Source organism: Notamacropus eugenii, chromosome 5 (genome assembly GCF_028372415.1).
Source record: "Notamacropus eugenii isolate mMacEug1 chromosome 5, mMacEug1.pri_v2, whole genome shotgun sequence".
Lineage (NCBI taxonomy): Eukaryota > Metazoa > Chordata > Mammalia > Diprotodontia > Macropodidae > Notamacropus > Notamacropus eugenii.
Window position 1 is genome coordinate 104,056,992 of NC_092876.1, and position 281,758 is coordinate 104,338,749.

The window sequence follows — 281,758 nt, forward strand, 5'->3', positions numbered from 1 at the left end:
TTGGATAAATTAGACTGTAACTAATCTGATAAATTTGTCTATGATAATGCAACAGTGGGTTCTGATCGGTGAATTAGTTATTCTTCCAAAAACATTTGGGGTTTATTGGGAGCTTGAAAAGGCCAATGAGGGAAATAATTGAAAGAAGGGAGGTGTCTCCCTGGTTTCCCCCTTAAACTATACTATGTAAGCATCTGCCTGTTCCACATAAGGATAGGACTTGTCCTGACAGCCTCCCTTGGAGTTCAGAGCTTAATGCCTAGGTCTTTGGAGATTAAGGTTAGTATTGTAGTTATCAACAGCCATCAATTCTCATGAGACCAGTCTTGCATAACCAGTTATAAACTGGATCGATAACCTTCCGAGAGACACTGGGCTGCTTTGTTGCTTTTGTGTTTCCATTTCATTTTCTGAATGCTAAAAAATATTTCCAGGTGTAATAGTTCTAACCTGAATTCTTATTCTTTTGTCCATGATGCTATTAAATGTACCATAGGGGCACTTGCCACCCTTTTTCTTGGGGTATTACTCATAGGACCTTAATAATATTGAATCTGTCAGCCCCTTCCCAACTTCTGTAGCTTGTAAGAGGACACATTTTCTAATGGTCTTACTTCTCCTTGACCTAAAAAATGGTCTTAGATATTAGGTAGATATTGTCTGGTTTACATCTTGGTTAGTAAAGCCCCATGTGACAATTAGAGACCCTCTGGATATTGGCATTTATAAAATCTGGGTTTCAGGGAGGAGGGAGGTGGAGGCTTGAGAAGAACTCAAGATATTCCTATTCTCAGGGTTTAATTAACTAAGCAAGGGTCAAGGGTTAGGGCAGCTACAACAAGAAGCCAAATCACATCAGGATTGTCCAAGGGTACTCAGTTAGCACTGACAAAGGGCTGTGTCAAAACCTTTGTGAGGTGGAGACATGAAAAAAAAGACTTGAGGTAACGATGTGCAAATATCAACAAGGTCACCAGAGAGGCTAATCCCAGAAGGCTGGACGTTTGGATGGAATTAGAGGAACTCAACAAAGCAGACTTTCTAACATATCTGTGGACAACAGAAAGAATCCAGCGGCAGACTCCATTATGTACAAAGAAGGCCCGTTGAAGACAAGCGAATGTATACTGGAATTTGTAATTTGCAAATATTATCTCTTTTGAGATAATTTTAATATTTAAGCACCTACTCTGTGCCAGGCACCTCTTTACTGGGCAGAGAGCAGGTTAAGGTTTAAGAGCAGAGGACAGAAACCATGTAGTTCTAGAGGCAGCTGTTTGGCACGAGTAGTTAAAGCACTGGTCCTGGGGATCAGGAAAAACTGAGTTCCAATCTAGCTTCACTTACTAGCTGTGTGATCCCGGGCAAGTCATTTAACTTTGGTCTGACTTAGTTTCATGAAATGTAGGTAATAATAGCACCTACCGCCCAGGGTTGTTGTGAGAATCAAATGAGCTAATACTTATAAAACACAGCACAGTGTCTGGCATATAATGGCCATTTAATAAATTAATGTTTCTTTCTTTCTTCCTTCCTTCCTTCCATTGTTTTTTTCCTTCCTTCCTTCTTTCCTTTCTCTATGCCATAGAATAAAGCATCTTTATGTACCAATCCTGGCTAAAAACAAAATGGTTCATTGAACCAATAGAAAGACAAGTATGGGAGGAACCTTAGAGGCCATCTCCTCTAAAACGTGCCTGAGGGATCCTGACTGGGTATTTCCATCAGTGTTTCAGTTCACAGTCTGTCTATGCCTTCCCATCCTGGGTGATTGGTCTGTGCCTCCCCATATGTCACAGGGAATTCACCCAATGTGTTGAAACCTTTTTCTACTTTCTCTTGATGTGGAGAAGATGACTAGCCTACTGTGTTTTTCAATCCTACATTTCTTAGATGATATCCTTCATTCCCAGTCTTCATCATGGTCCCTTATTGCTAAGCATTGCCACCTGCCCACAGCCACCATTTACCTCTCCATTGTCCTCTCAGTGATTCTCAGTTTTAATTCTTCAGAGACTAGTTTCCTATGACTCACAGTCTTACAACAACACAGGTAGATTATTGGTCTTTCATCTACCCACCTCATTTTTATAGCTAAGGAAACTGAGTCCAGAGAAGTAAAGTAATTTGCCCCAGGTCATCCAGGTAGTTAGTGGCAGAACTGGGATTTGAAACTGGATTCTCTGACTCCATATTCAACACACTTACTAAATACACCTCCACGTCTCCCATTTCAGAAGGACTGTGGAAGGCTTATATGGCAAAGGGAAACAAACCACCAAAACTTGGGAAGCCTGGATTCATGTACTGACTCTTATCAGCTCAGACAGAACATTTCAAGGGAGTTAGTAGGAGGAGACAAGGCTTGGGGTATTATTTTATAAGCTTCCAAGTCCATTTCTAGATGACTGCACTCCAAAGGCTGGTTTTAAAATAGTAGGCGGCTGCTAGAAACCTTCCTACTTTAGGTATCTGATGATGTGAATGCCTGACTCAGCATGGGCAAATGAAAGGTTTCCTTGGCTTGTAAGCATATAGTTGTGTCCTCATGCCAAGATTTTTCTTTTGAGTTCCTTTTCTCCATGGAGTCTAAAGGGGTCAAATGCAATGAGCATGGAGAGAAGGATCCACCAGCGCTGAGAGAAGGTGGGAAGTTACCTCAATGGATCCTTTCTTATAGGATCAGAAGCATATTAGGAACCATGTCAGTTTCCTAATCTGTAAAATGGGGATGATAAAAGCACCTACTTCCTCAGGTTGCTATGAAGATCCGTTGAGGTAGTAATTGTAAAGTGCTTCACACATTGGTTAGCACAGAGTAAGTGTGATATGTTGTTGTTCATTTGTTTCAGTCCTGTTCCATTCTTCCTGATCCCATTTAGGACTTTCTTGGCAAAGATACTGGAGTGGTTTGCCATTTCCTTCTTCAGCTCATTTTACCGATGAGGAAATTGAGGCAAACAGTTAAGTGACTTGTCCAAGGTCATACAGTTAGTGTCTGAGGCCAGATTTGAATTATCTTAATATCTGCTCTGTCCACCGAGCCTTCTACCTGCCTCCATACAAAGTGATACATAAATTTTAGCTATTAGTATGTCACCAGTACAAAGTCTTCTGTTGAACATATAAAAGAAAACTTTCTACCCTAACTGCCTACATGGCAAGGGTTATTGGTCAGCATCATCCTCTAATGAGGTTTGTAACTCAATCTGCTCTGAGACCATGGGACTTTCTCCTTGAAATTGTCTCTGCATCAAAGGGCCTGATGAAACCTAGGTACTGCTCATAGACCTGGCCCTGGCCTAACTGCTGCTAGTTATTAGGTTTTGTTATTGGTAAGTCCCTCAACAACTGACACTTTTATCCCCATCTATGATTCTTGGGTTAAGAAAAAATTGATGTCCCAAATTTTAAATGCTTTTATCACTTAATAAACTGTTTTCTAAGGGCCTCGAAGGCCACCAACTACAATTTGATAAGACTTTAGTCAAAAAGATGTAGGAATCTGAAACGGTCTTACTCTCTTTGGAAGAGATTAGGGGAAAGGCAAAGTGGTTGTGTACCAGTGTCCTGAAGATACATTAAGAAAACCTAAAGAAACCAATGTTAAACGAACACTATCTTATGAATTACAAAGTAATTTATACTTCTAGGGTGTCTCCACACACTGTCGCATTGGATGCTCCCAATAACTGTGTGAGGCAGACAGGTAAGGTCCCACCCCATTGCTTTCTAATGACTGATTGTGAAAAACCCCCTTCAAAACTCCCGTTCCACAGGAAGAAATGTTGCATCTGGCTGATCCAGTTGACCCAGGCTTCATCAAAACATTTGTGTGGACTATCACAGTAACAGAGTTTTGTTCAAATTCAGTAACCACACTGGCATTTCAAGAGGCAGCAGTGTTTGCAAGGTTAGGACAACAGACCCCTGAGGAATTGTGGTGCTGAGCTTTATGATACACGGCAGCAGCAGAAAAGGGGCTTTGAGTGTATTCTCATTTCTAAATTTCATTCTCTTTTCATCTATAGCAAGGTCCTGGCCTTGACTCCTGGACTGTTTGGGCTTTTCTATTTTTTTTCCTCCCAGAATGAAACAGATGATTTTCTCATTTTTACAAAATTTTGTTTCCTCTAGTTCCCTTGGACTATTTGTCTGGTCTAGAAGTTCTTAATCCTCTTTTTTTTTCCTTCCTGGCCCCTTCCACAGTCTGATGAAACTTACAAGCCTCATCTCAGAATATTTGTAAATGCAGAAAACAAAATGCCAGGATTACAAAGGAACCCCACTTGAAAAAATAGTTTTGTTTTTGAGTCATTTTTTAGTCATGTCTTACTTTTCATAAGCTCATTTTGGATTTTCTTAGCAAAGACATTGGAGTGGTTTGCCATTTCCTTCTCCACTCATTTTACAGATCAGAAAACTGAGGCAAACAGGGTTAAGTGACTTGTCCAGGGTCACTCAGCTAGGAAGTATCTGTGGTCAGATTTGAAATTAAGGGAAATGAGTTTTCCTGACTTGAGGCCCAACACTGTATCCACTGCACTACCTAGTTACACTTGAAAAACAAAGTATTAAAATAAAAAAATCACAGATTACAAGTTAAGAACCCCTGGTCTAAGGAATGCTTCCTTACCCTGATTTTCTAACATTCCAGAAGTTTCTAGGTATCTCAAGGAGTATTATAGAATTTTCTCCACCAAAAGAATTTTAATTCACTTAATTCTTTAAAGTTAAGTTTTTGAAACTTAACTTTATTAACTTAATTCACCTAAGTTTTAAAACCAACTTGTACATGGCTTTTTGCTTATGTGTAAATATCGTTGTATGAACAAAAAGGAGAGGGCATTAAAATCGAGGTGGGGGAAGGGCAGAGAGGGGCAATATTTGCCAAAGGTTGGACATCACTGCAAATGAATGCTCCCACGGATTTACCATAGAACTTGACTGGTGACCTTGCCTACCTGGGTCTTTCATGAGATGCTTGTCTCAGTCCTGGCTCTCGCCCATCCTAGCAGCGTTCTTTGGCAACTTTAAATGTACGAAGTCCTGAATAGTCATTCCCTAGTCAGCACCCACCCCTATCCCTTAGAGGCAGATAAACACGAGATTGTGCCAAATGTAAGTTTATTATGATATACAAGAAGACTCAAAGCTTGAAGACTGTGGTAGAATGGTTTGGGGAGTCAAGGAGACCTGGGCTTATATCTTCCTCTAACTCGTTAGCTGTGGGATCACGGGCAACTAATTTAACCTCTCTGAACCTCTCTTTCTTCCTCTGTAAAATGGGGATAATACCTGTAGGACTTAGCTCTTTGGGTTGTTTTAGGAATCCAGTGAGATAACCTCTATAAAACATTGTACAAGCCTTAAAAGGTGATGTGAACATTAGCCATAACAACTGATCGTGTCCTTACTTCAGTTTTCACCTTTCTTGAGAATTTAAAGGTTATTTGGAGAAGCAGCATACTGTAGTTGAAAAAGTTCTGGGCTGGGAAATCGTAAATCAATCATCAAACATTTATTAAGCACCTCAGAGGTCATTCAGTTCAACCTCCTCATTTTACAATGGAGTAAACTAAGGTCCAGGAAAGTTAAATGACTAGATTATATTACCCAGGTAGTAAGTGGTACAGCCTGGATCGGAATACATGTCTTTTGACCCCAAATTCAGCTCTTTTTCCAAAGCACCACACTTCCTCCCTATTTATTTATTGTCTAACAGGAGGTAAATGAACATACCCCTAATGTTGGTTTGGAAGTCAAATCAAGTCAACAAGCATTATTAAGTACTTTTTGAGAGGAATTAGGGAGGAAAAAGGAAGTATTTATCAATTTTCTATTACGTGCCAGGCACTGTGCAAAGTATTTTCTAGATGTCATCTCTTGTGATCTTCACAACAATTCTATAAAGTAGTTGCTACCATTATACCCATTTTACAGTTGAGGAAATGGAGGCAGACAAGTTAAGTGACTTGCCCAGAGTCATACAGCTAGTCGTGTCAGAGGCCAGATTTGAACTGTCTTCCTGTGTCCAAGTCCAGTGCTCTATCTACCATCCACCTAGCTACCAGGTATTCTTATACTCTGAGACTGAAAATGCAATTATAAAGAAAAACTGCCTAATAAGGGAAGCTAACACATAAAAGGAAGCTGAAAAGCTAGGGAGAGTAGTGTGAGGTACCAGGACATGGTAGAGAAAAATGAAGGGCAAGGACACAGCCTAGAGAAGAAGGAGGATAGACCTGGTCTAGGCATGTTCTTCACAACAGAGGCTCTAGGAGGAACTAGCTAATCAGAGCAGAGGAAGTCTAAAGAATCAACAACGCAGCCTGGAGAGAAATGGAGAAGGACCAGGAAGATATGGTGGGTGACATGTCATGGAAGGGTCCTGCTCCCTGCATGCAAAGACATTCTGTAGCTGGTTCCAGTCTGTAAACCAGTGTGGTGAAGAGACAGATTATCGAGAGGTGGTAGAGATGGAACTGAGTACATTCAAAAGGCACTAACTGGTCAATGGGAGTCTTCTTTTTCCTCTTTCCTACCTAGATACTGTTTGGGGGCAGAGAGACAATACTGTGATCCTCTGGGTGAGCTCAGGAGTCCCAACGATCTGTTTCTGGAGAACTTACAAATGTGGGCTTATGCGCTCTCTCTTTCTCTCTCTCTCTCTCTCTCTCTCTCTCTCTCTCTCTCTCTCTCTCTCTGTATGTGTGTGTTCTGCTTCTAGGAGAAGGAATATTGGAGACAATTTAGAGCTTGTGAGCTTTGAAACGTCAGAATGGTGAGCCTCCGTGGACGGCTGTGCACGGATTTATGCATGAAGATGCATGGGAGAGGTGGCAGCCAAGTTCTCAAAGAACACTTAAACTTCACCCCTCTCAGAAGTTGCAGAGCTGGATTCATCCATCCAAAAGCTACTCTACAGCTGATAGTGAATTCAGTTGGATGAATGCAGTGGAAGCTATTTTCAGGGACTGGGGTGATAGGAGATTCCACCCTCCATTCATGGTTTGGGGGAAGTGAATCTTCACAATAAATTTCCCTTTGTAAAAGATCATTGATGTTATTTGGTTAAATAAAAGCACTAATTACTGATGATTAACCAAGATGAGCATGTGCTAGAGTAGGACTTGAGCTAATGGCATTAGAAAAGAATCACCACAAGTCCCCATAGCCCTCAAATCCTGAAGGAGACATGTACCTGACCTTGTCCTTGGAAGAAGGAGTCTAGAATAGGGCCTCAAGATCACATGTTGTCCTCTAGGTCTCCAGTGCAGCCCTTTGACTGAATCTAAACTTCACAGAACAATTCACTGAGCAAGGCAAAGGGCCACACTTGAGGACCTAGAGGGCCATATGTGCCCTCAAGACTGCAGGTTCCTTTGGTCTAGAACCTTGCTACAATTGATGATTGTGAATATGTTTAAACCCGAGGATCTGAAAGTTTTGAGAAAAAAATTCAAGAGGAAAAATAAGCTTTATATCTTATATGTCTGAAGTCTAAATGTGCCTTATATACCTTGTTTGAATGTATATGCCTTGCATGTATTTTATATCTGTTATTATATTAATAAAATTAACTATTAATGTTTATTTTTGTATATGTATATTTGGTGTATGTATTTGCACATTAGAGCTTTTACCCTTCCGCTTTCTAAATGCATGTTTAATGATTTGATTAAAGAACTAGGGAGCCTCAATATATTGGCTTGATTCACCTACTGGTTATGCGAGTAGGCGTTAAGGGAAATGCTTGGGATGACTATGCTCTAAAACTTATTTTGAAACTTTGAAGGAGCCATGATCTCATTGGTCGAGATACTGCCTCCAGATTGAAAGCCTTCCTCCCAGGTGCCCAGCCCTCACCCACCTACTCCTCCTATATAGTTCTTGGATTTGTTTTTTCATTTTTATTATTCTTTGAAAAGTATCTCAGAAATCCCATGGTACCTCAGCAGTTCCTCATCTCTAGTTTCTCATTCTTTCTGGTTACATGATTAGTTTACATTGCAGTCATTATGTACTCTTTTCAATGTCAGCTCTCCCACTTCATGCACACCAATTTGCACTGAGCAGCCTGCCTACACTCACTATAGGATCATAGATTGACAGTCGGAAGGAACCTAAGAGACTTCCATTCCAGCCCCCTCATTTCACAGATAAGGAAACTGAAGCTACCAGCCCATGGTCGCACAGCTGGTGTGCCTGCAGCAGGATTCATTCTGAGTTTTCTAATTCCAGGTCCAGGGCTCTATCCCTTGGGCCATTGCATCCTTCCATTGTGTTTGGGGTTATTTATGATGATAATTCTCTTGCGAGTGCTCCAGTTTTTGCACCCACATGTGAATGCTGAAAGAATATTATTACTAGAGATTTTTGGTGCTGTGACCTAGAACCTTTTTGCAATGGGATCAGTGAAAGTTCACTATTCATTTTCCCAAATAGGGTTCAGTCTGTTTGTTTGACCCTTCCCCAATTCTATATGCAGCTCATTATCTAGCTGTAGCACCCATTTTTCATAAGAAATTATTAAATTGCAGATCTAGATTTAAGGCTGACACATATATTAGCAATGAGAGACCATGGGCCTCTAGGTGGCTCAGTGCATAGAGTGCTGGACCTAGAATCAGGAAGACCAGAGTTCAAATCCAGCCTCAGACACTTACTAGATGTGTGACCTCAAGCTGTCACTTATACATGTTTGCCTCAGTTTCTTCATCTGCAAAATGAATTGAAGAAAGAAATGGCAAACCGCTCTAGTACTTTGCCAAGAAAACCCCAAATGAGGTCACAAAAAGTTGGGCACAACTGAAATGATTGAACAAAAAAACAGTCGTGCAGTGAGTGAAAGAGTATTTTAATAATAGCATCAGTTTACTTTTCCTGGAGAGTTTAAAAAGGCTTTGCATTAGGCCTTCCCAGACTTAGGCTGTGAAAAGATTCCCTGGCTCTATATTCCTATTCAAAGTTTGAATAGGAGTTTGGGTTACTCTCTTACTCAAACATACTTGGATCTCCATTGGGCAGATCCAGGAAAATCAAACCCATCCGTTGTGTGCTCGCTCAATGTCCTTGACCCACACTCCTTCATTCATCCTCTTTTCCCACAGAGGAGGTGATCCATCCTTCTTCCCAGGTCCCATTTTTCTTCTTGTTCCCTTGATTCCATCACCTCCACCACCTTTTGGAGGACCTTTCATCCTCTTCTCCAGTTTCACTCTCCTTTTTCACCTGTGCCCTCCCCTCTCTCTACACATATATTCAAGTCTTAACCCTTTGAGCTCCTAGTCAATTTCTCTCCATCCTTTCACTTCCAAATTTCGAGGAAAAAATAGTCTACTCTCCCATTTCCTGGTTTACTTGCTTGCTCACATTGCAACCTGGGCTATTTCCAGTGCTTTTGATGAATATCAGGCCACTAGATCCAAATGGCTCCAGAGAGGAAAGTGAGGTTGGTGAACTTGCACAGCCTTCCCTCATTCAAATCAAAGTCAACTGCAAGTCATGCCATCATCTCGATGTCATGGTCCTCTTCAAGAATGCAGGACAAACACAACCTGTGAGTGAGTAGCAGCTCCTCTCCTCTCCTCTCCAGGGGAAGGTACACTCCATGGCCAAATACTGCCTTTTTTTCTTTGGGTTTGCTGACTACATTTCTTGCTCAAAGATCAAGCCTTAAACCCAATTCACTCTGGAACTCACAGATTGGACAAGTCCCCACCCACCTAGCACAGACTGAATGTAGTTGCTAAATAGTAATTGCTTCTCTTTTACCTAGGAACCCTGACGGTGTTTCCCTACCAGTTTGATTTTTTTCTTATTAAAGGGGCCATTCCTTGAATAACTACTTAGAAGCCTATTCATTGAAAGGGTCTATCTCACTCAAAGTAACAATGTGATAAGACCTTAGCCTGAAAGGGCCAACGTCTCATATTGCATCCTGGGCCGTCTCCAGTCATCCTGATGAATATCAGGCCACTGGACCCAGATGGCTCAGGAGAAGAAAATGAGGTTGATGACCTTGCACAGCCCTCCCTCACTCAAATCAAAGTCAACTGCAAGTCATGTCATCATCTTGATGTCATGGTCCTCTTCGAGAATGAAGGACAAACACAACAACCTCTACTTACTCAACTCCTCGATGTGATTATAGAATCTAACACCTAGAATGGGTCTTACAGGCTTTCTAGTCTAGTCTGAACCTAAACAGGGTTTCCCCTCTGAAACAAATGGTAATCCTTCCTCCCTTTGAAGAAAGGCAGTATGGTAGAGAGCTGACTTGGAGTCCAGAACTGAGTTCAAATCCTGCCCCCAAAACTTACTAACTCTGAGTCTCAGTTTCTCCATCCGTAAAATGAAGGAATTGAACTAGATGTCATCTAAGGTCCCTTCCAGCTCTATGATCCTATGCTATTCATTGAAATAGAATGCACTACTTCCTTAAAGCAGTCTGTTCCTAATTAAGACAGAGATATGTTAGGAAGGTTTTCAATGCACGGAACTGAAAGAGGCCTCTCTGCAGCCATCAATTGTTGTCTACAGTCCTGTCTCCTGAGGCCAAACAGAGCAAGTCTAAACCATCTTCCACAAGACAGTCCCTTTGATAAGGTAAGATAGATGTACTATCACTCACTTCAAGTCTTCTAATTTCCAAGATAAAAATTTCTAGTTCATTCTATTGACTCTCTCTCTCTCTCTCTCTCTCTCTCTCTCTCTCTCTCTCTCTCTCTCTCAAGTCCAGATCTCCCTATCGTTCTCATTCTGTAAGTGTATGCTTACTTATTGGCCTGATTCCATTAATGATCAGCATAAAAGCTTTGACCATTTTTATCCTTGGTTAGCTAGTTTGCTCCTCCTCAGGCAACATGGTGGCCCCTTGCTCCCAGGAACTCACCATTTTAGTGGTTCAGACCCAATCTGTTTAGTCCACTACAATCTCCGAATGCCCAAACTCAAGAGACTGACCAACTTCAGCCTCTCTAGCAACTGGGATTCTAGAAGAATGCCACTACATTACATTGATTTTCATATCAAATAGTCTTCTGTCCTCTTATCATTCTTGATGCCCTCCTCTGCAAGTACCCCAAATGATTAATGCCCTTCTCAAAATGTGGTCCCCAATACTGAACACCAAACTCTAGATAAAGGATGACCAGGGCATTGAATAAGGGGATAATCACCTCTCTTTCTCTCTCTCTTTCTCTCTCTCTCTCTCTTTGACTCTTTTAATACATCCCGAGACTTCATTAGCATTTTGACTCGCATGTCACCCTGATGATTCACTGTGCTTGGAATCTACCAAAACCTTGATGTCTTTTCTGCATGAACTATTATCTCTCCTTACTTCCTTCATCTTGTAATTTTAAGGTTGATCCTTTAACCCAAATGTGTCATTTAGCTGTTTCAGTCATACCTGACTTTTTGTGACCTCTTTTGGGGTTTTCTTGGCAAAGTACTGGAGTAGTTTGCCATTTCCTTCTCCAGATCACTTTACAGATGAGGAAACTGAGGCTAACAGGATTAAGTGACTTGCCCAGGGTCACACAACTAGTAAGTGTCTGAGGCTGGATCTGAATTCAGGTCTTCTTGATTCCAGGTCCAGTGTTCTGTCTCCTACATAACCTAGATGCCCCCAACCAAAGCGTAGGACTGAACATTAATTCCTAATAAATTTCATGTTATCTGATTTGGTCCAGTGTTCCAGCCTAAAATCTTTTCGTGTCTTTACCCTGTAATACAATATACTAGGAACATTGACTTCATGTTATCTGCACTTATGATAAGCATACAGTCCAAGAATTCATCATTGATTTTTTTAAAGCAAATTAAATATCACAGGGACAAGAACAGATCCCAGGGACACTCCAGAGAAGACTTCCTTCCAAGATGACAATGACCCTATTAATAGTTATTCTTTGGGCCTAACAATATGATGATATGCATTCAGCTTGTATCTCATGCCCACAAGAATATCATGATGAATTTTGTCAAATTGCTGAAATCTAAAGTAGGAATATTGTCTAAATCTACCAGTCTACTTTAGGTACTCTGCCAGGAGGCTGCTAAGTGGTCTAGTGGGTAGACTGCTGGTCCTTGAGTCAGGAAGACCTAAGTTCAAATCCTGCCTTTAACACTTATTAGCTGTGTGTCCCTAGACAAACCATTTAATTTCTGTCTACTTTACTTTCCTCAATGGTAGAATGGGAATCAAAATACCACCCACCTCCTAGCATTTTTCTGAGGCTCAAATGAGACAGCATTTGTAAAGCACTTAACACAGCACCTTGTAAATAGTGGGAGCTTAATAAATGCTTGTTCCCTTTTCTCCCTATCAAAAAAAGAAATAGGCTCAGTCTACTCTAGCATAAACAGTTTTTGAAGAATCCATTCTGGCTCTTAGTGGCTTTAACCTTTTAGCTTGACTCTTAGTGGTAAATCTTTTCTAAGGTTTACAAATGATTCTTTCATTTACACATTCCAGAATTTTGCAAGAAATCTGTCAAGCTTTCAGGCTTGTGGTTTATAGATTCTATCATCTTCCTTTTTTTTTTTTTTTAACAGTTAGGATATCTGTTTTTTTTTTCTCTTTTCCTGTAGTACTTCTTTTACTCTCTAAGATTTTTAAAGAATCATTGACAATGACTTTTTAAAAAACATATGTGCAAGGTACTATATTAAACTTTTGGGATAGAAATACAAAATTGAAATCATCTGGCCTCAAAGCACTTCCTTTCTTCTGGGTGGGGAGGGAGGTGGAAAGAACACATACACAAGCAGGCCAATAAAAATTACATACAAAAGGCAAGATGGTGAAAGAATGCTTTTTTGTGAAACTTAAAAACATATGCTTCAATCTGTATTCAGACAATATCAGTTCTTTCTCTGCATTTTTCGTCATAAATCCCTCAGAGCTGTCTTGGGTCATTATATTGCTGAAAATAGCTAAGATGATCATCCTACAATATTGCTATTACTTTGTACACAGTACATTTCACTTTGCATCAGCTCATGTAAGTCTTTCAAGGTTTTTCTGAGAGTATCCTGCTTATCATTTCTTATAGCACAATAGTATTCCACTACAAATCACATGCTACAATTTGTTCAGCCATTCCACAACTGATGGGCATCCCCTCAACTTCCAATTCTTTGCCACCAGAAAAAGAGCTGCTCTAAATATTTTTGTACATATGGGTCATTTTCCTATTTTTATCTTTTTGGATACAGACCCAACTGAGGTATTACTAGGTCAAAGGGTATGTATGCATGGTTTTGTAGCACTTCGGGCATAGCTCCAAATTGCTCTATGGAATGACTGAATCAATGGTGAAAGGTTTTAAAAGCTAAGCAGAGGAATTTGTATTTGATTCTAGAGGCAATAGGTAGCTATTGGAGTTTATTGAGTAGGCTCCTGAGAGTAGGAATTGTTTTATTCTTTCTTTTTGTATCTGAAGTACCCAGCACGGTGCCTGGCTCGTAGTCGAAATGTCATAAATACTTATTGATTGATTGATTGTGAGTGAGTGGCATGGTTAGACCTGCCCTTTAAGAAAATTAGTCTACCAACTCTGTGAAAAATGGATTGGAGCCGGGGAGTGACTTGAGGCAGGAAAACCAGTTAGGTGGCTATTGCAATAGACCAAGTAAGAGGTGATAAGGATCAAGCTGGATTTGAGGCTGTGTGGATGGAGACAAGAAAAGGGAACGGAGAGATGCAGTGAAAGTAGAAACAAGATTGGTAAATTGACTGGATACATGAACTGAGTGATTGTATGGAGGGGAAGATGACACAAGGTAGTGAACCTCGGTTACTGGAAGAATATTGGCACCCTCAAAAGACATAGGGATATTCAGGAGGATAGGTTTGGGTGTTCAAATGAGCACTGCTTTGGGTATGTTGAGTTTGAGATGACCATGGGTCATCTAGCCTGAAATGTCTGATCTTATAGTCAAATGCTCTGATTTCTCTGCGCCATGTTGCACCATTCACTCCCAGCTCTTTCCTAACACTCTTTTCCCTTCACTTTGGTGTTGCAGTTGCTTTCAGTGGTGTCTGACTCTTCATGATCCTATCTGGGGTTTTCTTGGTAGAGATATTAGATTGGTTTGCCATTGCTTATTTTTACAGATGAGGAAACTGAGGGTTAAGTGACTTGCCCAGGGTCGCACAGCTAGTAAGGGTTTGAGACCATATTTGAACTCAGTCTTTCTGACTCCAAGTCCCCTCAGTGATCTATTCAATGCACTATTTAGTTTACCTCCTTAATAAGATACTAAGCTCCATGGAGGCAGAGGATATTTTTATTAATGCTTTTATCCTACTCATGATCCAGTACAATACCTTCAGCATAATAGAGTCTTGATAAATATTTGCTAAAAGAATGAACAAGAGGATGAATGAATATGTAACCATGTCATCATAGTTGCCTAACCCTAAACAAAGCATGTCTTCTGCACATACTATATTTTATGCCTTTCAAATGCCATTTACAAGGTTGTTTCTATTTTTGCAAGTCAGAGAGAGGAGATGGTATCTCTTAATCTTTATATTGACAGAAATAGAATTCCAGGGGTACAGAAAAAAGCATCACTCTATGACTATAGAACTAGACTCTGATGATTGCTTCCCTAGGTGTGGATGGCGTGTTCAGGGAAGACTAACACCTCTAGTGTGAGGTCTTACGGAGCCTTTTTCAGGGCTGCTCATCTACCTTTGATGTCCACCTGTCACTTCTCCCACTCATGGCTCTAAGAAGCTGTAACATGCAAAGTGGCCACACTCCAGGAAACCACCCGGGGCAGATGAGTTAAATCAGGCTGAGAGTGACTGATAGGTCTCAAACCCATTGGTGAATTGGTGTCTCCCTCAAACATGTGAAGACTCTCCCCTCCCTGAGCAGAATAATGAACAGATGAGAACAATTCGTTCCAATAGACCATGAAGGCAGCTGAAGCAGGAGCCACTGAGTGCTGAGAGCTTGGTCAGACATCAAAGAAGTCAAGGTGATCCACTGCATCCTGGGTCATGGCAGTCATCCTGTCTTTTGTGTTGCCATTGGACTTCAATGACTCTGGAAGAGAGATCGAGGCTGACAACTTTGACACATCAATCCAATTCATGAGAAAGTCAAGATATTACCCCATGATGTCACTGGTCCTCTTTGAAACGACAACAATGTGACAATAGCATCACTCCCCATAGTGTCTGTTGGAATATCCTGTCAAGAATGGATAACATCCTTGTTTAGATACCCCCCCAAAAATTCCCCAACAGAGAGTGATTTGGTCATCCACAGTCAAGCAGATCAAGCCAAGGCTAAGAGCCATATTCTCCAGGAAACATTTGTAGACTAGTTACACTCTTCCGCTTGACTGTTCGTTGTGTGTAGACAATTCAGCAGACCTGGAATGTTCACTGGTGCTGGTAATATCACTGAAAAGGCAGGGTCATAAAGTAGCTGGCCCCAAACTCTAGGCAGGTTGGGGTTCAAGTCCCAACTTTGGCAAACTAGCTTGGTGATCCCGGGCAATTCACTTAACCTCTCATGCTCCCAGTGGCTCTCTGAGACTATAAGTTATAGATAAATTATACAACCACATTAGAGGATCAGAGATTTAGAGTTATCATGTTGTCCAACCTCATTAGAGGGGTTAAGTGACCTGCTCATGGTTATACAGGTTCTAAGTAGTCAAGCAGGGATTGGAACCTAGGTCTGCTCTGATCACCATACCATGCTAACTCTTAATGGAGAGTTTGAAATCACAAGTCTGGATGCACACTCCCTAAAAAAATCCCATTTTGTATTTATTTTAGGATTTAAAACTTAAAGAGATTTTAGTGAGCATCTCATCTAATCCTCTAACTCTACCTAAAGGGAAACTGAGACCCAGGAAAGGGAAGGGACTTGTCTAAAAAGTAACTAATATAAAACTACTGGGATTTGAACCCAAATAGTAAATGTAAAATAATAAAAGATGCTTAGTAAATGTTTATTGAATTAAACTGAACTGGAATGAAAATTCATTGTTTTTCTTCCTCTGTTGAGATGGACAAAAACATCTGTAATGCTCATCCTTGAACATTCTAATCATAGGCTGTCTATGAGAAGGCATCTTGGATGGGTTGGTCTGTATTTTTCATTTTAAAAAGAACTATATTTTCCACATCAGCAGTGCTCGTTGCATGATAAATAAAAATGAATGTTTGGGAGATGAATTTGAAAAGAATTTTGTTGCCAATATCCTGGGTAAGTTCAAGTTGTTCTTTTTTTTTTTTTTTTTCAAAAGATTCATAGGCTTTTGGGAAAGAAAGGAGTTGACTGCTTGAAAAAAAAATCAATCAAAAAACTTCGATTTTTTTTGACAGTTAACTCAGAACCAGATGTAAATGTTTTTCCTTGAAGCTAGCCCTGAATTGTGGCTTCTTATGCTACAGAAGTTTTCATACCTTCTCATATATTTTAAAGGTGTTCTTGTATTAGAAATCCTGAACTGGATTCAGGAGATATGGGTTCTAGCCTTAGCTTTGACGTTAACCGGTTGTGTGGTTTCTCTGGACCTCAGTTGCCTTACCTATAAAATGAGAATGAAAATATCTATCCTGCCTCCACAACAGGGTGGTTGTGACTTAAATGCAAGTGAGTAAAGTAGATTTTATTAAGCACTTACTATGTGCTGGGCACAAGGCTAAGTGTTGTTTACAGGTTCCAAAGTGAGATGACTCCTGTAGTCTCCAAGCTGATATTCTAAGAGGATGAGACAACACATAGAGGGGAGTGGATGGTTAGTGGACCAATTGGGCAGTGGATTAACACAGCCTTTCCAGAAGCAAGAGTAATATTGTTTTGATTCTACTTCCCAGAGCGAAAGGTGGAAGAAGAGGAAGGAGCAGAGAAGGGACAAGGGCATAGTGTTAAGGATGAAGAAGCAACCTCAGATCTAGAACTGGTCCAGCATACCACATGTATACATGCCCACAATCATCAATATGCTTGCTCCAGCCATAGGAGCATAGGACAAACCTATCTCCATATTCTTCACTTGTATAGTTCTTGTCCATGCTTGACCATAAATTGTTGTTATAGGTACCTCCCAACAAGTTTCTTTAAGGTCTTTCAACATTTCATGAATAGCAATGACTTTTCCAAACTGTATATTTTCTCCTAAGCTCCCATCACATGATTGACCAACTTCCTTTTCTGGGCATACACATGCTCAATCATTTTTATATATTTTATATGTTATTTTTATAATTTATGTAATATATATTTCTATGTAATTCTATATCATAAATGATATTTACATGATATATTTATATACTATATTATCTAATACAATATAAAATATTTACATATTTTATTTTTATTTTATCTATTATTTTTATATTTTATATAATATATGATGTATATAATTCTGTATGATACATAATATTTACATAACATAATGTTTTATATATCATATAACATAATTTATTTAATATATACTGTTTGTATATTTAATTTTTATATATTATTTTTATATTTTATATAATATTTATTATATATAACATATCTTATATATTTGTAAATATATATTTACATTATATATTGTATATAATATACAGTATTTCTATATATTTTATATGTACTTTTGCTCATCTCTGGCTATATCGTGCATACTACTTACAGTGTCTTTTCATGGCTCTTTGGGTCGCCTGCAGTTTTGATTATCATATACGATGCCAGTTGTCCTTTGTTTTTGCAGTGGACCAATGATGTCATGGTTGACTTTCTTATGAATTCGATTTAAGGGAGGCAGAGTTGCACAAAGTTGCCAGTCTCAATTTCTCCTCCAGAGTCATCGAAGCCCAGCGGCAAGGCAAAAGTCATGATGACTGGCGATGTCCTGGGTCGCAGTGGACGACTTTGGCAGCTTCGATGTCTGACCAAGCTCTAAGTGCTCTACTGTTCCTGTTTCAGCTGCCTTCGTGGCAGTTGGAACAAATTGTTGTCATCTGCCCGTTATTCTGCTGGGGGGGAAGTCTTCACACACTAGCATGGACATTGGTTACATACCTACCAAGTGACAAGCGCTGTGCTAAGTTCTAGCATTACAAATAAGAAAAAGAAAGGTAGTCTTGCCCTCACAGACCTTACAATTCAATAGGGAAATATAATACACCCAGAAAAAGCTGAAAGGGGGAAAAGCACAGGATGGAGAAAATTATAATGAAGCCAGGTAGAACAGCTGGGGACCATGGAAGATAGGGCTGACATTTTGAACCGTTTACAGAGGGAGGCTGTGGGGGAGGATGTTTTTGCTCTGCCTTAGGGTCCTCCAGTCAGAGAGGCTGAGGCAGCTGAGGATGGCGATGAGGAACGAAGAATTCAGCTGCAGCAACCTCCAACCTAGCAGCAAATTTAGACTTTACTCAAAGAGCTCTTTCTAACAAATCTATTTGTCCTAAAGAAGAACAGGCTATTTCTGTAGCTACTGAGCTCTTCCTCACCTGAAGTCTTTCAGCAAAGGTTCAGTGCCCACTTGTCGAGGTACGCATAGAGGGGATTTTCACCTTTATTCCATCTTAGTCCAATGCAGAGACGACCAAGGGTATCTTTGCTGGGCTCTAACCTAACATTTGCCTAATGACTATATATTACTCCCCCTCACGCATTCTGCCCTCTAGACCACCTAACCTACCTTGTATTTCCAACATTTGATATTGTATCTCCTGCTTCTGTGCCTTTGCAGGCAGCCCCTCATACCTAGTATGCCTTTCCTCCTTTTTCCACTCCTAGTTCCCTTCATCCACATGTTTTCTGCCTTCATAATCCATAACCCTGAAGTTTCTCTCTCTTACATAGCTTCCTCTCCTTCCAGGTCTCACTGTGTTTCACTTCCCTTACCACAATATTCAGTCACTACATCCATTTCCCATGCCATTACCCATGGTTTGGCCTCACTTTGTTTCCCTTTCAAACATCTCAGTCCCTTAGTTATCTAACTCCTGGATCTTTACAGTATCCTCAAGTCTTTGAGTTCCCTGTGCTTCAGTCCATTTATCCAGAAAAGCTTACCTTCTCTGCTCCTGTTCCCATTCTCCTGAATGGCACTAGAGAGTAAGTCCATAATAAATCTGTTATCCATCCTCAACTGGGCCCTTGCTGCTGCATACCAGTACAACTATTATTTCAACCAAGTCTCTTATAATAGTTCTCACAGCAACTATACCAAATCTCCTTTTTCCTTCTCAAGCCACCTAGATCACCACCTCCTTTGACCCTCTCAGCAGAGAACCTCACCTCATACTGCAATGAAAAACTGAGACCACTATTGGAAGGATCCTCTCCTCATCTCTACTTCAAATTGCCTCAGCATCATCTCCCATCCTTTCCTCCTTTGCTTTAGTCCTGGAGGATAAGTGGATCCTTCTTTCCAAGGCTACTATAAGGTAAGAAAAAGGAACATGGCACCAGATTGAAAAGGATCTTGTGTGGCAAAGGATTTAGAGCTTTGCTTGGTCAACAATAGGGAATCATTGATGATTTTTGAGCACAGGAGGAGTATGACTAAATCTATGCATAAGAAAGAAAAGTCTGACATTGATATGAAAAATGGATTGGAAGAGTAAGGGTTGAGGTGGGAAGACCTGTTTGGAGCTTAATACTTTGGTCCCAGTAGGTGGTCACCAGGACCTAGGGAGGAAGCAATGAATATGAGAGATGTGGTAGAACTGGTTGTTGTGCTTTGTTCTCAAAGAGGACCAAAATGACATCGCTGTGCTGAAATCAAGTTTCAATGTGTCCAATTGTGATTGATTGGGCCACAATACAAGCTCAGAATGCTCTACCACAGGTCAGGCACAAATAGTCTGTGTGAACATTTGGGATGGATTCTCTAAATTTTTGCATCCTGCATTTCCTTTGAGTTGCTTCAATTCTGCCTTGCTCATACAGCATAGCACCTTCTCTGATGTAGGCATGTCATGCTGAGCAGTCCTGTGCCAGTGTCTCCCAAGTCACATAATTAATTCTAAAGTTCTTAAGTGAGACCGTGAGAGTGTCCTTGTATCACTCCTTCTGACCACTATGTGATCGCTTGCCCTGTGTTAGTTCTCCATAAAACAGTCTTTTTGTCAAGTGTATGTTTTGCGTTCAAACAACATGGCCAGCCCATAGGAGTTTTTCTCTCTGAAGTTTTTTGCTCTGTGAATGCTTGGCATTTTAGTTCTCATAAGGACTTCAGTGTCTGGTACCTTATCCTGCCAGGTGATCTTCAAAATCTTCCTAAGACAATTCAAATGGAAGTGATTCAGTTTCCTGGCATGGTACTGGTAGACTGTCCAGGTTTCACAGGCATACAACAATGAGGTCAGCACAATGGCTTTGTAGACCTTCAGTTTGATAGTCAGTCTAATACCTCTTCTCTCCCATACTTTCCTTTGGAGCCTCCCAAACACTGAGTTAGCTCTGGCAGTGTGTGAATCAACCTCATTATCAATGTGTACATCCCTGGAAAGTATACTACCAAGGTAAGTGAACTTATCCACAACATTCAAAATTTCTCCATTTGCTGTAACCGATGGTTCCACATATGGATGGTTTGGTAGTGGCTGATGGAGCACCTGTGTTTTCTTGGTGTTAATCATTAGGCCAAAATTAGCACAGGCAGCAGAGAATTGATCCATACTTTGTTGTATCTCAGCTTCAGAGGCTGCATTGAGTGCACAATCATCTGCAAACAAAAAATCATGCACCAAGGCTCCCTCCACTTTGGTCTTGGCTTGTAGCCTTTTCAAATTGAATAATTTCCCATCAGTACAGTAGTTGACCTTGATGCCATGTTCATCCTCATTGAAAGCATTTGACAACATGGCTGAAGACATCATGCTAAGGGTAGAACTAGAATTAACTGAACACAGGAATGGTTCGGATAGGAAAGGTCAGTCATTCAACAGGTATTTATTAAGTGTTAACCACATGTTGGAAATATAAAAACAAGCAAAAAGACAGCCCCTGGCCTCGAGGAACTTGCTTCCAAAGGGAAGAGGGGAAGACAACACATGACAACAAGCTGAAAAGGGGGTGTGACCATAATGGAGCAGTCAGTCCAGCAAGCTGATGAGAAATGAAGAGATGGCTGACCCAGGCGCTCTCCTTCAATGGAGGTTCTGAGAGGAGCAATCCAACTAGAGAGGGGAGAGTATTTCCCAGGTGTGAATTCAGGGCCAAAGGGAGATTTCAGGAGGAGGAATTTGGGGGGACATGATGGAGTCCAGAGGGCAAATGGGTGAGTTAAAAGGAGTGTCCTGCTTTTGAAATTGGGAAACCTGGGTGAATGATGGTGTCACCAATATCTCCTATGGTAGCAGTGTACATGGAGTTAGGAGGCCTGTGAGACCTTGGGCAAGTCTCCGTATTCTCTCATCTGTAAAATGAGGAGAGTAATACACTACATGCCTCCCAGAGCGATTGTGAGAAAAGTGTTTGGCAAATACCAAGGGCTATGAAAAAGTGAGTTGTTATCAAATATGGCGATAATTATAAAAGGCTTAGCCTTTTGCCTGGCACATAGTAGGAGCTGTATTAGTGTTAGCTGTCATTACTGTTATTATCATTGCTGCCATAATCTGTCCCATCCTCATTTTTGGTATTAAGCTGGTCTCTCCAGCGCCCTGTCCTAGGTGGTTTATCACTACTTGAGGCTCAGTTTCACCTGTAACACCATGCCTTGGTACAGGCCCTGAAATGTTTGTTACAGCAGGCAGATGTAATTGATAACACCAAAGAAGGAGGCTTGGGAATCTTTGTATAGGATACAGACAAGAAAAAGTGAGATCAACCCTGGGGAGATTACTTTTTAGATTGTGGAAGCATTCTCAACTATGGACTGTGGTTGGTTATTGGACACACGAACACTGACCACCCTTTCATATCTTATTTTCTAATTAATTTAGGAACATGCTGTTAATCTTTCCCTTCACCCTCCACCTCAAGGAAGCTTAGTTCTATTATTGGCCATTGTCCATAAGATCATAGGCCTAGAGCTAGAAGGGGTCTCAGAGGCCACTGGTTCCAACCCTCCCATTTTACAGATAAGGAAACTGAGGTCCACAAAGGTAGCATGACTTGTCCAAGGTCATACAGCTAGTAAGCATCACAGGTGGAATTTTAACGCAGTTCCTCTGACCCCAAAGACCTTGTCCTTCCTACCATAAAACAGTGCCTAGAATGAAAGGCATCGCCCAGACTTACAGGAAGGTCTGCCTGTCAGAATAGGGGCAGTTTTGTGGGTCTCGTCTTCACAGATGAGGAGAGGCAGAAAGGTTAAAAGGAGTTCCTTCATAAACCTATGTCAATGCCAAGTATAAGATGCAGGCCTCTGAGTCCTCACAACTTATTCCATCCTTCGGAATTTATCACCTTTTTAATATAAAACACATTGCCCAAGCTGGAAGTCATGTAATGGGTAATGGGCCATTTTCTCCTTACTAAGATTCAGTTTACCCTCAAGAAGTGCTTCCTTCTATAAAAGACTCTGACATCTGAATACAGCTAGGGCAGATTCTTGTGGGTTGCTACCATTTTAAGGGTGAATGAGAAGTTTGCTTCTTGCTGGAGAGCTGGTGTTCCCAGATGCTAGGGGCATGGGAATGTAGGGGTAAGGCTACTTTGAAGACTGGAGGTTAAATGCATGATTTTTGGGCACAGCAAGGTCCTTGCCCAAGGACAACTCCACTGGGAAGTAATAAATGAATCTTTAAAAGAATAACTAGCTTTTATAAAGTGCTTTAAGACTTGCAAAGCACTTTGCATAGGTGATGTCATTTAGTTTTCAGAAGCTAGGTAGGTGCTATCAGTACAGATGAGAAAACTGAGACTGTGACTTGTCCAGGATCAAACTACTAATATGTGTCTGATGCAAGGTTCAAACTCAAGTCTTCTCCTCTTCAATACTCTGTTTACATGGAAGTTTTGAAAGAATTCTCCTGTCTAAAAAAAAAAATCATCCTATCCTATGGTTTGGGAGCAAACAATCTGATTGCCGGTGGTTTTGTTAGGTACCGAAAGTGGCGAAAGAAGATGAATAGAAAGGAATGGTTGTCTTTGGTTGACGCTCTCATTTCTTTTTTTTTAACTGCTGAAATCACTCACATTTTGTTTGTTCCAATTCTGTTGCCTTAAGATTCGATGAATAGCAGGGACGGAAGGGAGGGAGGGACACGCTGGCTAAGTGTTCTCCTGGCTGCTTGCCATTTGCCTGAACTTGAGGAGATTAAAAACCCTCACCCACAGCTTAACCCTGTCTCACTACCACAGTGAACAAGAGGACACTACTTCTACAGCCTCTGAGACATTTGCCTTGTTAATTAATTGAATTTCATAAGCCAGACAATGGCTCCAAAGCTCTTCTGTATAGATAGGAGGAGATTCGATTTTGTTTTTGTTCTTTTTTGGTTTTGCCATTTTGAAAGAAGGATGTTATGTCACAACATGCATTAAAATCACTGCTATTCAATGTTCTGTAAACCAGCTCTCCCCATTGGCCAACACGCCCAAGTGTCCAGAGTACAATGATGATTGAGAGGCAGAGAGTAGTTATTTGAACTGCCTCCAGAATCCTCAACCAAAAGGTCAGATGGCTTAGTCTCAATATGTTATATGATAATGTTAGGTACATTTTCTTGCATTTCTATTACTATCTACAGTTATCCCTTCCATATTGAGGGGGTTATTTCCCCAACTCCCTCCCCCTTCAAATCTGGAAAATCCATGTAAAATGTTTTGGCCCTCCCTTGGTACCAGAGGAGAAATATGAATTTCTCTTTTTCTTTTATAGGGTGTTTACAGTACCTTATTGTTAAATTTGGGTTGATGTTGTACAATAATACATTTTATTATGTATTATATGTATATATAATATATACACATGTGTGTATGTATATACACATATATAAATTATATATGTTTATGTGTGTATGTGCACATATATGTATATGTGTATATATACTCATACATACATGTATGTGTATATATATGTGTGTGTATATATATATATGCATTTCTGAGTTTCTAACTTTTTCCATGTCATTTGCTGGCCTTTGCATGTCATCTGCAGCTTCTGCAAAACTCCCCCCAAATTCCCATATAATTTCTTATGCCAATCCATGATATATCAAAACCACTATGGGGAAAGTAGTGATGTAGAAGGGATAACTGTATTAGCCAGTATGTTTGCTTCACCAGAACAACCACTTCCCCTTCTGAGTCAGATAGCAGAGAATTTGTTGTAGCTATGACCAAGGAAATGATGCCCTCAGAAACTCTGAGTGAAGCCTCATAAGATGAGCTGAGATCTTGAGTCCTGGTTATTTCAACCAATAGTATAATAGAGGAGAATTGCCAGGTAACTCCATTGAACATTGGGTCATCAGCTTTTCATGCCTTAAAGCTGTCTGAGTGTTGTGCTGTCCTTGGAAGGCAGAGGACCTAATTTCTAGAACTGTAAAGCTGAAAATTCTTCAACACTGGACTTTTTTTACTTAGAAATAACTTTGACCCTGAACTTTCCTCAAGCATTGCATGTCTTGTTCCTGCCTCTTGGAAAATTTCTTAGCTTAGCATTCAAGGCTTCTCCCCAATCTGTCCCCAACTTCTGTTTATTTCCCACTACTCCCTTCTCACTGACTCTCCACACCAGCCAAGCTGAATGCTTTGCATCTTGAATCCCACCCTCCACCCATCTCTGTTCTTTTGCTCATGTTCTTCCAGGAGCTACCTTCCCTTGGTCCCTCCAATATCGGTCCTTCCCATCCTTCAAGGCTTCAGCTAGAGTCCAGACTCCTTTGTGAAGTCTATTGAGATGTATGTGTATGAAGGGACCTTTCTTTCCTCTTTTCTTCCTTCATGGATTTATGAGAATGTTATTGACTGAATTTAGTATTCTCGTTCAAAGGTTTCTATTTTGTTTGTCCCATTCTTTCTGTATTCTTCTCAAATCTATATTCACCTAAACTACTGGAGTCAATGTGTGATATATTGGATGATAGTTTTATCCCATTCCAACTGAGCAGTGAACTTATAAAATCATTTAACCTCATTTTTCACCCTGTCAAAGACAGGCTGAAACAGACAGAAACAGAGAAAACCAGAGACAGAAGGAGAGACAGAAAAAGAGAGAGAGAGAGAGGTAGAGACAGAGACAGTGGGACTGAGTTGAGAGATAGAGAGGGATGCAGAGCTATGCTTCATCACAAGGGAAGTATTGACTTTTACTCAATGAGGAAAACTCTTGAAGATTTTTTTCCACCTTAACGTATTGCTAGGCAGAAAAAAATTTTGCCACGAGCAAATGGAAGTGGGCAGGTGGGTGAGATGGAAGGTTGGCCCCTCTCAGAGCATGGCAGAGATCAGCAAATAGAAGACATGACTTGGTGAGGTCTCAGCCAGAAGAATGCTCATGTTTCCTATTGCAATTTATATGGTGATAGTTTATGGAGAAACCTAATGAGAGAGTGGACAGAGAACCGACCTTGGTGGTAGGGTGATCTCTGATACATATGGGCTGTGTTGCTCTGGGAAAGCCGCCCTCTTGGTGTCTGCCAGATTTGTAGCTGAAGAGAGGTGCTGACCTGCTTTCATAGAGGGAGTTTCCTCAGCAAAGGGAGTTTCTTCACCCTGTTCCAGTAAAATCTCAGCTATCTATCCTCTGCTCTAGGTTTTTACATGTTCTTGTTCAAGGATTTCTTTTTCATTTTCCTTATTTTTTTCTGTAGCCTGAATTCTGGAGCCTGAGGTTCTATGGAGTCTCAGCTCTAGATTCACATAAACTACTGGAGTCAATGGATGATTTATGGATGATCTTGTATTCCATCCAAGCTCAGCTGGGAACTTGGAAAGTCATCTAAACTGATTTTGCAGCAGGCTAGCAGACCAAGGAAAGAACATGCATTTTTAAAGTAAAACATTTAATCAGGACTAAAGCAAGATAGAAAAACACCCATTCCCAGATGAGTGTTACACTCATTCTTATTTCCCACCAGAGTAATCTGGGAAAACAGTATCTCTGAGACACATGGTTCTGAAATGAGAAAATTCTCTGTGTGTCTTGACTTCTCTGTTTTTGTCTATGTTTCTGTCTTTCTGTTGTTCTGTGCCTCCCCCTTCTCCCCATATCCCCGTCTCCCCCTGTCTCCCCGTCTCCCCTGTCTCCCCCTGTCTGCCCTGCCTCCCCTGTCTGCCCTGTCTCCCCCTGTCTCCCCCTCCTTTCTTTTTCTTTGTCTCTACACCTTTCTCCCTCTTTCTCTCCCTCCATCCCCTCCCTCCCTTCCTTGTTCCCTCCCTCCATCTCTCTCTCCCTCTCTTTCCCTCTCTCCTCTCTCCCTCTCTTTTTCTCTCTCCTTCCTTCCTTCCAGAATTAGGTAAGCATGGCCTTCAGTGAAAGTAGCCTTGCTTGACGACTGCATATACTGGCATCACACAGCTTCAAATAAAAATAGTGAGAATAGATAGCATTTATATAGGGCCTACTATGAGTCAGATGCTATGCTAAGGACTTTACAAATATTGTTTCGCTGATCTCAAAACAACCCAGTAAGGTAAATAGTATCATCCCCTTTTACAGTTGAGAAAACTGAGGCAAACAGAGTTAGTTAAGTGATTTGTCCAAAAGTCTTATATGTGGCAGTATTTGAACTCGGGTCTTCCTAATATCAGACCCAGTGATCTTGCTCTATGGAGTCTTAGGAACATGCTAGGGCCATTAGTCTCCCTAAGTACTGCCATGACCCAGAAGCCAAGGTCATCCCCTCTGCATAGATGGGCTTCTACTTCTTCTTCTCATCCTCCTACTATGATGACATTCCTTGTGTCCCCAATGGAATGCCCTACAGAAACTCAAAGTCTCAACTTACCTACAAGCATATCCCTGTCATGGAACTGAGGGCCTCGTGGGAAATGTAGCCCTTAATGGGATAAGCTTACATATGCTACCTAGCACAGCTTGCTCTCATCTAAGCCCTGTTACATTTCAATAAAATGTTCTTCTTCATATACTTTTTGAATAATCTACTAACAATCAGTTAGTATATATGGAGGAATATTACATAGAGTATTCTCAGGTTTCCTTGGTAAAAGTTGCTGAGAAAATACGCTAAAAGGAATTTGGGTCATTCATGCCATGAATCTATGACACAAAGGCATGGCATCATGACTCATAGAACACTGCTTGTGAAATCCTTGGGAGCAGTGACTGTGTTTTTGCCTAATTTTGTACCCTGGTGCTTATCATGGTACCTGGTACATGGAAATGCTTTATCAATGCTGGTTGACTGACCAACAGGTTGCTACAAGAGAGCAGTGATACTAACACACGGTAACAGTGATCCTTGTGTTTCATAGGTATCCCCTTGAAGGCAGGTAGTGTAGATGGAAAATGGTACCCACAGGAGAGAAAAGCATAGGCAATGCATTTGTCCCACAGTCACAAGGGTTGGAGCCAGCCCTCAGAAAGAGAGTGAAGCAGACAAACTTTCTCCTTGGTACTATTCCCTCCTCCTCCCTCCTTCCTTCTTTCCCTTTGGGTCCCTCTTGATCTTTACTTTTTGGGGTTGACAGTTGACTAGTCTGGATCAGGTGAATTCTAAATTCCTCTCTAGCTCTGCATCCTGGGATTCCCTAATAAATGTATCTGCAGCTAAGTGTTAATGTCATAAGACAAAGAGACATTCTTCCAGTGGGCCCCATTTTGAACAGGCCTTTCTGTAGTCCAGGACACAATCTTTATGGGTTTCCAAAGCCTTTACTGCAGTTGCAGGAGGAAAAGGAAGGTGGGGGAGGGAAGAGAGGAAGGAGGGGAGAGTGGGCTATATTTCTCCCAAGGCCTCCATTTTCCCCAGTCTAATCTGGAAAGACAGTGGAACATGCTTTGGTGTCCAAGATGCCAATTTAGACTTTGGTTCTACTACATACTTTCTGGCATCCAAGATCTCAAAGATCAGTGAGTCTAAGCCTTTCCTGAACAGAAAGCCCCTCTACAATATCCTTGATAAGTGTGTCACAGGCCCCTAAGCCACTCACCCATACAGCCCTTGAGCCACTGAGGCAACATTTAATAAGTAAATCAATAGAAGGGAATGGATATGACCCTGGAATCCACTGGCAAGAGATTACTTGACTGGAAAATGAAGAGTGTTTTCAGACTATTGAGACACATACTTGACAAACATTCCAAATTTAATATACATTTGTACTTCTGAATCAGTGCCTAAGCTTTTTGCATCAGCAGATACCTTTGGAAGATTCATTCTTTTTTTCTCCTTCCCTCCCTACCTTGCTCATCAATTGTTTGATTCCTTCTACAAATATCTATTAAATTCCTACTATCTAGAAGATCCTATGATAAACTTGACAGAGTTACAAAGACTAAAAAAAGACATACCCCAGCATAGTCTGGTATATTCCTCCCCAAGGAACCTGAGCTGGTTGAGGAAATAAAACATGCTCTTAGATAAATGGCAGAAAGTTCCAGAGCCAGCCCTGGTACTGTGGGAACCTGGATGATTGGTGGGTACCATGGGCACTACAGATCCCTGCTAAGTTACAGGAATTTAAAGTGAAAGAGTATAGGAGTGAGGGTAGGCAAACAGAGGCTGAAATAAGGGAGCAAATAGACTCCAGGGAGAATTAAGAAAGGAATGAGAGACAGATGTTCTCCTTTTAAAAAACCCCTCACTTACATTTGCATTCTTGGGATCCCATTAGGTGCAGGGCTGAGTTTTTGCAGAGACTTTATTGAACCTCTAGGGGAAAAGGGCTTATTGGTGAAGGTTAAAACTACTGCCTTGATAAAGGGGCTTGGACGGCAATCTCTTCTCTGTTCCTTACTGTCTCCAGCAAATTAAACTACATTTAATACCACTGTAGCCTGAATGCTTGCAGAGACTGGGGAGAGTGGTGGTGGTGGTGGTGGTGGTGAGGGAAGAAGGGGTAGGAGTAGTCAAGATTGTTATTAGACAGAGAAAGAGGTACCCAAGACTGAACTTGGTCTTTCTTAAGGTTGGTTATGCTATCTCGGGAAAAATCATTCACGTTTTCAGGCCTCAGTTTCCTCATTTACAAAATGAGAAGGTTGGAATCTCTGAATCTGTGGTCAGTGCAACATCCTACAAACATCAAGGGCCTTTCTTTGATATTTATTCAGGGACAGCATGTAATTCTTTGAGGTCAAGGGGGTATCTATTTTCAGTGAGTGGTGTCAACAATCTTTGAGAATTCAAAGCGTGTGAACAAGGAACAAAAGCTGTGTTTTGTCCATATGACTTTTAATTGTTCTTAATAGACTTTCCAATTAACTTCCATCTGAAAAATAATTTAAATTCCCTTTATCACAAGATGATAATTAATACCCAGGCTACAGAAAATCAGTTGTAGTCCAAAGCGCTGCTACAATAAACAGATCTTTGCTATCCCAAGAGTGCATTAAATGTTTTGAGGGGTGGGGTGAAAAAATAGCTTATGTAACACTTTCAATATATTCAGCATCCCTCCTTCAACATTGTCCTGGCTTGACACAGTTTTACATCCCTTCTTAATTAGCTTATAGACAGAGATTTTCTTTGAGTCATGTTCCCTTGTAATAAAAGTCACTGTTGACATATTTAGAGGACAATTCAACATAAACTCCACCTCTAAGTCTCTTACTCATATTCAGCGTCTATCAGTATTTCAAACTCTTTGGGAAAAAAGGCTTTGTGTAAATTAAAAATGTAATGGCTTCAACTTATAATAATAATAATAGCTGCAATCATCCGTACTTTTTGATCTCAAAGTACAGGCACAGATAGATAAATAAAGCATCTATTAGGCGGTTACCATGTGTCAGGCATTGTGCTAACTGCTGGGGATACAAATGTAAGCCAAAAAGAGAGATATGCCCTCCCTTTAAGAGGCTTATTGTCTAAGAGGGAGAGATGACAACTAAGGGGAGAATTGTAGAGGAGAAAAATGGAAGATAGTTCAGGGAGTCATGAGCAGGCTTTGGTTTCAAGTGGGCATGGCTGGTGTGCGTGCTTCCCCAAGTAGTGGTGGCAGGGAGGAAATTCACCCATTGGAAGAGGACACCTTAAGGGTAGAGGTATGGCCAGCATGAGAAGGGTGCTGCAATAGGAGTAGAGAAGTTATCCAAGGAGCCATGGGCTGGTCTGGGTGTGAGTGTTACCCAGCATTATTTCATTTGGCTCATATAACAACCATGGGAAATGTCTATTCTTAAGTCTTGTAATATCCTTTATATAGATGAGGAAACTGAAACTCGGAGATTGGCTTAGCCAATAGTCTTACAGTTAATAAGTACAAGAACTAAGACTTGAACCAAGCTCTTCTTGGTCCATCCTGGAGGTTATTTTCATTATACCACAAGATGGATTTTTATTATTAGTGAGGCCGATCCTAGGTCTCTACTTTTGGGTGATCAAAACTCTGCTGTGGTCCACTCTTCCCATCAGGCCTAACCTCCCTAGAAGTATCCAATACTCTCAGATATCTTACTCTCAGATATCTCCCTCCCTTCAATCCCTCTCAAAACTCAAGTCCCTGAGTGTCATCAGCTGACAGTACTAGGAGATCTGATTGAATTGAGGTGTATGAATGAGACACCCATCCTTTCAGTGAATCAATCCATCAAAAATTATTTATTAGGTACTTCTATCTCAGGCATGAGAGATGCAAAGAAAACATGGAATAGTGCCTTTTGTCAAGGAGTTAACATTATTTTAGGAGAGGAAACCTGTTGATAGATATGTTATACATACATATATATAATAAACATTGAGTAAATTGTGTTAGGGAGGCACCAGCATCTTAGGGGTTCAAGGAAAACTGCTACTGTGTTTTGCCTGTAGAAAGTAAAGGAAACTTGGGATTCTATGATGTAGAAGTGAGGAGGGCATGAATTCTAGGTACAGAAGACAGCCTGGGGAAAAACGTGAAGAGAAGAGGCATGTCAGAGGCGAGGATTGGTAGGAAGGCTAGTTTGGCTGGTCTGCAGAGGGCATGAAGAGAAGGGAATACGAATCTGGAAAGATCCATTGGACCCAGGTCATGAAGCGTTTCAATGCCAAAGGTAGAAATTAATTTTTGATCCTAGAGACAATAGGGAACCATGGATTTATTTGCACTAATTAACCTCAAATTGATTTCTAATTCTAAGATGTTTCAGACCATTCAATGATGAATTTTAGGTGTTTTAAGGCAGAAAATAACCTTCCTGGTGCTATTTAAATCTCCACCCAGCAAAATGGACTCCTGTTTGGTAGTTACTGCTTCATGGAGTAGAGGACAAGAAGAGTTGTTTGTTGTTTTTTTTTTTTAGTTTAACCTATAATGTGTGGTAAATATTTAACAGTGATAACATTTGTGGTTAATCTAGACCAGTCTATAGCGGTCTATATATTTATTTCAATGATTTAATGAATTGCTGTAATACAGATAATCTTTCTAATGGTATATGTCATGAGATCGCTAGGTGGTACAGTACTGGGCCTGGAGTCAGGAAGTTCAGGACCAGCCTTAGACACTTACTAGCTGTGTGATCCTGGACCAGTTATTTAATCTCTGCCTGCCTCAGTTTTCTCAACTATAAAATGAGGATTTTGTCAACATTCAACTGAGATAATATTTGTAAAATACTTAGTGCAGTGGCTGGCATGGCTCTTAACAAAGACTTATTTCCTGCCCCTCCTTGCCCATCCATCCTTCTCATTCTATATGATTCTTAATTAGCACATACAATTTAGGGCATCCTATAGGTCTTTTAACATTGGGGATAGTGTAGCTCTTGAGCTATCTCTAAGTTCTCCCTCCCTTTTGCTACAAGACCATCCTATTTCATTTTCCAATAATATGCTTCTTTAATGAGATCCCTTTACACAAATCCTTGTACATCATTCATCACCAGTAATATACTGTAGTCTACTTACTTTTTCTTTTATTTTTAAAAATTCACTTTTTTATTATGAACAAAATCAGTAATAAGCACAAACATATCAATATACAAAGAAGAATCAAAAAATTGGGTTACATGTGAAATACTGAAATACTATAAGATACAATTTTTTTAAAAATGGATATTAAATTTAATAATGTAGTAAGAATATTGCCCTGTTTTTGTCACCCTCAGAATGTCTTTTTGTTTTCTTCTGTCACTGCTTATGTATGTTCCTCATATGCCTCTTTGTCTTTTTCTCAGTCTCTCCTGATTTTGATTCTTTAGAGGTTATGGCATTCTGTGATCTCAATTCACAGCCATACCATGCTGGTTTATACATAAGGAATAATTTTTTTTATTGCTTGGCATTTGTATTGGCAGAGACCTAGCATGGTCTAACAGCTAAAGTGCTTTCGCATCTTTATTCTGTGTGGACTTCTTGTGTGGCCTTGGATTAGTTGTAGAAGGTCAGAGTTGATGGAGCTATCAAAGGCAAACCAGTTCAATCCATACCTGAGCAGGTGTACCTACCAACAAGTAACTGCCAGGCCTCTGTTTGAAGGCCACCATCAACAGGAAACTTACTAAGTCCAGGGGAAGCTCATTCCATTTTTGGACATCTCTAATGATTAGAAGGTGTTTCTTCAAATGAAGCCAAAATCTACATCTTTGCTTGCTGAGGATTACACAGATGAAAAGTGGCAGACTAGGGAATCTTGTCTTTATTTTGTGGAACAAGATAAATCCCTCTTTGACAACATAACCTTCAAATACATAAAGAGAGAAATCAAATCCTCTGTCAATTTTCTCTTCTCCAAGTTAAACACCCCGGAGTCCTTCAACTATTCCTTACGTGATGTAATTTTGAGTTCCTTTAACTAGCCTAGTTACCCTTTCTGGAATATTCTCAAACTCATAAATGGCCTCATTTTAAAATGAGGTTCTCAGAATAGGATACAACATTTCAGATTAGGTCTGACCAGAGCAGAATACTATGGCACTATCACCTCTCTAGCCAGTCTGTCAATAAACATTTATTAAGTACCTGCTGTGTGCCTTACACTGTACTAGGAGCCGGGCATACAAAGAAAAATATGATAGTCCCAGACTTTGAGCAGTTTATAGTCTAAAGAGAGACACAACATGCAAATAGCTATGTATAAACAAGCTATATGCAGGATAAACTGGACATAATCAACAGAGAGAAGGCACCAAAATTAAAGGTGATTGGAATTGGAAAAGGCATCTTGTACAAAGTGGGATGTTAGCTGGGACTTGTAGGGAGCCAGGGAAACCAAGAGACAGAGATGAGGAGGGAAAGAGTTCCAGAGTACTGGTTCTATTGATGTAGGCTGATTACTTTTTGTAAGTCATGTCATTCTGTGAACTTGGGTTGAGCTTGATACCTGCTAAAACAAACAAGAACCAGATCTTTTTCATATGAGCTTTATTTAGTCCTATATCCACCATTCCATCCTTAAGCAGCTGGTTTTTTAAAATTGCTTTTATTTCATTTTCATTGATAGTGCATTCATCCTCTTCATTTTTGATTCTGGTAATTTGGCTTTCTTCTTTCTACTTTAGCCTGTCAAGATTTTTTTTTATGCTGACTGTCATCTCTTCTACTATTGGCTATATAGGGTTTTTTTGTGTTAAGCCTTTTTAATTTAATGTAATCAAAAATTAGAAGGGATAAGAATTTAAGCAATGAGGAAAATAAGTCACTCTCTATAGATGATATGATGGTATACTTAGAGAATCAACTAAAAGAGTATTTGAAATAACTGACAACTTTAGCAAAGGTGAAGGATGTAAATCATCAGCATTTCTATATATTACCAACAAAGTCCAATAGGAAGAGATAGAAAGAAAAGTTCCATTTACAATCACTACAGACAATATAAAGGACGTGGGAGTCTACCTGTCAAGACAAACCCAGAACTACATGAACACAACTACAAAATACTTTTCATAAAATAAAGGCAGATCTAAGCAAAGGAAGGAGTATTAATTGCTTTTGAGTAGGTTGAGTCAATATAATAAAAATAACAATTCTACTTAAATTAACTTACTTATTGAATGCCATACCAATAAAATTATCAAAGAATTATTTTATAGAGCTAGAAAAAATAATAAAATTCATTTGGAAAAACACACCATCAAGAATATCAAAGGAATCGATGAAAGAAAAATGTGAAAAAGGTGGCTTTACTGTACCAGATTGCATACTATATTACAAAGCAGTAATCATCAAAGCAATCTGATAACAGCTAAGAAATAGAGTGGTGGATCAGTGAAATAGGTTAGGTACACAATACGTGGTAGGGAATGACTATAATAATCTAGGTTTGATAAACTCAAAGATCCAAGCTGTGGGGGCAAGAACTCACTATCTGACAAAAAAAAATGGAAAACTGGAAAGCAATTTGGCAGAAATTAGGTATAAAGTCTCACATCATATAGCAAGATAGGGTCAAAATGGGTATGTGATTTAGACATGAAAGGTGATATCATAAGCAAATTAGGAAGGATGGAAAATTTTACCTGTCAGATCTATGAATAAGGGAAGAATTTATTACCAAACAAGAAGTAGAAAAGGTCACAGGAAGTAAAGCAGATAATTTTTGTTTTTTTAAAAAATCAAATTAACCAGTGGTTTATTTGTTTCACTGATTTTTCATAAAACCAGCTCCTAGTTTCATTTATTAGTTTGATGAATTTTTTTTAACTTTCATTTTTATTTATCGCTACTTTGATTTTCAGGTTTTCTATTTTAGTGTTTAATTGGAGATTTAAATTTTGTTCTTTTTCTAGTTTTTTTTAATCCCATTCTTTATTCATTGATCTGTTCTTTCTTTTTTATTGACATAATCATTTAGAGATATAAATTTGCCCTTAAATACTGCTTTGGTCATATTTCACAAATTTTAACATGTCTCATTTTTGTCATTATCTTTACTGAAATTATTGATTATTTCTATGTTGTATGTAGCTTTCCTAATTATCTCTTTTAATTAGATCTATTTTTGCTTTTGCCTTATCTGAGATCATCATTTCTACCCTTTCCTTTTTTACCTTACCTCAAGCATCATAAATTCTGCTCCAACCCCTTATTTTGACTTTGTATGTGTTTCTCAGTTTCTTCATAATGAATTTAGGTTTCTAATCCAATCTGCAAGTTATACCCTCAGTTTATGTCGATTTTTTCTAACTGCCCTAATAATGATAATGTTGAGCCCATGATATGTTCTGAGTTACTCATTCTGATGGCCTAGTTCTGTTCTTAGCCCAGGGCTGAGCCCAAGATCCAAGGTTCTGTTCTCTGGGTAGGCTAAGTATGTGATCCACGTAGGAAACCTCCCACTACTCTCCAACTCTCCAAACTCCTACTTTTTTTGTCCATTTGCTCCATTTTTGTCCTGGGGCTGAACCCATGATCTACTCTAGGAAATCCTGACTTGGTGCTGGGGGAGGCGGGGAGGGTAAGAAATCTGTGATGTTATCCACTCGGTGAGATCTCAGTTGCTGGCTTGAACTAAAAGTTAAGTCCACCCCTGCTCTGCAGTTTCTGACCTGAACACTTACCTATGGGTTGAATTTGTGATCTCAGGCTACAGAGATGTCTAGCTATGGTTTCTCCTAAGATTTTATGACTACTTGGGCTTCTTAGATCTTTAGGTAGTTGTGAGAGAAGTTAAGTTGTACTGCTCCCTCCTACTCTGACATCTTAACTGGCCTTTCTATATTTTTTTTAAATCAAGGACAATTCAGCAGTTACATTTGTTAAGTATGTAGCTTGTTCACTTGAGCACAGTGAAGACAGCCGAGCGTTCTCTTACCATCTTGTCAATTTCCATTCTCTTTCCTTGTCTGAGGACAGGCAGACACAGAGATCTAAGAACTGGGAGGACATGAAAGATTATCTAGTCTACCTCCCCTAATTTTACAGATGATGAGACCTGAATTATCTTTGGAGAGAAAATAAACAAAAGCAGAGTTAAATAGTTCCACCTCAAATACCATACTGCTGTAACATAGGATGAAGGCAATGGTTTTATGTTTATATAAAAGATTCATATAAACTAATTCAAAGTGAAACGAGCAGAACCAGGAGATCACTGTACATGATAACAGCTGTATTGTAACAATGCACAATTGTAAAAGACTTAATAACTCTGATCAATACAATAATCCATGACAATTCCAAAGGACTCATGATGAGAAATGCTGTCCATCTCCAGAGAGAGGACTAATGAATTCTGAGTGAAGACTGAGGCATATTTTTTTCACTTTCTCTATTTTTCTTACTTTTTTTTGCAACATAGCTAATATGAAATGTTTTGCATGACTTCATGTATATAATGAGTATCGTATTACTTACCTTCTCAATGGGTGGGGGAAGGGCTGGAAGAAGGAAGAGAATTTGGAATTTGAAAAAAAAAAAGTTCCTTTTTGATTCCATCCTCCTTTTCCATGCCTTTAGCCTGCCGTTGATCTTTCCCTTCTCTCCAAAAACAGATTTTTTTAAAAAGCTACCTTTTTGCAAAATGAAATTCCTCTGTGCTTTCTCTTCCAATTCCACTTCTAGTAATGAAAGGTCTGGCTAGTTCCCTGAGACTCATATGACACTGAGGATGACTGAATGCTTGAAAAACATTTTTAGGAGCATCACAAGTCACAGTGCAAATGTGGAAAGTGACTGCTAATTTTACAAACAGTATGAAAGATGTTTCATAGGAATCTAGAGTTTTTAGCTGGAAAAGATCGTAGATATCTTGTCCAAAACTCTCATTTTAGAGATGAGGAAACTGAGACCTAGCAAAGGTAACTGACTTGCCCAAGATTACGTATGTCATGGTGGGCTGGTCAAGAAGAGTCCAGGCATTATGAGCATGTACCACATGCGCTACCTGATACAAATCTACATGTAGACCTTGAAGTATGTGCAGCTATTCTATGACTGTTTCCTGCCTATTTAGTGTGTTCTAAGAGGTGTCTTTTGATTGGTTACTGAATTGGAACTTTGCATGTAAAAGCCACTAACCAGCCAAGTTGAGCACTCTCTTTCTCTTGGCTGTGTTTGAGTGAGAATGATGAAATTCTATAAGCCTCTGGGTACGGGAAGCCCTCCCTCGCCTGATCAGCACGTTGCTTGAAAATCATAGGACCACTGTCATCTGTGCCTGTCACATCTGTCCTTGCGTGCTCTGAGGTCAATAAGTACTAGAGATGGAATGACTTTGTGAGACTAGAAAGGATGGAGGACTAGACTTCCAGGAAGGGGATTCCATGCCAGAGCTTACCATTAGCCAACCCTGATAAGAAACCATCTGCTTGACCCAGGGTAGCAAGAGATCTATGTCAACCAAGACAGCCATTTTGACCAGTGGCTAGGCCAAGTTTGGAAGTGAACTTGGTGGAGTACATGCTTTGCAGTAACTACTTTACGTTTGAGCCCACTGTTTGTAGAGACTGAGGTGGGATAAGGAAAGAATGTGCACCCAATTAACAGTGTAGGTGATGGGGTTGGAATCAGGAATGTTTAGTACTGTTTAGATGCTCTTTCCTGGCTATAAAGAAAGGTACAGACTCTGCTGAAATTTAGACCTGTGCTGTCTTTTCCAGCAGCTCCTTAAGGTAGTTTAAAGAACAAATAAAAAACATTTGACAGTTAGCAGATAGAGCTCAGGAAGACCTGAGTTCAAATTTTACTTCAGTCACTTACTAGCTTATGTGACCAACTGGCAAGTCACTGAACTTTTGTCTCAGTTTTCATATCTGTAAAATGGGGATAATAATCACACTTACCTTCCAGGGTTGTTATGAGGATAAAATGAGATGATATTTTAAAGTGTTTTGCAAACCTTAAAGCACTATATAAGTGCTAGCTTTTATTATGAATAATAATAATATTAAAAAACATAACAAAGTTTGGAATAAGCTAGGTGGTAAAGAGAACTAGGGTATTTGCGGTCAGAGATTTTGGAACATGATGAGTCCAATTTGCCCCATGATCCTGGAAGGCTGGGCTTAAGTGACGTCATGAATGAGGTAAGTGTTTGAAGGAATTTAGGAGTTTAAAAATCACTTTGGTAGCACATTGAGGTTTGCAAAATGCTTTCCTAGTGACATCTCTGTTTACTTAACAGTAAAAGGTGGCTCAGTGTATAGAGTGCTGGTCTTAGAATCAGAAAAACTCATATTCCTGAGTTCAAATCTGGCCTCAGACACTTACTAGACACTTACTGGGTGAGTCACATAATGCTGTTTGCCTCAGTTTCCTCATGTGTAAAATGGGCTGGAGGAGGAAATGCAAACTACTCCAGTGTCTTTGCCAAGAAAACCCCAAATGGGATCACAAAGAGTCAGACATGACTGAAAGGTTAAACAACAGGAAGATGAGGTAAGGGGGTTTGGGGAATCGGTTGGTGAAGACCATTAACACCTAATTGAGGCTTTTCCCCTGATGTAATCAGAAGAATTAAAAGAGATGGTCAGCTACCTAAAGCACTTGGAGTTGGAAACAAAAATGCATGAAATTGTCTGTTTAAGGTGATCTCCAGAACCAATTCCCCTTCAATGGGGAGGTTATCCTCTGTTGCCTACTTAGCTGATAGCACTGGTATCCTTCTGGGCTGTTAAGATTAAAGAAATGGAATTTAATTAAAAACACCCAAGTTTATCTTGTATCTTGCCGAGGATGAATGAAACACTGTCTAGTGTTCTGTGAAGAAGGGGCTCTTAGGTGATGTTACTGTTACCTCTGAACACTTCCTTTGACCCTACTCTTGTTTATAATTTTCTACTTAAATCACTGCAGAGAGCTGGCTGTCTCCTCAGGAGGCACCAGTTTCAGATACTGAGCGCCAATGTCCTGGCAGACTGAGAGTGCGTTGGAAGGAACTGGGGTCTGTGGCTCAAATAAGGTTAATTGTGTGCGTACACATACACACACATAGACTTAGAATTTAAGTTGCCCCTCCCCCATACTCCTCACATTCACACACTTTTAGAATGAAAGTTGCTGTCCTCTTTCTATCTGTGTGTCTCTGTCTCTCTCTATCTCTTACCTCCATCTCTGTGTGTGATGTCTCCCTCTGTCTCTCCTCTCTCCTCTCTCTCTCTCTCTCTCTCTCTCTCTCACATACACACACACACACACACACACACACACACACACACACACAGAAAGTCTTGTTGACTTGGAGGGATATTCCATTGTAACAAGTGGGAATTTTATTGGTAAGCTTACTGCAGACACATAGCTATACAGTTACCATTCTTTCTACTGAAGAGATGAATGTCATTCAAATGCTCCAGGCTTGAATCTGGGTGTCTGCTTATTGAATTCCATGAAAGAAAACCTGGGTCCAAGATCTGACTCTCCTATTTCCTGTATGACCATGGACAAGTCCCTTGACCTTTCTTGGTATCCCCCACTGGACTGAATGACCTCTTCAGTCCTCTCCAGCTTTAAATCCCATTATCCTGTGTTGGTTTCTGAGTATGTTAAGGGAAATGCCTTTCGTCCTTGTGTGGTTTGGAAGTAGACCACAGGGCACCCTCTAAAGCAACATCTCCTGGGATTGGGATTGGGATTCATACCTTTAGTGTACAATGGCCACAAGAAGGAAAGAGATCCAAGCAAGGATGTCAACCAAGGACCTCACCCAGATAGTCTTTAGGACATCACAAGAGGCTGCTTCCCGACACCTGGTTCATTAAGCTCTCGCTGGTTCCATGGGTGGGAGGGACTCCTGGGTCTGCTACCTCTCCATGCATCAGGATAGCTAAGGAAACTGGTGATACAGAGAAGGGTGGGATCTCACTCACATATACCTGACTAGTTTCCCACCTCTGAGGCTACAGGCAGAGAGACTCCAAGAGAGGTAGCAATAATTAAGATTTCATGACAATTTCTAGCCTAGAAATTTCCAGGCATGGAAGATTTTGGATAAGAGGATCTGTAAGAAATGGGCAGATCAAGAGGGAAGGGCAGAAGAGGCAGAAAAGGATGTGACTAGGGCAGTCACAAGATGACTTACAGAGAAAGACGAGACTTAAAAGACCATCAGAGGAAAGAGGGCTTAGATACATTCTGCTTGGCCCCAGAGAACAAATTAGGGGCAACAGGTGGAAGGTGAAAAGAATCAGATTTAGGAGTAATGTAAGGGAAAACTTACCAGTCCAGCTTCCTGTCCAAAAGTGATCTAGAAGGTATTTGATGGTCTGTCAATGGAAATCTAACAGCAGAGGCTTAATGACCATTTGTCAGGGCTGTTATAAAGGTGATTTCCATTTAGGTATGAGGTTGGACCAGCCGGCTTCTGAGACTCTGCTTTTGCCACCATCAGTCTACTTGGACCAACCCTTTCTCGGTGGACTCTGCGGCTGCTCTGTAAGGGCTGGCACTAAGAGAAACTTCCACGGCCTCTGCTTCAAGTGCTGCCACCATCATGGAACCACTGACTTGGGATCCGTGTCTCCAGTCACCACCTCCCTTCTTGCCCCCCAGATTTTCCCTGGGATCTAGTGAGTTCAAAGGCTTCTTGTTATCCCAGAGACATCTATATGATTCTTGTCCATATTTCATTATAAATCCTCCATAGAGGATATACCCCTCACACTTAGAGTTTGGTGATGGTGATGGTGGAGGATGGAGGGTATACCAATCCATCCCTCCTGTGGTTTGTCTATTATCTCTTATTCTTGTTGGGATCCACCTTCTTTTCTAGGCAGACATGTTCTTGATGATGGCTTGTGCTCTATCACTAGGAACATGCTATAGTCTGCTTATGCCTCTCTTGTGTCTTTCCATTTCTCTTTCAGTTATTCTTAACTTTTTTTTTCCTGAGGTCATAGTATTTCTTGGTTTGCATTTGGATAACATTTTTGGAAAATTTGGAGGGAGAATTACAGAGACAAGCAGTTTAGGATTATTGAAAACATCGGCAATATCCCAAATACAGTTCATGCTGTTTTCTCCAACTAATCCATTCTGGGCTTACATCATTATTTATCCACAATGTTTGCCCAAGAGTTCCATACCAATGGCCTCATTTTGACAGATTGCCCATCTTGGATAGAGTCTTTTCTCATGTAGTTTCCCCTGTGTGCATGGTTCAATCAAGATTCAACTATATTACTCGTTGAATGAGCCTTTTAGTCTTTATGGACCAGGCTAGGGACTGAAGTACTGTTCATGTTACTTCCTTTGTAAAATATATTTCTGCATTCCAAAGTAGATGACATCCAAATAACTTTGTGGAACAGGCTTGTTTGTAAGTGGGGAGCTCACAGCACACCACTCCGGACTAGCCAGCTGTTGCTGTGACATACAAACTAGCCACTGTTTGTGACTGTCCCCCCTCCCCCCACCCTTGGTCTGCTCAAAACTCTCAGAAAAATAAAACCCCTAGCTCCTCATGACTGTGTAGGGCAGTCTGACCAGTTGGCTCTGGTTTGTTTTTCTCTGAAATTCAAAACCACATATATTCCTCTCTCTGTGCAGCACATCAGAACCTCTCAGAACCATTTTGTCTGCTTTCCCCATTGTGGTCCAACCTATTCTACCCCACTGGAGAGCAGGTCCATGTGTGTTCACATGATGACCTCAGCTTCCAAATCCTAGGCTAGGTAGCCTAGAACAGACATTGATTTTTAGATAGTAACAATTCTTTCCAATTTCAGGAACTAAAAAGCCTGGGGAAGACAGGGAGGAGAAGGGTTTTGAGTGAACCGGAGACTCTCATGGGGGAGCGGGGATGGGAGAGTAGAAGTAGGGGTGGGTAAGTGAGCCACAGAAGGGTTCACCCAACATGCTGGAGAACTTCTTTGATGTTTCTGAGTAGTGGGAGGATTTATAATGCCCTCTGTGTATAATATGCAGTATTACATATAGTAAGGGGATAAATAATATTCACAATAGTGAGAAGATATTACATATCCTCTCTATGTAATATAATTATATAATGATAACTAAAATTTATATAGCACCTACTATGTGTCAGTCACTATGCTAAGCACTTTACAAATATTATCTCATTTCCTCCTCACGACAACACTGTGGTATAGGTGCTTCATCATTATTATTCCCACTTTACAGCTGAGAAAACTGAGGATGGCAGGGGTTGTGACTTGCCTAGGATCACACAGCTTGAAAATGTCTAATGTGGGATTTGAACTTAGGTCTTCTTTATTCCACTAGTTGCCCCCTAGCTGCCTTTGAGTGGAGCACTCTGCTGTCCACTTGTTGCTCATTCTTGTCATCTGACTGACCCAGCTTTTCTGCATTTCCTTGAGGATGTCTTTTACTCCTATTTATCTGAGGTGCTCATTGATTACATCATACCCACAATACATCTCTTCATTAACTTTCAAGTGATATATATTTTAGTTCTTCCCTGTCTTGTATTTCATGTTTTGCTGCCATGTTAGCAAAGTCAATAGAGTGTGAGTGTAAAAAACCTGGGTCTCTGTTTTCATGGGAAGCTCGGGCTTAGAAAGTGAGCTCTGCAGTTTCCTGAAGACAGTCTAGCTCATTGTCCTCCAACCATTTAACTCAGAGCCCAACATGTTATCTACATGTATTGTCTAACTCTGCAGTGTGTCTATCCATATTCATGGTACAATCCTGGAAATAAACATTCATCATCCACTTGAGCTTTCCTGTGTGGATAGGCAGGTCAAAACTCTGAGGGATTATAGATTTCTTTAGTGCTATGTCATTTGCAAACAGGAGTATCTGGAGGACCTCACCATTCAAAAGGAATCCTATCTTTCATTTGATATTTGCGCTGGATCTTCTCCATCACTGTAGTAAAAAAAAAAAAAAATTATTGAGCATATGTCTTCCCATCTCATTCCTTGCTTAATATTGAGTATTGGAGGATTTTTGAATGAGGTTATTTATGTTGCTGTCTCTTTTAAGGAATCTTGAACTATTTTGATGTGTGGATAGGAGAAGCTTTATTGTAAAAGAGCTTGTAAAATGGCATTTTCTTGTAACAATTACAATATTATTCATTATCAAGAAGCAATGAAAAAACATTTTAAAAGAAACAATGAGCACACAGTAGATTTTATATTCTTTATATTTTCTGCTACTAGTCCATTGTTGAATATCACTGCAAAAATCTATTTATACCCTGTTAATAATCTTGTAGAGGATGCCCTCAATTCATGTACAGCTGACTCTCATCAAAATTTTGTCGTGGTAGGAAAGCAGTCATATGAGTTGTTAGTTATTGATCTTTTGGTTGCCCTTTTTTCAGTATTAGCAATCAATCTACCATCAGTATCTCCACCTCCTTTTCTCTTATTTTTTTTTTTTTGACTGCAGTCTGGCTACTGACCTCATCATTCAACTGAATCGGCCCTCTCCAGAGTTCCCAATAATCTCTGAAATGACAAATTGAATGGTCCTTTCTCAATCCACATCCTTCTTAACCTCTCTGCAGCCTTCTATACTGTTGATCACTCTCTTCTGACTCTTCTTGACATTCTTTTCTCTCTAGGTTTTCATGACACTCTTCCCTCCTGTTCTTCCCCTTCTGGTCTGGTCACTCCTCAGTCTCCTTTGCTGGATCTTCTTCTAGATTGCGTTCATTAATCATAAATATTCCCCCAAGTTCTGTCCTAGGTCCTCTCCTCATCTAGTACTATTTCACTTGATGATGTCACCAGCTCCCATGGATTCAATGATTGTGTCTATGCAGATTTCAATTTATCCAACCCTAATCACTCTCCTAACCTCTAGATGCTTATCTCCAACTGCCTGATGGACATCTCAAACTGAATGTCCTGTAGACATCTTAAACACAACATGTTCAAAACTGAATTTATCTCCCCTGTCAACCCCTCCCTTCCAAACTTCCTCATTAAAAATTAGGACACTACCATTCTCCCTAGTCACTCAGGTTTGCAATCTAGATGTCATCCTTGACTCCTCACTCTCTCTCACTCCCCATATCCAGTGTTCCCAAGTACTCTAGATTCTATCTTTTCATCATCTCTCATATATGTCTGCTTCTCTCCTTTGAAACTATCACCAGTCCAGTGCTGGCTCTTATTACATCTTGCCTGGATTACTATAATAGCTTTCTTGTTGTCTCTGCCCAAAGTCTTTTCCCACACAGTCTAGCCATTACTCAGCCACCAAAGTGATCTTCCTAAAGTTCAGGTCTGACCATGTCACTCCTCACCCCCACGCCTTTCAATAAACTCCACTGGCTCTCCCTGTATTACTTCTATAGGATAAAATCTAAAATCCTATTTGGCTTTTGAAGCTCTTCAGAACCTGGCTCCTTTCTGGTTTTCTTAGACTTTATTACCCTTCAAGTATTCTGTGGTCCACTGACACTGTGCTCATAAAGTTCCATATACAAAAAATTCCATCTCGTAATTCCATGCACTTTCATTGGCTGTCTATCCCCAATGACGGAAATGACCTCCCATCTTATTCTCACTCCTGGGTTCCCTGGTTTCCTTTGAGTCTAAAATTCTACCTTCTGCAAGAAGTCTTTGCAATCCAAATTAATGCTGGTGTCTTCGTTGTGAGGTTACCCTGGATTTACACTGTTCATATCCTGTATGCACAAAGTTATTTGTATGTTGGCTCCCCCATCTTAATGAGAACATGTTAAAGTGATGGGTTGCTTTTGCCTTCTTCATATCCTAGTGTTTAGCACAGTGACTGGTATTAAGGGCTTAATAAAAGCTTATTGAATGACTGACAAAGTTTGAGATTTTTTTCCCCATACCTTTGATGTTTTTCCCTCCTTTACTGGGATCATAAAAGATCCAAAGTAACTAAAAAAAATAATTATAATCCAAATTTTTTTATTTTTCATTTTTAATGCAGTTCATATAACACAATTCCAACTTTCGGTCAGGTGATATTTCTTTTAAGGCATTTACAATATAGACCACAAGTGGATTTTTTTTAACATTAACCAACTGAGACACAAATAATAACTATGTATGCTAACTTCATAAGCCCTTGATCTAATTGTCTCCACACTATCACTAAGAATTAAAGGACCCTTACTAATTGTTGTTGCTCTAAATTCCTACGCCTAATAGCTTAATTTTAGACTTGACCTCAGATATTCCCCTACCAACAATCTATAATTTAATTGATCTGGTATTAACCTTACAAACCTTTTGACTCTAGGAAATTGCCACTAAGAGTAGGGACATTGCAGGAAAACAATCTCCCCAACTTCATGTCAATTCCAGGCAGGAGTAGATTATCAACTTGCATTCAGTGAGGCTTAGAGTCTGCCAGGTGTCAGTGGAGAAATTGAGTCAGGAGAATCCTACCTCAGCCCAGGCTGAACAGCTACTCTCCCACTCTTCCCATGAGATCATCTTTTTCAGTCCACACCAGCATCTCAAAGGCTTAGTGGCATCATGGATTGGAAGCTCAGACTGCCTTTGTTGCTATCCATACCTGGAGTTAGACTCAGAAGAACAGTTACTTAATAATCCCATAGCATCTTAAAATAGCAAGTTCCAACAACCGGGTTTCAGATATGACTATAATTTCACATTGGCTAACGAACATCTTTTGAGGCAAGTCTTAAGTGGCTTACATGCCTGTTCTATTTCCTGCTTAAATAACAATCATAAAATCAAATTTACCATTAAAATCTTAACTTTTCCATCAATGCCAAATTTTACCTGAAGTTACCTGCCTCTAGGAGACTTAGACTTAAGATTCATTTCCCCAAACTAAAGATGTCTCTGATTTAGTCTCAGTAATTAATTCAGTCAATTGTTTTAATACTAATTGCTTTTACATCACTTTGTAACATGTCCAATTTTTCTTCCCATCTCTCCTCTCTCCCAGCCCCTAATAACTTGCATTCTGATTACCCCTTTCCTCAATGAGCACTCTCTTCTATCACACTCCACTCTTCCCTTATCCCCATCTTCTCTCTTTTCTTGTAGGGTAAGATAAATTTCTATACCCTTTTACCTGTGTTTCTTATTTCCCAGTTATATCCAATAATAATTCTCAACATTCGTTTCTAATGCTTTGAATTCCACCTTCTTTCCCTCCCTCCCTCCCTCCCCATCCCCACTGAGAAGGCAAGCAATTCAATACAGGCTACATATGTGTCATTTTGCAAAAGACTTCCATAATAATCATGTTGTGTAATACTAACTATATTGTTCCCTATCCTACTCTATCCCCTTTTATTTTTTTATTCCCTCATTTGTCCTTGTCCCTTCCCAAAAGTGTTTATTTCTAATTACTCCCTTCTCCCATTTGCCCTCCCTTCTATCATTCCCCTCACCCCACTTGTCACCTCCTCTCCTACTTTCCTGTAGTATAAGATAGATTTTCATACCAAATTTACTGAGCATGTTATTCCCTCCTTAAACCAAATGTGGAGAAAGTAGCTTCACTTTTCCCCTCTCCCCTTCTCCCTTTTCTCCTCCATTGAACAAGATTTTTCTTTATCTCTTTTATGAGTTATAGCCTGCCCCATTCTATTTCTCCCTTTCTTCTCCCAGTATTTTCTTGCCTCACCCCTTAATTTTTATTTTATGTCTTTTTTTGTGGATATCATCTCTTCTGATTCAATACAGCCTGTACTCTCTGTCTATGTGTGTGTCTGTGTGTGTGTATGTACAATCTCTCCACCTACCCAAATACTGAGAAAAGTCTCAAGAGTTTTAAATATTTTCTTTCCATGTAGGAATGTAAACAGTTCAGCTTTAGAAAGTCTTTTATGATTTCTCTTTCCTGTTTACCTTTTCAAGCTTCTCTTGATTCTTGTGTTTGAAAGTCAAATTATCTATACAGTCCTGGTCTTTTCAACATGAATGCTTGAAAGTCCTCTATGTCATTGAATGACCATTTATTCCCTTGAATTAATTCCCTTGAAGTATTATATTCAGTTTTGCTGGGTAGGTGATTCTTGGTTTTAATCCCAGTTCCTTTGACTTCTGGAATGTCCTATTCCAAGCCCTTCGATCCCTTAATGTTGAGGTTGCCAGATCCTGTGTTATCCTGATTGTATTTCCACAATACTCGAATTGTTTTTTTCTAACTGCTTGCAGTATTTTCTCCTTGCCCTGAGAACTCTGAAATTTGGCCACAATATTCTTAGGAGTTTCTCTTTTCAAGTCTCTTTCAGGAGGTGATTGATGGATTCTTTCAATATTTATTTTGCCCTTTGGTTCTAGAATATCAAGACAGTGTTCCTCAATAATTTCATGGAAGATAATGTCTAGGCTCTTTTTTTGATCATGGCTTTCAGGTAGTCCCATAATTTTTAAATTGTCTCTCCTGGATCTATTTTCCAGAGCAGTTGTTTTTCCAATGAGATGTTTCACATTATCTTCTATTTTTTCAAACTTTTGGTTTTGTTTTCTAACTGCTTGGTTTGTCTCATAGTCATTCATTTCCCTGAACTCAATTCTCTCTTTCAGAGAACTATTTTGTTCAGTGAGCTTTTGAACCTTCTCCTCCACTTGGCTAATTCTGTTTTTAATGCCTCCTTCTCCTCATTGGCTTTTTGGATGTCTTTTTCCAATTGAGTTAACCTCTTTTTAAAGGTGTTATTTTCCTCAGCATTTTTTTGGTTCTCCTTTAGTAAGCTGCTAACTTGCTTTTCAAGCTCTTCTATTGCCTGAGCTCAGTTTAAGTTCACTTTGGAGGCCTTGGAGGCAGAGTTCTTAACGTCCTGTGACAGTAAGCCTTGTTCTTCCTCATCTGAAAGGATGAGAGGAGACCAAGAATTTCACCAAGAAAGTAACCCTCTATGGTCTTATTTTTCTTCCCTTTTTTTGGGCATTTTCCCAGTTAGTTACTTGACTTCTGAATCCTTTGTCAAGAGATTAGACTCAGCTGCTCAGTTCCCCTGGGTTTTAAGTGGGGGCGGGGCCATCACTCAGGGCTGGGGTTTAGATCAGCCACTCCCTACCTCCAGAGGCTTTAAACTGAGCTGCCTGAACAGTGGATCCAGGTTGCTTCCCAGCCTCCACAGCTGCTTACAATCTGCTGCCAGCCTTTGCCATGGCCTGGGGTTATTGCTGGAGAGACCCCTTTCCCTCTAGACCAGCTGGGAAAGCCCTCCCCCACTGACCTTTGGAACTTTCTTTGTCACTTGTAGGTTGAGGTGTCTGAGACCTTCCCTGCTAGAAACTCTGCATGGAGGTCTGTTCAGGTCCTGTTCCTCCTAGTGCCACAAGGCCAGGGCTGTGCTCTGCTCCACTCAGCATCCCGTGAAATAGACCTTTCCTGCTGGCCTTCCAGGTTACCTTTGGCTGGAAACCTCTTTTGGTCTGTTGTTCTGTGGCTTCTGCTGCTCTAGATTTTGTTGAGAGTCATTTTTACAGGTATTTTGTGGGCTGTGGGGGAAACACTAGAGTATATGCATCTTTCTAATCCACCATCTTGGCTCTGTCCCCCCAAATTTTTAAAATGAAGAATGAGGAAATTATATCACAACAACATCACCCTTACAATTGTGTCACCTCCATCATGGATCTCCTCTACTTGGTCTAATCTGGCTTCTTTTTCTTTGTTTTTGTTATTTGTATCATTTATGGCTCCTTTATTGGCACATTTTAGGGTTGGAGTGCAATGGTTCCACTATACCTGACAGAGAAATAATTTGTTCATAATGATTTCTACAAATCTTTCCCATTTTCCTTATTTCAAGTTTTCCTTTCATTTTTATCCCTGAATGCACTTGGGATGACTTTGCTTACTTAGCTATCTTTCCAAGCTTCTTTTTTTAAAGTGGTCTCCCCCTTCACTTCTTTATGAGATGCTGTTGCTCACAATCACCAATCATCTTTCTTTGTAACATTTTACAAACAAGTTTATATTCTAAACTGGTGCTGTCTTGAGCAGCCATCTCTCTTTGTGTAGCCAAGTAAATTAAGTGTTTGCTGACTAAGGCTGTTTCTTTCCCTTTTGCAGCAATTAGTTTACACTGGCTAATCCTATGGATAAAATGACTGTAGTTGATGTCAATGTCATTTCTGCTATTTCCCATTTTTGATGTTCAATTACTTATTTAAGTAGTTCAGGGTGATGTTGTGATATAATTTTCTCATTCTTCATTTTAAAAATTTGGATTATAATTATTACTATTTTTTTTAGTTAGTTTGGATCATTTATGATCTCAGTGGACACAGAGAGCTGATTTCAGGATAACTCCTACATCACAAACAAGTCTCTTCCAATTCGTTAAAATATAATCTATTTCATTCCTTATGGTGTTATTTGGTGTTCACTGTGTCTGACACTTACTAATTCTTTTCTTGAGGAAGGAGCTTATTATATAGACATATAAGGCTTCTATGTTCTTTACAAGTCTTCTGCTCTTTCATTCTTTTTTCCTGAACCATGCTTCCCTATAGATTTCTCTCCATTTTTTACCTCTTCTTACTTTTTCATCAATGTCTTCAAGTATTTGAATGTGTTGATTAAATTCAGAGTCTCATTAAGTTCTTCAAAGAATTTCTCTACCAATTCATCTTCTGCAACAATTGATGATGATGTTTAAGCAACAATTATTTTCATGGTGGTCTTTTTGAAAATACTTATATTGTATTTTATGTAAAGATGTCATTAATGATAAAATATATGGGTGAGAGGTAATTTACATTACATATATGTATATATATACACACACATACACATACATATATATTCTCACACATATGTACCCCATCACAGCAAGAAAAAAAATAGCTATAGAAAAAATTTCGAGTACAAAAGATGTACTGTCACTTTATAATTTGACTATGATAACTGTCTTGACTCAAACTTTAATTTATTTTTAGCGCTTCAAGGTCCCAATCCAATGTTTAAATTCCACAATAACATCACTGTACAATTTAAACCAGCTTTGTTAAATTGACCTTGTCTGATGCTTTCTCGTTTTTCAAAGCACATAAGCCCTGTTCGGTCTTGCCTTGTCTTCTGCAACTTCTCCCTCTGGCTCTCCTCTGCCTTTTAACAGCAGAGGTATATGTGGTTACCAAGTCTATACCAGTTGTTTTTAATTAACTCTGGAGGTTTTCTCTGGGTGGATGACTCAGCAATCCAACGTTTTAAGCCAGCCATACTATTTTATACCACCAACAATTTACGTTAATGTAGTCTCTGGGTTACGTGGGAGAATTTTTCTTTTGCTGTTTGCTGAGCAGAGATTCTTAGTAGAAGATGGAGATGGTTCTTGATGAATCTTCTGATAAACTATGTGTTTAACAAGCCAGGTGGCAAATGATGAGACAGTATAATCCATCCCTCTAAGACTGTGATATTGGGGTGTGGGGTAACCCTTGGGAAAGGTAGATAGGGAACAGAGCCATTAATGAGCTGCCACTATGTCAGACCCCTCATGAGTGCTGACTGAAGGGAGAAGCAACAAGCATCTATTAAGCATCTACTATGGGCTAGACGTACTAACCACGTGACAAACACTATCTCATTTGTTCCTCGCAACAACCTTGTAAGGTAGGTATGATTATTATCCCCATTTTACAATTGAGGAAACTGAGGCAGACAGAAGTTAAGTAATTTGCCCTGGGGCATAGTTAGTACATTTCTGAGGCCACATTTGAATTCAGCTCTCCCTGTGCCCTGTTTATGTGTATGTGTATACACACACACGTACATATACGTACCTACACACATATAATATATATACATACCCATACCCATCTACATATATATATTCCCTCTAACTACCCTAATACTGACAAAGGTCTCATGAGTTACAAATAGCTTCTGTTCATGAAGGAATGTAAATAGTTCAACTTCAACGAATTCGTTAAGGCTTTTCTTTCCTGCTTACCTTTTCATGTTTCTCTTGATTCTTGTATTTGAAAGTCAAATTTTCTATTCACCTCTGGTCTTTTCAACAAGGATGCTTGGAAGTCCTCTATTTCACTGAAACTCCATTTTTTTCCCTTGAAGTATTATACTCAGTTTTGCTGAGTAGGTGAATCTTGGTTTTAATCCTATCTCCTTTGACCTATGGAATATCATATTCCAAGCCCTTTGATCCCTTAGTGTAGAAGCTGCTGAATCCTGTGTTATCCTGATTGTATTTCCACAATACTTGAATTGTTTCTTTCTGGCTGCTTGTAATATTTTCTCCTTGACCCGGGAACTCTGGAATTTGGCTACAATATTCCTAGGTGTTCTTTTGGTATCTCTTTCAGGATGTGATCAGTGGATTATTTCCATTTCTATTTCACCTTCTGGTTCTAGAATATCAGGGCAGTTTTCCCTGATAATTTCTTAGAAGATGGTGTCTAGGCTCTTTTTTTGATCATGGTTTTCAGGTAGACCAATAATTTTTAAATGATCTCTTCTGGATCTATTTTCCAGGTCAGTTGTTTTGCCAAGGAAATATTTCACATTGTCTTCAATTTTTTCATTCTTTTGGTTTTGTTTTGTAATTTCTTGATTTCTCATAAAGTCATTAGCTTCCATCTGTTCCATTCTAATTTTTAAAGAACTATTTTGTTCAGTGAGCTTTCAAACCTTCTTTTCCATTTGACCTGTTTTGCTTTTTAAAGAATTCTTCTCCTCATTAACTTTTTGGGCCTCTTTTGCCATTTGGGTTAGTCCATTTTGAAAGGTGTTATTTTCTTCAGCATTTTTTTGAGTCTCCTTTAGCAAACTATTGATTCACTTTTCATGGTTTTCTTGCATCACTCTTATTTCTCTTCCCAATTTTTCCTCCACCTCTCTTATTTGATTTTCAAAATCATTTTTGAGCTCTTCCCTGGCATGCGGCCATTGCATATTTTTTTGGAGGTTTTGGATGTAGAAGCCTTGACTTTGATGTCTTCCTCTGATGGTATGCATTGTTCTTCCTCAACTGAAAGGATGGAAGAAAATATCTGTTCACCAAGAAAGTAACCTTCTATGGTCTTATTTTTTTCTCTTTTTTGGGCATTTTCCCAGTCAGTTACTTGACTTTTGAGTCCTTTACCAAGTGGAGAGTATACTCTAGGGATCTGTAAGTTCTCAGTTCCTCCAAGGTGGCACAATCAAGGCAGAGGAGTTTACTCCTCTCCTGGCTGGTGCTCTGGTCTGGGAGCAACCACAAGTACTCTTCTGCCCAGGATCTGTGAGTAGGATTCTCTCTTCAGAGCCTCCACCATATCTACCACGCCAGTGCTCCTCCTCGCCCCAGGACCACCACTCAGGACTGAGACCCACATCAGCTCCTCAATTCCCTCAGGCTCTTTAGCCCAAGGGCCCCCAAAGTGGATGCTGCTGCCATCCTGGGGCTGGGGTCAGACTGGGCTCCCTTCTCACTCACGTGAAAGAGTTTTCTTACTGACCTTTAAAGCTGTCTTTGGGTTTGTGTGTTGAGAAATCTGGGAGCCACATCTGCCATTCGTCATTCTGCACCCTGAAGCATGTTCCAGTCCTGTCCACCCCTTGCTGCATGGCCAAGGCTGGACTGTGCTCCACTCTGAGCCCGATGCAATAGACCTTTTCTGTCAACCTTCCACACTGTCTTGGGCTGGGAAATCTCTTTCATTCTGTCATTTTGTGGCTTCTGCTGCTCTAGAATTTGTTTAGAATAATTTTTTACAAGTATTTTATGGGCTATGGGGGTAGTGCTAGAGCAGGTTTGTCCTTCTACTGTTATCTTGGCTCCACCCCCATACAAATGCTTTTTACAGTTAAAAAACCCTAGGCCAAACCTAGAGGAACCTATTATGGTTGGGGTCGGGGGGAAGTGTTTGGTGGATTTAGGATAATATCATAAAAATATCTGCAGTCATAGCCATCAATCAACCCTCACTCATAACATTCCTTGAAATACTCTGCCTACCTCATGAGTAAGCAATCCAGTACTCTACCCATACTTCAAACAGCAGTACCACAAAACCTTCATTTCATTAAATAAAGTCATTTAACATGACATAAGGACAATAATTTTCTTAGGATGTTTATCCCGGTGTGTTGTTTATCCTGGGACTGATTTAAACAACGTAGTCTTGGTCAGGAGGCCAGGAAAGACACTTTTATAAAAGCACAATGCAGGAAGAGGTTGAAACCAAGACTAAAGTCAAGGACAAAAGTAGATAGGAGTTCTGATGGGACCTTTTTTCATTTCAGAGACTCAACCTCTTCTCCCAGAAGCAGCTATTAATTTGGAGGCCAAAGGGTTGCAGGACATTCATTTCTCTGCAATATGTCCTGGCTGGGCTAAAACCCCAAGTACACCACAGACTTTTGATCTTTACATTTCTTCTGTTTAATTTAGAAATACGTAAGTAGTCATCATACTGAATCTCCCCAGGAATGACCTAAAACAAGCAATTAACAGCAATTAGAAAGTTTTTTTAAAAATTTCAAGTCATCTTCTGGGACTAGAAAGTCAGACTTTTTTTTCTTTTAAATGTTTTTACTGATATTTTGTTTTTTATATCACCATGGGATCCCATGTATCCCTCCCTTCTCTCTGCTACAGAGCCACTTCATGAGGCAAATAGTATTTTTTGGAGAGAAAAAAAGCACAGCTGATCAGTACGTTGAAAAAGTCCCAAAACAAAGCAATGTGTAACACCTGTGGATTTCCCACTTCCACAAAGTGGTGGGTTGGGGGTATCTTCTTAGACCTCTTCATTAGTCCTGCTTGGTGATTATTACCGTCACATTTACTTCTGACTTTTTAGTGTCATTTTCCTTTGCATTTACCTTGCTGGAGTTACTGTGTATCTTGATTTCTTGGCTCTGCCAAGAAAATTCATAACTTTTCACACTTCTCTGTATGCATCACTCACACCCATTTTGTAAGCACAGTAATATTCCATTACATTCATGCACCACAATTTGTCTAGCCATTGTCCAATTGATGGGCATTGACTTTGTGTCTGATTCTTAGATATTACAATAAGTGCTACTTTTACTACTTTGGAATATTTTTCTTGTCAACAGTTTCCTTGGGATGTAAGCTCAGTAATGTACAGACAGACCCTTACTTTCAGTGATAATCTATTATCTCACAGACAATCTGACCTCAGACTAAAACAAAGAACAAAGAGCTTGGTTGTGGGTTTGTCTGCTAAAGAGGTAGCAAGACTACCCCGAAGGGCTCTTTCCTCTCAATTAAGGGATCCACAATGTCAATGTACCACAAAGTTCCCATGAACCTTTACTTGAAAGGCACAGACTATACATACACTCACAAATCTTCACACAGCAATACTCAACCAATGGAGGGAACCAGCAAAAATTTTTCATTTTGCAGATAAAAAAACCCCCCAAAACGGAGAACTCGGGAAAGTCAAGGAGAGTCACTGGGAAATATGGCATTTGATTTTTAGTTTTGACAGTAAATTTTATTCTTCAGTCCTATTTGGTAATTGGTATTTATGTTCTTATATTGAATTACTAGTATAAATAACAAAAGCATGAAAGAGAGGCTATATAATATAGTAGAAGAGGCAGCAGGGCCATGGAGGATAGAATGTCAGGCTTGGATTTAGGAAGACCTGGGGGTGTGACCCTGGGCAAGAAAGATACTTAAATGTTTCTAAGCCACACTTCTCTCACCGCTTTTCTGTTCTAGGTGAAGGGATTGGAGCCTCCTCTCAGGAGGGAGCATATGAAGTTCCCAGTTTCTGGTTTGATAGCAGGTGAAACATTGGTGCTCAGGGGAGCAAGCCGGACTGGAAAGTGACTTTCAGGTCCCAACCCTGGATAGCTGAGACTGAGTAGTCAAGTCACATCAGGTCATGAACTAGGTGGGGCCAATGTTACAGAGGAACTGTCTTAAGAGTAAGCCTACTCTCTCCAGTGACCAAGGCGGAATAAGGGATAGTGTCCCTGAAGTGGTGGGGGAAAATGTTTGCATTTTGTTCTTGGTACAGCTTCAAAATAAATCTTAGTAAAAGATAATTGACGTTGTTAAATGGAATTGGGATGCTCTTTGCAGGCACCTAACAGTAAGGAGACTCTGGGGTGGATGGGTGGGAGGAACAGGACTCAAGCTGAGAACAGAGAAGATATCAGAACCCCCTGAGGATACCTGAGTGGCAAGTGTAACCTTCTGCCTCTGTAAGAGTGAGCCAAAGCATGCTCACTACATAAAGTCCTAATCAGACAATGTATATAAGTCTCTTTGCAAATCTTCAAGCATTATATCAGTGTGCACTATTACAAATGAATGAAAAGCATTTATGACGCACTCACTGTGTGCCAGGCACATAGTACAAGCACAATAATGGGGGTTCTTGCTGTTATGGAGTTTTCAATGATCAGGGAGGACAATACATGTAGGGAACAGCAGCCAGAGATGGGGGCTGTGGACTGTACGTCACAGAGATAATGAGGGGAGCAATAGGGCGTTGACTGAAGTATCCCTCCCAGGAGTGTAGTGTTGCCTTCTGTACCTACAGCTAGAAGTTGGAAAGGGTGGGAAGGTCACATGGGTGTTAAGTAACAGGGACAAGATTTGACACCAGGTCCTTGGACTCCAGGTCTGGTCTGTGGCACTGTCTCAGTGCATTCATGACCATCCCCATAAAATATATAAATTTTCAGATGGTAGAGGGAGGGGAGAAGCATTCTATGCCTGTATCATATCAGAACTTTTATATGCTTGCTTAGAAGATTCTCAGACAGAAGTTCATAAGAATGAACCCTAGAGAACTAGCTCGTGGCCCTTTGTTTCAGAGGAGGAAACTGATATCCAGGCCTAAGTTTCCAGTCAGTATTCAAACACGGTTTTTGATGTCAGCTCTCTTTGCTATGGTCTACCAGTTAAGAACTGGTAAAGAAAGAACATGTCTGCCATAATCTCATTCCTCAGGACTGTTATATGGAGGAAGAACACTTCATCTTAGCTTCTGGAACCTCCTCCTTACAGGGTTCTGCTGACCTGGTTCAGTCTCACCTCAGTTGTACATCTCAGCCATGGCAGTCTCTATGAAGGTACCCATTTCCAATGAGTTACCAGTAACAATCCCACGCTCGTATATTAGGACTTCAACCACAATCCAAGTATAGGGCTATTAAAGGAAGGTTTCACAAAGGTTTATTTTAGAACCATGGAGGCAGCTTTTTAATGAATCCATTAATTACATCACTGAATGAACAAACATACATTTCAGTTACATGGAAGAGGTCAGAGAAAAAGGGAGTGGAAGGAAAAAAACCAGGCCATTCCACAGCATTTTATCATGGTAGATATGCATTATTTAACTTGAGAAACTTTAATCTTTATTATTCTATTACGTTGTGGAATCCCTTTGTAATAGGAACAGAGATTTCCTGAAGATAATGTTGAGAGGGCTGTCTTGAAGCAGCTGGCAAGATCTGGTTGCTGAGGACTTAGCAGTATTTTGTTCTCATATCCAGAGCAAAGGGTAGAAGGGTTTAAAAATAGACTAGCATTCAAGAGATTCACTCCAACTTTCATGTTTATCACATTTCTACCCTGTAATTCACAGAGAACTTTCTCATTTTAAAAGAGGAGCCCAAACAAACGTATAAAATAAGGCTAATGCAACCAATTAAAGATCTGCCCCATAGAGGCTGATGGGGTAATACAAAAGGGCAGGAGCTACGTTCTTGATTACAGCAAGTTGTACAGTATGTAATAGATTTGAACTCACAATATAACATTTTTCTTTTGCAAAATGACAACACATTGAAAAATATATCCTTAAACATGTAATCACAGTAACATAAAACACACCTCAAGATGTAACTGTTAAAAGAAACAAGTGTTTTGGTCCATCCATTATGTTGGTATAGTCTACTGCTGCATTTAATAACAAAAGATATAAATGCAAATAGAAATAAACCATTTCCCCCTTCATATAAGCAACAGTCCTCCCTCTCCATTAATAAGGAAAAAGGTCCAAAGTGTCAAGGCCTAATCTGAGTCCCATACGCCTCCGTTTCTAATCTGCACCAAGTTAACATGTAATTTCAATGTCTTTTTCCTAAGTGAGTTTGATTCCCCTATGATTGCTGACCCAATCCTACAAACATTTGTTGTCTCCAACGTACAAAGCACTGGGCTTAGTGCTGGGGACAAAGAAACATAACTCAGTTGATGAAACGTAAGAGAGTCCCTGAACTCAAGAAGCTTATCTGATTGGAGGGATTGGGGGTGAGGGGACAAGAGACACAGTAAGACACATAAAGGTATGATATGAGGTGGAAGGTGAGAAGGGAGATTCACAAGAGGGAATATTTGAGACATCTCTTTAGGAAACTGTACAGTGATTAGCCACCATCCCCTTTATCTCCCTTTTCCCTAACAAAATATCCATGTAGCTATAGATAAAAAATATAGACTGTGCTTTCTTGGAATTTGACAGAGGAAACTAAGGGAGAGTGGTCTTCTCTTGTTTATCTGATCTAATCAAGCCTTGCAGATAATCACTCACCTAATACTGGTATTGTCTGGCTTGTGATAAGCCCAAAGACTAACATGGAATTCTCCTAATTTTTGTAAGTTGCAATGGTAGAAACAGTGACATTAACAACAATTGTATGGTCTGCTAAGTTTTGAGTTCTTACCTGCAAGGCTGGCTGAGATGAGGTTTAAGAATGATGATGATTTTACACTATATTGTCATAAAATACTTTAGGCATTGGAAATAGAAGGCAAAACTAGCCTATAGCACAAATGGAATGGGGGCTGTATTGACAATAAAGGCAAAAAATGGGATTTTGGAAGCCCTGCAGGGCCAGATATCCCAATGGCCACACCAAGTTCTTTTACCTCCATCTCTTTAGGGAAAAAAGGAATCCTAATTCTCCTTGACATGTGTGGTGACAGTCAGGGTTTAGCTAATTCCCTCTCTGAAAATGTTCTAAGGATGGAGTACTTCAGCTGCCAGTTTCTGTACCAAACGGTGGACACAGCATGTAGTTAGAAGTTAGCTCAAGGCCAAGTGAAGTTTCACAGAATTGGATTGTACAGAGCAATGTCCTCCTGTTGTCTCTCCAGCAAGCTTGCTGTCACAAACACCTGGCGCATCTTGGGGCTGCTCTCAGGATGAAGGAGGGGAGTGGTGACCAGGCTGTAACAGCCAGTTTGAACTCAATAGGTAAAAGCCACAAAGACAAAGACAGGTAGAAGGTAGTGTTCTATAGCCATCCCACTGCACCAACCACTGGACTAGGTACCCTGAGAACACCCAATGCTTATCAAATGACAAATGATGAAACTAGGGGCCATTTCAAGCTAACCATTTCAGGCATTTACAAAGGAAAAGAAGCCTTGAGATGAGAAGAGAGGCTTTCACTGGAATGACAGGAGTGATCAGCTAAACCTCTTTCAAAGCACAGAGTACTGGGAAAGATGTTTCTCATTATGTTATCAACCCCCTAAAGATCAGTGTTCTAATAGTAAAAATGTATAGTGTTCCAGGAATACACAAAAGTCTTAGAGTAGTTTTAACCTTTAAAAGCTGGAAAAATGTACTGAAGACTTCTGGGATATCCTGTATTTTTTGGCACTTCATACCACATAAGACTGTAATGAATGAAATGGGCAGATAAGTTTTAAGAGTTAATTTTATTCTTGTTTCTCCTGTTCAGGTTGCTGAATCCTTGCTTACTTTCATACTTTAAAAGAACACGTGTGCGCGCACACACACACACAACCACACACACACACACGAGTACAGCTTAAACTATCTTAAAGGAGACAAAAATGAAAAATTTCTTAGGTTTGAATGAAAAAATGTAAACTGTTGGAAGAAAGACTTTTAATTTCCAGTATTTCAAGATGTAAACCTTGGTGACAAGATCATTTACGTACAGTTAAGAGGCAGCTGTGACAGTGGATACAAAAGCTGGCCTCAGAGTCAGGGAAACTGGGATTTGGGTGCTACTCCAGACTCCTGGCAGCTGTAGGACCTTGGGTAAATCACTTTACTTTTCAAATGCTCTAAACAAGTTTCCAAGTCTATAAGTTGTGCAGTGAAGTTGCCAAGCTGCATTGTAAAGCTACTGTCTTCATTCAGAAGTTCCCAGCAGAATCACAGGTTCAGTCCTCCCTACCCCTTAAGATTCTGTAATATGATCACAAACTGGGGAATCTCATTGCTCAACACTGATATCTAATTACTTTACTTTGCGATTGCTCTTCTCTTAGACGAAATTAGCACTAGCAAAAAAAAATATCTTAAAAAATGAGACTTCCAAAGAACGAGGGTGTTAGTTGAGTAGGGAAGATGTCTGCCAAGAAGAGCCCACCAAAAAGGTTCCTTCATGGTCTGCCCTCAGAAAAACACACTTGTGGGCACCTGAATTCCTGCCCTCAAGCCTGACTCTGTGGCGCTGAGATCTGAAAAGGGCATATGCAGACCTGCCACCAAGGCCATTATTACATATTCACCAACCTCCTGGTTCCCCAAAGTTGGTGACAGAAAGTCACCAAAGATCAAATATACTTTATAGTAAAGAACTCAGGACCTGGAGGCATAATACTTTTTTACCTACCAGTGGCCTGGTTGGAGGCCTCCAAATCACTTTGAAGACCAGGCCTGTATTATTACGCCAGGTGATATTCACAGTTCCTCCAGAGATGTCCTATTGTATTCTCATCCACCCCCACCCTCCACAAGCCCCCTACCTCAGCCAAAGAATGTGGTCATCACTATTGATCTGTCTGACATGACTGAGGTGTAGCTGGCCTTGAGGGTGGGGCTTCTTAGCAGATGACTTCATAAGGTCCTTTCCAGTTCTGATATTCAAAGACTCATTTATTAATATTAAGGCAAATGAGAATGACAATTTAAAAGTCAATCAGAAAGACTAGTTGCTGAGGCAGAGAAACAAAACAAAGTTTTAAGTTTTGCTTTATCTGAAACTAATTTTTTTTTTTTTTTGCTATTATGGTAGAGTTGCTTCCTCTTGTGATGCTAATTCCTAAGAAGTAAATGAAAAGGACGATTACTTATTGGGTCAAATGGGGGGGGAGGGAGGAGTGGAAATCAAAAAAATTCATGTTGTAATAGTGACCCCTTCTTGGGTATGAGTTGGACTAGATGGCCACTCTAAAAATTCTGTGAAATCATCACAATTTCCTGTTTTCAAAAAATATCCTATTAGGTTCCTAAGAAAGGAAACAAAGGTACATATGTCAAGTACAAAGGCAAGCCAAATGGACAGTAATTGAAAAGGAAGCTTAAGAGAGATGGTCAAAGTCTCCACAGAGAAATGTAAGCAGCTTCCAATTCTGACTGACAGAAACTTTCAGAAAATGTCTGGTGGAGAAACATCCCATAAGCAGAGAATTTTCTCTCAGCTAGATGGGGGAAAGGGGTATAGAACAGGGGTAGGGAACCTGCGGCTTTGAGGTTACACTCTTGGGACATACAAAGGGCTACACTTAAGGACCTAGAGGGCCACATGTAGCCTCAAAGCTGCAGGTTCCCCACCCCTGGTACAGAAATACATGTTAAAAATTAATGCATTCATAGAGTTTCCAAGATAATCACTTCATGTGGCTAAACTATGTTCACTGAATTCAAATGACCTTAAGGACACCCAGACAAGGGAAGGAAAAAGCAAATCAGTGAAAGCTTACAAACATTATGGTATTTTTTTTAACGCAAAACTCATACCACTGATGAAACTTGAGATTACCTTGACTGGCTTTAAACTATGAGCAAATCTTTGGACTTGGTTAGGAAGATGGTGTTGTAAAGACTTTTGAATATAGACATCTGTGCGGAGAAATCACATTTAAATCAAACGCCAGTAGGCTAAGAGAATCGTGTGATCTTACAGAAGTGCAAGTATTTGTCCAATGAAATTTTGGCTCATTTGGAGAATGTGTGCATAGGCCTGATGGGCACTTGATCCATCAATTCCTTAATACTAGATTTCCCTTTTCTTGTACTGGCTAGAATACGAAGAAGGCAGGAAAATGGAACAGAAGGCCATTCATTTCTGTGGATTACCTCCACCTTTCAGTACTTAGAAAGTAGTAATAGGGCAATGAGATCCAGGCATATACTAGACCATAGGCATTCGAGTATCTTAAAAAATCAGAATATCATCTGGTTCTTTTTAAAAGCTGTCAAGTGAGACCGACAGACATGCAGAAGACATTCAAAATGGTGATTATAGCAGCTATCAACAGCAAGGAGAGGATCTGGGGGAGGCAAAAAAAAAAAAGTGTTAAGTGATTATATTCCTTAGGGTATATTTTGTCCTATGTACACTTTGAGGGGTCAAGGGGTGAGTTACAGTAACATGGGGATATTTCTCGCCCCATGCTTTGTTAAAATTTCTGGTTTACAAGCATAAATGTTCAATTTAATAAGGCAATGCACAGTGTTATTTTCCCCAAGGCCTCTTGGGCAGTCATAACCACCACCAATTTATTGAAGAGGTCACAGAACCAGGAAGCAGAGTTCATCATGAGGGTCTGGCGCTAACCATCAGCCATGCCAGAAAACCAAGAAGAGGAAAATAAATGATAAAAATAAGTCTATACTGTAGTACCATAAGACTGTCTGCTTTCCAGAAAGGAGGAAATTAAAAGGGACACTTTCCATACCCCTCCCACCCTCTATCTATCCTTTGAAAAAAGTTTCCAAACTCAGATCTGTATGAGGTACAGAGGAAATAAGGTATTTCAGTGTAATGGGAATGAGCTTCTCCATAAAAGAGAATAAAAAAGTAAATTTTTTAGATAAGAAATGGGATATTAGGGGGAAAGGGACTGGTTCTCCTTTTCACATCTAGAAGAGCTAGCAATTTCCCCTAGCTGGGTTTCATTTTATTTCTTTTAGGATTCAAAATGAAAGAAGTTAAAAAAAAAACCCACAATAATAGGCAGGCCATTTTGGTTCACTTTAAAATGCATTATTTTACATTTTCGTTTAAAAAGTTAGAGTTTTTGCCCAAAAGGAAAATAGCACGAAAATGCAGAATTCCACGATACCAAGTGTCTCAAGGGATAGAACATTTAAGCATGCAGGACATCTGGATCAGTTCCATGATCTTTTTTTCCTTAATGCATAGTTTGCGTAGGGAAGAAAAAAGATGAGATCCAATTAAAATTTTATACAAATGAACACATTTAAGGTCAGAAGTAACACATAACTAAGAGACAACTGGTTTTATAACATGTGGCTTGGTGAAACCTAAGAGAGGCTGGTCACTAAAATTTAATTTAAAATAGCTTGTGTGGTTACAGCTGAGTTCAGATTAACACAGATGCTAATGCTAATGGGAGATGGATGCTCCCAGCTGTAATCATCCACTTCTTGGACATCTTTTAGATGGCTGTGGGGTAGCTTAACCACTATTTTTAGGAGAAGCAGGGGGAAGGCAGGAAAAACTCCATTTTCCTTCTGTGGTCCAGGAAACTAAAGAAGTTGATTTGTTAGATAAAGACTGGATAGAGTCAGGCACAGTTGCTTAGCTCCTTCAAGAAGTCAGTCAGTCTTCACAGATGTCTCCGCTGAATTGGAGATGAACTCAGAAACATTAACAATAAATAGCTTCAGTACATTCTTTCTGGAGAGCAGATTTGTGATGAACAGGAGGTCAAAACGATGCTGAGCATGTGGTAGAATATATCCTGAGGTGGGGAACAGGGGGAATCACAAAGACCATCCCCGCCCCCTCAAAAGACACCTCCCTCATTTCATACAAACAAAGCAGCAAGAACAAGGAAGTGCTGAAATATTAAAAACTAAACAACTGTCCTACACAGAATTTTTTTCAGACAAACTCAAAACACTGCAGCACGGTCAGATTGTACAAACCATTTGCTTAAAAAAATATCTTTTTCTATTGTGTGAATAAGTTGAAATAAGAGTTTCCTTGCTAGAATTCGCCCCACACTGGGAGATGACTTAAAATGAACTCAGATTCTTGAGTCTAGCCCTTCCTGCCCACCACACTCAGCTTTACTTTTATCTTCCTCAATGATTCGGGTCAGAATGACTGTTGCTTCCGGAAATACTGTTTTTTGGGTTCTGGAAAACATCATCAAGATACCACTGGCGTCATATCCCACAGCTGTTAAAAAAGAAGAAAAAGAGATCTCAAGAAATCTACAAATTTATTGAGTTACTTATATTTAATGTCAACGTTAATATATCATTTTAAGTTACGTTATGGGATATATTTATGTAACAGTAATAATAGCTAACATTTCTATAGCACTTACTACACTCCAGGCACTGTACAAAGCCTTCTGCAACACTGTATTTTATATTAATGTATCAATAAGTTATATTCATACCTGAATAACAAAAGTTTCTAAGAATTTAATCCTGTACCTCTCCCCCTCACCACAAAAAAAAAAAAAAAGCAGCATGATGAATTGGAAAAAAACCAGGGCACTTGCAATAAAAGGATATGGGTTTAAAACCAGACTATATGGTACTGGCTGTGTATGTCTTTACGCAAGTCATTTCATTTTCCTCAGTTTAGTTCCTGCATCTGTAAAAGGAGAGATAATCTTTATGTTCTTATGTAGTTCTAAATTCAAAGCTTCCTCTGAGCCTTTTTCTTCAGGAACTAAGTCAAACTATAAAAATATAATTCTTAATCAACTAAGGATAAGGAAAAAGATTTGTTTTCTTTCACAACTGGTTTGGCCCAGGGACAGAGTTTGACCAAAAGTAGAAGCTTAGGTCTCATTTCAAGGATTCTCCACTGCTGTCATCCATGGCCACTGGTGGTCATTTTTTGATTCTCAGGAAAAACAGTGGGGGGATGATAGTTCTTTAGTTTTTTAGAATTGGGAACTCCTCTATTATTAGGGACTGGGAAATCCCTCAGACAATACAATACTTAGAGAGGTTCTAGAGTGCTGTCATGATAACCAATGATTCTAACAACTTACATTTACAGAGCATCCCACAATCCCCTTTGGAGGCAGGCAGCACAATGTACTATTGTTCCCATCTTAGAGATGAGGAATGTTGTTTGTTGTCGTTTGGTCATATTTCAATTGTGTCTGACTCTTTGTGACCCCATTTGGGGTTTTCTTGACAAAGATACGGGAGTGGTTTGTCATTTCCTCCTCCAGCTCACTTGACAGATGAGGAAATTTGAGGCAAACAGGGTGAAGTGACTTGCCCAGGGTCACAGAGCGAGTAAGTGTTTGAGGCTGGATTTGAGCTGAGGAAGATGAGTCTTCCTGACTCCAGGCTGAGCACCGCCACCCAGCTGCCCCTAGATATGAGGAAACTGAGACTCAAATGTTAATGGCTTACCCACTGTCATAGAGCTAATACAAAGTGGGAAGTGGGGTTTGAATTCAGGTCTCCCTGGACTTCAAGTTCAAATCACTTTGCTATACTACTACTCTCTCTCTGGGTGGAGTGGGACACTGTCACCATTTTTTAATTAGAAAAAACCCTAGCTTTTTGACTGAATGATTGCTTTCACTGTAAAGAGGGACCTTATTTGTTACCCTTTCCTTCAAGAGATGGTGAATTCCCACTTTTCTCTAGAGAATCAAATTCACCCATTTTCTAGTTGCATAACTAAACAGAACTCTCTGTCAATCATTTCTAGCTTAGTGATTTAGTATCTTCTTTTAAAAACCATATTCAATGTTTTTCCCTCATTTGCTTCATGTCTCAATTTTAGAATTAACTAAAATATATTCTACGCTGGTGATTAGAAGGGGCAGAAGAAGGGAGGGGGAGAAACAGTATCAGTTTTAGCCATTTCACTCACTATACTCAATGATTAGAAGAGAGGAAAACCTGACCCACTAAGTGCTAACTTCTCCCATTTTGCCACATGAATACAAGATCTTTCTGTAGGAGAGATTCTGTCTATGATCTTCATCACAAACACATCAGCTCACACGGTTACCTCCCATTAAAACATTAGAGTGCTTATTTTGGTCTACGTCTGGGATTTCATCCACCTAGGGTGCCTCTGGTGAGGAATTTTTCTTCCAACGATGCAAATTAATACCTACTCTGGCCACTTACTCTTTGACAGTTACCAAAGGCAATGTGATGACTTACCTAATGGACCAAGTGCTTGTGTGATAGGGTGGGAATTAAACCCAGGTCTTCCTGACAGGTCCAGCTTTCTACCCATGATGCTACACACACACTCACTAAGGCACTTATTTTTTAAATATCTGATGAATGTACCGAGACACTGGACCTGTGATTTCACTGGCCAAGAAACAACTTGGTTAGAAGATTCCTTTCTACCAAAACAAGTTGACACCTTTTCTGAAACTTACTCTCAGAGAGTGCTTAGAGCAGTGGTGTCAAAGTCAAATAAATACTGGCCACATATTGACAGAGAAAGCCACAGATTAATACATTATCTATGTTGTACTGTATTTTTATTTATTTTGAGAAGTATTTTCCAATTATATTTTAAATCTGGTTTGGCCCACTCGGGAATTGTGGGGAATCCAAGTTTGACACTTCCTTCCTAGAACATTGAGAGGTTAAGTGATCTTAAGTAACGCAACCACTATGTATCAGAAATAGGACCCAGGTCTTCCTGGCTTCACGGCCAGCTCTCTGTCCACTGAGGATGAAGCATCCATCTTTTATGAAGCCACATACTATTATTTACCTTGTTACATGTTTATTCTATCTCCTCAATCAAAATGTAAACTCTTGGAGGGCAAAGACTGCCTTAAAATCCCTAAAGCTCCCCACCACCACGTATGCCAAGTGTGTGTGAATAATGTTGATCTCCTGCATGCTGTCTCACAAATCACAATTACTATATCAAAATGAGAGAGGGAAAATTTTAACATAAAAAATAAATTAACCTAAGATGATCTCTTACCTTAATAACTTTGTCTGTTCCACAAGTCAATAACCATCCTCTGGTCGCATCAAAATGTACGTGAACAATATTATGTTTACTGTCATGGAAGGTAGCTGTGGGTGCGCGTCTGGAAGGAAAAAATATATATATTTAGTTGGCAAAAAAATGTGCGTATGCATATATTTATATATAACATATGCATATTACACACGCACACATATATATTGTAAGCATAGATAGGAATAAACTTGGATCTCATTGTTAGTTATCCACAGTAGTCCTATTTTCAGAAGGTCACTGCTAGAGATATCACAAGATCTGACTTGACTTTAGGTACATAGCCTGGCATATAGTAAGTACTTAATACCTGCTTTACTTGACAGCCTATCCTTGCTACCTGACCAACCTATTTTTATTAAGTAATCATTGGTAATATATTTTTCACATGCCTCTCCACTGCCCTCTGGGTCACCCACCAATCAGATTTCTTTAGAGATTGCAGTGTTTAGTAATTTGAAGCCATATAGCAGCACGGGTAGAATATTAGTGCTAAAAAGATGGATTTTGTTTGTGTAAGGAAGTAGGTAGGTATCATTTCAAATGTCCTACAATTTCCCCATTAGCCCATTCTCTTCCTCCTATTTGAGGTTGAGCTCAGTGCATTCCATCTGCATGGGCTAACCGAGGTGGACTAACTCTGGGCTTTCCACCTAAATACCCTAATTACTATCTTCTCTGACTGGAAGACAGGGACATAAACTCTGGGAGGACGCTTAGCCCAGATGTGTCTCATTTCTCCCCTGACTGCTCTGTGGACCTTGCTTGATTTATTTTGCCATGCTCCTGGGGATAAGTCTCATTCTGTCTATCTCTCCCCTCCTCAACATTTTCCCCATTAGACTATAAGCTTCCTGAAGTCAAGGACTGTCTCCCTCCCCCGCTCCCATTTTTGTATCCCTAGTACTTATCACAGGAAACTTGTTTCCTGGTTTGCCCAGTTCAAAGGTGTTCCAAGGGCCACCCTGAACATACAAGACGGAAGGCTATCCTCCTGTCTCCTCAAAGGTCACTATTTCTTCAAAAGGCAGACTCGTGCATTTTCTCCACACATACCATTCAGTCACTTAATAAACTTTCATTATGCAACTACCATATGCCAGGCCCTGTGTTAAGTTCTGGGGATAAAAGCAAAAGGCCAGCCTCAACCAAGCATCACAAAATGTAAATATAACTTGAATATCGATCCCTTACTTCTTACCATTATAGGAAAAAAAAAGGAGAAAAAAAAAAAAGAGACTTGCAAGATGTTTAGGGCATGATAGAGACTTTGGGAAAGATGTCTTCACCTAAGCTTTAAATTTCTGTAATTGAGCAGAAGTTTCTGTTGAAAGATTTTTTCTGAAAAGCAATAACTTGTAGAAACCCAAACTAAAGAAGACAACCTTCTGTTCGTATTCAGTTTACAGACCTATTGTATCAAGCGATTTCTGACTCTCCAAGATGCTGGGGTAACAGGGGGGAGGGAGGGCCTAGGGAGTGATGGTTTCAGGTTGTTTCTTTTAAAAAAGTGCATAAGAAAAAACAAAGCACTCCATGGGATTCAAGAAAATGCAGAATGATTTCCAGAGTGATGAGTACACTTTTAATTTTTTTAATTAGGTGACTTTGAATATAGGATAGCTCAAATGTTAAGGCTGGTCCCTCAAAGTCACTAGACTATAGTAACCCAGTGTGTATAGTTTGGCTATTGGGAAGAATTATAGGGGCAGCCAGTCTGAAAACTTAGGCAAATAGGTATGTCTATTGAGGGAGAGAGTAAGCAGCAGCCTCTTGGGAAATTCATCTTACAGCTCCAGTGAAGATCACATGTTGGTCAAGGAAAAGATTGACATCCCCTTTTCTTCTGAGTGTAAGACATGGCCTGGCAGGCCTCTCAGCATGCTTTCCATCATGGCAAACTGTCCATAAGGATTCACTCATGGACTATATTTAAGTCACAGAAATGCAAATATCCCATAGTTTCCACTACTTGGACTGAGAATGGCAAAGGGATGGAGCTCTTTAGGCACCTACCACAAACTGCTTGGTTGTAGAGCAGGAGGAGAGAACATCTCTAGAATGTACTTTATCAGAGCCTGTGGTATATCTTCTAAGCTGGCTACTATTAAGACAGATAGATGCTACTTTGGGTTTTCAATTAACTGCAGCTACCACATTTGACCTTTTTTATTTGAGTTATACAACATGCTAGTGAGACTTACTCTTCATCCGTGATGGACTCATGACAGCTGTCACAGACTCTCACTTCAAATTCAAAGCCCATCAGTGGGATGGAGGAACGCTTGGAGCTGCATTTGCCACAGACGGCCTTGCCACACTTCCTACAATGGTGCTGAAAAAAGGAACAAGAGACAGAGATATTCAACATGGCCACCACCACACCTTGAGCTAGGGCCCTACCCACCACTTGCCAGAATCACATACAGACAGCAAGACTCCAAAGTGAAATGACTCATCCCTGAAATGGCCCACGATGGTGATAGAAACATGGGAAGGGAATCTAGATGGATTCCACCTGCTGTCAGCTGTTTACTCAGAAATGTAAATATCAGTTCTTATGGATGAGGACCATTTGGTTGTCTCAACGCTTCGTCATTACAACATTCTGGAAATTAGAGAAGGAGAAGGAGCTGGCTTAATGCTGCATCTCCCAAGGGTGTTCTATGGATAGGGATGATGAGGATTGGCTTGATGAAGACTACTTCCATTTTATGAGTACTCTAATGTTTGTCTCCTCTGGAAAAAAAACAAGGCAACAATGGAGAAGATGGCGCTATGGGCAAACTTGAGGACTGAAATGAAGAGGAGAACATGAAAAAGGGAAAAGAGCAGTTTTTGCAAGACTTTGACACTTAGTGTGGCATAAAAGTTATTGCTTTCTACATGCCTGAATTTAGAGATTGTTTCAGCAGACATCTCTGGAGCTCATTAAAAAAGTTAAGTCTTGGCAATATGCAAGGTATTAAGGAGAATAAGTGACTTTTGCCCTCCAGGATCTTACTATACAAATGGAAGACTAAGCCATGTACACTGGATAGGTACTATTCAAAGCAGAAAGAAACTGCCAAAGACAGGACCAGCTGTAGTGCTATGTGTGAAGAGGGAGGGGGACTAAGTGAGTAAGTGACTGCATTTTCCTAAAGCTGATCAAGTAAGAATGAACTATAATAGGCAAAGTATAATTGAGAGGAATTAATTTTAGTCACAAGGTGACTCTTCTTCCCCCCACATTTTCCAAAATAACCCAATAAGATAAAGTTATTTTGTGTGTGTGCGTGTGTGTGTGTGCATGTGCGTAAATTACCCAACAAACTAACCTGTCTCAAGCCAATTTTTTTACTGTCCCACATTTGCTTGAAATTCCAGAAGAAAGGCTGGTCACACTTTTGACAGGAATCGCTGTCCAACCATTCAGGAGTCTTGTCAACAAAAACACAAACAGAAAAGGCCATGACAATCAGCATTCAAAAGGATGCAACTGATAATTCAATGATTCAAGAGTCAATACTATGTGAGTATAAACAAGATAAGACTCAAACAGTTCCTGTCTTCAAGCTTAAGTTCTTTTGGGAGGAGGTGGGATTGGGGAAACAAAACAGGAAAAAGTAAGTATGACAACCATAGGGCCTGGACCTGGGGTTTCAAGGGTGTCAGGCACTCCTAAATGAGGAAAACACCTTCTAACAATGCAGTCTTCTTTGAAAAACTTAAAACTGTAGAGAACTGTCTGGGGCAGAGACATTACCAAGGGCTCAGGTCCAGAAGATTAAAATGCAACTGGGAAATGTTTGACGGTATAAATAAAAAAACAAAATAGATGTTAATTTGTGGTTTTCTAAGCCAACAAGTGTCTGGGATCCATTTCTATTTGAGTGTGACCCCTCCCCTGCCCCGGCCTAAAGCATTAAGAGACAAAGAGCCTTGCCCAATGTTATGCAGCCAGAATGGGTCAGACATGGAAGATTTGAACCGAGGTCCAATTGGCTTCACAGACTGACTCTCTATCCACTATGCCGTGCTGTGTCTGGCTACGTAAAGACAGCATGTACATCGAGGAAACCTAAATCAGACGTGCTTATAATGCTGCTGATTAAAACCTGTGACTACTTTTTTGCTTAATTTATTAGTCTATTCCCAACAATATTTAATAACATCAAAAAAACCCCATTAACCTCACTGGCCTTCTTATATTGTTCTGAACCATTCATTTAATCAGATACACATCATCCTGTTTCCTATTAAAAGATGTTGATATCGTCATCAAGGTGTAAAAGAATCCCTGAGCAGACAACCCACCAATTCTCTCCCACAACAGCTCCAGGGCATTTTAGCTATTAGCAGGTAAGAGCTGTCACTGTTTGAGGTTCTGGCTCTTTGAGGATCAGAGGATTTAGCTGTGGAAGAAGTCTTCAGAGATAAGCGAGTTCAGCCCTTCAGTCTTTCCACTTTACCCCAGACTGGAGAAGTGATACATGAGCATTTGTTCAAAATGATCCCCCCTTTGGGTAGCCAAGCTAGCTGACTTCTTGCTTTACGGTTTTTCTTTGTTACAAGGGAGAGTTCTGTGTGGGAAGGGAATCTACCTGGAAATAATTGGGCTATAAAAAAACAAGAGGTACCAACAAAACTTGAAAAAATGATCTCATCTCTAATTGCTTCAAACTTGGTTAATATGGCTGGGTTTTGTTCTCAGCAATCTATGATGTTATGCTTAAATCTTTATGATGTTTCCATAAAGCCTGCCTTTTTTAAATTGTAGTCACTCCACTTTAATTGCACATAGGAGTTGTTAGGGAAACTGGCTATTATTCACTTTCTGGAAATGTCTAGCCCAACAGCGCTCATCATTTAGCAGAGGGACTGAAATCCATATTTAAAAGAGTTGTAGGGAACTTAAAATATTGGTATATTAAGGCCATGGCCAGGTCCAGCTGTCTGTCTGGAAACAAAGAAAAGGGCCAAGATCTGATTTGATTTCTTGTCCACATGTCTACATTTATAAGGTTTTTAGTTTAAAAGAACATTTCTGCCCCACAAAAGGTTGGTTTCTCTATGCTGTGATTTAAAAAATAATTTTTTATTTTTAAGAAAAATGAAGATTCAAATCCAGAAATGTCCATTTAAAAAAAAAAATCCTCATTTGGTATATACAGAGAAATCATGTGATATTTACTATTGGGGATTAGATCAAGTTGATTCTTGCCTTTAGGTCTTTGCTCATGAAAAGATTTGATTGTAGATTTTTGGATCCTTACCAATCTTTCAAATGCTATTTAAAGTCCTACGTCCACCATTAAGACTCCCCTGGTATTTCTAACATCTTCTATGTCAGAGGTTCTTAATCTGGGGTCTTGTGGACAGATTTCAAAAATGTCTGTGAACAGTTAGGTAGCATAGTGGTTTTTTGCTTCCAGTAATTAATTTATTAGCAGATTCCCCCCCTTAATAAGATGAGAAATTTAGATGTATTCTCAAATGATGTACACAGAATACCTAGAAACCAGCAAAGTATGACTGAAAATATTCTAGGTACAGGGCTGTGATTTCCAAACAACGACAGTACCTAACATCTTTTAGAAATGATTAATTTACCAAATTTTTAGGGAAGTGAATTTGGTAGCTGCAAAGATTAGCCTCTGCTGTGGTATTTCCTGGATGCCCAAGGACTACCTTTCTTAGGGGATAGAAGGAGAAATCAGAGATTTAAAAAAAAGATACAGTCAGAGAAGTTTCTAGCTCTATTATATTGATGTGGAGTTATAGGTTTTTCAGAAAGGGACTGTGAAAAGAGCTTTAAAAGAAGAGGATCTTTCTTGGATTTTCATACTAGATCTGACATCGCCTCCTTCCATTACTGCCTCTAGTTTACCCAACTCAGAGTTAGTTGCTCAGAATATCGCAACTGGGCTATGCTTTCTAAAACACTGGTGGCCAAGATGACCTTTTAGAAGCAAATGCTTCACTGAACTGCTCCATCTAGATCACTGGGCATTAAAGAAAATTCCCTCCATAGTGCTTCCTGGATGGTGAGCACTGGACCTAGAGTCATGAAGACTTGAGTTCAAATCCTGCTTTGAACACTCACTAACTGTGTGATCCCAGGCAATTGAACCTGTTTCTCTGTTTCCTCATCTATAAAAAGAAGACAATAATAGCATCCACCTCTTAGGGGTGTTGTGAAGACCAAATGAGGTACTGCTGTAAAGCATTTTGTAAGACATAAAGTGTTATGTAATGCTAGTTGTTATGACTGAAAAAATGACATCTTTATTGTCTCTACCTTCTAAATGAAATTTAGCATCTCTTTCAATTAGGAATTAAAAAAAGAACTTCTTCCACTTTTGCCAGAGTTCTCAAAGGGTTCATGATATAAAAAGGGTCCCCTGCTCTATGAACTGAATTAGCTATTGGAAACCTAATACTTTATACCAAGGCTGGGGCTATTATGTTATCAAAGGCAACCTATAATTCTGGGACACAAATGGAAAAATATCAGTTTTTAAAAATATTAAAGCAGGTGTTGCAAAGTAGCAAACAGAGGTATTTACACAGCCAAGTTTGACCATTTCTAAATGAAGGTAGGTCACATTGTGAAAGATGACCAAGCAGGTAATTAAAGCTGTTAATAGTGCAAATCTTCTCCTGGATAGAGGAACACACTATAAATACCCTTACTGAGGACCATAGGCTCACAGAGCTAAAACTGGAAGGCAACTTAGAGGTTACTGAGTCCACCCCCACTCCCTTATTTTACAGATGAAGAAATTGAAGCCCAGAAAGCTTAAACAGATTGCCAAAGTCCAACAAGAAGTAAATGGAAGAGCCAGGATTCGAATCTGTGATTCCTTGTCTATACTGCAAATCTATGCCTCACTTCTTTGTTAATAGTATCAAGATGTTTTGCTTTTTTTTGGAGAGGGGGACATATATTTAATGATATTTTACTGTATTTTTACTCATTCCTCATTCCAAAGAACCATCTTTTTAAACAACAAATATTTTTTTAAAAAGAAAAAATTTAGCATAACCCATCAAATACATCTAAAAAACCTTTGTTTTATGCAGTGTTCCACACCTCTGGCCCTCAATCTCTGCACAAGAGTGGGGGAATGAGATGTTTTCAGATATTCCTTCTTTGGGGTGAAGCTTGTCCTTTAATTCACAACGTTCAGTCTCCTCTAACATTTTCACGATCACTGTGTGGCTCCACTTTGCATCAGTCCATGCAAATCTCACTACTCTTCTCTGCGGCCATCACATGTGCTGCTTCTTACAGCACAACGATACCTCGTTACATCACCGCTTCACAGCTTGTTTAGCTTTTCCCCAGATCTTTGTTCCCACTTCTTTGTTACCCCTGAAAAATGCTGCCGTGACTATTTTGGGGGTCTGTGGAGCCTTCCTTTTGTCAGCGATCTCTCTGAAGGCTACATGCCTATCTGTGAAACCTCTGGATTAAACATTACGGACACTATTGTCACTTTGCACATTTCCAAAATGCTTTCTAGAACAGTTATACCAATTCATAACTCTGCAACAAAACATTAGCGTGCCTTCTTGTCTTTCTACAACTATTCCAAAATGAACTATTCTCATCTTCTGTCACACTCAGAGGTATTTTTCAAGAATAAAAATTTTACAATTTCCTCACTACTTAACAGTAATGCTGACTTTAATTAGCTGCTAATAGAACTCCTGTGGATTAATGGATTGAACAAATAAAGCTTTAATCTTCTTAAGCATTTAAGTAATGACACTTAAAAAGTATTACACTGCCAATAATAACAACTATTCTTACAAACCAAATGGAACAGGGAGGCATGTAGTCATGGGGGCCTCCCTCTGTTGTCTTTCTAAGTGTAGCTCTCAAGACAAGATTATATATGTAATGGCTAATTCTTAAAATGATCCTAGAGAAATGGGAAAATGGTAATTAACAAGTTTGTATCATAGTAAATTTGGTGGAAAGATAACTGTAAAACCAAAAGGTATTTCCCTTCAAAAAACTGTCATGTGAGAAGAATACTGTTGCTTTCTATTTAAAAATAACCTATCCAGATCCCCCAAATATGCCTATTTGGGAATGAGTTTAGCAGATAACCACTCAAGTGGAAGTATGAGAAGCAGTGAATTTGAAAACCATCTTAGTGATTTTCCCTGTTCAAACGAGTCAAGTATCTTAACTTTCCCAAATAATATTTCTAAAACACTTACCAACCATTTCTCTAAATATCATCATAATTTTCCTCTACAACAGAAAGTACTTGAGCATTCTATTTTGGTAGCACGCCTTAACCCTGCACAAAAGAACTAATCCCCTTAAAAATAAACATTGAGTTTTCCCTATGAACATTTTTATTGCTTGTGGGAGAACAAGCCCTAAGTGATGAGATCTCTTAGTCAGGAAAATCAGAGTTCTTTTGAAATCTCTTTGCTCCATGGCAGCACCAATCAATTCTATGCCCTGGCTCCTCTGTCCCTAAAGGGTAACGAATGATGGGATTTCCCCCTACTTGCTGACTTAATTCTGACATCCATCAGAACATTGTACTTCATGGGTTTAATCATGAAAAACTGCAGGGCTGCCTCAGTATAACTGTGGCTTGTGCGGCTCAACCTCTCTGCTGTTGAAGGGTTCACCACTGGAGGTCTACCTCTTGCCTCTGGACATCCATGTTCCAGACCACAATGCCACCATCTCCTCCACAAGAGATGAGCTGTCGAGTGTGTGGAGCGTAGGAGAGGGCCTGAACCTTGTCACTGTAAAAGAAATAGAGTATAGAGTATTAGTAACAGACAAGGATGGATGGCAAACTGAGAGGTTGACACAGAAACTTTCATTCATTCAATATACATCAAGCACCTACTCTTAAGCAGCATTTAAGCATGCGCACACGCACGCGCACACACACACAGTTATATAACATGTCATGCCATACTTGAGGGAGGGGCAAAAGTAAACAGTATATGGCATTTGCCTTTAGCTTCACAAGTTTCCTTTAAGACTCATATCAAATCCCACCTTCTACAAGAGGCCTTTCCTGGCCCCATCCCCACCCCCTGCTGATTCCTTCCCTCTGAGTTTACGTTCAATTCACATTTTTGTTTCCCCCAAAATGTGAGTTCCTTGAAATCAGGAACTATGTTTTTTTGCCTTTGTTTGTATCCCCAGTGTTTACTAACACAATGCCTGACACAGAGTAGGTGCTGACTAAATGTTTGTTGATTGACAATCTTATTGAATATGAATATGTGTAATAAAAATTTGAATAGGATAAACATGTAAAAGAAATATAAAAATTCTATGGGATCATATAAGGGGGGGAGGGGGAATCACTTCTAGCTATGGAAATCAAGATGCTAGCATTGAGTTGAGCCTGGTAGGATGGCTAGGAATTCAAAAAAGCAGAAAAAAAGGAGGCACGCAGCAAATGAACCTAGCCCTTATCAGGGTGGGTTATTGACGGAGTTTCTGGTCATTGCCCTAACCACAGGATAAGGAGGTTCCCAGCTGTCTTACCTATCTTACCTGGCTCCAATATGATTGATAGGGCCTCTGATGCCCCTATACATGTATGTAAAAGCAAAAATGACACCAGGCCATGCAGGTCTGTTTATAAGCTTCCTGTGATTTGGCTACAAGGACCATAATTCATTTGTTAAAAGCATCCTCATATATACAGGAGGTAAAATAAAACCAAACTACACCATGGAAGGAATTGCTTTGACCTTCCTAACCAGCAGCAAAATGCAGCAAACCATATGTCAAATTTACAATTCATCTGACTGCACAATGAACCAGTGGCTACTTAATAATCAAAGGTGAAGTTTAAGGGTCAAGCCCTCCAGCAGCTGCCTGAATACCCAAAATTGTAATAAAGCTGCATTAGGACTTCTTCACTCAGGAGTAAAACAACCTGCAGAGTAAAACAGGCTTCCCCTCAGTCAACTTCCCAGTTCTACAGATGAAAAGATTACAAGGAATTAAAATATTCCTTCCTCTTCCCCTCCTATATCAAGTGATGTCACAGAAGGCTCCCATTCTAGAAAGCATTAATACAGTGGGCTTTTATTCAGTTGTTTTTCAGTTGTGTCTGATTCTTCATGACCCCATTTGGGGCTTTTGTGGCAGAGATACTGAAGTGGTTTACCATTTCCTTCTCCAGCTCATTTTACAGATGAGAAACTGAGGCAAACTAGGTGAAGTGACTTGCCCAGGGTCACATAGCTAGCAAGTGTCTGAGGTCACATTTGAACTCAGGAAGATGAGTGTTCCTGACTCCAGGATGGCAGTGGGCACTGTATTCACTGTATCACCTAGGTACTCCCAACACAATGGCCATTATCTCACAAATGGAGGCCCCCCCCCCCAGGGGAGCAAAAGCTTTTACTTTTTAGGCAGTTCAGGAGCACAAAGAAGCCCATTTCATACGACTATTAGGATCCATCAGTTCCTAGCACTACACCAAGTATGAACTTTAAACTTCCTTTACCATCAGACCCATAGATGAAGGACACAAGAGTTTGAAACTTCTTTACAAAAACAGATCTAAGAAAAGAATGTCAAGGATCTGGGAGAGTGATAGCTTCTTCTTAATCCCCAGACATTATGAGAGGCAACCCATTAAGAATCCAGTGAATAATGAATCGAATTCCTGATTCAGAGCAGGTTCTAAAGCCTTTAGGGGCCCAACCGCTCTATAAACGACTCAATCTTAGTGAGTTCTCTAGACTTCTTAGGCCTGCTTAGATGGACAGGGGAATCCAAGAACTGACCTACTTAACCTGGGGATCCTCAAGAGTAGTTTTTAACCTTTTTTGTGTGTTCTGGACTCCTCTGCCCATCTGATAAAGCCTATAGACCTCGTTTTTGGAGTTGTTTTTAAATTTGTGAAATAAAATACAAAGGACTGAAAGAAAACAAATTATATTAAAAGTTATTTTTTTTAACGTTATTGAACTACAGGTTAAGAATCCCTGCCATCGATCAAGGAAAGACTAAACTTGAACCCCAGGACCCCAAACATATCCCATAGTCCTGGTGTGTGGGACTGAATCATTCTATGTTTAGTGGATATCAGTAGTGAACGTCAGTGACAGGCCATGTCTCTCAAACCTTGATTATATACCACTGGTAAAAGAAGGCAGACAGACAGGTAGATGGAACTAACACTTACTAAACACCCACTATGTGCCAGGCCCTGTGCTAAGCGCTTTTACAAATACTGTCTTCTTTGATCCTTACAGCAACCCTGGGAAGTAGGTGTTCTTATCCTCATTTTACAGTTGACAAAACAGGCAGACAGAGGTTAAGGCCTAACTAGGGTCACAGAGTTGGTAAATGTCCGAGGCTAGATTTAAAATCAGATCTTGCCGACTCCAGGCCCAGCTCTCTGTGAGCTGAAACACCTAACTACTTCAGATAGAAAGACAGAGAAGCACACAGAGAAATGCCCTCAATTTGGCCTAGGTAGAGATAATGGAAATGTTACAGTTAGAACTCTTGAATCCAGATCCAGACTTGGTTCAGTATTATGCCACTGACAGCTCTCAAGTTTATCCTCTATGATAACTTACATCCCCACAATCTAAGTGCTTTAATAATTGGAGGATTCATAATGAAAGAGAAATTTATAATCCTATGCCTTGTGGTCACTAGTGCTTTTCTTTACTCTTCTGCCACTACTACTGAGACTGGATGAGATGACTATTCTCACATCATCTCCGAATGTTGCTTCTTTGTACAAAGGACAGAATGACCAATTCTCCTGAATTTATTAACGTCGTCCTTGTTTAAGGCTTTTTCATTAACAGTGCCAAAAGAAAGAAAAAACTGGCTGGTTATAGATATAAGCTAATCCACAATTATTTGTTTTTGTTTTAAATCAAGGTACCATTTAATGTAATTAAAGAAACTAATATATTAGGAATAGCTACAAAGCATCAGAGGTTGTTAACCTGAAAGTGACTAAGAAATTATAACTATTTTGTAAGAATGGAAATTGATACATACATTAGAGTTGCTGAATCTGGCACATTTTGGTAAATGTCCAGTGAAGTACTTCTGTAACACCTATCAGATGCTCTGACAAATAACTAATCCATTAGACAAAAACAGCCAGAAGCAGGGGGACCCTTTCTTTGTTTCTCCTCCAGCAGTGTGTGATCAGTATGGGCCCCCATTGGTAGCAAAGGAACGAAAGCATACTATGATCACAAATGATATAAAGCAGTATATTTTTGCATATATTTTACTCAAACTTAAAAGCATTTTAACATGAGTCAAATTATGTCTTCACCAGTGCCTAAATCAACGTTAGACGGCGATGAGATTTCTGTATAGCCACTAAGACGGCTAAATCAAATGTTCATTTCTGAAAATTATCCTTGAATTAAAACAAGAAAAGTAAAAACGTTTGTCATTCATGGTCTTAGGAAAAGCTACTGGATAGTTTGACAAGTTGACCATGTGTAAACTTTAATAATTCTTAAATCAAAGTGAAAAATCAAAATTAAGCATGTGGTCTTAACACTAGCCATCATCATTCCTTCAAAATGAGTACACAATAGCCAATTTAATAGCCTAATCAGAAAGCATTAAATCCAGGACCATCCATACTGTGATATTATCCCTCATAACTTATCAAAGAATTTTCTAATTCAACTTTTGACGGTCAGCAAGTTCTACAAATAGTAAGGCAAATTGTTTTATAAGGAGGTAATATGTTATACCAGAAGGAGCAGTGGCTCTGGAGTCTGCCTAGCGTGATTACAACTTGCATGATGCTGGAGGAGTCCCTTAACTTCCTCACCTGTGAAATGTGGTGCTTGACTAGATGGTCTTTGAGGTCCCTTCTACAATTCCATGATAAGACTTATGGAGTCTTGTGTAGTACTGGAGTACTTTGTGCAGTACACACAAAGGCTCAGAAGAGCTGGGTTCTAGGTCTGACTCTTAGGAACCATGCACACTTGACTGCTTACCAACTCTTTGGACCTCCAGATTCTCCTTTGAAAAATGGGCAATAAAAATTTTCCTCCCAGGGATATGAAGATCAAATGAAATGATGTATAATTTGGAAGTATTTGGGAAAAAAAAATGACACTCTACAAATGAACAGTTTCATTATGCATCAACAAAGCAGCCATTTCTCTTTCAAGAGTAGTAAAAGTACCTATATTCACTCCTAATGACATCTGTTCTTTGGCCCTGCTTCCCAGAAGCTTTTTTGACTCTTGCTAAACCTATTTTATTTCTTCCAACAGCCTCTTCAGCCCAATAAATAGGCTATGCTTCAACCCAACCTACCTCCTGCAAAAAGTCTTTCCCAATCCCCATTCATGCTAATGCCTTCCCTCTAGGACAACCTCCAGTTCAGCCTGGCTATCTGCAAAAAGATGTTCCATTTGCACCTAGCTGTTAGCATGCTGGCTTTTCCATCACACTTCTTGAGGGCAGGGGCTGTGCTGCCTTTCTTTTATCCCTCTGACTGGAGCATAGTGAGCACTTGGAGACTTGACCTACATGCTTGGACTTGGACTTGGAAGCAAGAAGCACATTTCTTGAGCTCCAGCTATGCTCCTTTAACTTAGAGGGTTTCACAGGTTAAAGCCTAATCAGTGACTGGGCAAGGCCCTTTAGTAGCTTCCAACTGAAAGACTCATCTCACATTTCTTCTGTAAAAGAATGAGGCAGCAGGGACAGCAGGGGCAGTGGGGGCAACAGGGACAGTGGGGACAGCAGGGGCAGCGGGGACAGCAGGGCAGTGGGGGTAGAGGGAGCAGCGGGGACTGCAGGGACAGCGGGGACAGCAGGGGCAACAGCAGCAGCAAGGGCAGCAGTGGCAGCAGGGGTAGCAGGCTGAATTACTTGTGTCCTTGGAGCTCGATGGCCGTTCCTTTTCTTCCACCAATGTCCCACATGATGACAGAGTGATCAGAACTGCCAGAGAACAGCACTCGATGGACTGGGTCCCAGCATAAAGCTGTCACCCCACCTACAAGAGGAAAGACATAGTTACATACACACATGTAGTGAGAAAATGAGGCTTCACAGAACATAGCTGATAGGAGTTGTAAAAGAGACCTTCGAGGCTCTGTATGTACCTGGTAGGACTGACTTTAGAGTAATGAGGGACTCTGGAAACCAGACCCATTATTTTACTATCCTACCAAGGAAGGTAGTAAGGCTCCATATACATTGCAAATAGCAGCAGCTTTTATAATGCTAGACAAATACAAGATACTGAGAAGCCTAGGAACATACTGGGACACCTAGGTGGTGTAACGAATAGAGTGCTGGGCCTGAAGTCAGAAAGATCCAAATTCAAATCCAGTCTCAGATACTTACCAGCTGTGAGGCCCTGGGCAAGTCACTTAATCTCTATTTGCCTCAATTTCCTCATGTAAAATAAAGATAATAATAGCACCTACCTCTCAGGCTTGTTCTGAAGATCAAAAGTGATAATAATGGTAAAGTGTTTAGAACAGTAACTGGCACAACGCAGGCACTATATTTGTTGTTTAGTCATTTTTTAGCCATGTCCATGACTTCATGACCCCTCTGCGGGTTTTCTTGGCAAAGATACTGGAGCGGTTTGCTATTTTCTTCTCCAGCTCATTTTACAGATGAGGAACTGAAGCAAACAGGGTTAAGTGACCTGCCCAGGCCACACAGCTAGTGAGTGTCTGAGGCCACATGTGAAGTCAGGAAGGTGAGTCTTCCTGACTTCAGGCCTGGCACTCTATTCACTGTGCCACCTAGGCGCTATAGAAGTGTTAGTTATTACACAAAAGAGCATTCCTGACAGCTGTTGTAATGCACTATCCAAAAGACTTCTTATCTTACTTCATGAGCTGCTAAATCCTAGGGAAACTACTAGAGAGAACACAAAGTGCTTTGTGATCATCTCAGAAGAATTTTTTTAAAGATGGGAACAAAAGTTATATATGTGTGCGCATATATATATATATATATACACACATATATTTTACACACACACACACACACACACACACACACACACACACACACACACACACACACACACTCTCTCTCTCTCTCTCTCTCTCTCTCTCTCTCTCTCTCTCTCTCTCTCTCTCTCTCTCTGCTTCTTCCTTGTCTGTAATTGATGATTTCTACTTTCATGGTCTTTTAATGATGAGCAGATTTAAAAAAAAAAATTTCTCTTCTACAATGCTTTCTTAGGAGAACTTTTTAAAGTGAGGAACAAAATCTAGCTATCTATATATAGACACATATATTCCAAGTGATTTGACTATAAATGAATAGCTTTTGAACATATCATCATTCTCTGCTTTTCATTGTTTCTGCATCCTTTCCTCTAGTTCACCCAGCTCATTCATTAGGCCTGTTCTTCTGCCTCTATCCCTTCCTTCCTCACCTCCTTCAGAACACCCTCTTTCCTTCACATGATCTAATACATTATCACCAGTATATTCTCCAAGTCTCCTGCTCTCTGAAACTATCTTCTGAACATAAATTTCTCTTCAATTTCAAATTTTATTTAAAATCTTTCCTAAAAGACCACATTGGAAAATCATCAGGTATTTCATCTCCCCCCACCTCAGATGTGCCTGACACACATTTTGTCAATAACATTTTTGTCATACTTTATCATAAAAACCAATAAACCGCAATATCTGCTCATCCTCTCCAATCTCAAATATAAAATTTTATTTCTATAAGTGGGAATCCTTTCTTCCTACTCTCAACAAATACATGATCAGTTTGCTTTATTATAAAGCATTCACATTTCTTTTTTGGTAATATAATTTTCATGATCATTTTCATTTCATGACTATAACTGAAAAAAACAGCCCATCATTCCTCCCAATAACTAGACTATTGATTTAAAATCTTTTTAGAATTATGACATCCCCTCACTTAATTTTTTTTATATCTCTCACCTCTGACTCTTCCCCTTCCCCATATTCTCTAAGATATATATATTTATTAATTCTTGAAAATTTTGCAATACTCCTTAATATCACACAAGTATAGCAAAACCAGGGATGGAAATAACTAGAATAGTCTATAATCAGAAGAACAAAAACTCTCACTTGAATAGCATTTAAACTACTTTAAGTACTTTTAAAGTACTTTATTTAAAGTACTTTTTTTCTCAATAAGAACGGATGCCTATATTCACACATTGCCAAGCACTCTACCTCTATTCCTACTCACATACTGCTGAATAATCCTGGAGAAAGTCTCACAATGTGATGACTGAATTCACTACACATATGTTATTGAAACTCAGATAGGCCCTCACTGCTGCACAGAAATCTCTTTATTCTTCTTTTCTATCACACCTTCTGAAGTTACACTACTCACACAGACACACACACACACACAGGTGTTCTGAACCTGTTTTGGGTCATGGAATCCTCTGGTGAAGCCTACAAAGAACTCCTCATAATATTTTTAAATGCATAAAATAAAATGCATAGGATTACAAAGGGAATCAATAATACTGAAATACAAAATATGGGCAGGAGGGTGGGAAGAAGTTCACAGAGCCCAAAACATAGAAGTATATGAAATTATGTGAATTATCCTGATATAGAATTATATGAAAAGAGAATCTTTACTTTCTGTGCTGGTGATTTCAATGACTCCCATGGATTCCGTTATCATCTCTATACTAATGATTCTCAAATCTACTCCTCCAGCCCTCTGCTAATTTCCTGTCTTGAATCTTCAACTGTCTATTAGATATCTCAACCTGGATGTCTAGTAGACATTTTAAACTCAACATGTCCAAAATAGAACTCATTATCTTCCCCCTCCCTTAGCCCTCTCCCCTTCCACAATTCTCTCTGAGGGTCCCACCAAACTCCCAGTCCTCAAGGCTCACAATGCACCACCTGGCTGTCTCAGTGTGTTCCTAGGCTCCTCAGTGTTTTGCATTTGTCTAATGTTAAAAAAGATATTGCTATTTGCAACGTACATGCACTATCTCTTGTCTCTCCATATCTAAACTATTGCCAAGGCCTGTCAATTTCACCTCTGCATCATCTTTCTTCTTCTCTGACATTTCCATCAACCTGGACAGGCCCTCATCACCTCCTGCCTGGGAGGAGTACTGCAATAGCCTGCTGGCCACTCTACTTGCCTCCAGATTCTCCTCGCTCCAATCCATCTTCCATTCAACCACCAAAATTATTTTTCTAAAGCACAGGTTCAACCATGTCATCCTCCTCCTCCTTACTCAATAAACTCCAGTGACTCCCTATACTTCTAGGACTAAATTAAAAATCCTGTTTGGTCATAATGTAGCCTCCTCAATCTTTCCAAGTTCTCTTTTACCTTACTCCATGTTCTCTTTGATCCACTGACATTGGCCTCCTTCCTGTCCCTTGAACAAGACAATCCATCTCTCCATTCTGGGCGTTTTCATAGGCTGGAATGCTCTCTCTCCTCATCTCTGCCTCTGGGCTTCCATAGTATCCTTCAAGTCCCAGTTAAAATTCAACCTTCTACAAGAAGCCTTTCCTAATCCCTCTTAATTCTAGTATCTTCCTTCGGTTAATTATTTCCTATTTATCCTGCATACGGCTTGTTTGGATATTGTTCGCACATTGTCTCCCTTATTAAATTGTGAATTCCTTGAGGCCAAGGACTACCTTTTAATATTCAGCCCTTAGCACAGTATATGGCATATAGCAGGTATTTAATAAATTCTTATTGACTAATGATAACATCTAATATTTATATGGCACTTCCAGGTTTGTAAAGCAGTTTACAAACATTATCTCATTTTGTCTTCACAATAACCCTGGAAGGCAGATGCTATTATTATTCTCATTTCACAGATGAGGAAACTGGGGCAGTTGTGTCCAAGGCCACATAACTAGTAAGTATCTGATGCTGGTTTTGAACTTGGATCTTCTTGACTCCAGGTCCAATGCTCTACCTACTATATCACCTAGCTATTGTCATGAATGGACTAGATAACTCTTAAGGTTCTTCTGACTTTAAATCTATGAGTTTGTGATTTGTCCATTTTTATAGAGCCAATGAATATCTGAGAGAGGATCTGAATTCAGGTCTTCTGTCTCCAAGACTGACACTCTACTATACCTCACTTTGGGATATCAAGATTGTACTTGTACTAAAAAGCTACTGTGTTCTACTTGGGAAAGTCAATATATTTTAGAAGAGAATAAACTAAAAGTGTAGCAAATAAGCGGAAAACTGAAGGAGGCCTCATGCCTCACAACCTCTGTCTTACTTCCAGTAAAGCATCTGATCCCGCAGGGCCTATTTTCCACTCAATGTTAAGAGTGTGAATGCACTATAAAGCTTGAGGACATTCCTGGATGCTCCTGGAGAAAATCTGGTCTTCTAACAAAAGGTGCACTTTGTATAAACTAAGTCACTGGAAACAGCTGGCCTGTTTTCACAAAACTAAAAATACCCATTTAACTTTGCTTCATTGAAAAGCCTCCCTGGAATGGAAATATTTATTTGGTAGAATATGTCTTTTCTAGCCTCATGAGTTTTTGTTTTGTATAGGAATATTTCAACAGATCTTATAACAAGTCACACCTAACACTTCAAGTTTACTTTTAGTGCATATTAAATTAGGTTGCTTTAACAGTATTGTAGAGAGGCTTTTTTTCTCCTAGAAGTCCAATTTGTTTATTCTAAACATGGTAATCTTAGAAGTTAAAAAAAGATGTTAATTAGGGAGGTTTGTCAAGGTCTGACTTTTTTTCCTCACTGACTTTTCTCCTCTCTGACCTCTAACTTTTAGGTTTTCCTCTAACTTTCAGGTCAAAGCAATGGCTCTGGTAGAAGATTCTTTGGTTCATCCAAACATCTCCAAGAAATCTACATAGCCCTAAAAAATGTTCCTATACCTGAAAAAAAATGGGACCAGTAGAGGGAGCATAAGAACACAAAACCAGTTAATTCCATGTCTCTGAGGAGTTGAAATGCTATACTTTGGGTATAAAGATTCAAGGGATACTTAGGCTACTTCCCCACTAATTCAAGTTTTGTTTTTTAATAAAATGACCTAGCCAAGAATCATGGCACCAATAAAGTACCCCTAAGCTACGCCCAGGACTAATGCAGTGATTCAGATGGCTACTTCATTAACTATATCTTTTCAAAGTTGGTTTGCTTCAGTGCCAAACACTTTTTGAGTTTAAACCTGAACCAATGGGGTACTGGTCATCTTCATGGATGTGGCTCATTCTTTGATGGGACTGGAAGACGGCCTTGTAGATCCCCAATCAAATGTGATCTTCTGTTCTACTAATAGGAACATTAACCCAGAGTGGTTGGGGAACCCAGAATTGACTCAATTTTGCATCTTGCACCACAGATATGAGCATCAGTTTGGGATTTCCAAGGGAGGTGTGGGCCAAAGTAGGCCCTGTTGGCTTCCCATGGTCCGGATTCAAAGCCATGAGCTTCACTGGAACCAAAATAGTATTGGAAATGAAAAATTATAATAGGAACAACAACGATAATGTGAACCTAAGCCTTGCTATAGGTTGGTTAGTGACCTCCCTTTGATTGGTTATGCTTCCTTCCCTGCCTACCTCATTGAGATGTTAGAAAAAATAGATGAGAGTGCTGTTAACTCTGAGGGGAAAAAAAATTTATATAAATCCAATTACAGTAGTACAGGCCTACAATCTTTACAGAATAATGGTAGCAGCCTACTTTGCTCCTGTTGTCAGCAGCACAGAACCAGAAGTACTAGTTACAGGCCAGATATTGTAACAGACTGGTTAAATAATCAAAGCAGTAGGCTGAAATATGACCCTGACCAACCAGAAGAGAAGGCTATTGTCTTAACTATCCTTTTCTTTGTTCTTAAAAAAACTTTACACTCAACTCGGATCTAAAAACATTTTAATAGGACTATAACAAACATCTAAAAAAAGAAAATAAACCTCTACTATCTATTTTCAAACACTCCAAGTGAGAGAAATTCAACTTTTCCCTGCTGTGTTGGCTTTATGTCAGTTATGAGGAAAGGTTACAGAAACTGGGATCACTCCACCAGAAGAGAAAACTAAAGAGAGCTTATTAATGTCTTTTTTTTGCAGTGTGGTTGGGGGTGGGGAATGGAAGAGCTATTATTAGGCAAAGGAGAATCTCCTCACAGTCATGGCTCTCTGTGACTGGAATGGATTTCATCATCAAAGAACAGAAAAATGTTAAGGCTAGAGGGTGCCTTTAGATCACCTAATCTAACTCTTACTTTCTAGATGAGAAAACCAAGGTTAAGGAAACACAACCACCACCACCACCACCACAACCCTTCCAGTCCCAAAGCAGGTCTCTTTTTACTATACTATGGTGCGTTAGAAAAAATCATTGAAATCTTCTGTTTTTACTATACACTGTTATTGTAAAAGGAATTTGCAGAATATCATCACTCATTCTCACTTGTTTAGACTATTCCTAATATCATCAAAACCATGTGTAAAGAATCATAATATGGTTCTCCCAAAAGACATAGATGGCCCTGGTGACTTCATTAAGGTGTCTATCCCTCTTACTTGTTTTTCCTGCATTTATCTTCTATTCATATGCCTAAGGTGATATTACCTAATCAACAGGAGCATTCCCCTGATTTCACATGGAAAGGCAACATGGAACAGTAGGAAGAGGCCCTCTCTGGAGTCAGGGGATCTCGGGTTCAAATCCTGCTTCTGATGCTTGATGACCTGTTTTTGATAATTGTGACCTTGGGTAAATCTTTTAATCTTACTGGACATATGTTTTTCTCATCTGGAAAAGGAGGAGCTAGAGGGAGGAAGAAGGGGGACAAAATTTGAAATTTATGGAAGGGATTGCCAAAACAAATAAATTAATTTTTAAAAAAGAGAGAAAAAAAGGAGGAGCTAGGATCAGATGATTTTTGGAGTTCCTAGCAGTTGTAGATCCTATCATCTCTTTCTTCCCCTCAGTCTCATTCAAAGTCCAAATCCAGATCTGCTTTCTCTAGAAACCTATCCCTGCCCTGCAGCCATTAATGATTGGGTAGACCAACCAATCTAACAAAGTTAGAGGTCAACAAAGTTAGACATACAGGTTCATTTCCAAAATGCAGTTGAAAAAGCTCTGGCCAAACGAGTCTTAAGTACCACAATAACACCTAACGTTCACATATTCTGTGGTATGCACATAACAATTATGAAATCATCATAAAAACTAGGAATAACCATTTCTCTAACACCTCAATCATGGGCTGAGCACAGATATATTATGATACCTAGACTACATAATGCTGTACATACTGGGACATATTGGGCTGAACATATACCCCAATATGTGCGTATAGAGCCTGGTCACACTTTCAAGCCCAAAGACTCTTAATATAAAAGCTAAACTAAGAACTTAACTTTTTAAAAGTAGTTTAGTTGAAGATAATGAAATCGTGTTTCATTTACATATAGACACACGTCAACCAAACTGGATGTCCATTAGGGTAAGGGACAGTGTAAACAACTATACACTCCTAACCTCTCCCCACAGGTCTGGGTCACTGCCACAGTCTCAAACAACCTCTTACTAATGTCTGTCAAAATAAGCCTTCTTTAGTATTGTATGAAAAAAAAAAACACCCAAATAACTATCATTTTTCCAAACAGATTGACGCCTCTTATGTTGTGACTGCTATAGAAAATCGCTGACATTTTTCCTATTGAAGCTGTCTGAAATCAGCATGTATAAGCGCCCAGTACATCCATACAATCAGAGACTAAAGTCTCTCTATTTCTATATACGTATCCTCTCTGATTTCCTCAGAGACTTGTGCTCTATAATCTCAATAGTTCAAAGTGATAGTTTATCCTGTGCCCTGCCACCATGCTTTAATGCCTACCTGTATGGCCTTTGATTGTTGTGACAAGGCTGCAGTGTTCTTGCTCCAGTTTAAGGATTGTAACTTGTCCTGAGTAGTCGCCCACAAACACGTGTCGGGTATCAACATCAAATCTGGTATGGAGCATTAAGGGATGTTCATCAAGAATAGATAAATGGAAAGAAAGGGCTACAAACAAATTCTTTTAATTCTTAAAAATCATGAGAAAGAGAGCAATGAAGTGGTTACACACTTCTAACAGGTTATTAACAGGAAGTATGACAATACTTAAATTGGTAAAGACTACCTTTTAGTTTATCTTGATTAACTGTAACAAGAATATAAATGAAAGAATAGATTCAATATGATTCCTAGTAACATTTCTGATAAGAAGGCTGATAATAAAATCCACTTAAAAAGATGACTTACACCATTTCTTTGGAAGAAGGCTCAATTAACACAACCTCATATAGTTAGATTGATTGGGATCAGCTATAATCTGGATATGCAGAAATCCACATAATCCCAGTAGATGCCCTTAGGACCTTTTCCCTATATAGCAATGGGCTGGGGAGGTCAGATACAATGAAGGAGACATTCTACATCCTGTCGAGTGAGCTGATGTACTGGAAATTTGTCCAATATCTGTCTAATTACAGGCCGAGACCTTTTTGTAATCATGTTAGACAGCCAGACAAATACTTGGACTATAACTTGACCACAGTAAGGTGGAGACATTCCCTTTGCAAGCAGAATGGTTTGAATAACCTGGAAATCTGGCTAAGTAAGCTGACAATTGTGCTTTAATATGATTTTCAAAGGTAAAGAGAAGCAGGAAAAAAAAAAGGACAGTATTTAGAACAAACAGAGAGGCAGAATAGAGAGCTTGGTGTTGGGGTTTGCATTTAATTCTTTATCTGAAACCATCTTGTTTATCCCTATTAGAATGTAAACTCCTTTAAGCAGGGACTGGAGGGGGTACAGCAAAGGCAAAGACTCATCTGGGCTCTCCCAAATTCCTCCAAACAACTTAAAAATGCCTCAAAACAAATTCCAGAGCATCAGAACTGAGTGAGACAATTTTCTATCCCAAGACAACCTAGAAGGTCGGCAGGAAAGGTCTGCCACGAAGGGGGTGGGGTGGGTGGAGAGTGGAGCACAGTCTGCCCAGAGAGGTTCCAGGCCCTTGTATCAGGCAAGCCAGCAGCAGGCCTAGAGGGCACCCAAATGCTACTCGAGCTCTCAGTCCAGAGATCGTAAGGGGATGGGACAACTGGTCAGAAGGAGATTAGAGAGATCCTTTTGCTGGCACTGGGTGCAGGCCTCTACTTCACTGCCCATACATGGATCTGGGTTTCAGTCCTAGGTCAAAGTCCCAGAGCTAGGAGGTGCACGAGGAACACTACAGCATGTGGCCTCTGGGGAGTATGGATCCTGATCACAGGTGTGGTACTTCAAAGATCAGAATACAGACCAGGAAAGTAGTAAACAGACCTCTCCTTAGACCCCCAGATCCAGCTCTGAAAACAGCTGCATGAAAAGCCTGAGGCCTGGCACAGTGCCCTGGGAGCACAGTCCAACTTTAACATAAAGTTAAAAGCCAAGAAATAGGCTGGAAAATAAACAACAACAACGAAAGAACCTGACTGTAGAAAGTTACTATGGTGACAATCTTTGCGGCTTTGGATGGGAATGGGTTTTGACTCTGTTGTCTTTTCCTGAATTTATGATTTAGCCCTTTTTATGCATCTTGAGTCTTTGAATTTGAAAGAATCACCTACCCATGAAAACTGAGTATAATTCTTCAGGGGAAAAATGGACATTCAATAAAATAGAGGACTTCTGAGCTTTTCTGATGAAAAGATCAGAACTGCATAGAAAATATGACTTTCAAATACAAGACTCGATGCATAAAAAGGTAAACAGGAAAGACAAATCATAAAGCAATCAAAAAGGTTAAACTGTCTACATTTGATACTTGTAAGTCTTAGGGCAATTAGAACAAGCAGACATAGAGGGCACAAGTGTGCATTGAGTATGATGGGATGATAACTAAAAACAAAAATAAAAGAGTTAAGAAAGAGGGATGCACTGGGGGAAGGGAGGAGAAAGCAGTAGAATAAAGTAAATTATCTCACATAACAGAGGTATGAATGAGCTTTTATAGTGGAAGAGAAAATGGGAGAGTGCTAGAACCTTACTCTCAGCAGAACTGGCTCAGAGAGAGAATAAGATACACATTCGACTGGGTATAGAAATCTATATTGCCATATAGGGAAGTAGGAAGGGAAGGGAATACAAGAAAGGGAGGCTGATAGAAGGGAGAATGGACCAGGGGAGGCAGTAGTCAGAAGTAAAACACTTTTGAGGATGGACAAGGTGAAAGGAGAGAGTGTAGGAAAAACAGGAAGAACTGTGAAAAAAATTTTACAGCAAGTTTCTCTGATAAAGACATAATTTCTCAGATAAATGAGTCAAATGTGTATGAATATGAATTATTCCTCAACTGACTGTCAAAGGATATGAACAGGCAGTTTTCAGATGAAATTATCAAAACTATCTGTAGTCATGAAAAAATGCTCTGAATGACTGTTTAGAGAAATGTATATTAAAACAATATGAGGTCCCATCTTACAACTATCAGATTGGTTAATATGACAGAAAAGGAAAATGACAAATGTTGGAGGGGATATGGGAAAATTGAGACACTAATGCACATTTGGTGGAGTTGTGAACTGATCAACCATTCTAGACAGCAATTTGGAACTATGCCCAAAGGACTATAAAACTGTGCATACCCTTTGATCCAGCAATACCAGTACTAGGTCTATATCCTAAAGAGATAAAAAAAGGAAAAAGGAAAAGGACATAGCTGTACAAAAATATTTATAGCAGCTCTTGGCAAAGAATTAGAAATTCAGGGGATGTCCATCAATTGGGGAATGGCTGAACAAGCTGGGGTATGTGATTGTGATGAAACACTACTGTGCTATAAGAAATGATGAGCAGAAGGACTGCAGAAAAAACCTGGACTTCATGAACCAACCAATACAAAGCAAAGGGAGCAGGATCAGGAGAACACTGCGTACACTGACAGCAACATGATGATCAACATCAATATATGATGTACTCTCAGCAATACAATGAGCCAAGACAATTCTGAAGGACTTATAATGAAAAAAACGCTATCCACATCCAGGGAAAGAACTGACAGAGTTCGGATACAGTCTGAATACTTTTTTAAAACTTTATTTTCTTGGGCTTTTTTGGGGTGGAGGGGAGGTTCTTTCACAATATGACTAATATGGAAATATGAATCACATCATTGCATATGTATTATCCATAACAAATGGACTAACTTTTCAAGGAGGGGAGAAGGGAGGGAGGGACAGAGAATGTGGAACTCAAAACTTAAAAAAAAGTTTAAAAAAACAGGCTAGGGACTCTTTTCTTCCTGCCTTTGTTTCATACTGCCAAAGACAGCTAGGTGGCAAAGTGGATAAAGACTCATCTTCCTGAGTTCAAAATTAACCTCAGGCACTTAGAAACTGTGATGCTAGACAAGTCACATCACCCTGTTTGCCTCAATTTCCTCATCTGTAAAATGAGTTAGAGAAGGAAATGGCAAATCTCTCCAGTATCTTTGCCAAGAAAATCCCAAATAGGGTCATAAAGAGTTGAATACACCTGAAACAGTGAATTCAAAACACAGTGCCTGGCACATAGTTGGCACAGTAAATGCCTATTAAATGGAATACCTACCTGTGGTATGTCCTTGGGTAAGTCCTTCATCCTGTTGTGTCAAACTATATAATGACGAAGAACAACTTACAAACAACATCCTTAGCCAGAGATCCAAGTGTTGTGTTCAGCTCTAGATTATTCAAGACTCTACTATCCATCAATAAGCATCTGTTAAGCCCCTCCTATATGTGCCAGGCACTGTGTTTCTCTTATAAGAGGTGGAGAAAAAAGTGAAAAGAAAGTGAGATAGAAATCAGCTGATTCTTTTTAAACTTTCACAAGACTGCTGGCAAAAAGAAAAGTAAAAAAAAAACATGGACTAAAATGAAGTTTGGAGATAATCTATGGATTTCACCTATCTATACAAGTCAACTTCTCCCAGAAAATAAATCTCTTAACCATGCAATTCAGAAAATTTAGTGACTTATTCTCTCTTTCTCCCAACCAAATATAATTAAACAAATAAATGAATGAATGCATGCAAGAATGGATGAATGAATAAATAAATCAAAAGACAAAACAACATTAAGCAAAAGAGAATTGGGAAGATGGAGATTGGTTGATTGTGTTTTCTTCATGGGCCCTGCATTGAAATCTCTTTCCAAACACTATCTGGACTGCCTATTTGCAATGTGTCCAAGGCATCTAGTCATTATCTAGAAAAAAACATTCTGGAATAAGGAAAGTCAGCTGGTTACTGGCGGAGATTTCTCTGGCTAAAGCACAAACTGTCAAGTCGCCAGTGTTTTAGTGTTGGCTAAATATATGTTTAGTTGCTGGGCTGCCACTGGGCCTCCAAATTCTGAGCCAGCAAGGGGGAGTTAGCTGAGGTCAGGCACTCTTTTCAGGACTGTTTGCGTAGTTCATGGTCATTTCCGTTAGCATAGTCACCACTACATTGGCTGGATTTAGCTCAGCCACCAATTAACTAACAAGGAAGCTGAAACCCAAGGGTCCTTTGCACATGCAAAGAGGAGGGACATGATTACAAATTATGTTGAATCAGTGTTGAAGTTGTGGCTGTGGTTGTGACAAAAGATGGAATTAAGAGGGTGCTTGTCCCCTCTGAAGAAAGGTGCTAGTGACAAAACTAAACACTGACAATTAGATAAAGGTAACTGCTACCCTTTCTTCATATCTTCTGCACAGATGTCAATCTTCTCTCTAGGCTTGACACACACCACTGAACTTAAATGAACATATATATTAATTAGGCACTTCCTACGTACCAGACATTGGGGAGACAGAAATCCTCAAGCAGCTTCCATTTCATTTGAGAGACACAACACGTAAACAGATAAGTAACTACAAGGTAATCTGAGGAAGGACATAGAACAGCTGGGTTAGAGGGAGTGGGGAGAGGCCAGGCAAGGCTTCACAAGTCTAGAAAGGTCAGTGGTGACCAGATGACAAGATCTTATCTCTTATCCTAAAAGGAAGAGGAATTTTTTCAAGATTTTTGAGTTGGGAAGGAACAAAGTTCTTTGTTTTGAGAATATCAGTTGCAGAGGGGAGAGACAAAGAACACATATAATATCTCATAAATGATAGGAAAACAGGAGGTAGAATCATATTCTTTTGAATAGAGGTGACTAAGAATTTACACAGAGCCTAAGGCTATGTGCCAGGTATTGTACTAAGTGCTTTACAAATATCTCATTTTTATCCTTATAGCATACTATGGTTATTACCATTTTACAGATGAGGAAACTGAGGCAAACAGGTGCCCAGAGTCACACAGCTAGTGTGAGGCTGAATTTGAACTTGAGTCTTCCTGACTTGTTTCTACACTCTCGCCACTGCTAGACCTAGCTGTCTTAATTCTTCTTTGTATAGGTTTCCTCCCCTTACTGCCTGTGAACTCCACAAAGGCAGCAATGAAGTTTTATTTAAATTTCAAATTCCACCCAGTGCCTAGCAGAGCCTTCTGCCTATGTTAGTCACCTAATAGGTTCTTATTAAACTGAACTGAAAAGTGAGCCCAGCTGCTACTTCCTCAGAGGCAGGTGTCAAGGGCCGTTGCTTGAAGAAATCTTGGGCTCAAGTCCAAGCCCCTGAACTGACTGACTTCTGTCAGAGGCCATGTTTGGTGGTGCCCTTTAACAGGAGGTCTGCCTCCCTGCAAACAGGCTAGTTATCTTCCTTGCTTCTGGCCTCCCTTGCCCTTAAATGGGAGAAAATGGGAATGCTATTAGTTATAAAGCACACAAAATGCAGTGCACAGAAAGTAGCTGTTCAACATGGCAGGCTGACCTAAGACACGTCTGGAGGATTCAGGCTCTCCTGCCTCATTTTGGCTCAGTCTTTTGTTCCCTTCTCCCTTTGCAGTGGGATACTTTTTCATTTAGGCTTTACAAGTTATTAACAAAGCTCTCTCTGAACCACTGAATGAGGGCCACTAGTTAGGAAGTTTGTTTCCCTCAGCTCCATAGCCTTGAAAGTGTATTTAGTTATTGTTGGGCTGGGGGACAAAAGGTACCAGCCTACAAAATCTTTTTTATCAGCTCAATGTCACAGTAATAATATATCAGATAGCACTGAATACTGACAGCCTGAATAAGTACAATTATCAGAGCTTAAGTGCAGAGTACATTTTAAAATTTTATGAAGATAATTATTAAGCTGCCATCCGATTTCATGCTAATTTGACACAATTTTTTTCAGCCCCCCCCTCCCCCTTTTGGTAAGTCTCTCCAAAAGCATGGCTGTGATGAGGAGTAGAAAATGAGAGTCAAATCGACAGCTTCTAAAGCGACTTGGCTCATGTCAACAAGAGGGAAGGGCTCCGGCTCCTGACACCCATCTGCAGGGACTGCCAAGCAGATGATCTGACTGCTTGGGCGCATGGAACATATGACTTCATACATTTTTCAAGGCTCAGTCCCGTATATGGATAGCAGAATCTGAAATCTGGAGGTATCCACCACTGCTTTTCTTTCTGATTTTGCAAATTATCTTTTTTCCTGCTCACCTCTATGATACTATACCTACATAGAATTCTGCAGTATAGTTACTGTGTGTGTGTGTTAACTCTCAGCTCCATGACAACAGAGACCATCTCCAGCTTGAACTTTGGGTCGCCTCCACTGCCCAGCGTGGTGCTCTGTACACATTAACTACTTGTTAAAACTGAACTGAATTTAGTAAGTGCCTTCTATGTTACAAAGCTCTGTGCTAGGCAACGGGGGAGACACAAAGTCTAGGTATGACATTATCCTAGCTTTACTGGATTCAAGTCGGAAAATCCAACAAATATACAGATAATGACAATACACAATTAACATATAACAAGTCTATCAGAAAGGCAAACAAAGAAATAAAGTGCTGAATGAGGTCTGAAGGGACAATGAACATGGCTGAGGCAAAAGGAAGAATCATAGAAAGATGGATGGAAGAATTGTCCCTAGAGCTGGACTTTAAAGAATAGGTGGGAATTCAAAGGGTGGAGGCAAGGAGACAAACCACTCAGAATTTTTATGATCAGAATAGAAGTTTCATGATAATCAACACTTAGGCACCTACTATGTGCCAGGTACCAAGCTGGGAGATGGATAAAGATGAGTTTCTTTCAAGGTAAACAGTATTTCACCCTAGGCACAGGAAATAACATGAACAAAGAAAAACCCAATGATGGAAAAGTATGAGGCATGTCCAGGGGAAATATACTCCATGACAATGGGAGGACAGAGTATTCATGAGATAAGAACAGGCAGGGAGATAGTAAGAAGATTGTGGAGGACCTTCAAAGCTAGGCTAAGAAGCCTGAGTTTTATTGGACAGGGAATCTCTGAAGGTTTTTGAGCAGAATGAAATGCCCAGACCTATGCAAAAGTCTGAGAGTACTCTAAAGGATGGATTGAAAGGGTGTAGAGAGGGGGAACTAGGGCAAAGGTTTCTTGTTTGGTCAAATAAACTGAAATGCAGACCTACTGAGAAGGGGTGGGGGAAGTCTTGCTTTTAAAAGTAGGACCTCAAAGTCCCTTCTAAACCCAAGATTCTGTGATCAACTTATCACTGTCTTTACCTGATCATGCAAAGTTTATATTTGCTACAGAAAGGCAGGCCAGGTCAACAATCAGTCAACTCATATTTATCAAATATCTACTCTTCCACGCATTGTACTAAGTGCTGCACATCCAGCAACCCATAAAGCTTTCTGGGGAATCAGTAGATTAGATCTAATGAAGGTCGGGGACCATTACAACACTCTTAGGCAACTCAAGAGGGCATGGTGTGGTCTAGTCCCACACTTGGAGACGAAACTTGGACACCATCATATGTTTGACTGGTAAGTCAATCTGAACTGTCTTACCAAATGCAATGTTGTTCAGAAGCCTTGGTTTGTGGTGCCACTATAAGAGAAAAAAAATCCAAGGCCGCATTCTGGAGTTCTTTGCATTTCCCTTTTCCATACACCTGGAGTAGATTTCTTGCCTTTGCTTTCAGTCAGCGAGACTTTGGACTTGACAGAGTATAGAATAGGGACGGCTCAGTCTCCATTTCATCTTTCATTTGCTATATATCTCAGGCTGTGGCACAGCACAAACTATTATTTTTCTTTAGTCCCTATTCACTCCCATATCCATGATGAGTTGAGTGCTAGGAAAGTCTAGAATACTTCCCATTCCCACAGGGCAACTCAGCAAGAAAATCTTTTCAATCCTAGATATCTTAAACTCATTCAAAGAAGGAAAAAACATAAGGCAAAAGCTGGAGATGTAATCAAGGATACTGCAGGCCAGAGGGTCCAGAGGTGATGCGGTAACCTCCCAGGCGCTGCCCACTCTCTGAGCAGTGCCACGTGAAGTGTTTGTCCTGCCCCGTGCTCAGTACCCACTCCATCTCCAGAACAAACAGGACCATCGTTACCCTGCTCTGGTGAGCTGAAAAATAAAAGACAACAGACCTATTTGTCATCCTAAGAAGAAGACCAGGAAAAACAGTTAAGCATTTCAATAGGAATCTACCATTCCCTCTGCCCCCATCCAACAGAAGGAGTCAAACATCACCTGAAGTGTTCTATCCTGTCAGTAAGAGAACTTCAGATCTTAGCTGAATGACCACCAGAGAGCCCAACAAAATGTCTGGACAAACACTGACACATGGCTGACTTCTTTATTAGTATAATAATGATAATAATATTAATGACAGTGACACACCAGGTTTCTTCTCAGCTTAACACAGTGCCTGGCATATAGTTGGTGCTTAATAAATGTTTAATGACTAATGGTAACTAAAAAGCTTTAGCTGATGTATTGATAGCAAAGCTCTGGAAGTTGAGCTTTTTGTCAGACCTCACAAGCACCTTTGGAAGAAGAAAAGACTTCTTGTTCCCCAGTATCACACAAGGAAGAAGCAAGTACCCTGAATGCCAAGGCACACATCACAGTGGCCTTGGGAGTAGCTGTCTTAGAATAGCCTGGTTCTTCTGTACATCAAGCCTCTACTAAAGACACTGCCCCATCATCCAGATGATGCAGACTGGCAACTCCCCTGCCACAAATAGTCTTAAGAGAATGCTCTGGGACACTGAAAGGGTCAATGACTTGCTCAAAGTCATACAGCCAGGATATATCAGGAGGTAGTTGAACTCAGATCTTGACCCAGGTCTTCCCCACCCACGACATCAAGCAACTTTTCATAAAAGCTTATCTGAACTGTACATTTAACACTACCTACATAATCTTAATGCTATTGGGATATTAAAAACATACTATATGAAACCATCATGACCAGCTCCAACTAAGATCTAATAGGATGACCAGAGCTTTCACGTTTTTGTTGTAGTATAATCAAATGCCTCTGACTGAATCTTGTCTTTATCAATCAAGTGTCTTTACAAGGTGTAAAGTACAGAAACAAGAGTTTCTTTAACTAGAAACAGTATATGTATTTGTATTGTTAATTATTTTAATGTGAGTAAAGATCTCCCCACCCATTAATGACCCTGCCATTAAGGGGAGTTTGATTAGGTAAGATTTGTGGGAAGAACCAAGTGTTCTGTTAATGAAGCACTGGTTCTCAAGGGTTGTGATGCCCTCTGGCTCTAAAAAAAGTATAAATACTCTGAGATTGAAGTTTTACTTTGGGGCTTAGTTTTTGTAAGAAGATTTGAGTGCCAGACAAGAACTCTGGAGCCCCCCTGGCTTTGAAAACCCAGATGTCAGTGCTTCCCTCTCTGGTAACTATGGTTAGACAGTTGGGGTCCAACTGTCTGTTGAATTCAGGCAGAGGAAGTCACGTCTGTTGATCTAGAATTTTTCTGTATTTTCTTTGAAGTTCAGGGAGCTGACCCCCCTGAACAAGGTAAATGATATACGTGCTTGGTTAAAGGATTGATACATGTGTTTGATTAAAGTGATTATTAACTCCTCAAAAGTTGCCTTTCCTTTTATGAATGCAGATCTAAGAACCTGTGCTAGCATGCACCCCTGTGTATGTTGGGGTGCTTAGTGATACAACCTCCATAGCTAAAATTGTCCAATCTGTTTCATCTATCTGTGGAGGTTTAAAAAGAAAAAAGAGAAAAGTTCTGCCAGTAAAAAATATTAAAGGGGTGTATATGTGTAAGTGTGTGTGTTTATGTGCACATACACGTATGCACACATGCTCAAGCAAGTGACAGTCTGCTCAAAAAAAGATAAACTATTGAGAGTTTTTCAGAGGAGAATGACCAGTCAACACCTAAGCATCTACTATGTAGATGCTTACATCTGGTAAGCTGGATACAGATGAGTTTCTTTTTTTCTGCCCCATTTGGCCAATACTACTTTTTTATTTGTATTTTTTTCCAATCACATGTAAAGATAGTTTTCAACATTCATTTTTGCAAAATTTTGAGTTCCAAATATGTCTCCCCCCCACAAGAAAGTAAGCAATCTTATATAGGTTATACATGTATAATCATGCTAAACATATTTCCACATTAGTCATGTTTTGAAAGATGAATCAGAACAAAAGGGGGAAACCATGAGAAAGAAAAAACAACAAAAAAAGTAAAATTAGTATGCTCTGATCTACATTCAGCCTCCACAGTTCTTTCTCTGGATGTGGATACCATTTTCCATCAAGAGTATTTTGGAATTGCCTTGAAACAATATATGGCTGAGAAGAGCTAAGTCTATCATAGTTGATCATTGCACAGTGTTGCTGTTTCTGTGTACAATGTTCAAGATGAGCTTTCTTCAAGGTAAACTGTTCATCATTTGATCAGAGGAGACTGGAACATACTACCACTTAAGAAAATGATCATTCCAGTCCTACAGTTATGAAAAGAGGGTAGGAGCAGCAGAACCCGGGTGGCATACCACTGCTAATGATGTTGTCTTTATATGACTGACAGACAAGACAGACATAAGAGCAGCAGCTCTTCCCACAGTGATGTCATGTCTATCTGGATAGACAGATACATATGTACGTATACATCCCCCCCCCCCCCAGACTTATATATCTATATCCTGAATGTCTCTGACCAGTTATAACAACTAGGGTAGGATGCCATCCCTGGACCATAAACAGAAATGAATTGGCATAAATGGAAGTTGAACCTGTAAATTCAGGCTCATTAGCACCCTATTCTAACTCAGCATTCTTGTTCAAATTAGGGTAAGTCCTTGCTCAGGGGCTATCCAATGCTATAGTCATTAGTGAAGGAAGGTAGAGGGGTGGTAAAGTGTGATCAATTGCCAACTTTCCTCTTGTCTTACTTTTTGATCCCCAAGTCATGACAAAAAAGGTGCTACATGAAGAAAAGAAATGCCAAAGAGGATAAGACAGCCATCAGTTGCTATACTTCTCTCAGAGTGGATAACGAAAGAAGCTAGCATCCCTTGAAGGAGAAACAGTAGCAAGATATTAGGGGCAGCAGTCCCCTAAATGGACATGCTATATAAAATAGAATGATCCTATTACAACATTTCTTTGTTCTACTGCTGGTAGAAATTCAGCTAGATAGAATACTATTGGGGGTGGAGCCAAGAAGGCAGAATAGAAGCATGGACCTGCTCTAGCTCTCCCCTTAAAGAATTTAAAATACCTGTAAAAAATGACTCTAAACAAATAGAGCAGCAGAAGCCAAAAAATGACAGATTGAAACAGATTTCCAGCCTAAGAGAGCCTGGAAGGCTGACACAGGAAAGGTCTATCGCACTGGACTCAGAGCAGAACACAGCTCAGCATGGGACACCTGGCACAGATAGGACTGGAGCAGGCTTCAGGGTGCTGAATCACAGACAGCTGCTGCAGTGTGCAAATTTCTCAAACCACAAATGCCAAAGACAGCTTCAAAGATCAGTACTAAAGCTCTTTCACCTGGGTGAGCAGGGACCTTGGTCAGGCCCCAGCCATGGTCCCAGGGCGACCAGCAGTCACTTCTGGAGCTCTCAGCCTCCAGACCCTGGGGGAATCAAGCACTGATCTGGGTCTCAGTCCTGAGTGGCAGTCTTGGGATGAGGAGGAGTGCTGGTGTGGTGGAGCTGGTGTTTGTATGGAGGGAATCCTACTCACAGTTCCAGGGCAGAAAAAAAAGTGCTTTTCGTTGCTCATATACCAGAGTGCAGGTCAGGAGAGGAGTATACACCTCTCCTTTGACTATGACACTAGGGAGGAACTGAAAACCTACAGGTCTCCAGAAATATCTCAGAGAACAGCTGCACAAAATCTCTGAAACCTCAGGCAGTATGCCCTCTACTTGACAAAGGACTCAAAAGACAAGTAACTGGGGGAAAAATAAGACTATAGAAGGTTACTTTCTGATGAAAAGGTATTTTCTTTCATCCTTTTGGATGAGGAAGAACAAAGCGTACAATCAGAGGAAGACAACAAGGTCAAGGTTCCTACATCGAAAGTCTCCAAAAAAAATGCAGTAGTCTCAGGCCATGGAAGAGCTCAAAAAGGATTTTGAAAATCAAGTAAGAGTGATGGAGGAAAAACTGGGAAGAGAAATGAGAGCAATGCATGAAAATCATGAAAAACAAGTCAACAGCTTGCTAAAGGAGACCCCAAAAAATGCTGAAGAAAATAACACCATTAAAAATAGATTAACCCAAATGGCAAAAGGGGTCCAAAAAGTTGATGAAGAGAATGCTTCAAAAAGCAGAATTGCCCAAATGGAAAAGGAGGTCCAAAAGTTCACTGAAGAAAATAGTTCTTTAAAAATTAGAATGGAGCAGATGGAAGTTAATGACTTTATGAGAAGTCAAGAAATTATAAAACAAAACGAAAAGAAAAAAAATAGAAGACAATGTGAAATATCTCATTGGAAAAAATAACTGACCTGGAAAATAGATCTAGAAGAGATAATTTAAAAATTATTGAAAACCATGATCAAAAAAAAGAGCCTAGACATCATCTTCCAAGAAATTATCAAGGAAAACTGCCCTGATATTCTAGAACCAGAAGGTAAATTAGAAATGGAAAGAATTTATCAATCACCTCCTGAAAGAGACTCCAAAAGGAAAACTCCTAGGAATATTGTAGTCAAATTCCAGAGTTCCCAGGTGAAGGAAAAAAATATTACAAGCAGCCAAAAAGAAACAATTCAAGTATTGTGAGAATACAATCGGGATAACGCAGAATTTAGCAGCTTCTACACTAAGGGATCTGAGGGCTTGAAATATAATATTCCCGTGGTCAAAGGACATAGGATTAAAACTAAGAATCACCTACCCAGCAAAACTGAGTATAATACTTCAGAGAAAAAAATGGAATTTCAATGAAATAGAGGACTTCCAAGCATTCTTGTTGAAAACATCAGAACTGAATAGAAAATTTGACTTTCAAATACAAGAATCAAGAGAAACATGAAAAGGTAAACAGGAAAGAGAAGCCTTAAGGAACTCATTAAAGTGGAACTGTTTACATTACTACATGGAAAGATGTTATTTGTAACCCATGAGACCTTTTTTCAGTATTCGGATAGTTAGAGGGAATACATATATGTAGATGTGTATGGGTATATATGTATGTGTATATTTTATATATGTGTGCGTGTAGGCATGTATATGTACATGGGTGTATATGCGAATGTATATATATACATGCATGTATATATACATATACATACACACAGACAGAGGGTACAGGATGAGCTGAATATGAAGGCAAAAAACCTAAAAAAAAAAAATTTACAGTTGAATGGAATGTGCTAGGAATAAGAGAAAGGGAGAGGTAGAATACGCAAATTAAGTCACATAAAAGAGGGAAGAAAGAGCTTTTACAATGGAGGGGAAATGAAAGGAATAAGTGAACCTTACTCTCATGGAATTTGGCTTAAGGAGGGAATAACACACAGTCAATTGGATATGGAAATCTATTTTACCCTGAAGGAAGGCAAGGGGGAAGGGGATAGGAGAGGGAAGATAACAGAAGGGACAGCAAACTGGGGAAAGAGATAATCAGAAGCAAACAGTATTGTGGGAGGACAGGTCAAGGGAAAGAATGGAATAAATGGAGGGCAGGGCCGGACAGAGGGAAATGTGGTTAGTCTTTCACAACATGACTGTTATGGAAGTGTTTTGCATGGCTACACATGTATGACCTATATTGAATTGCTTGCTTTCTCAATGAGGGTGGGGGGCAAGGGAAGAAGGGAGAGAATATGGAACTCAAAGCTTTAATAATGAATTTTAAAAACTGTTTTAGCATGCAACTGGGAAATAAGATGTACAGGCAATGGAATATAGAAATCTGTTTTACTCTACAGGAAAACAGAAGGGAAGGTAGAAGAAAGGAGGACAAACTGGAGGAAGAGGTGCATGAGGTGCATGCTGTCTTGGGGTAGGGGGTAGGGAGAGATGGAGAGAAAATTTTGAATTCAAATTCTTGTGAAAGTGAATGTTAAGAACTGAAAAATAAATTATATATGTATATATATATATATATATATATACATACACATACGTATTTTAAAAAGGATACTATTCTGACCAGAATAAAATTACATCAACTTCCCTGAACAATCACATGCTGTCGTTTGTGGTCAGATTGCAGGCTTTCTGATGTTATCAGATATTTTGGTTGGTTGGTTGGTTGTTGTTCTTCATTCTCGAAGAGGACGAAAATGACATCACCATGATAAAGTGAAATTTCAATGTGTCCAACTTTGGCTTATCAGATCAATAAGAGCTGGAGCTTAGAATGCTCTACCACAGATTGGGCACAGATAGTCAGTGTGAATACTTGGGGTGGTTACTCCAAATTTGTGCATCCTACATTTCCTTTGTGCTGTCTCAATTCTGCTTTGTTCATAGAGAACAGCACCTTTTCTGATGCTGGGCGGTCCTCTGCCAGTGAGCCCCCGCCCCCGATATTTTAATAAGATTATAGATCAAAAGCTGGGTGGGGCCTCAAAGGTGATCTAATTCAACACTTTCATAACCAGAGGTTATATGACTTGCTAAGGTCATATAGGAAGTAAATGCCAGATCTGAGATTCTAACTCAGGGCCCCAAGTTTAGGGCTCCAAAATTATGGCTTTTTCTACTGTACTACACTGCCTTAATAGACGACTACAAGGTAAAAGTCTTGATATTATTTTTATCATCACTAAATTTTCCATGCTGAAAATATCCTGTGTGTTCTTTCACATTGTAACCTAAAACCCCACTATGATGGGAGTATTTAGTTAATTGTATTATATGGAGCCTTTCCAAAAGGACTCCAAATGGGATCCTGCCAGTACTAAAGGACAGGGAAATGTGGAGAGTTGTAGTTAGCTTTCCTGCCTTTCCTGAAGATTACGGTAAAGTTTAAAATTCTCTGATATTTCCCTAATAATCCATATTTTGAGCAAAGGCCAGGTCAATATCTAACCATCTTTTTTCTCTGCCATCTCGGAAACCTCATCACATACTGGAGTTTTATCAAATTTTAGGACTCTTCTGGAGGTAGTGACTGTTCCCAAAAAGTAGCAGCTTCTATATTCATCTTCTTGGCATATTTGCTGGACCTTAAGTATGAAAGTTTGAGGTGGACTGAGTTCGGTGAAATAGTTCTGCTATTTAAAATGTCCAAAAGAAAGTGAGAGGAAAAATCTTTCCATCTATTTTCTCCAAAAAAAAAAAAAGAATCTAATTCAAAAAAGAAACCGCAACCTTACCTACAGTTAAGTACGTCAGCCCTTTAGATGTCACTGATGAAGCTGCCCACTAAAAGCACCAAGCAGTGTTTTCTCTGGAAATCTAGCTACAAGGACAGAGCAGCCCCACTTCCTACCTTGGTAGTTTTTCACAGGGGTCATCTTGTTGTAATCTTCTGATAAAATAAATTCCTGCAAAACAACAACAAAATTAAATAAGTTTATCTTAAGGAGCAAAGACAGTTTAAAGTAAGCAAACCATATTTGAGTTGCACTGCCAAGAATTAACACTCCACATTAACATCTTAGAGCTTTAAAATTTTGCTTGCCAAAGTAATGGTACCTCTTTTGAGCAAGGATTAATTGCAATAATTAAGTATTTAAATTACATAAAATACAAATATATTATTAAGTAATATTCATATTATATGACTGATTATATATTATGTAGTTGTGTTATATATTAGTTGTGTTATGAGTAATATTTAAAATTACACTAAATCTGTCAAATATTTTATCTTATATTAAAATGTTATTAATACCTTTCCAGACTTCCCTACTATAATTAAGGGTATCATCATCATCCCAGTGCTCCAGGCACTCAAAACTAGGTATCCTCAACTTCTTACTAACTCCTAACCCCCAACTTTATTGCACTATGTTATAGAAATGGTTGTTTTATTACATAAATCAAAAACAAAAACGATTGAGAAAGGTTTCCTATAGAAGGTGGGATTTTAGCTGGGACTTGAAGGAAGTCAGAGAAGCCAAGAGATGGAGATGAGAAGGGAAAACAGACAGACAAAATGCCCAGAGCTGAGAGAGGAAGTGCCTTGTTCGTGGAAGAGCCAGGAGTGATGTCACTAGACTGAAGCCTATGTGATGGGGAATAAGGTGTAAGAAAACTGGAAAGGTAGGAGGGGACTGGGGTAGGGAGGGTTTTGAATGCCAAACAGAACATTCTGCATCTGATCCTGGAGGCCACAGGAAACCTTTATTGAGTGGGGATGGGGTGGGGGTGACATGTCTCTCCCTGTCCTTTAGGGAAATCATTTTAGGGGATGAACAGAGCACAGATTGAAGTGGGGAGAGACCTGAGACAGGCAGACCAAGCAGAGGTCACTGCAATCCTCCAAGCACATGGTAGTAAGGGCCTGTACTGAAGTGGTGCCACACCTGGGTTTCAATCTGCACTGCTGGAGGAAATGTATAATAATACCTGGTATTTACACACAGTACTTTAATATAAATATCATCTTACTTTATCCTCACAACAACCCTGGCAGGTAGATGATATGATGACTTCAGGGGACAGCCAGTAAAATGCCACTTATTGTTTGTTTCCAATCTTTTGACATCTTCTTCCTGAGATGGTTTCTAAAATAATCCCTCATGGTTTTTAAAAAATGACAGCTGCTTCCAGAAAGAATCTCTTCGAAGTGTATTCAGTTTGGTCCAACCATTCTTTCTGACATTTTTTTAAGGGGCCACTGCTGCCTGTGCTATATATGGATAGCAAAGAGGGTCTGATGTGTTTTTTAAGAGTCCAAATGTAAACAGCTCCATGGTTAGTGATGATGGAAAGAATCACAACAGAAATGCTTGACAAATCTGTTTGCTTTCTCAACTTTGGGGGAGTTCTTGCCAGTTAGACAGGTATGAAGCCAGTGGGATGACATGAACTGATTTGATCTGATGACAAAAGTTTCTGCTTAGTTGTCTTTGCCTCCAATGCTTTTCTTTTGTTTTATACAGGGAGAATGCTCACGATCTTCCATTGTCCACTAAACATGCTTACTTTCTAAACTTGTGTTGTTCTTGACTGCCACGTTTTGCTGACCGTCAAGGAAATCAAGCTTTTGCTAGCTAAGGAAGTTTTTGGACTTCTTTGGTTCCTGCACTCTAGGGAATGGTTTACAACAATGAAAATTCTACAGGAAATAATGGCAAACATTTTCCATTCCCCCCCTCCCCCATGTTTTTGGTTTTTTTTTGCATCAGTAACTCATTTGAATATCAGGTTTCATTGTCTGGATTCCATTGTCTTCTCATTGTTCTTTCTTCCCATTTGTGGTTGATTGTGCCTACTGTTCTAGACTGATGTTCTGCCTACAAATAGATGAGTGTCCTAACAGAATTCCCACAGAAGTAACCAATCAATTTCTGTCTGTTAATAGAAAGTGATCTCACGCTTGTAATATTATTTAGTATTCTGAATGTCCAGCAGTTCTGATTATTTTTTAAAACTGTTATATGTACGTACGTATAAGACTTTTGAGTAGTCTATAAAGTCTTTGTTCTCTTTCATTTCTTATACTCTAACCACAGGCAGCTAGGTGGTACAGTAGATGGAGTTCTAGACTTGGAGTCAGAAGATTCATCTTTCTGAGTTCAAATCTGGCCTGTGCCACTTACTAGCTGGGTGACCCTGGGCAAGTTATCTAACCCTGTTTTTCTCTGTTTTCTCATCTGCAAAATGAGCTAGAGAAGGAGATTGCAAACCACTCCAGTACCTCTGCCCAAAAAACTCCAAACAGAGTCATGAAGAGTAGGACACCTGAAAAATAACTGACAACAAAAACCTTATTTCCATATACTCTGTTCTCTTCCATCTCTTATTCTCTGCCATCTTTATACTGACGTCACTGCATATCAAAGTCTACGTTGGCTAGGTTCGAAAAATCTTATCAAGTTCTGCATGAATTTTTTTCTAGGTCTTCATCCTCAGCATGAAATGTTGGTGAACAGCTGTAATTACTTCAGAGAGGTCTTTTAAGTGCTTGTGCACACCACGCAAAGATGACATTTCTTATTATCTGTGGAAGCAGGAATGACAAAAGTCACCCCACTGAGTCTTCTTGTTTGTCGCTGATATCTATGAGTCATCCTTCCATTCATTTGAAACTTCCTTATGTACTTCTGTTTTCATTTGTCTTGAGCTTATCAATATTGATATGGTTCAATTCTTTCTACGGGTCAAAGATATTATACTCTGAGTACAGACAGTTAATGTTATAGATGATCTAAAAAAAATTATGTGACTCAGCACCCTCTGCCTCCCTTTGCACCATTCCACTATGAAGTAGAAGGAGATTACTTAGGACTAGGGAACACTTTAAAAGTTTTTCTCTGATTGATGAGGTACCATGACTAAAGAATTCCTCATTGGCTGGTTGTCCTGCTGGTGATAGTAAAGACATCTTTAGCTGGCCATTCCACATACTAAATGGGAAGGCATATATAGTACTCTGATATTTGTAGCCTGACAACTCTGATTTTTTTTAGTTAGCTAAGTGAAGGGATACTTGGAGTACAAATTCTAAAAGACCTGATCCCTAATACCAAACTGCAAAAGAAATTCCCAGTGAAATTTCTAACCAATTTGACTCATAGGCCCCAGCGCAGAGAAGCACTTATTAAAAAATACCAATTAATTAGTTGAGAGCAATAACAGACGGCAATTAACCTTTCTGGATAAAGAAATAACACTTTGTACAGAGATGAAGGACATTTTTCTCGGAGAATGTTGGGCAAAATGTGGGCATGACACAAATCAGCAATTCCTGGAGCCTCATTATTTATACAGTTTAAATCTCTTCCTGGATAAATTTGACTAGATGCATAAAAGCTGATCATGGTTATCACCTCAGGAAAGAATTATGATTCCATAAATCCATGCTAGCATCCTAGCTCCAACTAGCATTCAAAAGGAGCTACCCCACAGGAAAAATATTGACACAAATCCAACCATTTGGATAGTAATTCTCTCAAATGCTGTTCTGAATAATCAAACAAATGATGAGAACTCCTGGAGTGAGGACACACTAGTGGCAAGATGCTCAGGCTAATCGTTACAGAACTGTCAAATTTTATAGATCTAAACATATTATTTATTGACTCTAAAAAAAAAAACTTTACCTGTTTTCCATTCCCCCAAAGCAACCCAACAAATACCACACATAGATTGTAAAAGAAATAACATCACCATCAATATCAATGGTTATTACGACTTCCAGCATGTGCAAGTGGTTGTCTACAGACTTATTAATACAGCCACATCTGTCCCAGAAGGAAAGAAATGAAAGGGGTAAAGATGAAATGAGGCATCTGGGTTCACATGCTGCTGCCATTTGTTTGGTATTACAATTGGAAGGTAAGAACTTCCAATTCTTGAAGGCAGAACTTCTCAAACTTTCTGCAGCAGCAAAACACATTTTACTTTGTTTTTCAGCAAAGTCTTTTCAAATGAGTTTGTTTACTCTATTAATGACATCAAAATTAACAAGGTAATTTTAAAAAGTCTCTGACATTGACTGTTGAGGTCAATTTTATTCCCAATCTAACAGTATTACCAAAAATTTTGTGAGAAATATGGTGTTGCTTGTTACTGAGATTGAGAATGATAGGTCCTATATTTTGCACAGCTCATAATTGCTTCACAAAGAATTTTTATTTTCCTCTTTACTTACATAAGCCAGTAGAGGAGGGCATTGTTTCACCTGATAATTTTTTTCTTTTAAAATTTGAGAATCATCTCCAGAAATTCACTGTTTCATTCCAAGGGGGCTTCATAATTTTGCCAGAGCTGAGGAAATACAGCATTTTTAATATGGTGACGGCTTACTAGAAGGAAATACACTCATTTTATTTGTATTTCTTACATATTAGGCATGTGAACTAGACTCCTACATGTTTCTTTCAGTGTCTTAATTTTAATGTTTTTTCATTCCTTTTCTCTTTAAAATTACCAGATTTTATCCAATTATCCATTCTGGATGTTAGTATAAAAAAATCATAACGATAACAACAACACCACCCACACCCACGCACACACTGTATACAACCCTACCAGCACAATATAGATAGTCATTATTTTGACTATCAACCGACTAACATTATCTTTAAATTACTGGATGCATTCAGTGATGTATTTTTAGAAGAATAAGAAACCCACTTTGAGCCTGACCTGTCAATCTCCAGTGCTACCCCACACCAGCTGAACAAAGACCCTGTGTACCACGAACAAAGACAACAGAGTAGATGGAGTTGCACACTGTATTTACCCAACCTTATAATTTTTTTCTTATTGGAAACCCCTAGACTTCATCATGAAATCTCAGGGTTTTATGGAATACAGTTTGGGAAAAAACTGCATGAAGTCTAAAGCTGAAGTTCATGCACCTTCCAAACATCCAATCAGGAGTGTCAAGTAGCCTAGATCCTCACTCTCCATCCCTGTCTCATCCTTTCTGTTCTTATTGTTACTACTCTACTTTGCCCTTGTTAACTATATTAATCAATCAATAAGTATTTATTAAATGCCTATCATGTGCCAGGCAATAAGAATACAAAGAGAAAAGTGTTTTCTTGGAATTTACATTCTATCAGGGAGAAAAGATTTGTGTAAATAAGCATTATCTATCCATCTGTCTGTCTACCTACCCAATTTCCACAGAAATTCTGCCAAGCAGTACTTTTTTTCTCTGTCCTTCCATCTCCTCCCCTCCTTCCACCCCTGCACCCTGGCCCTTTCCACCTCATGATGTCGTTCCATATCCCTTTTAATCAATGAAAGAAGCAGCATATTTTAAATTACATTTCTAAACAGTAAAAAACAGGATGTATTCCAAAACAAATGTGAGAAATCCGTACACAGTGACTAGTTGCTAGTACTTATTTTTTAAGCAGATAAAGTGTTAAAAAAAACTTTTGAGAAAAACAACCTGAACAATGAAACTGCTTGCTGGAAAGAAGAAATTATACTCAGTTGCTGCAATGATTCAAATTCATTGTCATGGCTGCCAACCACTGATCCTGCTTGTGGAAGGAGATGGTGGGAGATGCTTGTAAGGCCCGTGTCTAAATGTAGTAGATTTCTTAGACTCTCAGAGCCGAAAGGGGCCTTGGAGACTAACCCTTACCTATAGAAGTGAAATGAGTGAACAAAGCCATACTTCTACTTAATGGCAGAAAATCTAGGTTTCCTCACTCCTGATTTACAAAATCTTTCTACTATATAACCAATATGAGTCAAAGAAGATTAGCCAATGGATGCCTGATTCCCAGGAGAGCCTCACACTTTATCTGGATAAGGAATAAGAAAAGCTGATGTTGCAGGGACTGGAGAAAAGCAAGCACGTTGATGCCAGTGATGGCAATGGAGTTGTAAATGGAAAGGAATTTAGAGTTATGCACAAAAAGTTACTAATAGCACATGCCCTTTGACCCAGCTATACCACTACTAGGCTTACATACGAGAGATTAATGAAAGAGAAGAAAGTCCTATTAAGTACAAAAATATTTACAGCTGTTCCCAAGCAAAAAACCTGGAAGCTAAGGGGGAATGGCTGACCAAACCGTAGAAAAGTGAATGTAATGGAATACTATCGTGCTACAAGAAAGGAGGAAAAAGATGATTTCTAAAAGATGTGGAAAGACTGATACAGAGTAAAAGGAGCAAAACCAGAAGAACAATTTCTAATATCAACCAATATTCTAAAAATGAACATTTCTGAAAGACTTAAGAACTTCAATGAACTAAATGACCAACTAGAATTCCAGGGGACTGATAAAGAAAAAAACTACCCATACCTAATGACAGAGAGATGATGGGCTAACAGGAAGCATAAGAAATGTATTTTTAGACTTTTTTAGACCAATGTAGGAATTTGTTTTGATTGACTTTGCTTATATGATACAGGAGTTCTGTGTTCCTATGTTTCTTCCACTCCCACTGAAAGGAAAAGGATGGGAGGGAGAAAAAACACCAGAAAGAAATGACAAACCACTCTCGTATCTTTGCTGAGAAAATCGCAAATGAGGTCATAGAGAGCCAGACACGACTGAATCAGGAAAATGCTATAGACACAGGGTGCTTAGGTTCCAGGAAGAATTTCACAAAATGTTTCAAAATACAAGAGTTCATAAGAAATGATGAAAGGCACAGATTCAGAGAAACCTGGTTAGACTTGTAGGAACTAATATCAGGAGGACAATTTAAATACTGTCCACAACACTGTAAGCAAAAACTACCTTGAAAGACTTAAGAACTCTGAATGCGGCCGTGACTAATCCCAACTTCAGACAACTGAGGGTGAAGTAGCGTTTCCAATTCTTGGTGGAGAGATAATAGTGCAGAAGTAGCTATACATTTCCAGACATGATCATTACAATATAAATTTGTTTTGTTTCACTATACGTTCACTAGAAGGGGGCGTGTGTGTGTGTGTGTGTGTGTGTGTGTAGAGTTGGGGGTGGGTGCGGTAACAGTGATACAAAAAAAAAAAAAAAAAATGCATAGGAGACCAGAAGCAGGTTTCACAGAGGGACAAAGATAAGTGAGGCAACAATGGTAAAATCACATTAAATTTAATGTACATTGTAAGGAACAAACTACATGGAACAGATTCGTGGTTTCAAGCATAATCCTCATTTTCTGGTATTGTCTGTATGATAATTTTCTACTTCATGATACATTTTTTTTTTTTCAAAAAATATCAAGGATTTCACTGTAGAACTTTGTCTTTCTTGTCACGCATTTTCGCCACATAATTAGCCCATCCCTCCTTTTTAAATAAGGCCAGGTATATTACACACATACTTAATTATTGTCTTTTATACCCCTCCTCAAATACAAATCATTACAGGTATTACACCCTTGCTTCCTTCGCCCACCATGTGTTCCTCCATTTTCTTTTGTCATCCATCCATCCATCCATCCACCTGTGTCTCTCTCTCACACACACACACACACACACACACACACACACACACACACACACACACACACACACACACACACACCTGTAAAGAAGATGTGATTTCACTGGTTTGGGGCTCTCTCCACTGACAGAGCTCAGCAACCACCTATAACTTCACAGATAAGCCTTAGAAAGTTGTCTCAGCTTCAGAGAGCTTAAGTGACCTGTCCACAGTCACCCAGCTAAAAAGTGTCAGAGATGGGGTTTGAACCTCGGTCTTCCTGACTCTGTCACTTCTGTCACCCGTCTGAGAATCTTCTTTGTTATTTTTACATATAACCAATATATGTCCATATAAATGTACTGCTTTGCAATAAACAGGAAGAGCAATAAGCATAGCTGTAATTGATACAGTGCTTGATGAGCTATCAGGTGCTTTACACATTTTACCCTGACACGTATGGAATATTAGTGTTTTTCACCTGTTTTACCAATGAAGAAACTGAGGCTCAGGGTAGTAAATCAGCCTGGCCAAGGAGAGATGGTTACTAGGTAGCAAAGACTCTAGACCCCAAAGATTGCACTTCTTCCAATCTTCCACTGCCAAAAGACCTAATTAAATTTGGGATTAATAGGAATATAGCGTTCATAACAAAGAAGTGCTTGTTCACTGCCCTCTGCACTGGCCAGATCATACTTGTACTATTGTGTCCAGTTCTGGGCCCCGTGTTTTAGGAAAGATAAAGCGAAATGTATTTAGAAGAAGGTGACCAGGAAGGTGAATAGCTGGGAAACCAAGTCATATGAAAAGCAGTAGAAATAATTAAGTGTTAAACCTAAGGGGGAAATGTGATCCCAGTCTTCAAATATTTGAAGATTTTCTGTGTGAAAGAAGTAGACATACTTTGACCTCAAAGGATAGAACTAGGACTGAAATATGGAAATCATGAGGATACAGATCTTGACTCAATATCAATAGGGAGCCTGCAGGATCAAATTAATAACTTCTCAACCACTGGAATTTTAAAAAAATGAAATTAATGTGTTGTCTGAGTGATTTTGTCAACACTGGATGGCTATTTCTTGAAGATTTTGTTCAAGTTTCATGGAATGAATGGACCACGTAACCTGCACAGTCTCTTCCAACTCGGTCAATCTCTGCCATTCACTGAACAAATCCTCTTTTTTTCCTTCTGTTTTCCTCTTTTTGCATGGTTACTCAGTTGAACGCTTGCTTCCCTCTGGAATGTCCTCTTCTCCATATCCCTGTCTACTGGAATACTTGACATTCAAGGTACAATTGAAGCTCCAATTTCTTCATGAAGACAGCCTTGATTCCCCATCCAAAAGTGAGTCTCCTACCTCTGAAGCCCTACTGCCCTTTGTTTACCTTATAGCTAGCTACTTGCTGAGTACCTCCACCTGAAATACTATGCTATCATTTTGGGGCAGCTAGGTGGTGCAGTGGATAGAGCACCAGTGCAGGAGTCGGGAGGACCTGAATTCAAATCTCACTTCAGACACTTGACACTCACTAGCCGTGTGACCTTGGGCAAGTCACTTAACCCCTACTGCCTCATCCTGGGTCATCTCCAGTCATCCTGATGAATATCTGATCACTGGATTCAGATGACTCTGGAGGAGAAGTGAGGCTGGTGACCTGCACAGCCCTCCCTCACTCAGAACAAAGTCAAGTGCAAGTCATGTCATCATTTCTCTGATGGCATGGTCTTCTTCAGCAGCAAAGGACGAATGCATACACATGCTATCATTTCCAATTCAACTCATCTCAGAGTGAATTCTTCATCTCAGCTGAAACCATGGCGTCACCATCTCCTAGGAACTTAAACGAGAAACTGCAATCAACTTTGAATCTCCTCTCACATTCACTCTATTCCCCACTCCCCCCCATCTAATCAGTAGCCATGTCCTGTCTATCCTACTTTTTAATAATCTCTCATGCATACCCTTTTTTCCACTCCACATACCTAGGTCTGATCTTTTTTCTACTTCTCCTCTAGACTACGGCAACACCCTCTTAACTGCTCTCCTTTCCCACAGATTCTGTTACAGGATTGCCAAAGTCATCTTTCTAAAATGTCTGATCATGTTCTCTGCCCCTCCCTTCCTTTTCCAAAAACTCTTCTGTGGTTCCCTGTTTATCAATCAAATACCGTTGCTTAGCCTGGCTCTCAAGGGTCCCCATCATCTGGTTCCGCCCTCTCTTTACAGACTTAGATGGCACCACTTTCCTTCATGTCTCTACGTTCTAGTCAATCTCTGACTACTTGTTGAAATCAAAATGACTCATCTGATTCCAGATTTAGTACTCATTCTACTCACTACACAATACAGTCCAAAAAAGCTAATGACATTTAGTGTTAAGTGAAATGTGCACAAAAAAGTTATTTCCCAATCTTGTCTATTCATTTGCACATGCTATCCGCCCCCCAGCCCTTTCTGCCAAAGGACTCCCTCCAAATCTCCTCTGGCTGAAAACTGATTCTTTTCAAAGTCCATATCAGGGGCTATACTTCCTCAATCAAGCTTTCCTTGATTCTGCCTGGCTACAAGTGATCCTCTCCTGATCAAATCTCTCCCATTGCTGCCCCTGCACCTGGCACAGTCTAAGTTCTACCACAGCTGTACGTGTGAACTAATCTTTAACTCCTTAATAGGGTATAAGCTTCTTGAAGGCAGGAGCTTTTTTTTCTATTTTTATCCCTAGCACCTAGCATAGTACCAAGATTGTAGTAGGCACTGAACAAATGTTTATTGAAATGATGAACATGTCAGAGGTGACTAAAATGTAAACAAGTAGGAGACAGCATCCTTAAAAGAGTCCTTGGTGTGACTGGTGGGATTTTAATTCAAGGCTGCTGAAGGGTCTGGTGGCAATACTGTGGGATTTCTATTCTCCAAACGATAAATGGTCAAAGGATTTGAACAGGCAGTTTTCAGATGAATAAATTAAAACTATCTATAGTCATATGAAAAAATGCTCTAAAAATGCTCTAGTGATTAGAAGAATGTAACTTAAAACAACTCTGAGGTATCACCTCATACCTATCAGATTGATTAACATGACAAAACAAGAAAATGATAAATGTTGGAGAAATGTGGGAAAATTGGAACACTAATGCATTGCTGGTGGAGTTGTGAACTGATCCAACCACTGTGGAGAGCAATTTGGAACTATGCCCAAAGAACTATAAAACTGTGCATACTCTATGACTGAGCAATACTGCTATTAGTTCCGTATCCCAAAAACATCATATAAAAGGGAAAATGACCCACAAGTACAAAAACATTTATAGCAGCTCTTTCTGTGGTGGCCAAGAATTGAAAACTGGAAATTCCCATCATTGAGGGAATGGCTGAACAAGTTATGGTATATGAATGTAATGGAATAACATTGTTCCATAAGTAATGGTAAGCAGGCAGATTTCAGAAGAACCTGGAAAATATCTGCATGAACTGATGCTGAGTGAAGTGAGCAGAACCAGGAGAACACTGCACATAGTAACAGCAACACTGTGCAATGACCAACTATAACAGATTTAGCTCTTCTCAGCAATGCAATGATCTAAGGTAATTCCAAAAGACTCATGAGGCAAAATGCTACCCACATCCAGAGAAAGAACTATGGAGTCTGAATGCAGATTGAAGCAGACTGTTTTCTTTTTTTCTCTTTCTCATGGCTTTTTCCTTTTGTTGTGATTCTTCTTCCACAACATGACTAATGTGGAAATATATTTATAAATAAGAATGAAGGAAAGGATGTGAATGTATGCTGTTAAAGGATCAATAGAAGGAACTGAGGATTTAGGTAAGATATATTTGTTGTTTTCAAGTATCTGAATGGCTGACATTTGGAAGAGGGATTAGACTTTCTTTACTTGAACACAGAAGGCTAAACTAGGAACAAAGGATGGAAATTTCAAACGCATAAATTTTGATTGTTGCAAAAAAAAAAAAAAAATACTGTGAGACTTCTCTGACTTTTCCATCATGCCCCAGGAAGCTCATTACTGGAATAACCTCATCATCCCACAAAATCCCATCAGCCTAGGTATTCTACTTCATCACTAACCTCTGCCTCTCTGATTGGATAGCAGGACCATGAACTCCAAACCTCCATTTAAGGAGTCTCTGCCCAGACATCTCATTTCTCACCTGGCTTCACTACTTTGGGACTTCTATCATTTTTCCAGGGGCAGCTAGGTGGTACAGTAGATAGAATGCCAAACCTAGAATCATGAAGATTCATCTTCCTGAGTTCAAATCTGGCTTCAGACACTTAATAGCCACGTGACTCTGGGCAAATCATTTCCTCATCTGTAAAATGAGCTGGAGAAGAAAATGACAAACCATCCCAGTATCTTTTGTTAAGAAAACCTCAAATGGGGTCACAGAGTCAGACGCAACTGAACAACGACAAACTGACTTTTCCAATGGTTACCTTCTCCCATTCTTGGGAGTTCCTTTTGTGTGTTGCTTTCTCCCATTATACTGTAAGCTCCCTAAAGTCAGGGATTGTCTTTTTGTTTTTGTATCTGGATCTCTGAAGCTTGCTTAGCACAGTGCTTGGCACAAAAAAGGCACAATAATTGTTCACTGATTGATTTGACTGAAATATACTCTTCCCTGTTTGGTAAAGTTCTGAATCTGTGACTCTGTCCTGATGACCTGCTTTTTATTCCGAAACAGGCAACAATTAGGATCTAAGAAACTGTCCGTAAGAATTTGGAAACATGCAGAAGAAAGTGATTAAAATGTCCATTCTCTTTGAATTGCTAGGCATGTGCCTCAGGGAAGACAGTGATAAAAAGCAATGCACCCATACACAAAAGAATATTTATAGCCAACAAGGAACTAGAATAGATGTTCATGCACTAGTGAATGGCTAAACAAGTTGTGGTAATATAAATGTAATGGAATATTACTGTGCTATAAGGAATGATGACTAAATATAATGAATATTGACAATAATGGGAGGACATAAACTGATGAAGACATGAACTGAAGTAAACAGAATCAGGAAAACAACAGACATGACCACAATAATCACACCTAGATGTTGTCAGATTATAATGACCAAGCTTCACCTCAAAGAAGAGATGAAAAGCTACCTCCCTTCTTTGTAGAGAAGAGGGGACTAGGAGTATGGAACACTGAATATAATAGCAAACTTCTTTTGATGTAAGTTAGTTTTAGTGAATTGGTTTTTCTTCCTCCTCTTCTGTTATAAAGGAAGGTTACACATTAAGAAGAAACTGCCTATAATGGAAAAGCTAGGTTGCATTTTTCATTATCAGGGTACTGGATATTTTCTCAATTGTGTGATTTATTTTAAGGAACTTAAACATAACCTCTGAAGTCTCATCCATAAGAAATGAAAATGTACTAAGGAAAAGCTTATAAAGTTTAATCATAACTGCTAAAATCTACACAGAGAACTATTTCCCGTATTTGTCTTAATATCAATTTACTAGGTAACATTCATTCAAAGAATCATAAGATTCAGAATATCTTTCCTGATCTCCTCTTTCAACAGACAGGACCAACAGGCCTAGAAATCTTACAGTTAAGATAATGGCAGAGCCAGGAAACCAGGTGCTCAGAGTCCAAATCCCATCCAGGTGCACCTTGTTTTATTGTGCTTCACAGATATTACAGTTTTAGTCTGAGGCAACTCTGTAGTGAGCAAGTCTATCAGTGTCATTTTTCCCACAACATGTACCCTCATCATGTCTCTGTCACATTTTGGTAATTCTCGTGATATTTCAAATTTTTTCATTATGATTATATCTGTTACAGTGACCTGTGATCTTTGGTATTACTATTGTGATTGCTTTGGGGTACCATGGACCACGCCCATATGAGACAATGAACTTAACTGATGAATGTTCTGTGTTCTGACTGCTCTACTGACTGACCATTCCTGTCTCTCTCCCTTTCCTTGGGCCTCCCATTTCCCTGAGACACAATAATACTGAAGAGTAATTAACAGAGTCCAGTTTGGCCAAACTCTGTTATGGGCACTTAGGATACAGGTATTAATTTTAGTCCAACTAATACCTGTATCCTTTCAAAGATGGAATTTACACATTAGCTCTCTTTCTATCCATGTTTTTCTTTCTTCCACTAAAGTCTTATGTCCACATTTCCTCATGGGGTGAAGGTAAGCCTTGTTTATTAAAGGATATACCTTTAGAATATAAGCTGATGCTGAAAAGGCTTCTAATACATACCTAGGGATAGACTGTATATCTGCTCCCTGAGGACCAGCCAAGCTCTGTTTGGAGAGATCCACCCGCCAGCAGAAAAGACTGGCCACCAGGACACTGATGCTTCTGATTACAGCAGTTCTTGAACACTACCAACAAAGGTGTAGAACGGTGGTGATTGGAGAGTCTCCCCCACACTGATGAAATCATGAGTTGGCTGGATTAGAGTCCATATATGAAATTACCCCCAATGCCTAGTTTCTGCTCCCATGGCCCCACTGAAGTTTTGTGCTTTAAGAGATGTTGAAATATAAAATCTAAAAGGGACCTAAAAAGTCATGTGGTCTAATGCAAAAACTGAAGGAGGGATGCCCTTCACAATGTTGCTAAGATGTCACTCTTCAGGCTTTGAATGACCTCCTACTCACCAAAGACTATTATGGAGAACTTACATAGGTCAGGCGATCACATGATGGTCAGAAGAAATGATATAAGGACACTCTCAAGAACTTTGGATTGGACTGCGCAACATGGGAGACACTGGCACAGGACTGCTCAGCATGGCATGCCCACATCAGAAAGGGTGCTGTGCTCTTCAAGCAAAGCAGAATTGAGACAGCACAAAGTACACGTAGGATGCACAAATTTGGAGTATCCACCCCAAATATTCACATGGACTATCTGTGCCCAACCTGTGGTAGAACATTCCAAGCTCATATTGGTCTGATCAGCCAGTCGGACACACTGAAATTTCACTTTATAATGGTGATGTCATTTTGGTCCTCTTTGAAGACGAAGGATAACAATCAACTCACCAAAGACAGGGGCTCTTTTTCAGCTCTCATTCTCCCTGATCGCTTTGCAACTTCAGATAAAAATGCCCATCTCCAATTCCTTCCATTTGTTTCACTTGGTTTCCATGACATTATACTATTCTGATCTTCTTCCTACTCCTCTATCACCACCATTAATTTTTCAGCAGGTTCTTTTTCCTATTGCCTATAAAGGTAGCCTCTTTTCAAAGGATCAGTTCTTGGTCCTCTGGCTCTTCACTCGCTACACAGTCTCTTCTAGAGACATCATCTACTAGTATGACTTCACTATTATTGCACATTTGGGCACTCATACACACACACACACATACCACCACTACCACCACCACCACCAGCAGCAGCTGGAAATTTCCACTTGCGGTTGTCTTGCTGTTACTTTAAACTCAACACATCTAAGACCAAATCCATAATTTTCTGCCCTCAAAATAGCTGGGTTTTTTTTATTATTAATGGTAAACACTGTTATCCTAATCATTCAGGCTCAAAATTTATTTTTTATTATTTCTTTATTACTGCCTATCCCACCAAGTTTGGAAGATTCTTTCATTCTAGTATTTCTTGCATGTATATCTAATCTATATCTAGTTCGATCTTCCTCTTTCCATTACAAATTCTGGCCCTCATCAAGCTATAACCAGGTAACAACAGCTTCAGATTATTGTCTTTCTTTTTGTCCCTCTCTTTCCAGTTCATTTACTCATTAGCTGTCAATTAATCACTGTAAAGCACTGGGTTAATGTCACTCCCCTTATTTAAATTTTTAGTAGCATCTCATAGCTCCCAGGATAAAAGGATAAAAAGTCCAAAAGTCCATTAGGAGGGAAGGAAACAAGCATTTATTAATGCCAATATTTATTATATTACTATGTGACAAATACTATGCTAAGCCCTGAGGATACAAATGCAATTTAAAAAGTCTGTTCTCAAGGAGCTTCCATTTTAATGGAGGAAGATAACACAAAAGGGCAGAGCTGAGAGACAGAGAGGGTATGGGGGTAGATGAAAGTGCTTGGGTGGGAGGAGGAGGATTCTGAAGTCTGGAAAATCAGCCAAGGACTTGAGAAGGAAAGAAGGCAAGCTAGCCTGTTCCTCCTTCACAAAATGGAGGTTCCAGAGGAGGACATGGGACTAATAAAGTATGAAGAATCCTCAGCTGGTACAATGGAGATAAATATCTACTAACTGACCTAGCTCACCAGATTATTATATCCAAAGAAGGTGCTATGCAAATCAAAAAATCTTGGATAAATATGGGCTGTCATCATTATTACCACCACTCATTAGACATTTAATCATGTACTGTTGTGTGACACCTCATGAATCTGATATTAATGTTTACTTCTCTCTAACTTTTCACGTGTTCCTGCTTTGTCTCCCCAATTAGTATATAAAACTTACAGATGGTGAAAACCAATTTCTGACAGTTATTACCATGAAAATGGTTTAGGGGTTACGATATAACTTGAAGCCTAACGGGGAGACAAGGTAAGAACATGTGAAAAGTTAAACAATTGCATAGGCTAAATAAATAGCTAACACAGAGAAGAAGCAACCTTCTTTTAATGCCCCCAAGAAACCTGAGATAGTGCCCTGCACTGAGTGGGGACTCAATAATATGTTAATCATTAGGCTGCCTCAGAGACATACTATAAACAGGAATTACTTTGACATGAAAATGAACTGTTGGAATCATTAGCTTTCAGTAGTAAAAGATTCTGAAAAGATTGCTGAATGTGAAATCAGCTAAAGATGAGATAAGCTGCCTGAAAAACTTGCTTCCCTTAGAAAAGTTACCCAATTCTGGAAAAGACTTTTGAGGAAGGACAAAGATCTGTTAGCAAATTCTGGCAGATCCAAACATATTCTTATGACAAATAACTTTCTAGCAATTACAAGCAAGAATATTAACACAAATGAATTAAATCCACATATACAGGAATCCTTATTTAAAATGGTTCAACTCTTCTTATCAAACCCTTCACTAGGGATGATAAAAAATAGTTTTGGCTTTTCATTTGTCTTTTTTCCTACTTTGAAGATCTGGCAGATATCCTCATCACCAGTGAAAAGGCCAAGAATGCAAAAATATTACAAAAACAGACAATCCTGGAAGTTTATAATAAGGCCCAGAATAATTTCAAGCTTAGCCTTACCAGAGTCTGAAAACTATCTAAAAAAGTGCTGCAGATATGAGATTAGAGACACTAACTCCTGAAGTTCTCTTGATCTATTCAAACACACACAGCTGTTCAAAGAGTAAAAAAAATAGTGAATTGAAACTGACGTCATGGAATCCTTTCCTTTGTTTAGAGGGAAGAATTGTTTTAATTTCTTTGTTTTAAATGAAATAAGGAGCACGGTTGTTTACTTCTACTACCTAGTTACCATATTTATGGAACAGAGTACAAATTCCCTTTAAAATTCCCTCCTGTTATACATCTCCCTAATAGCGCCCATCTCTTAGAAAGTTAAACTCCCAGAGAGCAGATGTTTCTATGCTTTCTAGAACCTGACACTGTAAGTGCCTATTAATTACTGAACGGCAACAAATTATGAAACTTAAGACAATGGGCCAGACCCCTAGTGTTTCTTTATTCATGTTATAATTACATAGTTGAGAAAAGGTGTGGTGATGTAAATTCTTCAGTAACACAAAGAAGATATTTTTAGGTGAAATTTTACTAAAGAAGCCAGTGTCCCAGACCTTCTTCAGAAGGGCCAGGAAGGAGACTTGGCACCAGACTCCTGTTTCCACTGCACTACAGAAAATGCCAACAAGCTACAAGGAAGGATGCAATCTATGTCTTGAGTCTTTTTACATACAACTCTACTTCATGTATTTTTGGGTCTAGCCTAGGGATGGGGAACCTGCAGTCTCGAGGCCACATGAGGCTTTCTAGGTCCTTGGGTGTGGCCTTTTGACTAAGCCCTAGTTTTAGAAAACAAATCCTTTTATTAAGGAGATATGTTCTGTGAAGTTTGGATTCAGTCAAAGGGCTTCACTTGAGGACATAGAGGGCCACATGTGGCCTTGAGGCTGCAGGTTCCCCACCTCTGGTCTAGACAAGCCAGCCTTTCTGGCTGTTCATGATACCAAGCCTTCCATCTCCCCTCTCTCATCAAGTATTTGTTATGTACACTTATATAGGTGCAAGTTTTCTCCCATGATAGAAAGTAAGCAGGTTGAGGGTTCGAATAGCTTTGTTTTTGTCTTTGTATCTCTGAGTACTTAGCAATGAACCTGGTACACAGTAGGAGCTTAATAAATACTTAATTGATTGATTAATCAGGATGATGGCTTTCAATTGGTGACTGATCTACCTGTCTTCAAGAATGACTAATGTATCAAAATCAATTGATTGAGGACTTGTTACAAATACAGCAACACATTAAGTGCCACTTTTTTAAAAAAGGAGTCTAGTATGTTTTCTTCCATTTTCACCTAATGTCTAAGAATCTCTCTCCACTAACAATTCTGCTGACTTTCCTTGTTTCCAAAGTTCATTTCATCAGCAATCTACGTCCTTCTATGTTGGCTTGAATCCATTGAAAGAATCCATCTATATATTTATATACACACACACAGCCCTTTCTTTGACAGTAATCACTATGAAAGTGTTTTAAAGACTACACAGTCTCATGTTGAACTTACTCCTTTTTTTATGCTTCCTTTTTACTAAGCATTTTTGTTCAAGAATCCAATTACTGTCCCTGTCTTTGGGGTGAAAAAATTGTGCTGCAGAGACTTGAAACAGACAAAGATTTGTGTCATCAATAGTTGAGCTTTGAAAATGTCTTAGTTACATAAGCTTCTTGAAGACAGACTGATGATCTTTACAACACCCAAAGAACCCATCCTACATAACTTCAAATATCTGTTGATTGCTGAGATATATCCTAGTGCATCAACAAAATCTAGAGAGTATTCCCTAAAGTGTCTTGCAATTGCATATTGTTCTGAGTATTGAATCAAATATTTGTATTACATATCCATATTTATGGCATATCTTTAACATAACTAGTCTGGAGTTCGCTACTTGGGACATTTTCACAGATGCATAAGATAAGCAACTTTTAAAAGAGTTTCCAAAAAACCTATAAACAATAAGCCAAGTATTCCTCCTGGATTGAGCTGACAGACCAAGTTTCTGTCATTTCTATGCAAACAGTTCTCTATTCACATGCCTTAGGGAGCTGAGAGGCAAAGAGGAGCAGAAAGAAGGAGGGAAAGGGGGAGAACCCAGAGTATCAAAGTCAAGATCAGACATGCAGATCTAAGGGAGAAATTTGCCTTACATGCAATTGCTGGTGGGGAGAAGCTTATGACACCATGATTAACGATCTGATCAAAGCTGCTAGGCTCACAGCTTGCTCTAACTAATACACAGATTCATGCAGTTCACTCATTTGCCTAATAATGCCCCTAATCCTAACTAGCATGTACATGGTGAGTAAGTCAAATTGAAACCTCGCCAGCATTTAAAGAAAGACTGATTACAACTCAGCCTACACACATAATACCCTTCTGAACTACAATTTGCTACACTGCAATTTCTACTTTCGTAAGCAGGAAAATTAATCTGTTAATTTGAAGGAAAAAAACCCTAATAAATAATTCCCAACACAATAAATATATATATAATATATACTTCACAGGAAGGGGAGTAGTGCAACTAGAAATCTTATTTATATGTACTTACTGAGATTGTACCATTGTCTAGACCTATCGACAGTCTTCTTGTTTCCGGGTTAAAAGACATGCATGAACATGGAGCTGAAAAAAATGAACATGGTGATGATGTTAACAAATCTATGAGTTTTATGGATTCTGGGGTACCTAACTAGCTAACCCTACAAGACGATTTTCTTTATAAAAAGGAAAAGAAAAAATTCGACATCTTTCTGAAGTACAACTCATTCAGTCCCCAGTCACAACAAAACAGAATCAACATCGGATATTCCTAGTTCCATTCTTTTACCCTTTTGGTGAACCTTTAAAGCCAATGTTTCTCAACCTGGGGAAGTTCCAAGGGATCTGGGAAACAAGAACATGGCTCTTTCTCTCTGCTTTCTCTCAGCAGTGTAAATAAACCCTGTCCTCTTCCTCTTCTTGTTAAATTCTGCTCGATAGGATTATGACCATCTTTTCAGCCCTCATTATATGCCCTTCTACCAGGAGCCCAGTTTACACAAATATAATCTATCCTGTCTGAAATGGAAAAAACAAAACAAAAAAGAGACAGAGAGATGTTCCTGTACTGCCATACCCTTAACAGTAAAGAAATCCAGACTTTTATATCTTTCCTATTCCACCTAACTGTTTTTTTCTGGAAATAAGAATGATTTGGAGCTGATGGGCTGAAAGCAGAATTCAGGGTAGTTTGCTGAATAAGTTTCAGATGAACATTGGAACAAAGGTTCCAATAACAGCAGCCAAGGCCCGAGGCCTTGCATGACTTAGACACCATTTAGTACAAACCATTCTGAAAACAGGGTCTATACCAGCGTCCATCATAGATGTGCCAGCTGGGTAAATCTGAATCTAATTATTCTTGCTGATAAAATGTGGGCAACGTAGCTACTGTTTGCTATGTAACTAAACTATCCCTACAACAAAACATGCATGTATGTATGCATGTATATATGCATGTATGTATCTACCTACCTACTTATATCTGCCTCTTAGGTTGCTGCAATTCTAATATCCCAAATATCTTCTAAGAACAATATAATTTAAAGAAAGCTCCATTATGTTCTCAGCACTCCAGGAGATAAGGTGGCAGCAGCAGCAGCAGCAATATCAAATAATACTTTTATTCCATTTCACCAAAGATTTACATAAGCTCTCAGAGTAAAATTTTGAGGAAGTCTAGACTGAAATCTGAATCTGATCTTTAGCCTTATTGCATTTTCAACAAATTACCTCAAGCAGATTTCTTTTTTTTTTTTTTTTGGAGGCATCTGGAGTTAAATGACTTGGCCAGGGTCATACAGCTAGTCAGAGTCTGAGGCTGGATTTGAACTCAGGTCCCTGAGCCACCTAGCTGCCCCAAAGGTTTTCATTTTAATCTACAAAGTGCTTCCAGTTCTTCTGAAAGTGTGACTTCATAAATACATAGTACTACAACAACATATTCTTTTCAAAGGCATGGTCAGTCAAGAAACAAGATCTTTTGATCATTTAATGTCTTTCTAGTTTTTTATCATCTAGTTACCAAATATATTGAAGCCTACAGAAACTAAATACAAAGAAAAAACAGCAATTACTTATATAAAATGTTAACTAGCAAATGCCACCAGAATAGTCAAGGCATCTTCTTATGAAGCAGTAAATTTTAACTGGATGACCAGAGGCAATATGCTGAAAAGTTGGAGCAACATTTCAGTGATGTCCACTGAGTGTCTCCCGTCCCCAGGTACAAGTCTCTACAACAACACTGAAGAAGGGGTCTCCTGGGTCCACAGTTCTGCACCCTAAAATAGCTCTGGGAGAGCCCTGAATCACGTTAGAGGTGGGGGAGTCCAGAGAAAAGCATCTGTGTCCTACAAATTATGTTGAAACAATTTCAACACATTATATTTATTGATATAATTTCAACATAAGTTCCGATTGCACATTTGGAATTCTACCACACATATGCAAACTCCAAGCCCCATTAATACTCTGGAAGAGAGGTGGCTCCTGTAAGTTGCTCCTGACAGCTGTAAGACCAGTGAATGGAATTCTCTCCCATGCTGAACAGTACCTACATGTTCTCTGGTCCAGCCCTACAAGGTTCCAATCTCTGAACATCACTACTTGGAGAGGAGATGAAGCATTTCCTGGCTAAGGTGGTTTCAAGTTGCTTCAGCCTGCCCATGACAGTAATTTTGTACTAGTTAAACTTTTCTAAGAAATGGTAAGAGCCAATGTGAAGAAAGAGGTCTGAAGACAGAAATGTTGCTGGCCCTCAGGGAGGTGTCCAAAGAACAATGATGGTCACTGAGTGTCTCCTGTCCTCAGGTCCAAGTCTCTAAAACCCTGAGCAAGGGGTCTCCTAGTCCATAGTTCTAAAATAGCTCTGGGAGATCCTGGAATCACCTTAGAGGTGGGAGTCCAAACAAAAGAAGTCTCAGAGCTTTTTAGCATCTGCCCCATGGCACTCAAGGGAAATCATTCCAAGGTGAACCCTTGGATTTGAAGGCTGGCTCATCCTGGAAGTAGAATCATTGTAAACTACAGTTTCACACCTAGAGAGGACTTAGGTTGCTTTAGGACCCAGGGCCTTTGACATGGGCATTTTGGCTACAGAGAACCTACTCTAGTGCCGGTCAGGCCCAGGAAAGTTTAACTTTCTTCATTTATCTTAAGAGAAAACTGCTAAGAGGACAACATTTATTTTTGTTACTGGTTTATGCCCTCTTCTCCTACTACTGAGGCGGCAAGGTGGCTTGAGTGAGGAAGATCTGAGTTCAAATCTAGCATCAGACACTTACTAGTAGTGTGGCCTTGAGCAAGTCATTGAACCTCTGTCTCCTTCACCATAAAATGGTGATAATGATAGCACCTACCTCCTGGGGCTGTTGGGAGGATCAAATGAGATGGTATTTGTAAAAGCACTTAACACAGTGCCCAGCACATAGAAAACATTACTGTTCTCTTCTTTTTGCCAGGTGACCTTATACTGTCCTCTGGTTGACTAGGGTCCTCAAATGTGAAACCCTAACCACATCTGACCTTGTTATGCAACTAACACCACCCCCATCACACTTCTGTAGAAGTGCTTGAAAAATTGAAGATTCACTTCTACCCATCTCTAACCCAGCAGATAAATCTGAGAGAGCTGCCTAAAGATTAAAGAAATTAAATAACTTACAACTTTTCACACAAAGAATCAGAAGCCTTACTTGAACTCATCCCTTGCCAACTCCAAGTGCAGTATTCTATCTAAGTCCATATTACTCTGCCTTCTTAAGGACAGACATAGGAAGTAGACCTATGATTTCACTGGCCTAGGGAAACTCCTGTTCTCAATACAGCCTAGCATGTCCCTCTGCAGCTGCCTAGAGAACTGAGAGGTCAAATGATTTGCCCAGGATCACACAGCCAGTATTCACTGGAGGCAGGATCTGAACCCAAGTATTCCTTAATTTGAGGTCACTTCTCTTTACTCCATCAAAATTGCACTATTACACATTTTGATGTCTCAGCAACTCAAAAACCAGCTCCCTAATTTTCTAAAGTAGTAGCTAGCTAAAAATGTCATAGGAGAAAGCAAATGACTTGAAGGGCTACTCTTCCTAGGCACTATGTTTACATATGAATGGAAACCTCTAAAGGTAGAATGTTACAATTCATAGGATTGACCCAAATGATAGGAATGTCAGATGCTTTGGGCAAGCCAGTGGGGAAAATATTATAGGCAGACAGGCAGAGAATCAGATTTAGAGCTAGAGGGATTCTTAGAGATCATCCTGTCGAACCCTCTTATTTTACAGGTGAAGAAACAGGTTCAGAGCATGATTCATTCAAATATCAAACAAGTAATAAATGGCAGAATGAAGGCCCCGACTCCCTCTGCCCTCAACACTAGGTTACTTTGGATGATCTCTGCTGTCCTTAACGATTGTTTTAGCACCATCAGAACCACACCAAGTAGGTTACAATCTGATAATGGCAACATGTCAGAGGCTCACGATCAGGTTTATTTGTTCCCCTCCCAGTTACCCAGGCTCAGAAACTTGACCCCACCCCCCACATCTAATCTCTAGCCAGATCCTCTCCTGTGTCCCTTCTCTTCATCACTCCACATCTAGACAAGTACAACAGCCTGCTGGTGTTGGTCTCTCTGCCTCATATCTTTACCTGCTTAAGTCCATCTCCACTCAGTCACCAAAGTGATCTTCCTAAAAGCATAGGGCTGATTCTATCACCCCTCTATCCAATAAAGTCCAGTGGCTCCCTATTACACCTCTAGGATGAAATCCTCTATTGGACTTTTAAAGCCCTGCATGATCTGGTTCCTTCTACCTTTCCAGTTTTCTTATACCTTACTCTCCCCTCCACCTACTCTTTCAGGGATGTTGGCTTCCTTGCTGTTCCACGAACAAGACACTACATTTTCTCTGGCTATCCCCCATGCATGGAATATATTCCCTCTTCATCTCTTGCTTCTTGGCTCCCTTCAAATCCCATCTGAAATCCTTCTTTAAGAACCTTTAATGCCAGTGCCTTCCCTTTGTTAATTTTTTCCAATTTATCTTGTACATACATCTTATTCGTACATAGTAGTTTGCATGTTGTCTCACCCATTGGACTCTGAGCTCCCTGAGAGCAGGGACTGTCTTTAGTCTTTCTTTGTACCCCTGGCACTTAGCACAGTGCCTGGTAAACTATAGGTGCTTAATAAAACCCTAGTGGAATGACTGAATGAGTAGAAGGTGAATAATGAGTGAATAGTAGGCTGTTTGTTTTCACTACCTAGAACACTTGCAGTCACTGAAGAAAAAAGAAATGAAGCATATGAGACACAGCTACAAGTATTTGTTGCTAAAGTTATTTACTCTCTAGAAATTTATAGATTTCTACGACTGACAACACTACTTCTGCTACTGATACCTGGAAGTGAGTAACAAAAATTATCTCTGGAAAATAATCACGAGTGTGGGCAGCCACATGAGACCTGCACCAGGAAGCCAAAATCCAGACACATCAAACATCAAGGGGGCAAAAGTATTCTGGGAAGGAAGATGAGATGAAGTGGTATGGATGATGAGGATAAGATAGTAAGGTGGATCCTTTAGCTAGAAAGTCTCACTAGAGAGTTAGTTAGGAAATCTCACTGGAACTAGAAAGTTTGAAAGGTGGCATTTCACCAATGATTAAGAACTCTGTTGAAGAGGCTGGTGGAGGTGAGAGTTTGTAATATAATAAATAATTATCTACACTGAGAGTCTAAAATGCAAATGAGGAAAGTAATACTCTGCCATCATAAAAGTGGCTTCCCATAGAGTATGGACACAGTACCTGGCTGGAAAATATGAAATTGGAATGTGACTGCCCTCAGCTGGATTTCTCCTGGCTTCCAAAATAGCACATTCTAACTATCCCTCTTGGATGAAAAGAATGTCATGGGAAAATCTAGAGAACTATCCCCCTTATCTTAAACTGTTAACTGCACTGGGATAACGTGTTCACCCATATAGTTTACATAGTACTGAGCCACTGCAGTGTGATGTTTTGCTTTCATGCCTTACCTTAAAACCTGGGATTTACACTTTTCTCTACTTTACCTGGGCTCTTTGGCCAACATATTTTAAAACTTTCCAGACTCTTGAGGAAATAGGGGTTAACAGAACAGGAATTTATTTTCTGTGCGAGCTGAATACAGATTTGCTATCTTGCTGCCTTTCTCTCTCAGAGTGATGAGAGTAGCAAGAATTGAATTTGGCAGAGGTTCAGGGGAGTGAGATAATGAAAAGTATAAAAGATGGAATAGGAATTTGAACAAAGATGTGGGGAATGGGGAACAGCACAGGCTCCCAGAGCAGTGGTACTCTGGGTACCAATGGACTGTCAAAGTTTCATTTCTGAAAATTTAACACAATGCATAAAATTAAGTGATCCCACAACTCCAGTGGAGTCTTTGCAACTGAGTGCTGGTACTGAGCCCTAAAGTTTAATGAAGGTTGAAATAAGGAGAACTCACTGCAATGTAATTACCCTAATGAACATGTAATTTAGAAGGGAAAAATCTGAGGGGCTGTAAGACAGGGACAATGATGAATTGAAAGGCAGAACAGATCCAACAGAAAGTCAATAATTAAACAGATCAGAGGGGGACTAGCTGCTTGTACTTGGGTTATATATTAAAGGCACTTTTCAAAGAACTGTTTTTTCCACAGGTGCTCCTCTCACCTAGTAAAACTTCCCACACTCAACTAAAAATACCTGCCAACATGTTTGCAAAACACCTTGATTTGGCCCGAGAGTTGAGGGGGGAAAAAATCCTAATTTATATTACTTACATAGAAACTTCTTTCATTTTAGGCCTAATTTATTTTGTCTTTTGCTGACCCATTGAACTGCACACATAAACAGAAGTTTGATATGCTGTGGAACAGTTGGTTTCAATCACATTCAGTGGCTTTACAACACTAAAAGCCATATTTGGCAGGAAGAACTGATCTTCCTTGTGAAATGTTTAGGTTGGAATTTAAAAACTTAAATAAACATTGGTATTTCAGAGGCCAAAAATACCTTAGGTTTAAAAGGTTCATCCTGGTGAAGTTAAGTGGTAGGGTGCTGTGATCCCAGGTCCCTGATTGTATCCTGTAAAGGGTAATAACCTCCCTGGAGCAAGCACTTAACTCCCAGACATTTATTTCACTCACAATGGCTTGTCACAGGAGCACAGGCTGGAAGCACAGAGCCTGCTATTTACCTTATTAAACATGCCTACATTTAGCATTTCAATTGCCAGGAAGTAATATAAAATCTTTCATCTACATTCAATATATCATGCAGTTTTCTGAAATTCAGGATCTTCTTTTGTTTTATTCAGACTCTCTGACAACAGGGAGTCATAAATTATTTTAAATGTAAATCACAATAGACAAACTCCTAACTAAGGAGTTTTAAAGCATGCTCAGCTGATAAAAAAAAAAAATAGAATATATAAGTGAAAAGAGTATTAAAAAGCAAATTCATCTGATTTGGCAGTGATTTCACACTTATTTGGGGAAAGACACTTATTCAGGGATTGTCCCTGCTTTCTCTTACTTCCTTGTGTTTGTCCTTCCCCTCATTTGCAACTCAGAGTTATGATCAGTTATGATACTGCTAAATGCAAAAACTGCCCATCAAAAATAATAGAAGGAAGACTAGACCCTTCTTATATAAGGCTAGCACAATAAATGGCACCTATATTAAGTAAAGGAGAAACTCTATAGAGTAATAAAATGTTACACTGTTAATAAGCAAAGATCCACTTAAGATTCAAATCAAAGTTTAACAAAATGAATAATTCTGAATGACATGCAGGTCTCCATTCTCCAGTCTGGGGAGCGACTCCCCAGTTACATAAAGATGCTATTAAAAACAATGCCAAAAAAAACCCCAAAACCTTGTAAATTTCTTCTCTCATTAGAGTGGGAGCACTCCCCTTAAGAAGCCTGTACTTTTTGTGAGGCAGTTTCATCACACTGTGGGAGACACAAAGTGGTCATGATAAAGCAATATACATTTACACAGACAGCTTTCAACCCTACAGTATGATTTATTTTTAGGATTTGTTGGCTATTATCAAAAATCTACGAGTAACTATGCTTCTAGGTCATTGAGTGCATATGACAAGAGACACATAAACAATATGGCAAGAATTTCAAAGTTGTTTTAAACCCTTCGGGAGATGGACAGACAGACAGACAGATGAGAACAAACATTCAAAGACTTGGTCAACTGTCTCACATTTGCATCACCGTTGGCCAATACAAACATAAGAAAGCCTTCTTTCAGGCTTATGGGTGCCATTTTGGAAGACATGGTAACAGCCTTTGACCAAGAGAGTGATAGCCACCAGAAACCAGAGGTACTGGCCAAGAGGTTTGAGTGACAACAAGACTGGCAACACCCATATATACAAGCTAGACTTCTTGCCTTTGAAGTGGGTTGTTAATGAGAAGTTCAAAGACCTTACATGGGGTAAAGTTGCAAGTTTTGGTTGACAACAATCAACTGACATTTTCTGACCAGTGCCTAGGTTAGACACTGCTTGACAGAGATAGGTAAATAGCACTAAACAAGTAAAAATTCAGCATCCATGACTATCCAGGCAGACTAATGTAGAAGCAGATGCTCTGTTCTGAAGTCTTCATTAACACCAAAATCATGGTGAGACGTAAAGGAGTAAAAAAAAAGCTCTAACAACCCAAGAGTTAGATTATAAGCAAACAGCATAACAGCTGAAAGTCTGGGATTTCCATCAGACAGTTTATCACTAGTATGCATGAATTTCACTTCACTGAACCAACCTTCTTTGCCTCAGTTTTTTGCAGATGACCAGCAAAGAGATAAGGTGGCTGAGAGAAGCAAAAATCATAGCGGTGCTGGCCAAGGACCCAAGTGCCAGTCCCCTGAAAATACCTTATATTGTTGAGACAAGGGCAGAAGTTGGAGTTGTGCCACATAGTAATGTACCAGATTGTCCCTGATGCCACACAGAGTACCAAGAAATAGTGTTACCCAAGGCATGTTGTTCTATGGATGGATGACTGACCATCTGGTTCAGACAAGAACCTTAGAGTTAGTAAGAAACAGCTCTTAGTATTATTATTATTATTGATAATAATTATTAATAGTAACAGCTAGCATTTACACAGCACCAACTATGTGCTAGGCACTGTGCTAAGCATTTTACACATGTTATCTCATTTATCCTCACAATATCCTTGAGAGGTAAGTGTTGCTATTATCATGCTGTCATAGGAATCCACATCCTCAGTTGTAGTAGTTGGCTTCATGGTGAAAAGCCCATTGTGAAAGGGTAATTGCCCCAAGCCCTGAATGAAACAAATGCAACCAATTATATTTCTGTGCCCATGTCAGTGATGATATGGTTAAGAAATTAAGTGCTTTATACTGTTTAAGTAATATGTTAAGGGTATTGATCCCTAAAGTATGATGAAGTTGTATTCCTAAAATATTTTCACATAATTCAGACCAGGTAAAATGGCCCTTTTACATATTAGGAGCCAAGGTAGAGAAGTTAAGTTACTTGTCCATCAAGTCAGCAGCCAAAGTGAAAAATCGACAATTTCAGTGGATTTCTTGATAAATGGTATTATATCAGTGATGTCCCCCACACCTCCTCCTCACCACTACCTTTCCCTTCTTCCCTGAAAATCAATTAGGAAAGGGAGAATAAACCAGTGTATGTGTAAGTGTGTTTAAAATACAACCAGATCCCCCCATTTGTGCCTGCTTTTGACAATTTCTTCTTCTTGCCTTGTCAGGTCTACTGCTTTATAGGCATATACATTAAGCACATAGGATACAAGGCAAATTCTACGATCAAGGTCCACATGAAAGGCAGAGAACTAGACAGATCCTATGGTTCTCTAACCATTCCAATCGCATTCATTTACATGAAGCTTTCTTAAGCCTTTTACTGACCGCCATACACAGAGCTTGAAGAAGAAAAGAAAGGCTGAAATTCTAAGCCTGAGTCTGATCCTGGGTGGCAGGTGTTTGAGGTTAGTGCGGGCTTTTCCTCACTGCCAAAGTATTAGGCAAGGCTTTCTGGGTCCTCCCTGCCAGATGGAATAACACATTTCTCCACAGGTGTTTGGGATGGATCACCTTGTTTGCCTAAACTGCAAACACAATATCAGTCACCCATGTAAGCTATTCTTTCCATGTGTTTTGGCTCAGTGACCTGATGCAAACATGATTGTGGAATTAGCAACCCAAATGAAAGCTGGCTATGTACCTCTGGGAAGGTCCCAGTTCAGTTCTCAGCTTTATATGCTCCCCTGATTGAGAATGAATCAAAGAGGATACTAAATCATCTCTAATTTTGTTCTATTAGGTTGTGGAGATGGGCAGAACATTAGGGAAGAGGTAACTAAGTGGGGCAGTGGGCTCAGGGACACAGTACTAGGAAAACTTGAGTTCAAATTCACCTTAAGACATCTGCTACATCTGACACTGGGCAAATCACAACCTCTGTTGCCTCAGTTTCCTCAAATGTAAAATAGGGATAATAATACCACAACCTTTGTTATGAGGATCAAATGAGGAAATATTTATAATGGTTTGGTATAGAGTCAGTGATTAATAAATGCTTGTGTCCTTTCAGTCAGTTAATAAACAGTAAGTCAATAAGTATTTATTAAGTACTTACTATGTGCTAAGTTTTGGATACAAAAAGAAGCAAAACACAATCTTCATCCTCAAAGAGTTTACAATCACTGATATAAGGACCCCCCCAGTGACACAACTCCCTCTACCAATGCTGATCTGCAACTATTCTACAATATATGGTCTTTGTTTATAAGAAGTTAAGTGACTTGTCCAGTGGTCAGAGCACAGGTCTGCCTCACTCTGAGGCCAATTCTCCCTTCATTTTACCACTCTGCCTTTATAGACAGTCAGGATAACACTACACTTGCCTTAAAATCAGAGCTGGGAAAAGATATCACAATTAGGAAGATAAGAAATTTAGTATTTTTTCCTGACACCAGGATTCTTTAACACTGACATCACTGTCAGCTTAAGGAAGATGGCGGGAAGTTGACTAATCCTCTTCCTTTTCCAAAAGCATTAAGACCCAAGAGATGACAACCCAGAGATGTAGAATGAGGACTTCAAGGAAAGTCTGCCTTCTGACCACCATTTGTCTGTTCTCTCCCTCTCCCATCCCTCCCTCTCTTTTTCTTCCCCCCCTCTCTTTCCTTCTCCCTATCACCTTAGTTCACTCTGATTTATGAATCTCTTCCTGTGCTTCCGTATCCTCAAACCCTAGAAACTCATGCATCACTGCCTTTTCCTTCTCTGCCTCTCATTCCTCTTCCCAACTCTCTTTCAATTTTTCAAATCCTATACAGCAACCTCCTCTCCTACCCGGGTCATGACAAACACAAAATCAAAAAGAAAAAATTTTTAAGGACAAAAAATATACAAAAATAAGCTAGTTTGTAAATATGTATGGAAAATATCTTTCTTGATTTTTTTTTTGTATTTAAGAAGACTACCTCACTACAAACTTACTCTTTACATATGTGTATGTATATGTCCATATCTATTAACTTTTTATACTATTCAGATCCTATGATGACAGGGAGGAAGCACTCAAAAAGGTTAATAAATATTATTCAGTGATTATACTTAAAATGTTTTATGTTGACGGGTTACAGAATACATTATAGCACAGTCATAATAACCAACTTCTCCTCATTTCTGACAGACAAAACATGGTTTCTGGATGACTAGCTGGCAGGAAACATAGTGTATTTCCTTTCTGTGATAGTAAGATGTCTCCCACTCTCTCAAGTTAAGCCATGTTTATATCCCTGCCTAGAACGGTCCAATTTCTGACTGAACTGAAGTACACAGATACTGGGTTCTCAAAGTCAAGTACCGGACAATCAAGGAGTTAAAATGATCACCTTAGATGTTGGGGAGGGGGTGTGTGTGTGTGTGTGTGTGTGTGTGTGTGTGTGTGTGTGTGTGTGTGTGTGTGTGTGTGTGTGTGTGTGTGTGTGTGTGTCACAGAAAGACAGAGACTGAAAATATTTAAAGCTTGCCCACATCAATGAGGTCTTGATCACGTGGTTTTTTTAAACTTCTTGGTTCATGGTTTTTTCCTTTACACCATGCTATCTTCCCAAATAAGTGCCCAACACATGTACATAAACACACACACAACACACACACACGTATGCATGTGTATGTAAAGAACGCAGCTACAATGTGGTAATGTGGTGGAAAGCTGACTAGGAATCAGAAAGACCTAGTTCTAAGCTGTGACCCAATGCTACCATTTCTCATCTGTATGAACTTGGGCCTTTTAACATCTCTAAGACACAGTTCCCTCATCTGGAAAAGGAAATCCCAGCCCCTATTTCAGAGAGATGTTATAAGGCTCAGAGCTACTCTTTGCAAACACTTAAGAGCTACATATATAATAAATAATGAATGTACCTACAGTGTAAGAAATCATTCACTCACATTGGTTACTGAGTTGTATAAAATCACTTTCTCCTTTCCCATGTACTTTACAATTAACATCCCATTTGGTCCTTACAACAACCCTGGGAGGTGGATACTGTTATTATCCCCATTTTATGGATGAGGAAACTGAGGCAAACAGAAGTCAAGTCACTTGCCCAGGGGTCACACAATTAATAAATGCCCTAGGCCACATTTGAACTCAGGTCTTCCTGACTCTGGATCCACTGTGTCAACCTAGGTGCTCTTCTGTGAGGTATATGGAAGATGGACCAATTTTCCATAGCAAGAAAACATTTCCTAGGTAAACTTCTATTTTAGGAGAATGAAACAGGCTCTAAAACTGTCACTTTTCAGTCCTGACAAAATCTTTTATGGAAACAAATGCTAAATGTTACGTGTCTTGGCTTCGGTTGACTGGTGTAACAATAATCTAAGGAAGATCTTCTGTCATAAATGTAATGGAGGGACAAGTTTCCGAATAGTGGAGGGAAGCAATTTATATAAAGTTAAACAAGAAGATGAGGGGGGAGGCCTGCTGTAATCAGAGATTCTACATTTCACAGTCATTCTTCCATTTACTTCATTCAGAGCTCTGAATGGGTAGTCAAACCCAAAACGATGATTTGGGTATTTTACATGCTGAGCATTTCAGAGTCTCAAACTATCCAATATTGTACTGGGATATGATAACTACTCCCATTATCCACTCTTCCCCGTCCAAAAGGAAAGCAGGAAAATATACTTACAAGGCATCGCGTGGTAGATGCTTGGCCAGTACTGTCCATTGTCTCTCTTCATCCATACTCGGACTGTTCTAGAAAAGAAGGACACTGGTGTTAAATCAGGATGAATTTTAGAACTGCTGAGAGCTTCCTGGTTCACCATCCTAAAGCCAAACCTCTTGTCTAATTTGAAGCAAACGGTACTGAGAAGTTTATGTGAATGCTGCATGTTATCATTCTTTAAGGCCTAAACCTTAAAAAAAATGACCATATCTAAATGGAAGATTCTGCCTCTGTGGCCGCTGTCCTGAATGCAGCTTTATCTTCTGAGGATGGCAATGGGTATAATGGGATCCGTATGGTAAACAGTGATTCTCTACCATCCTCCTGAAACACGACAGAACATATGAAAGCCATCTGTGTACAATACAAGTAGTCAGGAGTAGGTGGGGGTGGGAGATTGGGCAGAGAAGTTCATTAATTACTAGGAAGGAAGGACTAACAGCACCCCACCAAAGGGCCAGCTTTCTGGGGTGCTAGAGATCAGAGAAAGGAAGCGTCTGCTCAGCTCTGTGGCCTAGAGGCATCAGTTTCTAAGACCACTGGATCATACAAGATGACAAACAAACAGGAAGCTAGGAGAGAGACTTCAGAGGTCGACTAATCCAATCCCTACATTTTATAGACAGGAAACAGAAGCCTCTGGAAATTATGTGACCTGCTCAAGATCTCACAGGTGGGTATTGGAGGCAGGTTCTGAACCCAGTTCCTCTGAGTACTGTTTATTATATCTAACATTTATGTAGCATTTTAAGGTTTATAAAATGCTTAACATGCTATATTACTAATGTTTTTGAAAAATATATTGGAAGAATTATTGAGATGACTATCATTACTACTACTAAGCACAGTACCTTCCCTTAGTTTGTAAATGTTCAAAACTCAGTCAGGACCTTTACTTCTTTTGGTAATCTAAAAGCTGAAATCACTGACTTGGGAGATCACACGTTCTGCTTTGTGCAAATTCTCTTACTAAAAGGCCTCCTCATCTTTTGTTAAGAATAGGTCTCTTCCAGTTCCAACGCTAACCAATTCAATAAGATTTTTTTAAATTGTAATTTTTGGTAAAATGATAAAGCATACCTTTACTATAATTTTATATATAAGTCTCTAAAATGTCTAGATCAAATGTTTACTAAGATAAATTAGCTATAACATTCCTTTTTTAATACTGTAAGTCCAACATTTTAATAGCAATGAGTAAACTTTAAAATTTAAGATAAAATTGTTATTTAATCTGTCTTCATTTTACCAGAGTGTCAAGAAGTTTATAAAGAGGTTTTATTGTAAATGAAATGATCTTGAAAAGGAAGTTGTGGTGAAGTCTTGAGTAATTAGAAAATCGATACCCAAATGCAAGAGAAGAAACAGTGAAATACACCTTTCTCCACTAGTTGGGGAGGGAGGGAGAAGAGAGGAAGAAAAGTATATAGGGGAAGCCTTAAGACAGCAGAGCTACAAGTATTATCAGAGCTAGTCACTATATCCATTGTTTTTCCCATTGTTTTTCTTTGTCACAAGAGAGCAAGCAGTTGGGGGTGGGGGTTGGGGTGAAGAAGGGCATAGAGAATGTATAGAAATAGCAGCGATGTATAAAGAAAAAACATCAATATTACTTTTTTTTAAGAGAAACAGGCAAGTGGTGGTGATTTCATATCTACAATTAAACATTTTACCTTGGTTAACAAAATTTTTCAAAGAAATCCAAGAGACATCCTTGGTAAGTGTAAATGCTACTTAATCAGAATTAAGGGTGAGTTTTTCCCAGAAGAAATCTGTATTTGAAAAGCCTCCCCACCCCCACATCTCCAAGCACTTCCATATTAAATTAATTCCTTCATCACTGAGCACTTTATAAAGAAACAGTGTCCCTGTGACCGATGACCAGATTTTAGCCAGTAGAGGTCACTGCATTAAACACAAAACTAGGGAAGTCGAGAATCACAAACAACTTTTAAAAACTAGAGATCTCAGGGGCTGACTCACCCCTCCCTAAGGGAGTCTCTTTTCCCCACAGCCCAGCAGATCAATAGCCACAGTCCCAGGGCTGCCAGAAGAACTTTAGGGTAGTCACATGCACTGCCTGGGGAGGTAGTCCGTTTTCCTTCAGGATCCTTCTATCAGACATTCCCACTCCTTGTCCCCTATCCCCTCCCTCTTTCCTGTCATCCTGTGCAGTGGCATATAATACACTCAAATCAATGTTTGAGCAAACAGATGAAAATGAAATTCTCCACTCTCCTTAGTTTTCCTCTTCCAATCCTTAGGGAAGGCCTCAAACTGCTGCCTTGGCTTATTAAATATTACCACTATTTTTCATAATGGTAATTTCCAGAAAACTACATCCTCCTAATCTCTAGTGGATTCAACTGAACATAGTAAGAAAAAAAAAGTGGTGCAAAACTCAAGTCTTTTATTGTCTTAAAATATTTTTAAAAACTAATGATATGAGGAGGGGAGTCTTTCCTTACAGCATACACAGTGTAATTAACTGTCCTCTTCTGCAACCACCAGCGACTGTTAGGCAAGGGAATTAATTCTATATTCACATCTTGATGCAGTACTTTGCAAGAAAAACCAAAAAAGAAAATGAAAACAAACTTAAAAAACAAGACTGGAAAAGTGTCCTGAGTCTGTTTGTTTTAGTAGAACTGCCACTGGACTGGGAATTAGCATGTCTAAGCACTTCTGCCACTAACTAGTTATGTGACCTTAGGCAAATCAATTAAACTCCCTGAACCTCAGTTTCCTCAACTGTAAAATAAGCAACGTGGGCAAAATTAATTCTAAGGCTCCTTTCTAGATCTGCTGACTGATTTATATTCATTTGATATTTAATATTCATATGAAATACATATGCAAACTTGTATTTTCCAACCTGTGATGTCATATAGAGATTGAGACTGGAATTGCACTGGCAGTTCCAAGTGATGCCTTTAGCATGGGGCAATGACATAAGGAAGGACATCATTCCCTTGCTCCATACACTTGAATGGTTCCCCTGTGCCTAAAGAATAAAACACAAACTCAATCTGGCAGTAAAGGCTTTCCACATTCTGGATCCTATCCACCTTTCATGAATTTTGTGTTCCAATCAAATTGCAAATAGCTATTCCCCAACCTACATTCTTCAACTGGTTCTCTGGGCCATTCCCTTGGCCTGGAATGAAATCTCTCTCCTCATTTCCAACTCTGAGAATCCTTATTTTCTATCAAAGCTCATCTCAGATACCACCTCCCTCATGGAGTCTTCCTTTCATCCCCCAATTCTTAGTGATCCCTCTTAGCCTTCCTGATCTTCCATACAGCATACTTATTTGTGTACAACAATGATGCGTTTGCCTAGTACAACATAAACTCCATGAGAGCAGAGATGGTTTCGTTTATTTGCGTATCTTAAGACACCTAGCATAATATAGCAAATATAAATAAGAGATGTTTGGTACCTGTTCATTTGAATAATGAGCCTGGTCAGATATGGCCAAGCATTATTGCCAGCACACAAATCCTTCTCTCCTAGCCTTTGCCAAAACAACGAAATTCTTTCTCCAAAAATCTGGCATTTTCTTAGAATATTATCTGCCTCTCTCTTTTGCCCCAGCACATTTTCCCCTGTACATACTGCACATGCTCAACCTCCATTATAAGATTTTAACATTCTTGAAGGCAAGCAATGGTTATTTCTCTTTGTATTCAGAACAAAGAACAGGTGCCCAACAAATGATCTCTTAGCTTAATTTATTCTTGACTGGCTGGAAAGTTATTTGATAGAGTTAGCCCAGCTTGACGCCTGGGGCTTGGCTTCCCTGGTCCACCCTATTGCCATGGTCCCAATTCAGGGTCATAAATGGCAAATGAAATACCTCTACAGACGCCTCTACCTCCAAATAAACAAAACTGCAGCCAACATCCCCTGTAGCCTGGCATAACCTCAAGTAATCATTAGGACCAAGACCTCTCCCAGGACATCCATCTGTACATAAGTGGCCTGAGAGACAAGTCAGTGAAACTAAGAAATACTCTGTACCCCTGCACTATGTACCAAAAAGCTATCTATATAGGTCATTTTTCTGAGAGAAGGGAAGACTGGGGGTGGAGGCAAACAGGATACCACAAGTTGCTAAGCTACTGAATAAAGAAAGACAGGGGCGTCTACCCATGTTGAAATTCAGGCTTTAAAAAATCTGTCCTAGAATGATGCAACTTTCATTAGTTACCATAGCAATGAGGCTTATTTCTTTGGGGACAATTGTTATTTTTGTTACCAATGAAATTACTTTGGGGGAACTCCCACCCCAATGTTTTAGAGACCCCGAATTCCTCAAAAAGTATTTTCCCAGTAGATCACACACTGCAAAAATAACGAGTTCAAGTGACCCTCCTGGAGGAGGACGATCCATAGTGATCCGCCCAACTAATGCACAAACTTAACTAGTAACATGCCAGTAAATGTTTCATGGCGTGTGTGTGTGTGTGTGTTTAATGGTGGATTTTTTTTCTAAAAAAAATAGGAAATTTGTCCCTTCTATAAGAAATGTTATAGAAACTCAGGGCAAAAATGTAAAATATTCTCTCTGATAATGAAAAATGGAAACCAAGGTTTGTGCCCATTTACACTCATGAAACGAATATGTGAAACTCTTTGTACTGCAAATCTCTCTATGCTGAATGGATTCTCATAGATGAAGCAGAGATTGCTGTGGCTAAGCTGGGCCAGTGGGTAACGAAATGAGGCTTCTGGCTTGAGGCTCTCAAATCAAGCACTTACTGTATAACTTCTAGGCTACTTTATCAAGAATCTTAGTTCCAAACATTCATTTGGATCCACCACCCCCAGATCTACCTATATGAACAGAAGCCACTGCTCATCTTGTCTGTGCTGTTGCCATCTCTGTCCAAACAGGCCACTGATCAAACTCACAAAGCTTTTGGTCTCCTGGGAGTCTAATCCAAATACCAAATCAAAGCCATGGAAGCAAATATGAAGACAGTAATTTTCTTACTTAACAGTGACTGGGATTGCTTTGGAATAGATGCAGCAGTGGAATAAATACATCTTACATAAACATCCTTGAGATAATAAACAGTCAATACAAAATTGGAGTCATAGAGCTGTATTAGACCAATATCTACAAAATTTGAGAGTATAAAGTCTCCCTAAAACCATCTCTAGCTCCCTTGGAACCACTGTGCCAGAGCCTTGAGTAGAAAAAGAGGATCAAAACTGGTCAACATCTCATGCGTTTGCCTTTTGTGGATGACGTAGTATTTCTAGATGCTGTCCTACAGTTCCCAGAAAAGTCACTGCACTTTACAGAGATAAACTAAGGCTGACTGGTCTAGAAACTGGAGTGTGTTGGCAAATGTTTAACAACCAGCTCTCCAAAAAATATGTGTGTTATATGTGTGTATTTATATACACACACACACACACACAACACATAAGCTTAATCTGCATTTTTAAGATTTTCCCATCACTTTCTAAAGTCTAGACCAAAAAACAAAACAAAACAATAAATCAAGCCCTAATTTGTCGTTTGACAATTTCTGAAGTAAATTCTCACACTGAAAATTTAACAATCACCTCCTGTCCAAGTTAGCTCCAGCACACATGCCTGCCTGGAAATGAATTTGACCAAACAAAGGGGATTTGCAGTAAACACTGCAGTAAATAAGTAAAGGGTTTATATACAGGGTAAATGCAGTAAATACAGTAAATAAGCATAGGGTATATAGATGACTTGGAGATTGAGATGTTGGAATACTCTTCCTTCAGTCACTAATTCTGTAAAGATAACAACATTAATGGGGAACAGATTAGAAGATGCAAAGGGGTCAGAAAAACTGCTTTGTGACTGAGTGTATTTAATTAGGTACAACAAGCATTGATAATTGTTTTTAAAGAACTAGTACTATGTAAAGCGACCCTCATCATATGTATCCCACTCAGAGCAATCAAGTGATGATGTATCATGCCATTTTGGATGAATGGAATGGTCAATTCTAAACTAATAAGGTCCAATTCAATTCAATAAGCATCAATATGCCAGGCACTGTTCTTCAAGTACTAAATCAGTCCTTGCCCCCAAGAAGTGTACATTCTACTGTGGGAAATTAATATAGACATAGATAACTATGTATATGGAAAGGTGGTCTCAATGCTGTGGCTGACCAGTCATGCCTGCCCATCCTCTTGTTCACATCCTCTCAAGTTCACCACAGGGGGTCTACCCAGTTTCCAGGGTGAGGGGATCCTCTCAATTGCTCCTGACATCAAAGTATACCAGTGGAGGCAGATGGGGTTTCCATTGGTTATCTCTCACTCCTGCCATGTGACTAGTATAAACTAGTATAACTCCTTTTTCAAGCATATATTTTCCTTTATTCTAGACTTTCCAAGTTCCTTAATATATTGCAGCACCTGCCATGTACTTCACTATCATTCTTGCAGTAATATCAATTTTTAATTCTTTATAGTCTGTAGTATTCTATGACTTACAAATATACAGCAGCAGCAAAATACTTGTATTTTTTTTTTGAAGGGTCTTTGTTTTAGGAAGAAGGTTAGGGTCACTTAAAGAGCTTTGCTGTTTCCCAAAGGCAGCGTAGCCCACTGTCGTCCTTGTATTTAATTGTAGCCCACATCATTCTCCATTTGCAGTGGCTGTGCAAAAGATACATGCTGGTAAGATGAGGTCTACAGGCTGCCCATCTGACAGCATGTTATAATCTGGACAATTGCCATTCCTCATTCACGGGCTTTTTCCTGTGTGTATATGGCTAGGTCAAACTTGGAGTAGTTATGGATCTCAGCCAAGGGGACATTCTATGTTCCAGGCAGTGCCTGACACAACCAGTACATTGTCATCCACAAATAAGAGTAACTGGAAGACACCCATTTATGGGGAAATCTGTCAACAACTTAGCTCTGCACTTGGTCTTTTCTATCATAATGAATACTTTTGATATTACCACAAAAAAAAATATTTTTTAAATGCAAAATAATGGGGGAGAGGATATGAGGAAATTAGGAGAGCTCTTCAGAAGATGGTGTTAAAAGCTGGGCCTTTAGGGGAGTTAGAGAGTTCAAACAGTATAGATTAGGAGGGAGAATATTCTCAGCCTAGAAAACAAGTCTATTCAAAGGCATGGTGGTGGAAGTTGCAATGTCAAGCCAAGGAAACACCACATAGGATGGTTTGGCGGCAACGTAAGAGTTTATTGAGGGGGTAGGGGTGGGGATGGGAGGAGAGAATATTAGTCAGGACACTGATATGCACCTACCTCTCGTGTTTCTGAATATGTGCACTGTATGTAGCCCTACAGAGACAGGAAAAGCAGCTATTTTTGCTGTTTGTATTTCTTTCTAATATGTATAACTTTTTTCCTTCATAGATTACTTTGGATTATTTATTGATAGAAGCCAAGGTTCCACAGGACACAGTTTGAGAAAAATGCTCCACGTCCTTGGTAATACCAAAGAACTTGTAGACTGGCAGAAGAGAGTGATGGGGCAATTATGGGTGTGATTCTAAAAGCAGACTTTTTTTTTTTTTTTTTCCATTTAGCCAGTCTGACAGTTTCCTTGCCTGAGGGGCCTGCCTCCCTTGGGAATTAAGCAGCACAAACCTCTTCCCAAGCACCTTGTACAATTTCTTCATTTCCTAGATGTGAAAAAATTAATGACCCAGTAATTTCAGACCCAGGCAATCTTTGAACAACTTTGCTGAATCATAAATCAAGGAAAATTTTTATTCATAGCTGTGGGAACAGAGCAATCATTGAAGTGGGAAGACATGTGAGAGTTCTAACATTTCAATAGCTTGGGTTTTTAATTATAGTCAAGCTTTACAAATATTAGTAAACCAACTCAGCTACTTGCAATAGTATTCTGCTGTCAAACATGCTTATAACTACCTTTCTCCTACTGTATTTTAATTAATTGATTCATGCTTTTGCAATGGAGGTATGGAAAGGACAATCATAAATCTTCAAATAAAAAAAGTAAATAAATACCCACTCACCAAATTGGGATTTAATGTTGTCTCTGATTACAAATGCCAAGGGAGGTATAGTTTATACACACATACACAAATATATATGCATATGGATATACCTAGAGATAGATACTGGGTTTGTGATTTCACCGATATTTCAAACTCCCAGGGGAAGCAACTTTTCTACCAATGCAGGTCAGCACATTCTCTGCAACATAGACTTAACTAGAGGGTACTAAGAAGTTGTGACTTGTTTAGGCTCATAGTATTTGTCTAAGGTACATGTCAAAGGCAGGAATCTTCCTGGATTTAAAGTCAGCTTCCCTACCTTACTACACACCATACTGTCTCCCTTCCCTTCCCCACCAATATACTTCATTAATCAATGGCAGGATCCCACAGAGGACTCTTTCCCTTGTGTCTTTTCCTCAAATAGTGGAATTCCTCAAAAACAATGCTTTATGGCCACACCTGGTTTCTTTGTACTCTGGCCTTGTTTGTGTCCAGTGTTCTCAGTAAGGTGACACTTAAAGATTAGTTTTTAAGTATGAGTCATTTGTCTTTATTTATGCCTTTTATTCTTCCCTATATGGTGGATATACTGGAAATCCTAGACATTAATAATAATGTAATACAAAAGAAGAATCAACATTTATATAGGACTGTAAGATTTGCAGAGCACTTTACAAATGTTATCTCATTTTATCATTATATCTCATTTTAACAAGTTTGGGAGGTAGATGCTACTATTATCCCAGTTTTACAGATGAGAAAACAAACAGATGGAGGTTAAGTGATTTACTCAGGGTCACACAGCTAATAAGCACATGAGGCCATATTTGAATTCAGGTCTTGCTAATTCCGAGTCCAGCACATTAATTAGGGCGCCACCTAACTGCTCCAATCAGAGAATTTGGGTTTGGATCCCTTCTATTTATTATATGTGTGGCCTCAGTCAATACAATAAAATTGGATGACTAACATGGGGGTCAGACTACGGAAAAACTAAAAAGCCAACAGAAAATACCTTTTGACCCAGAGATCCCACTGCTAGGCATATATTCCAAGGAGATCAATGATAAAAAGAAAGATCCCACATACACCAAAATATTTATAGCAGCCCTTTTTACAGTAGTCAAAAATTGGAAATATAGTAGATATCCCATGATTGGGGAACGGCTAAACCAGAGGTGAGGAACCTGAGGCCTTGGGGTCACATGTGACAGTCTAAGTCCTCAAGTGCTGCCCTTTGACTTAATCCAAACTTCACACAACAAATCCCCTTAAATAAAAGGATTTGTTCTGTAAATCTTGGACTCAGTCAGAAGACCACACCCAAGGACCTAGTAGGCCACATGTGGTGATGCAGCCCTGGGCTAAACAAATTATTGTACATGGATGGGATAACTGAATATAATGAATACAGAGAAGAATGGGAAGACTTAAAATGAAGAGAAACAAAATTAAGAAGAACCAGGAAAATATACACAAGGACTGAAACAATGTAAATGGAAATGAACAAAGGATAACAAAACAAGTGAAACTGAATGCTGTGAAATTCTAGAAACAAGCTTGTTCCCAAGGGGGAGATGCCTCATCCCTTCTTTACAGGGTGGGAGACGATACAGAATATAGAACACAGAAGACTATACAGAATACTGTGTATAATTGTCAGACCTGGGTGGCGTGCTAATCAGTTCTATGAACTGTTGCTTTTTCCTTTATTTTCTTCTATTTTCTTCTGTTATAAGCAACGTGTCTCTGAGAGAGGGAGGGAAAGGGATACACTGGGCAACGCAAGTGACCAAAAGAGAAAATATCAGTTAATATTAAAATTAACAAAAAGGTAGCTGTTGCCTAAGAAATGTAGAGAGACTGAACGAAGATTATGATCAAAATTAGAAATTCTGAATGAGAAGAACCCTTCTTCTAAGTAAGTCTCACTCTTGTTTTTCACAGGAAGAAACTAACGTATTCTTAAAAGATTAACTTAACTCTCCAAGTCTCCGTTAGGGGCAAAACCATTCAACAAACTCAACTATCTCTGTGTGCTATTACTAGGTGGTGGGAGAGACACAAAGCTCAAATAAAACAGAGTTCCTTCCCTCGCAGAGTTTGTAGTCTAATAAAGAAAGCATGCATTGGAAATTATGGTTATGTGTCAGTTACTGACACTCAAGTGGTATATATTTACTGACCTATTAATATTCTGTTTCCCTGGCCCCTGCCCCACCACCCACTTAGAAGGTAAGCTCCTAGATAACTGTTCTTTTGTGTCCCCACTACCTACCACATTAATTGGCATACTTGAAGTGCAAAAATGTTTGTGAAATTGAATTGAAAAAGGTATTACCATGAGTAGAGTGGATAGTCTTTATAAAAGACTAGGTACTACTTGAAATACAGTAGACTTCAAAGTCTGAGTAGGAAAAGATTGTGCGTTGAGTGGTATCTGAGACATAAGATAGAGGGAAGGAATAAGCATTTCTTAAGCACTTACTTTGTGCCAGGCACTGTGCTAAGTAATTTTTACAACTATCATTTCATTTGATCCTGACAACAACCCTGAGAAGTGCTATTATTTTCCCCATTTTACAGTTGAGGAAACTGAGGCAAAAAGATGTTAAATGTCTAACATCATACAACGAGTATCTGAGGCTGCATTTGAACTCAGGTATTGCCAGCTCTCTATCCACTGCACCAAGAATGAAGGAATAAGAAGAATAGAGAATACATTTTTTAGCTTAGGGAAATCATAAGGGCAAATCCCGGACCCTGTTAGCCTTGTACGAACCTGTCCCACCTACCACTATCCCATATATGAAGGCATGGTGAATTAATATTAATTGCTGAAAAAGTAAAGTTCAAGAACCAAGCTTACTTAGCCTAGCACTCACCCAGATTAGAATGTCCTAATCCTACTATCATCAGTAAAATGGGGGAAATCATACTTTTGCTCTCTACTTCACAATGTTACTATGGGGACCAAATGTAAATGTGCTTTATATAGTGTTATATAGAGGAAAGCTGCTCCTCAGATTCATCACTTTCTTGAACACATTATGGATAGGTACTCAGTATAAATATTTCCATATATAATTTATATCTGCTATCGTGGTAATAAGGGTGTCAATGTTGTACCTAGAAATGACTATTGCTTAGAAGTCCAGAACGTATAATCTCTCACATTACTGCCACTTGTCAATTACCCAGCATCCCTCAGGGGCAGAAGAGAAATTAAAAGAAAATGCCGTATTTAATAGGTGGATAAATTATGATAATCCTTCAGAATGCTAACAACACTCCCTCTTTGGGAGAAAGGAGTAAGATATCATTAGGAAAATGGTAAATATTTGGATTTGGTTCTTGGGCTATAAAATAGTGATGGTTTGGATGTTGCCTCTGACAAGCCCCTGAAAATGTAGGTGAAATACAAACTATATCACTAGGAAGCTACATGAACCAAGTAACAATGATGACCTATAAACCCAAATCAGTGCAGGGTGGAAAGAATAACAATTATAATATTAATAATATTATAATAACAATTTAAAGATATTATTCACATATCTAACTACACATCAGCTTACAGTTAATATAGCACTTTCTTCATTCTGTGAGGAAGCCTATCAAGCACCATTATTCCCATTTTTAAAGACAAGGAAATAGAAACCCAGAGATTACATGACATTCTAAGTTGCACGTCTAGTAATGACGGAGCTAGAATTCAAACCCCATGGTCTTCTAACTCCAATTCCACAGGGCTCCTTTCCACAATTCCAGATGTCTCCAACTTTTTCTATTAGGAAGACCCTCCTTTTTTAAAAATACCAAAGAACTTTGAGGCACTTTGCCTACATGAAAGTTGATATTTTGTAAAACCACACATACACACACACACACACGCATTTATACATGTATATACATATAATTATATGTGCATACATACCTGTGCATACATATATATCTATTTCCCATTTCCCACTGCAATTAAGCCTTACTGTTTTGAATTGTATACTGTAGCAAGTCCCTCAAATCAAAGTTGTACTTAATTTTTTTCCACACCGAACTCAATCCACAAATTGTGATGAAATCAAAATCAATCTGTGGTCCTATGTTCCAGTACTCAAACTTTTCTAAAGATTTGACATAAAAAGTAGAAATGAGTTTTCCATTTCAGCTGCAGAAGACTCTGGTACCAAAGGAAATCCATTATCATTTTGATAACTAGGGAAAACAAAACATGCTTCAGTTTTCAAGCAATCCCAAATGAAAACCTTTCATGTAAACTCATTAAAGGTACACCAGAAACCAAAGAAATAAAACATTCCCTTTGCTAGACTTAACTCATCTGGGGTTCTTTCTTTCTTTGTAATAGTTGAAAGTACATTTGTTGCCAAATATTTCTTGTGGATTTTTCAAATACAGTCATGAAATATACCGATTATAATTGGGGGGAAAAGGATTACAAAAGACTAGAAACTCAAAAAAATTTCAGAGTCCAGGCTGAAACTTCAGAGCATTCAAGTTTGTTTTGAGGTACGTGTGTGTGTGTATGTGTGCATGTGGTATTTTAAAGAGAGCATGTGAAAATTACATGAATCAACAAGATTCAGCCATATAAAATTAAAAATCCTAATGCTTTATAATTAAGCCTTGCAGATGATTACCAAAAACAAAACAAAAAACAAAAAAAACTCAGCAGTCCACATTATTCTCCCCTCTTTTCTAGCACATGAATGAAATCAGTATTTCTCTGACTCATTGTAAAGGTAAAGATTATAGTTATTTGCAATGCTGGCAACATTCTCATCTTTCCTATTTTTTACTTAGTGTATCATGGCTATAAACTGTTTTAGAAAAATATATTGTACAGATGCTGAGGCACTGCTATTGTACAGTCATTAGAATTAGTCAATTTAAAATTCTGAAATATAAATACATATTTTTATATCCCAAGTCATAAAATACTGAAAACTTGATACTTTCATACAAGTTACATCCCTGGATGGCTTGAGGACTTACTTCAGGCTTGGATTTTCTGAATCAGGAGAGGATGCACTTTAAAAATATTGAGCCTTAATAATGGTACACTTCACACTCACACCTTGAGATGACAGAGTTATTATCTCCTAGTAATCCAAGCTGGAAATAGAGGACACAGAGCATAAGAGCCCTAGGCCATATAATATTTTACATGACAAAGTCTATGCTGGTCACCAAGCAGTTACAAGCATTTGGAGTAGATACTGTATGCTCCTTACAATCTCTGATATAGGGGCCCTGCATTCTCTGTAGCTTTGTGTTGTCCTGTTGAACCGCGTCAAGCAGTAAGCTTTCAAATAACACATGAAGTAGCAGCTGTTCCACCTTTTTCTTCCCCTTTCAAATGTCTATTCCTCTCTAAAAGAATGCAAATAAAACAGAGGAAATATAAATTCTTTATTGAAATCTTTGCACATGGGGTGAGGTGGTTGGCTCTTTGTAAGACTATTAAAGTAATCCAAGAAAGAGGTCACTAACCATGGAGACCACAAATGTGGCTTTAGCCAATAAAGGACAACTACAGCAAAACCTCAAAGAACTGGACCAGAATGTTCTCATGTTCTGGGAACTAGAATCTGGTTTTAACCCTTGTTGAAATTTCTTCTAAAACTGTCTTAGAAACACATTTCTTTCCTACCTTAGGAAGAATAGTATGGCAAATAAGTGAATGAATAAATAATCAAATAAATAAAGCTTTATCTGGTTAGTCATTTCTTATCCAGTCTTACATTGACCATTCTGTTAAGATGTTCATTCCCTTTAATCTTATTTTTTAAAAAACTAAGCAAATTTCCATGCCACTGACCATAAGCATATCTGTCTAATCATTTTAAAAGATAGAAGGGTCACATAAAAATCATGGAAATCAGCACATATTCTTAGATTTCAGATTTACAAAATTAATTTGACACTTAATGACATGCAAAACCATTAAGACTCAGTGTTGCATGGTGGAGGGAGATAGGTTCAAAGCCAGGAAGATCTGGATTCATGTTCTGCCTCTGCCAGACACTGGCTGTAGGCCCTGAGTAAATTCACCCTCAAATGCTCTGAAGCAACTCTCTAAGTTAGAGAAGTTCCTCACATTAAAACCTGGCTCCCTTTAGATGACACAACCTGCTTGGCCATCCCTTTCTAAGACTGGCTGCACCCTTACTCATTCCCCTCTATTCACTGTTTGAGACAGGGGCAGGTGGAAGACTCCTTGCCCCCACTGTCACTTCCAATTTATCTCTCCTGTGAAAAATATCTCTCTACATATCTACTATACAATCAAAATCCCGGTGGCTGTAGTCTACAGACCTCCACGGTACTGCCCTTCTTCTCTCAACGAGTTCAAAACTTGACTTACCATTTTTCTCTCCTCCCCACCTCCTGTCCTCATGAGGAGTACATCAACATATATACTGATTCTCTCTCAAATACCTGAACCATTCAGTTCCTCAACCTATTCTCCTCCCATGAGCTACTCCACTATCCCACCTCAGCCACACACAAAGATGATCCTACCCTAGATCTTGGCATCAGCCATTAATTGTGCCACCTCCATGTTCAAGCGTTCTGAATTTCCCTTCTCCAAACATAATCTCTTAGTTTTTCCCCTCTGCCTCTGCCTCACCATGAGATTCCATCCCTTGACCCCTCAATTCTTTCCCAAACCTCTCCTTGCACTAACTACTCCCTCTTCTTCTTCCCATCTTAACTCCTTGGTGAACCAATTCAACTCTACATTATTCTTCCCTCTTAAATCACTAGCCCCCTTATCAAATCTCAGATTAAACCCTGCCAAGTTTAAGCCTTGGGTGAATCCTACCATTTGTAACCTTTTCTCTTACACACACGCTGCCAAAAGAAGGTAGAAAAAAATCATTCAACTATTTTGGGGATGGAGGGAGGTGGTAAGGGGAGTGTGGGCTTGAGAAGGAAGAGTGGCTAAAAGAATCCAGATCTCAGGGCATCTGGAGATGGTCTGCAGGAGGAGAGGGATCTAGAGAAGGCAGTAGCTATGAAGCCCTTTAGGAGGAGACTCCTAAATTTATAAGCCCAAGAAGACTTCCCCAGTCAACCAGGACTCTTTACTACAGGATGATTTGTCTAGGTGTTCTAAGAGGTTAAGCTGCAAGACAGAAAATTTACGAACAGAAGACAGAGTTTGAAATGTTACCAATTTAGAGACTCATTTGGGTTAATAAGCAAATGATCCTGAAAAGGAAAAGAAGAAAGGGCTATCATTCATGTACACCTTACTAATATCAATTCTTACTAAAAATTAGGGAAATGAATTAGTAGGAGTTTTTGCTGGTACATGGCGGGGAAGGGAAAGGGAAGGTAAGAAGAAAAGAAAACTGGAGTACCTGGAAAATCAGGATTGTAAATTTAGAAGAGGAGAAGGCTGAGTGGCCTGGGGAAGCTTTAAACAGTCTAAGGGGAAATATGAGAGCAACAACAGACTCACAGAGGAGGACAAGGGTGGCCACAGAACATGAGAAAGGAAGAAAGGGAGATAGAAAGGGGGCAAAGACAAATTTCACTTTGAAATCTGACCTAAAACTAGTCTTGTCCCCTCTTTTCTCAGAGTCTATAAACCAACCACCTTGATGTGACTTGATTTAGCTCCTGAAAGGTTCCTCTTTTCCCTACCTGGCCTTACTGTGCTGAGTTCTAGGCAGTTCCAGGTAAGTTCCAGAGCCGATGCACTTGAGAAAGAATTACAAAGGGCTGGCTAGGTCTAGCAATCAGAAAGTGTGTTTAGCCCAGATTCCTGCAGCTTGGTGATATGACTTGGCATACCAGGCCATAATTTAAAACAGAATCACAAATCCATGGTATTGGGGATCAAGAGAACTGCTCTGGGTTCTTTAACCACCCTAGACTTCATTTGGGGAAGGAAAAAGAAAAGACTAGACTAAATGATCTTAAAGGTCCCTTCTTGTTCAATCTTTGAGCTCCTATATAGACAGTCTAGGTCTAGAACATTGAACTGAATGTACAGAATGAAGCTTGGGGTACAAATTCCAGACAATACTTTAAAAAAATTAATCTCTTCTTCCTACAGGCAAAGAATAGTTGGGAGGGAGGAAACTGAATAAAGGTACTAAGTACTCTCTTACACTACAATATAATTCTTGTAAACTTCTAAAGTAATGAAACCAAAGTTTTTTAAACTATATCTCACTTTTAACATTTTAAGTGTATGCTAACATTACAAAACTATGAGATTTAAAATTTTCCTATGATTTCTAACATCACTGTCATATTTTGGAAACCAAATTTTGAAATTTTAAAAAAAGATTTCCTTTTTTCTTCATAAATGATACATGTATAATTAAGTTTAGTCATACTAAAAATGAAAATTAACTTTTTAAAAGTTCCCAAGTTGGAGTGATGAGATTATAATGACTGTCAATCAATCAATATTAATTAAGCACCTATTATGTGCCAGGCTTTGTGTGCTAAGAGCTGGAGATAGAAAAAAAGGGCCAAAAGACAGTCCCTACCCTCAAGCAGCTCACAATCTAATGGGAAAGACAACAATATATGAAGAGCAAGGATAAATACAAAGTAAATAAAAGAGGGTACTAGAATTAAGAGAGTTTGAGGAAGGCTTGATTATAAAATCTAACTGAACAAAAAGGGGGAAAAATAATGACCACACTATAGAAAGTTAGGCTTCATTGGAGGTAGCCGAACCTAAGATGGCAATCCAAATCCAAATGATAGTTCAGAAATAAATAAATAATGGTTTGTGTGGGTTCAGTTCTTTATGATTTGCAAAGTACTCTGCATGCATTATTACTGCACCCGACTGTACAAGACAGTGAGTGAAAGTGTTATTATTTCCAATGTTCAGAAAAACAAACCTGACACTCCAGTAGGGTTCAGGGGTGGGAAACCTGTGGCCTCAAGGTCACATGTAGCCCTCTAAAAGTTTGGATTCCATCAAAGGGCCACACTTGAGGACTTAGAGGGCTACAAATGGCCTCGAGGCCACAGGTTCCCCACCTTTGGCTGGTAAGTAAATTGCTCCAGGTCCCACAGCTCAAAACTGCCAATTTGATTCCTTCTAGACCTCAATCTCTTTCGGTTAGATGACAGAAACCACAGATTAGTGGCTACTGAATTTACAGCAGCTTTATCTTTCAGTTTACAAGAACAGACCTACACTTGCTTTGTATTGCAACTCACAATTGACAGCTTGCACCAAAAAAACTTAATCATTGTTAATATTTCAATCCCTTTAAAAAAAATAAAAATCCCAAATATTTAATCACTTCACCTGAGAAAGAGCAAACCTTGATCCAGGCTTGTGGCCATCAGATTTCCGGCCCAGAGAGGGCAGGGGAAGGAGCTAAGCAAGAGGACAGGATGCAGAAAGTACAGTTTACCAGTTTATCCTTCAGGCCTTTAGAATGAAGTCTTATGATTTTGTTCAAAGTGACTCCCCAGATCATCAACCAATGACAATGGAATAAAAATCTAAAAACAAACAGGAATCATTCTGTGATAATTCACCATTGGGGTTACTGATGTTTCTGCTCTGCTCTCTCAGCAGAAACAACTGATAAATCATTCTTATGAAAGTGAAATCATTGACAATTTTCAACTCTACACACAGTATGCTGTTGCATTTAAAACAGGAATATGCTCATTTTACATACTATTTACCGTGTGATATCTTTGGGGGAGAAGTGTCAGTAACAGTAGTTCATGAGTTCAGATAATCTTTTGGGGGTCACCTTCATATATTGAAGTTTGTGTTTTTGATGGTGATCATAATAAGAAAAATATTTTATGAAAAGAATAAAAACCCACAATATATCCAGAAGAGTTAGACAACTGAAAAACAACTGAACAACAACAACCCCATTCTTACTAGTTAGGTGAATCTGGGCTAGTCACTTAGCCACAATCTGCCTCAGTTTCCTCCTCTGTAAAATGGCGATAATAGTACCTACCTCCCTGAGTTTTTGTGAGGATTGAACGACATATTAGTAAAGTGTTTTTGCAAACTTCAAAGCACTATAGATAAATTCTAGTTATCATCATTAAATCATCTAGTATCAATTTCTCAACATTCACATAAAATATTCATTTTCTCCATCAGACAAGTTGAGTAACCTTGATACTAAATTTGATCCTGCAGCATATTTCAATTATAAATTTTAAGGTTAATGCTAACTCAATTGCATATATCAATCTAACCTCATTCCTCTCCAGGCTACACTCCATCCTTCCTCCACTCTGTCCCACCAGCCTGGCATCCCTTCTCAGCTTTCTTTTAGGCATTGTCATTACCCATTAGAACGTAAGCTCCTTCTACTTGTATTTATGTTCCTAGAGGTTAGCAGTTTAGTAATAAATACCAGTTGACTGACTGCCTAACTTATATATGACTCATAAATGAAGTAGAGGGCTCAGTTTCAGGGGGATGATAATATTTTGATACTTTGAAAGATCTGTGACTTCACTTGTGTGGCAGTAAAATCACTGAGGTAGACTGTGATCCTTGAACTGCTATGGCCAAACACTATTCTTCTCAGGGCCAGTGTTCTGGAGATGGATCCCTTTCTCTTCTCAGGACAAAGAGACCATACTTTTCAGTTTAGTGAGACTGTACTTCACTTCCACACTGTGTGCAGCTACACACTGACAGATGAATCTGTCTGAAAACCACACCTGCCCAGACTTGGGTCACACCCTCCTGTTTCACCTCCTCCTCCTCCCTTTTCCACAGCAGTTTCTGCATCATTTTCTGGAATGCAGGATCCTGCTGGGGGGGAGGGGAGGAAGGAGAGGGGCGTCCACTAAGTTATCCTGGAAAGGTCAATGCTCACAGGGCAACTGATACTGCACATTCACATGGTATGGGGAAATGACAGCCCCCACAGAACAAGGTGTGATTCATTTCCCAGGCCAAAGTGAAAACTGTACACACACCTCTCTCTACACAAAGTTCTGTCTCTGCTTGCCTCTGGAGAAAACAGCTGAACGTACAGTATTGACTTACCTATCACACCCTTGATGTTGACTCCTTCCCCAGCACCAGCAGAATCTGTTCTAGGTAGAATTTCGTTTGTCCCTAAATTGTAAGTCTGATCATGTCACCAGCCCACTCCATTCAATAAACTCCAAGTGGATCCTTATTACCTTCCAGAATCAAATATAAAATCCTCTGTTTGGCTTTTAGTATGTTTCATGTCTTGGTCCCTTCCTACCTTTTCCGTCTTCTTAAACCTTACTGACTGCTCTCCATCAATCAATATTTGTTAAAGCACCTATTACGTGGCTAGGCACTGTGCTAGGTGATGGAAATACAAATATGAAAAAAAAAAAAAAAAAAAGACAGTCCCTGTCTTGAAGGAGCTTACATGTACTGTACCCAGATCCTGTGACATCAGCCTCCATCTTGTTACTCATACAAGCAATTTTCATTGGCTGTCCTACATACCTGGAACTCTTGCCTGTGATGTATAAAAAATTCAAGAGACATGATTTCTGGGTAATTAATGTTTATTAATCATGGCTACAGAATAATTAATAAAAGGATTGGTCATTTGGCCATCTCTCCTGAACCACAGAGGGATCATGGCAGCTTCCTGTTGCTTATATGCCCTTGGAAGAGTAGGTATTCTCTGACAATCTGATTGGTGAAGAATGAATATTAGGAGAGGCAGACCTATTCTTATGAGGGGCTAGGAGGGCCTCTGATTATGTCACTTTTACTCTCAAATCACCCCCAGTCTTGGGGAATATGGACAAGGAATCTACACCCAAGCCCTCCCTACACCAAACCCAACCCCTAAACCTGAGTAGAGCACAATGGACTTCCCTACTTGGGTGGGGTCAGAACAAGATTGAGGAGAAAACTAAGCCAAACTTATTATCAGCAAAGTCCTTCAGATGCTGGCTGAATAAAAAAAGGAACTGATTTCTGAATGAGAAAACAGGAAAGTAAAAAAATCCTGGTCCTAATTCAATAATTGATTATAAATATAAGAGAAAGAGTCATTTCTCTCACTCCTTCCTCATTTTCATCACCTTCTGGCTTCTCTGGCTTCCTTCAGGCCTCAACTGAAGTCCTACCTTCTGCAAGAAACCTTTCCTAGTCTTCTTAATCTTAGTGCTGATTACCTCCAGTTGGTCTTTCATATATATACATATATATAGTTCATATAATATGTTTGCATATGTCAACCCCTTAGATAAGAAGCTCCCTGAGAGCTTTTTTTTTTCTTTTGACTTTGTATCATCAATCCTTTCTACAATGCCTTTGTACACAGTGGGTTCATAATATATGCTAGCTAACTAATTTAATTAAGGGATAGCTGGCTATTTGACATGTGGGAGAGCACTGACATGGGACTTCAGCTGGTCCAAGTTACTGGGCACAATCAGAACCAAAAGAAAGATGGCATTTCTGTCCTTAAATAATAAAAATTTTAAAAAATGAAATCAAATCATTTTAAACTATTAAAATATAAGTCATTATACCATTACATTTATTATTATATTATTACTATTATCATAATAAAATTATTAAAAGAGTAATCACAACAGACCAATACTAAGGGCTCTGCATCTGTGGAACAGGTCTTTAGAATCTAATTCCATTTACTAAACACCTACTGTTTGCAAGACTGTGATAAGAGCGTAAAGATACAAAGATTTTAAAAAGCAGAGCTTTTTAAAATTAGCTTACAATAAGCCACATGTGGAAATAGCTCTAATTCTAAGCAGAATATGATTTAAGGGCAAAGGAGGGTTCGGGCGGCATCGAAGATCTGGGGAGGAAGGAAGGGTTCTTTTCTACTTGTAGCAGGGTCAGAGATAGTGGCAGTGGAATCTGGAGTTCAGTTTTTAGACAAACTATTGAAGAATTGCATATGTATTCAATTTTACCTCTCAGAGAAAAAAATGAAAGCAAAAGCAGAGAAGAGTCATCTGCAAAAAATAAAGTACTTGGCTCTCTTTCTTTAAACTGACGACTTGATAAGGAGTCAGGAGACCAGGGTAATCCTGGCTTTGTTATTAACTAGCTGCCTGACCTCAAGCAAATCATGTGACCCGTATATCATCAGCTCCTTCAATAATAAAAAGAGATTAGACAAGGTCTCTTCTAGCTTTAAAGCCCTATTATTCTGTGCTATGATTCTACTCTTTCAAATTAGGACGACCACACTGGACACACTGGCACCACCAGATTACTATTCGCAGACTTACTGCATCACTGTACCAAATAATCCAATCAGTATTTACTCATTTATTTCAAGGATCCAGAGAGGCACCCTGGCATCCAGATTTGGAGTCAAACAAAATCCCACCTTGGACATTTACTAACTGTGGGACCCTGGCAAATCACTTAGCCTCTGATCCTCAGTTTTCTCACTTGTGAAATGGAGACAATGTTAGCACCTTCCTCACATTATTTTTGAGAGGATTAAATAGAATAATGTACACAAAATGCTTTGAAAATCTTAAAATACTATTAAAATGTTAAATTGTTATAATTATAAAAATCCTTCAAAAACAAACACAGGAATATTTTCTTCCTCTCCCCCAATTTTCTCATCCTTTAACAGTTATAACACTACATATAAATGTGTGCATGTGTGTATATATATGTACACACATATATAGAAAATATCTTTAATAAAATTCCCATCAAGCACCTTGACTCACAATGTAATCACAATGCAAAAATTTCAATACTCTCCTTGAAGGGACTGCTTACAAGAAACAGTTATCTTAAGAAAAAAAGAATAATGATAACCTTAGTATTTCCTTTCTCTGCAGCTTCAAGTACACTTAAGTGGGAAGTGCCCAAAACCTTCTGTTCAAATGTTCCATTACACAGGATGACTTTTCCATGAGCCCTGGGCAATGTACTTTGTTCTCTTTGATTTTACATGACCTTGGAACCATTAGATTAAGTTTGCTTATCCAAAATTTGGGGTGGGACATGAATGAATGTCTAATTTCTTAAGGTTTAAAAATCTAGTGTTCTGGCAAACATACTCTTTTCCCTGTCATATTTATTTATTCAAGACAACACAAAGCTTACCACTACCCCCAGTATTCTTAACTATGCCAATAAAAGATGAGAATGGTTATGAAAAAGCTTCACTATAATGATGTGACGTGTTTATCTAGAAAACTTTATTATGAATTCAGTCTTTATATTCAAGGAACCTGTTTACAGGCAAGGAACCATTGAAGCAAGATTTCTTTTGGTCCATGACAGCTAGACTTAAAAAATTAATAATAACCTGGCACTGACCAAGAAAAATGGAGAGAAGTGGCTAATCGAAGCTGCCTATCAAATTGTCATGATGTAGACAAATGTTAATTCCATAGTTTGAAGTTGTTGGGTTTGTTGGGTTTTTTTTTTTGCAGGGAAGGGTACTTATGACATGCAAATCCTTGCTTTTATAAATACTTATTTTAGTGGAAAGGGAATAGTTCAGTTGAAATAACTATCAAAAGGTTCTTGTGATCATTTTCAACTTCTGAACCACGGATTACTAATATCATACTGAGCCAGCTTGTAATTTTTTCTCGTTAGCACTTAGGCTCAGTTGCACACACACACAGTCTCATGCTGGGCCACAGAAGAGATTATACTTGAAAAGGAGGGGAATGAGACAATAAGAGCAAAGGGAAGGTGGAAGAGATTATGTTTTTCAGTTTGGAAGGAAAACTGGACATCTATATTAGCTACTTTTAGACCTGATTCTTCCATAGAGACAGTGGGCCAGGGTCAGCCTCTGATAATATGTTCAGTTCTGGAGATGGGTTTTAAGTTATGCTAAGAAAAGATTTCCTTACAGTGGGAGAGAGGGGAGGTGGCACTGAACCCGGGGGGGGGGGGGGGGGGCATCTAGTTTCAAGGAATATTCTCATTCTTCTAGACAAGCAGCCTCACAACCTAGCTGAGTTTCTACCATAAGAAATGGAATGATGACTTCAAATATATTGGGTGGAGACGAGCACTTTGGTCCCCAAATGTTCCAGACAGTATTTGCTCACATCTTGCTTCACAGGTTGAAGAAGTTTTCTGCTTTTGCTCTTTCCCTTTGCTAGGGAGAACTAAGAAAGATGAGTCTTACCCAGGTAGGAGACAAAATCCTTCATTCAGAAATTTCTCTGTTATGCTACCTTAACTGATTATAGGCTACAGTCCCTTTTCCATTTATTCCTCTAAGTACGTAGGCTATGTAAGGCAACATGTTCTGCATGATCCTATTACAAATTTTCTTATTCCCAATAAGTAGAGTCACAATCCCAAAATAGTGGAGTGAAATTGGATAATCTGCCCTAATGTTTACTACCGCTGTAATATGTAATTGACAACTGACTACACTGGGAGCCCATGATTTAGGGCCACTAAAATCAGAAAATGCCATGCACAATCCCACTGTCAAATACCCACAGAGTTGTTCCAACTCCTAAACAGCAGAAGCCAAGCTGCCCTGAACTGATGGTTCTAATTCAACATGCCATAGAACCATTCCCTCAGCATCCCAAGAAAATGTTCCCAGTCCTCCTTAATTGAAATGCCTTTCCTCAGTCCAACCTCAATTTATCCTGTCCATCCGTATCTTGTTTCTACAGTCATCTGCATGCTGTCTTCCCCCACTGGATTTCAAGCTCCTTGAGAGCAGGCACTGTTTGGGGGTTTTTTTGTATTACTGCCAGTACTTAGCACAGTGCCTGGCACATCATGAGCACAAGGTGACTTGAGCAATCTGCCTCTTATGCTTCACCCTAAGGTTCAATCCTTGACAAAAATCCTAGAGCCTAGAAGGGCTTCAGTATGGTTTTCCTTTGAAAAGTAGATCAATCATACTTCCATTCTTTTTCGTACCTCAAAGACCCATCATCAGTACCTGGGTGATTTTGTTTTTTCTGCAAAGAGTCAAAGCTGAAAAGAGAAGATTGGGAGGAAAGGGAGAACATCACAAGAGGAATCTTTACCCAATGCCCATTTCCCAGGCCTCATATTCGCTTCAAGGACAGAAGGGTAAGAAAATGTCTTGAGATTTCATTCTCTTCCATAGCACGTATTAGATGGAGAAAAATCCTGGTGGAAAGTATGTTATGGAAATAAAAAGGGAAAAAAGAAAGCCTGATAATCCCCAAGGACATCTGGAAGAAAAGAAAGGAAATAACAAGAGTTTAGAACCAAGAAGTGACTAGGGGAAAGGAATTGAGCAATTATTCTGTAGACCTAGATATTTCAGGGAGCAGTGCTACTATAGCCAAAATCTGACTCCCTCATTTTCCCTCAACCCAAGCCCTATTACAGTCCCAGGACACTGTTAAACTTGACAGTGCTCTAAATCACCTCCCCTCCTTAAATTAGGGGCAGTCTAGTGGCCATCGTCTTTCCCCAACTATATTATATAACTTGGGGCTATGTTGTATATTTTGTATCTCTCACAGGATCTTATACTCAATAAATATTTGTTGAAAAAGTGACTAAATGAACATTCTTGATTAAAGTCATGAGATCTGGGTGTGGTCCCCCAACCTAGCCTCTAACTAGTATATATGCCCTAATGTTTACTACCACTGGAATATATAATCGCCCTGAACTGATGGTTCTAATTCAACATGCCATAGAACCATTCCCTCAGGGCATACCCTATAGTAAACTTTGGTTAAGTTAACTTCCATGGGTCTCCGTTTCCACATCTATAAAATGAAGCTGGACTGAGACTTGAACATCCAGGAGCTGGGATGCCGGAGTGATCAGTACGTGCTCTCCCCTCCCCCCCATGACCGTGAGGAAACCATAAAATTCTTCCCCAGATTAATCCTGGATCAGTGGGAACAGCAGAAGGGGGCGGGTGGTCTCATAACACCACAGGCTGGAAAAGTGGCAAAGGGGGATTCTTCCCACCGTGGTGGAGGCTATCTGGAGGGACAGACGACCCAGGGCAGAGAAAATTCGCACTGAGACCCAAGCAAGCCTCAGCCCTGGAGACGAGCCCCAGGAGGGGCAGGAACACGCATTAGCCTCTAGGCGTGCCTCAGCCCTCCAGGGGAAAAGGGAAGACAATAGGGAAGCTGGGATCACCATCCCCCGGACCTTGCCTTTGCCTCAGGCCAGCTGAGGAGATAGCCTGAGACCAGACCACACCTCCCACACACCTATCAAGCTAACCCCAGGGTTGATCTGGGAAACAACAACAACAACAACAACAAAAAAAAGCCTGCTTTTAGCCTAGACAAACATCAACTCAACTTAAAAGATGTGTATCTTCTGACTGAAAGAACCAAAAGCTACAACACTCAGCCAACATCATGAATCAGAAAAAAGCAGACGAAAAGTGAAAAAACCATAGAATCTTTCTATGGGGATAAGGACCAAAACACAAACACCAAAGAGGTCAGAGCTGAGACTGTACTTCCATCTGAAACCTCAGATGGGACTATGAATTTCTCGCAAGCACAACTAGATTACCTGGAACGTCTGAAGAAGGATATAAAAGAAAAACTGGCCAATGATTTTAAAACTATAAAAAAAGAATTCACTGATGAGAACATCACCCTGAAAAAGAAAATTGAAGAAATGGAAAAGGAAGTTCAAAAATTAACTGGAGAGAATAATTCCCTAAAAGGAAGAGTTAATCAAACGGAAAAGGAAACTCAAAACCTAATAGGGAAAATTGATCAGATGGAAAAGGAAACCCAAAACCTAACTGGGAAAATTGGTCGAATGGAAAAAGAAGTACAAAAATTAAATGGAGAAAATAGCTCCTTAGAGGGAAAAATTGGCCAGATGGAAAAGGAGATGCGAAAGCTAACTGAAGAAAACAATACGATCAAGATTAGAATTGGGCAAGTAGAAACTAATGACTCAATGAGGCAACAAGAATCAGTCAAACAAAATCTAAAGAATGAAAAGATAGAAGAAAATCTAAAATATTTAATTGGAAAAACAACTGACCTGGAAAATAGATCCAGGAGAGAAAATCTAAGAATTATTGGCCTGCCAGAAACCCATGATGAAGAAAAGAGTCTGGACAATATCTTCCAGGAAATCATCAAGGAAAACTGCCCAGAAGTACTAGACTCAGAGGGCAAAATAGTCATCGAAAGAATCCACCGTTCCCCACCGGAAAGGGATCCCAAACTCAAAACCCCAAGAAATATAGTTGCCAAATTCCAGAGCTATCAAGTGAAGGAGAAAATACTACAAGCAGCCAGAAAGAAACAATTTAAATATCAAGGTCACACAGTCAGGATCACACAGGACCTTGCAGCTTCTACATTAAAAGATCGAAAGAATTGGAACCCAATATTCCGTAAGGCAAAGGAGTTGGGACTCCAACCAAGGATCAACTACCCAGCAAAGTTCAGCATAACATTTCAGGCAAGGAGAAAGTCATTCAACGAAATAAGGGATTTCCAGAGCTTCCTGACCAAAACACCAGAACTCAATAGACAATTTGATCTTCAAATGCAGGTCTCCAGAGAATCATAAAAAGGTAAACAGAGGGGAAAAAAACAAAAACAAAAACTTGCAACTCAATTAGGGCAATCTGTTTACCTCCCTATAAGGGAAGATGATACCTGTTAATCTTGAGAACTGTGCAGCTATTATGATAAAAGGGATATATGTAGAGGGAACGGGCATAAAGTAAATGATGTCATGTCAAAAATATGATTTAAGTATGAGAAGGGAATGTAATAGGAGGTGTGGAAAGGGGGAAGCAGAAAATGGCAAATTATATCACAGGAAGAAGTACAAAACTATAGTAGAGGGAAGGAGGGGAGGGAGATGAGCATTGTTTGAGAGGTACTCTCATCTGATTTGTTCAAAGGAGGGAACAATAATCTTAAGTAGATAATCCTAACTAGCTCTATAGGTAGTAGGAGGGGAAGGGGGAAGAAAGGGGAGGGTGGCTAAAAGGGAGGAAAGAAGCAATAAGAGTAAAGGGGACTAAAAGGGAGGGGGGCTAAAAGAAGGAGGGGAAGGCTGCAGGAGGAGGGGGAGAAAAGTGAATACTATCGAGGAGGGGAAGGGAGACGGGAGAGCTAAAAGCACAAATGGTGGGAAAGAGGGTGGAGGGAAATACACAGATTGTAATCATAACTGTGAATGTGAATGGGATGAACTCTCCCATAAAACGGAGACGGATAGCAGAATGGATTAAAAGCCATAATCCAACAATATGCTGCTTACAAGAAACACATTTGAAATGGGGGGATACACATAGGATAAAGGTCAAAGGATGGAGCAGAATATATTGTGCCTCAGCTCATGTAAGAAAGGCAGGAGTAGCAATCCTAATCTCAGACAAAGCAAAAGCAGAAATAGATCTAATCAAAAGGGATAAGGATGGAAACTATATCCTACTAAAAGGCACCATAGACAATGAAGCAATATCATTACTAAACATGTATGCTCCAAGTGGTATAGCATCCAGATTCTTAGAGGAGAGGTTGGGGGAGTTGAAGGAAGAAATTGATAGCAAAACTATACTAGTGGGGGACCTCAACCTCCCCCTCTCTGAACTAGATAAATCCAACCTCAAAATAAACAAGAAAGAGGTTAAGGAGGTAAATAAAACTCTGGATAAGGTAGATATGATAGATCTTTGGAGAAAATTAAATGGGAATAGAAAGGAATATACCTTTTTCTCAGCGGTACATGGAACATTTACAAAAATTGACCATGTACTAGGACATAAAAATCTCACAATCCAGTGCAGAAAGGTAGAGATAATCAATGCATCCTTTTCAGATCATAATGCATTAAAAATTACATGTAATAAAAGGCCATGGAAAGAGAAACCAAAAATCAATTGGAAACTAAATAATCTAATTCTAAAGAAGGATTGGGTTAAAGAAGAAATCATAGAAACAATCAACAACTTCATTCAAGAGAATGACAATAGTGAGACAACATACCAAAACTTATGGGACACTGCAAAAGCAGTTATTAGGGGAAGTTTTATATCTCTGAATGCTTACATAAATAAAATAGAGAAAGAGGAGATCAATGACTTAGGCTTGCAGTTGAAAAAGCTAGAAAAAGAACAAACTGAAAATCCCCAAGTAAATACCAAATTAGAAATACTGAAAACCAAAGGAGAGATTAATAAAATTGAAATAAAGAAAACTATTGAATTAATAAATAAAACCAATAGTTGGTTTTACGAAAAAACTAATAAAATTGATAAACCTTTGGTTAATCTGATCAAAAAAAAGAAAGAAGAAAACCAAATTACTAACATTAAAAATGAAAGGGGTGAACTCACCTCCAATGAGGAGGAAATTAAAACAATAATTAGAAACTACTTTGCCCAACTTTATGCCCACAAATTCGACAATCTAAATGAGATGGATGAATATTTTAAAAAATACAAATTGCCCAGATTAACAGAAGAGGAAGTTGAATACTTAAACAACCCCATCTCAGAAAAAGAAATTGAACAAGCCATCAATGAACTCCCTAGGAAAAAATCTCCAGGGCCAGATGGATTCACAAGTGAATTCTATCAAACATTTAAAGAACAGTTAATTCCAATACTACATACACTATTCTTGAAAATTGGGGAAGAAGGAGTCCTCCCAAATTCTTTCTATGATACAAATATGGTTTTGATACCCAAACCAGGAAGAGACAAAACAGAGAAAGAAAATTATAGACCAATTTCCCTAATGAATATAGATGCAAAAATTTTAAATAAGATTCTAGCAAAACGAATACAGCATCTTATCACGAGATTAATACATTATGATCAGGTAGGATTCATACCAGGACTACAGGGCTGGTTCAATATTAGGAAAACTATTAGCATTATCGATCACATCAACAACAAAGCTAACAAAAACCACATGATTATCTCAATAGATGCAGAAAAAGCTTTTGACAAAATACAACATCCATTCCTACTAAAAACATTGGAGAACGTAGGAATAAAGGGAACTTTCCATAAAATAATAAGCAGTATCTATCTAAAACCTTCAGCAAGCATTATATGCAATGGGGATAAGCTAGATGCATTCCCAATAAGATCAGGGGTGAAACAAGGTTGTCCATTATCACCACTATTATTCAATATGGTACTAGAAATGTTAGCTGTAGCAATTAGACAAGATAAAGATATTCAAGGAATTAGAATAGCCAAAGAAGAAACTAAGTTATCACTCTTTGCAGATGATATGATGATTTACCTAGAGAATCCCAGAGATTCAAGTAAAAAATTACTTGAATTAATAAACAACTTTGGCAAAGTTGCAGGGTACAAAATAAACCCACACAAATCTTCTGCATTCCTATATATTAGCAACAAAGTTCAACAGCAAGAGATAGAAAGAGAAATCCCATTTAAAGTTAGGGTAGACAGTATAAAATACTTAGGAGTCTACCTGCCAAAACAAACCCAGGGACTATATGAACACAATTACAAGACACTTTTTGCACAAATAAAGTCAGATTTAAGTAAGTGGAAAAACATTAGTTGCTCATGGGTAGGCCGTGCTAATATAATAAAAATGACAATTCTACCCAAATTAATATACTTATTTAGTGCCATACCAATTAAACTATCAGACAATTACTTTCTAGAGCTGGATAAAATAATATCAAAATTCATTTGGAAAAACAAAAGGTCCAGAATATCAAAGGGACTAATGAAAAGAAATGCCTGGGAAGGTGGCCTAGCGCTACCAGACCTTAAACTGTACTATAAAGCAGCAATTATCAAAACCACTTGGTATTGGCTAAGAAACAGAGAGGTAGACAAGTGGAATAGACTTGGCACTCAAGATGCAGTAGGCAAGGAATATAGCAACCTTCTGTTTGATAAACCCAAGGACCCCAGCTTCTGGGATAAGAACTCATTGTTTGATAAAAATTGCTGGGAAAACTGGATAACAGTGTGGCGGAAATTAGGCATAGACCCATACCTGACACCGTACACAAGAATAAAGTCCAAATGGGTACATGATTTAGGTATAAAGATTGATACCATGAATAAACTGGAGAAGCAAGGAATAGTGTATTTATCAGATCTATGGAGAAGGGAAGAATTCTTTACTAAAGGAGAGATAGAATGCATTATGAAATGCAAAATGGATAACTTTGATTACATTAAACTGAGAAGTTTTTGCACAACCAAACCCAATGCAACCAAAATCCGGAGGGATGTAGTAAATTGGGAAAAGATTTTTACAGCTAAGCTCGGGGATAAAGGCCTCATTTCTAGAATATATAGAGAACTGACCCAAATGTATAATCATACAAGTCATTCCCCAATTGATAAATGGTCAAAGGATATGAACAGGCAATTTTCAGAGGAAGAAATTAAAGCTATCTATAATCATATGAAAAAATGCTCTAAATCACTATTGGTTAGAGAGATGCAAATCAAAACAACTCTGAGGTACCACATCACACCTATAAGATTGGCAAACATGACAGAACAAGAAAATGATAAATGCTGGAGAGGATGTGGGAGAGTTGGAACACTAATTCATTGTTGCTGGAGCTGTGAGCGCATCCAACCATTCTGGAGAGCAATTTGGAACTATGCCCAAAGGGCTACAAAAATGTGCATACCCTTTGACCCAGCAATATCGCTACTAGGACTATATCCCCAAGAGATCATAAAAATGGGAAAGGGTCCCACATGTACAAAAATATTTATAGCAGCACTCTATGTAGTTGCCAAAAACTGGAAGTCAGGGGGATGTCCATCAATTGGGGAATGGCTGAATAAATTATGGTATATGAATGTAATGGAGTACTATTGTGCCATAAGAAATGATGAACAAGAAGACTTCAGAGAGGCCTGGAAGGACTTATATGACCTGATGCTGAGTGAAAGGAGCAGAACCAGGAGAACTTTATGCACAGCAACAACCACAGTGTGTGAGAGTTTTTTCTGGTAGACTTAGATTTTTGTAATAACACAAGAACTTCTGAAAAAAAAAAAAAAATCCCAATGGTGGACCTCAAGGCAAAATACCTTCCACACTCAGAGAGAGAAATATGGAAGTCACTCACATAATGTAGCAGATCATGTTTGTGTATGTGTATCTGTTTGTGTATCATGTTCTGATTTGTTATACGGATTCTTTCATTTATCTTAGTCTGACTACATAGCATGACTATAGTGAAAATATACTCAATAGGAAAGTATATGTAGAATCTATACAGAATTGTATGCAGTCGTGGGGAGGGAGGGAGGTAGTGGGGGGTGGGTGGGGAGGGATAAAATCGCAATTGTATGGCAGTGATTGTTAAACATTAAAAAAATTAAAAAAAAAAAATGAAGCTGGACTGAGTGGCTTTAGCACGAGACCTATGAACTAGATGGTCTCAGATCTGTCAGCTCTAATAAACAGTTTTAAAACTCAGCAATTAGAGCCATGCAAATGTTATCATAAGCAAAGTTAGATGCTGTTACAGTCAGTACTGTACATTTTCTCCTTCACTTCTTTTATCTGAAGGAAAATTCTAAAAGAATATTCTGGCAGCACCAGAGTGGAGAACACTTTTGGCTGAGGAAGGGTTCACAAATAGTAGCTCATCCCGATCCACTTGGCAGTCATAGATTGACTGACCTTTTCTCCCTCCAGCCCACCTGGGAACCCTCAGAGCTTCCACCATGCCTGAGGAACATCCATCCAACTGAAGCAAAAGCTTTCAGTATGTGAGAGGGTAGGGGAATGACTATTTCTATGTGTCTCAAAAGAAAATTCCACAATCACCAAGTATTTACTGAGAGGCTAGATATAAAGAAGAGTCATATTAACCCCAACTGAAAGAAGTTCATGTTTGCAAAAGATATGGTGAACACATGGAAAAAGTAAAAGATTTAAATAACAATGACAAAAGTATCACCGATGTCACGCTACAATAAGGTGCCAAATGAGTGTGCAGAAAATAAAGGCCATGGGAGTTTAGAGAAGGAAAAGGGCACTGCAGTAAACCTAGACAATTTTTTCTCCTACTACTCTTCACAAAACTGCTCCAGCCTCAGGCCAGATTGGGAAGGAAGGAAGGAAGGAAGCATATATTAAGTACTTACTATGTGTCAAGCACTGTGCACTTACTAAATGATATGCACTCACAAATATAATCACATTTTGTCCTCAAAACAGCCCTGGGAAATATGTGACATTAATACCACCATTTTACAGTTGCAGAAACTGAGGTAGACAGAAGGTGAACAACTTGCCCAGCATCACGCAACTAATCAGCGCCTGAGGCTGGATTAGAACTCAGGTCTTCCTGTTTTTAGGCCCGATACTCTCTATTGACAAGCTTCCTCTAGGCCTTGAGACTCATGTTAACAATACCAAACTTTATCCAAGACAATGGGGAGCCCTTGGAAGTCTCTATGTGACAGTGATATGATTAGTAAGTTTTTTAAGGAAGATAATACCACCTTACAATATTGTTTCCAAAGGGCTTCCATATATGTGGCCATGTCTGATCCTTACAACAATTCTGTGAGTTAGGCAGGGCATCTAAGAAACTAAAAAAGAGGAAGGGCTTTCCCCAGGTTCACACTAACTAGGACCTGATAGGGCTACCATAGTGTTCTGCTAGACACCTGCTCTCTATTCTCCAAACGTCCCTCTTGTTCCCATTTCTCACTGTGCCTTGTCTGTCCTCTCCTTGCCCCTTTACAAAGTAGGCTCTTTGAAGGCAAAGCCAGCTTCACTTTTTGGTCTTTGGCCCCTGGTACAGAGCGCACCAGAAGTTTACTTAATAAAGGCTTGTTGGTTCTCTGATCAATGGGCAGGACTGGATAGGGCAGAAGAGGATGAGAAATTAGAGGCAGAGACCAGGTTAGATGAGGTTTTGAGGGCCTGAGGGAATGGAACTGAAAAAAGGAAGGAAGGTCTTGGTGACAGACTCAATGTGGATAAAAGGAAGTTAAAAATGAGTCCAAGGTTTCAAGCCTGGTGATGGACAGGATAATGATAATGTTGACAAGAAAAGGGAAGTCAGGAGGGGGAACTGGATTGGGGAGGAGGATGGGCCAGGGCTTTCTTAAATGATCTTTTCAATTAAGTTTTCCTTTCCATTTCAAAGCAGTTGACAGTCCTTGACTCATTTATGTCCAGCTTATTAATCTCCCTCACAGATTTAAGGCTGAGGACCAAAAGGACTTCCTGGCTCCATATTTACAGCACCAACTCCTCCTCCTCAAACATGCACTGTCACTTTCACAGAAGACACTATACACCCTGACTCTAACTCCCCCTCTAATACACACAATACATACACCAGCCTCAGAAACAAATCCACCAACTCAAGTAATTTCCTGGGGTTCTTACATCCCCCAAATACCCTCCCCTCAGACTTTCCTTCCTATAAATCTCCTGACATATCACCACCTCAAACCCAGGAAATTCATTTCCCTCTTTTTGCATCCCTTAAACACAAACACAACACACATACTCCTTGCTAAGAACCACAATCTGGATTCAAATCTTACCCTGATCACTTAAGAGGGCAAGCCACAGACTCTTGCTAAGTTCCAGTTTCGTCACCTATAAAATGAGGGGAGTAGGCTTGAGGGTCTCTATCATCCCTTGATCTGTTTCCTTTCCACTGCCCTAGTTTAGGATTCCACGGTCTTTCATCCCTTTTCTAAAAGCAGCTAGGTAGCACAGGTGCTTGTTAGAACACCTGAGTTCAAATCTGGCCTCAGGCAAGTCACTTTGCCTCTGGCTGCCTCAGTTTCCTCAATCGCAAAATGGACATAGTAAGAGCATCTATCTTGCAAGACTGCTGTGAGAATATCTATAAAGCACTTAGCACAGTGCCTAGTACACAGAATAAATGCTTATTCTTTCCCCTTTCCCTTTTCTCCTTTCTCTTTCCTTTGATGGAAGCAAAAGATACACTCCCCCAAAACACAATTCCTGATTCTTACCTCGCCCTGGAGTTAGCAACAGAACTTGGAATAGTCAGATTCAAAAGGAAATGAGGAAAGACCAAAGTAATAAATGATATTTGTATACACCTTAGACTTTACAAAGCACTTTACAGGTGTCACTTCATGATCATTCCCATCTAGAGATGAAGAAATTGAGGCTTAGAAAAGTAACAAGTATTTATTGGGTGGACACTGATTAAGTCATAGAACTCATCTAAGGGATACAGAAATATGGAAAGAAGAAAATCGTTTAATATGGGAAGCTCTAGAATGAGAGATAAAAACAGACAAAACATTGGACTTGGAATCTGGAAGACCTGGGTTCAAATTTGACCCTAGACACTACCAGTTGTGTAACCTGGGCAAATTACTTAATTTAGCCTCCCTCAATTTCCTCATCTGTAAAATGAGGGCAGTGGACCATATTGACTATAAGGTCCCTTTCAGCTATAAATCTGTGATTTTAGGAATGTGCCCTGATCCAATTAACTCCAGATCCCTCAAGAGACTTCCTTAAAATGCATACCACACCAGGTCCTTTGAATAACAGAAATCAAGACTCAATTTTAAATATGGAAAAACAAAATAGTCCAGACATTGGTTCTAAAATATATATATATACTGGTTAAGTGAAAAAAAAAAAACCAACTAACAAACAATTTAGAAGTATACTTTTTTTCCATTACATGAATTCCCATTTACCTCCTGGAATATTTTATTAATAAATCTGCTATAATAGGTAAGACCTCTGAAGTCACAGAATCATAGGATCTAGAGTTAGAAAGAAATCCTTTAAAAAAATCATCTGGTAAAGTCCAATTCTTTTATTCTACAGACAAGAAAACCGAGGTCCAAGGAAGTTATGTGATTTGCCTGATGTCATATGGGGATAAGAAGCAAAAATAAGGTTCAAATTGTAAAGTAAAACTAAGAGTGCTGAGTGGAGTGAGAGAATCTGCAGAATTTGAAGCCCAAAGACCTGGGTTCAAATTCCTGTTTTGTCACAACCACCAGAATGGAAAGAACAATGACTAACTTTGAAATTAGAGAAACTAGATTCAAATTCCAAGTCTGGTATTACTTCGCAGCTGAAGCAAGCAAGATTAAGTGACTTGCCCATGGTCACACAGCTAGTAAGTGTCTGACGCCAGATACTGGCTCTAGGTCCAATCTCTATCGACTGAACCACCTAACTCCTCTAATCTGTAAATTGCGTCTATATTTGATAACTCCTAATTGATAACTTGCTTTACATCACAGATGTGAGCATATGAAAACCTGTAAATTCCATTCTGCATTATGACTTTCTCTAAACTACTACTATTCTTTCATAGGCTGACAAAGGGCATGGCATGCTGGTAGGTAACCTTCTATTTAATATTCTTCTAAGAATGCTCCATTTGACATCTTCAGGGAAGGGCAAGAATCCCATTTTTTTTTTTTTTGGCCTCTCTTCACATTTCTTTATCCACTTCAGCTCAAATCTAAAAGGAATATCAAGGATAAAGGATGATCTTTTGCTTCCAAAGTCCTCTAAGAGATATAGCTGCTGCTTTCTGGTTACTCTCCTCCAACTAGGACCTTTGCTAAAGCTGGTAGGCTCGGGTAACCTCAGTACAAGCCACTTCTTTTCAGAACATAAATGTTCCACGGAACAGAGTTACACTGTTCTCCAGACATGTGGCTTTTTTTGGAACTGAATGAGAGAAGACCCAGTCATATTTCTGCCTCATGAAACATCTGTGTTACTGTATAACTTCTCATAATTCAAAGGTAGGCAGGAGGTACAGTAGATGCTAAAAGCAGTCATGACACCTAGTTCTGGGTCAGCACTTTGAAAGATCTATGATGTCATCAACTGTGGCTCCCCACATTTGAGCAGACAGGTTTTATAAGTTGTTGTGGCCAGAAAAGAGAACATATGGTAGTAGGTGAGCCATTCTTAGATAATTATGTTGCTTCTGAGACAACAATTATGTCTGCCACTGAGCTCATACTCAAAGTCTATGCAGATGAAGTCTATGTAAGATGAAAGAGAACCCAAGATGGTGACCATAGACCAACATATCTCAAACATTTTGGTCTCAGGATAACTATGTCCTCTTAAAAACTGAAGCCACTTCTCCCTGTCAAGAACTCATCTATCTGGGCTATATCTATTGATTAGTAATAGAAAATAAAATATCTTAGTATTTTGAAAATAGTTTTGGCCAGGCAGACCCCTTTAAAAGGTCTTAGGGACCAACACTTTAAGATCCACTGCCCTAGATTGAGTGGTGTCAAATACAAATAGAAACTAACCTATACATAAGGATCCCTATGGGTCACATACTGACTTAGTTTTGAAATGTACTGTTTAAGTTTCATTGCAATTTTATTTTTTTTTTAATATTATCCAATCTTATTTTAATCTGGCTCAGACAGCACTCAAGAGTGTTGTGGGCTACATGCTTGATACCTCTGTCTTATTATCTATATACAGTGCAAGCTCTGGCAGAGAATTCAGGGACACCTCTACACTACCATAAGATGCATCATAGGTATGGTAGTGAATTAGTGATTATCAGTGAAGGACTAGGGCAGTTAGGTGGCACAGTGAATAGAGTGCCAGGCATGGGAATCAAAATTTGCTAAGTGTTGAAAAGTGCTTTTCAAACTTGAGATCCAGGTTGGAGAAGCAAGAGTAACATCATAATACTACCTCTTACAGTTGGATAATACTTTCATTTGCATTATGGGTACACACTTCCCCATTTCTAGAATCAGTATGGCTTTGCAGTTAGATGAAAAATTTTCAAAGCTATTTGAGGAGATTAGTACTTCCTTTTCAGCCCATTATATAGGGTGATTTTTAGCTGCTTTTGTATATAACTTCAGCCAATTTCATTTTCCTGCATTCAAATCCAGCTTTAGATAATCACTATGTGACCCTAGGCAAATCATTTCACCCTCTTTGCCTCACCTCAGTTTCCTCATCTGTAAAATGAGCTAGAGAAGGAAATGGCAAAGCACTCCAGGATCTTTGTCAAAATCCCAAAGGAGGTCACAAAGAGACACAACTGAAAACAACTAAACAACAACAAGAATTTCTGAGTCATCATATTTTAACTGCAGTTAAGGGTCATCTGCTACTTCCTTAAGCTTTTGTTGTTGTTCAGTTGTTCAGCTGTATCTGACTCTTAGTGACCCCATTCACCATAGCACACAAGTCATTCTATCCTCCACTACCTCCCTAAGTCTATTCAAGTTCATGTTTGTTGCTTCCATGACATCTCATCTTCTGCCATCTGCTTTTCCTTTTACCTTCAATCTTCCCCAACATCAGAGTCTTTTCCAGAGTCCTATCTTCTCCTTTTGTGGTCAAAGTATTTAAACTTCAACTTCAGTATTTGACCTTCCAGTAAATAGCCTGAATTAACATAAATATCAGCTGATTTGATCTCCTTGTTGTCCAAGAGACTTTCAAAAGTCTTCTCCAGCACCACAGTTCAAAAGCATTGTTTCCATGGTACTCAGCTTTCCTTATAATCCAACTCTCACAGTTACACGTTAATGCTAGAAAAAACCATAGCTTTGACTAACAGACCTGTGTCAGCCAGGGTGATGTCTCTGCTTTTTAGCATGCTGTCCGATTTGCCACAGTTGAGTAATGTCTTTTAATTTCATGGCTGCAGTCGCCATGTTGCAGTGATCTTTGAGCCCAAGCATCTAAAATCTGACACTACTTCCATTTCTTCTCCCCCTGTTTGCCATTTAGGAAAAAGATACCCACTAATGCTTGGCAATAATGGAAGAAACTGGTAACAGAAGAGCAGTCTGAGAGATAAAAGGACAACCATGTGACAGGGCAGTATCTCTGAAGCCAGGGAAGAAAGAATAAGAGACTCTTCTAAGATCAGCTCTTTCCAGAATTGATCCCTCCAGATCTAAATGTGAGTCTTGTTTGCATCAATGGATTACAATATTACAACACTCGGCACAACATGAGGTGTCCAGAAGAAGGAAGGAGAATGAAACACAGGGGGTGGATTGAATTATAGGTCAAATAGCTCAGGAAGGTGTTCTCTATCAAAGAACCTATGCAACACAAATTGCCATTTTTCTCCCATACTTTATTCTCTCTATATACACACACCTCTTTTATTGAGTGATTTTAAAGCACAAATTAACATATGTGTTAATGTTGAACACCCCTCACAGCAAACACTGTAGATCATATCTGTCATCTTGTACACTGATCCTGTTCTTTTCTTTGAGGGGGTTACATAAGAGGGAGAAATGTTCAAAGGCATCATACTTTTCAAAGGAAACTATTTATAGGATAACTAAACAACTCTGGGGAGGGGGGAAGGGAACAGGGGAGAACAGTGAATACTGTGCACCATGCAATAAGTGCATATTCTGCCTAATATTTTAATTTTTAATGAGCGAAATGTCATAAATGTTGTTCATATCTGACTCTTCCTGACTCTGTGGACCACAGCACCCCAATATTGCTGTGGAATTTTCTTGGCAAAGATATTTGGGTAGTTCCCCATTTCCTTCTCTAGTGGATTAAAACAAACAAGTTAAGGGCCTTGCCCAGGATCATACAGTTAGTATGTGAGGCTGGATCTGAACTCAAGTCTTCCTGACTGTAGGGCCCAGCACTCAATTGACTGAGTCCCTTAGTTGCAGACAATCAAAGGATATTAACAGCATTTCACAAAATGAGTTTAGTACTAATGCATTACCAATGTTACTGGGAAATGATATGAGTTGAGACCACATTATATCAGCAACACAGGCTCTAGTCCCTGACCTCAAAAGCATTTGCACTCAGGCTGGAAAGACATAAGTAATGAAACAGTAAGAGAACATTAATTGCTAAACCATGAGTATAAGTTCAATAAGAGCACCATCCCAAAAAAGTAATCCAGGAGAAATGAAGACAAGAAATTGACTCAAGTTAAATAAAAAGCAGCTAAAACCACCCCATAGAATGAGTTGAAAAGGAAGACACTAATCCCCTCAAATAGCTTTGAATTTATCATCCAACTCCAAAGCCATACTAATTCTAGAAATGGGGAAATGAACACTTCACTACCCATAACGCAAATGCAAGTACTACCCAACTGTAAGGAAGTGTTATTATATTCCTCTTGCTTCCCCAACCTGGATCCCAAGTTTGAAAAGCCCTCTTCAACATTTGGCAAATTTTGTGCTTAAGTAATGGAATTTGTTCATTAGATTGACACTGACATGGCAATAATGACCATCACTTATGAGGGTTCAATAAACTGCAACCCCTGCTGATGACCCAAAAAGCCATACTGATTACTATTCTATCATCTATAAGTGTTTCTGGGTGGTTTTATAGCTTTATTCTCATTACTGCTTCCTATCAAACTTAAATATGAGTCCAATAAGTTAAGGACAAACATCAAATCCCAAAACCAAGTGCTATGTTTATATATTATTTGTTCTTATATACGTTTTACATGTATGTATATATATGTATATATATGATATTATTCAAGCAAGTATTTATAACACTACAGCTACTTACAAAAAATATAGACTGGAACTTAATTTTAAATAAAACAATTAAGAAAACAACAGTGACCTTACATCCTTATTTTAACAATCACAAAGTAGTTTGGTTTTTTGTCTAGGATTCTGGTACTGCCATCAGGTGAGTGATAATACTTAACTTGGGGCAGTTAGGTGGGGCAATGGATAGAGTTCTGGGCCTAGAGTCAGGAAGACTCATCTTCCTGAGCTGATAGTTGGCCTGACTTCCTAGCTGTGACTCTGAGCAAGTCACTGTTTGCCTCAGTTTCCACATCCATAAAATGAGCTGGAGAAGGAAATGGCAAATCACTGCAGTACCTCTGCTAAGAAAACCCCATATGGAGTCACCAACCAACAACCGAACAACAACAACAATGCCTGACTGGATAGAATTGGCAGTCAAGACATGTTTAAAATATATAAAATAAAAATTGGAAAGAATCTAAGAGATCAACTATTCTAGCTTCTTCAGTTTTCTAGGGGCTGGGGTGTGGTATATTGGCCAGTGCAGAGGTGCAGAGGCTACTCAGAGGTCAAACCCATTACTGATTGGCAGGGTTTGTCCCTCCTTAGGTTGCCTGGTTTTTCACTCTCCCTTCCGCCATAGGATTTAGTATATGAGTATAGACACCACCTGGGCTTAGCCTACTGCAGCTCAGAATTCCCAAGTCCACCAGCTTCAACCTCCCTAGTAGCTGAGGTTACAGAGTATGCTACACACCTTTGCCAATCCTTTACATTTTCTGACGAGGAGGCTTCAAGCAAATCGTGGATCCCTCTGGGCTTCAGCTTCTTTATCTACTATTGACTATAAGGAACTTTTATAAGGGGATTCTGGACAAAAGAAATTTATCACCTGGCATCTCCAAACTTGGCTAAGCTGGCCATCTGACAGAGGACACACTGCATACAGTCCTGTATTCAAATCAAAGCTTAGAGTCCCCTATTACAGCCCTTGAGATCCCAAAGTCACCCCCAAACAGAGCGTAACATCAGCATAGGTACCAGCCACTGCAATAAAAATGCTTAGTCAGAAGTGTTTAAGGAAAAGAAATTAAAATTTAGTTGGATCTATTGTTTCCTTCAGACTTGACTTCTCTGAAAAGAAGTCCCAGATTTATCCTGTCTTAATTCAATTCCATTCAACATAATTCTATGTTTATTATTATAACATACTGTGAGTAAGGCACCCACTCAGTATTCTGACATTAGCCTATGCTTGGCTTCTTTCTGCACTTAACTGCATTCAGCAAGAGGCCTTCTCATCTTGGCTGAGCTCTTGATAATATCATTTTCATTAGCATTTCTCCTCCTTTATACCAGGGCATCCACATTACAGAGCTATGAGGACCATATGGTGTTTGTAAAGCACTACTGGTAACCTTAAAGCAACATAAAATGCTAGCTACTATCAATATCAAATTCATAATAATAAAAGATTTTATTTCTAGTTAATTTCAAAGGGGAGGGAAAATTAGAGGGAATTTTATGAACTTACTAGAATAATCTTTCGTACTACAAAAGTCACAGATATACCCCACCTCTGCCTCTATCCACCTGAAATCAAAGATTCAAAAAAAAAAAGAAGAGAATTCTGGGAAGGCATGGTTTAATCAGTTTATAATACATAAAAAAGCTCCCCACGCTGCTGATTGGCTATGTTCTCTGCATTTAAATTACAGAGTCAAATAATGTTGTTTACCATCTCGCCACAAGAACAAGATTCTAGGTCCTTTCAGTTCTAAAGGAAGTGCGTGTGTGTTGGGGTAAGGGTGGGAAGAAGGGACTAGAATTCTCTAGTCAAAACTGTGCTGACCTTTGCATTGGCCAATTTCAACAGCGATCACCATCTTTATCTCTGAGTCTAACTGAAACGGCAGAACTATGGCCAGAGACTTTCCTTTAATGAACTAAATGAAATGGCAGCCAGCGTGAAGAGTGCTTCACTGTTTCTAAGTATCTTCAGACAGGTTAGTCTGAAACCTTGGCTTCAGGTTTTTGTTCTGTTTTGAGAAACAATAGTTTGGGAGAGTTCCAAAGGTGAAAGAAAGAAAAAAATACATTCCTTTCTCCTCACACCAAGTTTTGTTTCACATGAATTCAACATAAGGTAAATGCTTCGTTTCCACAATGTCACTCTTAAGGGCATATAAAGGGCACCACACACCTGTCTTTTGCCATTGGGTAGGTCAGCTCCAATCTCTGATTGCTGGATTCCAATCCTGGCTCAGCACCACTTCATTTAATCCTTACACCAGCTATGATGGGGAGCACCAGGCAGTGGAGAGGCACTCAATGCCATTATTATACTGTTTTGGCAAGCTTCCCATCTTCCTAGGCTCTCAGTCCTTTCTGTGTGGAAATTACAGCAACCTGTTGCAGTCAAGATCATGAGAATCATCCAGATATATCAGTCCTGGTAATTTTTTACACAGTTTGATAGAAATCATTGGATTCTCTTATTCCTGGGTATTTTCAAAACAGCCATTTCCTCTCTTCTGAAAGTCTGAAATTTTTAAATTTATGCTAATCACTACCTCTTAATCAGTACTGGCCATTAAAAAACTCACTTTCAAGATGCATTATTTTTTTTTACATGTAATATAAGCTTCTAGAGGGCAGGAACTATGGGGTATTTATAAACTATTTAGTGTACATCTTGTGGGGTTTTCAAAAAAAAAGTACTGCTCCTAGTGACAGGAACCAAAGCATTCACTTAGCACACTGCTAAGCACACTTCTCATACAGATGCTAGGAACAAGAAACTGCTGACAGTGGAGGAAATGTTGCCAAAATGCAATACTCAGCCTGGTGACACTATCAGGAGTAACGTGTATGGTGAGCGTTAGCTTCCTCTGAATTGTGCAAAGGGGGTATTTCCCAAATTCACCTCAGCAGCACCCCAAAATCTGATGATCACACATATTTCTACATCAGAAGAACTGCTCATTAAAACACAGACTTATTGTAGGCTGGGTCTGACTCAGACTGCTCTAGTGTATTTCACATTTGGAATTAGAATGAAATGAGATATTCATAGAGCACCTAAGAGTTGGAAGTTTACTTAGCCATAATAGGGGGAAGATGTTTAGTAAAGACGCAGCACTGATCCAGCTAGGCACAGCTTCCCTGCTCTTTGCTGGTCACATTGGTCTTCTGGACAGATGATGGAAGGAAACAGCTCCTGGACCCTCATATGCTGGCTTTTAGACTAAAAACACCAGGAAACTACCTTCAGTCTGAGCCTTAGTTTCCTAAGCAAATTAAAGCATTTCATTTAAAGAAAAACTAGCCCAGTCTACATGGCAGATATTGCTCCAAATATGGGTCTTTACCACTTAGCAAAAACCACTGTTCCTGAATTATGACAGGTTCAACCAAGCAGAAAATGGAGATAAATACATGAACAGTTTTACTTCCTTTACATTCAAGCTCCTCCATGTATGTCAATGACTTGACAACTATTTGTTTTATTGCTAGAAAAGGAAAAGGAGACATAAAATGCAATCATACAAATTAACTCTGGTAAACAGATCCAAAGACTAAAAAATTAAGCTATAATGAAAAGAAATCAGGCTGTGGATACATTTGGCTATGGAATTAAATTCCACATTGCTATAGCTAAGTCAAAACTAAAGATGTCACCTTCAACTTTATTAATTTCTTTCCAGATTCCTGTTGCTTACTACTATCAAATGAATCACTGCTGCCAAGATATAGGAATTTACTGCTAAAATCAATAGAAACTCATTTAATTCAGACTTTATTCATCTGGAATTCAGCTGGAATAAAATTTACCTTTCCCTAATTAGCCACTTCTTATATGTGCAATTTTGAGGAAAGAAGAGGGTGGAGAAAAGTTCCAACTATTTAAAAGAAATCTTTCCAGTGATCTTCAAGTGGTGGGGTATGAGGGGAAGCTAAACTGATAATAAATAACTAATGAATCCCAAAAAGCAAATTCCATCAGTCAAGCAAGATTTCATTAGTCTAAAGTATGACATGCTATTTTGACAGCATTTATTTTCAAATATTCTATACTTTAATACCCAAGTATATAATTCAGACTATTCATTAATTTAGGTGGCCTGTGTCCTTTTCCCCCATTAGTTCCCATTAAACATTATATTGTCTAAGTGGTTTACAGGCTGGTAAAATGAGAAATACAGCTTTCTAAAATACCTCAACCCCACTAATTTCTCAAGCAGCAGACAACAGCTCAATACAAAATAGTCAAATGAACGTGGTTCACCCAGCCTCCAGGTATAGATTATTTTTAAAAGATTTTTAACAACAATATCCTTTAAGGAAAAACTGTTCATGTGAAGGAAAGGGCATTACTCTAAGCAATTCAAGCTAAAAGGAAACAGAAAGTCCTTGGCCCCATCTTCAAATGGAAGTTCACTCATTCACTCACACAATCCAGGAGACCTCTGTAATCAACAACACTCAGCTGCCACCTGTACTGATCTTAGCATCAAGTTACAGAGAACTATCAGGCAGCACAAGGTTCTTTTTAGATGTGAAAAGGAAGCTCAGAACCAAAAGGGCACTTCCATGGGAAATAAGACAGGGAAGAAAAGGGCTTCAGAAACTGCACCTCATACATGATTTAAAAAAACAAAACAAAACACTGTCATTAATCCCCTACTATTTGGCCACCACAGCAACTTTTTTTTGGCTAAGGGCTACCCACACCAATAATTCATTAATGTATCAAAGTAATCAACTTCCAAATTTAGGTCTAGTTTTGAGACACCCCTAGAGTCCAGAGCTAAGAAAGTGGACCAGAACTTCCTTAAGGAAGCCCTGGCATTTTGCAATTAATTTTTATTTGGTACAGTGTGCCTCCCTGATTTACAGGAGGAAAATGAAGTAAAAAAGAACCATTTGTCCATTCTACCCTGAGGATTCTCAGTGTCATTCAGTTTTGTCTTGGCATTTATTCATGTACTTGTACAATACGATGCTATGTCCCTGTCCCTCCAGATTAATGATGGTAGGAAAAGGTCTCTGAGGAATTAAGAGAATCTAGGACCTCTCTACGTTGCTCTGCTGACTGTCTCAACATCAATCAATCAACAAACAGTAATGAGGCACCTACTGTGTTCCAAGCACAGAGCTAGGCATTGCAGATATAAAGACAAAAGGGGAACAGTTTCTCTCTGGCTACTGCTTGAAGTTCCGGAGAGGTAAGGAGGCAAGGGCATCAGCACCCTACCCTTCAATTTCAAACTCGCCCTGGGCCAGACAACTAGATGAGTGTGTTGAATTCTAGGGAATACCTCTGCATTAACCCTTCCTACCAGGAGAGTGGGGAAAAAAAGATAGGAAAGACAGAAAGAGGTAGGAAAGAACAGAGAAAGCAAGAATGCTTAAAAAAAATATACACATAGGAATGACTGATTGGAGGTGAGGATGCCCTAGAGACAGCAAAGCCCTATTTTCAGTAGTAGGCCTATAATTAGTATTAATGGGAACAGTGCTATTAATCAAACTATGGAAATAATATTCAATTAGGGGATAAAGACAAATTGAGGAAACTTTCAGCACATTTTCCCTATATTATATTAAGGAATCTGAAGAATCATTTTCATTACTTTCTTAACTCTATCCATATAGAAATAACAATTTAACTCAAAACTGTGGAATAGTGAAAAAAATTACTGACCTGGATTTGTGTCCCAATGACAACACTTACCTGGGTGACCTAGAATAAATCACTTCACCCATTTCTTCATCTATAAAATGAGCGCTAACATAGACAGGCAGTGTCATGGAGAGAGCATGCAACTAGAAATCAAGAAACCTGGGATCTAAGCCAGGTGTTTCCAATCCTTATTGGCTGTGTGATATTGAACAAATCACCTAAACTCTCTAAGCCTCAACTAGTTCATCTCTAAACTGGGAGTGATACCTGCCCGAGCTTTAAACCAGAGGGCCAAGATGAGAATCCAACATGATAAAGTGTAATATTACATTTGAAAGAACTTTGACACCTACAAAGCACTAAGTAAATGTAGGGTACAAAGGTGTTGTTACTAGAGTGTTGGCTGGTTGGTTGGTTGATTGGTTGGTTGGCTGGTAGAGTGTAACGGTGTAGTGGAAAGAGAGCTGGACTGAGTGTCAAGATAGACCCAGGTTCAAAACTAGTTTACTAGCTGCATGATACTGACCAAGTAACTTGACCTAAGACAAACATGTTTCTTCAAAAGGGATAACAGTCATTGTTAGCTTCTGCTTCACTGGGTTGTTATAAAGATAAATAAAAGATGTAAAGTGCTTTATACATCTGACAGCAGTCAGCAATGGTAGTGATAGTACTAAGAATGTTGTAGTTAAAATTAGAGTATACCACTACACTGAAGGGCAACTGGCCACTTCATAGATGTCAGAAAACTTCCCAGATCTCAATGATTTCAATAATGGATAAAATTTTAAAAAATTATACCAACCTCCCCCAACTCCCCCTGCCCCCCAAAATTCCAAAGAAACAAAAACAGAAAAGCAACCTATGGTAACAATGATAACAGGCTTAAGTGTATGATACATGAAGTTATGAACAGTAGGGAACATCTATGTTTTAATAACCTTTCAGTATTCACAAAAACGTACATATTGCTTTTGTTATACATATAAAATGGTACTGACATGTTTTTCAGCCAAGATACACTTTAATACATATTCCTAAAGACAAGTATCTGTAAGTCACTAACACTGTTCATTTCAAAGAGAAATGTAACAACGGCTGTTTACAATCCCATATCCATTACATTGTATTTGGACCCTCTTTTATTCCCTCATCTACACCAAAATGGAAAGCATGTGAATGGAAAGTGTTTTTGGGTAGCCAGTCACATGCTCCAGCTAACAGCAAAACATAAAAGGAACCAGATTCCTCTTTGTTAATTTTGCTCCAGTTCGAGGTGAATGCCAAAAGGCATACCAACTTTTCAGCCTGCCATGACTGCAGATAGGACATTGAAGGACACAGCTGCAGGAGCACAGTTATTTATAACCAAAGAATTCTCTTATGCAAATCCAACCACACTTAGAAAACAGAACATGCACCACCAGGAAAGCCTAAGCTGGCAGGGGTGGGAATCTGCAGCCTTGAGGCCACATGTGGCCTTCTAAGTTCTTAGGTGCAGCCTTTTAACTGAATCTAAGTTTTACAGAACAAATCTTTTTATTAAGGGGATTTGCTCTGTGAAGTTTGGTATCAGTCAAAGGGCTGCACTTGAGCACCTAGAGAGACACATGTGGCCTCAAGGCCATGGGTTCCCCACACCTCCCTGGTAGGGGATAAAGCCACAGTGAATAAGTTTTCTATAACTTAAACAATATAACACCCAGCATGGAGATGACATGTTTTTCTCTTCTAGTGAGAGTGACTTAATGGCCTTTCTGGTATCTCATAACATACTATGTTTTCATGAGGGAGGATAAATAACGAGTTATGTAGAAGGTTAGGTTATTTTTCCCTCATTTATTCTGCCCAAGATCTGTAAAATGGAAATGAGGCAGAGATATTATCCATCAGTAAAAGTTCAAAGTGGGAAAAAACTAGTTATACTGAATTAATCAAGCATCTGTCACTATGACTCTAACTATAAAAATATGCATTAGAAATTTCATAATTATTGAAAAGATTTTTTATTACAAAAAATGTTAAGACCTTTTGCACAAATAAAATCAAATCATCTTTGATAAAGGAGGAAATGGGTAAGTACGAAACATCTTTGTATGAAATACATCTGATAAGAATTTGATATACAAGATACATAAACAACTAACCAAAAAAATGCAAGAAAAGCTATTACTCTATACAAAGGCTCCATAGACACCAAAATATTTATAGCAGCACTTTTTATGGTAGCAATGAACTGAAAACAAAGCAGATCCATCATAACTGGAGAATGGCTTAACAAATTTTGGCACATGAATGCAAAGGGATATTACTGTGATGTGAGAAGTGGTGAATGAAATGAATACAGAGAATCATGAGAAGACATGAAATAATGTTAAGTGAAGTAAGCAGAGCCAGGAAAACAATATAGCATAATGCCTATGACAATGAAAACAGAAAGAGCAACCACAAAATAACTGAGACTGAATGCTACAAAATTATAAAGAAGCTTGGTCCCAAAAGAGAAACGAGACATTAGAGACATTTGTAGACATTAGAGTGTACTGGGGCAGAATGCTAACAAGAACAGGTTTTCTTTTACAATGTGTTTGGAGATTTTCCCTATTTTTCCTCCTCTTCTTCCTTTCCTTTCTTTTTAAAAAAAATTTCTTTGTTATATAAACAGTGGCTCTCTGGGAGGAAGATGGAAAAAATATAGGGAAAATCTAGGCAACAGAAAGACAAAAAATATCAATAAAAAATTTTTAATAAGTTTTTTTAAATGCCTACTCACATTCACAAACAAAACTCACTATTCCTAGAAAGGAATTGCAAGAAAAGACCTCAATGGTTACCTAATTTGACATGCTCCTTTTACAGATGCCCTACAAGGATGACATGACTTGCCCAAGAACACACAGATAATATGAGGGCTCAGTTTCAAACCCAGATCCTCTGAATCTAAATCCCTGTGGTTTTTCCACTGTATCGCACTAATTTCTAATTCTAATTACAAGCCCTCTCAGATATGTGATGTTTCACATTTACTCAATTTTTTTCCTACAGGCCACCTACACATACTTTTTCTCCCACCCCACGCAACTACAAATGGTCTCTTCCAATCTGAGAAGCATTTTCCTGCTGATATCGCATAGCAGTGGATGCCCTTTAGCAAGGCTGGTTGTGCAATGCTGCATGTGTTCATACGTTCTAAGAGTTATAAGGGTCACAAGAGGGGTTGGTATAAGACAGGGATAGGTATATGAGACACAGATAAAGCAATACAGTTTTAAATGTTCATAGGATCACAGACAGAGAGCTGGAAGGGATTTAGAGGTCACTTAGTTCAATCTAATTTTACAGACGAGGAAACTGATGCCCAGAGAGGTTAAGTGTTTGCCTAAAGTTATACAGCTAGCAAATAGCACAGTCAAGAATTAAACCCAAATTATTTGCCTTAAAATCTAGTGTGGGGTTCCCCCCCACTATACTACAGCCCTTCATAGTGGCTTAATTCATTATAATTATCATAGCAGTGTCACATTTCTGTAAAGTTTTACAGTTAATAAAGTACTTTTCTCCTAACTACCCAATTAATGGATTACCCACAGGGCTAGTAAATATCATTAAAACCTCAGATGAAAACTTCTGATTCCAACCAAGGTCAAGGCTCTTCCTAAGGGCTATTCCTCAGTGCTATTCATTTAAGACTCTACCCATCAAATGTATTTACAAAAACAAAACATTCTGTTTACAAACGCAAGTACACAAGAATTGTTTGGTGTTAAAAGTGTTCCTCCAGCCCCATTTTTTTCCCCAAAAAGTATGGACTACATTGCATATCAGCTTCATTACTCAATCCCTAACCTTTCCATTTAAGAACTGCTTACTCTCCAGATCCCCACAACTCTCGAAACACTGAAATCATTTATGAGAAGAATTAGGCATCCTGTACAGTGGACACACTTTCCTACAGCATTTATACCCAAAAGACATTTCTGTGCTTTTGCTTAGTCACAGAGGTGGAGTTGTTTCCATCAATAAGGAGGTACCAAAAGTGTCTGATGAAAGTCATTCAAATGATGCAGTGTAGTACAGTCTATATAGGTACAGGCCATTGATGTTCCCCCTCCCTTAATTTGGGAAGAATGCAAAGAAGATGCAATTCTATTGGCACAGTGCCTCCCATCCCCCAAAACAAATAAAACTAAAATCAAAGAATTTTGGAGTCAGAAGAGACATTCAAGATATTATCATTTTATTTAGGTTATCTTTTTCTGGGCTGGCAATTTCATCAGTGTGGAGTACACCTGGTGAAAGAAGCTTTCTCTACCAACATAGAGACAGTGTGGTGCAGCTAGCCTTGGCATCAGGAAGTCTTGGATTCAAGTTCCTACCTCTGATACATGCATTCTGTGGGGGGAAGAAAGGGGAGAGATATAATGTGCATATAAATAAATCTAACTGATGTAACTCATTTTTGGGAGGACAGTGTAATTGGGGAATCAGGAAATCTTCATCCATAAAGTGTTGTTATTGTCAAGTCTTTTCAGTCATGTTGGACTCTTTGTGACCCTATCTGAGGTTTTTGGGTAAAGATACTGGAGTAGTTTGCCATTTTCTTCTCCAGCTCATTTTACAGATGAGGAAACTGAGGCAAAAAGGTTAAGCAACACGCCAGGGTCACTGTAGCCAGGGCAGCACTCTGGCATACACAGGAGGGCCTGCTGCACAGGTTCTTAGATCTGCTTTTCTAAAAGGAAAGCAACTTTTGGGGAGCCAACAATCTTCTTTAATTACGTTCGCTAACACAGAAAATACAAGCAGAGAAATAAAGAGCAACAGACAGGGCCTACAACTGTCTGACCATGAGCAATACATAGATCACAGATCAACAGAGCCAACTGTCTGATCATTACATACATACAAGTTACCAGAGAGAGAAGCACCAACATCTGGGTTTTCAAAGCCAGGGGGCTTCTTAGCGGCTACCCAGAGTCTTGTCTGGCCAAACAAACATTTCCAATGAGTAAGGCCCCAAAGCAAAACCCCACCTCAGGGTATTTATACACTTTTCAGAGCCTAGGACAGGACCCTCTGACCCAGTGCCTCAATAGGAATTAACAAAACCTATTGAGGTCTATAAATGAGCAGGGAAGATCTTTAACTCTTCCCCCCACCCACCATTAACCTTATATTAACATTACAGTCACACATCTAATAAGTGTCTGGAGCCAGAGCTGAGCCAGGAAGGCTGTTCACACAGGAGCCTCTACCCTGTGTGACATCAGAGAGTGGCACCAATCACTCAATTTATTAAGCATCACCAGAGTTGAGGCACAAAGGAAATTAAGGGCCTAAGAGTGAGAAGTGAAGGCAGAGTGCATTCTGAGGACAGCAGCTGGTAGGGGATAGGGGAAGACCTGAGAAACACCATGAAGATTCTAGATGGATTGCTGAGCTCAGAAAGCAGCTAGCAGGCTAGTTTAGCAGGAACATATGGTGTTTATAGAGTAGTATTGTGAAATGCGTCTCAGAAAGTTTGTGGGAACCAGATGGTAAAGGATTTTTTAATGCCAGGTTGAGAAATTTATATTTTGTCCTACAGGATGGGATGGAGAATTTTAATAAGGTGAATGACAATGGTCGAATCTGTGTTTTAGGGAAATTACTTTGGAAGCTGTGTAAGGGGATGGATGAACTGTTGAGGGGAGAGACTGGATCCAAGGAGGGTACTTTGATAGTCCAAGTAAGAAAGGATGAGCAATCAAACTAGAGTGGTAGCCAGAGAAGTAGAGAAAGGGAGTCAGATTCAAGTGAGGCTAAGGAGTGGGGAATAATTAGAGTTGTTTAGATATACTTTGTTATTCCTAATTGGGACAATTGGGACAAAGTAGCAAAACTAACAAAAGTTTGGGGGGGGGGGAACAGGTTGATGATGCAAAGTGAAAGCAAGCAATAGCGGGGGAAATATCAGTATTCTTCCTAGCTCTGATTATTGACTTTGTAATGATGTGACAGTAATGTTAAAAAGAAAAAAAAAAAAACCAAAGTTACCTTCTGTCTTACACAAAAGTACGTACCTCTATTGGCAAATCATGGCTTTCCTTTGGAGATTCACTGCCACAAATAAGCCATACTTTGTTACAAAGAGAAAAAAGGGTTACTTCTAGTATCAGAAGCCCCTACCTGATGAAAGGGGGTATTCCCACATTCTGAATTTTCAAGCATAACTGAATTATAGAAGATTATTAAACTCTGACAGATAACTAGTTATGGTAAATAACTAATATGAATATTAGCCTTACGTACCCACCCAATTTTTCTCCATCATTTAAAATTACACTGATTCTTAGATTATGCTGTTGTTGGTACAAAGTAATCTCTATTAAACTAAATTAAGGGGAAGATGATCAAATTCTGATCAAATTAATGAGTTTTTCTGAAGTTAGGTATTCTTTCCCCAGAATTGAATTTCCTCCATAATCTGTGGTGGGGGAGGGGGGAAGGAGAGATGTTTTAATGTCCACTTCTCAAAATGCTCACACTGATGAATGATCCAGTAACTCCTTACTTTTCAGACAATAGATACAATAGCCAGTTGCAACAGAGAAGTTGTCCTCTGATCTGAGCTAGGCAAAATCTGAACATTTTATAATCTCTCATGCTGAACTGAGAAGACAAAAAGATAAATGAGGTAGTACAGACTGGGAAGACAAATGACTTGTAGAGTTGAGTCAGTGGGGTAGAGCAACTGAGTTGTGGTTGGAATATTCTGGGAAAAGGTAATATATTAGCAGGATAATTAATTACATCAAATTGAGCAGGTGTTTTCCATTGTGGTACCAAGAGGCAAGATGGTTTTCCATGGGAAAGAAAAGTCTTTTCCAGTCCTTCAGGACAGCACTTACCTTGTCTACCCACAGCCCTCTGCAAAAATGCTAACAAGTGACATACATGCTAAAATATCACTCCCTGTTTCTGCTTTATCTGAATTATAGCAATGCATGAAGTTATAAGGAGTTTACATTTAAGCCTCACATAAAGAAAACCAAACTATCCAAAAGAGGACAGGGCTGCCTTGAGAGGTAATGAGTTCCCTTCACCAAAGATCTTCTCTCCCTAGAGGCACCTGCTGGGGGTGGGAGTAGGAGGGGGCACAGTAAATAGAGTGCTGGATCTGAAGTCCAGAAGACTTGAATTCAAATCCAGCTTCAGTCATATACTAGCTGTGTTACCCTGGGCAAGTCACTTAACTTCTGCCTGCTTCAGTTTCCTCAACTGTAAAATAGGGATAATAATAACATCTATCTTGCAGGGTCTTTGTGAGGATCAAATGGAATATTTATAGAACATTTAGCAAAGTTCCTGACATATAGCAGGTGCTTAAAAAATGCCTGTCCAGAGGAGCCAAGATGGCAGAGTAGAAAGACACACATATGCTAGCTCCGAACCCACAGCCCATAAAATATCTGTAAAGAAGAACTCCCAACAAATTCTGGGGCAGCAGAAGCCACAGAACAACAGAGTGGAGGAGATTTCTGTTCCAGAGAGCCCTGAAAACCTCATGCCCCAGACCCAGTGCAGAGCCCAGCCCTGCCTTGGCTGTGCGGCACCTAGAGGAGCAGATCTGAGCAGGCTTCAGGGACAGAATCTCCAGCAGCCGCACAGGTCCCTCCGCCCACAGGTGACAAGGGTCGGCGAGAGGGTCTTTTTGGGTGGTCGAGAGGGGAGTGGGGTGTCCCTGTAACTCAGGCCCCCTCGGGAGGCAGCAGCAGACAGGGGCTCCCAGAGCAGGCAGGAGCTCAGATCCATTGTTGAAGGTCTCCACATAAACCCCCTGGGGGAACTGAGCCCCCTGTGGTGGCCCTGCCCCCACCTGAGCACCTGAACTTAATCTCACACTGAATAGCAGCCCCGCCCCCACCGCAAGCCCTGAGGCTGGGAAGCAGCATTTGAATCTTGCTGGGGATGGAAGCTCAATTCCATGTGGACAGTCTCGGGCGGGTAAAGGTGGCAACTTCTAAATCTTAGAGTTCTCATGAGGCCCCCCCATAAAACACCAGGGAATCGAGGAGTGAGACTGAGCAATCTCGTGTATTTCCGCCTCTTCCCGTGAGAAACGTGATGGGAGGAGCATCCCCCTCGAGACTGTCCCGGATTTGGGCACACCTATTGTTATCTAACAGGCGCGGTATTTAGGTGCAAACTATTCGGCCAGAGAGCTTAATTAGGGTCGGGAAAGCCCGAAGGCGCTCTTAGCTCCGGAGGGGCCCTTACAGGACAGAGGGCTCCCTTTTCCCTCTCTTCGCTCTCCCCTCCCCCTCTCTCCCCACTTACACTTCTACTTCCAATCTCTTACCGTAAGATCTTTGCCTCCTTGGGAGATTCCTCGCTCCCTCCTAAGGAAGAATTCCCCCCTGCACTTGTAACCAGAACCCTGAATAAAAGCTTAACCCTTGTTCGACTCTGGGAGGTCTCTTCTCTCATACGACTATCCGGTTTGGCCAGCCGAAGACCTTCGAGAGGTAAGGTAAGAAGACTCGGGTAGCCCTCAGGCCTCTAGGCCTGGCAGAATCTCAGACCCCAAGCCCTGGCTGGACAGATCTGGAGTCCAGGTCAGGGTGGAGAGGACACTCAGAAGTCAAGTCACTGCCTGGGAAAATGCCCAGAAAAGGGAAAAAAAATAAGACTATAGAAGCTTACTTTCTTGGTGAACAGATAATTCCTCCCTTCCTTTCTGATGAGGAAGAACAATGCTTACCATCAGGGAAAAACACAGAAGTCAAGGCTTCTGTATCCCACACATCCAAAATAAATATACCATGGGCTCAGGCCATGGAAGAGCTCAAAAAGGATTTTGAAAATCAAGTAAGAGAGGTGGAGGAAAAACTGGGAAAAGAAATGAGAGAGATGCAAGAAAAGCATGAAAAGCAGGTCCAACACCTTGCTAAAGGAGACCCAAAAAAATGCTGAAGAAAATAACACCTTGAAAACTAGCCCAACTCAATTGGCAAAAGAGGTTCAAAAAGCCAATGAGGAGAAGAATGCTTTCAAAAGCAGAATTAGCCAAATAGAAAAGGAGGTCCAAAAGCTCACTGAAGAAAATAGTTCTTTTAAAATTAGAATGGAACAGATGGAAGCTAATGACTTTATGAGAAACCAAGAAATCACAAAACAAAACCAAAAGAATGAAAAAATGGAAGAGAATGTGAAATATCTCATTGGAAAAACAACTGACCTGGAAAACAGATCCAGGAGAGACAATTTAAAAATTATGGGCCTACCTGAAAGCCAGGATCAAAAAAAGAGCCTAGAATCATCTTTCATGAAATTATCAAGGAAAACTGCCCTGAGATTCTAGAACCAGGGGGCAAAATAAGTATTCAAGGAATCCACAGATCACCACCTGAAAGAGATCCAAAAAGAGAAACTCCTAGGAACATTGTGGCCAAATTCCAGAGTTCCCAGGTGAAAGAGAAAATATTGCAAGCACCCAGAAAGAAACAATTCAAGTACTGTGGAAATACAATCAGGATAACACAAGATCTAGCAGCTTCTACATTAAGGGATGGAAGGGCATGGAATATGATATTCCAGAAGTCAAAGGAACTAGGACTAAAACCAAGAATCACCTACCCAACAAAACTGAGTATAATACTTCAGGGGAAAAAATGGTCTTTCAATGAAATAGAGAACTTTCAAGCATTCTTGATGAAAAGACCAGAGCTGAAAAGAAAATTTGACTTTCAAACACAAGAATGAAGAGAAGCATGAAAAGGTAAACAGCAAAGAGAAGTCATAAGGGACTGTTTACAGTTGAACTGTTTACATTCCTTCATGGAATGAAAATATTTGTAACTCTTGAAACTTTTCAGTATCTGGGTAGTGGGTGGGATTGCACACACACACACACACAGAGACAGAGAGCACAGAATGAATTGAATAGGATGGGATCATATCTTAAGAAAATGAAATTAAGCGGTGAGAGAGAAATATATCGGGAGGAGAAAGGGAGAAATAGAATGGGGCAAATTATCTCTCATAAAAGAGGCAAGCAAAAGTCTTTTTAGTGGAGGGGAAAAGAGGAGAGGTGAGAGAAAAACATGAAGTTTACTCTCATCACATTTCACTAAAGGAAGGAATAAAATGCACACTCATTTTGGTATGAAAACCTATCTTACAATACAGGAAAGTGGGGGAGAAGGGGATAAGCAGAGTCAGGGGGATGATGGAAGGGAGGGCAATGGGAGGAGGGAGCAATTTGAAGTCAACACTCTTGAGGAGGGGCAGGATCAAAAGAGAGAATAGAAGCAATGGGGAGCAGGACAGGATGGAGGGAAATATAGTTAGTCTTACACAACATGACTATTATGGAAGTCATTTGCAAAACTACACAGATATGGCCTATATTGAATTGCTTGCCTTCCAAAGGGAATGGGTGTGGAGGGAGGGATGAAGAGAAGTTGGAACTCAAAGTTTTAGGAACAACTGTCAAGTTCTGTTCTTGCTACTATGAAATAAGAAATACAGGTAAAGGGGTATAGAAAGTTATCTGGCCCTACAGCACAAAAGAGAAGATGGGGAGAAGGGAAGGGAGGGATGATAGAAGAGAGGGGAGATTGGTGATAGGGGCAATTAGAATGCTCAGTGTTTTGGGGTGGGGGGAGGGGACAAATGGGGAGAAAATTTGGAACCCAAAATTTTGTTAAAATGAATGTTAAAAATTAAATAAATTAATTAAATTTAAAAAAAAAATGCCTGTTCCTTCCTCCCCCACTCCTGCTCCGCCCCACCCTTGGAATTCACTCCTTCCCTCAAATCTGCACCTCTTAGATCTGCTTCCATCAGATCTCAGCTAGTGTGCTGGGGTGTAGGGTGTGTTCAGGGAGGACTAGTATTTTGATGTGATGGCTGCCAAGACCTTTTCCAGGCTCTTTCCACCTTCGGTGTTCACCTGTTCCACCCAATTCTCATCTGTAGCTCCAAGAAGTTGCAGCATTCACAGCAGCCACACCCCAGTAAACCATTTCAGCAGATGGGCCAAACCAGGTTAAGGGTAACCAAGGGGTCTCAAATCCATTGGTGAGTTAGGGGGGTATCTACCCCAAGCGCATGAAGAATTCCTCTAGTAGAATAGACCATAGGGTCGTTTCTTACTGGAAGCAACAGTGAGACTTGGCAGCCCCCTGGGTGTTGGAGCAGCCTTTTAAGGATCACATTGCCCACGTCCTAGCATGAGGAAGGGGGCTAGAAAAGGTGCCCTAAAAATTGTCTGTTTACCCAATCCTGGCCTGATTCCCACGGCAGGCGGGGAATCCATACTATGCAGTCAAAACACAAAAAATGTACAAAATGTACAAAAACATCTGCAAAGATGATTCCACTCACCATCGGCACATGGAACATGTGCACACTAACAGATAACACAAAATTCAGTAGACCTGAAAGACGAACTGTTCTTGTTGCAAGAGAACTAAACTGGTATCACATCCAAATAGCAGCCCTCAGTGAAATAAGGTTGGCAAATGAAGGCCAGTTTACTGAAGTTGGAGCTGGACACACATTTTTCTGGAGTGGAGGCAGTGAAGGGAAGCACTGTGAAGCTGGTGTGGGTTTTGCAATCAAAACTAATCTAATCAGCAAGCTGGCATGCCTGCCAAAAGGAGTGAATGACAGGCTCATGACAATGCGATTGCCACTCGCAGGAAAACCCCATGCCACCATCATCAGTGCCTATGCTCCCACCATGACGAACCCTGATGAGGTTAAAGAAAAATTTTACGAAGACCTAGAGACCCTTATCATGAATGTGCCAAAAGAGGACAAGCTTATAATTCTGGGTGATTTTAATACTAGAGTAAGCTCAGACTATCAGACTTGGCAGGGAGTCCTAGGGAGGAATGGAGGTGGAAACAGAAACAGCAATGGTCATTTACTGCTGAAGACTTGTGCATCGCATGACCTTCTTATCACCAACACTGTTTTCCATTTACCTAAACACAATAAAATTTCATGGATGCACCCTTGCAGCAAACACTGGCACCTAATAGACTACATGACTGTAAGGAGAAGAGACAGACAAGATATGACAAGTGACAAAGGCAATGTGTGATGCAGAGTGCTGGACTGATTATAGACTTATCCTTTCCAAGCTAAATACTCATATTCATCAAAAATGCTTCCTCCAAGGCAAAATGACTACCAGAAGAATTAATGTCAACAAATTAGAACTCTTCTCTGAGTCTGAATGGTTTTTTGCTAACTTGGAAGGAAAGTTGAGCCAACCCATAGTTGGCAACAGTGGAGCAGAAAAGGAGTGGACAGCTTTCAGAGATTTGGTGTACAGCACTGTATTTGCTCACCTGAGTCAGAACACCAGTAAACACCAAGACTGGTTTGATGAAAATGATGGGGAAATTCAGAAGCTTCTAAATGAAAAACAAGAACTCCACAGGATACACCAGCAGGATAGTTCATCCACCTCTAAGAAGGCAGCATTTAATTCCATCAAAAGAAAAGTACAAGCAAAGCTTAGAGAAATGCAGGATTCCTGGTTCAGTAAGAAGGAGATGAAATTCAGTCTTATGCTGATAGTAATAATCTAAAGCACTTTTATAATTCCCTGAAAGCTATTTATGGACCAAAAACCTATGGTGCATCACAGCTACTCAGTGCTGATGGAGCCACATTGATTAGTGATAAGGATATGATCCTAGAGAGATAGACTGAATACTTCCACAGCATTCTCAACAGACCATCATCAATCAATGCTGAGGTCATTGACAGTTTACCTTAGGTTGAAGTCAATCCCTCCTTTGCTGAACTTCCAACTGAAGAAGAGGTTTTAAGGGCCATTAGGCTCCTTTCATGTAGCAAAGCACCTAGTGCTGATTCTATTTCAGCTGAGATTTACAAGGTAGGGGGACCATTGCTCATACAAAAGCTGACTGAAATTTTCCAGATTATATAGCAAAAGGAGTTCAAGGATACCTCCATTGTCCATCTCTATAAAGGTAAAAGGAATAGATTGTCCTGCGACAATCACAGAGGGGGCTCTCTCTTAGTCACTGCTGGCAAAATTCTTGCTAGAGTCCTACTTAATAAGCTGACACTTCACCTGAAAGATAGTCATCTACCTGAGAGCCAGTGTGGCTTCAGAAAGGGCAGAGGAACAGTTGAACAGGTGTGTTTGCTGCCCGACAACTCCAGGAGAAATGCCAGGAGCAGAAGAGAGGTCTGCACACAACATCTGTAGATCTGACAAAGGCCTGTGACACTCTTAGTCATGAGGGCTAATGGAAAATTACATCAAAATTTGGCTGCCCAGAGAAGTTCATCAGTGTTGTACATCAATTTCATGATGGCATGTTTGTCTGGGTTATGGATAGTGGTCAATGCTCCCGTGCCTTCCCAGTCACCAATGGAGTGAAACAGGACTGTGTGCTTGCTCCTATGCTTTTTAGCGTGATATTTTCAGCCATGTTGTCAAATGGTTTAAATGAGGATGAACGTGGCATCAAGGTCAGCTACCATACTGATGATAAGTTCTTCAATTTGAAAAGGCTACAAAAAGCCAAGACCAAAGTGCATGGAGGGTTGATGCATGATTTTCCGTTTGCAGATGGTTGTTCACTCAATGCAGCCTCTGAAGCTCAGATGCAACAAAGTATGGATCAATTCTCCGCTGCTTGTGCTAATTCTGGCCTAATAATTAACACCAAGAAAACACAGGTGCTCCATCAGCCACTACCACACCATCTATACTTGGAATCATCGATTACAGCAAATGGAAAAGTGGATAAAAGTGTGGTGGATAAGTTCACTTACCTTGGTAGTGTACTTTCCAGGGATGTACACACTGACAATGAGGTTGATGCATGAATTACCAGAGCTAGCTCAGTGTTTGGGTGGCTCTGAAGAAAAGTTTGGGAGAGAAGAGGTATTAGACTGACTATCAAACTGAAGGTCTACAGAGCTGTTGTGCTGACGTCATTGTTATATGCCTGTGAAATATGGACAGTCTACCAGCGTCATGCCAGGAAACTGAATCACTTCCATTTGAATTGTCTGAGGACAATTCTGAGAATCACCTGGCAGGATAAAGTACCAGACACTGAAGTCTGTGCTCAAGCTGAACTGCCAAGCATTCAAACTATGCTTCAGAGAGCACAACTCCTATGGGCTGGCCATGTTGTCGAATGCAAAATATACACTTGACAAAAAGACTATTTTATAGAGAACTCCCATGGGACAATTGATCACATGGTGGTCAGAAGAAGTGATACAAGGACTCTCTCAAAGTCTCTCTAAAGAACTTTAGATCTGATTATGCAACATGGGAGACACTGGCACAGGACTGCTCAGCATGGAGTGCCCACATCAGAAAGGGTGTTGTGCTCTATGAGCAAAGCAGAATTGAGACAGCACAAAGTAAACATAGGATGGGCAAATTTGGAGTATCCACCCCAAATATTCATATGTACTATGTGTGCCCAACCTGTGGTAGAGCATTCAGAGCTCATATTGGTTTGATCAACCACAGTCGTACCCACTGAAACTTCACTTTATAGTGGTGATGTCATTTTGGTCCTCTTCAAAAAGGAAGGACAACAACCAGTGTGCCACTATCAGCTTAATGCATTTTCCAATCCCCTTAAGTGGCTAAGTATATTCTTTCTTATGAGTATTGTGTAGCTGATAAGAGTGTTGGACTTGGAATCAAGAACGCTTGGGTTCATACCCTTCCTCTGATACTTACTTTACTAATGATGTGACTATGATTAAGCTTCTTAAACTCTCTAAGGCAGTTTCCTCATCTGTAAAATGAGAATAAGAGTAGAGGTTTTCCTGGTCTCCTTATCTCACTAGGTGGTTGGAGCTTCATAAGGTACATAAAGAGCTTTTGTAAACTGAAGTGCTAAATGAATATTTGTACTTATATGGGTACATATTTTATTCCCACTCCCACATCCAGTACAAAGTAAGCTCCTTGAAATCAGAGCCTGCTTTTTCATTTTGTTTTTGTAGCCCTAGCACCTAACACACAGTCTAGCACATACTAAAGCTTAATAAACACTTATTGCACTGACATCTCCTTTTAAGAAGAACATTATTGACAAGCTGGAGAGCATCTAAAATAAGAAAAAAGGTGAAGTCTCAAGTTCATGACAAGTGAGGAAAGTCTATAGAAATTGGGGGTAGTTTAACTTGAAGAAGAAAAGACTTGGGGGGGGGTGGAGGAGAAGAGGACATGATATCTATCTTCATGTATTTGAAATTATGGTTGCTATGGGATACCCACCCCCAGATCATTCTCCCTCCTCTCTCAAGGAATCCAATACCTGGTTCACCATCCTCCTCTCCTCCCCAGTTTCTGCTCTCATTCTGCCCTTATTAACATTTACATAGAGATTTCCTAACTTCCCAGTTCCTCAGCCTCCTTAAATTCCAAGACTTCAACTCAACCACACATAGGGATAGATGATCACACACTAGATATCACTAGAGTTCCATTTCCTTATTAGAAACTCTTGACATTCCTCTATCTGATCATAACCTCCTATTCTTCTATCACTTCCAGGCCTCACTCCTCCTGAGAAGTGAACCTCCCATTCCCCTACCCTTCATTTCAGTTTCCTCCCTTTCTAATCTTGACTCTACCATTGGCTATTTCAATTCTACACCGTCCTCTGCTCTAGAACCTCTTCCCTCTTGTCTTATTCCTGTAAGCTCTTGCCAAATCTCAATCTTAGATTACTTCCATCATATGCCTTGTTTGCTCTGCACATAAGACTGCTGAACATTAGAGGAAGAAACACAACTGAGCTAACCAGGTATATCATACATAAATATTATAAATTCATGTTATCCAACCTCAAAACTGGGTTCACACTATAACAAGAAAGTCCCTTTAAGTCCTCCCTAATTGATTCCCAATTTCAATCCCTACAGAAGCTATTTCAAACCTTCTCTTCCCTTCTTAACAGCATCTTCCCCACTCCCCCACCTCACCCCCAATCACCTAGCCAGCTGAGGACCTAGCCTCTTTACTGAAAAAAAAAAACCAAAAAAAACCAAGGTCATTTCAGGAGAATTCAGATCATCCCACCTCCAGGACCAGTGCTCTATCCACTATACAACCTAGATGTCCCTAGCCTCTCCAATTCTTAAATAAACTTCACTAGACCCCACCATCTCTCAAGCTTTCACACTATCTCTCTCCTCCCTTTCCCAGACTTCTTGAAAATGCTATCCACACTTACCACTTCCTCTCTTCTCATTCACTCAAACCATCGTTTCTGGTTTCTTACATCATCACAACTTTCTCCAAAATGACCACAATAACTGCAAAAATGTGATGGGTTTTTTCTTAATTCTCAACTTTCCCAACACGTTTACTGCATGTAACACCGTTGATCACCCTCTCCACCTAGATATCCTCTCCTCTATAATTTCCGTGACACTCTTTTCTCCTTGTTTTCAGTTTCCATTGCTGATTTATCATCCATATCATGTCTCTTAATGTTGGATGTTCCACCAGGTTCTGTCTGAGGCCCCCACCTCTTCTCCCACTACACTCTCTCGGTAACTTCATCAGATCCCATGGGATTCAACTGTTCATCTCTATTCATATTTATATATCCAGTTCCAGTCTCTCATCTGAACTTGACAAACTGCCTATTAAACATTTATAAAAATCCAGAAGAAGATCTCCAGAGCTTTGAGCAGATCCTCTTTCAAGAATTTACTGAAGGAACAGGGACAACATCAGAACACAGTGAAAAAGCTTTGGATGAGATCATGCAGGTTGAAATCTGCATAAAGGAGAGAGTAGCCCTCCTGGATGCGATCATGGATCAAACCCTTCCCATTCAAACACTTTGGAATTCTGAGAGAAAAACCTAGCTTAGATGTTAAGTGATCTTTCCAAGATCACCCAGCTAATAAGTGGGGGAGCTGGGCCTGGCACCTAGGCCTGGTCCTTTCTCCATTACAGCAATGTCACTATATGGTAGACAAATAGAAATTAAAATGTCATAGCCACTAATCCCCTCCTCTCCCTTTTTTAAATTAAATTTTGTTTTCAAATATCAAGCATTTATCACACACATACACACACCCCATATTGGCCATGTTCAAAAATGCATGCCTTATTCTGCATATCAGTCCTTTACCCCAAGGTGAGGAGGTGAATCTCTCGCCACCTTTCCTTTCTTCTAGATAAGCTTTGCCTAAAGTTTCATTATCTTCAAGGATCTTCTTCCTTTTTTCCATCTCTCTTCCATGTAATCCCTCTATGCTTTTCTCAGCAGTATATGTAATATTGCCTCCCCTACCTGGGACAGCCCAATGAACAGAAATAAAGGGCTACATACCTGGTGGTTTCTATTGAGTTAGCATACTTCAGTGAATGAAGCACAAGCCTCCTGTCAGAAATCATAAATTGCCAAACTGGAGTAGGTTATTTAATGTAATTATGCAATCAAATAACTCTTTCACCTAAAAACGGCTCCATAAAAAAAGAAGGGAAGAAACAGTGACAGCTGTTAACCGTAAGCTCCTTGAGAGCAGGAATTGTCTTTTGCCACCTTTTGTATACCCAGAGCTTACTGAACAAACTTCCTGGCACCTATACCCTGGGCTGTCTAATCTTGAAAAATAAACACACACACACACACACACACACACACACACACACACACACACACACACACACCCAAAAAACCCAAAACAAAACAAAACAACTTGTGCATAATAGTTCAGTTTCTTATACAATTCTTTTCCTTTGTTCTAAGCTGGGTAGCACAGTACATAGAGTGCTGGGCCTGGAGTCAAGAAGACTTCTTCCTAAATTCAAATCTGGTTTCAGACACTTACTAGCTGTGTGACCCCAGGCAAATCATTTAACTCTGTTTGCCTCAGTTTCCTCTTCCGTAAAATGAACTGGAGAAGGAAATGGCAAATCATTCCAGTATCTCTGCCCAGAAAACCCCAAATGGGTCACAGAGAGTAGGGTATGCCTGAAAAACAACTTAACAATATACTGAAACATCTTTATTGATGATTTTTAAGGTCATAACTACACAAAAAATTTAATCTTGACTTATCTGTACAGGTACTAAAACTGTCAGCATTTCAGTCTGAGCTCATATGACCATCCTGACAGCAATACACAAGTCCAAAGTGTAAATGATGACAAGTGTCTTCTGGAAGTTATTGCTTTAAAGAAAGCTGGGAAAAGCTGTCCCATGTTTAGTATAACAAGCCTGTGCTTGGTTATGTCCATGTTTGCCAAATTCTTCTGGGAACAATGGTCAGGATGCATGAAACTATGTGACACACCCAATTACTGAAGACAACTTTGATAACAAGCCTGCTTCTCTGTGTATGGCCTGTGATCTACATTCTCAAACATCCAGTAAAGGAACATCTGGGCTATGGCCTCTGGCCATTCTCAAGAGACTGTCAAAGACAAGTGAGCAGAATACCAAACCATTTGGCCTGGGCACTTTCTTATGCCCGGCTAAGTTGCAGGATAGAGGATACTCCATGGCCAAAACATGTGCTTTCATAAGAAAATAACTGTTAAAAGCTATGCCAAAAAAATAAAGGACCATTTTTTTAAAATGCAAAGAACAGAAGGAAGTTGGGGAAAATGAACAAACAAGCAGGATAGTTTGAAAGTAACGTGAAGAATTTATGACATACTTTAAAAAATAAGTGGTATGAAATAGAGATTCATGGTTTCATCTAGAATCCTTTATGTTCTGCGGTGCTTTTTTTTAAATGTTGAAATTCAGAATCAAAATTGTTTCTTCAAAAAGAAGTGCTGTTCATAAGGTATCTTCAGCTTTGCACCCTAGATCCTAGGAGCCCAATAAATTGCACTAAATGTGAAAGTTTAGTTGAACAAACTCAATGAAACTTAGGTGTTCTTACTATGTCTACATAGTAAATACTTTTGTGTAAGTTACTTAAATCTGGCTACTATGATTGTTAATGGAGAACAAATCAATGGGGGCTTGTGAAGAACACCACTAGAAACATAGGACCTCTGGTTACCCTAGAGCCTCAAGATAGTAGCAGTCACCTCTAGAGATTAGCCCAACAATGTGAGTTGAGAGTTGAGGGAGTAGCCCCAGATGACATGCTACATTCATGTACTTTAAACTTGACTAGTCTGTTACACATGTACCGAGGTCAGTAATAAGGGTCCTACAAAGTTCTAGGGTTATACTAGGATTTAAAAGGGAAGTCTTGACCCTAGAAGTTTCATGACTCACTCATATTCAGGTTGACCTGAATGGTCTGGTACTACCTCCCTCTGGTCAATAGCAGAATGCTAAGTAAAAGCATAATTATAGTAGTGGGGCAGTACAGTGGATAGAGTGCTGGGCCTGGAATAGGAAGACTTAAGTTCAAATCCAACGTCAGATACTTATTAGCTGTATGACCCTGGGCAAGTCACTTAACCCTGTTTGTCTCAGTTTTCTCATCTGTAAAATGAGCTGGAGAAGGAAACGGCCAACCCCTTCAATATCTTGGCCAAGAAAATCCCAAATGGGGTCACAAAGAGTTGGATACAACGGAAAGGAGTAGAGCTGTGCCAGTCTGTAGATTAAAGCAGAAATCTGACTCCACCAGTATTTTTAAGGACCATCAATTTTGTATAGCACTTTAAGATTACAAAGCACTTTAAAACAAACCCTGTGGAGTCTCCAAAGTTAGTTTTCTTCTCTCCATTTTGTAGATAAGGCCAGAGGAGAGATAATGGCTACTAAGTGATACTAAGTTATTTAGTATAAATACCAAAATAGTAACTGTACCGGCCTAATTGCTGTGGGCTACCCGAGTCTTCTTACCTTAGTCCAGGTCTTCGGTGGCCAGGTGGATAAACGTATCAAGAGAAGAGACTTTCCAGAGTCAAACAAGGGTTAGGCTTTATTCAGGATCTTGGTTACATGTCCATATGCCAGGGAGTTCTTCCCCAGGAGAAAGGGACCCTCCTCCTCCCAAGGAGCAAGGATCATACAGCGAGAGGAGAGGATGGACGCAGAAGAGGGGAGGGGAGGGGAGGGGAGGGGAGGGACACCCCCCCCCCCAGGGGACCCGGAAGCAAAAGGGGATCCCTCAGGCTTTCCTGTCCCTACTTAAGCTCTCCCAGCCACATAGTTTGCACGTGAATACTGTGCGTGCTCTCAGCCTCTAGCTAATTAACAACAGGTGTGCTCAGACCACGGACTAATCTCAAGGGTGGGATACTCTCCCCAGCAAGTTTCCACTGAGAAGAGGTGGAAAAACAAGATAGCTAGTGTTTCACTCCTCAGTTCCCAGCTGTTCCCTGGGGGGCCTCGTGAGAGATCTGAGGTTTAGAAGCCCTCATTTTTACCTGCCCGAACCGTTCACATGAGAACTGAGCTTACACCCCAACAAGTAACTGTTTCTCTTTTACCCAGGAACCCTGAGGGTCTTCCCATCCAATTTGTTTTTTTTTTTTCTTATTAAAGGGGCCATCCCTTGAGTAACTACCTAAAGAGGCCTATTCACTGAATAGGTGTATCTCACTCAAAGTGAGAATCTGATGAGACTTTAGCCTGAAAGGGCCAGGGTCTCCCATGGGATCCTGGGCCATCTCCAGTTGTCCTGATGAATATCTGGTCACTGGACCCAGATGGCTCAGGAGAAGAAAGTGAGGCTGGTGACCTTGCACAGCCCTCCCTCACTCAAATCAAAGTCAACTACAAATCATGTCATCATCTTGATGCCATGGTCCTCTTCCAAAGGACAAACACAACAACTACAACTAAGTGATAATGCTAAAATGGGAATTCAGGTGTTCTGATTCCCAGTCTCGACAGGAAACAGCCACATTCCTTCTCCTGGGCCATGTAATTTTTATCAGTGGCAGTTTTTAAAGGAGGCCTTTCTACCTCCCACCTTCAAGGTTCAATTTGGATGGAAAGGGACCTAAGAAATACCCACCAGGTCCAAGGCAGGTCTTATGGAAACCAGACAGTAAGAGGGCTGCGCTCACAAGCTTAACTTAACTGCAAGACAAAGAGGCAAAATCCTATTACCTATACTCTAGGCAAAGGTGACTCTGCTTGCCCACCACTGAGGGGAAATATTTCAAATTCCAGTGTTTCTGCTTTGAATTCATTAAATGTGTGGAAATATCTATATGGTCCATATTTTTATATTCAAGAGTAGCAGCAATTGTGCTAATTAGGAAGCAATTCGATGGTGTATATATGGATGTCTGAACATGACAACTACTACTAAAACAGTCTGCAGAGAGAGTAGAGAAAACCACAAACTGTCAGAAAGTAACAAATTCTGTTCATTCTCCTATCCTGCAATCCCTGTTTTTGCTGTCATTTCATTACCACTACTTTACTCAACCAACATATACATATTGCTAGAGAAACACAAGAGTGTTTACAAAGTTGTTCCAACCCTGTAAATTAATATTCCCTCACATAACCATCTGTCTGTAACTTCTGCATTGGTACAATGATGACTCCTTCAGCTTGGTTTTTTAAATTTTTATGTAATTTGACTTATAATTAACTTTGATGTGAGAGAAACATCGGAGTCTGGAGGCAGGAGAGGGGAATCCTAGGAAAGACCCTCTAAAAGGAGCATTTGAGAATAGGGTGAGATGGGGAGGTAATGCTGGAAGCCCTTGACCTACGGTTGTTAATGCTGCCATCTTAACTATGGTCCTGAACAGCCTGGACCAGCACAATCAGGATGCTAGAAGGCCAGCTAAAACCATTCATTCTGAACACAAGCAGAGATCCCAGTTCTCAGAAGCATATCTCATCCTAGTTTATTTCTTATTCCCAGTTGCCAGTGACACAAGAAACATACAAACACACAGAGATTTATCTTAATAGGCTTCCCCATAGTTGCACATTATAATTTAAGCAATAAGCCATTTTCCACCCACTTTTGATTCCGGTGCAGAGGGCTAAACCAATTTCTTTCACCTTGCTTTGCATGTCATAGAGGTCTTTGTAGTGTCCTGAGGTTCAATATAATCAATACTAAGTCATTTGTGAATAGATCTTCTGATAACCTTTGAAGGTTAGGTAACTTTAACATCAAGGAGGAATCTTCCTTTTTTCTAGACATCTTCCATGACAATGACAAACAGTTTGGCACTTCATTTTGTGTTCATACTCTGTAGATCACTGAACAAAGTTATTATCAAAGTTGCATTTGTCAGTCTTTCATAACTTGGTTAAAGATAGTTTTAAAGATTCTTTAGTTTGACCAAGCCTACATGATAGACCATTCTCATAAAGGCTTTATAAAGATGAATGAAGTATATTCAATAGTAGCCGATATCTTCTGTTCCCTTTTTTCTTTTTCTGCGAAGTGTTTGTTAGTATTTCCATTCTTATGAAACCTTTCCCTCTTTGAAGAATCTTGAAAACTGATCTGAGTGCCTCCGGCAGGGACTTCTTTAGGATGTATCTGATCAGGTCAAATGGTTTTTCCTAACTCCCAGCTACCTTAAGTACCATTGCTACTTTCTCTTGAACTACACCTATCCTTATCACCAATTAACACTGATCACAACACTATATTGCAAGCCAGTCTTTCTTATTCATCACATTTGTTATCCCTTCTTTCATCGGCATAAAATGTCCTTAGATGAGCTGACTTAGCTGGATCTTATGCCAAGCCCTTTTTAGCTATAGTTTCTTTTCAATAATTCATGGTTTTCTATTAACCTCCTTCAAAATGAACTTAATTTTTATATGAAGTAAACTGGAGAGTCTAATGTGACCCTTGGCTTCCTTATGACTAGACTTCAAGTCAATTAAGATTTGTTAAGCACCTACTGTATACAAAATACTTTGCTTAAGAACTAGGGAAGGGAAAAGTTTAGAAAAGATAGTTCCTGCCCTCACATCATTTATTTTGTCTTCTGGCCAAGCAGAGATTGACAAAGAAGTTACGTGTTCACAGTATACCAAAGAGTTTCAGACCTTAGGACTCTTTCAGTGCCCTCATTATAGTTACTACTTTTAATGACTACTGGAATAAATGCCTTTAATTGTGTCTGTTTACCATCTCTGCAGAATTTTAACTAGTCAGGCTAGATCTGCTATAATCAGGAAAGATCTCTTCTGCTTTTCAAGCTCTCTTACCTCATTAAAAATAATTAGTTGATCTGAGAACTCAACCTCCCCCTACAACTACTGGTTTCCTTCTCAGGCAAAGGTAATTTCACTTTTCATGTCAATGTCTGCCATGTATACCAGTTTCCAATTCTCTCCTCAAAGACAGTGACACTGCAAAGCAATCTGTAGACTTTGTCCTTCTTCAATTCCTGATCCCAGAGCATGTTTTCCTTGCCATTATTCACCTCCATTTTGTACATGCACACTTAGCTTGGAAAATCTTATCAAGTTCTCTACTTTACCTCCTCTTGGCCCAGCTAAAATTATTTTCTTTTTCAATTAACAAGCATTTATTTTCTCTCCCTTCCACGCCCACCCCACCAAAAAGAAAAACAAAACCCTTGTAACAAACATGCCTAATCAAGTAAAACAAATTCCTGCATTTTTCATGTCCAAAAATATTTGTCTCAATTCTGCATCTTGATGTATCACCTAAAAGGAGGTGGATAGCATAGATTATCATTGCTCCTAACAAATCATGGTTGTTCATCACACTGTTCAGAGTTCTAGTATTTCAAAGTTGTTGGTTTTTATGAAGTTGTTATTGTATCAGCTGTTCTAGTTCTAATTGCTTCCTTCTGCATCAGTTCATACAAGTCCAGCTTTCTCTAAACCCATCTCTTTTATCATTTCTGATGGCACACCAATATTCCATTACATTAATACACCTTAATTTGTTCAGCTATTCCAAGTTGATGGGCATGCCCCTAGTTTCTATTTCTTTGACACTACAAAATAGCTACTATAAATATTTTTGTAGTTGCACATCTTGGTCCTTTTCTCTTGGACCTTTTGGGGAGTACAGGCCTAGTAGTGAGGGAGTCGAGTCAAAAGGTATGCAGAGATTAGTTACTTTTGGGGCACAATTCCAAACTGTTTCCCAAAACAGCTGGACCAATTCACAATTATGCATTAAGGTTCCTGTTCTGTAGAAGACCCTCCAACACTCGCTATCATTACCTTTTTTATCATCTTTAAGTTGATGACCATAAAGTAGAAACTCAAGAGCTGCTTTATTTTTCTCTAATCTTTATTGATAACAGCTACAATTAGTTTCATGGTAGTCTGTTGGCTTTCTATTATCTCAATCACTCCCAAGGAATGATGACCAATTTTCCCATGAAATAATGTTTCATACTGCCTTTGGGTGAACTCAGTAGCCAATGAAAGCAACTCAGCCAACTCACATGATTGTAAGATCATATAATCATAAGATTCTGAGCTAGAACAGACCTTAATGATCATTTAATTCAAACGTTCCTTTTAAAGAAGGGGAAATAGGTCAGAGACATGATAAGAGTTGACCACACTCCAACAGGCAGTAAATCATAAAACTAGGAAGGAGGTCCTTAAATTTGCTTGTTTGCTTTGGCAGTTGGTAGGGCATTCCACAGATCTCCAACCCTAAAGTCAGGAAGACAAGTTCAAATTCAGATTCAGTTTCCTCATCTGTTACATAGAAATGTTAATAACTTCTACCTCCCAGGTTGTTGTGAGGACCAAATAAAATAACTGTAAAGTACTCAGCACAATGCCTGGCACATAGTAAGTGCTATATAAATGTGAACTATTACTATTTGTTTTGGGTTGGGGGAAGAACACACTGAGGAACACATTGAAGCTCCTGGATTTTAGCATCAAGAACTGAGTTCAGATCATGCCCCAGATATTTACTAGCTGTGTGAGCTTGAGAAAGGCACTTTACCCTCTCTCAAACTCAGTTTCTTCATCCATAAAATATGGACCATTCTTGCTGATATCTACGCTTCTTTTTGCTCCCCTTTTTTTTTGGAGGCAACGAGAATTAAATGACTTGCCTGGGGTCACCCAGCTAGTAAGTGTCTGAGGCCAGATTTGAACTCTGTTCCTCCTAATTCCAAGGCTCTACCCACTGCACAACCTAGCTGTCCCTGATACCCAGGTTTCTAACCTGTCATCCTTTATTCTCTCCTCTTTCACTTCCATTTCCAATCAGATGACAAGTCTTGTTGAGTTGACCTCCCTTCTATCCACTCTCATAGTCACCCCCTCAACTCTCTTGCCTCCGGCCTCTTCCTTTCCAATCTAATCCACCACAGAGTGGTGAAATTCATAACGATTTGACCCTGTCACTCTTGGATAATACAGTAACTGCCTGGTATTTAAAACCTAACACCCTCTGACTCCAGCCTGTCTTTTAATACTAATTTCAAATTCTCTCCTTCATCTAGTTAACTTTCCTGTTAAATTGGCCTCCCTGCTGGTCTCTCCATAAGTAACATCCATTTTCCACCTCAGTACTTTAAACTCTTAAGATAAAATATACACTCCTCTCTTTGGTATTTAAAAGCTCTCTAGAGTTCACTGCCACCCAGTCTTTTAGGGTTGATTTCATATTACTCCCTTTTACACAGTCTACATCCAGTCTTGGCCAAATTGGCCTACATCTGATCTCATCTAGTCTCTGGACCCAAGCTGGCCCCCATGACTAGAATGCCTCTCCCATGTGCCATCTCCCATCTGCCTCTTGGAATCCCCAAGCTCTCTATAATGTTCCAGCTCAAATGTACTTTCCTACAATGGGGTCTGATTGACTTCCGCAGTGGCTGAGTTGTTCACTGTATTTACCAACTTTGTATTTATTCCCTTCATGCCTATTCTATATATATTTATACATGTACTTGTTTCTCCCCTAGAGTATAAACTTCTTGGGAGCAGGGATGGTCTCATTCTTTGCATTTGCATCCCCATGGCTACTATATGCCTAGAACTTATTAAGTAAGTAATCACTTAAACAATGCTTATTAACTAACCCCAAAATTACTTTGTATTTGTTCTGTGTATATTTTTGTTTATTTTCCTGTATATATATTGTCTCCTCCTCCCCTCCATATAAGGGTCCTTGAGAGCAATCACTGTTTCATTGTCTTTATATCCCCAGTACCACATAATACCTAGCACACGGTATAAGCTCAATTAACGCTTACTGAATGAATGAATGAAATAAGTGCTTAATATTCTTTGCATGTAGTACTTGGTAACTTAATGTTTGTTGAATCTGAATTTTGTTGAATTTAATCTAAATCGAACAATATGACTTATTAATCCTTGAAAGTGGTTTAGTCTAAATTTAGGTCTGTTAAAAACACTCACTAAAAATTTCACATGGAAAGTCAAAGACAAGATGACTGTTCCATCTAACAATCAAAATACAGCAACTTGCCAAAGCCCTCAAAACAATTTAGTGGACTGCTGAGTGGCAATTATCCAAGATTTTCCAAAGAACTGATGAACATGAACTATTTTCAGTAATTCTGCTTAGATTGTGTCACCTTAGAAGTGAGCTGGGCTAGGCCCCAAATTGCAATAGTCCAGCAGCAACACATATGGGACAGGATTGAGAAACACTTTTTAATATTATCTTTTAAATAGATGTACATTTTTTATTGCCAGAAAGTTCTACTTTACACTGAATATAAGTATTTCTTTTCTGCTATACCAACTCCCATTGGCTTATATGGAAGTCTCAAAGCCTCAAGACAGGCAGGAACAATGTTCAGACCTTGCCAAGGGTATAACACTCCTGGATCTGGGTTCTAAGTTAGGAAACCACACTGTTTTTCCTCTCAGGTTACTCACTCATCAGAAAAAAAAATTCAACAACTATCTAAACTAAAAAACAAGCTAAGGTACTTTTGTGGAATTTTGTTTGTAAATAAAAAATAAAATGTATACCCATCCATTCTTTAAATTAGTTACAGGAAATATTAAAATTCTATTCAATAGATTACAAACGTACTTTTTAATATGAACAAATAAGAGAGAAAGGCAAACAGAAAGTGCAAGGGAGAAGAATGAAGAAAAAAATTTTTTTTAATTTTTTAAAAAGTCTTCAAGAGTAAAATAGAGAGATGCAAAGACACACATAAAAAGAGATAAACCATAAGAGGAAGATAGAAAGAAGAAGAAGGGGCTAAACACTAAATGGCTACCAACATCCCATTTGGTGAGAAAGACAAAGATGCAACTCATTTACAAATACTGCTCTTAGAGGCTGTGGGGGTGAAGGAAGGAGGGAGCAGGGAACAAAAAAAAAAAAAATCAAAGAAGTTGAAGAAACAAATTGTACTTGGCAACTTCAGGCATAATTCCATCAGTCACCACTTAGTCTGTCACTCTGCAAATTATGTGACCTTTAAACAAAGAGCTGAATCTGACCTGTAGGCAGAATTTCCCTGTCCCTGCACTATAGTAGTCATTCACACTAATAGTGCTAAATATGGTAACTGCTATAAGACAATACGGCAAATCAAATTTTCCAAGTCATTCCCTGGCCTTACAAACTGACTGACCAGCCCTGCGCTTCCCTCCCCTGACAGTGGAAGTGGGTAGAGGCAATGTGTCTCCCTCCTGGCCCTCATCAGCTGATAGCAGGACCACTAAGTTCCATGTCTATGAGACAGGGGAGTGGGACGAAATAGGAAAAGAGATGTTCAGGGAAAGGCGGAACTAGTGGCAAAGTCTGACAGGCGTGCACTGTCTGACAAATGCAATGTCTGACAGCTGATTACCTGAGGAGGGACGTCAGGGCCTTTTGTAACCACTGCACCAGAACAAGGCCTGTTCATCTCTAAAGCGGAAATCTTTTTGTGTCCTGAACTCCTCCTTTGTAAGTCTGGTGAAGCCCATACTACTTCTCAGAATACTGCTTTTATATGCATGAAATCAAATACAGAAGATTACAAAGGAAATTATACTGATATAGAGTTTAAAAAGAAAAAATTTAACAAGTTCACAGACCTCTGTTTCAGAAGCCCTGCTTAAGAAGTACCTGTGGGGGACTTTTGGTAAGTGCTCTTAAAAGATCTAGCCAGAAGTGCCATTCTTTTCCATTCTAAGGTTAAGGACACCAGTCTCTATTTTCTTCATGGGAATAAGGTAACTCATTTCAGCTCCTTCATGTGAACTTATTTTCCTGATCAGGCATGAATTTTATTTGTTTTGTTCTTTTTTTCAAATGTGATTGTTTTATTTTAAGATTCACCAAAGAGTCAAGAGTTTTGTTTTGTTTTTTAAAATAACTGCTTTAAGCAGATTCTTGGAACTTTAGCTGAGGGAAAGGAAAAGGGGGAGGGAGTAGAGGGGAAGAGATGACAGGTTCACTAGCTAATTATTAAAATATATAATTAACAAATACCCATTCATTATTGGTAGATCCATCCAGATAAAAAGAAAAGTGCTTTAGGCCGGCACACAACTGATCAAGATAACAACTAGCAAACACAATTCAAATAAGCAACAGAATTCAAGGGAGTTTTAAGTAACAATGAAAACAGGACATCGAGTCAAATGCTTCTTATCAAGTCAAACCTTCATTCAATCCGGGCCACTCATCCAGCTAGGATTGCACTTTTCCTTGGCCACAGCCCCACCCCAATTCCACAACAGTTTAGCTAGAGGATTCCAGCCAAACTGGATCAATTCTGGGGGCTACTTAATCCAGATCTAGGGATTACCAGGCTGAAAAACTTCATCAATAGCCCACACAGAGGGATCCAGACTGTTCAAGGTCATTTCAGAACTGTGAGAATCTCTTACCTTCCCCCCAAGCCAAATTGTTATGGGTTGGAATCCAAAGAGATTATCCAAAAACTGACAAGTCTTAAGAATGTAGTGAGTCCAGTTCAACAAGATGTTGGGCTCCCACACTAAACAAATATCCCTGTAAAGCTTAGCCACCAGTAAATAAATACCACTGCAGTAGATCAGGAGAGTTACTTGATTTCAATTTCTCTAAAAGGTGACAATGATCCAGTATAAAGCTTGCCTTTTTTTAATATTTGAATTCTCACAGATGTATTTCCCTGAATAGCAAGATTTGGTTTTACAGTGTGAGCCAAGCCTGTCTTCCTCAAGAAGTTAAAACCACTAAAGAATTCAGTGGGTAAACACGTCCCCAGATCTAGGGTTCTTACCATGGCGTCCATAAAGTTTTAAAGAAAGAAAATTTTTGATAAATGTATTGCAGCATAACTGACTTCCTTTGTGATCGTTATTGTATTTTATGCATTTAAAAACAATATTCTGCGGAAAAAGTCCACAGGTTAACAAAAAAGGTCAAAAACCTCTATCCTAAATAAAGGATGAAGACCAACAGGAAGATAAGGTCCTCCCTGAAAAGTGCCAAACAGACTGAGCACAAGTCTTGATTTTAATTTGTTAAAATGTCTTTCACAATAAAGATATTTTGCAGGTTCTTAGCTAATGACAGCAAACCTAGATATTTGATATCTCTTCCCTAAACAAAAGGCAAATAAAACTGTAAAGCTAAATACATGACTTTTTTCGATTAGGGTGTGTCTTCTTAGTCAGGGTACTCTTTTGGCATTTTTACGTAGTTGTTTTGTTTTTTTTATAAGGTTGCCTCCTCTCTAATCCTCTCCCTTCTAATTGTGAAATTGAGAAGAAAAAGTGGCTTTGCACCCACTTTTCTCTCAAGCATGTTTGCACTGTAATCTAATTAGTTCAATTCCACATCTATCCATCAACCAATCATGGGCTAAAGAAAATAGGAATCTTAAATTACTATTATTAATCATTATTATTAATAGGAACCTCAAATCACAACTTATTTGCTGGTTTCTAAATGTTATTAGTTTGTCTAAATTATTGATCAGGATTATTTAGAGCCATCTGGAAAGAAACAAAATCTTTCCAGTATTAAAAATAAGAAAAGTGCAAAGTATGAGTTACCCAAGAGAAGATGTATATGCAAAAAGTTATCCTTTCTTTTTTATGTGTTTCATTTACCCAGAAGAAAACAGTTAGCTATTGGTCTAGGTGATTTCAAGTCCCTTTTTCAGCTCTGAAAGAACCAACAGTATATGCTTATATCTAAATTTCCATTCTAAAGGAAGTTTCTGGACAAATGCAAAAAGAATGGGGCAGGAAGAGAAGAGAAAAATGAAATCTCAGCGATTTTGACTAGATAAATATCCCCAACTGCAAAAGAGTCAGTATTGGCATAACACTTTCCAAAGTGGTGCAATATCCGGATCTTCACATCCTGACTAGCAGATCTAAATTCCTGTGGTATTGGACAGTATCTGGTTTTGTTACATAATTGATGCTGATGACTTAGTGACTTTAGTCACTTCTTTGGACCACTTTAGGTTAAGCCAAGAGCCTTCAATTTAGTACCCCCTGATCAGCTTTCTCAGTAATTTTTTTTTTTAAGCAAAAAACTGCATTCTGGCTTTAAAAGACAGTCCATTTCCAGGTAGATTACTGGCATAAACCAGTTGCCATGGTTTCTGAATAAAGTATAAGGATATGGATTTTAACCTTTGTAAGCATCCATTTATTCTTTGGAGATTTAAAACCAGCAGTGGTTACAACTTACTTAATAGACCTTTTCTCTTGATAATTATTTCTGGGTATGCCACTTGTTGAACTCTGAACACAGCTGACACTCCATCCATTTTAAGTCATTAAAATATTCAAAAATTAGTTTGAATCTATCCAATTTCCTTACTACATCCAGGACACTTCCTCCAGTCTTTTCAGGAAGAGGCAAAGAAGTCATAAACTACAGGGAAAATTTTGCCTACAACCAAAGAAGGCATCTGGTATGACTCTTTATAGGTCAAGCAACATAATAACTAAATTCTATTCAGTTGAATAAGCCAGTGCCTAAATTATTACCACAGGTAGGTCCCAATTAAGGGGATAATGAATCCTATGAAGTGGTCACATACAATTACCCTATGTTACATAATTATAACTTTGAAGAGTTCCAGTTCAAATTTGAATACATGGGACCACTTCACAGAGTTCATTATCCCCCCTAATTGGGACCTGGCTCTGTAATGCAGAGTAAGAGAGGGACTTAGTAGAGGAATGTTGTTTGGTGGATAAAGGAATGGCCTTGAAGTCAAGAAAATCTGGCTTCACTAACCGCCTGGAATATACATTCACTGTATAACCACAAGCAAGTCAATTAAGCTGTCAGGAACCACAACTTTTAAGTGATAGACTTGGGATCCGCATTGGTAGAGGAAATTTCTAAACTAATGAAATTGCATCTGCTCCTTCTCCACCAAAAAGGAAAATCTGAATAGAGACAGAATTTTAGAACTGAAATGAATCTTAAAAATTATCTAGTTGAACCCTCCTCCCATTCTACACAGGTAAAATGGAGCCCAGAGAGACCATATAACTTGTTCAAGGTCCAGAAAAGAGTAATAGCTACAGCCCTGACTTTCTTGGTACAAATAATTCCTTTGTATCTTTAATCATAGTGTTGCAATAAGTAAAGCACACTGGAACTAAGGACAGGAGAAACTGGATTCCAGTCCAGCTTCAGACACTTACTGTGTGACCTTGGGCAAGTCACTTAACCTCTGTATGCCTCGGATTCCCTCTGGAAAATAATAGCATCCCTCCCAGGATCGAATATCATGCCTTCCCCCAGGATAAGATGATCACCTGAAATCTCACCTCTCTGATTGATATTAAACACTTTCTCAACTGCTCAGATTTGAGGGTTGCAGGGTGGAGCAGTAAGCTCTTCCAAAAGGCTTCCTTTAAAGAGTGCCCTAACTTTCCATTCTCCAATAGCAGTTGGCCTAGGTTTTGGCTCTTAGAGCTTCATGCCCCACCAACTCTCCTTTTTAGCTCCTTTTTGTGCAAAGTCTTCTACCATTTGATAGTGGATAATAAACTCCAAGAGGGCAAGCGCTGTCTTTTCCTTATTAGGATCCAAAACACTTAGCACAGTGCTTGAGGGTACATAGTAGGTGCTTAATAAATGTTTACTAAATTGAATGGGAAAGTTAGTGGGAAACAAGCTTTAGTAGGGAAGCTAGGTGAGGTAATGGATTCAGTGCCCACCTGGAAGTCAGGGCACTGACTAGAGTTCAAATGTGGCCACAGACATGTAGCAGCTGTGTGACCCTGGGCAAGTCACTTCATTCTGTTGGCCTCAGTTTCCTCATGTGTGAAATGAGCTGGAGAAGAAACAGCAAACCATTCCAGGATGAAGTCAGGAAGAGTCAGACAAGAAGGACTAAACAGAAACAAGCTTTGGAATCAGAAATTCTGGCCTCTGGGTAGTGGGACTTTCCTCATTGAGGGGAGGGGAGAAGGTCATTGCAAAGGTCCAGTCCATCAAAAAAAAAAAAAAAGTTGAGGATTCTCAAAGGATTCAGAATTGGAAAGAACTTTGGAAATCATTTCGTTCAACCCTTTCACTTTGCAGAAGAAACTAAAGCCTAAAAGAGATTGTAGCAGAGTCAAAATTCTAACCCAGGCTCTGACTCCAACTACACACTTCTTTTCTACACTGCCTCCTAGATTTCCTTTCTTCAAGCTCAGCTAAAAATCTCATGTTTGCAAGCAGACTTCCTCTCTCTCTTAATGCTACTGCTTTCCTTCTAAGATTATCTCTAATTTATCACGTATCTTTCTTATTCATAAATAGCTACTTGCATGTTATCTCCTCCATTACACTGAGTTGTTTTTTTTCTTACTATATATCTCAGAGCTTAATAAAGTGCCGGACACATATAGTAAGCACTTATTATTCTTGACTACACACAATGCATCTCGAATTAGTTGATTTCTAGAGTTTCTTCTAGCTCTAAAATCCAACAGTTTTATGAAATGCCACCTAACCTATACAAAAAAAGACATTTTTAGAGCCTGGTAACCTAGGGGAAAGAAATAAGGTAAAAGTTTTGTCATGTCTCTTTTTATCTATTGAGTCTAAGAAGTTTTAATTATTTATTAACTAGAAGCTGAGATCAGACACTCTTCCTGTCCAAGTACCCAAACCGGTAAAAAAAAAAAATTACCATTCCCAATACGTTCACTTAGGATAAGATTTTATCATAATAAAACAATTTGCAACACCTACGGCACTTGTAATAATGGAATTTTATGTTTATGGAAAGAGTAAGCACTCCAAGTTTCTTCACAAATTCTTCAAGGTTACCACAAACACATATTAAATTACAGCAAGGAATTTCATTGCAGACTGCTTACGAAGGACAGAGGTGTATGTTGACATTTTCTCCCATCAAACTGCAGGGGAAATGAATCCGGTTTCTTTGAGTTCGGTTAGTAAGTAGCTAAGAGAACAATATCCACCATACTAAGAGGGCATTTGCTGAAGAGCCTAATCAATGATTTAAGGAAGGACTAAGCCGCAGCACTTATAAAGCTGAGTTTGGACACGAGGGTAAGGACACAACACATACAACGACTTAGTCCATTTTCTTCATCGAATCAAATACAGTGAAAGCCAGATCTGCCAGGGCACGCTTTCTATTCATTAATAAAACCTGACCACGTATTTTACAGTGAGTATACTGCATCCTAATATCTTCACTACCCAGCAGTTTTATACTAGCTACTCCAATATCCACTGATACATCTGATCAGCTCCTATCATTAAGTTATGTTTCTCACCTATATTCTAACAGCATTCTTCCAGAAATTACCCTCGTCTGCTGCTTCTGTCTATTCGATGGGCTATGGTCTGCGAATCAACTTCTCTTTTGCAAATCAAGCGGTATACAATGAAAAGCAAAGAAGCCAGAAGAAGGAAGGAACTCTGAAGCTATTTGTGGGGGGCGGGGGGTTTGGTTCCTTGTAGGTTTTAGGTACTTCCCCTGAAAAATACAAAGGGGATGGGGGGCAGAGGGAAGAAACACCACGGTATAACGTAAAGTTAGCGGCTGGCCGTTTGCAGCGTTTACCGAAAGCAGCAAACTACATGCAGCCTCTACCAGGGGTACCAGGAGTGGTGGGCAGAGAGCTCCTCACCCCCCGCGGGGCACCTGCCGCGCCGAGCCCCAGGGCAGCATCGGCTCCCTAGGGCCGGTCCCCAGCCCGGGGACACCGAGGGGCGGGGGGACCGACAGCCCCGGGGGAGTGCAGCACAGGGGGGCGGCGCGAGCAGGGCGCTCCGAGAGGCACGCTCCGGGAGACCCCCAAAGAAAGTAGGAGCCGAGGAACAAAAGCGCCCGGGGCGGGGGAGGGTCAAAGGAGGAAAAAGCCGCCGGCCCGTCCTCCCCGTCCCGCGGGGGCATCATCCCGGCGCGGTGCCTACCTGTCCTCGGAGACGCTGATGACTCCCTCCTCCTTGGGCACGATCACTGCCATGTTCACCACGTCCTGGGACCCTTCCACGCGCTGCAGCAAGACCGGCTTGCGGGTCAGCGCCTTGGGCTGGATCTCCGCCGCCATGGGAGGAGGGGGCGGGCCGGGGGGCACGGCGGCCGCCGCCGCGGGGCCCGGGCTGCAGCAGCCGACGCTGGAGCGCCCGGCTCCGCGGACCGGGTTTCAGGGTTTCTACTGAGGGGCGGGCCGGCGGGAAGGGAATAGCGGCAGGCACAGATCATATCCCGGCTGCGCCTCCGGGATAACTCGGGGGCGCTCGGTGGCCCGGCAGCGACAGCGACAGCGGCGGACCAAGGCGCCACCACCGCCAAAGGGAGGGGAGGGGAGGGGACGGACAGGAGAGCCAGGGGAGGGAGGGGGAGGGAGGGAGGAGGGGAAAGAGACGGGGGCCATCCCTCGGGGGCGGGGCGCATGGGCGGGGGGAGGAGCGTAGCAGCTGGATTACGCGTCAGCAACATCACTTCCGGGAAACGGGACCGGGACCAAACTAGGCAGGACGCTGGAACCTCGTGCGCAGGCGTCTTTTGTACGGCTTCCCGGCGCTTTTGCGTCTCGATGTTCCCTAGTGCGCATGTGCTCTCTTTCCTCCCCCCCATTTCACCTCCCTTTTGGAACCTCCAGGCCCCGCCCCCTTTATCCTCCAGTGGAATGAACACGCGTATTCCCGACTCTAGGCGAGAGACGCGCTAGTCTGTTGCACCTCCCACTCCTGCCCGACCGGGCCGGAAGCAATCGGCGCCCTAAGAAACTGGGACTAGCTAGACGCATTGCGCCGAAAGAAGCGCGAGCACGAGAGCATTCCTAGAGTGCTCGCGGTCTCGGAGAGCCCAGCCGGAGGAGAAGGGGCGGGGACCGCGTTGCATCTTGGGATATGTAGTTTCAGCAGCGCGGGGCGGGGTGCTGCCTTGCCTCGCTGCGTTCTGGCCGCTGCGCTGACAGTCCCTGCGGTTGGGGCTCACGGGTCCTGGCTTCTCCATCGCCAAGGACTCCGCGCAGAAGCTGACCTTGAGGCCTGACTGGGGAAAAAAAGAGTCCCAGTTTACCTCCTGGGGACTGTGTGGGAAGAGGAGGAGTAGCGGCCCCCAGATTCACCTCTCCAGGGTAGCTCAGCCCAGCCAGTTTACAATCCAGCCCCTCTTAGCCTGCACCGTCAGACCTGGGTCCGGGGCGCTCATGCGCCTAATGAAATGACTAATTAGAATGCCAAGCAGTGGATGGTGCGGGGCGTGTAGAGAGCTGATGCTACAGATAAGGGAGCTGAATCACCGATAACGGAACCGCGGTCAGTGAAGTGTCCTAAAATGGATGAAACGTGTCCACCATCCATCCCTCTTGAAATTGTCCCAATCATATCTTCCCTCGGCTCCCTTCAGATACTGCTTCCCAGGGGTACGTTGTTTGAGAAGTTCAGTCGCTCTCTCCCTTGCTGGATGTCCAACCTAGCTGTTTATTACAATTTTTAACACAATGTATACTATATGCAATAACATACACTATATGGTCGTTGTCCTTCGTCTGGGAAGAGGGCCAAAATGACATCACCATTGTAAAATGAAATTTTAGTGTGTTCTTCTGTGGCTGATCAACCCAATATGAGCGTGGAATGCTCTACCACAGGTTGGGCACCAGATAGTCCATATGAATATTTGGGGTGGATATCCCAAATTTGCACATCCTATATTTACTTTGTGCTGCCTCAATTGTGCTTTGCTCAAAGAGCTTAGCACCTTTTCTTATGTGGGCATGCCATGCTGAGCCAGTGTCTCCCATGTTGCACAGTCAAATCCAAAGTTCTTAAGACAGACCTTGAGAGTGTCCTTGTACTGCTTCTTCTGGCCGCCATGTGATTGCCTGCCCGGTGTGAGTTCTCCATAAAATAGTCTTTTTGGCAAGCGTATTTTGCATTCGAACAACATGACCAGCCCATTCGGAGTTGCGCTCTCTGAAGCATCGTTTGAATACTTGGCAGTTCAACTGGAGCAAGGACTTCAGCATACAGTATATACAATCATGAGAAGAGAGGTATACTGAAAGTTGTAAGACACCTGTGGTTGCTTGACCTTGTTCAGTTGGGCCATCTAACCAGTGGTTGAGATGATAATTAGATTCCCCTGCAAGCCCAAAAAAGACTATTTAACTTCCAAAGTATTTGAAGTACATCTCTGTAATATCTATCAACTAGTCCTCCTTTCTTTTACCTTTAGTGACACCTTAATTTGGGCTCTCATTATATGTTGCTGTCTTCCTGCATCTAGAACAGTGTAACATCCCCTTACCTAAGCCTTCTACCACTTTTAGGTCATTTTACCCCTAGAAGATTAATCTTAATTAATGTAGTGTAATGTTATTAACCTGCTCAAAAATGTGGTACCAGGAGATACCTGGGCCTGGAGGAAGTGGGAAGGAAAGGGAAGGGAGGGTTCCACATCTCTCCCACTTAGACCAAGTCAGTTTTATACCAGTTTTCCAAAGAACCAGCCCTTTGCTAAGTTTCTTCATTACCATTTCCCCTAACTTTCCTCCTTTCCTTTCAGGTCTAGGGAAAAGATGGAAGTGAACTGGCTGGAAGATGTTACCCCTTCGTTCTGGACCATATAGCAGCACCTTAAGGAAATTTATTTAGGTGGAAAGACATAATGGAGTATTTTACAACATTAAAAGGGTATAATTTTCCTAAATTGTAAAGGTTCTTATGACTTGATTACAGGAACTAAGCCTTCCCCTTTCTTAGTTTCCTCTTCCCTCTGGCCAGACCTGTCTCTTCCAGGCCTAGGTCTCAGAGTGAACGCTTAGGCATTCCCAGGTGGCTGTTTTGAGGTGAAAAGTATTCAATGTAAAATCTGATCTTCCACCTACAATACAGTAAAATACATTAAACATGTGTTCAGCACCTATTACGTGCCAGACACTGTGCTATGTGCTGGGGATACAGATAAGAAAAAGAAAGGCAGTCGCAGGAGTTCAAGGAGTTTACAAACTAATGACTGAAGACTATGTACAAAAGGAAGCTGTAAGCCACCTCCACCCATAGGGTATCCCTGTGGGGTTATGATGGTGGCATCAACACCTGGCAGTCAGCAGGTGGGAAATGAAGAATTGGCTGGGCTTTTGGGCCCTCTTTAAAGGTAAGGGATAGCACACTAGTATCTTATTAGACATCTTACTAGGCATCAGTATCTTACTTACTAGATATTAGTCTTACTTACTAGACATTAGTCTCTTACTAAGGCAGCTAGATGGTGAAGTAGAGTTCTGGGCCTGTAGTCAGGAAGACTCGTCCACCCTGAGTTGAAATCTGGCCTCAGACACTTACTAGTTATGTGACCTTGGGCAAGCCATTTAACCCTGCCTTAGTTTCCTCATCTGTAAAATGAGCTGGAGAAGGAACTGACATACCACTCCAATATCTTTGGCAAGAAAACCCTAAATGGGGTAACAGAGTCAACACAACTGAAATGACTAAACAAAACAACCATCTTACTAGACATACCTCAGACACAAAACAACAAAAATGCCAAGAAAAGGAACATAAGAGACAAAGTGGTAAAGGAGAAAGAGTTCAGACTCTGGAGGGAGAAGACTTGTGTCCAAACCCAGCCTCTGACACTTAATTCCTGTGTAATGTTGGGTAAGTCACTTAACTTTCCTGTTCCTCAGTGTTCTCATCTGTAAAATGAAGAGTTTGAATCAGATGGCCCCTGGGGTCCCTTCTATCTCTAGATTTATGAACCTATAATTTTTCTGTACCTATACTCCAAAGAGTACAAACATCCTACAACTCCAAAGAAGTTAAATCAAGTTTCCCTTTAATCTCTCTAATTCCCCAGTAGGGCATGGTCACTTTGCAACTCACAAAATTCGATGAAAGCTGTTTTAAAGTATAAGCTCCTTAAGGGAGGGTAGATGTTTCTTCCTTTCTTTTTATTTTTCTTTGTATTCCTAGCACATGGTACCTGGCACAAGGTTAACAGTTCATAAATGCTTGGTGATTGATTGACTAGTGCCATCTATTTTTTATGGTGATTTCTGGGAGCCCCTTGGTTCAGAATGGAGAATGAAAGTTCTTACCTCTGCTCTGTATTAATGATCTTCGTCCCAATGGATGCTAAGTTTGAGGACACCTTGTCCTACTTAATTGTCTTCTTTTTCTGCCTCAAACGCAGTTCCATATCTGGCTTCTCTTATCTGTGATCCTGCCCCCCAAGTTTGTGCTCCTCCCTGGGCTCTTGAAATCCCATTTTTCTCATTTCTGTTTCCCATTTTGACTCTCATTGCTTAGCTATGACTTTATCCAGTCTTTCTCTCCATGTACATTTCCTCTTCTGAGTTCATGTCTCCTGATGCAGTTAAGTCCAGCCCAAGCCCCTCAAGGAGAGTCTCATATGTCAGAGATTTTACCAAAGAAAAGTCTCTCTCCTACCTTCAACTACAGATAGGTGAAGCTGTCCTGAATAATGTCCATGAGAGGCACAGGCAATCTCCACTTATGTTACAATTTATATTCATTTTTAATTTGCTTGCCATGGATTTGGCTGTCCAGGATACCTTCAGTTATGGAAGTGGGAGTGAAGGGCCTAAGCAGACACTTTACCTCCAGGGTACCTAGTTCCAGTCTACACTTTCCATAGGATTTCTTGCCCACACTGCTAGTCTTCAGAAGTCCTTCATGCCCACCCTTTTGACTCCTATCAAGGAAGATACATTCCTATCAGGATCCAGAGCTATTTTCTTCCAGATTCCATGCCTAGGTCCTTCCCTTAGCCTCATCTGGATATCTCCATCCTCTAATCCCCTGGAAACTACTCTCCTGTGCCATTTTCTCCCTCCAAGGTTTGTGTTTGCCCTTCATTGTAGAAGAAAACCATGCCATCAGAGTAATGATGACATGACTTGCACTTGACTTTGTTTTGAGTGAGGGAGGGCTGTGCAGATCACCAGCCTCACTTCTCCTCCAGAGCCATCTGAATCCAGTGACCCAATATTCATCAGGATGACTGGAGATGACCCAGGAGGCACTGGGAGACTTTGGGCCCTTTAGGCCAAGGTCTTGGCAAGTACTCACTTAGGGTGAGGCAACACCCATTCATTGAATAGGACTGTTTAAGAGGTAGCCAGGGCATGGCCCCTTTAATGAGGTCAAGAAAAGAAAGACATTTGGTTGGGAGGGAAACAGCAACAGTTACTATTGATAAGCACTCTAAAGCTAGGAAGGTCCTGAATAGCCCTTAGGCAGGGCCCCATTGGCGTCCCAGCTTCTGAGTGCAGTAGGTTTAAGGTTTTAGGAGAGGACAGGCAAGGAGAGGAGAGGAAAGGGGAAGGGAGGGGAGGGGAGGGGAAGGAAGGAGAGGAGAGGAGAAGAGAGGAAGGAACTAGCCAGTTAAACCTGGTCAACTTGGCATCTTTTGGCCATCCAAATTTACCTTTCTTTGGAGAAGGAAGGGGAGGGGGAAGCAGACAGGAGAAGAGGAGCTGAGTTACCCAGCTAGCTGGGTCCCCATTCAGCCAGCTGTGTCTACTCACAGGATTGTGTTAGTCTTTCGTTGCCGAAGATCATGCCATCAGAGTTGCACTTGACTTTGTTTTGAGTGAGGGAAGGCTGTGCAGGTCACCAGCCTCACTTCTCCCTCCAGTGTAGGTGAAGGTCAATGGAGGCAAAACCAGAAGCAATCTTTCTCACAACTAGGAGACACTGGTTGAAAGAGTGAACATGTAGGAATCTTAGAGGAAAATAATCGTTTTGTCTTAGAATTTGTGATAGGGAAGAGACCTAGGCATTCATTACATTTCAAACTATTCTCAGTGACCTTTGAAAAGATGGTGGAGAGTGGAGAAAATGCAATGGGACTGGAATGAAGCAAATGTGCTGATGTGCAAAAAAGAGAAAACAGTGCCACCTAAAAACTATAGGTCTGGAACTTGACTGGGATTCTAGGGAATATTTTAGGATATATTACTAAAGGAAGTTTAGTGACCATCTAGAAATGGAAATGTTGATTTCAAAGAGCCAGCATAACTTCATTAGGAACAGGTCATGCCAGAATGACCTCATTTCCTTTTTTGACAGAATTACTAGACTGAGAGATCAGGAGAATGCTCTAGAGATAGAGTTTACCTAGATTTTAATGATGCATTCAACAAAGCCTCTCATGCTATTCTTGTGGACAAGATGGAAAGATATAGACTAAACTAGTGGTTCTCAAACTTTTTGGTCTCAGGAGCCTTTATACTCTTAAAAATTATTGAGGACTCCCCTCCAAGAGCTTTTGTTTATATATGTCATATCTAATATTATTTTAATATGTTTAAATAGGACATTTTAACATATCATGTCAATACCATTCTAAGATTTGTTGTAGTTATTCAGTTGTGTCTGACTCTTCATGACTCTGTGAACTTTACTGTTCATGGGGTTTTCTTGGCAGAGATCCCGGGGTGGTTTGCCATTTCCTTCTCCCATGAATTTTTATTTAATTTTAATTTAATATTTACCATATTTGAAATTAAAATATCTTAGTATTATTATGAAAATAGTTTTGACTCCAAGAATCCCTAAAAGGGTCTTGTGGTCACACGACCATACTTTGAGAACTGTTAGATTAGATATTATATGATTAAGTAGGCTTGGAGGTGATTAGCAGATTTTATCAATATCTTCAATAAAAACCTATGGTATGATTAGCAGATGACAAAAATTTAGGAGAGAAAGCTAACACATAGCAAATCAGGGATCTAAAAAGATCTTCATGTAATAAAGCAGTGGGCCAAATCTAATGTGATCCCCTATAATAGAGAGTAAGCTAAAGTGTAACACTTGCATTTTTAAACAATCAGCTTCATAAGTACAAAATAGAGAAGTCAAGATTAGGCGGCATTTCATGTGAAAAACATCTGGGAGTCCAGGGCCTGCAAGTTTAATATGAGACATCAATCAGAGCACATCTGGAGTATTGTGAATGTTGATAAGCTGGAAGTGGTCCAAGGTAGGGCTTCTAGAATTGTGAAGAGCTTCAATTTCATTCTATATGAGAATCATTGGGAAGAACCAGAGATTTTTAGCCAGAAGACAAAACTAAGGAGGCATATAATGGTTATTTTCAAGTATTTTGAAGGGCTACCAGATGTAGGGGGAGGGGAGATGGGAAGGCGGGAGATATTTGCTCATCTTGGCCCTAGAAGGTAACTAATTAGGCTTGAGGAAAGGAAGAACTTCTGAACAGTTGGAATGATCCAGGGCAATGCGTTTCCCTCACGGGAGTTGTTAAAGTAAATAATAACAATGTTTAGATACTAGGAGATACCCTGTTTTCCAAAACTAAGGCCCAGCAACAAGTGAGCTGTGCCTTGATCTTGGCATAACAACAGTCCTATAATAACAATAACTAACCTTTATAGAACACTTTACACATATTAACTCATTTGATTCTCTTAATAGCTAGGAGGCATTTACTACCCTCATTTTACAGATGGAGAAACCAAGGCACAGAAAGGTTAAGTGACATGTCCAGGGTCACACAGCTAGTAAATGTCTGAGGCAAGATTTGAACTCTGGTCCAGTCCTCTATACACTGCTCTATCTAGTTGCCTATCAAAAGATTGGGTGACTGCTAATCAGATATATCATAGTAGGAATTTTTGTTCAGGTGTGGTTTGCTTCAACTGAAGCAAATTTAATGAGCTATTTTGGCTCTTCCATCTTCACCTTGTGGGCTTCCCTATGTCATCCTAGTGAATCCTAAGATGCCCACAAAATAACTTCTCCTAAATAAGGTGCTGCAGTGGCTAGAGCACCAGACCTAAAGTTAAGAAGACTCATCTTCTGAGAAGGCAGATTTCAGGAAAACTTGGAAAGACTTAGGTAAATGGATGCTGAGTCATGTGAGCAGAACCAGGAGAACATTGTACAGTGTAACAGCAATATTGTATGATGATCAACTATGTTTGACTTAGCTCTTCTCAGCAATGCAAGGACTCAAGACAACTCCAAAGGATTCATGATGGAAAATGCTATCCATATCCAGAGAAAGAATTATGGAGTGTGAATGTAGATCAAAGCATACTATTTTCTATCTCTTTTTTTCCTCAGGTTTTTTCCCTTTTGCTCTGATTCTTCTTTTACAACATGACTAGTATGGAAATATTTCATGACTGAAAATGACTAAATACCAAGAAGTACAAAGAGTTAGAATTTAGAGAGCACTTTGAAGTTTGCAAAGTGATTTACATATGTTAACTCATTTGATCCCCACAACATTTTACAGATAAGGAAACTGAGACAGACAGAGATTAAGTGATTTGCCCAGGATCACAGCACAGCTAGTTAAAGGTCTGAGGTAGAATCTGAAGTCAGGTCTTCCTGACTCCAAGCTCTGTGCTCTATCACCATCACAACCTGTCTAAAAAAATCCTTTCTCTAGGAACTTGGGCCACTCCCAAGGCCCTGTTCAATCTCCCAACTCATTGACTGAGTTAAGCTGATAATTAGCCTTAGTGAACTAAGGCTAATTGGCATCAAATACTTTTACTTTCTTCCAGCTATGGAATCCAGTCATATCTCTAACTTCAAAGTCCTGAGTTATTGACTCAGAGTTTGGTGCTTTCTACAGGGTTTGGTGAATCCTGGAGATGATATTTTTTTTAAAAAATCATAATTACTAACAATATTAATCACATAATTAATAATTATGTGAATAGGTACACTTCATCTTTTCATTCTTCTACTCCAGTACCTGAACAACAACATATCACCATCAAAATCTTCTCAAAGGTGGAGAAAAAAGATCTTCTAAAATCTGACAGCAACCACCACTCTTTGTCTTAAGCACATCTCTCTTGGTGTTTTCTGTAGTCCAGGCCAACCAGAATCCTCCCAGTTCTCAGAATAGACTACATGTTTTCCTGCTGTTGATCCTTACTCATAGCATGACTTGGGAAGCGAAGAAATGATCATGGAGAAGACCTGAAGATGATAGAAACAAAGAGGCCTAGGGGCATAGGACAGAAGAGCCACCTTATCCTTTACCTATATATCAGGTGCTACCATGGGGAGAGCTTATACTAGGCCACAGTGATAAAACGAGGTAGTTTCAACATTATTCACCCATTGAACCCATAGTTTAGTAAGTAATACAAAGCTGTATTTTACTTCTCATTTGAAGTTTCCAAGGATCATTTCTTTTTTTTCTATATGTAATCCTAGCAATTAGTACAGTACCTTGAAAATAGTAGGAACTTGATAACATTTGGTGAACTTAATTGTATCAGCCCAGTGCATGTTTAATTCCTAATCCCTTGAGAGGTGGGCCTAGCAGTGGATGTTAGGATAATCACCTATCCTCTGAGGCTGGACCATGTGAGAAATTAGGCATTAGAGCTGAGAGGAAGCAAACGGGATTTCAAGGAGGAGAAAGCAAAAGGGGAAATCTCAAGCAGAAACAATGGGTAGGGGATAAAGCTTCCTCTACCTAGCTAGCAGCTTTTCCCTTGTGCTAAACTGCACGAGCATGAGGAAGCCAGAACATCGGTATTTGAGGGAGCTGCCTCTAGCTAAATCTAATTGTTTGGAATGTTTATTGTTTATTGGAAGCCAATAGGAACTGGTAGTGTAATAGTGTCTTGATCTGATGCTACTCCACTACCTGAAGTCTAGGCTGAAGATGGGGTTTTCAATTTAGAAAACTGAAGACTGATGGCCTGGAAGCCAAAGGAGAAAGGAAATAGGGTTGGTGGGAGAAACAGACCTGCTGCCTGGTGAGTTCTCAGCCTGTAAAGGAAGGTCCATATTTTATTCTGCTCAGGATCTTTTCCAGAATGATACGGTCATTCCAGCTGTTACACTTCTGCAGCAAACAATGTTTGATTGAATTCATAAAAAGTATAGAATGAGACCTCTGAAGATGAAAAGTTACTTAGTGGGGTAGCTGAGTGGATAGAGTGTTAGACATAGAGTCAGGAAGATCTAGGTTTAAATCCATCCTCTGGTACTTACTAGATGGGTGACCTTGGGCAAGTTAAATAATTTCTGTTTGCCTCAGTTTCCTCATCTGTAAAATGGAGATGATAACAGCACATACTACTCAGGGCTTCTGTAAGGATCAGATGACGTAATTGTGAAGCACAGTGCTGGGCATAAAGTAAGCACTATATAAATGTTAGTTATTATTATTATCTTATGTTAGGATCAGATGGGATAATATCTATGAAATGCTTTGCAAATCTTAAAGCACTACATTAATGCTTTAAGACCTTTCCAGGCCTCTTATATCTTACACCCCTAACCCTACTTGCTGCCATGAACTCTTCAATCCATTGTCAGTGGATTCCTTGTTGTCCCACAAAGACACTCTATCTCTTGGCTTTAGACTTTTTCTCCGTCTGTCCCCCAGTCTCAGGATGTTCTCCTTCTTCAACTCTATCTCCTGGCTTCCCTGATTTTCTTCAAGTTCCAACTAAAATCCCATCATCTACAGGAAACCTTTCCCAAGCCCTCTTAATTCTCATCCTAATTATTAGTGTTATTTCCTGTTTATCCTGCATATAGCTTGTTTGTATCTATTTGCTTATTGTCCTCTCCCATTAAATGGTGAGCTCCTGGAGGATAGGGTCTATCCTTTGCCTTTCTGTGTCACCTTACTGCTTAGCATAGTGTCTGGCACATAGTAGGCACTTAGTACTTACTTAGTGATTGAACCCCGTCCAGAACACCTGCATGGGTCTTGAGTAGGAATGACTCCTGAGAGAGAAGAACTGGGGGCTCCAGCTCCCTGGGTCCACCAGCATTTCTCTGTGCTAGAAGAGTAATCCCCTATAAATGTCCTTTATCAAAAAAGCCTCCCTTTCAGTGAAATTGGTAGGACCAGGTTAATTTCCTTTTACCTAACAGCAAATGCCATAAAAAAGTGCTTTTGTGCCAGAAGAGCTCAGTATTATTCTCTTCCTTCAACTACTATTCCATGCCTTGAAGAAAGAACCAAGCACCAAATACAGAGAAAAAAAAGAATTGCCTTCACAAAGAAATAAAAAGCAGGAGGCAGAGGGAGAATGGAATAAATTGAAGACCTAAAAAGAAATAGAAGCCAAGATGTTACCGATAATACAAATTGCATACCTTTTAATATTGATCTTTTTCCATTAAATCCTTAAAGGATTATTTGGACTTCTAAGGTATACATTTTCATTTCCAGGGCTTAAGACCCAAAAGATTTATATCATAAGCTACAAGATTAAGTACTAAAAAAAAAAAACAAAAAACAACAAAAAAAAAACCCTACATCTAATACTTTTTTGAGACTGGCGCAGAATAAAAGGGTAACAAAGTTGATTTTTTGCTAAGATGATGAGGAAGTATCATATTAGGAGTAGAGAATTTTGAATTTCTGAATATTAAAGTTCCCAATGGCAGGAATAATCCAGTAGCAAATGCCAGATCTCTGACACCTCCAAAGTAACCTTAAATATTACTTGCTTTCATGAACAAGATTTCTAAAAAGTTCATCTTAACAATGACAATACCTGGCATTTAAATAATACCTATTATATGCAGAGCACCACACAAATATCTCAGTTGATTCTCATAACAACCCTGGTAGATGTTATTAGTATCCCCAAATTTCAGCTGAGGAAACTGAGTCAGAGTTTAAATGATTTGCTCAGGGTTATATAGCTAGTATCTGAGGCCAGATTTGAACTTGGGTTTTTTCAACTCTAGGCCCTATTCCATTGCACCACCTTCACTACCTAGAGAAGAGAATATAGGAAATGGCAGAAAAAGAGTAGCCAATAATAACGGTAGTTAACATTTATATAGAGATAGGGACTGGACCCTTGATTTTAATGGCACCAGGAGCTCCCAGGTGAGAAAAATCCTTCTACCAAGACCAGTCAGGACTTCTTTGCACCTAATAGTTTTAGAGTTGCCAAGAGGCCACTAAACTGTACATAAGGATCCCTGTGAGTACATATTGACTTAGAAAAAAACAGATTAACGTTATCTATGTGCTATTATATTTTTATTTATTTTGTGAAATATTTCCCAATTACCTTTTAATCTGGTTCTGCTGCACTCAGTAGTTTTCCAGTTGTGTTCCTTGAGTGTTTGATATCTCTAACCCAGAACCCTGAGCAGTCACTTGATTTGCCCAGGGTCACACAGCCAATATGTGTCAAAGAGATTTGATTTAATGTGTGTCCTGACTTCGATACCTGCTCTCTCTCTGCTACATCATGCTGCCCTTCAAAATTTGTCAAGTATTTTGCATACATGATTTCTTTTGATTGTTAGAAAAGCACTGGGAGGGAAGCACCAGAATATCAAAGGGGTCAAAGCACCAGAATATCAAAGGGGTCCAGAACTGGATGATCTCAAAAGGAAGGGACTGAAGCCCATAGAAGTCTTACCCAACTAACAGTGCCTTGCACATAGTAGGCTCTCAATAAATGTCTTTTGGGCAAATAATTCTCACTGAAAGTTATCACCGGTAACTTTAGTTGACCATGGAAAAACTTCTACCAGATTTATCCTTTCATTGTTATTCCTATAAGCATGGCAGTATTTTTTTATTGGGTACCACAATCTTATGGTCACTGCTAACTTTCAGAACTTAGCAGTAATCCTCAACTCCTTATGCTCTCTCATTCCCAATAGTCAGTCATTTGCCAAAGCCTGTGGATTCTACCTCCACCATGTCTCTCACATATTTGTCTCTTGTCATTTATGCAGCAACCATCCTCTTTCAGGCCCTCATCACCTCTTGCCTGAACTATTACAATAACCTTCTAATTATTCTGCCTGCCTCAAATCTCTATCTTGCACACATCTGCCAAAGTTGCCAAAGTAAAGTATTCCAATAGCTCAAGTCTGACCATGTGCTTTTCTTACTCAAGAAACTCCACTGGTTTCATTTTGCTTCTAGGATTAGTCAATCTGTCATCCAGCATTTATTAAAACCCTTCTATGTATCAGGCACTGTGCTAAGTGTTAGGGATACAAAGAAAGGCAAAAAACCAGCTTCTGCTCTCAAGGAGCTCAGTGTAATAGGGAAGATATTGCAAAAACAAATATGCACAAACAGGATATATACAAGGTGATTTGGAGATAATCTCAGAGCTAAGACACTAAGATTAAGGAGGGCTAGAAAAGGCTTCTTGAAGATAGTGGGACTTCAGCTCAAACTAGAAGGAAGCTGGCATATAGAACAGCCAGTGAAAATGCCCAAGGTCCAGAGATGGAGTGTCTGGTTCAAGGAATAGCAAGGAGGTCAGTGTCACTGGCTAGTTCACAGAGACTATAGAGTGATATATAAGAAAATTGGAAAGGTAGGAAGGGGCTAGGTTATGTGGGACTTTTAAAACAAAACATAGAACTTTTAAATTTGATCCAGGAGGCAAAAGGAAGACAATGGAGTTATAACTGAATTGTGGTTGGGCGTGGAGGGTAAGGGAGGAAAATGGTCATATCTGCACTTTAGGAAGACTTATTTGATAACTGAGTAGAGGATGTCTTTGTCACAGTACCTGGCACATAGTAGGTGCTTAATAAATATTGATTGATTGATTAGAGTGGGAAGAAACTTATGGCAGATAGAATAATCAGCAGGCCATTGCAATAGTCCAGGTGAGAGGTGTGGAGGACCTGCACCAAGATGGTGGCAGTACAAGAGGAGAGAAGTGTGTGTGTGTATGAGAGAGTTTGCCAAGGTAAAAAAAGACAGGTCGTTACAACTGATTGGATATGGGAGGGGGATAGAGAGTAAATTGTAAAGCATGATATCTAGGTAGTAAGCCTGGTTGACTGAGAGGATGGTGGTACCCTTGACAGCAATAAGAAAGTTCAAAAGGGGGCAGGGTTTTGCGGAAAAGATAATGAGTTCAGTTTTGGACATGTTGAGTTTAAGATCTACTTCAAGAGATCCAACAGACAGTTGGAGATGTGAGGGAGTCAAAAAAGAGATTAAGTCTAGACATAGACAGTCATCTATCATCAAAGATAAAAATTTGATCCTGGGAAACTAATGAGATTACCAAGTGAAAAAATATAGAGGGAAAAGGAGGGAGTCATAGGAGTTATTCAATGCTAGAGACATGACCTGAATGCAGATCTAGCAAAAGAGACTGAGAAGGAGTAGTCTGACAGGTGAGAGGAGAACTAGGAGAGAGCAGTGTCAAGAAAACATAGAGAGAAGAGAGTATCCAGGAGAAGAAAGTGGTTGATTGACAATGTCAAAGACTAGAGAGAAGTTAGGAAATATGAGGATAGAGAATAGGTCATTGAGTACTTAAAGTATCATTGGTACCTTTGGAGAGAGCCATTTCAGTTGAATTAATGAGGTTGGAAGCCAGATTGTAGGGAGTTTAGAAGGGAGTGAGAGGAAAGGAATTTGAAACACTGATTATGGATGACTTTCTCAAGTTTAGCCACAAAAGTGAGCAGAGATAAAGGATGATAGCTGGAAGTGATCAATAGGTCAAGTATGGGTTTTTTTTTCTTTAAGGATGGGGGAGATGTAGGCAAGTGTGTAGACAGTAGGGAAGCAGCCAACAGACTGGGAGGGAGAGATGGAGGATAAGTGAGAGACTGAGGATGATAAGGGGGGCACTATGCTGGTGAAGACAGGATGGAATGGTATCACTTGTTCCTATAGATGGATTTGTCTTGACAAGAGGAGGACCACCTCTTTTCATGAAGCAGGAGCAAAGGAAGAAAAATAGTGAAAGGCATATGAGGAGGGAAGAAGAGGGAGGTCATGGCCAGTGACTTCACTTTTTTTAGTGAAATATGAAGCAAGATTCTCAACTGAAAGGGCGGGAGGAGGGAAGAGCAATAGGAGGTTTGATGAAGGATGAAAAGGTTTGGAAAAGTCATTGTGGTGAGTGGGATAGTTTAGTGGTTTAGGGAAATGTAAAGGGATTCTCTTGCTGTATTGAGGGTCTGGTTGAGATTAGGTAACACAAATTTGTAGCAGACCCAATCAGCACAGTTTCATGAATTTTCTCCATCTTTGTTCAACAACACATGAGGAAGAGTGAAGGTAAAGTATAGTGGGCGTAATCCAAGTTTTGGCAGAGCAAGATCTATGTTAGGATAAGCGGGTAAGAGACTCAAGAGAAGACAGTGGGGAATTGAACTGCTTCACCAAGAAATCAAAATGGGGAAGGGAAGACAATGTAATGGGTTACACCCTAGGAAAAAACTGAAGGAAGGAGAAATTGGAGTTCACAGTGAGCATGAAGAATAAGTATGAGGTTGTAAGGCCAAGGGAGCAGTAGCATGAAAATAGATTATGATCATATAATGGAATTTCAGAGTTCGTGAACATGAAAGTGGTACATTTGTAGAAAATGGAAAAGTCAGAAGTATGACCATCTTTGCGTATAGCTAAGTTGGGATAGAGGCGTAGGTTATGGGATATGAACAAGTTAAAAAATTGGAAAGTTAGGATATACATACATATGAACATGCAAATGATAAAGGGGTAATCTGCTGGTAAAGACAGGGTGGAATGTAATATGTATGTATATACATATATGGATGTGTCTATATATAAGCTAATTTGTTACCTATATGGCACAGGCATTCTAAAGAGCACAGTGGAAAGGATGGGTAGCTTTAGAGTGGGATCTTGGTGGGGTTGGGTTGAGGGGGGATGGGAATAAGGGAGATAGTGGGAGACCAAGAATGGGATTTGAACAATGACTGGGAGCTGGAGTAGGGAGGTTATGATGAGGTTATGTTAATCACTGAGGAGTAGGTTCAAGTAAGCTATCATCACCCATGAGGGTTTAACCTACAGTGGAATTTCCCCAGGGAGCCAGGTAGCAGTGTAACTGGAAAGAGGTAGGGAGAATGGCGTAACCAGTTGGGGGCAAGGCAACTACTGCAGAGTTGTGTAGGTGGCCTGAGAGAATGCCTAGATTGTGATGGAATGGGTATTCAGAGGGTCAGGAAACCTTCTTGGGCACACACACAAACGCTTCTGCTTGTCATTTAAAGCCCTTCACAATCTGGCTCTAGCCTAGGTTTCTAAACTTATGACCAACTACTTCTCTTGTATTCTATGTTCCAGTTAAACTGGCTTCTGGTTATTCTTTCCATATGAAATCCCACTTTCCTGTCTGTACTGCCTTTGCACAGGACATCCCCCATGCCTGTAATGTATTGTTTTCTAAATGCTTCTTAGAATCCCTGGCTTCCGTTAAGGCTCATCTCAAGCACCATTTTCCTGATTATCAAAGTTTCTGGTGCCTCCCTTTTCCCATACACACTTCAAAATCACTTTTCACTTTCCCTGTATTTGTTTTGTCCTATCTGAATGTTCCTTTTCCGTCTTTTTTGTTTCTTTTTCATCCAGGCATGCTCATTAACCATGGGTGTCACCCCAAGATTCTATCTTGAGCCCGTTTTTCATTTCCCTCTATACTATCTCATCTGATAAACTCATCAGCTCCCATGGATCAAATTATCATCTCTATGCAAATTATTCCCAGATGTACATATTGAGACTAAATCTCTCTCCTGGGTTCTAGACCTACTTGGGATCTTGAACTTTTTTTTGTTTTAATCTGGGGTGAGCCTCCCTTTCCATTTATGTTTTCAACAAAATGAAGTTTTATTCATTTAAACTGGTTGTCCCATAGATAACTCAAATTCAACATGTTCAAAACAGAACTCATTATCTCTCCCTACAAACTTTCCACTCTTCTGAATTTCCCCATTTCTACTGGGGGTACCACCATCCTCCTAGTCTTTCAGGTTTACAACCTTAGCATCCTCCTTGACTTCTCACTCCCACTCACTTTACAGAACCAATCTTTTTGCCAAGTCTTATGGTCTCCACCTTTGTAAAACCTCTTGTATGCATCCCCTTCTCTCCAAACACCTACCACCCTAGTACCTCCCACCTGAACTATTGCAATAGTTGGTCTCCCTGCCTCAAGCCACTCTCCCCTCCAGTCCATTCTCCACAACTGATAGGCATCTCTTTGGTTTCTAGTTCTTTGCCACTATAAAAAAAGAGTGCTATAAATAGTTTTGTACATATGGGTCCTTTTCTTATTTTTTTTTTAAATCTCTTTGGATTATAGGCCTAGGAAGTAGTATTAATGGATCAAAATGCACAATTTAACAACTTTGGGGTCATAGTTCCAATTTACTTTGTAAAATGGTTGGACCAGTTCATAGTTCTATCAATACAGTGCATTAGCTTTCCTGTTTTCCTGCAGCCCCTCCAACATTTCTCTCTTTCCTTTTTTTCAGATTTATCAGTCTGTTCATCCATTATTTTGGCAAGCTTCCTCAGACCTAAGAGTATTTGCTGTCTGTCTTACTTTTTACAGGGGTAGATGGATCTGGGACTATTTTGCTTACTTGTCAGTAATCGTTTACCTTCCAAAGCAAGATGTAAAAACTGGCCCTCTTCTCACCACTGGGACTTGGATTCTGCCCTTAGATCACTGGCCTCTGATAGGTGAGCTTTTACCTTGCCTTGCTTAGAACCAGGCCACTACACTACTTCCTGGCCAATTCCAAACCATGCTGCCTGCATTCTGTCACACACTCCCTTTCCATTCTGGCTGTCCTTTATATACTGTAAGTTTTCTGAGGACCAGACCTGTCTTGCTTGCTTGTTTTTATATCCCCAGGATTCAGCATGGTGCCTGGCACATAGTAAGTGCTTATTAAAAGCTTCACCTAATAAAAGTTCTTCTCTTAAGAAGTGGACACCTCCCTTCCCCAATCCCTGCTCACCTGTCTTCTTATATCCTATACTACATTATTGAGAAAGTAATAATCTATAGGCTAACCTTTGTCTTCTCCTTCTACTCTTATGCCTATATCTATTACCAAGGTCCTTCATGATTTGAACATCTTCTGAGACTAGAGACCAAACCCCATTATAAAGGAAGACTGCAAGGCACCCACACATTCCACAAAGGTGCAATTTTGTTGTGATATGTGGATTGCCAGGAATAAATGAAGTTAGGGGAGTAAGGAAGGCATTTCCTATTCAGTCTCTGTAGAATCCCACGCTTTGGGCTATGGCAAAGTGGCATCTCTTTTTGTCATTAAAACTGGTCTCTGAATATATTTTGTAGTAGTAAGTTTGATTTCATCATCTTAGAATTTATTTTTGTTATGTGAAGAAGGAAAACAACAGGAAACTCAATTTAAGGCAGGTTATTCTTAGAAGAATCAACAAGAATATAATAAAATGAAACAACTAGTTCCATATCACTCCAGAGGAACTCCCTCATAGGGGTTTTACAGACACCTCTGAAAAATGTTTCTGTTTGCTTGGTTGGTATACCACACACATATCACTCCTGTCACTTTCTTAACCCATGGGTCTTTTTACTGCCCATTCATTTCCTTTCATTATCCTTTATTTAGCATTTCATATTTTTATCATCAAGACCATTAAAAAGTTCTTTAAAAGGGCACACAAAGGAAAAAAGTTCACCAAGAAATCCTGCTGTTCTTTCCCTTCTCCTAGTTCAGTTATATTTCCTTATACTAAATTCTATCTTACCCAGTTGACAACAGTTAAAAGAATTCATGTCACTCCACTGGAATCTACCTTTACAATGAAGAAGATTTTTTTTAAGTACTGAGAGTCCTACCTTAAGAATTTTTTTAAATGTGGTCACTTCTACACTTTCTATTCCTGATTCCTAAATTCCATATCTCCCCTCCTTCTCTGTCTCAGGAAATTCAGAGCTAAATAGAGTAACTCAGCTTCAAAAACTAACTCATCCCAGGTTCCAGATAAAATCTATTTCTCTTTCTTAACTGGTGTTTCTTCTGTTTTTATTTTTAACTCTCCTGTTTTAAATTATATTTAATTCTGTAAGTCACCTCAAATACTAGTTGCAAACAAGCAGGATATAAATCACAGACAAGTATGTACATACAATAAATTACTCTCAATTGCTGCTAAAATTCTCTATTCCCTCTGTGTTCTAATGATAATGATAAAAGCTAAGGGCATGTTGAACCTTTCCTTTGAAATCTAGTCCCCAGGGATGTCATAAAACCACTTTAAATTTGTTTTTAAAAACAAAAAAAGAACCCCATCTTTTTAAGTTTTCCATTTAAATATATCTTCAAGGGATTTTGTTCCGGTGGAGCTACAAACTCCTTGTTATTATTCAGTTTGGAAGAACTTTCATCATAAAGAAATCTGTGGCTGAAGCACTCTCCAGAAAAAAGACTAGTTCTTAGATTTATTCTCAGCTTCTACAGGAAGTCATTGTATGTATATGCCAGGTAACTATATGACAGAGAGTAGGAGTAAGTTTTTCTCAAAAAAAGTAATAAGGGAGAGTGGGGAGCAACTAAGAAACCCTCCAAATATTTTTAGAGAGATGTCAACCACTAGTTTATTTGAACTATCCAAACTATTTGTGCCACCAAATTAAACCATGTGGCAGAACAGATTAATCTAGTTTCTAGCCTACTTGACCATCATGAAATGTGAGTGTATTCCACCCTATCCCTCCTCATATGAATAATTGGTAAGATTAACTATGCATCATTGAGGTGCTGCAAATCAAGAGAGCTTAAGGACAAATTAGATGTCCTCGTTGAAAATATGCTTAGCCTTTAAATTTAGATGTAAAAGACATAAAGAAACCAAAGGCCATTATATGAAAAAAATATATAGAAATGTCTTAACTAAAAAAGTATATTATGTAAAGTGTCCTCGAAGTCTTATTGTGGCTTTTAAACTTTAATAGCTAAATAACTGTAAGCTTTACTAGTATAAAACTAAGACTTTGGGGACACTGTAATAAAAATTCAGTGGAATGAACTAGACTATTTGGGTATGGGTGAATGGACAGGATTGGGTGCCAACCTGACATAGAGAAAAGTTTGAATTATAGAATTTTATAAACGATAGGAAAGCTGTTAAGATAGCTGTTTAATTCAGGATTTACATTATAAGATAAATATGTATATGAAGCAATAAATAAAATAGTAAAAATTCTATTCAGATAGATCTATTCTACATGATAATATATATGAACACATATACTTTTAGTAAGCCAGTTTTCTTAGACCAGGTTAAATGAAAGCAAAGGCTTAAAAGCAGTTGCCTGGCCACTTGGTGATAATGTATTTATCAAAATGCAAAATGGTCCTCAGTCCTGTGTCATCCCTTCTATTTCTGTAGTGACAGTGGCAGAGAAGTAAAAAAGAGACAGAAGGTGATAAGAATTACACAGGTTTTAGACTATCATTAAATTTTAATTGAGCCAGTAGTGTAAACATGAAATCTTTGTCCAGTGACCAAGTGAACACAATACTGGAGGAACTGAATTGTCTGCAGGCATCAGATCAAGCTAGTGAGTTGGAGGACGGGAGAAAATTAGCTCCTTTGTGTAAGCAGGACTTTCATCTTTCTCCTTCTTGGAGGAATGACTCAGATCCAGTCTGCCACCAATAGTAGAGATCAGTTAAAAAGTTATCAACTCATTACTTCTTCAGAATTTTCCACTTTCATTGGCTCATGATTTATTTCTATGATATCTGAATTCTGAATTCATAAGATAGATTTATACAGACTTGTACCACTCTCCAACTTTGACCTAGAAGTTTCAGTTCCACAGCTCAGCCCTTGCTGACCAAAACTTTTGACTTCCTAAAATAAAGAATTCTTTCTCCCAATAGAGTAAAAAGCTTAGCATTTCTTCAAGTCAACAAGGGTTTTGTGGTCAGTAAATTAAATCTAATTTGAAAGGAAAATACAAAACAGACAAGGTAGCACATTTGACTAATCAGAAGGAGAAAACGTGGCTTTGCTAATATAGCAGCTCTTCTGATGCTCCTTCCTCAACTCCCACTCATGGTGAGTCCAGTCTCTGGAGGGCAGATACCTACAACTGTTCAGGGTTTAGTGGTAACCTTGAAAGACTATTACTCATGAACCCCTACTGGTATGCTCTCCATTATCAATTGACCAACCACACTCAATTAGCATTTTTGGCAAATATATTTTCTAGGTTGGTATAGTGACAGCAATTGTTACAAAATATCCCCCCCAAAAAAAATCCTGGGGTACTGTCTGCTCCAAGATGCATGAGAAGAATGGACTAAAACTTAAACTATGATGGTATTGAAGTATATGTCATATGGCAAAGGGCAACTCACAAGTCTTGATTTCTGGAGGTTCTGTCTTGAGTTGTTTTATTGAATCCTTATGAAGTTCCCCTTGTATGTACAGCTGTCTTCTGGGATCCAAGGGTGAGTATCCTTGTACAGTAAATAGCTGGCATTTCTCTTTGCCACAAGGGGTCATACTCCCTGAAACTGATTCATTCCTTGTATAGTTTTATTTCTATGTTTCTGTTTGTCTAGTGTTTGTTTGCAGTGTATCTTCAGTGTATCCCAATCCATTCCCAGTTAGATGTATTTTCTCCTACTTTTAGTTTATCTTATAATATAGTTAATGGTTAGTGTAGGGGCAGGAGAGAGTTCTAAAGAACAATTACCTCTCAAATGAAGCTTGCTAAATACTAGACTTGTCCTTCAATTAACCAAGATTACCACTGGACTATAATTTTTATATATGTGACTGTTTCAGCCAATCACCAGATAAGCTTATTAACCTATCAAACAATAAGCATTTGTTAATTGCCTATTATGTGTCCAAGAACTCACTAGGATCTTGCTGAGGAAAGAAGCCAAAGTGACCTCAGTCATTGGGGCAGTTCTAAATGACCTAGAGCTGCAGGAGCCATCACTCCTGTCCCTGCAAGCAGGTTAGTCCAATTATCCACCAGCTCTTGGGAGAGGCTCTCATAGTTCATCTCTCAGCAGCTGCTCATTTCTAGTTTGCTTCTTCTTAAGCCCCTCTTCCTGCTTAAAAATCAAAACCAGTCTTTAAGTTTCTCCACCTCCAAAGCAAGTTATATGTCAGTCTTAACATTTTGCCTAGAATCAAAAAGAGAAAAAGAAGTTATAGCAAAAGAAAAGTATGGCTCATGGATATTCCTTAAAAGGGAAAATATGGAAATTAAGGGAGTTGGTTTTATCACATACCCAAAGGCAATGAGAAACATCATTTCTTGGGACATTTGGTCATTTTGTATTGCAGTACGTTTGATATTTTTTGCAAAAAGGCCACCATGAAAATAATAGCAGCTTGTGCACCATTATCTATTGCAGAGGATGTAAAGAAAGAAATTCAATGAAGAACTCAATAAGACCCTCCAAAGTAAATCAATATATACTTTAATGTTCAGTGGGTTTCAGTTTAATGGTGAAAATAGGTGGAGATGGTTAGAAATATGTCAGAAATAAAAGATAAGTGGAGGTGATGATTTGTAGACTATACTGAAATGTCATGCCTATACATAATGAATAGTCATTTTGTGAAAAGAATTGAAAGAAACTGGATAAGGTGATCCCTGGATGACATCATAAAAATGAAATTTGCTTTTCAGCTAAGATAACTACCTAAATGGAGACAAGCATCCCAGCCCCCAAACAGACCCAATAATGATCAATCAATCCAAAGAGAAACTACAGCAAGTAACTTCATCCACCCTAGAACAAAAAAATAAGTTAGAAGCTCTCTGAAAACAGCAAAGAGGGTCAAATATAAAAGCCAGAACTAGGATATAATACAGCAAATAATACCAAAGCCTTTCAGAGTGATCAGAGACCAGCTCGACACATGCATAGCTTACAAGGTTCTGTATCCAGAAGCAGAAAGAGTAAGGAAATCTCATGAGAAAGTCCCAAGGTGGAGAGAAAACCACAAAATGGACCTTGGAAGTGACAATAGCTATTCCTTGTGCAGTAGTACTTATAACAGGACATCTTAGTTCCAGGGGTTTCCAACATCTCTAGAACTCTGAAATGAAATACTATGGAGAGCCCTGAAGATGCAGAACTCTGAGCCTCTGGGCGCTCAAAAAAAACTACCAACACTCAAAGTAGACACATCTTTGGAGGTGGCAATCAACCCAGGAACATATTTGATCTAGGTTGAGGGCAAACAAGGCCAACTTCCCTATCCAAAAGCACAACAGAGGGAAAAGCCTGGCCTGAGAGCAATGCTTCAGTTGAACTATGTAGATACTTGTAAGAAATTAAGTAAGATTAAAAATTAAATGAAAGCACCAGAGGAAAGACTTGGAAAGAGAATAAATAAATTAGAATAGAAAGTAATAAACTTTAACCAAGTAACAGACTTCATGAATAGATGTAATAGAAATTAATGGCTCCATAACACAATAAGAAATGTTAGAACAAAATTAGAAGATTCAAAAAATAGGGGGAAATGTGATATCTACAATCAAAGACAACAGACCTAGAAAACATATCAAGAGAGGTAATTTAAGAATCATGATTCATTAAAACCATAATAAACTTTAAAAAAATTTGCCCACTATGTTTCAAGAAATTCTAAATGAAAACACCCCAGATCTGTTAGAACTAGAGGACAAAATGAAAATAGAAAAAATCCACTGATCCCCTTCTAAAAGAAACCTCCCAAATTTTAGAAATGTCATAGCCAAAATCCAGAGTTTTCAGGCCAAAGAAAAAAGTCCTGGAAGAAGCCAAAAATAAATAGTTCAAAAAGAAAGATAGTAAGAATCATATAAGACCTGGTAACTTCCACAATGAGTGAGAGGAGATCTTGGAATACAAGATTCTAAAAGTCAAAAGCTATAGGATTAAAACTAGTAATAATTTACCTTAAAAAGTTAAGTATAACCCTAGTTGGGGAAAAATGTATCTTAAATGGAATAGAGGATCTAAAAATATTCCTGAAGAAAAGACCATGGCTGACTAAAAATCTTGATTACAAACACTAGAGAAACAAAAATAAAAACCAGACCTAGACAGAAATTCATTTAAACAATTGAAAGGGCCCATAAGATAATGAAGTTCTGACATTCTAGTGGAGGAAAAGAAAGAAACAAGTGTTTCTTCAGAAACTTATTGCCTTCAAGTACATCCAGGGGAATAAATAAGACAGAGTTGGATTGGCTCTGTTATAATGGTTTTTAAGAGGAGAAACAAAAGGGAAGGAAAAATGTTTATGTACCACTTATAATGTCAGGCAATGTGTTAAATACTTTGTAAATGTTATTTCAGTGATCCTCTCAACAACCCTGCAAAATAGGTGCTGTTAGCCCTATTTTACAGTTGAAAAAACTGAAGCAAATATAGATTAAGTGATTTGCTTAGGGTCACACAACCAGTAAATATTTGAGGCTGAATTTGAACTCAAGTCTTCTAAACTCCTGGCCTAGAACTCTGTCCATTGGATAACCTAATTTCCTCAAAAACGAGAATAAAAAGAATGCACTAATATAGAAAGAAAGAATGAAATGGAACTTACTATTTCTTAAAATTGAGGCATGAAAGAAGATTATGCAAAATTTGAAGGATGTGGGTGGGAGGATTAGGCATCAAACTTCATTCTTATTTGAATTGGACAAAGGAAGATTGAACATACACACATACTTGTATACACACAAGGAGTTTGAAATAAGGATAGGTAGGGTTTAGATGAAAGATAATACCAGGAAAGCAATAGCTGTAAGCAAAGAAAGCTTCAACTTTGAAGGGTTGATCCTCAAGAGAGGATTAAAAGGTGAAAAAAAAAAAAAGAAAAGAATGGAAAACTAAAAGCTTGCTCATCATTTAGGGATGGCTAAACAAATTATGGTATTTGAATATGATAGTATACTACTGAATACAATAGTACACTATATGATAGTATACTATTGAGCCATGAGAAATATTGAAAGAAATGTTTTAGAGGATCTTGGGAAGACTTGTATGGATTGATACAAATTTTGGAATAATGTAACATTCCTCCAAGTGAAGAAGCTCCAGGATGATCGTGGTTTTAGGCATATTCTCAGTTATGGGGGATGATAGAGGTGATGGGAAATTTGAAGGGATCACGCCCATAAATGTGAGGTCATCAAAATGGAGTAACACAAATTTTGAACACAAATACAGAGACAGAAATGGAGATCATAACAAAGCTCTTCTGCCTGTCTTCTTTAATTACTTAAGACTGTGCACTCCTTGGGCTATGAGGAAGATCAAGATGCAGTCAATGAATGTGGCAAGAGGAATAAGGAGCAGACGCGAATCAGTTGTACTAAGAACAGAAATGGATCAGCAATGCCCAGAGATGGAGTCTTTATGACAAGGCAGCAATTCTCACACTGTGTTGATATTGTGTATTCTCTGGTATAATGGTCAATGAGTCTTCCAAACCTTGACTGTTCCTTCCACCATTCCCATCAATGCTGGTGTTTGGAGCAGAATGAGAGACCTTAGATTGTGGTCGCATGAGGTGAAAGAGATTGATGATGACCTTCATTGATACCTCTGATTTATTATGGTTTTTATTTAATTAAATGTTTGTTTTAACAAAACAAGGAGGTTTGAAACAAGTAAACAATTGGCATCAAGAAGAAAGGGAGAAGTTTTCCTAGACAATGTAGCCATGAGATTTAATGGAATAATCCACACATACAACCCATGAAAGAAAATGATAACACATCCAAGAAATTAAGAGTTAAAAGCAGAGTGACAGGCTTTCCTCTAAGAGCCATAAAGAGTTTTCTGTGTATCCCAAAATTCTCTCTGGTATTGGCTAATATACATGACAGTGAGGGATGATTGTTTGATTGATCCTTACTATTGAAGGGAGTTAGTTACTCATCACAGAAGCTACTAATTATACTATACAAATGACTGTATTCACTTACCCCAAAAAAAGATATGAGGAGAAAAATGTCTGCCTCACTGTCACCCTTGGGTCTTCATTATTAGTCTCATTATGGGAAATGAAGCTTTACATATAATCAGTACCTGGACTACGGGCTATTTTTCTGGTCTATAGGTTGATTTAGAGTACTTCAGAGTGGGTTAGGGTCTTTGGTGCTTTATATACAAGTAGATAAAAAGGCAGAGCTCCTTATAAATTCAGTCTTGGGGAAGAGGACTTCAGGTACCTTTGAATACACCAATCCTGAGTAGGTTAGGTAAATATAGACAAAAGAGTTGGCATAATTCTCTTGGCTACATCGATAGATTCCTCAATCATGCCAGCTATTTTCCCCTTTCCTTCCTCTAGGGAAGACTTGATCTAACCAACCCCATATTGAAGGCATATCAAATAAGACCCTGAAGTTCACAGAAGGGGAAATTGTTTTTAACTTTTTATTTCCAGCTGAAAATTAGGTGGTCAGACCCTGAACTATTGCAAACTTTTAATGTTAATTCACATGTAATTTAGTCTTTTCTAATTTGTCTAATTCCTCAACCCTAAGAGAAAAGAATAAAATTATTTAAACCATTGAACTAAATCATATAACAGCAAAAGTGTGGACCTGAACAGCCCTCAAATTCCTGCTTTGTTGGAGATGAGGCTTGCTTACTGAATTTCTGGTTTTCATTACTACAGATGACATGAGGGAAATGCTTGTAAGAACAAATGTTTGGTTTCAGGCTGTAGTCTAATTTAATATACTTGAAAAAGAAAAGTTGATGATTCAGTTCCAAACCTCTGGGGAGGGAGGGGTGATGGTAAACACTATGAAAAGGGGCAAGGGAGCCTAAATATAAAAAAAATCTGGAACCCTTTCAAAGGCATGCCTGTCCAAACTTGATTAAACTCTAATTTTCAGGAAACGTTTTGTCTAAGAAAATAGGCTGCCAAATTCTCACATCTTTTCTCCCTATAGTATTTTTTTTGGTGGGAGTGGGGAGGGGTAGTTGTGGCCACTTTAACTGCCAGCTATTCCCCTAATGTGAGGTATTTTAATGGAACATCACCATGTGGTAAAGTATGCTTACCTAATCCTAATTTTCCTCAAAGCAAGACATTTATTCATGATTTTTTTTAGGGGCCATTAACTTCATTCAATCTTCTGCAAAATTTTGCTCAAAAAGGAAAAAATATGGAAGCATTATTGAAAATAAAGCCACAGCTTGAAGTCAAGCTGACCTCATGAGTAGGCAGAGTAAACAGCTGCCCATATGGTTGGATTCCAAGGCCAGGGGAAGACTCCCCTGACTGCCTCTCCCACCTCCAACCACACCCCCCAAACCCCAAACCTCACTCTCTGGCTTGCTGATGCCTGAAATTAAAAAATTGGAGACTCATTCTCTAAGGATTTCATCTTCTATTAAAATGCAAAACTACCCTGAGGACACATTTATTAAGCCTTATCAGTCATTTATACCTTAATGTGAATGAGCTTATCATATTTTTTCCTAACAGGAGGTTTTAATAAGGTCTACATGCATGTGCTCCTGCATGACCAACACTGGGCTCCATATTTAGGTCCAGTTGGAAGGGAAGAGGAATATTATTGTGCAGAAATTTGTTAATCCAGGAAAGTATAGTTATCATCAACTCTTTAATTATCCACTTGTGAATTATTCAGTGTATGGGTTATCCAGAGCAAATAAATACTTTAATCCCAAGCTGATTTCCCTTGCTACATAGGTTACAGCTGGTGTATGCTTAGAGAATGCAGAATAGTTTTAATATTAGTCTAACTAGAGTATAATTAGGAAGAGAAACCTGTTGCCCAAAACAACCAACTAGTGCTTCTCAAAGCATTTAGGGTTAGAACAATATCAGAATTGTTTCTGCTATTTCTGAATGATCTATTATGTATGCCCCCACCTCTCACCAAAGGGTGAATGATTCAGAGCTGACCTCATTTAAAGTAGGGAATCTGTGGTAAATTTCAGGATTAAGGTTTAGGAATACACCTTCATTTCTCTTGTGTCCTGGACATGGGGAGCAGGTGAGTCACCTAATGCTGTCTTTCTATACTTCCCCTGCCTCCAGTAGGGAAGACACCAAGACAAGGTAACAAGTAAGTACACTTCAGGCTGTCAGCATAGGCTATAATAGGCTGGGCAATGTGATTGTGGGAACAAGGATTGCATTTCCTTCCTCTATGCCATTTTCCCCGTAGGCAGGAGGGGATGGAGTCTGTCCTGATAACATGGAACCTGTTTGCCAGGGGTCAGTGATATATTATAAGAAACTGAACCATTCAATGACTTTGGCAATAATTTTCTCATTACTTTAACAGAGATTTCTTGTCAATTTTAGCATTTTCAAAAGCATCTAATAAAATAATTGTGCCTCCAAGGCACTCTTCTCCCAAGAGGAGAACTGATCCCAAATTGTAATGACAACAGACTACGTTCCTAGAGGAGAACAACATGCATGTAAGCCTATGACATGACTTCTTGATTCTATCAGTGAGAATTTATTTTAAATGACTATAATTCAACAACATTTTCCTTCACACAATTTCCAAAACAGTTCTGTTCTTAGATAAAATATTAGCATGAAGTTGTGTTAATTTAAACACAACTGAAATTGATTCAAGTCAAGTCAGTTAGCATTTATTAAGCACCTCTAACATGCTGGGCACTTTAGTAGCTCCAGGGATATAAGAGGGGGGTGGGACAAAAGTAGTCCCTGACCTCAAGGAGTTCACAATCAAATTAAGGAGACAACACGCACACCATGTGCATACAAGACAGATACAAAACAAATTGTAGGTAATATCAGAGGGAAGGTAGTAGCATTGAGGGAGACTGGGAAGGCTTCTTGTAGAAAGTGGAATTTTAGGAGAGACAATTCACGCACAGTTATTTCTAACTGGCATACTGGTTAGGTGCTGGATTTAGTCAGGAAGAGCTGGGTTAGAATTCAGCATATAAAATTTCTGAGCCTCAATTTCCTAGCTGTAAGATGGGAATAGTAATAATGCCTGTCATACTACTTATAGAAGAGTCTAGCGCAGTTTATAGAAAGAACATTGAGGGTACAGTCAGAAAAGGCTAAATACCATTTCCATGACTCCTGAGCAAGTCACAGCCTTATTTTATCTTAGATTACTTCCCAAGGTCTCGTTGATTGAAAGAGTTGCCATAGGATGTATTGGTGAAGGGTCTTACATCAGGTGTGCTGAAGAAATGACAACCCCTTCTCATCTTCAGAGGATCTTATGAAGATCAAGGGAAATAATGTATATAAAGTACTTTACAAATCTTAAAGCAATATGTAAATGCTGGTTATTATCATTCTTACCTATGGTCTTTTTTAAAAATGACTACTGTATAATTAAAACTACCAACATTTTCACTGCATATTACACAATTAGGTAATTAAAGAATGTGAGATACTTTGCTGATTTGCAACATATTGGAACATCCCCTTTTATTTGATCACATAAAGGACTTTTAATGCATTATTTTTGTTTTACTGGATCCTCTGGAACACTACTATCTCATGCTGACACCCCTAGATTAATTATCCCAGGATCATGTTGCTCTGTGGGTTCCCATGCATTCGAAATGATAACTGATGAGCCACCATCTACATGTTTACTTTTACTTGCCAGAGTCAGTCAGAGGATGTAATCACTGCAAAACAAAAACATTTAGTTTAATGGCACTTTAAGAAAATTTGCACCAGAACATCTCTTCATCCCTTAAACTTAAGGCACACTTTCCCACAAATATACATACTATCTATCAGTAGGGAAAGTAGACATGCCTATGCATGATCAGTCATGAAAGGCCATTGTTTGTCCTTCCTTTAGAAAAAGGATCAATGACATCATGTGGTTGGATTTAAATGAGTCAGAGTTGCCCAAAGTCATCAGCCTCACTCTCTGTTCCAGAATTATCAAAATCTAATGACAGTAAAAAAATCAAGATAACTGACCATGACCTGGGGTGTAGTGGATGACCTTGGCATCTTCAATATCTGACCATACTCTAAGCACTCCACAGTGCCAGCTTCTCCCACCTTCATGTCTATTGGAACAAATTGTTCTTATCTACCTATTTCTCTGGAAGAAGTCTTCACATACTAGGGGTAGACATTCCCCTAACTTGCTGACAATGTGAGGCCTGTCGGTTACCCTCAACCTGGTTTAGCCTCTCTGCCAAGATGGTTTTACATGGGTATGGTCACTGTGTATACTACAGCTTCTTGGAGCCACATGTAAGAGTTGAGTGAAGGTGGACAACAAAGGTAGATGAACAATTCTGAAAAGGGCCTAGCAAGCCTTTACACCAAAGGTATGAATACCCATAAACCCCAACATGAAAGGTACATATAAGGAGAATATTTGTGGCCAGAACATGGAGGTGGTCACTTATACCTTTGATGCTGTGGGTACATCAATATCTTCTGATAATATCATTGTATTTCTCTCACTGGGCTTGTTAGGATCCTTGATGGTCTATGTGGAGTATCACCCTCAATTACATGGCTCATCTCTTTAGGGACACCCATCTTAGCTCTAGTCTGCTAGGTATAGTGTCTAGAATATTTCCCTGAGAAGAGCATGATGACAGCTCTATATTTATAGTCATAACACCAAACTAACAAAAGCCAGGAAGAGGGCCCACCAGACAAAGACAGTCTTTTCTTTTTAACCTATGTAGCTGGGTAGAGCTCAAAATTAGATAGTTATCTAATTTAGGGTTATATATTTCCTCTAAGATCTTCTCTGTCTTAGCATGAAAATTGACTTAGGTCAGAACAAAAGATAAAGTAAAGAGGCAACTTCATCATTCTCCATACTCCTGGCAGTTATTCTTGTCTTTATTATGCATATATGCCATTAGCAAAGCCTGATTGCTTTGGTGCTATGGTTTGACCTGTGAAAATCCTCAGTCTTCCTATATTACAATAGAAAAATTGAAATAACAAAAGGGTAAGAGGAATGATTGGAGCTAGATGGTGAGGTGGATTAGAATTAGAAGGCTGGAATTAGAAGGCTCATCTTCCTGAATTCATTTCTGGTCTCAGACTCTTACTAGCTGTGTGACCCTGGGCAAGTCATTTAACTCTGTTTGCCTCAGTTTCCTCATCTGTAGAAATGAGCTAGAGAAGGAAATGACACACCACTCCAGGATCTTTGCCAAAAAAAAAACCAAAACCCAAATGGGATCACGAACAGTGGAACAGATTGAACAATTACAAGAGGAATGATGCAATAAAGGAAATTTGGCAACTGCCTTCGAAAGTCACTTCTGATCCACTGTCCACAAGAGATAGGGAAATGGTGTGTAGATATGAGAAAAACATAAGGAATACCTAGACATTTGAGAAAGTCCCACCTTCCTTGGTTTTTTCATGATTCTACTTCTTCCAGCTTCTTTTCTGTCTGATTATACATTCTCAGGAATCTTTGCTAGTATATCAGTCATGACCTACCCCCTAACCAGGGTTGTACCCCAGGGCTATACTTTTTCTCTTCTTGCTATATATTACCTATCTTGCTGATAAAATAAGTTCTCATGGGTTCAACTAATATCTGTATAGAGATTTTCCAAAATCTGCATCCTTAGTTGCCATCTCACTCCTGAGCTCCATCCCTACCTTACCAACTGCTTCTTGGACATCTCCAACTAAGTATTTCATAGGCAGGGCTGTGCCAGTAAATGTTTAACAACTGGTTCTCCAAAAAAAAAATGTACTAATAACACATTTTAAAATATATTCTCCATCATCAACATTTTCTCCATCACTTTCTTAAGTTTAGACAGTCAACAAAATAATAAATCAAACTCTCATTTGTAGCATTTGCCAATTTCCCAAGTATAAATATTCACATTGAGAATTTAACAATTGGCCCATAGGCCTCTCAAACATGTGCAAAAGAAATTTTATTACCTTCTTCTCCCCACTCTCCCCTCCCCCTCAAAAAAACTTCTCCTTCATCTCCTCTTAATGTCCCTGTTTCTATTAAAGGCAGTACCATCCAGGAACCACCCAGGTTCACAGTCTCTGAGTCGTCCTTGACCCTTAACTCTTTCTCAATCCCCATGAGCTAAATTTTATTGGTTCTACCTCCACATTATCTCTCACCTCAGTCCTTTTTCCCCTTCAGTTGCTTGACTACTAGCCTAGTGTAGGTCTTCATGAACTCTCATGTGGCCTATTGTAATAGTCTCCTAACTTCTCTGTCTTCCTGCAGTCATTCTCTCCCTTCACAACAAGTTACTAGACTGATATGTCAATCTGGCCATGTCACTCTCTGGATTATGAATATTCAATAATTTTATTGCTTCTAGGATTAAAATACAAATATTTTTAATATTTAAAATCCTTCACAATTTGTCTCAAATTTATCTAGATAAGTTTCTCACTACTCCTCTTCACAAACTCTAAACTGGTCTACTGAGTGTTCCCTGGAGCAATGGTCTGTCCCCAGCCTCCAAATGCACAGAGAGCATGAACTAGGTGACTCAGAACACCTTCAGTAAACAATCCCATTAACCCGTCCCCTTAGGTCAAGATTCTCCCAGAGTTGGCAATACATTTAATCATGCTCTATGTACCCTTGTGGTTTGTTACAAACATTTATTAAATGCCTACTATGTGCCAGGCACTCTGCTAAGCATTTTCTAAATATTATCTCATTTGATCTGGTGCTTTTTCTTTTTCTTTTTGGTGTGTTGGTAAATGTTTAATAACCAGCTCTCCAGAGGAGAAAATATAAGCATGATACACTTCTGAGTTTAACTGATGTCATTAACATATTTTTCTATCACTTTCTTAAGTCTAGACAATCAACCAACAATAAATCAAGTCCTGATTTGTGTGGTTTTTGTTCAGTTGTGTCTGACTCTTTGTGACCCCAGTTGAGGTTTTCTTGACAAAGATACTGGAGTGGTTTGCCATTTCTTTCTCCAGCTCACTTTACCGATGAGGAAACTGAGGGAGACAGGGTTAAATAACTTGCTCAGGGTCAAACAGCCATTAGGTGTCTGAGGCTAGATTTGAACACAGGAAGATGAGTTTTCCTGACTTCAGGCCCAGCCCTCTATACACTACACCACCTTGCTGCCTTAATGTATATATAGCTTTGACTGATTTCCAAGGTGTAAATGCTCACACTAAAAATTTAACAATCTTTCAAGCTGGCTCCAGCTACTCCTGAGAAAAAGATAGGGAAGATGGTGTCTGGAAAAATGGCACACAGCTAACAAGTATCTGAAACTGGATTTGAACTCAGGTCATCCTGACTCCAGGGCTGGTGCTTTAGCCACCAACCTGCCCCTGGACAAGGAGAATGGGACCAGAGACCTCAGTCTCCTAGAGTATGACTAGATTGAGATCGCTGGGACTGGTTGGTTACTTTCCAACTACTCCGTATATATTTTATAATTGCCTATTTATGTATATATCATCTCATCCATTCAAATGTTAGCTCTTTCAGGGAAGATGCTCTTCACCATTTCTCTCTGTATCCTTAGCTGAGCACAGGCTTGACACAAAGTAAGTGCTGAATAAAAGTTTGTTGGATGAGTGAAACCTTGCATCAAAGTTACCAGGGGAACATGACTGATCAACATCCTTGCAGAAAACAGGGCAGTCACTTATAAGAGTGGGGAGAAACTCCTGACAAGATAAAACTTTTGAATTCAAGTCTCTGTCTTGTGTCCAAAAGCCTGGAGAAGATAAAAAGCCAGAACAGCTTATGACAGAGTTTATGCTTCTGGCAGAGTCTTGAAGATCTTGTAGTTCCAAGGGAATCCCTGAAGTAACCATTGGCACAAACCAGCCTTTCAAGAGAAAGACAAGGAGGAAGATTCACTGGAAGACACTATGGGGGGCACTGAGACACATGTTGCAGGCCTTTAATTATGCAGAATAGCTAATATTAAAAAAGATGGCCAAAGGACAGTAGTCAGCTTAAATACACTGGCATCCACTCTGCACAACACTGGACAGAGGCAGGAAGCCCATAATGAAATACTTAAACAATGAGCCATTTCTCCTGAGTACATGTAAGGAAGCCAAGGGACATCCTTGCCCTTTTCCCCGTATACCCAGCAAGTCTAAGGAGGGAGGGAGGACCTTAGAAGAGGAGATACTATTACCACAATCAGGAAAATAGGGCATTTGAGCTGTGAGAGCAGGAACACAGGAGAACATTAGGCTGTCTCCCACTATAAAGCTGCCTGTGGGTGGATCATAAAAGATAAGTTAGCTCGGGACTAGGAGGTGTTCTATAAACTGATCCATATACTAGACCTATGGAGCTGCATGTGTTCATGGGAGGGAGAGCAAGAGAGACAGACAAGACCCTATTGTAGAAGCATGTTGCTATGAGGAGGACGGTTACCTGGGTGACTTTTCCCTGTGTCTCTATTTTTGCTAGCTGTGGCATATACATCCCTGGAAAAATGTCTTGTTCATTGTACTGTGTTGTATGTTGCTTGAGGTCTTAAGCACAAAATACACCAATGACTGGGACAGTGACCATGGACTTTGTGCCACAAGGAAATCCCTATTTTCCTAATAACTTCTCCTGAGCTTTCCCATTTCTATTCTCTCAATTTCAAGACCCTAGCAGTCAGTGACTATAGGGTCTGATAATCCCATTAAATCATAATTTACACAATAACTTTATTATGCATTTTTAAAAGGAAAAGCAAGTTGTATATGATAGATTTGCAGTTTCATGTGCAATCCTTTTCCCCCCTTATTTTACTTTGTTATAGAAATGCTTGTTTTATTTCTTAAGGTCAGAATAAAAAAATTTAAATTAAAAAAATCATAATTCAAGGCAATTCTGATCAGCCTGAACTAAGGAAAGTTTATAACTATTCCTTATTTGTAAATAGAAAGTTTGCTCAGAATTCAATACTGTAAATGAGATAATAAGGAAATATTCTAACCAAGTTGGTACTACTATTTGTGCTTGAAAATAACAAACTCATACTTCTTTGAGAATTTTTCATAATTAAATGTTTAACCAGTTCCAGATTACTTTCCCTCTAATTGGTTCGAACTATGATTTGAAATGTATTTTTAAAGAAAATATTCCTTTTCCTCCACATCCTATAATAATTTAATAATCAAGTCATCATTTTTATTTAATACTTGTGAACTTTTTGATTACTTATTTTACTTTACATACTTTATTACTTATATTTTTGATATTTTTCTAGCACATTTCTGCCTAATATCTATTTGGTCAAGGAATACCAAAAGAGAAAGGATGGATCCATATGAGATGAAACTCATGCAGATTCCAGATCTGTAGCTACTCATTTTATAGAAGAAACTGAGGTTGAAAGTAGTGAAATGACTTGTCTTAGATCATCTACTTAGTACATAGTGGAGTCTGGATTCAAACTCAAGTCTTCTGAGATTTTAACTCCATGTCTAGATCTGTTTCACTCTAGCATGTTGTTCATCTTTCATTCTGAAGAGAGACAATGACAATGCAGGATATTGTGACTTTTGAGTGAGTTGGATTTAAGTGAGGTAGAGCTGCACAAAGTTGTCACTTCACTCTATCTTACGGAGTCATCGAAGTCCAGTGGCAAGACAACAGTCAGGATGACTGGTCCTGGCCCAGGATTCAGTGCATGACTTTGGCATCTTCGATGTCTGACCAAGCTCTAAGCGCTTCACAATGCCTGCTTCAGCCACCTTCATAGACACTGGAACAAATTGTTCTCTTCCTATGCTTGGAGTAAACATCTCCCTAACTCACCAATGGGTTTGAGATAGGAGTGGCCCTCTAGGACCTCAAGTGTGGCCCTTCAACTGAATCCAAGCTTCACAGAACAAGTCCCCTTAATAAAAGAATTTGTTCTGTAAAACTTGGATTCAGTCAAAAGGTACCTAGAAGGTCACATGTGGCCCAGAGGCTGAAGGTTCCCCATCTCTAAGCCTGTTGATTACCCTCAACCTGGTTTAACCTGTCCACTGAAATAGTTTTAGTGGGGTGTGGCTGCTGCTCATGCTCCATCTGCTCTAGCTAATATCCAATCTAGAATACCATCCTACCAGGGAAGAACCAGAGAATTCTTTAGCTTTTCAGCAGCATGCCACCCCTTACTTGAATCCACATTTCAAACCAAATAATTAAGCAACACTGAAAAGAACCAGCTCAGAAAAAGTTAGAAATCTGACTCTCTACACCTGAGTGAAATCTTGTGTCCCTCACTTCCCCTTTTTCTAGTTAATTTATTTTTGTTTTCAAAATTCATTTCTGTAAGTTTTACATTTTCTCTCTCTTCCTCCCCCTTCCTTCCAAGATGGCCTGAAATCCAATGTAGGCTCTAAATATACATTCCTATTAAATGTATTTTCACATTAGTCATGTTGTATAGAAGAATTAGAATGAGTGAGAGAAATCATGAGAAAGAAAAAACAAAACAAAATAAAAAAAGAAAATAGCCTGCTTCACTCTACATTGAGACTCCATAGTTCTTTTTCTGGATGTTGATGGCATTTTCCATCATGAGTCCTTTGGAAGTGTTTTAGGTCCTTGCATTTCTGAGAAGGACTAAGTCTATTGAAATCAGCTATTACTGTGTACAGTATTCTCCTGGTTCTGCTCCTTTCATTCAGCATCAGTTCATATAAGTCCTTCCAGGTCTCTCTGAAGTTTTCCTGTTCATCATTTCTTATAGCACAATAGTATTCCATTACATTCATATACCACAGCTTGATCAGCCATTACCCAATTGATGAACATCCCCTCAATTTTCAGTTTTTGGCCACCACAAAAAGAGCTGCTATAAATATTTTTGTATATGTGGGTCCTTTTCCCATTTTTATGATCTCTTTGTGTCCTTCACTTCCTGTACTGGACTGATAGCAGCACTTCATAGAATGATACATGAACTTCAGAAATTTAGCTGCTCACTGTCTTGCTTCTTTTTATATTTATTTCATTTTTAATTTATGAGTAAATTGAACATGGAACTGCAAATCTATTCTATACAGCTTGCTATTCCTTTTAAATATAAATAAAAAATTATCATCTAAATTTCTTTTTTTCCCCTTCCCTCCCCCTTGTCACCTTAGAGATGGCTACCATTAGACACAAATGTGTATATGTGTGTGTAGAATCATTCTATATAAATTTCTATTTATCAGTTCTTTCTCCAGATGCAGATAGCTTCTTCCTTCACATGTCCTTTGTAGTTAAAGTATTTATAATAGTCAAAATTACTTTTGCTCAAAGTTGTTTTTAAAACAATGTTGCTGTTACTGTATACAATGTTCTCTCGGTTCTGCTCATTTCACCCTTCATTATTTCATGCAAGTCTATCCATGTTTTTCTAAAATCATTGAGCTCATCATTTCTTATAGCGCAGTAGTAGTTCATCATGATAATGTATCACAACTTTTTCAACCATTCCCTAATGGATGGGCATCCTTGAAATTTCCAGCTCTTTGCCACCACATAGAGAGCTGCTATAAATATTTTAGAATATATAGGTTCTTTTCCTTTTTCCCTAATCATCTTTGAGAATAGACCTAGACTTTCCAAGGATCAGAGGAGATGATTATTTATGGTTGTTTTTCTTTCTACTGAACATATACACACACACACACATATACTTATACATTTATTATATATAGACCAACAAAACAACTTAGAAGATTAGGTTTTACTAGCTTTTTGGTATCATGTAGACAGAACAAGTGATTTTTTCTCTTCTAGTTAATTCAATATTGTGTAGTCACACTAGTGTGTTGATTTAAAAATAAGTCATTCTAGTAGATTTGCCTAAGTATGTGGAAGAAACCTGAAAACCTGACAATAACCTTTTAGCTTTTTCTGGGCAAAAGACTGCACTCAGGTAGGAGTAAATATGGTGGTGATACACCAGCTATACAGTTAAGTAAACAGAAGTTGTACATGTATCTACAGAAAAACCCAGCTCTAATCCAGATTTTCAGTGATTATTTAGAGATTTGCCCTGGATTATACCAAGAAGTCTTCTAGTTCTCAGTGACAATTTAGTCATTGAGAAGGTGACTTTAGCATATTCATTTTCACTAATGAGTAACAAGCATTTACTAAGTACCTACTGTATTCAACGTACTTGCCATATGCAAGAAACTAGGCACTAGGAAAACAAAGATGAAACAAGACCCAGTTCCTGCCTTTAAAGGATTTCTTATCTATTAGGGTTGGATGAGGTGCTGGCTGCAGCATCCCTGCTTGATTCCACATATAAGATCCCAATCCATTTTTAAAGAATCACTATCTTTCCATTGCCTCCATAGCCTAATACTATACTTAAAAGAACCTTGCACTTTTGTGGCAAATCAGGCACTAGTGATAAATAAATTAGGAGGTGTGGCCCTCCTTTAGATAATCAGTTCCTTTGATAAAGTAGGGGAACTTCCTGCTGAGGAGCAATCAGTAGTTGAAGGCAGAACTCTTGCCCATTTTGGGGTGCATTTCCATTGCTAGTGAAATATAGTTATAGCCACACTGGGAATCCAACAGGGAAACTGCTCATCATTAGACTACATCAATGAGTTTCCCCAAATGGACTGTGGAGCTAGTACCAGTCAGAGATGTTTTGAAAAGGTTTTAATAAGCTCTTCAAAGAATAACTTAGCAAGAAATGAATGAATGTGTATTTATTGAATATTGCTTTTTTCCACTGTGCTCAGTGTTGAGGATATAAATGGAAAAAAATTAGACAACCCCTACTCTCAAGGAGCTCGCTTTCTAATGGGGAAGACAACTCATAGGTTTCAACTGTAAGTTAAGGGAAGAGCCTCATGTTCCCAAATGTGTATCCACAAAGCAGATAGTAAGGACTTTTGTGATGGGAACTTGCATTCTCGGCACTTCTGTTGCTGTGACTGATGAAGAATCTAGGGCTGCAGCACCTGAAGAAATAGTTTCCTGATGGGAGTTCCTCAAGTGTTGATTCCCTGGGTGGTGATTTTGGAGGCTGAGTTGGAAGCAGGACTGATGGTCTGGGGTGGGGGCGGGGAGGAAGTGGAGGGTGAAAGGGGCTGAAGGAGTTACTATTGGTAGGGCTCTTGAGCTCAGGGTCCTAGACTGTTTCCATTAGGGCCTGAAAAGAGGTAGTGATCAAGGCATTTCCTGAAGATATGGTAGCTTTATTTGATATCACCATGCAACTGAATGACAACCTGGAGGACAGGAAGTACAGACAGACTCAAGACAGAAAACGAATATTTTGAGCCATTGGGGTAGCAGGACAGTCCTGAGCCCATATAGCTGGGAGTCATTAAAAAACTGGAATCCCTCATAGGAAAGCAGGATGAGACTTCTCATGGTCAGTACGTTGATCGTAACACTCTTTACCATCTAGCCCAGCAAGTCCAAAGTGCCAAGATAGGAATTAGAAGAGTCCTCATACTGGACAAGAGGCTCATTAAAGATTAATTCAATTCAATTAATTAATTAAAGATCTTAGTCTCTCATGGTTTGGCCATAGCAGAATCTCCATGGTTGGACCTTCCAACCATCCAGGATGAGAAAGACCACCATTAACAAACATAGAATATGTTTTCTTTCATAGCTATATTCCAGGAGTGTCCACCTAATATGCTTGGGGCCAGGGCTCCAAGCAGACCAAATGGAACCAAAGCCTGGTTAATCCTGGGGTCTGTTGGAATTATATTTCCTAAAACATAGGTGGTAAACCAGGGTGCTGTCATTCTAGTGAAAGGTCATCAGAGCCAAAGGAAGAGCCCTGGGAGAATAGTTGCTGTGGTAAGAACCATTCCATGCCCCTAATATGTTGGGGTTGATAGAGACTGAAAACATAGACAAAAAGAGGTTAACTATACACAGGTGGCAGGCAGTAAGAGCACATAGACACCTTTGGCTTTTTAAAACATTAGGACGTGATGTTCTTGAGAGGCAGTGGTAGAAACTTTCCCTAGGTATAATGAAGACAGGAGTGTAGAACAAGACCTTGTATTTAGGTCAAAATGTTTGAGTTGGCATGGAAAATGGTCATATGAATGAGATTGTGAGAGAGAAGAGCATAGGATAAGAGTAATTAGAAAGTGTTCAGAGTTTGAAAGCTTTGACTTTTTGTGCGTGAGTGTGGAGTAAGAAAATTGTCTATATGGGGGAGATAGAATGAGGGAGCATTCCATTGCATTGAATGAGATTAAGCTTGGAGCTCTAGAATATTGGCAATAGAGAAGCAATGGATATAAAGGTTAAGGCAGTGGGGTACAGGTAAGCAAAACAGGTGACTGGTTTGTGTTCTAGGTGTCAGTAGCCCCCCTGGTTAGAGATGGAATATTGTGGATACTATGATATTCCAGGAGACTGGGAGCTCCTTGAGAGCAGGAACTGTTGGGTTTTGTTTGTTTTTGTTTTCTTTTCTTTGTATCTCCAGTGCTTAGCATAATGCCTGGCATGCAGTAGGTGCTCAGTAATGCTTGTTGACTTGACCATGATGAGAAAGCTTAGTCAGTCTTTATCTGGAGAACAAGTCTGTCTTCTGGAAGAGAAGAGAGTATGCCTGGGGTGAGAGGGATGGAGATTGGTATGAGTATAAGAGGTACCTAACATGGTTATGGCTATGGTTATGGATACACACACACACACACACACACACACACACACACACACACATATATGGATATATATGTAAATGTACATATATAATATATGTGTGGATATATATGTGTGTGGACTTTTAAATATATACATATATGCATGTGTGTATGCATGTGTAAATGTAAATATGCATACATGTGTGTATATGTATATACATGGCTATGGTTACTATGGCCTCCCCAGGGGATAGTGTATGTCCTGCATTGAATGACCCCAGCAGCACCACACTTATTTAGATTGGTGCTTGAGTTAATGTATTTTCCTGAACCTGGAACAAAATGGTGAATTTATGGCCTAAGATTCTACTCTGTTGTCTGGAGTCAAAGAGGGAAGGGAGAGAACTCAAGCAAGTCTTCTCACTGCAAGCAAGATAGTCCAAGAAGGAAGCTATATCTCTAGGTAATAAGACTTTTAAATGTAATCTTCTACCTCTAGTAGATAATCAGAAAGAAGAGAGTGCAGAAAAGAAAGAAAACAAGTATTTATCAAGCACCCCACTATGTGCCAGGCACTATACTAAGTGTTCTACAAATATTATCTCATTGGGTCCTCATAACAATCCTGTGAGGAGAGTACTGATAAGACTCCCATTTTATAATTGAGGAAACTGAGGCAAAGAGAGGTTAAGTCGCTTGCTCAGGTGGGTACTATTGTTATTTCCATTTTACAGTTGAGGAAACTGAGGTAGGCAGATTAAATAACTTCCCCCAGGATCACAGAGTTAGGAAAGTGTCTGAAGCCAGATTTGAACCAACATCTATCTTGACTCAAGGTTCAGCAGTCTGTATACCTAGTTGCCGCTAGATGCCAGGATTCAGAAGTTTAGCAAAGTCCTGGAAGTAAAGAATAGCAGTATGTGTGTGCGTGTGTGTGTGTATAAGTATATATGTGTGTATATATGTATATGTGAATATATACATATATGTATGTATATGTGTGTATGTATATGTATATCTTTTAAGGCAAAAGACAAATGTCATCCGGCATAATGGTCCAAGTAGGAGGTTAACAAAGTTGTCCAGTTTTAAAAGAGTACATGCTTGAAGTATAACCTTCCAGTTCTCAGCTAAGTCAGCTGTGTTTCAAGACTCATTCCAATGCAGGTAGATTATCTCTCCCACAATGGAGGATGCTTAAAATTTTCTTTGTTCCTAGATTGGTGGCCAGTGTGGAGATAGAGCAGCAGGAAGATAGTATGGTTATCTCTTTCCCACTATGGTATCCAACAGAGAAGAAAATGGAAGAGGAAGTTGCATTGTGTGCATGTCCCTTCCCTAGGAATCTTAAGTCCTATGGAAGTACTTGGCAGCTCCCTAGGTGTCTGGGAGCTCAGTTTTCTGTCAAGGCATTTTTTAAACAGTCAAGGTTGCTTCTTCAATAAGATAATTTTCCAAAAGTACACTCAGGGGCATTATTTGGAGCCCCAGATAAAAAATAGAAGAGATGGAAGGAAAGGTGATTGTGGTCAGAGAGGTGAATTTGATAATTCAATGTTTCAGAAATGGATCAATTTCAAGGCATGGGTATGGTCTAAGATATAACTTCTATCCTGGTGGGTGTATAAAGGAGAGCAAACATGGAGGTCAAGGAAATTGAGGAAATTAAGGAACTGTGAGGCTAGGATATAAGAAGGGTTATCTCTGTGGATACTGACTTTGGGGATGATGATGACATGGGGAAGAAATGAACAGGAAGAACGTAAGCCAGAAGCAAAAGTCATTGAGAAGAGTGGGAAGGTATTGGAAGGTCAATATAATAAGAGTGACAAGGACCTACTGGCCTAATGAACCTTCTAAATTGTGCACCGTATGAGATTCATGACTTAAGTATTTGGGGAGCGATTTTCTAGCATTTTATGGGAGTTTTTTTGTATGGAAAACCATTTTGTATGGAAAGCCTTTGGGAGAAAAAAATCAATAACAAATGGGAATCCTTATTATCCCTTTTGGAATCTATTGTCCTTTTTAACTTTGATTTTCTTGCAGTTGATGGGCTTAATGTTTGTAATCCACCAAAGGCAGTTGGCTGTCTTTTGGATTGTTCTAAGTCCCTTCTTCACCAGAGTTCATCACTCTTTCAAACAAGCCTTGCAGGTATATTAATGGGTGATGTGAGGTACTCCATTTCTTGTATTTCTTTTACTTTTTAAAGCCAAATGATAAGTGATGGGCTTTCCCCATTCTGCAAGCCAAAGTAGGGTGATACATCTTGCTACTACTTTCATTATTTTAGATAAACCTTTTTGTTTTGCTCTCTGGCTAGGGGAAAGGACTTCAGGTTATAATAAACTTAGATTTTTTTTTAAAAACCCATAAGACTAACCTATTTGGTCTTTTCCCCCCAGTGCTTAGAACCAGAATTAATTTTTAAAATATAGTTCTAGGCTGGGCTGTTTCTGTATAAATGACTAAATTCAAGGTGCAATTTCAAGGCCAAAAGGGCTTATGTTTCTTGTATACAACATAGAGTTGAATCAAATGATTCGATGTGGTGGGTTCCAATGACCTAACACCTATTTAAGTATATACATCATTCTAACCTATTTTTTAACTGATTTTGTTACTGTTGAGGTTTAAGGGTGCTTGTGACCCAAAATACCAATATGCTGGGTCCTGCCCAAATGAATTCAACTCAAGCCTTCTTTCAGCCAAAAAAAAAAAAACAAACCCAAAGTTTATTAAAGATCCATCATATTGGCCAGACTCTTAAGAAATCTCACCATTGGCTAAACTCTTAAGGAATCTGAGCATTTGCTTGTATTGACAAGTGGGCCAGATAAAATTTGAGCTAGATTGAGTCTGAGCACCTTCATGGAGACAAGAAGGATCTTATATACAGAAAGACTGTGGGAGGGATCTAGGGTTGGCCAAATAGTGTGGAGTGACCAGAGGAGGGGTTACAGGGAGGGTCTTGATGGAAGTGGCAAGTAGTTGAGGTAACTAGAGGTCAGATACCAGGAACCAAGAAAATGGTATTTTGATGGGATCAAGGGTGGAAAGTAGCTGGAGGCAATCTAAAGGTAACAGACAATAGAGGGCTAGGCAAGTTTAAGGGTAACAGAGATTAGGGCATAGTGATAATAGAAGGCTTAAGGTCTCAAGCTAATATCACATCAAGTGGGAAGATTCAAGGAAAGTTCAAGGGTGTTCCCAGAACCTAAACCCCATCATTACTAGCTTTTATTTGTATATCGCCTAAATTTCTTCCTATTTCTCCACTTCCAGAAAGCCACCTTTTATAACAAAGAATTAAAAAAAAGAAGCAAAAGTGATCACTATTATTAAAAAAATCTGATGTTAAATGCAGTGTTTCACACCTGTGGACTGACTCTTCCTCAACCACAAACCTATCCCCACTTATATTTCAGCCTAGGTCTTAGGGAAGCATTTTCTAATATTTCTTCTTTGGGGCCAACCTTGTTCTTTAAAACGTTCATTTTAGACAGTTTTGTGGTTGTTGTCATTTCCATTTACATCCATGTAGTGAGAGAAATGATCATTAATAACCAATGATTTGGGGAGATAGTGTTCCCCCTTTTTTCTATAGTCCTCATTTAAAAGTCTAGTCTCTCCAAGGATGTTAAAGATACTGAGATTGAATCAACTTTCTTCAACCTTGGTCAGACCCCATTAAGCCTAAACTCAGTTTTAGGTGGGGATTTAATTCTTTGAATAGATTGCCTAAAGCTCTGTAATTTAGAAGTAAATGACAAAAATCAAAGTTCATTAGAATAAGTCTAGCTCCTCATTGTAATATTCATTCTCTTGTTAATTTTAGCTAAAGAGAGTTGATTGCCACCCGAAGTAACACTCCTCTTCCAGAGGCATATAAACTGTGAGTTTGCCGCCATAAGGCTCCTTGGAATTTGAGAGCACCTCTGACCTCTTTTATTAAAATTCTAGCATGATTAATAAAATGAGTAATTACCCAGAAATTATGTCTCTCAAACTTTGTAAATGTCACAGTAGTCATTGTGCGTATTGTTTTCCTGGCTCTCCTTCCTTCACTTTATCAGTTCTGGTAAGTCTTTCCATGATTCTCTGTTTTCATTATGCTCATCAATTCTTCCAGCACAATAAGAATTCATTAATCCATGAGCCATAATTTGTTTAGACATTCCTCCAATTAGTGGGTATCTATTTTTGTTTCTAAGTTGGGTACTATCTGCTCTCATTGACTAACTGAGGGCTTTAAGGCTGAAGTCCAAGAATTTGCAATTGAGTAGATATAACTATAAAATAATGATGATGAAAAACCTTACCCCCATTGCTAAATTCAACAGAGTATTTATGTATGAAAGCCAGAACTCCATGGATCAAGGGCACCAATGAGAACTCTAGCTTCAGTGGCAGGGTTTCCCTGGGTGAGAAAGATTTCAAGGTGCTACTGGAGCTGGTGGAGTTCTTGATAATATTGTCCATTCTAGAGACTAGGAAGCCTTTACTACTCAGAGATAAGAGAAATATTTTACTGAGTTCCCCAGTTGAAATACAGAACCCATTTTCCTAAGAATCATAGCCTCAGAGTTGGCTACAACCTCAGGCCAACCACAATCTCAAGCCAACAGAATTTTTATTTTTTATTTATTTCTTTTTATTTCTTTTTTTTTTTAATTTATCTATTTAACTTTTAACATTCATTTTCTCAAAATTTTGGGTTCCAAATTTTCTTCCTATTTGTCCCCTCCCCCACCCCAAAACATCGAGCATTCTAATTGCCCCTATCACTAATCTGCCCTCTCTTCTATCATCCCTTCCTTCCCTTGTCCCCATCTTCTCTTTTGTTCTGTAGGGCCAGATAACTTTCTATACCCCATTGCCTGTATTTCTTATTTCCTAGTATCAAGAACAGTACTCAACAGCTGTTCCTAAAACTTTGAGTTCCAACTTCTCTTCATCCCTCCCTCCTCGCCCATTCCCTTTGGGAAGGCAGGCAATTCAATATAGGCCATATCTGTGTAGTTTTGCAAATGACTTCCATAATAGTCATGTTGTGTAAGACTAACTATATTTCCCTCCTTCCTGTCCTGCTCCCCATTGCTTCTATTCTCTCTTGTGATCCTGCCCCTCCTCAAGAGTGTTGACTTCAAATTGCTCCCTCCTCCCATTGCCCTCCCTTCCATCATCTCCCTGACTCTGCTTATCCCCTTCTCCCCCACTTTCCTGTATTGTAAGATAGGTTTTCATACCAAAATGAGTGTGCATTTTATTCCTCCCTTTAGTGGAATGTGATGAGAGTAAGCTTCATGTTTTTCTCTCACCTCCCCTCTTTTTCCCTCCACTAAAAAGTCTTTTGCTTGCCTTTTTGTGAAAGATAATTTGCCCCATTCCATTTCTCCCTTTCTCCTCCCAATATATTTCTCTCTCACTGCTTAATTTCATTTTTTTAAGATATGATCCCATCTTATTCAATTCACTCTGTGCTCTCTGTCTCTGTGCGCGCGTGCGTGTGTGTGTGTGTGTCTGTGTCTGTGTAATCCGACCAACTACCCAGACACTGAAAGGTTTCAAGAGTTACAAATATTTTCTTTCCATGTGGGAATGTAAACAGTTCAACTTTAGTAAGTCCCTTATGACTTCTCTTTGCTGTTTACCTTTTCATGCTTTTCTTCATTCTTGTGTTTCAAAGTCAAAATTTTCTTTTCAGCTCTGGTCTTTTCATCAAGAATGCTTGAAAGTCCTCTATCTCATTGAAAAACCATTTTTTGCCCTGAAGTATTATACTCAGTTTTGTTGGGTAGGTGATTCTTGGTTTTAGCCCTAGTTCCTTTGACTTCTGGAATATCATATTCCACACCATTCGATCCCTTCATGTAGAAGCTGCTAGATATTGTGTTATCCTGATTGTATTTCCACAATACTTGAACTGTTTCTTTCTAGCGGCTTGCAATATTTTCTCCTTGACCTGGGAACTCTGGAATTTGGCCACAATGTTCCTAGGAGTTTTTCTTTTTGGATCTCTTTCAGGTGGTGATCTGTGGATTCCTTGAATACTTATTTTGCCCTCTGGTTCTAGAATCTCAGGGCAGTTTTCCTTGATAATTTCATGAAAGATGATGTCTAGGCTCTTTTTTTGATCACGGCTTTCAAGTAGTCCCATAATTTTTAAATTGTCTCTCCTGGATCTATTTTCCAGGTCAGTTGTTTTTCCAATGAGATATTTCACATTATCTTCCATTTTTTCATTCTTTTGGTTTTGTTTTGTGATTTCTTGGTTTCTCATAAAGTCATTAGCCTCTATCTGTTCCATTCTAATTTTGAAAGAACTATTTTCTTCAGCGAGCTTTTGAATCTCCTTTTCCATTTGACTAATTCTGCTTTTGAAAGCATTCTTCTCCTCATTGGCTTTTTGAACCTCTTTTGCCAGTTGAGTTAGCCTATTTTTCAAGGTGTTATTTTCTTCAGCATTTTTTTGGGTCTCCTTTAGCAAGGTGTTGATCTGCTTTTCATGCTTTTCTTGCATCTCTCTCATTTCTCTTCCTAGTTTTTCCTCCACCTCTCTAACTTGATTTTCAAAATCCTTTTTGAGCTCTTCCATGGCCTGAGCCCATGGAATATTTATTTTGAGTGTTTGGGATACAGAAGCCTTGACTTCTATGTATTTCCCTGATGGTAAGCATTGTTCTTCCTCATCTGAAAGGATGAGAGGAGATATCTGTTCACCAAGAAAGTAACCTTCTATGATCTTATTTTTTTCCCCTTTTCTGGGCATTTTCCCAGCCAGTTACTTGACTTCTGAGTGTCCTCTCCACCCTGACCTGGACTCCAGATCTGCCCAGCCAGGGCTTGGGGTCTGAGATTCAAATGCTGCTTCCCAGCCTCAGGGCTTTCAGTGGGGGCGGGGCTGCTATTCAGTGTGAGATTAAGTTCAGGTTGGGGCAGGGCCACCACAGGGGGCTCAGTTCCCTCAGGGGATTTATGTAGAGACCTTCAACAATGGATCTGAGCTCCTGCCTGCTTTGGGAGCCCCTGTCTGCTGCTGCCTCCTGAGGGGGCCTGAGTTATGGAGACATCCCACTCCCCTCTCGGCAAGCTGAAAAGGCCCTCTCACTGACCTTTGGAGCCTGCGGGTAGAGGGACCTGTGCGGCTGCTGGAGATTCTGCCCCTGAAGCCTGCTTGGATCTGCTCCTCTAGGTGCTGCACAGCCAAGGCAGGGCTGGGCTCTGCTCCAGGTCCGGTGCGTGACAGACCTTTGGTGTCAGCTTTTCAGGGCTCTCTGGAACAGAAATCTCCTCCACTCTGTTGTTCTGTGGCTTCTGCTGCTCCAGAATTTGTTTGGAGTTCTTCTTTACAGGTATTTTATGGGCTGTGGGGTAGGAGCTAAGCATCTGTGTATCTTTCTACTCCGCCATCTTGGCTCCTCCCCCACCAACAGAATTTTTAGACAGAGAGTGACTTTAACCATGTAATAAAACTAAACTTAGTAAAGCATTATACAAGAAAAATTATACAGGGTTTTCATCTATCAGATCAGAAGTATGTGCCTTACATATGTATTCCTACTGTTTACACTGATAAACTGTAAGCTCTTTGGGGATGGTGTTATTTTATTATTGTTTTTGTATTTGAAACACCTGTCATAGTGTGTGGCATATCATAGATGCTTAGTAAATGCTTACTGATCGATTGATCTAATTCAACCTGTATCTGAACATAATCACCCTACAATCTCTATAGCCTTTGTTACTATTAATCTTCCTCCTTTTTCTCTCTCTTCATTCTCCTGTCAGACTACTCCATCTCAATTCTGGTTCTTCTTCTACCTATCAGATTGCTTCATCTCACTCCCATTTACCATGGGCATCTCTTAAGGCTCTGAACCGGACCTCTTCTCCGTCTGTAGTATCATCTATCATCAGCTCCCATGGATTCAATTATTGTCTACATGCAAATGATTCCCAGATCTATATCTGTAGCCCTTGTCTCTCTCTGTAAGTCTAGCCCCAAATGCCTTTTGGATATTTCAAAATGGATAAGCCCATAGATATCTCAAACTTGACATGTTCAAAGCAGAACACTTTTATCTTTTTCCCCCAACCCTCCGTTCTTGCCAATTTTTCTGTTACTAGCAAAGATATCTTTATCCTGTCAGTCACCCAGGCTCTCAACCCTTGTCATCCTTTAACCCTCATTCCCTCTCAGTCCTATCATTTGTGAAGTCTTGTTATGTGTGCCTTTATAACATCTCTTGAACATGCCTCCTTCCATTCATTCACATAGTCCCCATTCTAGTACAGGCTCTAATCACCTTTCACCTGGATTATAGCAGTCCAAATCTCCCTGACTCAAATCTCTTCCTAGGCCACTCCATCTTCCACTTATCTGCCATGATGAGGTCTGACAATGATGTCCTTCTATATAACAAACTCCAGTGACTCCCTGATCAAATATGCACTCCTTTGTTTGCCATTGAAAACCCTTTACAACCTGGGTCCTCCTTTCCTCTTTTCTAGTATTCTTATACTTTGCTTCCTTCCGTGTACTCTAGAATCTAGCCATTCAGTCTTTGCTTAAAAAACCTCAAAGACTTAATACATCTCATTCCACTTCTGGACAGCTCTATTTGCTAGGAAATTTTCCTGTGAAATCAAACCTAAATTTGTTTCCTTGCAACTTCTACCCTGTGGTGGGAGCACCATTTTAACTATACCACACCTCCCCACCCCACCCCCACCCCCATCAAGTTGGGTCAGTTTTTTCTTAAAAGATATTAAAATTGTCCTTGTTGGGTCAGTGGCTCAGGTCATTTAGGTAAAGATGTAATGGTAAGGACATAAGGAGTTGGCACCCCTCCCTGAGGCTTCAGACAGTAGACCGGCAAAACTTAGAAGCTATCCTCAAGGCTTTATTATGGATGGCAATCCTTTTCCTGATCTAAACATCATTACTCTGCTATGACTAACAATTTTCTTTATCCTTATATGGATCATAAATGCCATGTTTCATTCTAATTTCAGGCTTAAACTATCAGGAATCCAGCCTGAGTCAGGCCCAGCCTGTTACATACCCATTTCCCCCAGTTCTCCCTTCTGGGCCATAGCAGGACACATCTAATCCTATCTTCAAATGACAGCCCTTTAAATGCTGAAAGATACCTATCATATCTACCTGAAGTCTTCTCTTTTCCATGCTAAACATCCTCAGTTTTTTCAACTTTCTCTCATATGGTACACACCCAAGGCCCCTTACCATACTGAGAGTCTTCCTAATCTGTGGAGAAACTTTAATCTCCATATTATCAGTGCCCTTTCTATGGTAACACTAGTTTCAGTAAACACTTTCACAGGTTAGGTAGACAGATAGATAGGTAGATAGATGATAGATAGATAGATAGATAGATAGATAGATAGATAGATAGATAGACAGATAGACAAATGGATAGATAGATTCAATGAATTTGATAGCTATATAGTCTTACTATATCTATAAGAAGTAACTAAATCTTTTTTTAAAAAATATTTTATTTTTTCCCCAGTTACATGTTAAAACAATTTTTTACATTTTTTAAAGTTTTGAGTTCTAAATTCTATCCTTCCTTTCCTCCTTCCCTCCCCTCTCTGCTCCCTGAGACAGTAAGCAATCAGATATAGGTTATACAAGTATAATCATGTAAAACATTTCCATATTAGTCATTTTGCATAAGAAGACTCGACAAAAAGAAAAAGAAAGAAAAAAGAAAATGAAAAATAGCATACTTCAGTCTGTATTCAATCAATATCAGTATGTTCATCATTAGTCCTTTAGAATTGTTTTAGATTATTGTATTACCAATAACTAAGTCATTCACAGTTCTTCATTGTATAATATTACTTACTGCTACTGTGTGCAATGTTCTCCTGGTTCTGTTCACTTTATTTTGCATCAATTCATGTAAGTCTTTCTAGGTTTTCTTGAAATCTCCTGCTTGTCATTTCTTATAGCACAATAATATTCCATCATCATCACAAATACACAGTTCCCCAATTGATGAGCATCCCTTTGATTTCTAATCTTAGTCTCTACAAAAAGAGCTGCTGTAAATATTTTTGTACAAATAAGTCCTTTTCTCTTTTTCTTATATCTCTGGGATATAGAACTAGCAGCGGTATAGCTGGATTGGGCATACTTCCAAATGGCTGTCCAGAATTGTTGGATCAGTTCACAGCTCCACCAACAGTGCTTTAGGGACCAGTTTTCCCACATCCTCTCCAACATCCCTCAATTCCCTTTTTTTGTCATATTAGCCAATCTGATAGGCATGAGGTGGTACCTCAGAGTTGTTTTTATTTGCATTTATCTAATCAATAGTGATTTAGAGCATTTTTCAAAATTTCACATTTTTCATATACACACACACACACACACACACATATATATACACATGTACATATATAGCCTTGGTTTCTTTGTCAAAAAACTGCGTGTTTATATCCTTTGACCATTTGTCATTTGGGGAATAACTTGTATTTTTATAAATTTTGTTCAAAGACTTCAGCCCTTCCAATATTTGAACATCTTCTCTGGGTTAAACGGGACAGATTTAATCCATCCTGACATTAAATATTTGAAGAATTTCACATACTTGAGAACAGTTATTATGACCTTCCTGAATCTTCTTTCATCCAGGCTGGATTTGCCCAGTTCCTCAAACCAATCTTCATTTGTCATGAACCCCTGTCATGTTCCTCCTCTGGACAGTGCTCAGTTTATCAACACCCTTCTCAAACTCTGCTGCTCAGAACCCAATACAGTATTTACTCTATATGAAGTCTGTCAAGCAGAGATGGAGAACAGTGAGATCCATGTCAGGAAGTTAGGCCTCTATTAATATAGCTCAAGACTGCATTAGTGTTTTTGGCTGCTACATTGTGCTTGTTGTCCACTAAAACCCCCAAATCCTTTTCAGAACAATTGCTGTCTATCCATGCCTTTTATCCCATACTACATTTACAGAATTGATTTTTTTTTTTTTGGTACCATGTATAAGACAACATTTATTTATCCTCATTGAATTTCACCTTATTAGATTTAACTCAATGTTCTAGCCTGTCAAGATCCTTTCTGTCATTTAATGTGTTCGCTCTCCTTCCCAGTTTTATGCCATTTTCAAGTTTAATGAGCATAACATCTGTGCTTTTATCCAAATCAATGAGAAAAATGTTACACAGCACAGGCCAAGTACGGATACTGGGATGCTCCATTAGAGACTTCCTGCAGGTTGACACTAAACTATCAACACTTGCTCTTTGAGTCTGGTCATGGGATCACTTCTGACTCCTGATTGCATTATCATCTAATCCATATTCTCTCTATCTTCTTCATGAGTATAATATGAGCTACTTTGTTGAAAGGACATTTATCCTGATTGCCACTGAATGTGTTAGCTATCCCTCTCCTTCCAGTCTTGAGTGATCTGAAGAGTTGATGAGCACATCGTTTAAAACTCTACCCAAATGCTCTGCCATGTTTCCCTCCTTGGTTTCTATAATATACAATGTGTGTGTGTTCATTTTTTTCAATCATGTCTGACTCTTCATGACCCAATTTGGGATTTTCTTGGCAAGGATACTGGAGTGGTTTGCCATATCCTTTTCCAGCTCATTTTACAGATGAGGAAACTGAGGCAAAGAGGGTTAAATGACAGGGTCACACATCTAAATGTCTGAGGCCAGATTTGAACTAAGGAAGAGGAGTCTTCCTAACTTCCTAACTTCAGGTCCAGTGCTCTATCTAGTGTGCCACCTAGCTGCCCCTAATATACAGTGATAGTACCCCAATCCCTGTCCATCCTCAGATTTCTTTATCCAGTTCCTTTTGGATAAATTAGACACTTCAGGAGCCATGGTATGGTCAAAGATCTCATCTCATGAAGTCTCAGTGACACTTAAGAGTTCAAATTTGCTTCTTTGCATTAGGATGTCTCACTCACCTTGCTTATTATGTATATATACTTTGTGTATTTTTTTAGTAGACACTTATTGTTATGGGCTTTAATGCTGGCTCCTTTCTTGGATTTTGCCTCCTGTGAATTTCCGGGCATTTCTACTGCTACTTTTCTTCCTGTATTAATTGTAGGTGCTCTTTACAGTTTCTATTCAGATCAAGATACATAAACAGTTTTCTTCCTTTCTCTTTCTTTAAAGCTTAAAATCCCTTTGAATGGATCTGTAAGATTTCAAGCAAATATATTCTTACCAGCCTTGGTTACACTTCCTCTCTTGGCAGAAATCTGTCATTCCTGTATTTTAAGCCTTGGTCCAGAAATTCAAATGCCATTATCAGATCAGCTGTTCACTTACCAAAGTTGTCTTTTTATTCTGAAGCCCTTGCCATCAATTACCAGCATTGATAAAAATAACACCTGTAACCCTAAGGTCTTCAATTGCTTGCCCAAGATTTCATAATCTTTATTAATACCTTCTAATAATAGCTAACATTTATATAGTTACTTAAGGTTTGCAAAGCACTTTACAAATATTATCTCATTTGAATTTCACAATAAGTCTGGGAGGTAGGTACTATTATTATGTTCATTTTACAGATAAGAAAGCTGAGGCAAATAGAGGCTAAAAAACTCACCCAGGGTTATACTGCTAGTAAGAGGGGCAGCTGGATGGTGTAGTGGATAGAGCACTGAGCTTGGAGTCAGGAATATTCATCTTCCTGAGTCCAAATCTGGCCACAGACATTTGCTAGCTGTATGACTGTGGGCAAGTCACTTAACCCTGCTTGAGAAGGAAATGGCAAATTACTCCAGCATCTCTGTTGAGAAAACCCCAAAATGGAGTCATGAAGAGTCAGCCATGGCTGAAAATGTCTGTGGAATCTGAACCCAGAGCTTCCTGACTCCATGTCCAGTTCTATCGACTGCACCATCTCATGGCCTCTAGAAGTAGGTAGGAATCATCTGGTTTGATAAGTCTTGGGAAGTTCTTTGTAATCTATTAGATATATGACCCAGCAAAGCAGATGACTTCTGTATTGTTGCTGTTAGGTCAGCAAATAGCTGCCTCAGTAGCCCCAAGTAGGCACCCTCTAACCTATTGCTACATGTCCCCTCTTCTTACCTTTACTAGGAAGGAAGGAAGCAAACATTCATTCATTAAGTCCTCTTGATGAGACAGACATTGTGCACTTTACAAACATTACCTTGTTTGATCCTCCCAGCATTGCTGGGAGATAAATACTGCTATTATACTGAGGCAAGCAGATGAAAAATGAGTTGGCCAGAGTCACACAGATAGGAATTGTCTGAGGAGGGATTTGAATTCAGATCTACCAGACTAGTACTCTACCCACCATGCCACCAGCTGCCTTGCTTGATGAACACTTAGAACCACAGCATCATTCCTTGGAAAACAAGCAGATAATTTCTCCTGGGGGGGAGACGAACCTTTTTAAACAATCCACTTTTCTTCCTTATTGGAATCATCCCTATTCCGTTGGAAACAAAAGTAGGGAGAAGCCTCTTTGACTTAACCCTCTCACTCCCTTACCTTCCTTCTCATGAAAGCAAATAGTTTTGTTTCAGTGCTGGACATGGCGCTTGTTCTTTCTCTGCAGGAGAACTCTGGGTAATTTAAATCTTCCTTGTTGATATCTATTTTTTTTCTCTCATCTTGTGGCTACCTAATGGATTTAGAGTATGTTTCAAATTTCCTGTGGCGATCAAAGTTTCTCAACTATTTAAATTCCAAGAACTTGACTTGGAACATTTAATTGAAAGCTGAAAGCAACATCCTGGTCACAACAAATATTTGCGTGCTCTTTAGCAAAGTGATGCTCATCATCAAAGCTTCTACATCTCTTGTTTTTGTACTCACCTCCCCCACCACAAAACAGTTGCTGTTTTGCAACTCTCTGATACACTTAGCATATACTGTTGTGCATACAAGTTCATGTTCTTGTCATAGCCTATTGCTAAAAATGCAAGTTCTATGAGGGTCCAATTTGAGCTAAACTTTCTTATCTCTCAGAGGACCTTGACAAAGTGCTCTGCATACAGTAGGCTCTCAATGAATGCTTTTTAATTTTAATTCTGATGAAGCAGTAGCATAATTTCCGTATTTAATAGGCCAAGTACCTTCACTGCATTCTGGAACATTAGATGACTTTTCCTTTATTACCAATCTTACCATTTTGGTTTATATTGATGAAAATCTCAGTTCTCTTACTGATTAACTTTGGAGTTGCTTTGAATTTTGTGCCCCTTTCCAAGTGCAGCAAATTTTCAGATTGTAAGTAGGGAGAGACAGACTCAATGCAAATGTACCATGTGTATCAGCAGTTTGTAGAATGAGCCCCTTTTTAGATGAGAGTGAGATCATTCCACACCTAGTAAAGGGAATCTGAAGTTTTAAGTAGTTACATTGGGATAATTAACTTAGATGGCTAGATGGCAGTGAATAGAATATTGAGCCTGGAGTCAGGAAGACTTGAGTTCAAATTTGGCCTCAGACATTTACTAGCTTAGCTGTGTGACTCTGGGTAAGTCATTTAACCTCTCTCTGCCTCAGTTTCCTCTGTTGTAAAATGAGGATAACAACAGCACCTACCTCCCAGGATCAAATGAGAGAATATGTTTTAAATGCTAGCACAGTTCCTGGGCACACAGTAGGTGCTATATAAATGTTTTTTTCCTTTCCAAGGCATAGCTTGCCTCTATAACTTTTTTTGCTCGTCACTCATTTGCTTAGACCAACTTACACAAATTGGGAAACTCTGAATCCCAGAGCTGGTAATTTTTGGGCAAACAGTTACTGTATGGCTAAAGCTCTGCTTGCAGACATGAAGATTTGGAAAATGTATTAGCTTGTCATTATAGTTTAGAATTAGTTCTCTTTCTGAGGGGACCAAGTCCTGAACTAGGAAGGACTGTTTAAAAAAAAAAAAAGAAACTTCTGGCTTTTCCCCTTAAGGTGGCAAGCCTCAGAGACAAGGCCCTGAGGGAAAAGAGTTAGGCAGCTACAGTCTTCAGCTAAGGGTCCCTGATACTTCTGAAAGAGCACAGCAACATTCCAGCTTAGTACGGAAGCCTGGCCTGAGGTTGCTACAGATGGTAGAAACGGCAACTTCCCATCAGGCAACAAGCCCAGGGAGCCACGCGTCCAGTACAGATGCCCTGGCCTGTAAGTCTGGCTGAGCAACCCACCCAGCACAGGCCCCCATTGGCAATGAACTGCATGGGGAAAGAATGAATTCTCTGAAGAGAGAAAGAAGAAAACAAAACATCAAGGCCCTGAGTCCAGAGTGGAAAGGTACCTTGACCACCTGTATTCTCTGTCCATGTGCCTTATTCCCATCACATTTTAAGCTTGTGCCCATTCTCCCTGTGGACACAATGTGTTTTGTGGGGAAATAAACTCCAGGTTTTTTGGTTTTTTTTAATTTTAGAGATGTTTTGTAACTAGTATTCGTTAGGTTATTTGAGGAGTAAAAGTGAGAAATCATTAGAATATGATTGCAAATTATGGCATATGAGACTTGAAATCTGTACATATTTCTTAGTGTGTTCATCCTTCGTTGCCAAAGAAGACCATGCCATCAGAGAAATAATGACATGACTTGCATTTGACTTTGTTTTGATAAGGGAGGGCTGTGCAGGTCACCAGCCTCATTTCTCCTCCAGAGCATCTGAATCCAGTGACCAGATATTCATCAGGATGACTGGAGATGACCCAGCATGAGGCAGTTGGAGTTAAGGGACTTGCCCAAGGTCACATAACTAGTGAGTGTTAAGTGTCTGAGGTGAGATTTGAACTCAGGTCCTCCTGACTCCTGCACTGGTGCTCTATCCACTGCACCACCTAGCTGCCTCATATATATTTCTAAGTAAATGCCTTTGGTAAGAGCTCATTGAGTCTGCTGATTGATTGTTAATAGGAGACACATAGGTAGGGGCTAAAAGTATCTTTAATTCATTTAGTATCTTTCACCTATATTATCTCATCCATAGGAGAACCTGCATATTTTTGGAAGAAAATTGATCATAATTAGTATATTCATGACAGTACAAATTCCATTTGAATATGTTAATTAGTGCCTCTGGCCATCCCAATCTCTGTTCTGGGTTTCCTGCACTATCCTTAGTAGCCTTGCTGAGTCGCATTGTCCTTAATCTGTTTTTCTTTCTTTCTCTGATCTCACTATGTCTCTTTCTCTGTATTTGCTCTTGACTGTCTATAGATCCACCTGCTTTTTCCATCCTCTTCCCTTTCTCTGTGCTTGCTCCCTGTCTCCACGTCCCTGAAAATATATGCCATTCTTATGTTAGAAATGCCTATAGACCTTGTGGAACAAAGTCTCTGGCTTAACTCGGAGGAGGAGAAGACAGAGGAGGGGTGGGATGGTTGGAGCTACCAAAAAAACCTTGAAATATACAGTGATATTCCCAGGCCTAAAAAGTGAGTGGCTCACTCAATTTTTTTTAATGTTTATTTCTGTCCACAGCCTGAAGCTATACCTTATGCTCTAATAATTTCCTCACTTTTCCTAACATTGCTACTAAGTATAGATTCATTCACTTAGAACATGTATTGATTTGGGCAGTGCTGTGCTATTTATCTTTTCATTGCTTATCTAAGAAAATGATTTCATGTTTCCCTAAATCTTATTTCCTTTCCTTTGAGTCTGTTATTCCTCTTAGGTGGCATGATGAATGACAGTGGTGGTTGTGATAAATTCAGCCTTCATGGCCAGACCAAGGATAGTTACACTGCTGATCTGATGGACTCAAAGGCAACAAGCATTTATTAAGCCCCTACTGTGTACAGAGCTTGATGCTAGTCACTGGCAGAGGTTTTGGTAAAAATGACTCCTGCCCTCATGATGTTTACTTCCTAGTAGGGGAATGTGACATATTCATAAGTAATCATAAGAGAGAATGACACATAATAAAGTGCAGAAGAGCAGTGCCAAGTGTAATTAAGTCTTACAAGGGAAAGGAAGGAATCAGAGAAGGCTTCATGGAGATTGGTGGTGTTTTATTGGGCTTTAAAGGATGAGCAGGAATTCAGCAGATGGGGTAAAGAGGGGCCTTTCAAGTAGAGGAGCACGAGAAGCCAAAACATGGAGCCAGGAAAGCACTGAGCTTATGATGGGGATGCCAAGCAGCCCAGTTTGACTGGAGCAATGGATACACAGAAGACCATAGTATAATGTATCTAAAGAAGGACTTTGATGCCAAACTGGGGAGGGCTTTAAATAGTAGGAGTATGAAATAGCAGGCCATTAGGAGACATTGAAGGGTTTTAAGCATGGTCAGTTCCACGTACATTGGGAAAGGTGAGAATTCATTCAAATATATAGTATGGCTGCAAGTTATGGCACATAAGACTTGAGGAAACCTATGCATGTCACAAGAACATTCAGTTTGTCATATAATTTCAAAGTATTGTGTGTAAAAAATAACAACTTTAGAATCTAAAGGAAAAATTGCTTACTTTTGACCTTAGATTTTCTTTGGATCTCAATCACACATAGTAGCAACTGGGAGTGATATTGGTGTAGCATAGGGCAGCAGTGTGCTTGATTAGAAGTAATATTGGATTTGGAGTGAGAGGACCTGGGCTGATATCCTGGCTTGGAGATTTTATGAACCCAGTCTCTTAGTTTCTCTGGGTCTGTTTCTTCTTCTATAAAATGAGAGTTGGACTTAGATGGTCTCTAAAGTTCCTTCCAGTTCTAAATCCTCTAAAATTTTCTATTAAAAATATTGCTCATATAAATTTGATAGATGATATTTTATTGTTTGTTCATGGGCTGACACTGTATGTGATAATCTCTTAGCAATTCTGTCCCTGTCTAATGTGGTGGTGGAGTTGTGAACTGGTTTGACCATTCTGGAGAGCAATTTGGAACTATGCCCAAAGAGCTTTAAAACTGTGCATACCCTTTGATCTAGCAATACCACTACTAGGTCTGTATCTCAAAGAGATCATAGAAAAAGGAAAAGGACCCACATATGCAAAAATATTTATAGCAGCTCTTGGTGTGATAGCAAAGGATTGGAAAATGAGGGGATGCCTTTCACTTGGAAGAATGACTGAACAAATTATAGTTTATGATTGTGATGGAATAATATTATGCTGTAGGAAATGATGAGCAGACAGGTTTCAGAAAAAGCTGAAAAGAGTTACATGAACTGATGCAAGGTGTGCACAGTGACAGATATAATGATCAACTATGAATGACCTAGCTCTTCTCAGCAATGCAATGATCCAAGACAGTCCCAAAAGACTTATGATTAAACATGCTATTCACCTCCAGAGAAAGAACTGATGGAGTCTGAATGCAGACTGAAGCACACTATTTTTCACTCTATTTTTTATGGTGTTTTTTGGTTTTGGTCTATGTTTTCTTCTACTCATATAGAAAAATGTTTTACATGAGTTCACATTGTATAACCTATATCAAATTGTTTACTATGTTGAGAGAATTTGGAACTCAAAAAATTTAAAAACAAATGTTAGAAATTGTTTTTACATGTAATTGGGGGAAAATATTATTCAAAAATTATTTAACAAAAGCAATTTTGTCCCTGATTCACCCAGGAGTAGGATTCACTTAGAGGTCTCTGACTTCCTTCTGGTTTTGATCCATTCTTTAGGCCCAAACCCTGCAGGCAGGCAGCATAAAAAAGGGCAAAGAGAAAACAGACTTTCTGCTCTAGGATAAAAGTTAATCTCATTTGGGTAGTTCAGCTTTTGCTGACCCTGGACTTTCCTGGACTTTGGATGCTTTGTTCATAGACCTTTGGTTCTTCCTCTTCTTCCGTACATTGCTAATTTTCTGGACATGGCCTTTTGAGTCTCTAGACCTATAGCATTTTTCTAGAGTTCTCCTTTCTAGTATCTCAGGCTTAGCGCCCTTTGATTGGCCCTTTCCCATTGCCTCCTTATACCTCTTTGTGACAGACTTGAAAGGTGGAGGGGAATCTGCAGGGCTGTGAGAAAATGGAGCACAGCCAAAGAATTGTCCCCCAAATAGAAGGCTCCCTAACCAGGGTTGACCACAGTTGATTTTCTTTTTAAAAAAAATTAAATATAAACTGTATTTAAATTTCCATCGATGACAGCAGGTCTTAAAATATATAAACAACAGCATAAGAAAAAAAATCAAGAATAAGCACACACGTGAAATATACCCAAAAATCAATTTATTTCCCCCATCCTCCACAGAAAGGTGAAAAGTGGGGAGATTTCACTTCCTGAGGTTGAGTCCTGGATGTCCCAGCATTCTTGACTTTCTCTTCTCTGGGAGTACCTTGTCTGCAACCCTGGCCACTATAGCTCCTTTTTCAGAATCAGATATTTCAGGCAACTGATTCATTCCTCCACTCTCTAGGGCCATTCTTTAAACCACAATCAAACCACCTTTGTGGGGGAGCGAGAAGAGGGTGTTTTGGTTACAGGTGTTGGTTATGTATAGGTCAGTCTAATCTACTGTAATATTGGAATGGATGGTGATTACACAAGATCAAAAGGAGGTCAGGGCTAATCTGAAGGCATGCGGAGACAAGGAACAAATCATACTGCATTCCCCAATGTTTTTGCACAGGTGAAATTAGATCAAAATGAATATTAAAGACAGACTTTAAGAGGGAAAAGAAAGCACAAAAGAACCACATATAGGCCTGATGAGGTGTGTACTATATTAAAATGGGGAAATGGGGAAGGACAGATAGGATAATAATGATAAATAATGTAGCATTTATGTCCCACTTACTGCGGACCAGGCACTGTGCTAAGCACTTTACAAATATTATCTCATTTGATCCTCACAATAATGCTGGGAGGTAAGGTGCTTTTATTATCCCCACTTCACAGTTGAGAAAAGTGAAGTCCAAGGTGACACAGCTAGTAAATAAATACCAGGCCAGATATGAACTTAGGTCCTTGTGTTACTAGACCCACCTCTTTACCTATCACACCACCTGGCGGCCTCAAATTTTTGTCTTGGTATGTGGCACATATTTAGGACCAGGTGGAAAGCCACTTTGACCATCTCCATCCACCAATTTCCTGATGATTGATTTATTGGGAAAACTGACCCGCAGTGAGGCAAATCCTGAATTACTCTGGCTAAAGGGTCACTTTCTTGGATTTTTTTATGTTATTTTTTTTAACTTCCTGGTAACTCTGACTCCAGCCCCCACCAATATACCTCTCTCTTGTAACAAAGAAAAAGAGGTAAACCAAAGCAAACTAACACATTAACAGTACATCCAGCAACAGAGAAATAGGTTTTGAATTCACTCAGAGCAGTGATTTCTCAAAGAAGATTGTGCTGGGAGGGAGCTATGGAATGACCATAGCAATGCATGACAGATCAGTTGCAGAAAGGGACCTTAGTTTGCATCTAGGGGTGTGCTCGCAGATGTTTAACAATTGGCTCTCCAGAAAAAAATTTACACATGACACCCTTAAAGTTTAATCTGCATTATTAATGTTTTCTCCATCATTTCCTTATGTTTAGACAATCAACAAAACAATAAATCAAACCTTGATTTGTAGCATTTGCCAATTTTCACAGTGCAGATGTTCACCCCGAAAATTTAACAATTTGAGCTGGCCACAGCACACCCTTGCTTGCATCTCACACTCCTTGCGATAGTCAGTTGTGAAACTAGTCTCCCAGATGAACTCTACTCCCTTTACCTATAATGCTGGACAGTATCCCATTCCACCCTTTCTCGCTGCTGTCCTCCCTCTACTGCATAAGCTGTCAACTTCTCCCTTCATGCACCAGTTGGTAAATCAGTCAACAAGAATTCATTGCGTTTACTTTGTGCTAAGCACTGTGCAAAAATATGTATGTAATCATCATATAGTGCTTATTATGGGCCAGGCACTGTGCTATTTTATAATTATTATCTCATTCGATAATCATAATAACCCCAGGAGGTGGTGTTTGTCTCCATTTTATGGATGAGGAAACTGAGGCAGAAATTAAGTGACTTGTCTAGGGTCAGAGAGCTAACAAGTGTCTGAGGGTGGATTTGAACTCAGGTCTCCCTGATTCCATGCCTAGTGCTCTATCCACTGTGCTATCCAGCTGCAATAGGTATAGGTGTATATACAATATATACATATATGTAATATATGTATGTATGTATATATGTATGTATAAGTACACATATATACTAAATATATATAAAACAGTAAAAACCTATACATGAAAAATGTATGCCAGGAAAAGCCTTTTGTAGAAGGCAGAATTTGAGCCTGATCTTTTTTTTTTTTTATTTAACTTTTAACATTTATTTTCACAAAGTTTTGGGTTACAAATTTTCTCCCCTTTTATCCCCTCCCCCCGCCAAACCCAAGCATTCTAATTGCCCCGTGACAAATCTGCTCTCTCTTCTATCCTCCCTCTCTGCCCTTGTCTCCATCTTCTCTTTTGTCCTGTAGGGCCAGATAGCTTTCTTGACCCCTTAACCTGTATTTCTTATTTCCTAGTGGTAAGAACATTACAGTTGATCCTAACACTTTGAGTTCCAACTTCTTTAGCTCCCTCCCTCTCCACCCCTTCCCTTTGGAGGACAAGCAATTTAATATAGGCCAAATCTGTGTAGTTTTGCAAATGATTTCCATACTAGTTGTGTTGTATAGGACTAACTATATTTCCCTCCATCCTATCCTGTCCCCCATTACTTCTATTCTCTTATGATCCTTTCCCTCCCCATGAGTGTCAACCTCGGATTGCATTCTCCTCCCCATGCCCTCCCCTCTATCCTCCCCCCGACCCTGCTTGTGCCCTTGTCCCCCACTCTCCTGTATTGTGAGATAGGTTTTTCTATCAAAATGAGTGTGCATTTTGTTCTTTCCTTTAGTGGAATGTGATGAGAGTGGACCTCATGATTTTCTCTCGCCTCCCCTCTTTATCCCTCCACTAATAAGTCTTTTGCTTGCCTCTTTTATGAGAGATAATTTGCCCCATTCAATTTCTCCCTTTCTCCTCCCAATATTTCTCTCTCACTGCTTGATTTCATTTTTTTTTTTTGAGATATGATCCCATCCTCTTCAATTCACTCTGTGCACTCTGTCTCTATGTATGTGTGCGTGTGTGCATGTGTGTGTGTGTACTCCCACCCAGTACCCAGATACTGAAATGTTTCAAGAGTTACAAATATTGTCTTTCCGTGTAGGAATGTAAACAGTTCAACTTTAGTAAGTCCCTTATGACTTCTCTTTGCTGTTTACCTTTTCATGGTTCTCTTCATTCTTGTGTTTGAAAGTCAAATTTTCTTTTCAGCTCTGGTCTTTTCATCAAGAAAACCTGAAAATCCTCCATTTTGTTGAAAGACCATTTTTTCTCCTGAAGTATTATACTCAGTTTTGCTGGGTAGGTGATTCTTGGTTTTAGTCCTAGTTCCTTTGACTTCTGGAATATCCTATTCCATTCCCTTCGATCCCTTAATGTAGAGGGTGCTAGATCTTGTGTTATCCTGATTGTATTTCCACAATACTTGAATTGTTTCTTTCTAGCTGCTTGCAATATTTTCTCTTTCACCTGGGAATTCTGGAATTTGGCCACAATGTTCCTAGGAGTTTCTCTTTTTGGATCTCTTTCATGTGGTGTTCTGTGGATTCCTTGAATATTTATTTTGCCCTCTGGTTCTAGAATCTCAGGGCAGTTTTCCTTGATAATTTCATGGAAGATGATGTCTAGGCTCTTCTTTTGATCATGGTTTTCAGGTAGTCCCAGAATTTTTACATTGTCTCTTCTGAATCTATTTTCCAGGTCAGTTGTTTTTCCAATAAGATATTTCACATTATCTTCCATTTTTCCAATCTTCTCGCTATGTTCTGTGATACCTGTCTTTCTCATAAAGTCCTTAGCGTCCATCTGTGCCATTCTAGTTTTGAAAGAACTATTTTCTTCAGTGAGCTTTTGAATCTCCTTTTCCATTTGGCTAATTCTGCTTTTGAAAGCATTCTTCTCCTCATTGGCTTTTTGAACCTCTTTTGCCAATTGAGTTAGGCTAGTTTTCAAGGTGTTAATTTCTTCAACATTTTTTTGGTTCTCCTTTAGCAGGGAGCTGATCTGCTTTTCATGCTTCTCTTTCATCCCTCTCATTTCTCTTCCCAGTTTTTCCTCCACCTCTCTAACTTGATTTTCAAAATTCTTTTTGAGCTCTTCCATGGCCTGAGCCCATTGGGTGGGCTGGGACACAGAAGCCTTGATTTCTGTGTCTTTGTCTGATGGTAAGCATTGTTCTTCCTCATCAGAAAGGAAGGGAGGAAATGTCTGTTCTCCAAGAAAGTAGCCATCAATAGTTTTATTTCTTTTCCCTTTTCTGGGCATTCTCCCCAGCCAGTGACTTGACCTCTGAATATTCTCCTCACACCCACCTCGCCTCCTGGTCCTCCCAACCAGCGTTTGGGGACTGAGATTCAAATGCTGCTTCCCGCCTTAGGGCTTTTGGCGGGGGCAGGGCTGCTATTCAGTGTGAGAATTAAGTTCAGATGGTCAGGTCGGGGCAGGGCTGCCTCTCAGGCTCAGTTCCCTCAGGGGGTTTATGTACAGACCTTCCACAATGGATCCAGGCTCCCACCCGCTTGGGGAGCCCCTGTCTGCAGCTGCCTCACAGCTTCTATCTCCCGGGGGGGCCCGAGCCATGGGAGCACCCCACTCCCCTCTCGACCCGCCAGAGAGACTCTCTCACCAACCCCCGTCACCTGTGGGTGGAGGGGCTTGTGCCGCCACTGGAGATCCCGTCCCCGAAGCCCACTCGGATCTTTTCCTCACGGTGTCGCGGCCGCTGCAGGGCTGCACTCAGCTCCCAGTCCCGGCGCCCAGTCCGCAGTGCGAAGGACCCCCCGCGAGAGGTTTGCAGGTCTCTCCGGAACAGAAATCTCCCTCGCTCCAATGTTCCGTGGCCTCTAGGTGCAGAATTCACCGTGAGTTGGTCCCCTCTAGCCATTCCGTGGGTTGTGGGTTCGGAGCTATGTGTATGTGCGTCTTTCTACTCCGCCATCTTGGCTCCGCCCTCAAGCCTGATCTTGAAGAAAGTCAGGGAAGCAGGAGGAAGAGGCAAAGAGGGAGAGCATTCCAAGCAAGGGAGATAGCCAGCAGAAAGGCAGCCAATGGAATACTGTGTGTGAGAAGCTTCAAGGCCAGGGTCACTGGATCAGAGGGTGGGGAGGGGACTGAAAAGTAAGAAGACGTGAAAGGTAGGAAGGATGAAGGATGTGAAGAGATTTAAATGCCAAACAGCAAAGTTTGTATTTGGTCCTGGAGGTAAAGAGAGTGCTTTGGTGGTTGTGGTCCAGTCGATTTTAAAGTCAAGTCCAACCCTTTGTAACCCTGTTTGGGGCTTTCTTGGCAAGGATACTGCAGTGGTGGTCCATTTTCTTCTCCAGCTCATTCTACAGATGAGGAAACTGAGGCAAATAGGGTGAAGTGAGTTGCCCAGAGTCACACAGCTAGTAAGTGTCTAAGGCCAGATTTGAACTCAGAAAGATGAGTCTTCCTGACTTTAGGCCATCCAGACCTTAGATAAATTACTCCTCCTTTGAAAAGTGGTATAGTCACAGTAACAGCAAACATTGTTCAATGATCAATTATTATAAATTATTATACACTGAACTCTACTGAGCAATACAAGGACCCCAGACAATGCCAAAAGACGCACGATGGAAAATGCTACCCACATCTAGAGAAAGAGCCAAGGAATCTGAATGCAGATCAAAACTACTATTTTCACTTTCTTGGGGGGTTTTTTGCTGTGTTTTTTTTCTTTGGTTCTATTTTTTCTTTCACAACATGACTAATGTGGAAATGTTTCCGTGACTGCACGTATATAACCTATATCAGAATGAGGTGGAAGGAGGAAGGGAAAGAATTTTGGAACTTAAAATCTTATAAAAAATGAATGTTGTAAACTATCTTTAGAGGTAATTAGAAAAATAAACACTATTTACATAAAAAATAAGAAAAGTAGTATAGTCACCAGAAGCACCTTTCATTGAGCAACTTGTGAAGCTACAAATAGAGCTGACAAGGTCTACTTCTCAGCATCTCTGTTCAGTAACTTGGGCGCAGGGAGAGTCGTGCAAAGCAAAGGAGTCTGCCAAAGGCTTGAGGTCCAGTCTTGGGCTTACCTAGACAAGCACAAGCTCTCATGGCTCTATACTGCAGCCATAGCCACCACTGATGCTGAAAAGGTAGCATAAACTGTAGGTTTTATATGTATTTGCGTATGTATATATATAAATAATGTATATAACACACACACATACACATATACACAAACACATATGTATATATATACACACATCTACATGTGTATGTATATATTTATGTGTGTATATATATGTATACACAAGTATATAATATCTAAATTTCTATATCTATATACTTTCCCTATGTGATGGAGGTCCAAGGGAGAACTGGCAGAGTCCTGAAGTAAAATGCCCCCAAGAGAGTGGATGGAGGCTTTCCACAGCACTCAGCCTCTGTGGGTGACTTTTCCTAGATTACTCAACAATCATTTTTGATACAATCCTATACTTACAAAGACCAAGGACCAACCAGAGCAACTGAGAGTGCATGCTCTTTAGCAAGAGGCCACAGTACATTTCCCATCAGAAAGGGACAGAAAGCATACTCAGCTCCATGACAGGTACTTGAATCAAATCTCCACCAGACCTTTACAACATCTCTTGCATCTCTCTTCTTCTCTCCTTTCACTCAGCCACCACTCTGGTTCAAGGCCTTAGCCCTTCTTATCTAGACTATTGCAATAGTTTTCTAATGGATCTCTCTGCATTAAATCTTGCCCCACTCCAGGCCATTCACTGCCAAAATGATTGTCCTAAAGCACAGACCTGACCATGACATTTCTTTATTCAATAAACTCTAGTACTTTCTTATTGACTCTAGTATCAAAATATAAACTCTTCTGTTTGACATTTCAAGACCTTGGCAACCTGGCTCCAGCTAGCCTTTCAGTGATACGTTGCTCTCATTCTTTCTCTATGGCCCGGCCAAACTGGTTTTTTCATGGCTCCTCCTCTATCCCCCATCTCTGTACCTTTGCAGTGGCCATTCCCCATGCTTGAATACTCTCCTTACTTTTGCCTCTTAAAATCCCTTATTTCCTCCAAGTCTCAGCTCAAGCAAAAGGAAATGGACCCAGATATACAAAAATACTTAAAGTAATTCTT

General features: G+C 39.5%; 1 protein-coding gene and 1 long non-coding RNA gene across 7 annotated transcripts; one reads left to right on the forward strand and one right to left on the reverse strand.

The window, feature by feature from the left end:
* Positions 1 to 55,986: 55,986 nt before the first annotated feature.
* WDFY2 (WD repeat and FYVE domain containing 2) lies at positions 55,987 to 215,536 on the reverse strand. Of its 6 annotated transcripts, XM_072610480.1 has the most exons (13): positions 215,134 to 215,534; positions 214,491 to 214,693; positions 135,671 to 135,738; positions 122,914 to 122,987; positions 103,588 to 103,642; positions 96,107 to 96,257; positions 87,652 to 87,764; positions 79,647 to 79,773; positions 74,431 to 74,536; positions 69,094 to 69,195; positions 67,978 to 68,108; positions 65,735 to 65,843; positions 55,987 to 62,971 (listed from the first exon to the last, which is right to left on the reverse strand). In XM_072610480.1, the coding sequence occupies exons 2-13, from the start codon at positions 214,505 to 214,507 to the stop codon at positions 62,942 to 62,944; spliced, it is 1,083 nt and encodes a 360-aa protein (XP_072466581.1). In that variant the 5' UTR covers positions 214,508 to 214,693; positions 215,134 to 215,534; the 3' UTR covers positions 55,987 to 62,941. The 6 variants fall into 6 exon arrangements, with proteins under 6 accessions (XP_072466581.1, XP_072466579.1, XP_072466582.1 ...); XM_072610478.1 differs by lacking the exon at positions 214,491 to 214,693 and having other exon boundaries at positions 215,134 to 215,535; XM_072610481.1 differs by lacking the exons at positions 214,491 to 214,693; positions 215,134 to 215,534 and adding an exon at positions 200,709 to 207,775.
* A 58-nt stretch (positions 215,537 to 215,594) lies between these two features.
* Positions 215,595 to 217,882, forward strand: LOC140504980 (uncharacterized). Its single transcript, XR_011967300.1, has 2 exons — positions 215,595 to 216,593; positions 217,739 to 217,882. It is a non-coding gene; the product is annotated as an uncharacterized lncRNA (long non-coding RNA).
* Positions 217,883 to 281,758: the final 63,876 nt, after the last annotated feature.

Coding starts and splice junctions, on each gene's coding strand:
- WDFY2 (XM_072610478.1), bottom strand. CDS start 215,270: ATGGCGGCGGAGATCCAGCCCAAGGCGCTGACCCGCAAGCCGGTCTTG. Junction 79,774..87,651: donor AACAATCAAAGGCCATACAG/GTAGGCATTAAA, acceptor TTCCTCTTGTAG/GTGGGGTGACAGCTTTATGC. Junction 68,109..69,093: donor AAAAAATTGGCTTGAGACAG/GTTAGTTTGTTG, acceptor TCCTTTTTTCAG/CACCATTGTAGGAAGTGTGG.